At 40.2% G+C, this 288,040-nt stretch overlaps 1 protein-coding gene, 4 long non-coding RNA genes and 1 other non-coding gene across 12 annotated transcripts; all 6 read right to left on the bottom strand.

Annotated features, from left to right (window-relative positions):
- Positions 1-5,526: 5,526 nt before the first annotated feature.
- On the bottom strand, positions 5,527-190,026 carry MAGI3 (membrane associated guanylate kinase, WW and PDZ domain containing 3). Of its 6 annotated transcripts, none has more exons than XR_013545117.1 (23): positions 189,406-189,888; positions 116,226-116,342; positions 104,407-104,526; positions 98,397-98,606; positions 96,292-96,466; positions 95,009-95,088; positions 91,163-91,220; positions 88,233-88,327; positions 85,741-85,929; positions 81,111-81,719; positions 77,184-77,230; positions 63,005-63,161; positions 51,012-51,103; positions 47,426-47,618; positions 44,138-44,326; positions 29,614-29,799; positions 24,195-24,297; positions 18,244-18,346; positions 15,695-15,838; positions 15,445-15,517; positions 12,409-12,547; positions 8,453-8,541; positions 5,816-7,289 (listed from the first exon to the last, which is right to left on the bottom strand). XR_013545117.1 is itself a non-coding variant. In XM_072997170.2 (22 exons), exons 1-21 carry the CDS (start codon positions 189,740-189,742, stop codon positions 8,492-8,494), a joined length of 3,393 nt encoding a protein of 1,130 aa, XP_072853271.2. In that variant the 5' UTR covers positions 189,743-189,888; the 3' UTR covers positions 5,527-7,289; positions 8,453-8,491. The 6 variants fall into 6 exon arrangements, 4 of the variants coding, with proteins under 4 accessions (XP_072853271.2, XP_072853269.2, XP_072853267.2 ...); XR_013545116.1 differs by having other exon boundaries at positions 44,138-44,329; XM_072997170.2 differs by lacking the exon at positions 15,445-15,517 and having other exon boundaries at positions 5,527-7,289.
- LOC140707246 (U1 spliceosomal RNA) lies at positions 93,131-93,294 on the bottom strand. The gene has a single exon (XR_012087166.2). It is a non-coding gene; the product is annotated as a U1 spliceosomal RNA (small nuclear RNA).
- On the bottom strand, positions 120,109-123,558 carry LOC144589174 (uncharacterized). The gene is made up of 2 exons (XR_013545121.1): positions 122,009-123,558; positions 120,109-121,643 (listed from the first exon to the last, which is right to left on the bottom strand). It is a non-coding gene; the product is annotated as an uncharacterized LOC144589174 (long non-coding RNA).
- A 7,356-nt stretch (positions 190,027-197,382) lies between the features above and the next one.
- LOC144589175 (uncharacterized) lies at positions 197,383-198,822 on the bottom strand. Its single transcript, XR_013545123.1, has 2 exons — positions 198,700-198,822; positions 197,383-198,119 (listed from the first exon to the last, which is right to left on the bottom strand). It is a non-coding gene; the product is annotated as an uncharacterized LOC144589175 (long non-coding RNA).
- A 16,064-nt stretch (positions 198,823-214,886) lies between these two features.
- Positions 214,887-226,298, bottom strand: LOC140706559 (uncharacterized). The gene is made up of 3 exons (XR_013545124.1): positions 226,216-226,298; positions 224,706-224,761; positions 214,887-214,922 (listed from the first exon to the last, which is right to left on the bottom strand). It is a non-coding gene; the product is annotated as an uncharacterized LOC140706559 (long non-coding RNA).
- A 1,424-nt stretch (positions 226,299-227,722) lies between these two features.
- LOC140706560 (uncharacterized) lies at positions 227,723-272,192 on the bottom strand. Of its 2 annotated transcripts, XR_013545122.1 has the most exons (4): positions 272,067-272,192; positions 231,065-231,137; positions 230,843-230,910; positions 227,723-227,792 (listed from the first exon to the last, which is right to left on the bottom strand). It is a non-coding gene; the product is annotated as an uncharacterized LOC140706560 (long non-coding RNA). The 2 variants fall into 2 exon arrangements; XR_012086248.2 differs by lacking the exon at positions 230,843-230,910 and having other exon boundaries at positions 227,731-227,792.
- Positions 272,193-288,040: the final 15,848 nt, after the last annotated feature.

Raw genomic sequence — 288,040 nt, forward strand, 5'->3', positions numbered from 1 at the left:
AATGTATCTATATAAAAAATAATGAGCAATTTACAGGTCTCTTTCTAGTTAGAACCTCAGAAGTATATATAAAGGTGCTGTACAATATATAAACATTTACATCCAGTACAACCATAGGTTTCATCATTCCAAGGCCACATTGCTAAGTCATTTTATGCAGTCAAATACAGATAAAGTCTCTGGATGGGGGGTTACATCAAACAGAACACAACAAATTAGGTCACATAATTAAATGGCTGAATATTATCTGGAAAATGGTTATTTGCTGAACAGTGGGGAAATTATTTAACTTTCATCTTGATCCTTCTGCAGTTTTCACTGAATACTATTCTGTGACAATGCAGAGAATCTTACTTAAGGAATATATGATGACATTTGTCAATGCATTAATCTACACAGAATAACTCAGATATTAAATATTTTCACAGTAATGTTCTACAATATTTGCACATACTTCCTACAGCAACTTGACTTCGTAAATGAGGACTAGCAAGCAAGAGCAGATGATACACTTCAAAAAATATCAGATGAGAACAAATTGAATCACAGATGGTCCTTTTCAAAACCGTTATATCCAGTCCAGAACTGACTTGTTCAGCTTTATTAGCATCACTCCAGTGAAATGCATAGGAAAACCAAATCTAAAAAATACAATAATTTTAACATTCTTGTTCTGAAAAGAAATTCCTTCAAGCCATGTTACATAGTGTTTTCAAAAGTAAGGGTCTCAACAGTCAACAGGAATAGGAGCTTTCTATTTTAAAAAGTAAAAAGGTTTGCCAATACAAATAGCTCTTGTGAATGTTTTTCAAAAGATGAACATTCAAATAACAGTTTGCATAAGCATCATCATACCAGTATATGGTCCTAGTAGCCACATGAAGAAAAAAATTATAGAAGCAATAGGCCTTATCATAGTGTGCCATCAAGTCAATTCTGACTTACGCCAACCTTCACAGGTTTTTCTATGTGTAAGTATTAAGAAATGGTTTACCAGTCTCTCCTGGTGGCACTGTGGGATCATGCAGCTTGTGTCCCAGGCTGCACAAGCTGGCTCTTCTCCCAAGAGGCAGAGTGGGGGGGGGGGGGGACCTCTGTCTCCACAGTCAAGTGCTTTCACTCACTAAGTCAGTCAGCCAAGAATAGACATTATTGAATACGTACATCAGTTTCTTGTTTTTCTATGATAGGCATCTCACTGAAACTTTGCTTGCAGGTTCTCTAAAACGTCTATTGTTTCCTTTCTACTGTGCTTTGCTATACAACTGTCCTTTTGATGGTGAGAGGCTAGTGCTTTTTAACAGCTGAGTGGCATACTGGTATGCTAGATGTCATCTGTATTAACAGTTTCTTGCAGTAATAACACTAGCAAGATCATCACAGGAGGAAAAACAACTGTGAAATCAGTAACAGCAGCAAGCTGAAAATAGTACAGTGGTGCCTCGCATAGCGACATTAATCCGTGCAGCAAAAATCGCTGCTCAGCGATTTTGTCGCTATGCGATTTAAAAAAAGCCGATAGAAACACATTAAAACCTGTTTAATGTGTTCCTATGGGCAAAAAAACTGACCTTAAAGCGAAGATCCTCCATACGGTGGCCATTCTCGCTGCCTCTTATGCGAGGAATAGGCGCGAAAACACAGCGGGCAGACATTTTTTTTACCTGGCGGCCATTTTGGAACAGCCGATCAGCTGTTTAAAAATCATTGCTTTGCGATGATCGGTAAGCGAAACAGGGAACGATCATCGCAAAGCGATAAAACCGCATACGAAACATCGCAATGCGATCGGTTTTGCGATTGCAAGAAGTTAATCGCTATGCGGTTTCGTCGCTAAACAGAGCGCCTGTTAAGCGAGGCAGCACTGTACCTGCATTCTTCAAAGAGAGTTCTTGAGTCTGATCCTGCTGCGTGAGAGACTGCAGGAGTTAAATCCACCTTGTAACTATAACCCATAAAGATGTCTTAGAAATTTGCACTAACATTGTCCCCATACAAATTCTTCACATCCAGCAAGTGTGGGAGCAGCGAGACACTCTATGTATGAAATCTGAGCATGAATACAAAGCAGTAATCTGGAAATAACATTTTTGAAGCTCTAATAGAGTTGCCATCTATAAGTGAAAATTTTAGTTAATTTTCATATTAAGTCTGGGCATGGTTACACAAGAGAAAATGAACAGAAAAAAGAGAACTAATTATGAGTGAGAAGTATGTGTTCTGCGCAGACAATCATTTCTGAAGAACCAGCAGCAGAGAGGTGGAGGTAAATGATACAGTATCTAACTGCATAACTGTACCAGAGAAAGCAGGTAATTCCCATGCAAGTGAATAGTGGTATTGACTACCAGGTTCTTCACTGCAATTAATCTGGACTGAAACAGATTTAACATGTCAAAGAGGAGACACCAGTAGGGTGGGGGTGGGAAAACATTTCTGAAATGTTGGGATATTGCTATAAAATCAGGAGTAAACTTAACAGGCTGTTTTTTTTTCCTTTTAAAAATGTGTCCACATTAATAGTGGACAGTGGATACAACCTACACTATTACACAAACAGAGAGTGCCTGAGCAGCAGCTATTCTTAGAGATTGTAACAGTGTGCCTATCCATTGTCACAGTGCTCGCTATGCTAACAGGAATTAGTCTTCTAAGCTTGTAACAAAATACAACACGTAAAATTAATTAACAAGATATTAGGTACTGGAACATGCAAATAAATGCATAGGGCATGCTCACTCCAAAATTTCAAGAGGGTCAACAACCCTCCCTGCCCTTACATAGCCATCTGTCCAAGCATACATATGCAACGGTAGGTCTGTAATAACGTTTACATGTTATGTATTTGCAGCAAAGATGGCTGAAAGAAAAAGCAAGAGTAGACCAAAAACAAGCTAGCAAATAAAGTGGGGGGGAGGGGGAGGAAGGAGAACAGAAAGTTGAGTCAACAGGCAGAAAAAGACATAAAAGGCTGAAAAAGTAATGCCAGATAGCAAGACTTAAACTGTGCTCTTTTAACCACACAGAGGCTTTCAGGCAATATTTATGAAGCTTTCATTCAGGGCAAGAGTGGGCAACTGAGATTCTCCATATATTTTTGGCACATGACTCCCAGCATTATTAGCTAGCATAACCAGCAATGGGGCATTGAGAGTTCAAAGCTGCAGTCCAAGAACATCTGGAGGGTCAGAGTTGGCCACCCCCAATTTAGGGGGACATAGGAATACACCCAGTTGTAAGTTTCAGTGGGAGTAAGTCCACTGAATTGATGCAATTTACGCGTTGACTTAATTTCTATGAATCCAATGGGACTAATAAAATTTTTGATTTAACAAGCTTCACTCATTCAGTGGGTCTACTGTAGCTGGGGCTAACCACTAACTACTAGATGTAACTAGATATGGGGATAAATAAAAAATGAATTGCAATACTGTATTTGTTTAAAAATTGCTGATTTGTTAAATATTTGTCTCTTCGTATTTGTGAGTTCCAGAGACCCCGCCGAATATGACGGGTTTAAAAATCTGTCCATTTTTATCCGTCCTCCACATGAAGACAGGGGAGGCTAGTCTTCCTATTCTGCCTATGGACCTGCCGATCAATTGATCGGCCGGAGAATAGGCAGCCACCCAATCACACAGCCACCCATCTACATGGACTATCCCGCATCCCCTTCCCCTCCCTCCCCCCTTAGACATTGCTACCATCCGCCACTGCCTGACACCACCATCACCCATTGCTGCCTGCTGCTGCCGCTATCCATCACTGCCTGCTGTATTGATTGCCCTTTGCAAAGATGGTGGCTGCAGCTTCCCTGCCCTAAAAGAAGCTGCAGCCACCACCTTTGCAAAGGGCAGCCAGTGTTCCTTATGGCAGGCTGTGGCTGTGGAGGCCACTGCAGTGCGTGGTGATGGATGGAGACTGCGGAGGCCGACATGGTGCAGGCTGCCATGGACAGTAGCAATGGTGGCGGCGCAGACTGCAGCAGCCAAGGTAGGGAAGCGACAGGGGAAGGGGGCAGGCTGTGAGGGTGGGGGGGGTCACCTTTCCCTCCCCTGCCCAGTGCTGGTGGAAAATAAAAGAGAACATTACCTACTCTCCAAGCTCAATCACAGAGAGAAAAAACCCCAACGAACCAATGAACTGATTTGTGCTTCATCGGTTCATGGGGAGGAGTTTTGTGCTTCATCAGCTTTGACGGATCATGAAGCAACACGAATCGCCAAAAGGACATTATTTCTTTGTGATCCTGGATTAAGCCATTGAATTTCTATTCCCAACATTCCATCTAGAACAGGGGTCTCAAACTCAATTTACCCAGGGGACGCTGGAGGCAGAGTCTCAGTGAGGCTGGGCCACATCAGATTTTCCACCAAGCGGAGCAAGAGCCCGAGGAAGCTGCCCAGGAGTTTCCTTAGCCCAGCTGGGGCTCCGAGGAGGAGGAGGAGGAGGAGGAAGCACTGCCAGGCACTGAGGCAGCCGCTGGCCGGGCTGGTGCTGGGGGTGCTGAGAGAGGAAGAAAGCCAGAGAGCCGCTTCCCTGGAAGGGGCAGCGGCGACAACTGCTGTTGGCGGCACTGTTGGAGTCGCTCTTCGAGGACGGGCAGGGAGCGAGCTCCGCTCTCAGACATTGCTCAGTGGCGGCTCGAGCGCTCGGGGAAAAGGGCCGGCAGCGTGCCTCGCTTGCCAGCTTTCCCCCAAGACAGCGCCTCTTGCACCCTCAATCTGGAACTGCAGCCTGCCAGCCGGCAGACAGGCGGGCTGGCTGGCAGGCTGCAGTTCTGGATGGAAGGTGCAAGAGGCACTGTCTTGGGGGAGAGCCGGCGAGCGAGGCGAGGCTTTTTCAGACTCTTTGACAGTAGAGGACGTGTGGGCGCTTCGGGGGGCAGGCAAGGTGAGGGTCACAAACTATCATCCGGCGGGCCACAAATGCCCCCCGGGCCTCATGTTTGAGACCACTGTTCTAGAATGTGTGGCGCTGTGTTGATCATGTGCATCTGCAATTAGTGTTGCCACATGGGGTAGGGTTTCTGCCCAGCGCTGGTGGAAAATAAGAGAGAACATTACCTACTCTCCAAGCTCAATCACAGAAATCAAAATCCTCTGCAGTTATTTAAAATTCCTAGCATTTCATTTCTTACTGTTGTCATCAACCCATTCCCACCTTAACTACCTACATGTCTGAGGTACCAATGTGCTCCACTATTAACATTCTTCACTATGATTATAGCCATGTTGAAGCTAAGGAGATATTTTTCATTGATGCCATTTAAATTTGGAAATAATTTGTGTGTATAAATATAAATCAAATTAGAACAGGTTTCTAGGCACAAACAAGTATGATTCTTCAAGAAGCTGAGTTTTGTGGATTTTCCATGTATACTCTACTTACTGTGATTTAAAATCATATATTTTCAGGCAAGGCAGAAAATTTTCAAATGTTTAAGCCAGTATTAAGCAAAAGAACAACCAAACAGCAGATGGTAGATTCGAACAAACAGCATGACAGAAAGCTTGGAAACATATGTACTCTTTCTGCATGTTTAATTTCTAATGTGTATGTTTGTTTTTAAAAAGGGACAGGAAATAGTTTGACAGCAACCCTGAAACCAAGTAGTTGCACTGAAATTTACCAAATTATCTTTTGTAAGTGATTTCACAATTGCACAACTTTTAGATTTATGTTTGCATCACATGTTGGCATCAAAAGTTCAAACAAAATTATTAGAGAGCAGAATACAGTACACCAGATATTATACATGAAGGGGCTCTGTCCTGTTTGAAGTTCTTTTGCTGGGGAAGGGAGAAGTGTTGTGTGGAAGAACGCCTTCACAGCATTTTTGCTCCCTGACTCCAGAGCTAAGCCCACCCAAATTCTTGCTTGAGCAGTGAGAACTCAGAACTATGTAAACATGCAGCATGCCTGAGCAAACACTCATTTTCAAGCAAAATCTTCTCCGTGGCAGTGGAAAACAGAGGTTTCAACAGGATACAGTAGATAACTTGGCACAAGAACAAGTAGTGAGTCATGTTTATACTAATAATAGGCATTAAATAATTTTGTTCATTAACCAACAATACTATCAGAAAGCCTTAGCAGTGCAACATCAGAAACAGCAGGACACCACCTTTGAAAGGGACAAACGGACAGCAGCATTTGAAGAGTTTCTCATATGCAGTCCAAAAAGTCCTTCACATAGCCTAAGATCAAATTATATGCACTTTCCATTCTGTCAGTTACAGTGACTGAAAACACACGACAGTTTTGTGAAAATAAAAACTGTTGTAGTGACCACATTAGAAACCTGATTAAAATCTATTATTTAAAGTTTGTCAGTCAAACCCGTTTGTCAGTCAAACCCGTTCCTTTTGTGACTTTACTTGCACTTGGTACCTTCCAAGGTCCAGGAGTTATTGTTTTCTTCACTGGAGATCTAGCCTCGGATTTGACGATTCCATCCTCTTTGGTTTTATTAGCTGGCAGCAAGTCATTGTCTTGTGGATTAGTCTTAGAATGTGGAAGAGACTTGCTATGTGTTGTCTTTGAAGGGCATTTCTCATCCTTCTCAGATATGTTTTGCCTTGTGGTTTCCTTCACAGCTTCTAATTTCATGTTCTCACCTTTTAGCAGCACAGCAGTGTTTTTATCACCAGCGGCTGTTCTACTTTGAAATTCTGTTAATCCTTGTTCTATGTTCAGTTTGTCTCTGCTTCTCTCTCTTTCTGCATATTTTTGGGGATTGACAGATCTACCTCCTTTTTCCCTGGTAGCGTCTTTTATATTATCTTCATTCTCAGAGGCTGCTAAGTGCTTCCTTTCATGACTCCTCAAGTTTTCTGGTTGCTCTAAACAATCTCTCTCTGTGTTTTTAAGCTCAGCCTTCCTAGGACTGTTGCTCGGTACTTTATTATGGCCTTTGGAAGTACTATTGCTGATCTTTTTTGGACTAGCTGATCTGCCTCTGCTGGCTGCATTTCCCACTGCTAACTGTGCAGTACTGTGCACCGTCTTACTACTTGGACTGGAAGGGTGGTCCCATCTGTTCATGTTCCTTTGTGCAGAAGTTGCATTCTTAACCTCCAAGTGGTTTTCTATTAAAGTGCTTTTCTTTTCAGGCACAGTGTTTGTCATTTCTTCCAGTTTCTCAGACATGTGAACTTTCATTAAAGCTTCTTCTGATCCTGACGGATGAGATGCTTCAGATGTAGAAGCAGAATGTGAGAATGAGGGAAGTGGTGTTTGTTCACCATGTGTAGCACTTGAGGATGTTGGAAAACTATCCAGATTGCCTGTATCAGAACAAGGAAATATATGCAGCTAAGCAATAAGGAAGCAACATCAACACCCAAAGCCTTTCAAGGATTAATGTTAAACCATACAAAAACCAACCTTTCAAAATGGCATGGCAAAAATTTAAAATTACAATTTTTAAGTCATGCATTCCTTCTGTTACTAACTGCATCTGTCCTCCATCCACCCATGCACACCATTCCCTCTATTTTGGAAGCATGCTCCCTATGTCTACTCAACAGCTTTTCTGCATGATGAAATCTTGGAAACTACATTACCTTAAGTCACCATTTAGCTATTCCCAACCTCCATTTTCTACATAGCAGCTGAAACAACAGAAGGCCTATTCTTGCCACACTTACTGAGCCTATGTTGTCTCAAAATCTTAACCTTACACATAGTCAATTAAGTCCCAAAGAGGTGCACTAAGCTACAATTTCTACCTGCAGTGAGCAGCTCAGCTAAGAAAATGAGTTACCAAATGTTCAGTTGTTTTATCCACTATCTTCTCTCACACTGTAGTTAAAAGAATGAATGGTGGACATACTCTCATATTTATTATCAAGAGTTTCACCAAAGGGCTCTAAGAAATTTATGTATTTGGTTTGGAGAATGGACAGTTTAAATGCAAAGGAAATAAGTCTCAAACGGTTCTGAGTTACAAAAGTAACTTTAATAACAAATACGGCATTTCTATTTCAGCCTTCCTCAGAGACACATATTATAATAGACTCATATACATCATGTCTCTAAAACAGTTTAATTATGTGCACCCAAGGAAAAATAAAATCAGAATGCAGTGGACATTTTGTATCTTTGACTGAAGTTTACTAATACCACAGCATTCCTATGTCGTTTTACTTTTTTTTTTTGCAGGTTTTGGTTCCTCCCATTTTTCACTTTTCTGAAGAGACTACAAACTTTTGTTTTGACATATGCTATGGTACCATAGTTGGGGGAAACAAAAATAACTGAATGATAATATGATATTTGCTTGAGGGATTTTTAATTCTTGGTTGTTGATGAATCTTAAAACCAATTTTTCTGCATCTTTCGTAGATATACCTACTGTATTTCATACTGAAAGAAAACTAAGAACAAGGAGAACAAAAAACTATCAAAGCAAATAAAAAGAGGTCAATCACAAGACATGCAGATTTACCAAGTCTTTAAGGAAAGACCAAGAAAAGCACTGAAAGCTTTAATGCTGCTCAGGTTTCACGTAGGAGCACAAACTGGAAGGAGCCAAACCTGAAGGAGGAAGAGAAAAAGCCCAAGACTATATACCAAAATCATAGCACACAGCAAAAGATTAATCAGAAATGCACGATTCTCAAGCACAGTGCAAGAGCTGGCATAGTAAGAGTAGAGGAGTAATCCCACTCTTCTTCATGCCTTAGCAGAGGTCTAAGTATAATGGAAGACAATGTGAAAGAGAGTCTTAGCAGACTACTACGACAGTTTCCAAGTGCAACATCCCATCTGAGGCTTTAGGATAGTCTAGTTTATCAGCTGGCTCTTCCTCTTTTCATCAAATATACTTAACAGGAGGGGTTTAGCAGAATGGATACAAAGCATAGGAAAACAAGAGAGATTTGGTGGCTGCTTAATTTGATGCACTTATCTGTGAGAAACCAATGAAACTTTTTTTTCCTATTGTAAATTCAAAGTGGGCATGGGTGAGCTGCTACTAAAGAGCACGTACCTTTTGCATGCTTAGAAGCTCACATTGCCCCTGCTGTTTACCTCAGCAGTCCTATATATCAGATTCTGCTTAGGAAAGTGGGAATGATTAGATTAAACTAATTTTAGCTTTACTATAAAAACATTTTCTCTCCCTTGTTTAATATAGAAGCCTTACCAGATATTCTCTTTTACAATGCTATTTATTAATTTGCTCACATTTAAAACCATAAACAACTTTGGAGCAGGTTACTGAAGGACTTGCCTTGTCCCAAGTGTATCCACTCAGATCTTAAAATCACCATTATGTGGCCTTTCCCTAGATATTTTTTTTTTACCAAATGTGGTGTAACAATGTTCTTTTTCAATGATGGTGCCCAGTTCTGAAATACTCTCCCGAAAGAGACTAACCTGATCCCTGTATCAGGGTATAATTTGATGTGCACAATAGTACATTTAAATTTGTGATTTTAAATATTTGTAATCTGTGATTTTAATTGTATCTTTATGTTATCCACCCTGGGCTCTTACATGGGAGGGCAAGGTATAAATCAAATCCATAACAATAGCAATAATAGTAGCAGCAGTAGCAGCAGTAGAAGTAGTGCTAGTGGTACTAATAATTATAGACAGTAGGTAAATGCCTCTTTATTTTCACAGGTGTACTAGAGTTTGAAGAATGTGAAAAGCTGGTGTTGTCGTGAGCTCTGTTACATTGACTCTATGAACTGTGTTTATGCTGCATTTGTTCTTATTAATTAATTAATTTATATACAGTATAAAACTATTTTATCAAGCTGCCAAGAGAACTTTTATTACAGGGTAATATATAAATGCTATAAGCAGGCACAAAATTCTGCATTAGAAACAGCACCACAGAACCAATGATTAAAACCTGTTGTTGCATGCCATCAAGTCCCTTCTGACTTCTGATGACCCCATGAATGGTTGACCTCCAAAATGCTCTATAATCAATAATCCTGCTTAGCTCTTGCAAACCAATAATCCTGCTTAGCTCTTGCAAATCCAAGGCTGTGCTTCCTTTATGGAGTCAATCTATCTCATATTTGGCCTTCCTCTTTTCCTCCCACCTGGAGGAATGCAGGCTCTCCAGCTGTCCTGCTGCCTATTCCCCCTTGGATACACTCCTTAACATGTTGAGAGGGTTTGAGTGTGTCAGGGAAGCTGAGAACAATGCCATAAAGGGACTGGACTCCACTACAAATCTGGACTCCTAGCAGGAATGATCAATAGTGGAATGGTTAAAGATGAGACACCTAACTAACATGCATCCACCTTCTTCAGGATTAACAGTCGCATCAACAGAAAATAATCGATAGTTCCAGACCAAACTCCTGGAAGGCAGGGGCAGAAGTGGAAAGTGACACTGGTAGAGGATCTTTCACAGACATTGGCAGTGATGCTCAAGCTATTTTTTGTTAGTACTGCACAGAAAGGCATGGTAAATCTCTTTTAAATATTTCTTACCTTCAATATCCTATAAGATTAAACCCTAGCTTATCTCTGATTGGTGTAAATAGAATGGCTGAGTCTAGTTTTGCAAGAGTAAGAAATCTTACAACTTCGTAAAAAAAAATTATGAATGTGTACATAAAGACATACTGGGATGGATGATTTTACAATCCAGGGTGACCAGTATTTCAAAGAATATAGCATCTTAGCTTTTAACATAATGTAGAAAAATTAAATGTATGAATTAGCCTACTGAAGGACTTCTGTAATTATATGGTCATGAGAATACTTCAGGTAGGCATCAAGCAAAGTGAGCAACATAATATGAAAAAAAAAATCAAAGAGACAAATGCAGACACATGCCTAAGAGACTGATGACATAAGCAGAACAGAAAGGTATACGATAAACAGAGGATATCCACTGGATCTAACACTAAGAGGTGAATTTAACATCAGCCAACTTTAATTTCTCCTTCAGTATTAAAAAGGAAAACAGAAGGACTTCCAAGCACAGACATTTTCAAATGGAAGTAAATTGATAGAGTTTAACATTTCCCCTTCCATTTTAAAAAAGAGAATTTGCAACAATATTCTGTAACTAAGGAAGTTTCCGCCAAAGGGTTAGTATCAATATTTTACAAATGTTCACTGCATTTCTCATTCGGTCTCCTCACTACCTATGCTGGCTAGCTCTGATGGGAGTTGCAAAACAACATTTGAAGGCCACACATTGTCTGGCCTTTCTTTGCATGACCAATGGTGACTGCTTCTCTACCTCCCTTTTTGCAAGCCCTGTGGAAGGATTTTCATTTCCTGGATGCAAATAATAGAGGACCTAACGCATCACTTTCTCTTTAGTGCTGACAAGTGGGATGAATGAGGGTACAATTCCTCTGTGAACACCAGCTTAGGCCTGTGGGTAGTACCTCCTTCCCACTAAGTCATTTGAGGATATAAGAAGAAACAGGAGTGTAGATAGAATGGAGGCAGTTGGGTATGTACCCTGGGGAAGAGAATGCTGAAAAGTGAAATGACAGCAATCTTCAGATATCTGAAGGGTTGCCAGATGGAACAAGCATGGCTTCTATAGCTCCAAAGGCTACGACGGGAACCAAAAGATGCAAATTACAAGAAAAGATACTCCAACTAAACATTTAAATGTTTCCTGGCAATAGCAGATGTTTGTCAATGTAGTGGTTGCCTGAGAAGTGGGGGATTTTTAAACCAAGATTGGATAGCAATCTGTCAAGGATAATTTAATGCTGGATTCCTGTATTGGTGGTAGGTTTGACAGAACAACCCTTGGGTGTTTTCTAACTCTAAGTTATGTGATTATATAGCCCATTCCTATATTATTCAGCCTGGCACTGTGAACACACTTAGAGGGGAGCATCTGCCCCATCTCCTTCTATAATCTCATTTTTCATGGTTTCAACATTGAGAATAAAAAGGAATGGCTCCTACAAATGTGCAGACTCTACACAAGTAAGAACCCTAGAGTGGAGCCTACACACAAGCAGAAATATTCTCCTCTACCTGGCCCTGTAACCATGAACAATGGGATAACAGAGGGGTTGGGTACTTTCCTTTAAATGTGTTCACAGCACCAGTTTCAGTACTTTCTAAATCAGGCTTAAAAATCTTGAATAGCAGGGAATGGGGAAAGCCATTTCTAGGAAATGGGTTGAGTCTGGCCAAAGTTATGTGCAGTAGGAGTGATGGCAGTAATTCTTGCTGTTATTTAAATTAGATTTATATGCTTCTTTCCCCTTTTATCTGAATTCTGCGCAGGCACACTGTCGAGTTAGCTGACCTATCTTCCAAGAAAAAGTTGGGGTTAATCCTCATTCTGTTGCTCTCATAAACCTGAAGAGCAGAAATATTCTCAGCATGCAGTAGAGACTAGTACAGTCATCTTCTCCCCACCTTGTAAACAAGCCAGGCAAAGTCCCACTTTCTTACCATGGTCTGGTATTAAGCCAGTTCCTGGTCGCAAAAGCAGGAGAACTTTATTTCCTCCAGACTGTATCAATTCAATGGCTCGTGTATGGGTGATTCCCTGTGTTGGCTCTCCATTGATTTCAACAATCTGATCACCAACCTGAGGAAGAAAAGCATTACCATTAAGCTATAAACAACATTTCAAATGCTGGATTTTTATTTATAACCTTTTTTTTAAAAAAATCAGTCAATTCAAAGCAGCAGTATTACTATTAAAATAAACTTGTAGGCCCTTCACCAGCCTCATCATAAGATCCTGATTACAAAGTGGTGCTCCTGGAGTTATTCTCACAGTTTTTACTGCAGAGGTTGAAGGATAATGAGTATAAACTTTAATGTCTCCGGTGAAAACTGTGGAAGCAGTTCCATAGAAGTCGAATACCTTTTGCCTAACTGCACAAAAGTTCCACCAAATAAAATGCAGTATCGATCACTATAAATACTCAAGCTGGGATAATTGTAGACTCAGAAATTGGTAAGAATATTAAATCACTTACTGATGGGTAGCAGCTGGAGAACAGGGAAAAGAGGAAGAATAAGTGATCAATTCTCATAAGGGAGGGATATAAATTGTGTAAGATACACTGATAGTGTGGTCTTCATGGATATGTATAGGGATAAGTGGTTTTAAATTTGTTCATAAATGATCTAGAATTAGGGCTGAGAAATCAAGAATCCATATTACATGATAATACCAATTATTTTGGCGTACTTAAAACAAACAGATTGAGAAAGGCTTCAAAAGAGTCTCTCTGAACTGGGAAGTGGCAAATGTAATTCAGTAGAAACAAGTATAAAGTGATGCACAGTGCGGCTAATCATCATCAGTAGCAGCATCAGCATCCTAGCTTCACATGTATGCTGGTGAGTCTGAACTAGCAATGATTGGCCGTGAAGAGGATCTTGAAGTGTTGTGACAGTTATGAAAAAGGCATGTTCTATTTTGGGGATCAGTAGGAAACAAATTGTTTTTAAAAAGGAGGGATGGATAGAGGGAAACAACAACACACCTATCACAACCTCCTTATACAAATTTATGGTAAAATAACAGTTGGGATACTGTGTACAGTTTTGGACATAGCCCCTCAAAGAAGATAAAGTGATGTTGGAAAAGGTGCAGAAAAGGGCAATCAAAGTTATCAGAAAGCTGGAGCAATTCTTCAAGGAAAAGCTGCAGGTGGGGTTTTCTAGCTAAGAAACAAAAAGCAAAGGTTCTAAAATAATTTTTAAAAATTAAGATTTGGAAAAGGGGTAGGGAAATGTTTCCTGCCCCACCTCTCAGAATATCTACAGCCCAATGAAGCTCAAACACTGGGAGATTTAGGACACAAAAATGGAATACTTCTTTATACAGTGTGTGAGCCAAGAGGTGAGACAGAGGCACCTCTTGCCAGAGCGCTGCCCATTCCTACAAAGGAGAGAGAGAGAGAGAGAGAGAGAGAAGGGAACTGTGAACTAACAGCTCCTTCGGAGAATATTTATGCAGATTCCCTCAAGAGGGAAGGATCATTCCAGGGTGTAAGGGGAATGGGAGAGCTAAGAGAACAGTTAGAAAAGGCGGAGGAGGAGGAGAGAGAAAAGGGGGGAAGAAATAGGGGGAAGAAGGAGGAAACAGTAGTAGTAGAAGCAGGGGAAGGAGAGGAGGTAAAAGGAGGAAGAAACATTATCACCTGGCTGGGAATGGATGTGGTTGGAAGATCCTTGGACTCACAGTTGGGAGAGATTGAAAGTACCCCGGGAAGAGGCAGACCATAGGAGGAGAGTGGTGATTCCCCCAAAACCATCCTATTGGGGAGAAACCAAGGCAAGGGAGTCGAGAAGGAGGTTAAGAAAGGAGAGCGAGAAAAAGTGGAACAAGAAAGATGTGAAAGGATAAAATGGTGAGCATGGGAGATTAGGAGGAGGCCAGGACTGGGAGAACCTGGGAAATCATGGAACCTGGGGAGAGGGCAAAATGGGATGAATTTTTGGGAGAAGTGTCAGTGCCCTTTACCTGTTTCAATGGGGACAACAATACTGGATACCGGCTGCCAACTGGGCCCCTGGAATTCGAGTTTTGGGAATCTTTGCATTCAAGAAGAATGGAAACCCTTTCCGGCCCAGTTGGAAGGAAGGGAGAAGGACTATGTTCCAGTTGAAATAAACTATTTATTTGATAATTCTAAAATAAATGTTCAACCGTTGCAACCAAGACTGGTGTCTTCATGGGAAAAAGGATATCAGTAGCATCTAGTCATGGCTTCTATACATTATCTCCAGTAAAAAAACTTTATGTTCTTTTGTATATCAGTTGCTGGGAAACATGACTCGCAGGACACTGCTGCCCTTGTGTCTTGCTTGTCAGCTTTTTAGAGGTGGTTTCTTAGCTACAGTGAGAACAGAATGCAGGACATGACAGGCTTTTTGTCTGATCCACTTAGCATGATTCTTATGTTCTTTTGTCCAAACGGGTTTATTGCAGTAATAATATTTGTACAAAATGTTTCACTGTTGTTCACTGTGCACTATCTAAAATGCTCTTTGAGAAAGATCCTGATCAAAAATCTAGATGGGCAAGGTAAATATAGTGCGGAACCACATACAAAGTCTTCCTTTTGCTTACAGAAATCAGGAGACTACATTTAACAGATGGTGCTTAGAGAAAATAGCAGCAGTTGTGTTTTTTGAGGAATAGGGGACATCTCAAAGGAGTATTCAATTACTTTCAGAGCCCATGTAAGATTTAATAGTTACAAGGTTTTGCATTGCAAGTTAATAAAATAAGCATTGCCTCTGGTGGGGACTTTGGAAGCCGCTAATGCGTATTCTTTTCTCAGAGCCCCCCCCCCAAAAAAAAACTGTGACGGTATCATATGGGATATACCTACAGGAGAAAAGCAGAAGAGCATGGTCCAAAGACACGTAACTCCTTTCTGCCATTTAAATAGTCTTCAGTAGAATTAGAAAACAAAAAAGGCAGCCTACAGACATCAATCATACTTTCAGTCACTCATTCACCTGTTTATGCTTGCAAGATGATGCACATTATCATCAGCCAACACTGTCCTTCTGCTGCCTGTCTAGGACAAATCTTGACACAAGAGTATAAAAGGAAGCAATTTTGGCATAAAAATGCATTGTTCATAAATCAATAGCACAATTTCAGTATTCCATGACATACTGCAGCTGAACTCAAGGTTAGCACATTTTAACTCCTAAAATGTCTCAAGTGTCCAGCTTTCAGAAACCATAGCTATTATATACTCACATGAATTCTCCCATCTTTAATGGCAGGCCCATCTTCAGCAAGCCGAAGAATAAACAACCCCATGTTATACTCTTTTCCTCCACGAAGGCTAAATCCAAAGCCCCGAGGACCTCTCTCCAGTTCTACTGGATAACATCCAGGGCTCTGTGCAGAAAACAAGAATTCAGACTAAGATTTCTCCATAAGAGAAAGATTCAAAATCCTAATTTCGAAGAAAGAGGCAAGAAAATCATAACTTCAATTTTATCCCAATACATAATTTAAAAATTGCTACGTTTTATATGAAATTATGGCAATTCCTGTCCAATTCTGGATGAGGATCACTCCTACTTCAATCCATTTGGGGAATTTCAAAAGACAAGAGACGCTCTTTGAAAAAGGACACAAACCTTCCATTTGAACTCTTCATTTTTTTTTAAAAAAAACTGAATCTCAGCTCAGCAAATCTGATTAAAGGTCATATATTATTATAACTGCGGCATTCATGTTTTCGTTAATTCTGTAAATCTGGAGTACTGAATGAGTAGCATTAGACTATTTCTGTTTAACCAGTGAAGTATAAACTGAAATGAAATATCTAGACTGAACTTTGTTGTGTACATGTAACATGGCACCCTCTATGAAATATAATAGCATTTCTTCAGAACTATATATCACTATTATTCCATTTTTTAACAAATTATCTTCCTAAAATACTCATTTCCCACTGTCTGCTGATTCTGTTCAATGGAAGAACAAATTCATACTCAAACTATCCCCACTTGATTCCTACAAAATATGCTATAATTATGGAGCCGAAGGAAATTTTTCCACTGACAAACACCTTACGCTCATCCTTCCTCAAAGAAAATATACTCCATGTGACCTGCTTCCACAAAAGCACATCTTTTCCTTCAAACTTGTCAATGGACTTCTTGCTGTCAGATCAACCATACAGAATCATGACCTGTATTTTTTTTTGTAGCCTATTTTAATTTCTAGACTTCAATCCATGAAGTGTTTGCTACACAGCAAATCAGAAGTAATACTAAGATTGTACAGTAGAGCCAGTCTGGTGTTGAAAAAAGGAAAGAAATATAACAGATTTTATTGGTACTATGGCTTTTATGAAATATGTATATCAAGTGATTAATACAGAGTCCTGTTGTTGTTATATGCCATCAAGTCACCTCCAAACTATGAATGACTGCTCTCCAAAATCTCCTGTCCTCAGCCACCCTGCTCAGCTCTGGCAGACTCAAGTCTGTGGGATCTTTTAGGACAGTGGTCGGGGAACAGGGATCTTAGGCATCCTTCAGTCTCAAGAGACTATGGTAACATGCTCTGTACTGAGGACTTCGAACAGCGGCTAGTGTGGCTGAGAAGGCCAATTCGAGAGTGACAATCCCTTGCACACTGAAGACAAATACAATCTGTCCCCTGTCCAGCTTCCTGATTTTGCTGCTTCCGGGACTGCCTCTTTGCCTCCGCCTGCTGGATAAGGGTCTCTTCAAATTGGGAGAGGCTGTGATGCACCGCCTGCCTCCAGGCTGAACAGTCAGATGTCAAGGTTTCCCATCTGTTGAGGTCTATTCCTAAGGCCTTCAGATCCCGCTTGCAGATATCCTTGTATCACAGCTGGGGTCTCCCTCTGAGGCGATTTCCCTGCACTAATTCTCCATACAAGAGATATTTTGGAATCTGACCATCTGCCATTCTCACGACATGCCCAAGCCAACGTAGACGTCGCTGTTTCAGTAATGTATACATGCTGAAAATTCCAGCTTGATTTCATCGTTGTTGTTCAGTCATGTCCGACTCTTCGTGACCCCATGCTTGATCTAGGACTACTCTATTTGTAACTTTGTCCTGCCAGGTGATACCAAAAATTTGTCATAATCAATGCATACGGAATGTGTTCAGCTTCCTCTCCTGCCGTGCACGAAGGGTCCAGGACTCACTACAGTACAGGAGTGTGCTCAGGACGCAGGCTCTATAGTTATAGCTGGGGTTAAAGTGAAAATCCTGGTTTGCAGGCTCACAGCAAACCAGGATTTTCACTTTAACCCCAAATGGGTTAAAAGTGAAAATCCTGGGGGTAATGAACATAGCGCAACCACCCTCCCTCCCACCCCCACCCCCTGCAGCCAACCCACAAATTGTAAGCTACCTCTCCCTGTTACTTCCTTGGCTGCAGCAGGGCACTTGTAAATCATCTGTTATTTCAGAGATCGTAGCTAAACCTGCTTGATTGGTTACAGCTATTTGGTCTTCCTCCTTTCCTGCTGCCTTCCGAGTATTATTGTCTGTTCCAGGGAATCCTATCTTCTCATGATGTGCCCAAAGTAGGATAGCCCCAGTCTTAATATTTTTGTCTCCAGAGAGCTCTCCTCTAGCACCGTATTTCAAACAAATCAATTTTTTTTCCTATCAACTTTCTCAACTGTCCAGGTTGCACACCCATTCATGGTGACCAGACACAGAGTCCTACCAACACCCATATTTGTTATAGAATAGATCAGTTCCACCCCAACAGGAAGCAAAGGTATTTCTCAGTGAAGATTATATACCTGAGAATGTTTGCTCCCTACAATAGTTGCAACACCTTCTGCTGGTGAATAGTGCTTGCAATTGTTGCATTGTTCTTTTCCTGCATCAGCTTCTGCAGCACCCCTGAAACAGAAGGAAGCACATAGATAACTATTAGGGTTGCAGTTATGTTTTCCTCACATGGAGTGATTTCCAAAGGAATCCACAGGATCTTAGCCAATTCATCTTCACAATTATATACCTTCTGTTCATAAAATTGGACTGGCCATGCCTATACTTACAGTTTACTTATCCATTTATTTTTATTTAAAATATTTTACCCTGTCTTTCTCCTTAAAAATACCCAAGGTGGTTCAGATTACTAAAAGAAAATATTAAAGCTAACAACAGTGAGTATACAAAAACTTGAAAGGATCAAACAAATACAATACTAAAAAACATAAGCAACAATAAAACACATTCAAAGCCACAAGATACAGCAAACCACTTAAAAACCCCAATCAGGTAACCAATCACTCAGCAGTTATATCAGCTTTATCTTTTTGATATTATAGCAATTCCACCTCCAAAGCAAGTAACATAGACTAAATACCCACAATATAACACAGAGTGAGAGAACTGATAAGGGTACACATACAGAATCAAAGGTGGAAGGTGGCAATATGAAGAAAGGACAAGCTAGAATTTGTCCCTACTGTGTATTTCCAAAAATTCAAAGTCTGAAAATTTTTCATGAATTTCCTACAAATTTTTTGTCCATATCTATTTTGCTAGTCAGGAGATTTTGCAGGTGGAACTGGAAATAAAGAGACATAACAACTGAGTATGGTGCTAACTAAGGGTCCCCTTGACTATTTTGCTAACTTACTGGTAGGAATTGGGAAGAAGACCAAATGTGCAGTTACATACTTCCATCCAAATTAAACCCCAACCTAACTCTTTTAGTACAATTACCACTCTACAGGTAGATATCAAACCTTAGCCTATCCCCAGGCCAACACTTTAGGTGGAAAGGTGATCCATCTTTGTTATTTTTTGCCTCAGAACTCTAGGCAAATAGTTTACTTGGCTATACCCTGCAGCCATATTTCAAAGACCTGAGCTGTAAGTCTCTGGTTTGGCAAATCATGCCAACAGTGTATTCAAGAACTTATCAATGTAGTTTCCTAACTTCACTAACCTGCAAGTTCCTGCCAATGTGACCAAGCTAATCTAGTTAGTACAGCAGCTCCATTGATGCAAGAATGATGGGTTGTTTCTTGTAATTGTGGTTCTTTTGAGTTATCCTCTGGGTTCTAAGTAGAGATGGGATATCCTGGGGTAGACAGTGTCATCACACACAGAAGAGAGCACCAATATGCCTAAGGAGTCATCAGCACAGACCCAGATGTCCAAATGGTAACAATAAACAAATGTTTATACTGCGAACATGCGGCTGCTTGTTCAGCAATGGAATCCCACAGAGGGTAGTTGCAGAGACTAAAAATGATATCATGGAATGGCTTTTCATCCCAGGTGCAGGTAGCAGCTAGGTCAAGTGGCAAGCCAATGAGATATATAACCCAGTGTGCAAAATGTTTGGAAAAGACAGGTAAGCCCTTGTGAATCCCTGCATTAACAGAGGAATAGATGAAAGAAGTGTTGGAAAGCTGTAGTCCTGGAAATATAAAACTGCTAAAATATGGCCAGTGCCCAAGATATGCATTGCCCACTGTAAAGAGGAAAGTAAGTGAACTTCAAAGAGGTTCAACTTGGTTGTGATTGAATAAGGAAATCACCTTAAAGAGATAAGAGATATCAAGACATAGCAGCACCATGTTCCTGTAAAGATTCAGAAAAGGGACATCCAAGCTCAATGCATGTAATTCAGAAACTCTCCTTGAAGAAGTTACGGCAAGCCAAAAAGGCTGCTTTTAGTGGCAATAGGCAATAATCACAGAATACATAGGCTCAAACAGTTTCCCCATAAACTGGAACAATACAACTGGTAGCAATCTATTTATTATAGTAGGGTTAACTTCAGAAACCTACTAGTGAGAAGATCCACAGTGATGGCTTATAAGGCAAGACAAGATCACGTGCTGAAATATAGCCACTCAGTGGAAAAGAAACTGAGTTTACACTGGAAGGGGAGAGAAGAAATTGTAGCACATGAGGTACTTGCTAGGAACTCAGCATAAGACTGTTCTACTCAGCAAAGTCAACGAAGGCTTCCATTTCCTTTAATGGGAGGAGTTAGTACAAGGCCTCTAACAGCTTATGCAGATGAATGCAATAATTGGTGAAAAAGGTGGATACCTCTAAATTCTCCAGATCACTGAACCAGGAGAAAGAAGGCCAGGATGTTGGATTTGTTGAACTTGATGGTACAGCTCTTGAATTTTAATGAGGACCCAATGACTGGTTATGATGTTCACTATGTTGACAGATGACAAGGAGGAGAATTTTGATTGGAAAGGACAGGAGGTAAAGCCAGTGCTTAGCTGCTTGGGAAAATATATTTGAAGACAGATGTCCCTGGGACTGCTTGAAGTGGCACTTAGAAGGAGCAGACTGAGAGATGGAGGCACAAGTGCCCAACAGAAAATATGGCAGGACACTGTGGCTTGGCTTGGCAGGCAATGTCCATCTTCTTGGCTATAATCCCTCTTCATCAGATATTCCATGACCTCATGCTTCTTGAAGAGAACCTCTGCATTGAAAGGAAGACCTTCAATATGAAGATGATAGTCCTCTATAATGCTAGTAGTCAATACCTAAAGCATGTTTAGAAGATTGACCATCTCTGAGATGATCCTTGATGTGCAATTAGCAATATAGTGGTCAGAATTGATTTGATGCTCTGCTAGCTTATTATAAGCCTGATCCTAGAAAGTGAGAGTGATGGGTTTGTGATCCTCAGGGAGACAGTGGAAGAAGGCTTCCAACTTCTCTAAGAGAAACTGCTAATAACCTGCTATGGCCAGCCTGATAACTGCTCATACACACCATCAGGGAAACTGAGGAATAAAGGAGTTTTCTCAAAAAGTCCAGTTCCTGTCCCTCCCTATTGACAGAGGAAGAATAAGACTTCTGCCAACCTTTAGACTGGCACAGATCAACAATGATGGAGTTAGGTTAGGGGTACTGGGGAATAGAGAAACACCCTCCTCCTGGACACCACAGAGATTATCTATACACTGAAAGATTAGCTGGATGGAAGCAACTTGGTCCAGGATTGATGAATGAGTGTGGACAAGGCAGACACAAGTAGAAGAGTACTGAACTAGAAGAGAGCTGGTGCACACAACTGGAGACTGGGAGCAGTTCTTCCATGTCAGTGGCTAGAGACTTAAACACCTGGAGATTTTGCTCTGGATAAGGACACAGTTCTTCTGAAGATGAAATGGGAACTATTTGGTTTGGAACTACTGGTTTGGAAAGGAAATTATCAGGAAGGGAGAACCAGGTGTTGAATAGTTTCATGCTGTGCATGCCTTATTTTTTGTCTAATGCCGAAGGTTCTGCATCAGAGCCCTGAGTCAGACACTCTGGAAGGCATTCCACTTAGAGGTATGCCTTTTGTGGTTAGGCAACAGAAGATTTCACCCTGGTGCAGTTAGGACAGACCAAGACAATACTCTAGGAGCAGGCATGAAAGAAAATTTCATTGAGAAAAGACAATCAGCCAGATGGAGAGGCAGCTGGTACTGAAGTTGCAGGTGCAAAGTGTATGTAATGTGATGCAGAGAGGCCCAGGAGCACGTAAGGACTGGAAAATGAAGGAAGCCATGGAATTTGCTGTAGGAGGCTTGGACACAGAAAACAAGATCTGGAAGGAGGCAAAAATTCCTACTTAGTCCTAAAAAAAAAAAAAAAAACAGCGGAAAAGCAATGCTAATATAGAAGTGAGTGAGTGAGGGAGGATGGTGAGATGCCAGAAAAAAAGGGGCAGGGCAGAAGCAGTGTTGGGGCCTGGTATATCTAATGATGGCCATACCCTGGCACAGCATGAAGTTATTACACACTGAAGCCCCACACCTGTTTTCAGTCCTGCTGCAGAAGCTCATAGCTTCAGCTGAGGTTTGGAGAAACATAACTACTATAATTACTACAGTAATTCTCTTGGTTAAAGAAAGATACCCTATTAGAATATCAGCTTTCTATGATAAGAATAATTACAGGTTAATAGATTATTGAAACCATTTGTCAAAGATTCTCTTCAATTATTTATCAGTTTGATTTCTTATCATTCTTACTGTCAACACAAAAATAAGTAAACTAGAGAAAAACAGTGTCTACTTGTCTGTACGCAACTACTATAGTGCTTTTTTTTTTTAAAAAAAAGGCTTCCTCCTTTTCATGTCACACTTAACAGGATGCTATGCCTACTGGAGATCAACCCTGGAAGGACATATCCTGAAGCTGAGGCTTCAATACTTTGGTCATCTCATGAGAAAAGAAATCTCCCTGGAAAAGACCCTGATGTTGGGAAAGAGTGAAGGCAAGAAGAGAAGGGGACGACAGAGGATAAGATGGTTGGGCAGTGTCATCAAAGCTACCAACATGAATTTGACCAAACTCTGGGAGGCAGTGGAAGACAAGACGGACTGGCGTGCTCTGGTCCATGGGGTCATGAAGAGTTGGACATGACTTAATGACTAAACAACAACAATGCTTATTGGAACTCTGTAGAAAAGCAGATGTAATTTGCCTATGTGGTTTTGTTTTAGATGTTCTGCAACATACATTTCCAGTCGTGCCTTCACTTTAAGAATGTTATCAGTTGAAATATTCTGCTCATGGAGGGAACCAGTATTAACAATTATTGTTGCCATTTTGCCATACCCACATAATAGTTTGTCTTGGGCTACCTAAGCAGCTGGTTGAAGACAGTATTCAACGTGGCCTTCAGACATTGCAAAGTTCTACAAGAGGGAGCCATTTGACTACAAAGAAGAGATGGGTTTTTTTTGTATTCATATACAAATACAAATATCCCAGTACAGGTGGCATTAATGAGGGTCCAATCCCATGGGGCTGGACGGTCCACTCACCGATCCACTACAGATGCGGATGGCGCAATTCTACCAATGGCTCCACAGTGCGTGATCCACTTAACACTCTTCGATCTTGCATTGAGGCTTGTCCTCCTGCCTCCTGCCAGGAGGGGTGAGAAGATTGCGCACTGCAAAGCCATTGGTAGAATCGTGCCATCCACGTCAGATCGGTGAGTGGACCCCCTGGCCCCATAGGGCTGGACCCTTGTTAATGCCACCTGTGCGAGGGATATTCGTATTCTCTACTACAAAGCTATCTGAATGAGTACAAAGCTTGTTGTGATTACAGTTATTCTAAAATATACAAACAGCAGCAGTTAGGTTTTGTCTGGCATGTTACAAACATAGCCCAATGACCATGGTAACATTCAGAACAATATCTTACCAGATTTACTATGTTTGGGATAAATATGTACACCAATCAATAAAGTATACAATTTGGGGTATTTTAAAAAAAAGCAAAAATGAAGTGTGCTTGGTGATTTGGTATTTTCAATGTTTTCCTTCTTAAAGGATTTTACTTTAAACTTCTTTCTCACATGCTATCTTGTCCTCTCACATGGATTTTTTTCCCATGGGGAAACAGAAGATCTGCAAGACTGAATTCCCTTTTATCATTAGCTATAGTCTACATTTTAAATCAGCTACTAAAACAGGAAAATGCTGGCATAACACAAAATGATAGATACAGTGTACGCAAAATAACAAAAGAACAGCAGCAAGAACAAACATATACAAGAACTCAGAATAGCGTAAACACATCTTGCTGTGGACGTCACTAGAAAATATGCCCTCTGTACTGACAGTAGAAAACTGCTCTGAATGGAAAAATTGTCCAACAGACTAGATCAGCTCTGACCTCAAAAGACAGCGAGAGGACCATCTTGTCTTATCTTATTATTCTGCAGTCTAAAATTAAAAAGTCTTTGTACCTGTCATTGGGCACAGAGCTGCCTGGTACTGGTCCAATAGGTCGGTGCTGTAGGGCTGGACTCTGCTTGGCAGAGTTTGTTCCTGATGGGGGACCACGGTGTTCTAATGAAGACAGAAAAGGTAGATTAGAGGAAATCCAGCACATATACCTTGAATATTTTGAAGAGCCAGGATTTCACTAGTGTGGGTGGTCAACAACTATTTCAGTGATTGCATTCACAGTTGATATGGACAATTTGTCAGCTGGTGATCGTCCTCTCTATATTTGGCTAGACGGATCCTTGGATGGCAGAGGTGGGACAACAACAATATAAGCAGTCATCAAGAACTCAGAAACAGATCGTATACTATTAAGGAAGCAGCAAGAGTCCATCTGTTCTATTCAGAACAGACATAGAAGCAGCATTTTAAAAGAAAGTCTATTTTGATTTTTTTCCTTGTGTTACATTGTAGAACTAATAGCAACATTTGCTATAAAGGTACCAGCTCCTAAGGAAGTAATTACTAAAAACTCCAATAGATGCATTAAAGATGTTGCTTGTTTAGAAGAACTGTGACAAAATTATTAAGAGCATGAAAACTAGTAGTGGTCTGCCATTTACCAAATCATTAGAAAGGCCTTGCTAGTTTGTCTCTATCTTCAACACAACAAACACATTGACTAGAATAGAAAACAACTTTTTCTGAAACAAACTTTTTCCGCTTCTGTCCCTTAGAGAGTAACAAAGCATTTCCTCTCTGTCCCAAACATTAAAGAGTAGGTTATAAACTAATGACAACTTCAGAGCTACATAAATCTTGAAAAGGGGGAAAGGCTTGGTGATGCTATTTGTACTAAATTAAAGGGTTTTCTATGTGAATTAATTCATATTACAAGTCCTTATGATAGTCCTAATGCCTTGAATTTTATGTATTATTGTTCTCCAGTGCAGGTTATTACATTTTCTTTCCCAGCGATGTATGGCCCTGTAGAGTTCAGCAAGGATTGCTTGAGCCTATTACTTAACATGCCTGGAAGAAAATTTTACTACAGAGATGAACGTCAACATTTTCTCTTGATTTACTCTCACAGATATAATTAACAAGTACAGGTAAGGAAAAGAACATCTGTTCTGTATATTTTTTTCTTTTCTCCACTTTCCTTCTTCTCCCTTGATTTTTACTTTGTACGTGACTGGAGTTGACAAGGTTTGGTTTTGTGCAAAATATTAACAGAATGCTTTCTGGAGCATGAAGCATAATTTCTTTTTTGTTCACATTAAGGAGACAAGGAGAGGGGGGAAAGAACATTACTTTTTAGCATTTCTGGATGTTAAAAGCAAAATGAGAAGGGTTTCACAGTGACTTTTTAATTTCAAGTGTAAACTTCTACAGATTGAAACCAAGTAGAAAAAAGGATCTAGTAAAAGTTGGAATATTGTGGCTGATATTGATTCAACTAGTTTTCCTTTTTAAGAATCTGCTTATTAGCCAAAAGAAGCATGTATAAGATGATCCTTACAGAGTCCATCACTACACAGAACATATAATTCACTCTTTTGTTAGATAAATAATTGGAAAAAAACAAGCATTTTGTAATCTGGATACCACCTTGCATCCATACTGGAACAACAGCTAATGAAACATGCATTTATATCATATAGTTGTTTTGCAACATTTCTAAGTTTCTGCAAGTGGATCTTTACTGTCAAATATTAATAGGCAATCTCACTTATTTGAAGTAACAAAGATTGAAGCCTTGTGACAAAACAGACTAGTACACTTTCAATATCATCTACATTTGTTTTTCCTTGGTCTGAACTGGAGAAATGTGAAAATTTTTATCAACAAATTACAGATTATATAAGTATCTGCCTTTTTAACTCCAACCTCAACAAGAAGATATATTAACACTTTGACATTCTGCATCACAAGCAACAACATATTAAATGTCTGTTGCAAATATGGAATGTGAGATGCCTTAAAAAAACACTGAGTTTAGGCAGTTCTAATTTAAAATTGTAGAAAGCCTTGAAGGTGATCCAGAAGCTGCAGCAAGTGCAAAATGCAGCAGCCAGGTTAGTGTAAGGAGTATAAAAATATGAAGAACTTTGCCTCTCCTCGAGAATTTGCACTGGTTGCTGATATGCTTCTTGGTCAAATTCAAGGTGCTTATGTTGACATTCAAAGCCCTAAATGGTTTAAGACCTTGTTATTTGTCTGAGCGCCTCTCTCTCAGAATGACCTCCTGTCCCACCTGCACATCTCAAGCTGAGATGCTCAGGGTGGCCACTGTGAATAAGGCCCAGAAAAAATATTTATTATTTATTTATTACTGTAATTTGTATACTCTATACTCTTCCCATTAGTGTCAAAGTACTACTCCAGGTGGTTTAGAAAAAAAATACACAATCAGAGCAGAAGATATAATAAAAACAGTGTAACAATCTGGTGAGATAAAAAGAGAAGGCACCAGACAATGATGGAACTAAACATGAAATAAGAATAAAAGTAAAAACACTGATTATTGGACAGTGGTGAACAATCAAGTCAACTCAGAGAGGGTCAGGGTGTAACGTCCCCTTAAATGTTTTCACTTGCCTCTTAAACATCAACAGGGAGAGGGCCAGACGAAGCTCCTCTGGGAACATGTTCCACAAGATTGGAACCACCACGAAGAAGGCCCTGCCTCTTATAGCTGATTTATGAGCCTCCCTCGGGGTGGCTACCTGGAGGAGCTTTGACTGTGAAGATCTGGTGAGTCAGGCAATAGACACTGAGGAGAAATGCTCTAACAAGTAACATGTGCTCAAACCATGAAGGTCTTTATACGGTCATGGTCAAAACCCTGAACCTGATTCGGGCCACAATGGGTAACCAGAGGTGGCAAACCAGCCCTGGGGTGATGCGATTAAATCTGCTCACACCAACCACCAGTCCAGCCACTGCATTCTGGATCCACTGTAGTCTCTGAGTCAGCTTCAAGGGAAGCCCCATGAAGAGAGCACTGCAGTAATTGATCTGGGAAATGACCAACGGCTGCAACAGGGAGGGAGCTGTTGTCCCGTTAGTGGCAGAGTTGGGTGATCATCTGGACACAGCTGCAATCTGGGAGTCCCAAGAAAGAGTCAGGTCCAGAAGATTGCCCTAATTTTGAACTTGGTCCCTAAATGGAACTAGGAACCAGGCCTTCTTTGTGGTGGCTGTGAAACACTTTCCCGGTTGAAGTGCGACTGGCTCCTTCCCTCCTTAGTGTCAGAAAACTAGTGAAGGCAGGCTTGTTTATGTAGGCCTTTCATGCCTTAACACAGATTAAAAACATTTTTTTAAACTATTGTGTCTTTCTTATGCTGCCAGTATTGGTTATCTGGTATTTATATTTAGAATGCGTTTGGGTGTCATTTTTTGGGTGTGTGACTTAAACTGATGCTTGTTATTGAATTTTATTTATGTTGGTGGAGCAATATTGTAAGCTGCCTATAGTAGTGGCCTGGACATTAGATGAGGGTGAGGAAGGGAGGAAAAGGGGAGGGGAGTGGAATGGGAAAGCGAAGGAGGGAGGGAGGGAAGGAAGGAAGGGGGAAAGAAAGAAAGAAGGAGAGAAAGAAAGAGAGAGAGAAAGAGAGAGAAAGAAAGAAAAGAAAAGAAAAGAAAGAAGCTTTAAATGTATAAGCAACAGCCTGGAAGAACTCATCAGTATACTGAAGTGGAGAACAGCTTCCTTTCAAATGACTGGATTTTAAATATTTATGCGAAGTTGTTTGTGTAGGGAACAGTAATACTGTATGAAAGACGATGGTACATCAGGAAATGCACATTTTGGTTTAAAAAAACAAGTCATTTTATTAGTTAGATTGTTTTGGTGAACATAATTTCCTATCATTCTTGAAAGCTAATGAAAAGGGGTTAGAGAACAAGATGACAGAGTAGCAGGGTTCAATTGTCTCTTAACTCCCCACCAAGGGGGTGACCACATTAGCAAATATTGGGTTTGAGATGGGCTGATTTGCATTTCTCCTCCATTAATAAAATGACAATGGGAAACATGGATCAGCCTGGAATCCCCCCCCACCTCCATCCATAGTTTTTCCTCTCCACTTTTAAAATATGAATCACATTAGTTCAGGTGTATGATCACCTGAACTGATGCCAAAAATAAGGGTGAGCTACACACATGTACATACACAAAGCACCTTCCCACACACCTCTTGCCTCACAAGGAAGGACGAGCATACATACAAGGCAGCACCAGCACACACTCTCCCCAACAAAACCCCTCTTCTTAGGAAAGAAAGTTTTTCTTCCATGGACACACTCCTGTTTTGTTTTGTTTTGTTTTTTAACAGCTTAAGGAAGGAGAACAAAACCATGAGGGCTACAGTTTTTTTTTAAAAAGCTAACAAGTTAAGAATTGAGGAAACTGAGAGACAAAGGATCCATCACAGATTACTGATACAGTATAGTTCTTTGAACAGCTCCACCTGCAGGGCTATAAGCAGAACTTCAAACAAGCAATTCTATTTAAGTCTGGCCACTTAAATCAAACAGACCTGAATTCCCCAGTGCAACTTCACAGCAAGTGAATGCCTGTGAATTCACATTTCCCTTGCTGAGCAATCACATCCCAAGTGAGATAGGAAGAAATTAAAAAGATAATATGCTGCTTCAAATTTTCTTTAAATATAACTCCTGGTAGTACTCTATGGTTAGAACTTTTGCTGGTGGAAAATGTCTTTTAATGTCTTCCAGCTCCAATTTACAGTTATTGAAGAACTGGTGAGGTAGACCTTTTGCAGCTACCTTAGTTAATGACCTAGCAGCCATATTTTATATAAACTGAGGTTCTTGAAAAATCTTCAGAGGAAGCCTGCACTACCACTATCCAATTAAAACATGGATAACTATTGTGAGCTTCCTTTTAGACCAGGAGAGGTGCCAGCTAGTGCATCAGCTTCTAATGGATGAAAGCACTGCATGGTTCAAGTGTTTTCTAGGCCTCCAGCTAATGGTAGACACTTTTAGAATGCAAACATGGTCCTTTGGGAAGTGTACAAATCCCATCTTTCTTCTCAGACAAACCATGTACCACCAATATCTATGCCTCATCTAGACTGAGTTAAAAGGTTCCTGGCCCATCCAGCCTAGAGGTATCATATACATGTTCAACAACATAGCGAGCAGAACAGATGAGATAACTGTGGGATTTGGTGGCATAATCTGCATGGGATGAAGGAAAGTCTCTCAATAACACATTCTGGAACTGATTCCCAAGAACAGAACCACTAGAATACATCACCCTCCAATGTCCGGCTCTCCAAAAAGAGACTACGGCCAAAGGGACTGATAGCTGATAAGAATTCTAGGTTCTCACAATGTGGTAAAGGCAGTCTAAAACAACTGGGCATTATTTAAGTACAAGGATAGTTGATACCTCCTTACCTTCCTCAGCAACAACAGTGAGTGTGACAGTATTCCCAGCGTCTTTTATCAGTTGCACAATATTTTCATGTGAGAGGTCTATGATCAACTGACCATTCACCGCTGAGATTCTGTCTCCTACTTTCAATTTTCCACAATGATCAGCTGGACTGCCTTCAATGACTCGGCCAATTTTATGTGGAATCACTGGGGAATAAAAAAAGTCAAAATCAGATTTTGACAGTGTGATTAAGGCAATCATCAGTCATGGAAGTAACAACACAATTGTACAATATTACTAACAAATCCATACCCTCATATAAAAATTTACATTCTCAGGATCTCCCTATACTTATTGTTTTGGCCTCATACATAGCTTGGAAGTAACAAATTTTTTCTCTGTATTTTTGCTTTATGCTACCTCAGAAACCAGATCATTTTACTTAGCGCAGATATATGAGATGCAACAAAATTGCATTTTCAGAAACACAACATTTTTATTCCACCTCAAGAAATACCAATACCTTCACATCTATAAGTAACCCATCAGCTTGCATTCTTGCAACTGAGTTTAACTGCAGACTGCAAGAGATTGCATGCTGCTGTGGGGAATATAGTTGGCCCTAATAAAGGCCTGTCAGTGAATTTTGTTTTGTTCTTAGGTTAAACATTGCTACCTCTGTTTTTGTAATTCTGTACTAGTTATTAAAGCTGAACTGTCTGATATATCCTTATCTAAGTTCTCCTTGCTATTATCATGCTATTCTTTAGTCCTTTGACACTGCACCACTTTTTCAATAATTTAGTAATAAAACATCTGGAAATGTTAATTCAGGAGGGTAAGTATGACTTGATAGAAGTAACTGAAACTTGGTGGGATGACTCCCATGACTGGAAGACAGCAATTGAGGGATATAAACTGATCAAAAAGAACAGAGAGAATAAAAAGCAAGATGGAGTTGCAGTATATGTCAAAATTACACATTTTTGCAAAGAAATACAGGAGGAAGAGATTGGCTGTCCCATCAAGAACATCTGGCTCAATCTAGTTGGAGCAAAAAACAAAAGGAACCTGGTAGTTGGAGTCTAGTACTGACCTCCCAATCAAAGAGAGGAAGTGGATGAAACTTTTGAAAAACAAATTGCAGGGTTTTCAAAGAGACCTGACATAGTAGTGATGGAATTTTTCAATTATCCAGATATACGTTGGGAAGCAAATTCTGCCAAGCATAGCCCTTCCAAGAAATTCTTGGCTTGTGTGGCTCATAATTTTCTCTTACAAAAAAGTGGAGAAAGAAACTAGAGGATTTGCTATCCTTGACTTGATTCTGACCAACAGAGATGACTTGGTGGGGGAAATGGAAATAAGGGGAACTCTCGGCAAGAGTGACTATGTCCTTCTGGAATTCTTGATTGCAAAAGAAACAAAATTAGAGTGTAGCCACATACTTCTGCTGGATTTTAAAAAAGGCAATTTTAATAATCTCAGAACAAGGATAAGAAAGGTTCCATGGCAGGAGATCCTAACAAGAAAAGGAGTCCAAGAAGGGTGGGAGCTTCTAAAAGAAGAAATTCTAAAGGCACAAGTACAAACAATTCCAAGAAGAAGAAAAAAGTGGGAAGCAGCAAAAAAGGCCAGTGTGGCTTCACAAAAAGCTCAGGGAGGACCTAAAAACAAAAAAGACATGTACAGGAAGTAGCAAGAAAGCCAGGACACCAAGGATGAGTACAGACAAGTAGTAAGGAAATGCAGGGATGGCATTAGGAGGGCAAAAGCTGAGAATGAGCTGAGGTTAGCTAGAGGCACTAAAAGCAATAAAAAAGCATTATTTGGGTATGTGAGTAGCAAAAGGCAAAAAAAGGTATAGTGACACAGCTCCACAAAATTCCTATTTTAGTTCAGTCTTTTCCCGTAAGACAGACTATGAACTTCCAAACAAATATGAAGTGCAAGGGTGATAAACAAATAGTCAATGAATATCTTACCACCCTGAACAAGTTCAAATTTTCAGGGCTGGATAAACTGCATCCGAGAGTACTGAAGGAACTCGCTGAGGAACTCTCAGAACCGCTATCCATTATTTTATTGAAATCATGGGAAACGGGTGAGGTACTAGAGAATTGGAGGAGGGCTAATGTTACTCCTATTTTCAAAAAGGGTAAAAAAGAGGAACCTGGGAACTACAGGCCAGTCAGCCTAACATCAATCCCAGGCAAAATTCTGGAACAGATTATAAAGCGGTCATTGTGCAAGCACCTAGAAAACAATGCAGTAATAACTAGACGCCAACACAGATTTGTCAAGAACAAATCTTGCCAAACTAGTTTGATCTTGGGAATGCTATAGATGTAGTATATCTTGACTTCAGCAAAGCTTTTGACAAAGTGCCCCATGATATCCTGATTAGCAAGCTAACTAGGTGTGGGCTGGATAGATCAGGTAGATACACAACTGGCTACAGAATCGTAATCAGAGGGTGATGATTAATAGTTCCTTCTCTAACTGGGAGGAGGTAACAAGTGGGGTACCCCAAGGCTCAGTCCTGGGCCCGGTGCGCTTCAATATTTTTATTAATGACTTGGATGAGAGACTGCAGGGAATGCTTGTCAAATCTGCAGATGGTACAAAATTGGCTGGAATAGCTAATACCCTAGAAGACAGAAATAAAATTCAAAATAACCTTGATAGGATGGAACACTGGGCCAAAAGCAACAGAATGAAATTCAACAGGGATAAGTGTAAAGTACTGCACCTCAGAAAAAGAAACCAATTGCACACTTACAAGATGAGGGACACCTGACTCAGCAAAACAACGAGCAAGAAGGATCTTGGAATTATCGTAGACCACAAGCTAAATATGAGCCAGCAGTGTGATGTGGCTACAAAAAAGGCAGATGCTATTTTAGGCTGCATTAATAGAAGTATAGTTTCCAAATCCTGCAAAGTGCTAGGCCCCCTCTATTCAGCACTGGTTAGGCCTCACCTTTATTTATTTATTTATTTATTTACAATATTTTTTAGCCGCACCATTACCAGTGGCTTCTGGGCGGTGCACAACAATATTAAAATTTAAAAACATTAAAAACATTTAAAAAGACAATATAAAATATCATATATTAAAACAATTCTTAAAACATTAATATTAATAAGTCCTGCTGCTCATGTGGCCAGCTAGGGAATATTGTTTAATTAAAATGCTGGCTAAACCAAAAGGTCTTTGCTTGGCGCCGAAAAGCCAAGATTGTTGGAGCCAGGCGGATCTCTATAGGGAGGGCATTCCAAAGTTGGGGGGCAACAGCCAAGAAGGCCCTATTTCAACATGCCATCCCCCTTACCTCTTTCAGGGATGGCACATTCAGAAGGGCCTCCTGGCCTGATCTTAGAGGACGGGCAGGCTCATATGGAAGAAGGCAGTCCTTTAGGTGACCAGGTCCTAAGCCGTTTAGGGCTTTATATGTCAAAGTAAGCACTTTGAATTGGGCCCGAGCAGCAACCGGCAGCCAGTGTAAATTTTTCAGAACCGGCGTGATATGAGTCCGTGCGGCGGCGCCACTTACCAGCCACACAGCCCAGTTCTGTGCCAGTTGCAGTCGTCGGACCATCTTCAAAGGCTGCCCCACGTATAGCGCATTGCAGTAGTCCAGTCTGGTTGTTACCAGTGCATGAGTGACTGTTGCCAGGCTCCACTCATCCAGGTAAGGGCGAAGTTGATATATTCTCCACAGCTGTAAGAAGGCACTCCTGGACACCGAGTCCACCTGGGCTTCCAAGGTCAGACTGGGGTCAAGGAGCACCCCCAAGCTGCGGACCCTGTCCTTTAGGGGGAGTGTAATCCCGTCTAAGGCAGGGAAATGGCCCTTTAACCTATCTGGCAGGGCACCTACCAGCAGCACTTCTGACTTGTCTGGATTGAGCCTCAGTTTATTAACCCTCATCCAGACCATTATTGAGTCCAGGCACGAGTTCAGAACGGTGACTGCCACACCTGGATTGGTAGAGAATAAGAGGTAGAGCTGGGTGTTGTCAGTTCTGGACACCACACTTCAAGAAAGATGCTAACAAATTGGAACAAGTTCAGAGGAAGGTGACAAGGATGATCAGGGGGTTTGAAACCAAGCCTTATGAGGAAAGGCTCAAAGAAATGGGCATTTTTAGCCTTGAGAAAAGAAGACTGAGAGGTGATATGATAGGACTTTTCAAATATTTGAAAGGCTGTCATACAGAGGAGGGGCAAGATCTGTTCTCGATCATCCCAGAGTACAGGACACACAACAACGGGCTCAGGTTAAACTGATTCTCCCCATATACTATAACTACTACACAACTGTTGTACACTCCTTTATTTGCATTTTGTATATTTTAGCCATATAATATGTTTTGTGAGCTGGTCACCTGACTGTAATAAATAAAATGCAATACAAAGGAAGCCAGATTTCGGTTGAATATCAGGATAAACTTCCCAACTGTTAGAGCAGTATGACAGTGGAACCAATTACCGCAGAAGTTGGTGAGTGCTTTGTATTTCTGCATTGAGCAGGGGGTTGGACTTGATGGCCTTGTAGGCCCCTTCCAGCTTCTCTTTTCTATGATTCTATGACTTCCAGTTTTAGAAGCCATTTGAAGGTATTTTCTTTTATATTCCTAAATTTTAATTTAAAATTTTGAATCTATAAATCCCCAAAATAACTTGTGGATATGAATATATAGTGAATATGCTGAATCATGACTGCTAATTATGTTAAAAGAGGACCTTCAACTCAAAATAAAGCACTGTAGGATTAAGAAGTTCAAACTACAAGCAATACCTCTTAGATCTACCAAAACCCAGGACTGCTATTTGATGTCTTGAAATGCTGAAATAATTATTCAGCATTGTTCCATTACTTACCATAGAAGTTCCCTATATTCAGCTGTCTTGCCAAACAAAATACCTTCCTTTTTTTCCCTGAACACAACAAAGTGTTGTATTTTGGAGCATCAAGATTACACAGGATAATTTGGCTTAGTTATCAACAATAATTTCTTCTTTCATGCTAAACCCTGACTTGGCAGCATGAAAATCACATTTCTTATTTCCAACACAGGGCACATAATCAATCCTACAGCATCAGAGGATGACAGCTCCAGTTTCAATCGTTTCCATAGCAACTGCTTTTATAAAGGAAGAGAGAGAATATCTGAATACTGACCAAATACCAGAGTAATACCTCATTTTTCACAACTACTTGCTATTTCATGAAATGCATTGTGACAAGACATTTTAAATGAAGTTTTAAGAACAAACCATATTAAAAAGCACAGGTAGTCCAAAACAAGGCAGTCTTTTCTTGCAATATTTCTGCAGAAAGTGTAACAGGTGGAAGAAAAACTAACTATGAAAAGTCAGTAAGTAATACAGAGCTAAATATTTCAAAAACAACAACAACAACAACACTTCAATTATAGCAACCAGTATTATACCAAATAAGGAAAAAATATTTAAAAGAAAAAGGAATTAATATGTCTTCATGACAGCAAGACTTTACAAAAGATAATTTGATTGGCTTGTGAACCTCCCGTTCCATGAGTTTCCTTTTATTTTAATTCTATGAGCAGACTGAGCAAAACCACTTTCCTATGATACATACTGTAGAATCGTTCTTAAAATATTTGCAAAAAGAAAGGCACTGCTGTTCATACTAGGGCAAAACTCAAATTAGAGTGTTTACAAAAAAAGAGGTTACCTGTAACTCGGGTTCTTCCAGTGGTCATCTGTGAATTCACACTAATGGGTTAATCTGCGCCTCTGCAGAGCAGCTTCGGAAGTTTCTAGCTCTAGCTCGAGCACATGGTGCCGGGACCTCCCACACGCTTGCTATAACTCTGCCCTCAGCACTGATTGCCTCAGTTTCTCAGAACTGTCCACCGCTGCACAGCATTCAATAGCATACATGACAGACAGCAGGGAGGATGGCAGGGACTGTGAATTTACAGATGAACACTCGAAGAACCAAAGTTACAGGTAAGTAACCTCTTTCTTCTTCGTGGTCTCTGTGAATGCACTCTAATGGGAGACTAGCAAGCTCTCTTACCAGGAGGAGGGATGTCATGAGAGCACAGAAGACAGGACAGCATGACCTACTGCAGTCTCCGATCTGGCCCAGACATCGAGGCCGTAGTGGTGCATGAAGGTGGATTGCGTGGCCCACATAGTGGCTCTACATATATCTGCTATGTCCATCCCTCAAAGAAAAGTAGTCAATAAGGCCACGGCCCTCGTTGAGTGTACTTTAAATGTACTTGGGAGATGTGTCTGAGTCAGTTGGTAGGTAAGGTGTATGGTCACCACAATCCATCTGGAGATGGACTGATAGGTGGCCAGCACCCCTCTAAAGGGGCCATGGAAGGGCACAAAGAGTCCTATTGAAGTGCAGAAGGTGACAGTTTGATGAACGTAATAAAAGAGAGCTTGCTTGACATCCAAGGAGTGCAACTCCCTCTCCAGTGCTGAAGTAGGTGATGGGACAAAGGTGGGCAGCACAACTGGTTGACTTAAATGAAAATAAGATGACACCTTTGGTAGGAAGGAGAGATCCGGGTACAGGGTCACTTTGTCAGGGTGAAACTGGAGAAATGGAGGGTTCCTCTCATGGCAGCTAGTTCTCCTGCCCTACGAGCCGAAGTGACCACCAGAAGTCTTTAGGGTTAAGAGCTGGTCTGATGCAGAGGCTAAAGGTTCAAAGGAGGCTTCATAAGCCTATTAAGGACCACCTAGAGTGACCACTGTGGTGTGAGAGGCTTATAGGCTGGTCACATGTTTCTTAGTCCTTGCAAAAACTGTTTCAGGGTAGGGTGTCGAAAGAGTGCAGCTGCCTGGGAAGAAGGCAGCTGGTGAGCTACTATAGCCACCATATATACCTTTAGAGTTGACTGGGAGAGACCACGGCAAATGGAATGAATGAATGAATGAATGAATGAATGAATGAATGAATGAATGAATGAATGAATGAATGAATGAATGAAACAAGTGAAGCAGAAACTGCAGGACTGTGTCGAGAGATTTTGGACTCACTAGTAAATGGTCAGACATTGTAAATTTACAGAAAGCTTTCCAGTTATGGGCTTACGTCAAGGAAGTGGAGCACTTCCATGCCAGTCTGAGAACCTCTGCTATAGACGAGGGAGCCTCATGCTGTCAGGTGAAGAGACTGCAGGTCTGGATGGAAGACCTTGCCCTGATTCTTGGTCAGCAGGTGGGGAATCAGTGCTAGCCTGATGGATTCTGATGCCCTGTCTCAGAGCACTGAGAACCATGGTTGGTGGAGCCACCAGGAGGCTATGAGGATGGCATCCACATTGTCTTGCCGGATATTCACAATGGTTCTCTGTAAGAGCGGGATGGGTGGAAAAATGTACAGCAGACTTGAAGTCCAGTTCACCATAACGGCATCTCCCAGGGAACGACAGCCTGTTCCCGCCCTGGAACAGAAGGCCCCGCATTTCGTGTTGTCCTGAGACACAAAGACATCCAGGTGTGGAGTGCCCCAATGACCGCAAAGTTGTTGGAAGACAGTGTCATCTAGGAACTATTTGTGAGAATACGACTGAAGATGGTTGAGGGGGTCCACTAGAGCATTCCCGTCGCCTGTCACACGTCTGCCATTGGGTAGATGTGGCATTTGAAGCACCATTCCCAGAGGTCGACAGACGGGTAATAGCATCCAGATGGGTAATAGCATCCTTCTGGAGTAGGGCCCTAATTTCATCTTCCAAAGGAGGAGAGGGGGCGGTGGATACAAAGCAGTCTGTCACAGGAGGGCTGTCAAATTCAATGGCCACAATGGAAAGAACCTGGGAATCTGATGTGATAGAGCACCAGGAATTAAAAAAGGGGGCAAGATGAACAGAATGGTCAATCATGTCCAAGGTAAGGGTGTCAAAGCAGCTGCCGGGCCTTCTGGCCTTGGCCTGCTGCCATGGGCACTCCCTGCCAACTCGCCTAGATGATGAGTGCAGGAACATTGAGGTTTAAGGCCTTTGGTGGTCCTGAAAGCTGCTCTGCTGACAAGGTTGATGCCAGGATCCTCTGGGGTGGGACTGCTAGCTAGAATAGGACCTAACAGTTTTCCTCAACTTCAAGAGGTTATCCAAGATATCGTTGGTCCTCACATCAAAGAGGCCTCCAACAACACAAGAGGCCACGCTACACATGGACATCACCAGATAGGCAATAATGAAATCAGATTGATTATATTCTCTGCAGCCAAATATGGAGATACTTTATACAATCAGAAAAAAACAAGACCTCGGGCTAATTGTGGCTGTGATCATCAGCTTCTTATAGGAAAACTCAAGTTTAAACTGAAGAAAGTAGGAAAAACCACTGGGCTAGTCAGGTACAATCTAAACCAAATCCCTTATGAATACACAGTGGAAGTGAAGAACAGATTTAAGGAACTAGATTTGGTGGACAGAGTGCCTGAAGAACAATGGATGGAGGCTCATAACATTGTACAGCAGGCAGCAACAAAACCATCCCAAAGAAAAGGAAATGCAAGAAAGCAAAGGGGCTATCCAACGAGGCCTTACAAATAGCAGAGAAGGGAAACAAAATGCAAGGGTGACAGGGAAAGTTACAGAAAATGGAATTCCAAAGAATAGCAAGGAGAGACAAGAGGGCCTTCTTAAATGAACAGTGCAAAGAAATAGAGGAAAATTATAGAAAGGGAAAAACCAGAGAGCTGTTCAAGAAAATTGGAGATATTAAAGGAACATTTTGTGCAAATATTCACATGATAAAAGACAAAAATAGTGGGGACATAACAGAAGAGGAAGACATCAAGAAGAGGTTGCAAGAATACACAGAAGAATTATACCAGAAAGATCTGGATATCCCGGACAACCCAGATAGTGCGGTTGCTGACCTTGAGCCAGACATCCTGGAGAGTGAAGTTAAGTGGACCTTAGAAAGCATGGCTAACAAGGCCAGCGGAGGTGATGGCATTCCAGTTGAACTATTTAAAATCTTAAAAGATGACACTATTAAGGTGCTATACTCAATACGCCAGCAAGTTTGGAAACCTTGGCAGTGGCCAGAGGATTGGAAAAGATCAGTCTACATCCCACATCCAAAAGAAGGGCAGTGCCAAAGAATGCTTCAACTACCGTACAATTGCACATACAGGATTTCCCATGCTAGCAAGGTTATGCTCAAAATCCTCCAAGCTAGGGTTTAGCAGCATGTGGACTGGGAAGTCCCAGAAGTACAAGCTGGATTTTGAAGGGGCAGAGGAACTAGAGAACAAATTGCTAACATGCGCTGGATTATGGAGAAAGCCAGAGAGTTCCAGAAAAACATCTACTTCTGCTTCATTGACTACACAAAGGCCTTTGACGGTGTGGACCACAGCAAACTATGGCAAGTCCTTAAAGAAATGGGAGTGCCTGACCACCTTATCTATCTCCTGAGAAACCTATACGTGGGACAGGAAGCAACAGTTAGAACTAGATATGGAACAACTGATGAGTTCAAAATTCAAACGACAAGGCTGTATATTGTCCCCCTGCTTGTTCAACTTATATGCAGAATACATCATGCGAAAGGCCGGAATTAAGATTGCCAGAAGAAATATCAATAACCTCAAATAGGCGATAATATCACTCTGATGGCAGAAGGTGAGGAGGAATTAAAGAACCTCTTAATGAGGGTGAAAGAGGAGAGCGCCAAAAATGGCCTGAAGGTCAACATCAAAAGAACTAAGGTCATGGCCACTGGTCCCATCACCTCCTGGCAATCAGAAGGGGAAGATATGGAGGCAGTGACAGATTTTACTGTCTTGGGCTCCATGATCACTGCAGATGGTGATAGCAGCCACGAAATTAAAAGACACCTGCTTCTTGGGAGGAAAGCCATGACAAACCTAGAAAGCATCTTAAAAAGCAGAGACATCACCTTGCTGACAAAGGTCCGCATAGTCAAAGCTATGGTTTTTCCAGTAGTGATGTATGGAAGTGAGAGCTGGACCATAAAGACGGCTGACTGCCAGAGAATTGATGCTTCTGAATTGTGGTGCTGGATAATACTCTTGAGAGTCCCCTGGACTGCAAAGAGATCAAACCTATCAATTCTAAAGGAAATCAAGCCTGAGTGCTCACTGGAAGGACAGATCCTGAAGCTGAGGCTCCAATACTTTGGCCATCTCATGAGAAGAGAAGACTCTCTGGAAAAGACCCTGATGTTGGGAAAGTGTGAAGGCAAGAGGAGAAGAGAACGACAGAAGATGAGATGGATGGACAGTGCCATCGAAGCTACCAACATGAATTTGACCAAACTCCAGGAGGCAGTGGAAGACAGGAGGGGCTGGCATTCTCTGGTCCATGGGGTCACGAAGAGTTGGACATGACTTAAGGACTAAACAACAGCAAATGAATTAATAAACTCCAAATTATTAATAGCCCTGCTGAGGTCTTGTAAATTTGTGGTTTACCTCATTGAATCAGTTCATCTCATCTTTAATCTTTCTTTTTTTTCTGCTGCCTTCAACTCTTCCAGAAAGTTTGACCTTTGTTCTCTGGGCATATAACTTTGCATATTGTACTAACATAAATATATTTACTCAGATGCCAAGAAAGAAAATCCACACACATTGTGCTGTGTGGAGACTATAACTTCATTAGTTTTTTTGAACTAAGTTAGCCCCATAAAACAAAGTTTTCAAGAACTAAAACAGTGCCAAAATTCCTTACCTATATATAGGTAAGACATATATCACAAGTCTAAGTCTGAGACACAATCAGGATTCTCTATTGTATTATTTATTTATATCAAGCCTGGGACCCAAAACTCTTCTGTGTGATGTGAATGATAAGATATTTCAACTTTTCCAACACAGTCCTTTCAAATTCTTTCCTTTTCCCCCGTCCTACAGCTCCCTGTACACCACCGCTTGTCATTACAGAGGGCTCCTTGATCCTCAAGAGTGACTTTTAAGAGGGAAGGGGGGGAATAACCTTATAGCTGTATATGGGATATAAAACAATATGTACTAAATCAACAGGGAAGGTAATAGGATAAACAGTAAAAAAATAGATAAACTATGTATTTTATAAGTAAGGCTTAGGTAAAGAAAAGCATTCTTATCTGTTAAATAATTTGTGTTAGGTGAATTGCCATCGAAGACCATTCCAATCAAGGTACCACAGGACAAAAGGTCTGAATTCAGGCAGCCCTTGAACTATCCTGATCCCAAGCCAAAGGAACTTTACTGTTTAGCACCAGCACATAGTGCAGAAAGATCCATAAGGCAGTTTAGCTTCATTTTAGTTTTTGTTTTTTAGGCACAGCACAGCATATGATAATTCACAGATTGAAACATAAATTTAGTTGCTTTTTTGAATGGAAAGAAGTATGCAATATATCAGTTATGCTAAGATGTGGCAAAAGACCAGGGCAATAAAAAGTCAGATTCAAAACATAAGGCCTAAACTGCTGTTTGAATGCAGTTTAACATATGTTAGGGATGAATATTCAAGTGGCCAAATTGGCTCAATTATTCAGGGCAGTGAGAACAAAAACGGATTGTGAAATGCTCAAAAAGGATTTCCAAACTAAGTAAAACCCCAAATGTGATTCAATCAAAGCAAGCATGGAGTTAACACATACTGGCACCAATACTGTACATTTCTACTTCACACAGCTAGTGGTGACTGGCTAGGAAAAAAACTTGGATTGTGGTAGACACCTGAGTGAAAACATTGACCCTAGGTACAACTGCTGTATGAAAAAAGAAATTTTATGTTGCACATAATAAAAAAAGAATTAAAAAAAACCTGTCACTATCCAAGTATCGTATTTGGAATAGTGTGCACAGTTCTCGTCACTGCAACTAAGAAAGTGTATTATAGTGCTGGAAAAACACAAAAAGACAACCAAAATGATTAAGGGACTGGAATACTTCCCCTATGAAGAATGATTACAATGCATGGGCTGTTAATCTTAAAAATTTTAGTACGAGAAAGCATGAAGAATTGTATACAATGATGCATGGTGTGGAAAAAGAAAGTAGGGAGAAGCTTTTCTCTCTCTCTCTCTCTCTCTCATAGTACAAGAAGCCTATCTGGAAGGCTTTAAAAGGAATTAGATAAATGCATGAACCTTAGGGCAATGAAATGTTTATATATAAAAAAGGTGATACATATCATCTCCAGTATTCTTTCCTATATCAGCTGTTGGGGAGTGCAAGATAGAAAGTGCAGCTGCACTCATGTCCTGCTGACAAACTTCCAACATGTTTTTGATGTGACGGAGCATGGCTTGTCTTGTGTTCTTATGTTATAATGTTCAGTTCCAGATATTTCCAAAGCATGGAAACAGACTGCCACTTCCCTCCCTCCTCCCAACATGTTACAATTACTAGGTGTGAGCGCTGATTGTACAAATGCAACAAATGCATGTTTCAGAAAAGAAGTAGAATTCCAGGGGTTAATACAGTCTGTGTTTGTGACAAAAGACTAAAACAGGAGAAGAAATAAATTTTAAAGTAGCAGATTGACATATGAAACAACCTTCACATTATCTGAGGTGTAACTTCCCAACAGTTCAGAAACAAAAGACTTGGATACTTACTGCATTGGAAAGTTAAGAGTTCAGTATTGGATGTTTAAAGAGGAACATAACTTTGTCCTGTTGGACCCTATAGAAAATTTTAATACAGTACTATGAGATGTTGGTGAAATTGAGCAAGGTTTTTGTCAGGACTGGCTGATGAGGTCTATCGAGGTCTCAAGTATCGCCATCTAGATAGCGATGTTTGCTCTTTTGTGGATGTGGGCAAAAACTGCATTCTTAGCTGGGGGTACCAGTTTAAAGACTGGGAGCTGCAATGATTTTGCCATTCTCTCTATGAGGTAATCCTCTGAAGGGAGAGGCAGCATCCTGGATGTCAGAACCAAGTGAGGATCCTGGGACAAGGACAGAGTCTTTCCCCTCCTCCCCATCAAAATCAGCAGAACTGTCACTTAGTTGTCTTTCTCTTGAGTTCCCAACAGCGGACACAAGCTGGTGGAAATCGAGAGGCAAGTAGGAAGTCCAAATTAGGAAGAGGTAGCAAGACCTCAGGTGAGGTGGGGCAGAGAGCTAAGGCTTGGGAAGATCCCCGGTGGCAGTGGGGGGATCCCCGGTGGCGGTGCGGGTTTTGTGGAAGGCAGAGGGCACTGGAGCAGTGTGGAGATAGATTTCAAAAATCTCGACGAGAATGGCAGCCAAGATGGCACTTATAGGTTTAGGGAGATTGGCACCAAGGACTGAAAACATAAACTTCTTGAGATTGAGGATGAGAATGTGTGCATGATCAAAATCTGCTGTGCTCTTGAGACTGACAATAGCTCCTATATGACTGGGAAGGCCAGAGCATGTTCCCATACATAAAGTGGGAAGGACAAAAGACGGGTGTGCAATAGGCATCCTCACAATACTGAGAACTTGTTGATGGAGACCTTGAGTAGTGTGGTCAGTATTGACAGGGCGGTGATTGAGAGAACAATTGTGATCTGGACCTCCTACACTTCCTATTGGGGTGTCCTGGTTGTGGAGACCACTGAGTGAGGAAGAAGGATCTTGACTTCCACCATGATTCATCCTCAGACAGTGGAAGCAAGGATTGCTCTTGTAGTGGACTCCAAGGCGATGGTGCTCTCGGCAAAGCAACACTCTGCAGAGAGAGATTTAAGCATTCACCCTCTGAGACCCAGACCATCTGTAATAGAAGCAGAAGCAGACTGTCATATTGATAATTGCGGATCTGAAAATGCTGCAACTGCAATGAGATCTATAGGCTGCCTCTTCTTCTTCTTCTTCTTCTTCTTCTTCTTCTTCTTCTTCTTCTTCGCCACGTTGATAGCAGGGCTGCTGTATGTTTATGGGTGCCATGCTCCAATTTCTTTGTTGATTTGATAGCTGTCTTGAAGAAGAAGAAGCGACAGACTCTACATCCAGGGATGTCATTGAAGGAGATGGTTGATCTATCTAGGACCTAGGTGGTCGAAATCATCCTGGGAGGAGGATCTGTGTCTCGGAGGGATTGTACCCAAAGGAAAGATTGAAGGCAAGACTGATGATTAAGTGTAAGGACAGTAAACCTCTTACACATTTTGCAGGCTGAACCAAATGGGCTTCCCCTGGGCAAAATAAGCATGTATCATGCTTGTCAGACTGGGGAATTTTCTTGCCATATGTGGCACACTTCTTCATTAAGGCAGAGGCCATAAATTACTAGGAAAGGGGAAAAGAAAGCAGAAGACTTATCTGTAAGAAGGAATGTAAGAGAAGTGAGACTCTGGAGCAATCTTTTGCATGCTGTTGCAGCAGCGGACAACAAAGGACTGAGGAAAGTGGGCATAGTTTATGTAGAAAGGCACTTCCATTTTTGAGTCTTTGGAACTTTCTGAAGCAGTGCAGTGCAGGTGTGCACACCCATTTTGTGTACATACATGGGCACCATGAAAAAGAACTAAGCATTTTCAGCTCCATTGTATTAATAAGCAAAACTGAGATAACAAAATACTTACCACCAGGTGGTGGCTTGTTTTTTGAGGTAAGGATTACAAAGCCAAATCCCTCATTCTCCTTTCGTTGTAGCACAATATCATACGCCTCTGGGAACTGCTTACTAAGTAATTCGACTCTGTTGGGCCTAGGAGAGCCATTTTGGGAGGAGATGGGAACTTGGGATGATGCCTCTTCCTCTGACTGTTTATCTGCTATAAATACCACACACACACACACACACACACACAAAGAGAAGAAGAATGAATTAAAAATAATAGTGAGAGGATAAAGTATTGAGTGAAGGCATGTCGATACTAAACAGAACCTTGTAAGACAAAGTTGAAGAAAAACATACAGAATACTTTGCATGTAGAACACCTTCAAATGTATATCACACAAGATTAACAATGGAAACTATTTTTATATACATATACAGCAATCATTTTCCATTTTTTGAATACTGAACCATTTGTAAAACTTCTGCTGTAAGCACAGCTGGGCTTTTCCTTAATGAGTTTATTTTTCCTCAGAATTTTCTTTCCTTTAATTTAAAGACTATGGACTCACAAGTCCCTTAGTGTTGGAAAGAAGAGAATTACTGCAAAATACTGTCTTTATTCAATGGATCTTATCCACCTGCAAATTAAACAGCTTCCCTGTTACTTAAATAGTCTTGCTACAAAAAGAACAACAATACTGCAAAGTACATAGAACACTGTAAGAATAATCTAGGCTGATAATGAGGACTGAAGTTGAAACACAGAAATTGGTTTTCTTTAGAAAATCTGTTCTTACCCTCCAGGTGGCCACATCACATCCAATCTGATCTCCTAGTTTCAGAAAACAACAGGCTGACAGCAGCCACCAGGTATAACGCAAAACAGATACATGCTAATGCTCTATTTGCTGCTTATAATATTTTCCTTTTAATAAAAAGACACCACTACCATCCACCCCAGAAATAGCTGAAGGTGCCGGCTAGCTTTTCTTTCATAACTGCTAAAGACTGCAAATTTGGGGAATGTAAAGAGGGCATGGAGCAGGTAACCCAGCCGTTAGGTACCAACGTAGGAAGAAGAGGCTCAGGACCATTGACAATGTGTGTAATGACTGGTACATAGGGACGAAGATAACTATTTAATCCTCATTGCAGAGAAATAGAAAATAACAATAAAAAAGAAAAAGAATACATCTCCCATAAGATCCAAGAAATCAAAGGGGAATTCAAACCAAGATTGGTGATGCTAAAAGATAAAGTGAATAATATATTATTTGTTAATGATGCAATAAAGGAAAGGGGGAAACAATACACAAAGAACTATAAAGAAGAAACACAAGGATTACACATCCCCTCAAAACACAATCATTTTATAATTTTAAAAAGTAGAGTGAAAGCTGCTCTTAAAGTCATCAAAAGAAATCATCTCCAATAATTGATCGATTGCCAATCAAACCATTTCAAGCTAGACAGATTGAAATGACCAAAATCATAATAATACATAAAAAAACCCCACATGGAAAACAAAGGAGTGGCGCACAAGCTTGAAACAATCAATGTGCATTCCAATCCTCAAAGAAAGGAAGCACTAGGAAGTGCAGTGACAAATACAATCATTGTATGAACTTCCCCAAAGCTATATAAGATTTTGTGAAGAAGATTCTTACTGTATACGAAATGGCAAATGCCAAGCATTTAAACTGGATTCTGAAATGATCATACTGTAAATATATATTGGTTACTGGAACATACTAAAGAATTTCAGAGGAATATCAATTTATGCTTTATAGATCACAATCAAATCTCTCTGTGAATCATGACGTACTATGTATCATTCTAAAAGAAAAGGCTGTGCTATAATATTTGATTATCTTAATTTATAGCCTATAGTTTGAACAAGAGGTTACAGTTAGGACATAAGAATTAAAAATCTAAGTGTTTCCAGATGGTGTCAATGTCGAAATGCCAACAGGTGATGTCATTCCTGCCTGTCCATCACAGAAGCTCAAAAGGGAGGAGCCAAGGATAGGGCAGGAGGGGCGGAGTCAGAGGGGCAGTTGGGGATGTGAAATGGCAGTTAGAGTTTAGGAGAGAGAAGAAGAGGGTTAGTGAATTGAGCTAAGAGTGTTAAGAGAGAGAATTGAGAAGGTTAAAATATATTGAACAAGCAGGAATGAAATCATAAGTACTGTAATATAGATATTGATAAAAATATATATAGTAGTTCGGAATAAAAGTACTTGCAACCCTATCCATAATCAAATCCTTGGTAATACCTGATACAGTTCATACGTGATTTACCTTTGTGATTTACACAGAAGACTGACTGCTGGACTAATTTACATGGACTCTGAACTGATTTATGCCTAAACTCTGTTGATATTACTGTGAATGACCATTGGACTGAATGAGGACAAAGCTGTATGTATGTATCTTGCAACAAACTTGATTTAATATAATTTTCTGCTATCAATACTGTCTCTTTGCTTGGTGATTTCATCAATCTGGGAAATTCTACTTGTTAGTGCCACCTGGCATGCTACAACTCTGTCAATGGGTCAGCTTTTTTGTTTTTAGACAGCCTCTGGCTGGTCATTTCAAAACTAGGCATTTGAATGTGGCATTGGATGAGAGCTTTACAGATACCACTAATTACCAGAAAGACAAATAAGTGAATTCTAGGGCAAACCAAGCTCTTACTGGAAGCTAACATGATTAACCTAGGTAATTTTATGTTGAATGCACCACACAATAAGAACACACGACTTAACGGAGAAGACAGTGGAAAGCAGTAGGAGAAGAGGAAGACTGAGCATGAGATATATTAACTCTATAAAGGAGTCCACAGCCTTGAGCTTGGAAGACATGAGTAGAGCTGTTAATGAACTTTCTAAGGTCATTCATTTTTAGAATTGCCATACATCAGAATGGACTTCATGTACATAATTCTGAATGAATTAAGGAGTCAGGACCCCATCATGTTGCTAAGACGTTTCTCAAACCCATGATGGAGGACATCTGAAATGGGACTGTATCCCAGGCCCTCTTTGTGTTAATTTCTTTGATTTTACAATATAAGGTTATGCTGTATTGCTAGTCTTGTACAAAGGGGACATTCCTGTAACATTCCTGTTAATATCCTGTGATACTATTTTCATTTCATACATTATTTCCAAACTCATCTCAGCCTGTTGGTAACAAGAATGGACAAAAGCTGCAAGAAATATAAAGAAACATTTTAACCTTATTACTGACATCAGACAATAGAAAACATAACAGAACAAACATGATCAATGGATACTGCACATACCACCAAAGAAGATCTTTCTGCGAACAGTCAACAGCACCTGGCCATTTCTTGCAGCACTAGTCATTAAATCCAGAACTTGCTTGTGTGATTTTCCCTTGACTGGGATACCATCAATACATACAAGCTCATCGGCAGCACGGAGTCTACCATCTTTTTCTGCTGCCCCTAGAGGAATGATGGCTCCAATGTAGATCTAGTAACAAAGTGAGATAATAAAGAAAATGAGGAACACACATACACCAGTATATTTAATGTTCCGAGTTTAATACAACAAGGAAGCTCATTTTAAAAATCCCATATTTCTACTAACAACTGTATTTGTTTGTGACAAACTTTAGACAGATACTAGCCTCTAAGAATAACAAAGCCCTGTACTGTATCTTTATGGTGCTCCCAAGCAAACTCTGGTTTGCCACAGCTCATCTGGAGGATGGCATTTAATATAATTGAGCTTACACACATCCAAGGTGACAGCAACTGACCCCTTACATTTGATCCAAAACACTCCAACAATGTACCACTGTGCAAGTGGTAGGAAAAGATTTTGCCCAATGTTTATTACTTGGTACTGGAGAACGGGTGTCTGCTCTTGAGTTGAGAAACTTTAGTGAAATTCTTTAAAAAGAACAAACCCTCCAGTTTATGAATGTGGGATATTGTTCTTTTGAACTCACAATTAAAAAAGCCAGGAAATGGGCCAATATTGCTGCACAATATCTTGTGCGTACTGCCAGCAGGAAAAAGGATGCCAAGTTTTACATAGCAAAGAGCAGTCTGAATGTTGACAAAATCAATGGCAGCAGTCAAGACGGTGTGCAGGATACCTTCTTCTGCTCACTACCATTCACAGTTGTTGAAAAACGGCCCTCACAATTGTTTTTTGTTTGGGTAAGAAGTGGTTAACTGATGAAAAAAGGAGTTAGGTGTCTTCCAGGAGGCCCTTCTCTCGGTCTCTCAGGCCCCAATGTGTGGTCACCCAGCCTCCCCACCCCCAATTTCACCCTAAAATCTACAAGGGATGAAATATGTCATTTAAATTTTGTTTTTACATCTCATTTAATCCAGAGTTAGCCTTTTTTATAAATGGGAAGTTAGCAACCTGTCACTTCCTATTTTTGACTAGCCAAGATGCATGTGTTGCATTTAAATAATAAATGGTTCTTCCAAGGTTTCTGGGAGATATTCAGGGCGATGAGAAACAATGGTTCCCACCCCTGAGAGGTTGCCTGGCCTGTTATAAAACACATTCAAAGAATCAGAAATTGTAATGTTTCTCAATGAAAATATAAGCAGATACCATTCATCTTTCTTTGGTTTATTCATCAATGACTTCTTTCCAATGATAATGTGATTTGAAACATTCTTAGAAGAGCTGTATGTCAAGAAGTTATGAGATCTTTCATGGCCATCTCATTGGCACAATGATTAATCTTATATTTATTAGTTAGTTCAGGAATGGGAGGCTTTTGACTCTGTATGTGTATTGGAATTATAATACCTATAATTCTCTACCACTGGCTATGCTAGGTGAAGATTCTGGGAGCCACACTCAAAATATTTGACTCGATTTGGTGCTCATGCTAGAATACTTTTGTTTTTCACACTGAATTTTTAAATTGATGAAACAGAAAACACATGACTGTAAGGCTATTTTTACTAGTAGAATTGCAACTGTCTAAGAAAGTACTGTGGATTATAGGGTGAAATTGGCAGGGAGTGGGGGAAGGGCTGGGTGACCACACACTGGGGCCTGAGAGAAGTGTCTCCTGGAAGATCTTAAAAAGCAGACAGTTGGGTGTCAGCGGCACACTGGTGGTACCAGACCACAAAATTCTGGACAGCCTCTTTCAGGTTTTTAATGTATTTGTGAAATAGTATGGGGAATCGTGGAACCCTGAGACACTCCACTGGCTAATGGTCATTACATGAGTCCCCCCCAGCACCACTACCATTACAAAGTAACACTACACAAGGGAAAATCGCAGAAGCTGACTCCTTTTTCATCAGTTAACCACTTTGTCATTAAATGATGACAAAAACAAAGTAGAAGGTTGAACCTTAATATATTTTCTGGTCTCCTTTTCATACTGTTGCCCTTTACACTAACTACAGTCAGTTCTGGAGGTGAACAGATTTTAGCTCTATGCAATACACCCTACATGTTATTTCACCCATAATTACTTACTAAAGTTTATTTAAATGTATATTCATGATTTCAGTTCATTGCACATACTTTCCTTGTTACAATTACATTGCTTGCAACTTCAAAGAAATGAGGAAAGTTTGAACATAATGTCACTTTCAAGCATAGCTATGAACCAACTTTATTGGGAAAGTGGCCTAAAAATTACAGATTAATTTTGGTCCATAAGAAGCTCTCACTGTGTCAACAATTTAATGGCATCACATTTTCTGTGTGTCAGTTAACAGTACTAGTTTTGTCATTTCATCAACACACAGCTTTTGTAATAAGAGGAAAAATCAACAACATGGTTTCCAATCTGACTTTTGTAATTCATTAAATTAGATGTTAGTAAAAAGGTAGTTTATGTGCTTAATTGGCAGTTCCCCTGGATAATTATTTGCCCTTATCCAGTTTTGATCTAGACCATCTGTTTAGCACTCATATTCTTTTCTATTGCTGAAGTAGATACATATTGGCTGAAATCCAGTTGGTGCAGCTCTGCCATTTAAATGGTGATGATGTAATTGCCAGGTGATGTTAATCTATCTTTTTAAAATTTAACATGTCCTATTCCCTCTCCCTACCTTCAGGTTCCCCAGATCTCTATGGATCTCTTTTGCCCTGGAAAAGCCTCTGAGAGCCTCAGGGTGTGTGGGAGGGAAGCCTTTTGATATCGGAAAGTTAATGCTGGATCACTGGTAGCAGTAGTCCTGATGTAGTGGCAGGACTGCCAGGAGAGATTTTTCAACATTAAAACCTCCATCTCCAATCCTTGTACCCCCAAAGGCAAAAGGGATCCATGGGGAGCCTTGGAATCTGAAGGAAACTGGAATAGGAAGTTTTATATTAAAATAAAATAAAAATTAATGTCACGGGGAGATGATGTCATCATTTATGCCTGGCAGTTTCTGAAAAGGATTTCATCCAGTATTTCATTGCATATTGTATTGTTCTCTTTGCTTTCCCTAATAAATTGGTGTGAAGAACCTTTCCTTGTGGCAGGAGAATGAAAAAAACCCTCTTCTCACAAAAATGTAGATTACTACCTCTGATTACTTGAATGAAAATGTCTAGAAGATTAAAGGGTTTGATAATCTGACAGCATGTTAGGAAGTAAACCTACAGCTCTTGTGAGAATTGGCTTTAAACACTTACCGAGTTCCTTCGCAATAAATCAATTCATAGGTAAAGGTAATTTCCTTAATTACAACTACTAATTGTGAGATCAGTTGCAATTAAATGAAAAACAGCAATATTCTATTGACTGTATGGACAAACTGTAGTTGAAATGCTGACAAGAATATAAACAACTCAATTCAAACTGACAAAGTAATGAAGACATCATTACAGATATAAGATTTTTAACAGCAAAAATGTACGTAAGAGCACTAAATCTCTTACTGACTGATCTGGACCATCTCCTCCAAGAACCCGGAAACCAAATCCAGATTCTTGCTTTCGAAGAAAAACATCCAAATCCTTTGTGTTTGGAGCTAAAAGATAAGATAGGAAAAGATTAGAATCTGCACAGAACAACATTTCAAACAATATAAACAATTAAACTGCTTTGGAATGGAGGAGGTTCACTTATGAAAGTCTAATAAAACAAAGCAGTTAACAAATCATGTAAATAATCACTTAGATTAGTGTGTGGAACACATGTCTCCTCCAGATGTTATTGGATCATGGCTCCTAAGCCCTAGTCAACATACTCAATAGTGAGAGATGTGATGCAGTTTAAGAGTAACAGGGCCAAATATTTTAAGAATCCTTCAGTCAATATGGCCTCGATCCTGTTTGCATAGGTTGAAGAGTAATTGCCCAATTTCTCCCCCCTTCTTTGTATCACTGGTTCGGAACTTAGGGACATGATCAGTTGCACAAATGTTCACAAGGACAACCCATCCAAAAAAGAAACAGCACTTGTGTGGTTTTGTCAACAAGATTTTAGTCTATGACTAATAATACCATGCTCTAGAGAAGAGGATAATTTAAATTTTCAAAATACAAAAATTAGCTTTTAGACATATGCAGTTAATGATTTGTATAGCAGAAACTTCCATTTCTGGTTCAGTTAATTTTCTTTCTGTGGGGGGAACTCTTTAGTTCTCATTTTGTTTCAGATACTACTTCTTTAGCTTATCTTAAAAGGGGGCACCTCTTTCAGGATGTGTCTTTTGGGGGTTTTCATTAGTTGTTCAGACAAGGCAAACAGGAGAAGGGAACAGTGGATCAGGCAGGTATGGTAAAGAAGTGCAGTGGCAATAGCAAGGGAAAAAGAGGGAAGGAGAAAGAACAGAAATACCCAATGGGGTGAGGACATGTATGTGTGGCAGTAGCTACAAGACAAGGAAAGGAAGGGGACAACAGGGTGGGCAGCTGTGCTAACAAGCTGCATGGCAATGCTGAGAGAAAAGAAGAGAGAGAGCTAAGAAGGTGGTGCTAGGGGAATCCTGTTTGACACCTTGGCCACTGGCCTGTCGTGTTCCTCAGGGTTCTGTTTTGTCCCCTATGCTATTTAACATTTGCATGAAACCACTGAGAGATGTTGCCTGGAGTTTCAGAGTTCAGTGTCACCAGCATGTGGATGACAACCAACTCTGTTTCTCCTTCCCATTAAAACCAATGGAAGCTATTTTAGTACTAGAGCAGTGTCTGATATCAGTAATGGACTGGGTGAGAGCAAATAAACTGAAACTTAATCCAGACAATACAGAGGTGTCCTGGGCAGTTGAAGGGCAGGCCAAGGAATAGGGATGCAGCCTGTGCTGGATGAGGTTACAGGTGTGCAGTTTAGATGCACTCCTGTATCTGTCTCTGAGCCTAGGTGCTCAGGTTTCAGTAGTGGCCAGGAGTGCCTTTAAACAGTTAAAATTAGTATAACAGCTGTGTCTGTTCCTGGAGAGGTCTGACCTGGCTTCAGTGACACATACCTTAATTACATCCCAGCTGGATTACTATAACACACTCTATAAGGGATGCCTTTGAAAAGTGCTTGGAAACTTCAGCGGGTCCCAAACACTGCAGGCAGAGAGTTAACTAGGACTAGTTACAGGGATCACATAACCCCTGTTACAGCAGCTCCAGTGGCTGCCAATCTGTTTCTGGATGAAATTCAAAGTGCTAGCTTTAACCTATAAAATAAAGAGGTTACCTGCCTGTAACCATAGTTCTTCTAGTGGTCCTCTGTGAATTCACAAACATGGGTTGTTCTGTGCCTGCGCTGAATGTCTCGGAAGATTTTAGAGCTTAAAAGTACAAAGTTAGTGGGACGTTCCCCTGTGGAGCACATGCTCCACCCACCTAAGATTCCCCTCAGTTGGTTGTTGTGGGTTTTTCGGGCTCTTTGGCCATGTTCTGAAGGTTGTTCTTCCTGATGTTTCGCCAGCCTCTGTAGCCGGCATCTTCAGAGGACTGGAGTAGAAGGAAGAAAAACCTTTAGAACATGGCCAAAGAGCCCGAAAAACCCACAACAACCATCAGATCCCGGACATGAAAGCCTTCGAGAATGCATTCCCCTTAGTTCCTAGAATTTGTCCGCCGGGCAGAAGAATAATATAACCCATGACGGACAGAGGGCAGAATGCATGGGATGTGTGAATTCACTGAGGACCTCTAGAAGAACTATGGTTACAGGTAGGTAACCTCTTTTTCTTCTTCGTGGCCTCTGTGAATGCACACAAATGGGTGACTGGCAAGTTTCACTTACCAGATGGTGGAATGTCACAGGAGGAAGGATGCCAATACAAATTTGCCAAATCCAGCATCATTGCACGCTCTCATATCTAGGTGGTAATGCCTGACAAAGGTCAATGGGGTAGACCATGTAGCACATGCTGGGAGGCAGTAGATGTTGACAGCACTCCAGTGGAATGTGCATTGAAATGACCAGGGGGTGGTTTGCCTTATAGTTCATATGCCAGAGAAATAGTCTGGACTATCCATCTGGAAAAGTCTGTTAGTTTTCCTGAAAGCCTTAGTTCTGTCAATATAAAATGCAAGAGAGCGTCTTATGTCTAGCATGTGGAGCATGCACTCTAGAGAGATTGATGGTGATGGGAAAACGATGGTAATATAATTGGTTGATTTAGATGAAATTCTGATACAATCTTGGACAGAAAAGAAACATCAAAATACAAAGTCACCTTGTCTGGATGAAACTGGATAAAGGGTGGATCAGAACGAACAGTAGCAAGCTCACTGGCTCCTTTAGCAGATGTTATAGCCACCAGAAAAGATGTCTTTAGAGAAAGCAACCTAAGATTTGAAGAGGCCATTGCTCGAATGGTGGGCGCATGAGAGCATTAAGGACAATTTGTAGTGACCATTGGGTAATAATACGTTGATGTGGTGTACGGATGTTATTGAGTCCTTTGAGGAATTTTTTAACCATAGGGTGAGATAAAAATTTTGCTGACGTAGAGTAATCTGGCTGATGGGCAACGATGGCTGATATATGGACTTTTAAAGTGGAATGAGAGAGTCCAAATTCAAAGAGATGAGGTAAGAAGGTAAGTAGTGTCTTCAAGGAAACAGGTATTGCAGGTAAGTAATTTATTTCCATATAATTAAGGAACGCTTTCCACTTATTTGCATATAGAAGCTGAGTTGATAGTATTTGCGCTCGATCCAAGATGTGATTCAAGGCGGGAGTATCCTTCAAGCTGTCGAGTTCAATGATGGAAGGTCTGGATAGTAGACCATCCCGTCGTTCTGCGTTAGAAGGTCGGGAACCAGAGAGAGTCTAAGCGAGTCTATCAACATCAACCTGACGTGAGTGAACCACGGTTGCCTCGGCCACTAGGAAGCGAAGAGGATCACATTCAGTTGAAAGTGTCGGAGGTGGATAATTGTCCGTTGTATGAGTGGTATTGGTGAGAATAGATAAAGTAATTCCCTGTTTGAATCCGTCATAAACGCGTTCCCCAATGGAGTTCTCGTCTGCTCCGGCTTGAGAGCAATAGACACTGCATTTGGCATTCGCACTCGAAGCGAAGCCATCGATGATAGGTACTCTCCAACGGCGACAGAGTTGAGTGAAAATGGTATCCTTGAGGGACCACTTGTGAGTCCTCGATGTCATATGGCTGGGATGATCTGCTATGTAATTGTCATCTGTGGAAATATGTACTGCAATAGGGAAGATGTGATGCTGGTAACACCACAGGTCGATGGCTAAGTACAGGAGGGATAAAGAATGTGTTCCTCCCTGTTTGTTTAAATAATATAGGGCAGTTGTATTGTCTGTTGCCAATTGCACCACTCAACCTTCAATGATTGGAAGAAAGGCATGGAAAGCTCTAATGATTGCTAAGAGCTCGAGATGGTTGATGTGAAGTGACTGTTCTTGTCTCGTCCATAGGCCATGAATTTTGTGATGAAGACAATGTGCTCCCCAGCCGGACAGGCTGGAGTCAGTGGTGACCTGCACCATCGGATGGAAGAGCAGGAATGGTTGTCCAATACGGAGGTTTAATATCCATGTCCACCAAGTCAGTTGATTGGCTAACTCTGGTGTCACAGTCAATTTCATGGATGGGTGGTCTATCACTGGGTTGAATAGTGGCAGGTACCACGATTGGAGCGACCTCGTTTTGAGTCGGGCACGATGGATTACTGATGTTGTGGATGCCATGAGCTCAAGGAGGTCTTGAACATGATGGGCTGGGACGGAAGTTTGAGATTTTAAAAAAAATGGAAATTTCCTTCTTTAGCCTTATAACTCATTCCAGGGGGATGAAGGCCCTGGCTTGCATGGAGTCGAAGAGGGCTCCGATGTAGGTGACTGTCTGTGCTGGTTCAAGATGAGATTTTGTATAGTTTACTTTGAGTCCAAGGTTCTGAAGTGTGTCAAGCGTGATGGTTGTAGCTCTCATGGCATTTTGGTACGACGTTACAACTATCAGCCAGCCGTCTATGTATGGGTAGATGTCTATACCCTGAAGGTGGAGATGTGCTGCGACTGGTGCCATGCACTTCGTGAAAGTCCTCAGCGTTGTGGAAAGCCTGAATGGCAGGGAACAGAATTGGTAGACAATGTTGTCGAATTGGAATCTGAGAAATTTTTGATGAGATGGATGGATTGAAATATAGGGGTAAGCGTCCTGTAGACTGATCACAACAAACCATTCTCCCCTTTATCTGGGGTTTTCAAAAAGGCTGGCATCGATGGGACTGATTTCGATTCCGAAAGGATGATGTTGCTGGTGGTGGACCTTGAAAAGACCTGTGAACTGGTTGTGATCTGAATTGTCGATATGGCTGGAATCTCTGATAACGATTGTTGTTGAAATGATTGTGGATCGAATGTCTGTATTGAGGTCATTGGTATCGAAAGGATTGTTGGTTGGTGTATGATCTTGCCATTTTCCGTATTTTATAAAGGTTTTCCATAGTCTCGTCTGTTTTCTGATTAAAGAGACCTGTGCTGTTGAAGGGAAGGTGTTCTATCCTTGACTTGGCATCATTAGATGGTCCGGTGGATCTAAGCCAGGCATGTCAGAGTAATGCTATCGAGGATGCTAGGGTCTTCAATGCTGCATCAGCCACATGTCAAGCCACAATCCTTTGTAGTTTTGCCAGTGAGGGGGCCTCAGTATGGGCTTTAATCAGTTCAGTTTTAATTGATTCAGGTGCAGATTCCAGTATCAGGAGAATTTTGTTCCAAAGCTGGTACTGATAAGCAGCCATCGCCGCTTGATAGTTGGCGATTCTAAGTGAAAAGGATTGCAGCAAATAAATTCTTCTACTGGTGATGTCAATTTTCCGACCCTCCTTATAGTAGGGTCCACTGAAGACTTATTTCTGGCTCTGGAGTGGTTGGACTCAACAATTATAGAATTGGGAGTAGGATGTTTGGCCAAAAACTCGGTGTCCGTTCCATGCGTCTTGTACAGGTTTTCAGTCTGTCTTGAGATTTTCAGTGTAGACGGTGGCTTATCCTATGCTTCCTTGATTAGTTTGCACACCGATGGAATAAAAGTAAGACTAAGTGGAGGTGTCCTTTCTTGATTAATGTCGTCGAAGATCAGATCTGCCTCAGGTGATGGAGGTTCATTGACATGTAGTTGTAGGGATTTGGCCATTCTGGATATCAACTGTGAATAAGAAGTGAAATCCTCTGAAGGAGATAGAGGATGATTATCGATAGCATCTGAGGTTGGTGTAGGGAGGTTGGACGGTAAGGTAGTGTGTATCACACATGCTTCGGCTCTTGATAATATGAATGTCCTTGGTATGCCTCCATGTGATATGGATCGCAATACAAGACAACTTCCTCCACATCAAAATAATGGTACCATGGAAAATTGGTATACTGGTAGTATTCTACGTATGGAGGCATATATCGAGGAGGAGAAATATACTTCTGTTTATTCGTGAAGGCTTTCATGGCTGGGATCTAATGGTTGTTGTGGGTTTTTCAGGCTCTTTGGCTGTGTTCTGAAGTTTGTTCTTCCTAACGTTTCACCAGTCTCTGTGGCCAGCATCTTCAGAGGACAGCACTCTGTGCTCTGGTGTAGTTGGCTTCGGAGTTGAGTATTTATGGCTGTGAAATGGGCTTTTGCCTTTTTCTGTAGATGGGTGATTAATGTGTCTTGTTGTGGGTGTATTGTTGTGATAAGAAGGAGAGATTATCTGTCACTGTGGTTGATGGATGTCATTAGCTGGTCTTTTGTGTGTAGTGATCCCCGGTCCTTGTGGCTGGGTAGAATTTGTTGACCTTTTGCACACTGTATTTTTGAGAGCTGGGAGCCAAGTTTTGTTAAATTTCGAACTTTCCTCTTTTTTGTTGAAGTTCTGCTGGTGCTTGTGGATTTCAATGGCTTCCCTGTGCAGTCTGACGTAATGATTGCTCGTGTTGTCCAGTATTTTTGTATTTTGAAATAGAATTTCATGTCCAGTTTGTTTTACGGCATGTTCAGCTACTGCAGATTTTGCTGGTTGTTTTAGTCTGCAGCGTCTCTCGTGTTCTTTGATTCTGGTGTGGATGCTTCGTTTTGTGGTTCCAATATATACCTGGCCACAACTGCAAGGCATCTGGTATACTCCTGCAGTGGTGAGGGGGTCCCTTCTGTCCTTTGCTGACCATAACATTTGTTGTATTTTTGTGGTGGGCTTGAATACTCTTTGTAGGTTGTGTTTTTTCAAGTTTCCTCATGCAGTCCATGACCCCTTTGATGTATGGCAGAAATACTTTATTTGTGAGTGGCTGTTTTTCTTCTTCAGTGCGGTGTTGTTTTCTTGGTTTGAATGCTCCTGTGATTTCATTTTTGGAGTAGCCATTTGCCTGTAGGGCCTAATTCAGATGGTTGAATTCAGTGCTGAGAAACTGAGCTTCACAGTTCCGATTTGCACAGTCTACCAGTGTTTTGATTATGCCTCTCCCACCAAAACTATATGGACTCCCCAAAATCCCCAAGGACTCAATCCCACTCAGGCCCATTGTAAGTGCCATCAGCTCCCCAACATATGAATTAGCCAAACACCTAGTGACCCTCCTACAGGCCCACATTGGACAAACCTCATTCTACATCAAAGACTCAGGACATTTCATAAGTAAGATCAGCACCCTAAAACTCAACCCTGGGCACAGACTGATCAGCTTTGATGTGGTATCCCTGTTCACTAAGGTACCAATAAAGGACACTCTCACTCAACCAGGAGATCTTTCCAGAAGATATCAAGGCCCTCTTCCAACACTGCCTAATGACCAGCTATTTCCAGTGGGATATTGAATTCTATGAACAGACAGATGGAGTGGCCAGGGGGAGCCCCCTCAGCCCGGTTACAGCAAACTTCTACATGGAGCATTTCGAAAAACTTGCCCTGGCTTCGGCACCACTCGCACTCACAGTCTGGTCCCGATATGTGGATGACACCTTTACAATTTGAAGCCACAGTGAAGAAAAATTGGAAGAATTTCTCAACCATCTCAACAGCATCCACCCAAATATACAATTCACCATAGAAAAAGAAATAGGGGCCAACTCCTGTTCTTAGGTGTCATGGTCCTACGCAAAACTGACCTCTGACTGGGACACAAGGTCTACAGAAAACCCACCCACACACACTGGTACCTATACAAAAAGGAGCTGCTGAGGCCATAAAGAGCAGGAAACCAGAGGGAGAGACTGTTGAAGAGATGGGAGAGGGGCAGGAAACCAAAAGTGGGAAAAGGCAAAGAAACAGAACTAACTGATAGGGAAATGTTGATTAATTGATTGGAAAATAGGAAGGTATCAATTTAGGTGTTGATTAGAAGAGGAAATACTAATATAGTTGCTAAAAATCGCTCAGAAACACGCTTTATTCTTCTGGAGATCCGATCAGCACAGTGGAAAAAAGGAACTGAGGGGAATCTTAGGTGGGCAGAGCATGTGCTCCACAGGGGAACATCCCACTAACTTTGTACTTTTAAGCTCTAAAATCTTCCGAGACATTCAGCGCAGGCGCAGAACAACCCATTTGTGTGCATTCACAGAGGCTACGAAGAACCTAAACTACAGTAGTGCTTCAACTTACGAATGTCCCTACTTACGAACATTTTGACTTACGAACAGCTCCGGTTGCAACATTTTGCTTCAACTTGCGAACGGAGCTTCCACTTATGAACAGAAACAGGCAGGGAAAAAGGCAAGCAATTCAGATTTCTAACTAGGTAGCGACGAGGCTGCTTTGTACTGTAGCTCTTTCACTTTCAGCAGTTAGAGTGTGTGTTGTCGTTGTTGGAGTCTTGGGAGAGCCTCCTTCTGCTCCGGAGTGAGGGTGTATATGTCTGCAGTGAGGTAAGCTGTTGTTTTCTCCTTTTAAAAAACTGTTCTGGGTGGGTTTTGGCTGGGACGGATATATTTCTGTGCTTGTGGGAATAAATGGGAGAGAGAAGATAGCAGACAAAAATGACTTAAACTTGGTCCTGCTCTAGCCACACTGTCCCCCCAAATGGCAAAGGACAGCCAGCACCAACTATTCTGTGGAAAGGATCCTTATGAACTGTGCTTCTTTCTGATTTTATTATTATTATTATTATTATTATTATTATTATTATTATTATTATTATTATTATTATTATTATTATTATTATTATTATTATTATTATTATTATTATTATTATTATTATTATTATTATTATTATTATTTTCTGTGCAAGCCACTTTGAAAAGTCCTGTAGAATATTAAATAATTGTAAATAAACATCATATTTCCTCATATTTACAATTATTATTTGTTTTAGTATTGGAGTGTTCCTTTTGATAGCAATTTACTGTTAAATTGTTTTCAAATGTTCATGCAAGTCTCTTAAGTCCTACAATGTCATTTAAGTAATTCCTTAATGAAACTTTTCTCATGCAAACAACTAGTATAGCTCAATCAAGTGTCCTAACAAAATCTGCAGCTGGAGGATTGCTGAAGGGCACAACACAAATGAAAAGTCCCATAAAATCTGGATGAGTTAAATAGTATTAACTAGGTCAATGTCAGAAGCTGACTGCTGGCTTTCCCTTCCCCTTACTTCACATATGCTGGTTAATGAGTTTCTAAGGGACAGTGCTAGGCTATTTGCATTAGAGTCAGATTTACTGAGAACAAAGTATGAAGTGAAAACAGTATATGGTAATAAAATTCAAAGATGGGAATGTGCATAGCCATATAACCTTGTCACCCAGCAGGCCAACAGAGAAAATCCATGGGGCTTATGCCCTGTTTATAATCCTCTAGGAAGACTACACTGGTAGAACCCCAGAACAATATTATCCTAGATATGAAATAACACAGGCTATATAGGATTTACTCTGACTTATTGATTTCATTCAAACCATTTGTCAAACAACAATATCACCAATTGTCACCTAATGACCCCTGAACTCTATTGCCTGGACAGTTACCAAGTCAAATATCTAAAAGCCAATCCCCAAATCCCATTTTGTCATTACAAATTTTTAGCTGCATGACCAATGATTTGCCAAGTTACCAATTTATGGCTGAAACTGGCGTAAATTTATTCCATACATGCCAGATAACGTTATCATCTGGTGATGGAAATCTTTCATTTAATTAAGTAAAAAAAAACTTCCTATCTCTTCTCCCCCCACTCCCTTGTAATGCTCTGCAGGATTTTTTAAAGCTTTTTCTTCAGGTTCCTCTCTTGCTGGAGGCTGGACATCATAGCTATCATAACTATCTTGGCTCTGGATATAACTACTCTAAACAAGGATGTTTTACTCCATTCAAATCAGCCTTTGTTCTTTATCTGTAACTAAACCTGGAGTTTTACATTTTTGCAAATATTAAGTGTCTTAATTATTGTTTCACATTTGATTAATATGACATGATTACTCAGAGCAAAAAGTAAATGTTTATTATCTACACAAATAAAGCAAAAAGTGCTCCTCATCAGAGACACTCTTCCTACTAATCAATGCCGATTTCAAAAAATATAAAAGTGTATACAAGAAGTTTGTAGTACTTTTTAAATATATGAATCAATGACCACATTGTTATCCCACAGAATTCCTCAAGTGCAGCACAGCACTAAAGGCAGATTAGATTGCTGTTCCTCTCAGGGGTATTCATAGTGACTCTTGGCCAGAGAACTGAAAGCCAGCAATATGCTTTTTAAGGCACTCAGATAACATTGCTCTAATGTGCACCATATCCCAAGAGATATCGTGAAAGGAACCAGGTGCACTCCTCATTGCACTTGAAATTCTTAGAATAAAACATTTCAAGAAAGGAGATATCTATCTATCTATCTATCTATCTGTCTGTCTGTCTGTCTGTCTGTCTGTCTGTCTGTCTGTCTATCTATCTATCTATCTATCTATCTATCTATCTATCTATCTATCTATCTATCTATCTATCTATCTATCTATCTGGGACTATTTCCTTTCAGAGGGACATGGACCATTTAAACAAACTTCTTGGGGAAATAATGCCCTGAGACTAAGGGCTTGTTCACCCTTTGAAATCTGGTATGATCCCATCAGTGTTTAAATGATCCTTATCTTTAGTACAATCTATTTTAACTGGAGTATCCATCTGTGAAGGCACAAGGAAGAGCTATTTTTCATCTCAATGAATCCTCCTAAAACATTGCATGCCCTACCCTTATACCAAAAAGACACGGGCCAACTCATTTTAAGTAGAAACTCAAGTGGACAAGGTCTTTTTTCCATGCCAAATAGTACTATCAGGGAACCATATATGTCAGTGTGGACATGCTCTAACTCAATGCTTAACTTAACACAGTCAAGAAACAACAACACCTTGTTTCTGCAGAACAACACCCATGCTTCAGACTACATGTCTAGTGACATATGCCTTAGTCGTATCGCATTTGGATTATTGTAAAATGCTCTATGTGGAGCTACCTTTGAAGAATGTTTGAAAACCTCAGATGGTCCAAAATACTAAGGCCAAACTATTGACTGGAACAGTTACAAGGAGTATATAACTGCTATACTCCATTTGCTCCACTAGCTGCCAACTCTTTTTTGGACCTAATGCTGGTTATGATTTACAAAGCCCTACGTCGCTTAGATACAGACTATTTTGAAGTCTACATTCTGCCCCCTCTATGAACTTTCTCAGTTTTTAAGTTCTCTGAGCGTAGTGCTTCTCAATACCTTACCATCCTCCACTGGTACATCTGATGGAGCTAAGATAGCTTTTACAGTAGTTGACCCAAAGCAGTGGAACTACCTTCCACACTGCCCTTGCACTGGGCAGGTGAACAATTCAGGCAGGTTTTTGGCTGCTGATCACATAGCAAAGAAATGAACTTTTAATATGGGATGCCACATTTTCTTTTGCTCTTTAAAGATCTTTTTTTAATTAGGGTGCCTTTTTTGTGATTGTAAGTTCATGGTATTTTAATATTAATACTACACTGCATTTTTAATATTTTAATCTAGGTATGTGTCCTCTCTCTCTCTCCATATCCATTCTATCAGCTCCTTTGAGTCCAAACATTTCCCACAGATTTCAAAAAGATTGCTATTCCGCCCCCACCCCCCAAATGGTGCTATGCTTTATACTGTGGGTCAGTTAAATCAACGTCACTCCTCTTAGGCACTGTAGTATGCAAGAATAAAGAGAAATTAGGGGATGCGGGGGAATCTGTTCCTTTAATATTTGTACCAGTTAAAATTAACAGGAGTAATTATGGTGATGAGAATAGTGCATAATTTTAAAACAAAAAGGTTTCTAACCCTTGAACTTTATTACCTAACCTGAGAAAATTCAACTTCCCATTGCATATCTTGTGGAAAGAAATGCACTTTGGCAATGTTTAGAGGCACTCTTTTTATCATACCACTTTTTAAAGGAACAAGCTTTAAATCACAGTTCAGAAAATATTCCCAACAACTGTGTAAAAATCAGGTATATGTACTCACGTTTGTCTTCAAATAATGTTTTAGACTTCAGATAGACTTCTGAAGGATCTAGCTTTGGTGAAGCTGACCGTATAGTACTGGGCGGAAAAGGAATGGGATGTGGAACTGACTCACTGATGGCCTCCTGGCTTCCTGAATTTTCCTGCTTATCTACTTTCTGAAATACACAGAATAATACATGCGAACTAATTTTATTTTTTTAATATATATTTTAATTTTCCTTTTTATGCTGCTTTTCTCCCAATTAAGGAGCCCAAGATAGCTCACAACTTATTAAAAAAAGAAATTGAGTAAAACCATTAAAAACTACAACATTACAACTAATATTACATAACATAACTAGTATATTTATCACTTATGTTATATAAAATTATTATAACATTTAAAACAATTAAACATATAAAAAAATTAAAACAGTTTTAAAAACTGTTACAAACCCCTTAGAGACATACCTAAAATAATAAGTTACAAAATGATTCATACTATGGGTTTTCAATGGTTTGCACCTTATCTCCTCCCAATAATTCATTCTATCAAAGCACACTGGTCCCAACATAATATATTTTAAAAGCCCACTTTCTCCATAAAGGGTAGTATGTTACTAAAGTGTAGCATGTTAGGGTCTTAAAATCTATACATTATAGGGTTTAAGACCCTAACACTGTTGTACTATTGTTGGAAGTAAATACAAAAAAGAGCTGAACTTCACAGCAACACATAAATGACAATGTTTTAATACTACAGATAATTGCTAAGTCCAAAGATAAACATTTTAAAATGAAGTAGTACTGTTGGAAATGAATTTCACTGCTCTGTCTAGAAAACAAACAGAAGTGATACACATTATGAAAATCATGTGTTCCTCCTCTACGACCTCTGCATTCCACTAGTGGTATATGTTTTACTAGTAGGGAAGACATCCACATAAAATATAGCAAACACAGCTACGAATATTATTTAAAAAGTACTATTCACACTTGTAATGAAATATGAAAGCCTTACAATTATTTTCTATTGAACAGCTGAGCAAGAGCCTTTAGACTTCTCATGCTCTTTTTACGCATGTGAGAAGGTAACCAATATATGTGAAACTGAAATAGTGACAGTGAAATAGGGCTAACACAAACAATGGGTTATATATATATACTTTATTGTTACGGCATCAAGCCATACAAAATTGAATGCAAAACTTCAAAGACTGCCATGCACTACAAAGTCATACAAAAGGTAAAATATCTAAAACAGCAAATATAGCAATGTAAGGCCAAGGTCTAAGGGTTTAACTGTCTAGTTAAAATTTCGCTACTAGTTCTGTAGTAGTCCGATTTTGGTCGGTTAACAATTGATTACAGTAGTCTGAATCCGATTGGCCTGCCGTATCTTTTAAGAGTGGTGTAATATATTTTCCTCGGATCTTATTATGCCTGTTACACCTGAGCATCATGTGCTCGATAGATTCTATCTCACCAGAGCCACAAGGGTAGAATCTCTGTTCCCTCAGGATTTTCTTGAATCTGCCTTCCAACACCGCAGAAGGGAAAGGCTCGCATCTAGCCAGAGTAAAGGCTTTCCTAAACTTGTACGTTTCCAGCTGTGATAGGTAGGCCATAGGGAGCGGACGATATTTATGCATGTCTGTTGCTCTAAAATTGGGGCATCTACTGAGATCTACCTGTCTCTCCATATCCATTAATCTCTGTTTAAGGGCTGATTTTGCTTCAGCCCATTGCATGCTTAATATTGTTTGAGGAGAGAAGCCCATTACTTGCAATTTATTTAGGACCGCTTTTAACCAGCTCGATTGGAAGTTGTCCTCTAGGACAGTGGTTCTTAACCTTTTTGAAAGAAACGCCCCCTTGAGCCATTGAGGAAGTTATCATCGCCCCCCTCCCCGTGGTGATGATATCTTTTATTTATTTATTTATTTATTTATTTATTTATTTATTTATTTATTTATTTATTTATTTATTTATTTATTTATTTATTTATTTATTTATACACTTAAATCCAATGACTCCTGAAAACAAAATTCAATTCCAAGAAAATGAAATGCCCCCCAAAAGTAACATTTTATGATTTAGTTGCAAGTGAATTTTAAGACGCAAAAAGAAATATAAAAAGGGCATAAAATATACCGCAATGCAGGAACTAAAAATTTCAAGACGAAAACTCTGAAACTAAATTAAGATTGGAGGAAAATATATATTCATGCACACTGTAAAAAGGCTGCAGCCATCTTCACAGGTTTGGCTTGCTCCAGAGCCCCCCTACTGCCCCCTTCTGCTCCAGCGCCCCCACACCGCCCCTTTTCGTTCTACCGCCCCCCTGAAAAATGAAATCGCCCCCTGGGGGGCATTATCGCCCACGTTAAGAACCACTGCTCTAGGAGTAGGTGTGTTAATCCCTGTGACTGAAAGTTTATTTTAAGCCAGTACTGAAGGGAGGCTAGTTTAATTTTGGCTGCCATTTTTAGTGAGCCAGTCTCTAATCGGATTTGTGCATTCGTTACGCATCTAGGGACTTCAAGTATTGCTCTAAGGAATTTTGACTGAACTCGCTCTATCGGGTCAAAACTACTGGGTGAAGGTTCCGGTGAGGGAGAAGGGAGCGTCTGTAGTGAGCTCCGCTCCCTATCTAAAAAATAGTTTTAACAATGGGTTATACAATCTGCTGGACCAGGCACTTCTCAAACTTCTGGAAGCATCTCATGGCATATATGCCCTTATATTCCACTTATTAAGCTGCCTGATATGCTACCACAGAGAAACTAATTCTGCCCTGCTTTCTTCCTATAAATCTCTAGTGCAGTATGAAAAATCATGGACAAATGGAAGTAAAAATGCAGAGCCTTTAAACATAGTGATACATATATATGCCTTACTATCATATTTTACAAGAATTACAGACGGCCTTTCAAATATTACTTTGTTCTTATCTTGCAGTCATTCAATTCTACCTTTCCCCCCTCTGTTTCAAGCATCTGCTAAAGTGGAGTGAAGATGGAATAACCTTGCTCTTGAATTTAATACATAAACTAGAACTTTCTGCGTCTCATCCCAACACTTCCCAAGTAGAGACAACATTATTAGGTCTGCAGTAAAATTTACTGATATACTGCATGTTATGCTCTTTCAGTACTAAAAACTATAAATACATGAAAATGATAAAATGCCTTTTGTAGGAAAAATGTTAAATGCTTAGAAAGGGTATGGTGTTTAAACATGTCAACAAACCCACTGAGTTATTTCCACCACTGACAGCAATTTCTTCTTATTATTATTTATTATTTATTTTATTTATATCCCACCTATCTGGTCGGTTAAGACCACTTTAGGCGGCTAACAACATAAAATAACACAATAAAATATATATAACACAATTTTTACATGGTAAACACATTTAAACAAGAAGGGAACTAATGGTAGGAAGGAGAGAGAAGAGGACATCAGGAATTGTTTGGAGGGAAGGCCTGCCGAGGCATCCATGTTTTTAATGGATTTTTAAAGATACACAGTGAGGGAGCTGCATGAATCTCAGGAGGTATGTTGCTCCAGAGGCAAGGAGCCACCGCCGAGAAGGCCCGATTTCTTGTCTTTTCCTTCAGGGCCTCTCTCGGCGTTAGGCTCCTCAACCTCACCTCCTGGCTCACACGAGTGACACGGGTAGATCTTGGTGGGAGTAGGCGTTCTGCCAAGTATCGAGGCCCTAAACCGTTTAGGGCTTTGTACGTAAGCATCAACACTTTGAAGTCAATGCAGAACCGGATGGGCAGCCAATGCAATGCGGCCAGAGTGGGTGAGATATGTTGATATTTCTTCACTCCGCTAAGTAGTCTGGCCACCGCATTCTGCACCACCTGTAGTTTCCGCAGCAGCCTCAAAGGCAGCCCCACGTAGAGCGCATTGCAGTGGTCTAATCTTGAGATTACGAGTGCATGCACCAAGGTAGTGAGCGCCCCAACATCAAGGTAGGACCGCAGCTGGGCTATCCGCCTAAGATGAAAAAAGGCGGTGCGGACCACCGACGCCACCTGAGATTCCATAGTGAGCGCCGGGTCCAGATAGATCTCCAAGCTGCAGACCCCGTCCCTGGTGGGCAGAGTCACCCCCCCCAAAAGAGAGGGAGTTTCCCAAACCCCCAATTGTGGGGGTGCCCACCCTCAGTACCTCCGTCTTGTCTGGTTTCAGCCTCAGCCCGTTCTCCTGCATCCACTGCAGTACAGTCCCCAGGCAGCGCTGAAGGGACAGAACGGCATCTCCTGCGGTTTGTGAAAAGGAGATGTAGAGCTGAGTGTCATAGGCATATTGATGACACAAGGCTCCACACCCCCTGATGACCTCACCCAGCGGCCTCATGTAGATGTTAAACAGCATTGGGGAGATAATCGACCCCTGTGGAACCCCACAATTGAGACTCCACAGGGCCGAGACACTCTCCCCAAGCTGCACTCTCTGGGGCCGGTCCTCCAAGAAGGAACGGAGCCAGGCCAGTGCCAGGCCACCAATTCCCAGCTCAGAGATCCTCCCCAGGAGGATACCATGGTCAATGGTAACGAAGGCCACTGAGATATCGAGGAGGACCAGCAGAGACACTTTGCCTGTCAGCCTCCCTCAGTAGGTCATCACACAGGGCGACCAATGCCATTTCTGTACCATGGCGCAGCCTAAAGCCCGACTGAAATGGATCCAGGGCATCTGTTTCATCCAGGTGCGCCTGGAGCTGGTCGGCCACCACCCTCTCGACCACCTTGCTTAGGAAAGAAACATTGGCGACGGGCCTATAGTTGCCAATTTCGTCCGCCGCCAAACTAGGTTTCTTCTTAATGGGCCTAATGAGTGTCTCCTTGAGGGCAGATGGAAATCTACCCTCAAGGAAAGACCCATTAATTATTACAGTGGCCCATTCCATTGTTATCAGCCTGGCTGCTTTGATTAGCCAGGCCGGGCAAGGGTCAAGGGAGTAGGTGGTGGCACGGCAGCGATCAAGCGCCCTGGCCACAGAATCACGCGTGACAGGCTGAAAGGAGTCAAAAATCACAGGGCAAGACGGAGCGGTGGACATCTCTGCTCAACTCACTGTATTCAAAAAAGGAGAGAGGTCCCGGCGGATGGCCTCCACTTTTGATTTTAAAAATGCTGCAAATTGGTCCAGTGAAAAACTAGGGAGAGGCCCATCACTCAGACCAATTCCAGATAGGTCGCGTACTATATGGAATAATTCTGCCTGCTGGTTGGACGCTTCGCTTATCCGGTTAGTGAAGTATGCTCTACTGGCAGCCTTTACCTTAGCCAGATAAAGGCTAGTAGCGACCTTGACAGTTATCCAATTGTACTCCGTTGGGTCCTTTCTCCATTTACACTCTAGTGGTCTCCTAAGTTGCTTCAACGCCCAGAGATCCTGGTTAAACCAGGGCGCCGGGCGGGATCTGCGCTGGAGAGGGCGTTTAGGTGTGATGGTATCTACAGCCCTAGCCGTGGCGGCGAACCAGCCGTCAGCCAGAGCCTCGACGGGAGCACCAGCCAGGTCAGCTGTAACACCTCTCATGGCATCCTGGAATCCAACCAGATCCAGTAGCCTTTGAGGGCGGACGATGACAATAGGTCATTCTCTACATATCTGTATAAACAGTTGCTGTAGCTGTGGTGTTTGAGAAATAATGGAAAGTATTGAGAAGAAATGAACTCCTGCAATACGTTACAAAAATGTGCTTTTTCTACTGTAGAAGATGCTTTAAAGAAAAGTGCCTCAGAAATCAGACATGCAGAAAACGCACACATTATCTTCCAATGACCAATTGGAAAATTAATTAGCAAAATGAAATTGAAAAAAAGCATATTTTGGAATAAACAGGCAGCCTTTTAATTTTTAAGGGAACCCTCCTTCTAACGACACACTAAATGTATAATTGAGTCCAGCTATGAAAGCCATTAAATCTCCAATTATGAAATGTGTAACAATCCTCCTCACATTAGTTAGCAGGAACAGCAAAAATGGCTGTCCTAGTTCAAGAGTATGTTTTTCATTGTTTCATATAGCTAGTTATTTGATGTAGACTGAAATGAGGCCCATGTCTGCCAGGCAACACATATTTCTGAATTAATTATTCAGGTAGATTCTGCCAAGAATAAAAAACATGTTTTTAGTCAGATATTGCCACCTATTTCTAGACAAAATAATTTGGCTGTATTTTAAAGTAATTCCCCAAAGATTTCAGAGATTTGGTAAACAAAATGTGGTATAAATACCAGTGAGCCTGGAGTTTTCTCAAAAATAAAATAAAGTATCCATTTTCAAATTATTTACAGTATACACCCTGTTTTCAATTCTTCTTTCTTCTATTTTTTTTAGTAGACATAGAAGTACAGCATTTGACCAGAAGCGGTAGCTATGAAATCATGACAATCATGAAAGAATTTGTGTTACCTATATAATCTCTACTAAAGCAGAAGTTCTGCATCTTATTTAATACTTAAGCCTTCTGTAAATGAATGAAAAAAACAACAGAACTCACTATTGAATATTATGAAACCAAGAATAAGGCAGGACAAAAAGAGAATAAAAGTTATAGCTTAATGATATGTACTGTAATGATATCATTGCCGAGGCTACCTTGACTGGGGCAGCTCAGGACCTGATGGCCGCCATGACAACTATGTGGCTATTTCAATGTGTCATCGGCCCGAGGCATGAGAAGGGTCATACCTTGAACCTGGTTTTCTCAATGGGACTGGAAGATGGTGGTTTGGATGTGGAGGGGCTGGTTGTGACCAGACCACTTCCTCGTCAACTTTAGTCTATTAGCTTCTTCTCCCTTCTGCAAGGGTGGGGGATCTATTAAGATGATCCACCCTCGGAGACTAATGGATCTGGATGGTTTCCTGAATGCTCTGGGGGATTATCCATCTGATATGGTCTGCGCTCCTGTCGAAGCTCAGGTCACCCTATGGAATAGGGAGATGACCAGGGCGGTTGACACAATTGCACCTAAGCGCCATCTCCCTGCACGCAGAGCCCAGACAGCTCCTTGGTATACTTCTGAACTGCAGGCAATGAAGCGAGAGGGGAGACGGCCGGAGCACAGGTGGAGGAAATCCCGCTGGCAGTCCGATCGAACATGACTTAGAACCCATTACTGGGCCTATTTCGTGGCAATACTGCTGGCGAAATGGCAATATTTCTCCAGCTGTATTGCTTCCTCAGAATGTCGTCCAGCAGAGCTGTTTTGGTTGATCCGGGATCTTCTTCAACCGGGAAATCTGGTGGAGGTCCCAGACTGCTCATAAGTTCACTGTGATGAGTTTGCCATTCATTTTGAGGGGGAAATCGCTTAGATTCGCAGTGGGTTGGACTCCACCATTACTGAAGAATCAGAGGATGTGTCCAGTGTGCTGTGCTTAGGTCAAGTATTAATGGATGAGTTTCAATTGTTGAGACCTGAGGATGTGGACAGGGTACTTGTATCTGTCTGTTGTACCACCACTCCGCTCTACCCTTGCCCATCTTGGCTAATTGAAAGATCTGCCAGGGGGGTTCGCGCCTCGGTCCAGGAGGCCGTAAATGCCTTTTTGAGAGAGGGAGTGGTCCCTACCACCTTGAAAGAGGCAGTAATTTGGCCACTCCTAAAAAAGCCTAATCTGGAACCAAGGCTCGTGGTTAACTACTGACCAGTAGCGAACCTCCCTTATTTGGCAAAGTGTTGGAGCGGGTTGTGGCTGGGCAACTCCAGGTGCTCCTGGATGAAACTGATTTTCTGGATCCATTTCAATCGGGTTTCAGGCTTGGTTTTGGTACTGAGACTGCTTTGGTCGCTCTGTACCATTGCCAGGAGAGAGACAAGGGGAGTGTGACCTTGTTGATACTCTTGGACCTCTAAGCGGCTTTTGACACCATCGACCATGGTGTCCTTCTGGATAGGCTGGCTGGGTTGGGAGTTGGGGGCACTGCTTTATGGTGGTTCCACTCCTTCCTGGCTGACCGTGTCCAGAGGGTGGCGCTGGGGGGACAGTTGCTCTGTCCCATAGTGTTTATGTCATGGAAGTCCTCAGGGCTCGATACTGTCCCCCATGCTGTTTAACATCTATATGGAACTATTGGGAGAGGTCATCAGGAGCTTTGGGCTGAGGAGTCAGCAATATGCTGATGACACTCAGCTCTACCTCTCATTTTCCACCAATTCAGGTGAGGCAGTTTCTCTGCTGAACTCGTGTCTGGACCTGATAATGGACTGGATGAGGGTTAATAAATTGAAACTGAATCGAGACAAGATGGAAGTGCTGTTAGTGGGTGCTTCGCCGGACAGGCCGGACAGGCTGAATGGGGTTACACTCCCCGTATGGGACAGGGTCTGCAGCCTGGGGGTGTTCCTGGACCCCAGTCTAACTCTGGAAGCCCAGGTAGACTCGGTGCCTGGGGCGCCTTCCTTCAGCTGTGGAAATTATGCCAGCTACAGTCCTACCTGGACGAGCGGAGTCTCATGACAGTTACACACGCACTGGTAACATCTCGTATAGATTACTGCAATGCGTTCTATGTGGGGCTGCCTTTGAAGATGGTTCGGCAACTACAACTGGTCCAGAATCGAGCTGCGCGGCTGGTGAGTGGTGGGGCCACTAGAGAACACATCAAGCCAATTCTGTTTAAATTACATTGGCTACCAGTTGCTGCCCAGACCCAATTCAAAGTGCTTGATTTGACATATAAAGCCCTAAACGGCTTGGGTCCTGGATACCTGAAGGACCGCCTCCTTCCATATGAACCTACCCGGCAGTTAAGATCTAGCTGGGGGTTCTTCTGAAAGAGCTGTCCCTCAAGGAGGTAAGAGGGATGGCTTGTACACAAAGGGCCTTTTCGGCAGCTGCCCCCAGACTATGGAACGCCATCCCAACTGAAATTAGTCTGGTACCAACGCTGATGACATTTCAGTGCCAGGTCAAAACCTTCCTGTTCCAGAAGGCTTTTAATTGAAATAATATCAATTGTGGGTCCTGATGGCAATTTTTAACGTACTGTATATATTTTAATTGTTTATGTTTTTTTACTGTATTTTAACTGTTGTAAGTCACCCAGAGACCTTTGGGTAGTGTGGGCAGCATATAAATTAAATAAATAGAATAAAAAGAAATAATTATGACAAATGTGAGTACACCCCCTCACATTTCATAAATATTTTAGTACAGTACATTATATCTTTTCATGTGACAACACTGAAGAAATGACACTTGGCTACAATGTAAAGCAGTGAATATACAGCTTGTGTAACAGTGTAAATGTGCTATCCCCTCAAAATTATGCAACGCACAGCCATTAATGTTTAAGGCAACAAAAGTGAGTACACCCCTAAGTGACAATGTCCAAATTGGGCACAAAGGGTCAATATTTTGTGTGGCAACCATTATTTTCCAGCAGTGCCTTAACCCTTTTGGGCATAGAGTTCACAAGAGCTTTACAAGTTGCCACTGGAGTCCTCCTCCATGATGACATCACAGAGCTGATGGATGCTAGAGATCATGCACACCTCCACCCTCCGTTTTAGGATGCCCCACAGATGCTCAATAGGGTTTAGGTCTGAAGACATGCTTGGCCAGTCCATTACCCTTACCCTCAGCTTCTTCAGCAAGGCAGTGGTCATTCTGGAGGTGTTTTGGGGGCCTTCTCATGTTGGAATACTGCCCTGCGGCCAAATCTCCAAAGGGAGGGGATCATGCTCTGCTTCAGTATGTCACAGTATATGTTGGCATTCATGGTTCTCTCAATGAACTGTAGCTCCTCAGTGCCGACTGTACTCATGCAGCCCCAAACCATGACACTCCTACCACCATGCTTGACTGTAGGCACGACACACTTGTCTTTGTACTCCTCACCTGGTTGCTGCCACACACGCTTGACACCATCTGAACCAAATAAGTTTATCTTGGTCTCATCAGACCACAGGACATGGTTCCAGAAATCCATGTCTTTAGTTTGCCTTTCTGCAGCAAACTGTATGCGGGCTTTCTTGTGCATCATCTTTAGAAGAGGCTTCCTTCTTGGATGACAGCCCTGGAGGCCAATTTGATGCAGTGTGTGCCGTATGGTCTGAGCACTGACAGGCTGATCCCCCATCCCTTCAACCTCTGCATGCAGCAATCATATATCTATTTCCTAAAACCAACCTCTGAATGTGTCACTGAGCATACACACTCAATTTCTTTGATCGACCATGGTGATGCCTGTTCTGAGTGGAAGTTGTCCTGTTAAACCGCTGTATGGTCTTGTCCACCATGCTGTAGCTCAGTTTCAGGGTTTTGGCAATCTTCTTATAGTCTAGGCCAGTGGTTCTTAACATTTTTGAAAGAAACACCCCCTTGAGCCATTGAGGAAGTTATCATCGCCCCCCTCCCCATGGTGATGATATTTATTTATTTATTTATTTATTTATTTATTTATTTATTTATTTATTTATGACACTTCAATCCAATGACCCCTGAAAACAAAATTCAATTCCAAGAAAATGAAATGCCCCCCAAAAGTAACATTTAATAATTTAGTTGCAAGCGAATTTTAAGACGCAAAAAGAAATACAGTATAAAAAGGGCATAAAAACAAACCGCAATGCAGGAACTAAAAATTTCAAGACAAAAACTCTGAAACTAAATTAAGATTGGAGGAAAATATATATTCATGCACACTGTAAAAAGGCTGCAACCATCTTCACAGGTTTGGCTTGCTCCAGCGCCCCCCTACCGCCCCCCTTCTGCTCCAGCACCCCCACACCGCCCCTTTTCGTTCTACTGCCCCCCTGCAAAATGAAATCGCCCCCTGGGGGGCATTATCGCCCACGTTAAGAACCACTGGTCTAGGCCATCTTAATGTAGAGCAACAATTTGTTTTTTCAGATCCTCAGTTCATTACCCTGAGGTGCCACATGGAACTTCCAGTGACCAGTCTGAGAGAGTGAGAGCGATAACACCGGCTTCCCCTTAACGCCTGAGACTTGTGACACTAATGGGTCTCATGACACCAGGGAAAGAAAATGGCTACTTGGGCCCAATTTGGACACTTTTGTTGCCAGTGGTTTAGACGTTAATGGCTGTGTGTTGTGTTATTTTGAGGGGACAGCACATTTACACTGTTATACAAGTTGTATACTCACTGCTTTACATTGTAGCCAAGTGTCATTTCTTCAGTATTGTCACATGAAAAGATACTGTATACTAAAATATTTATGAAATGTGAGGGGGTGTACTCACTTATGTGAGATACTGTATGTCATTTTACCCACAAAATGTTTCAGAGAGAGATAACCAAACAATTAAGATTACTTCCAATGATTTACTGAAGGATAATATTTGGGACTCTGGCTCCAGAACCAGAGGTTGAGATTTCATTTCCCCACCATGCCTCCAATGAGAAAAGTCAGTCTGTGTAGCCTTGGGCACTCTGCACAATTCTAGAGTGCCACCAGACGAAGGTAGTGATAAATGACACCTTAATACTCTATATTTAGAAATCCTAACAAGGGTTGTCATAAGCCAACACTGACATGACACATAAACTCAGAAGGTGGTGCTGGGGGACTGCTGTTTGACACTCTGGCATCAATAATGGACCGGATGAGGGTGAATAAATGGAAACTTATTCCAGACAAGACAGAGGTGCTCCTGGTCAGTAAAACGGCAGATAAAACAGGGATATAGCCTAGTGCTGAATGGGGTTAAATGCCCTCTGAAAACTCAGGTGTGCAGCTTGGGAGTACTCTTGGCCTCATCTCTGAGTCTGGATGCCCATATTTCAGTGGTGGCCAGGGATGCCTTTGTATAATTAAAACTAGTGCACCAACTGCACCCACTCCTGGAGATATCAGATCTGGCCACATTGACACATGCTTCAGTTACATCCCAGCTAGATTACTGTACCATACTCTATGTGGGCTGCCTATGGAAAATATCTGAAAACTTCAATGGGTCCAAAAAATATCGTGGTCGACCAAACCAGATGGGCAGGATATAAATCAAATAAATAAATAAATAAATAAATAAATAAATAAATAAATAAATAAATAAATAAATAAATAAATAAATAAACAAACAAACAAACAAACAAACAAACAAATAAATAAATAAATATCAGCCAGATTGCTAATGAACTGATCACAAGCCCATTATGGGCTTGTGACCCCCTGTTACATCAGCTCCAGTGGCTGCTTATCTACTTCCAGGCGAAATTCAAAGTGCTGGTTCTAACATATAAAGCCCTAACCAGCCTGGGTCCAAGCTATCTCATGGCTTGCATCTCCCTTTATGTGTCTGCTTCAGTATTAAGATCATGTCTTGGTCCTGACATCTTCACAGGTGAGTTTGGTAGGTACATGAGAGAGGACCTTCTCTGTTGCTACTTCCAGACTTTGGAACTACCTCCCACAGAGGCTTGGCTGGCTCCAACCTTTACTGTCTTTCGGCAAACAGACCTTTCTCTTCAGGCAAGCTTCCCCTGAGTGACTGACTGCCTGAGTGGGTTTTTTAAAATGGATTGTTGTAACTTACTGCTTTTAATGTGTTTTGGTGTTGCTTATGCTTTTCAATATGATCTTTTTTAGTAATTGTATTGTGGCGATTTCCTCCAAAGTCCCTATCCCCCCAGGCCTTCACAAGGTTCTCGCTCTTCTTCCTTCTTCGCTGCCACCAGATATTAAGACTTTAATATCAATAGAGTATGGAAACAAGTGTGCTCTTTTATTTGATCAGGGAAGTAAATAAATGACAAATATTCATGGGATAAATCACAGGCTACCAATCACTTGTATTTGAATCAAATCCGATATAACTTTAAAACTCTTTTAACTCTCTGTTTCAATCTAGATTCTTACAGATCTCTAACTCACTTTCCAGACTCTTTCAAGATATACACCGTCTCTCACTCACAGAATCTCCCTCAGACTCCATACACCAGTCTTTACATCCAGCTCCCTCCCCCCTTGGTTCCGCCTTCCGACCAGTCCTTGGCCCCTTGCTTCAATGTTCTGCAGTGATGGGCAGGTGAGGGCAGGGCTGTTCGCTACATGTATACTCACTGTTTCTAGCTTTTAAAAAACTGCCTTTTAACGATGTAAGCCACCTTGAGTTCTTTTTAAGAAAAAGATGGGGTAAAAAGATATTTTAATTAATTAATTAATTATAAGCATATTTATCTGTTCATTAATTGGATTTCTATGCCAACTTAAGTCCCAGCAGTGGACTCATTGCTCACAAATCATTAAAAAAAGCTCAAGAATTCAAAACAACATAAAAACAACAATTAAAAATTATTAAACAATGAAAACATTAAAATAATATATGAATGTTTATGATTTAAACATTGAATGAATTCAAGCTAGGAAAATGGATTTGATGTTATATATGTTTTTAAACTGCTGTGTTCTAGTAGGGTTTAAATGCATATTTTTGTACTCCACCCAGGGGGGAAAACTATGTGCTGCAGTGATTATCCACAGGAGAATAAAAACTATCATATGCTAATTATTCAAGTCATCACTAATCCTCAGAAAAATTGTTTTGACAATAAAACTGCTTTAGGTTTTGTCCCCATGTAAAACAGCTGGCTTGATGCAAATGCACTGTTACTCCCCAGATTGTCCCTATACTATGCTTCTTTATGTTCCTGCTCCCACAAAAAAACAACAACAAACCAGAGAATCACAGTTGCTTTCTTACATAGGACACAGAAAGGCAGGTCAATGATTCTGCTCAGCCAACTATTCTTTCTTTTACTATAGTCTCTTCTAATAAATTGACAGAGCTGAGGAGCCACTTAAAGTAACTGAGACAATAAGAAAAATTCATTTTCCTTACAGACTGATCTCAAAAGGTAAATATGTTTTTCTACCATGCTCAGAGATCTCACACTCAATGTTCCTGAACAAAAGAAAAGAGAAATTCACACAATCATTGAGCAAAATCAACAGAGATCTGGAACTACCATACAACTCCACCTCCAAAAACGGCGTCAGAGCTATTTTTCCTTATATGCCATCCTCAAGTGGCACTTGGAGCAAAGTCTTATCTCAAGAGAAATATGCAGGGAACTCTAATGACAAGAATTCAACAGAAGTCCTACGGCATCAATATTAATTTATCTGTTATAATCAATTACCGTTATGAGCAAAGAGGTATAGAAAGTTAAGGAAACTTTCATCAATACTCACATTATCAATACTGGCAATGCTGGAAGTTTTAGCAGGAGAGGACGGGCCTAAAACAGGAAACGAATATTAATATCATCCATCCCATTGCTGTATTCTACAGATTTATACATCCATTGTGAATAAAACAAATGGGTTAGTACACTGTACACAGAACCTTATTTGGGCACCCACAAATCTAATACCCTCACTCCTTTGGAGACCAGGAACATCAGTTCCACACATCTCTGCCCTTGAAATATACTCTTCGGATTCCACTGCAGTTTTCAAGCAGGGGAGAAACAGCAGAAGTCACTTCTAAACATTGGGATAGAATTACTGTATATTCTTTCTTATAGTCTTCATTCTGCCGTGTAAATGGGAAAAGACCCTGCCACTCTTCCCAAGTCCGAACGTATGTTAAACGATGCAGAGCAGGGGCCTAATGGCAAAAACAAAACAATGCCTGGGTAGCCAAGTCAACATCTCAGGAACTCTCATCTTGCCAGATTTATTTACAGTTGAAAATATTTTTAAAAATCAGTGATGTTAATGAAGGACCTTATTAACATTGTTAATACAGCACCTTGTTTCAGTCATTTATTAAAGTTCTAGCAAACACCATATCCCAAAGTCTACATCAGTGGTAACAAGACTTAGTAACACTTCAGTTTAGCAGCAATGATATAATGGCCTTGAATATTTTGGGGTGGGCATATAACCATAGATTTGGTTTATCAATCAGTGAACTTTTTAATGACTGGTGTGATCGCTATTTATAACAATGACAATCTTTAAGAACGTTTTTTTTTTTAAAAGGTAAAGTGTGACACAACAATCTTTAAGAATGTTTTTTTTTTTTTTTAGGTAAAGTGTGACACAACACATTTTTCCTCATTTTCTTCATACTGTAGTTTCATTACAGAAATTACAGTACCAGATTGTTTGTCATCAAGGATAGACAAGCGAGAAGCATAACAGCTGTTCTACTGAGGGTAAGGACCTAAGGTACAAAGCAAGTAGAAACAGATATTTACACATGGTTTTTGGCTCATCATAAAAAAATAACTATTGAGAGGCATTAGTTTATTGGCTCACAATTAACAAATGACTAGAGAACCCTTCACCAGAGAGATCAGTATAAGGTACTAAAAGAAAAAACATGTCCTATCAATCTATACTCACAGACTCTTAACAACCTCAAAAACTAAATAAAATGTAATGTAATTACAAAAATTAAATAGTATTTTCAAAAATATAGCAATAATGTAGCTTATCCACTTCAGCAACCATTACACTGAATGACCTCACCAGGCTTGTCATGGAAAAGCTTTACACTGCTAAAACAAACACAACACATATTATATGAATGATGAACCTGTCAATAGAACTACATTAATAAAGTATGTATTATACTTCATTAATTGATCTTTAGAAAGAAGAATGCAAGAAACAAAACAAAATAGATGAGAGAAAGCCAACAGATAAAACAAAGACCATCAGAAAAAAGCCACATATTCACAGGGAAGGTTCTCATCTGGCAACACTCAACTATTCATTTTTCATTTACTGTATGCATGTTTAAAATTAACTGTCCATAGGGAAATGTGTAAGATGTGTGTATTAACATGCAACTGCATGCAAGAAAAAAAAGTAACCTCAATGTGTTTGCTCCCTGCAGAGGGCACATAGAATATTTCTTTACAAAAATATACAGTGGTGCCTCGCACAACGATGTTAATTGGTTCAAAAAAAAAAAACGTTCTGTGAAAACATCATTCTGTGAAACACTATTTCCCATAGAGATGCATTGAAAACCGGGTAATCCGTTCCAATTGGAACAGATTGCCGTCCTTAAGCGAAAATCCCCATAGGAAACATCATTGTGTGAAACAATGTATCCACCATTCAAATGCATTGAGTAGGCTTCAAGGCATCTCAATGGGGGAGAAAAAAATTCATCAAAAATTAACGAAGACTCAGAACAAAGCCAGATTAAGTTTGCAAAGGTTTCACAAGCTGCACTAACGAGTCCAAGCATTTAAAACAGTTTCTGCATCTTCGTTAATTTTTGGTAAAAAAAATTCTGACCCATTGAGATGCATAGACACCCCCAACCAAGAAGCAGCATGGCAGCATTTAAATTTTTTTTAAAATCAGATTTGAACTTGGGCATCCAAATCCCAGAGGCAGGCATGGCCACAAGAGAACAGCAACCATTTCCTTGCAGAATTCCACACACACAAAGCATAACCACCCCCCCCCCAACCAAGAAGCAGCATGCAGGAAAAAAAAATTAAAATCAGATTTGAACTTGGGCATTCATTCCCAGAGGCAGGCATGGCCACAAGAGAACAGCAACCATTTCCTTGCAGAATTCCACACACACAAAGCATACCCCCCCACCAAAAGCAGCATGGCAGCAGTTAAATTTTTTTAAAATCAGATTTGAACTTGGGCATCCAAATCCCAGAGGCAGGCATGGCCACAAGAGAACAGCAACCATTTCCTTGCAGAATTCCACACACACAAAGCATAACCCCCCCCCCCAACCAAGAAGCAGCATGCAGGAAAAAAAAATTAAAATCAGATTTGAACTTGGGCATTCATTCCCAGAGGCAGGCATGGCCACAAGAGAACAGCAACCATTTCCTTGCAGAATTCCACACACACAAAGCATAACCCACCCCCCCAACCAAGAAGCAGCATGCAGGAAAAAAAATTTAAATCAGATTTGAACTTGGGCATCCAAATCCCAGAGGCAGGCATGGCCACAAGAGAACAGCAACCATTTCCTTGCAGAATTCCACACACACAAAGCATAACCCCCCCACCAAAAGCAGCATGGCAGCAGTTAAAATTTTTTTTAAATCAGATTTGAACTTGGGCATCCAAATCCCAGAGGCAGGCATGGCCACAAGAGAACAGCAACCATTTCCTTGCAGAATTCCACACACACAAAGCATAACCCCCCCACCAAAAGCAGCATGGCAGCAGTTAAATTTTTTTTAAATCAGATTTGAACTTGGGCATCCAAATCCCAGAGGCAGGCATGGCCACAAGAGAACAGCAACCATTTCCTTGCAGAATTCCACACACACAAAGCATAACCCCCCCCCCAACCAAGAAGCAGCATGCAGGAAAAAAAAAATAAAAATCACGTTTGAACTTGGGCATTCAAATCCCACACAAATCCACAGAAACCCCCAGCCAAACCCCCCCCTGCAATTTCCCAAAGGAAAAAAAAACCCATAACCAAAGCCAGACAGACCCAAATCCCCCCTTGCAAAAATCATCAGAGTTTTGCAATACAGTACAGTACAGATACACTGTAAAACCCACCACCCACCCAGGAGAAGAAATGCAAGCTTACCTTTGAAAGTTCTCCAGCACAGAAAGTACTCACAAGACAGAGCAAAGAGGCAAAGCCAACCTTTGAACTGCATGTGGGAAAGTAAACCCAGGATGCATGGGGAAGGTTTTTTTATCCCTTCCCTGCACAGGCGCAATGCATCCTGGGTACAGGCAGTTAGAAGAACAAATTAGCATTGCCAAACAGCCACCTTTCCCGCTCTTTTTTGAAAACAATTGTTAAGTGAAACAGGGGACCCAAAATGCAATCGTTCTGTGAAGCATGGTCCCAAAATCGTTGTGCGAAAATTCCCCATAGGAAACATTGTTGTGTGAGGCGGCAAATTTTTCAGAAAAAGCCATTGTTGTGTGAATTTATCGTTGTGTGAGGCACTTGTTGTGCGAGGCACCACTGTATGACATACTCTTAGAAAAGGGATGAGGAGCATTTTACTTTATGTTCCCAATGTTACTACTAGCAAATAAAGAAGTACAAACATAAAGATAGGACAAAAGTGTTGAATTTACTTATTACATCTACATAATGCTTAAAAACAACTCAGACATTTAAAGATATATTAAAATGTTATTAAAACTTACCTCCCCTTAGGACAAGCAGAGGCACCTCTGCTCCAACAGGAAACTGCTTTAGAACTTCTACAACCTGCAGGTGTGTCAGATTCTGCACATTTTGATGATATATCTCTTTAATTATATCCCCCTTTTGAAGGCCATGACACCACTGACTATCTAAAATCATCTTCACCTTCTGGCCTGCAGGGCTATCAGCTATTGCAAATCCAAATCCTTTAGGTCCCTTGATCAGAGGAATTGTGACCAGTTCTGCTTGAGAGCATCCTGAAGAGGATATTGAAGACCTCTGTTCACTGAGGTCTGTGCAAGGGCCATTTAGACGTCCATTGACCAAGATATGTCCTGCTTTTCCATTCTGATCTAAAATTACTGTTCCAGGTATTAACTCCTGGTTGATCACAGAAGTATCTCCTTTTGCTGTTGGTTGGCCATTTAAGACAGGAGTGGCTGTAACAATATCTACAACAGGGTCCTCATTTTCATCAGGAAGAGGGTATCCACGACACAACGTCATATTCACATATTGGTTTACAGGTACTAATTGAAACATCTGGACAACGTCAGCATGAGTATGGCCAAGGACACATGTACCATTTATGTCTACAATTACATCACCTATTAAAAATGAACAGGATAGCATTAATTTAAAAAACTTATTTTAATATCTTAGAACAATCAGAATCATTTTAGAAGTCTCAACAAGGAAAAGCAGAGGAAACTAATAAAAATGTTAAGGAACACAGATTTTTTTCTTGTCCATATGCTATAAAAGGTAGGGTTTCTCTTGTGTTTAATCTGTACTTTGGATGTGCTAAAACTACACAATTCTAAATACCTAAAACTTAATTTGACTTGGTGAATGACTGCATCCACATTTCAAAAGAGAAACAGAGTTGATATCAGGATTAGCTAATGTCATACACTAGAGATGGACAGCATTTGGCCTAACAATAGCAAGCTTCCCTACAAGAGATCAAACGCATCCCCTCAAACTCCACTCAGTCCTACCAAAGGGTCCCCAGCTTTCTAGGGGGCAACTGAGTCATATTTTGAGGGGCCTCAGCACCTTTGGAGGCACCACAATCCCAGAATTTTAAATAATTGATGTTTTAACCCCTTATAGAAACAAGATGTTTTCAGTAAAAAAAAAAAGAGAGAGAGGGGGAGTGAGTGAGTGAGTGAGTGAGTGAGTGAGTGAGTGAGTGAGAGAGAGAGAGAGAGAGAGAAAGAGAGAGAGAGAGATGCCATGATAAGATGGCATCATGGAAACTACCCTCCAAAGATAGATATGTGCAGCTCCTGTCTCTAGAAACTGCCAACTCATCATCATACACTAATATAACTGAATGAAAACTGAATCATAGAGACGGGGGCTTCGTATACGAATATGAAGCTCCCCAGCTCAGGTGGCCGGCCTGATTACTTCCCAGCCCCAGACGGACCACTTACCACGCGGCACACATGTCTAACATCATCTCCTTGGCCCCAACTGTGGCAGTAGCTCAGCTGCTGCAGCCCTTCCTCCCTGCTCACCCACTCTGTGGCTGAGCAGGGAGACTCGTCCTCTTGCCTTTGCAGGAAAGGCTGGGAGAGCAGGGAGGCAGGGCTGTGGCAGCTGAGCTACTGCCGTGATTGGGACAAAGATGATGATTCCGGTCACATGCACGTGTGGTAGGTGGTCCAACTGAGTCTTAGGAAGTAATCAGGCCAGTCACCTGTGCTGGGGGGGGGGTTGTATTCACATACAAATACAAAACCCCATCTCTAAATTACCTTTCTGGTTTCTATATATTGCTAGATTAACTTTTCACGTAAAATGTTTTTGGATATTAACATACTTCATAACAGAAGCCTGTTGGTGTTCATGTAAGATTGACATAACTTGCTGTAGCTAAGCACGCCTAATTGACAAAGTGCTGGGTGTGTCTTAGTTTTATGTCTGCTGATGTGTTTGACTGCACAATTGAGATAGCCCTGGCACACTGCCAGTGAAACTCAATGAGCCACAGTAAAAATATGTAAATCTTATGTGAATACTATTAGAAGTCTGTCCATTGTCTTTCAAGAGAACTAAAAGAAGTTTTAGTTTTTTCTACATTTTCTTTTTAAATAGATTCACTTAACTATCTATGATCAAGAAATTAGAAACATTTAGAATGTCTTAAAGGAATCTTTTAGCACCCATGACCTCACTTCCATTTTAAACTGAAGTAAAAAGACTTAGTATAATAAACAGTATAAAATCCTGCATAAAACATAAATTTATGCCCTGAGGGCTTACTATATGTCATCACAATCATCTAGTGCTGGTGATATTGAACTTAAATAAATTGAAAGTTTCCTACCCTCCCCCCCCCCCCCGTTTCAGATTCTGAGACCGCCTAGGGCCCTCTTTTTGCCCTGGGGCAGACTCTGGGAGTCTTGGGAGAGGTTGGAAGCCTTTAAAAGCTGAAAATACCTGCTGATGGGATCAAGACTGCTGTTGGGGATCCAGTAGCAATTTTTGCCTATTAAAGTCCCCACTCATCCCAAAGCTTTGAAATGCTTCCCCTAGCAGGAAATGGAGCCCTAGCGAGCCTCAGAACTTGAAATGAAGGGATAGGAAGTTTTCCATTCATTTAAATTAATTATTAGCAGTCCCAGATGATGACAGCATCCAACTCCACAGTGTAATTTTATGTGAACAACATTTTGGCCTCTAGGTGTTTTTTTAAAAACTGTGTTTCATTTTTAAAGATCTTAGCAATATTTTGATTTTACCAGATCAATGCTTAATTGAAGTACATGAATCCAGTAGCTGGCCTGTCATATTTATGTATACTTGTACATTTGGAAACTTATGTGAACACCTCAAAGGTGCTGGATCACTCAGTGGTTTAGGTCTCTGGCTGCAGAGCCAGATGTTGCGACTAAAGATGGGCATGAATTAAGTTGTTCCTGTCCTGGGCAAGTCATCTTTATGCCCATAAGAGAGTTGTTCAGGCACTGCGTTCACATCCCCTGCAGGGATTCCTGCCCCACTGACTTTGTGCGGCTGGCTGAGGGAGAAGGGGAAGATGGAAGAAAAGGCTGCAAAAGGTGAGTGGTCAGTTATGCTTGGGAGTGGGTGGGTGGGTGGGTGGGGAGGGAAGCATGTGTCACCCAAGGAACAGATGGGTGTGCAGGGGAGGCAGGCACCATGAAGACTCACCTGGACAGGGGAAGACTTAATTTGTGCCAGTCTCTAGTTGAGAGTTCAATTCCCTACTAGGCATCTTTGAAATGGGCTGGACTCAATGATCCAAATAGTATTTTCCAGTTTTGCAGTTCTAAAATTAATATTATTATGTCACATTTACCTGTCCTGCTTGCACACACATGCACAGTGGCAAATAAGGCTGGCAGGAATATATTTGGAAATTGCTACTCTTTGTATAGACTGCATACTTTAATTGAGTAGTAGTTGTATATGGATCAGAAACATATCTGCTTATGCAACTGCACGAGAGTGATCATGTAAGAATTTCCCCTCTTGTGCAAGTCCATGTTCCAGTGCTTAAACTCGCTGTGGCTCCAAAATTGGGATTGTTGCTGGTTACTTGACCAACTGCACAAAAAGGAGCCAGTAAGAGGGAAAAAACATGATATAACTGCCCTTACATAAGTATTTTTCCTCCAACTGGATTGTGATGACTGACTAAGTTGTTCTAATTGCTCTCTGAATAAACAAATCCAATGAAAAGACCAAGAGATGTAAGCATATTTGTAAAAATAGGGCAATCTATTTTGCTGATCCATTAACAATATATACAACACGAGCTGATCCTCATAAACTGAAAGTTTAAGATAGGAGGAAAGCTTAAGAAAGACTGTTTGCCGATTTAATACACTACATAAGTAAATAGAAATATACAAAGACTTTTCTCTTCAGGCAGATTTTTCTTTAGTGGCTGACTGTCTAGTCGACAATAAACGAGATGGCTTATACTGTATTTTGTTGCTGCTAAATCTGTTTTTCTAATGCTTTTACCTAACATTTCAAACATGCTATTAATTCTTCTTTAATATTCGAACAATTTACTGTTTTAGCTTTTAATATTGTGCTACATCATTAATATTAATGACATAGCACAATATTAAAATAACAACTTACATCATTAATATTAACAAATTAACAATGTGAGTTGTCGCAAGTCCTTTTTAAATAAAAAGGTGGGGTAAACATGTTTTAAATTTTATATATATAAAATCATAAATTATTAGAATGATTAAAAAGGCCCACAGAAAAGGTAAGAATCAGTTTAAGCTAAGGTAGCTATTGTAAATAACTACCGGATTAATTTTTTTTTCTCAGTTATGAACATAGTTGACAGTGACTTTTGACAAAACCGTATATTTAATGTGAGGTCAGAGGAAGGACACACGTTTAACTACAAGGGTACACAGCAGAAAACCCCAACTGTACGATTATAGATTATCAGAAATTCATGACAACTTGTGTTATGTGTAGAACTCAGTTATTTATTAATGTGTAGTGTATATTTCATAGTCTGACAAGCTAAAAGAAATAATTTCAGATTATTTGTATAACTAACAGTTTTTGTTTATCTTTTGTTCTAAGAGCAAAAGAAAAAATGGGAAAATAAGTCTACTTCACCTGGTGCAATTTTGCCATCCTGTGCAGCAGGCCCATCCTTCAGTACATTCTTCACCTGCAAAAACTCGTCTGGTCTGTCTCCACCAATTATTGTAAAACCAAATCCCATAGTGCTTTTCTTCAGTGATGTCCGTATGAGGACTCCTATCAATTGGGTTGGATCTCGAGTGAAAAGGGACTTGACTGGGTCTGCACAGAACAAATGATTTTCAGTGTATTTAGTCAATAATAGGGATTGGAGCTGAAGTCACTTAGTCTAGCACTAATAAATTTCTTCACAAATAAAGTGGCTAGAAACCTCAATTGAGAGCAATTATGTAGATATAGGAAAGGTTATAAATAAAGACAGGGAATTTAGGAGGAAAGCATTCTTAATTCTTTCTGGGACATTTTTATAATGTAATTCAAGCATGAAACAATCAATGAAGCGGCACATATAATGAAATGCATCATTAAAATATGCTATCTCTGATGGGATAGGGAGAAAGAAAGGATGTTGTGAGATTTAAGATTATCAGGTGCATCCAGGCTGAAAAAAGCAAGCTAAATTTTGAAAAAAAAAATGTGATGGGAAATAATCAGACCTTTGAATTTTAAAAATCACCAGCATTAAACACTTGGTGCCTGGCACAGTTCATGTGTTAAGGGCAACACATGCCCCTAACAGAAATTATTTAAAGTTCTCCTAGCTGGTATCTCACAAAAATGGGTGGAGAGGAATAAGCAAAAGGTTAGCATAGTGGTATGTATTTAAGTAGATTAGAGTCAGAAGTCTTGAAACCTCAAGGCTGCTGCTTCATCTTCATCCTATGTCTGGATCTTCAAACTGATGGCTGTTCATCAGTGGGCTATCAAGCACCCAAGCTGATTATAATAAATAGTTTTAAAACAGCTTAAACTAATTATGCTGCTTTAAGATTACCAATCAGTATCAACTGCAACAATTTCAAATACACAGTAAAGCAACAGTAGCATGAATCCTAACATCAATTTACATTCTCATAAGACAAGGTGTGTACATCTTGGTGGCAAATTGCTGCTCACTAATGAGGTGCTAAATGCATTCCTGGGTGTACACCTAATTAAGGGAGTTACTCAATAAGACTGACTTTGTTGCAACCTTAAGTATGAAGGTTACATTCATCTCTAACCCGCAAAATTAGCAGTAAACTGCATATCCTGCAACCAAGAACAAAAACTAGATAGACTATCATTTTGCATGTTATAGAAAATGACTTGTATCCTAATGGCATAGTTACATGCCATCACACCACTTGTGCAAGTGGAATTCCACTTTTCTTCATGGAGTTCATCACTGGCACAACAGTAACATTTGAGCAAGTGGCACAATCCTGGATTACCACACTGATGGGACTTTCTGTTTAGCAGTAGTTTTAAAGGACAGGTACATATAATGTGTGTTAAGGGATGTGGTGGCGTAGCGGTTAAACCGCAGAAGCCTCTGTGCTGCAAGGTCAGAAGACCAGATGTCATAAGATCGAATCCATACAACAGAGTGAGCGCCCGTCGCTTGTCCCAGCTCCTGCCAACCTAGCCATTCAAAAGCATGTAAAAATGTGAGTCGTAAATAGGTACCACCATGGTGGGAAGGTCACGGCATTCCGTGTCTAGTCGCGCTGGCCACATGACCACAGAAACTGTCTTCTGACAAACACTGGCTCTACGGCTTGGAGACGGGGATGAGCACTGCGCCCTAGAGTTAGACACGACTGGACTAAATGTCAAGGGGAACCTTTGCCTTACATATAATTTGCCTTGGAAACTAACATGGAAAACAATTTATGTGCCTGTCAGCACTTACCTACAGGGAGGGTAGCTTCTGTTGCTATCTCCCTTGGGTCTGCAATGACTCCATATCCTAAAAAATGGCCAATCCTCATAGTGTGAGCAGCCCTGTAGAAGCCACCCCTAGGCTACAGAGCCCCTGAGAGTCAATGCTTGTCCCCATCTAATGGAATGTGGTAGTGGGGAAGAACGAGATTCTAAAGATTGTACCACCAGTGTTTAGCAGTTCCTGAGTTTTGTTTGGCATAGAAATGTGCTCCTTGGCACAGCCATCTATGACTTTGGGTAACTATGATGCTCCACGTCTTATGGACAGGCTTTACCATGCCACAGTTACACTGTTACATTGGCCTAAATGAAAAGGTGCACATTCATACTATTTAAAGAGTTGCTGCTTGATTCTCTGGTTGTGCACAAACTCATGTGACTGTCACATAAGTGATAAAAGTAGTGACTGGTTAATTAGAAGCAATTTAATGCTGCAATTTATACTACTTAATTTACACTGGCTTAACTATCAATAGGACTGTGGCTACTCTCTGTAGAAATTAGCTTACAGATAAAAATGTATACAGATTTCACAGTGAAATGTATCATTAAAATATGGCTATATTCAGCACACAGTTCTTTTAAAATATACCAGTTTTAGCAGAATGCCACAGAAATTTTGTCACAGAAGACAGTACCTGGATTTGAAAGGCCAGAGTCACTCTGTCCTAGATGTTTTTTTCGTTTGGCTTCCAAAACTGGATTTTCAAACTGGGTTTTCTGGTTAATATGACTGCAAAATATAAAATACATTAATAAAAAATTAATTATGCACTATTTTCTCAGACTGTTTTCAAGTGTTTTTTTGAATCAACAGTGATTAGCCAGTTGATTAAAATTATCTTCTCTTCTCTCCTAGTTTTTGAAGAAGTCAACAAAATATCATTCAATTGAGAAGCCTTAATTATCAAATTTTCCAGGGGACATTGTTATGTACCAGAAAGTCACTTCTGATTTATGCTGCTATCAAAGTGTAACATAGCTGTATCTATGCTGTAACAAAAACTAAGCTTCGTGGCTTCTTAAAGGAAAAACAGTGGTCTTAATGTGCATCAAGACTCTCTGTTTTTATTATGCAATTCAATCACTACACAATTTATTTTTTTAATAACTATACTGTTAAATAAAACTTGGTTGCTTTTCCAGAGGCTTGCCACTGAGTTCCTGTGAGTGGGTTCAACTTTGGGAAAACCACATTCCCCTTTTTGTTTCCCAAAAAGTTAAGATAGTCCTTTTTCGCAAACATTTCTTTTATTTTCAAACAATGGAATACTATGAACAATTTCAATTGGAGCAATGGGTCCCTCAGTTTCTTTACATTTAACACAACTGTCCCTTAACTCAGGTGGCATGAAAGAGTTCACCATCAGGGTTTAACAATCTGTATGCTTTCTCGTGGGCCTCCTCAGACTGGGGCATGTAGTGCCGCAACATGGGTGCCAAGCCCACTCTCCCTCCATGGGCATTTCTGATTGAGGCATCACCACTGGCCTGCTCTTCTTCCACCGATCTTCCTTCTTGGGGTAGACATACACCATCCATTCCACTGGTTCTGCTTCCCCCAGCTGTACCTCAAATCCTTTCTTTCTTTGCCTTTTCTCCTCCTTTTGTACCTCAGTCTCCCAGTCTAGTTCTCTTTCCCCTTTTTCTCTCTCTTCAGCCTCTGTCACCAGATATCCCTCTACCATTGGCTCCTGCCCTTCCTCACCCTCCTCTCATTCTTCGTTCCCACTTTTTCTCCTCTAATCTCACTTGGGCCACTGTTGATATCAGCATATACGCTGTCTCGTATCCCTCTGTTGTGGGTGCTGGAGGGGATGGCTCACACTCCTCTTTTCTGTTGGGAAGTGGTTCGTCCTCGCAATTCCACATGGAAGTTAAAAAACTAGAAAATTCTAAGCAATCAGGATATAATATATTCGCGAAGGCTTTCACAGCCGGGATCTAATGGTTGTTGTGGGTTTTTCGGCCTCTTTGGCCATGTTCTGTGGAGCCAAAGGTTGGGAGTTTGATTCCCCATTGCCTCCTGTGACTAGAGCCAGCCTGTGTGGCCTTTGGCAAGCTGCACCGTCTCAGGGCGTCCCCAGAAAAAGGGAACAGTAACACACTTCTGAGAATTCTCTACCTGGAAAACCATGAAAAGAGGCACCGTATATCAGAATTGATGTGATGGCACATGATGGCACATGATTTTTGTTATTGTCTGAAGGTTGTTCTTCCTAACATTTCACCAGTCTCTGTGGCCAGCATCTTCAGAGGACAGTACTCTGTGCTCTGGTGTAGTTTGGGAGTTGAGTATTTATGGCTGTGAGATCCTTTTTTGTCCTTTTCAAGAGATGGGTGATTAGTGTGTCTTGTTGTTTAAGAAATTTTTCATCTAACAGTGTTACAAGAGTTGTCAGCAAATACTTAGAATGTTCAGTGGTAGGGGGGATTTTGAATGTTTAAAAGGACCTGAAACTCAGTGAGGTGTGCTGTTTGTTTCAGTCATTTCCTGTGGGTGAATTGTTATTGTGTGCTGAATTCCTGCTACACACCATATTTGACTGCTGCATGACTGCCGACATCGTGTGACTCTATACTGGATCCTTTCCTTTTTTTTCTTTGGTTTTCGGGAGAGTTGTCGCTGTATTTGGATTACTGTTGCTCTTTGGGATTATTTTTTTGGATCTTATTCCTGTCTTCTCTCCCCACTTGGTTCTCTTTTGTTCTTGGCTTATTTTTGCTGCCTACCTTTTGGTGTGCTGGAGGTGACAATATAAAGACACCTGCAATGTCAGAAGAATATTTAGTGGAAGCTTAACCTAGTAGGGCAAAGGCAATGTTTCAAAGATTTAAAGTGCCCCAGGAAGCTTCAGAAGCATACTATGACACAAGAGGTGGAATGATGCTGCCGTGTGAAACAAAATAGTCCCACATCATGTGTTCAACCTCTTGCATAAATTAGATTTCTAGACCACAGTCAATGGCCAAAATATTACAGGTGTTCATATAAACTTTGCATAACTTGTAGTGGCTAATTATAACTAATTGATAATGTGTTAGGATTCATCTCCGTTGCATACTGGGTCACGTTTGATTGTGCAACCAAGATGCACCCCACCAACAATTAGGCACAGCAAGATAGAAAAATGTTATGCAAATATCAATAGGATTCCCCCCTACATAAACAGTGCTACACAGCACTATTGCCAAGGTATGGTAGTCTCTCCGTTTTAAAATGCAGACTTCCCATTGTGGGCAAAATGTTAAATTAAAGAGTTTGCTTCACTTTTATGTATCTATCTGAGGAACACAGAGGCATGCCATGTACCTGTTCAGATGCTATTAACTGTTCTGGAGGACACGTGGATATATCAGACAGGCTTTCCCCAAAGTAAGACAACTATTCTCTGCTAAACCATACTTTGTAAACTATACAAAATAGTAAAACTTTGCATTTATTACATATTTGTCATGCTTCCTAATGATTCAATTAAGTTTAAGTTGGTTGCTGTGGGTTTTCCGGGGTCTTTGGCTGTGTTCTGAAGGTTGTTTAAGTTATCAACAAGTGTACAGAAACACTCACTCAACATAGTAGGTTCCATACTGAGGGTCTTCTATTTTCTCCCAACCATAAGGAAGTTCTGAAATCATAAAAGAAGACTTGAGTTAATTTTCTTACCTGTTAATTTTCTTTATCTTCTTGAAAATTTTGAAAGGATCCAAATAATGGCAAAAATGGTACAACTGGGGTTCTTTTGGCAAGTGTGATTGAGCCCTGAGTGCCTACCTTTCCCCAAGCCTTCTACCAGAATGACAGAGCAGGTTTCAAGAAGAAGGGGGAAACAAAAAGAATTGCCTCTTCCCCTTCAATAGGCAGAGCCTTCTACCTGCTACCAAAAGTACACAAACCAGGGAACCCCAGTAGACCCACTGTATCAAGCATTAATGCAGTCACTGTTCGAAACTCCATACTCAAACCGTATGCCACAAATACATCTAGCTATATAAGAGACACCACAGACTTTTAAAGGAAACTTCAATCCACTAAGAACACTATCTTAGTCACAATGGATGCAGAAACTCTCTATAATAACATACCATACAGAGATGGACTGCAGGCTGTCAGAAACACTATTCAAAATAAGGACAAAGCACATATAGTCACCACCCTATGCAAATTCATGCTCACAGACAATTTTCACGTTTGACAATAAAACCTACCTCCAGATCAAAAAAACTGCCATGAGTACTCAGATGACTCCACAACGTACAAATATATTTATTGCTCACCTAGAACAATACTTTCTTAAATGTTTTACTCAAAAACACTCCTCTATTAAAGGTATATTTATGACATTTATTGATCTGTACATACAGAAAGGAAGCCCTAGAGAAATTCCACCAGGATTTCAATAACTTTCATCCAAATATCAGCCTTAGCCTGGACTAAGCCACACAACAGCATTTTCCTGACACCACTGTGAAACTGCAACATGGAGATTGTAGCACTATGCTGTATCAAAAATTCACTGATCAATATACCTATCTGCATGCCTCCATCTTCCATCTTGAACACACCACTAAATCTCTTGTTTACAATGAAGCTCTCAGGTAAATTGCATCTGCTTGGACCCACAAGACAGAGACTCCAAACTCAAAGATCTATGAAATGCATTTCTCAGACTACAATATCCATCCAATATGGTTAAAGAACAAATTAGCCACAAAAGATGAATACTCAGAAGCAACCTACTGCAAGACAAACCAAGAAGAGAAAACAACCACTACTAGTTGTTACTTTCAGCCCACAACTGAGACCACTCATACACATGATAAATGATCTCCTGCCCATCCTTGACAAAAAATATTATACTCCCCCCCCCCAGCACTTGGTGGAAGATCTATACTTGCTTAAAGACAACCCACCAATTCCAAGCTACTACTGAAACACAATGGAGTAGACAACATGGGTACAGAGATGAGCACTAACCCCTGATACAAACCCAGATGCCAACTCTTTCCCCACATTTACTCTGGCAACAAGATCAAGGATCCAGCAATGTCTTACACACAACATCAAGGTCACTTTTACTTGTTTCTCTGCCAACACAGACCATTTGTTTTTTTGCCAACAACGTCCCTCTGCACTCTACAATCTACATAGAATGAAGCAATCTCTATGCGAAAGAATTACCGTATTTTTCGCTCCATAAGACACAATTTTCCCCAAAAAAGTGGGGGGGGGGAAGTGTGTGCATCTTATGGAGCGAATACTGTAAAAAAGGGTTCAAAACCTCTTCAGCCACCACCATCCAGAAGCTTCCCACCACAGTGCTGGGAGGCCTCTGAACCAGCACCAGAGGCTGCTCGCCATGGCAGCCGCATTGGACCTCGCCACTCTGCCATCTGCGCTGCTGGCTTTCCAGGATCTGGAGCCCACCTGGAAAGCCAGTAGGGCCAACAGGCCTATGGCAGCAAATTTAAATGGCAGAGGGCAGCGAAAACAGCCAAGGACCAAAGGGGAAAGAGATCAAAGTGATTTTAGAAAGACCAGGGGAAAGTGCAAACACAGTCCCCCACTACCACAAATTATGCAGTCGAGTTTCCCACATGTGGGGAAATCACAGGGATCAGGACACCCAAAGTGCAATGGATGAGCCTCACCCTGGGAAAACCACTTTCATGATCATGGTATCTCCCCTGCCAGGTAAGTATGAGTTGGAGTGGCCCTTGCACCTCCTACCCCCTTCTGTGCCCTGTTCCCCCAAAGCATGGTGACCCCCCTGGCTGCACCTCCCGCTCAGAACAGGGCTGCACAACCCCGGTCCCGCCAGAGGCCAAGAGAGCTCCTCCATGTTTTGGGGTGCCCCACGGGACCCCCATCAGGGGCCAGGTGTTCCTCCCACAATCCTCCAGTGCGCAGGCATTAGAATACCTGACTGCATCTGCCTGCTTGCATCACCTGGATGGCTTCTCTATTGGAGAAGTAAAGCAGGAAGGAGGAGTCTCTTTCTGGTCACCTTCTGCGGAGAAGTTAGCTGGAGGCTACAGCAACTCTCTACAGATGACAGCTTTATTATCCTTTTTATATATTGAGAAAAACCACAGCTGTTTTGGGCTTTAGTTTGCAAATCTTTCGTTTGCAAAGAATAAAGCTGTCATCTGTAGAGAGCTGCTATAGCCTTCAGCTAACTTCTCTGCAGAAGGTGAAGTTATTATTTATATTATTGGTTCAGAGTATTTTTTTCTCTTTTCCTCCCCCAAAATTATGTGCTTCTTATAGTCCAGTGCGTCTTATGGAGCAAAAAATATGGTAATGGACCCAAATTCAAGATCAGGAATGACAATACACAGAAACCTGTTTCAAATCACTTCGGTCTACCAGGATACTATTCACAGGATTTGAAAACTATTATTCTGGAGAAGAAAAAGCTCAGATAAAACATATACATTTGCTCACCACCTATTTCAATGAATTAAATACTAGCCAAAGATTCTTAAGAATTAGTAATGTGAAGTATTATAATAATTATGTTGCTGTCTGCTGTTATTTTCCTTCCTGACTAACTACAGCCACCTTTACAGAACATGTTTCACAAGTAAAGCTAGTCATTCTTAACTCATTACCAAATGTTGTTTCTGCTGCTGCATCTTTTGGCCACTAATCATTGTTACTGTTTACAGAGCAAAGTTTCAAAAGAAAAGAACTGAATACCGAACAGTAGAGATAGGGGTATTCGTATACGAATACCCCCATACAGGTGGACATAACAAAGATCCAGCCTCATGGGGCTGGACGGTCCACTCACCGATCCACCACAGTCACGGCTGCTGTGGATCCTTCCAATGGCTCCAGAGATCACATTTGGTGAGCCACTCTTCGACCTAGCAGAGAGGCTTGTCATCCCACCTCCTGCCAGGAGTGGCAAGCTGTCTAGCCACACGGGGCTGGACCCTCGTTATGTCCACATGTGCCCCCGGGGGTATTCGTATACGGATATGGATATGCCCATCTCTACCAAACAGGGGTCTTAAATCATTACTAGGTGTGAAATGCAACCAAACACTACTGTCCCTTTATTCTTAGACCCCTGTGAATGCTTTGCCATGTAGTTTCCGTATTCTCACTCTCATGTCTAAAGAAGCAGGTATGTTCCATGAAAATTCATATCAAAATACAGCAGTTAATCTTTAAGGTACCACAACATCTTTTTCTCCCCTCTCCTTTTTTGCTTTTGTTTTGTTTTGCCTTTCTTGTTGATAATTTGCAGGACCCCCTCTATGTATCTTAACTCTAACTAAGAAGCCTGCATAAAAAGTGCAGTTCACTGAAACAGTCCAACCCATTAAGAGCAGTAGCATTTTTGCGACTGACTTCAACAAGTGTTCCTTGAACACTACATAAGAAATTGGATCCCATGCTTCTCACCTCCATCTTCACAATCTTCAGGAGCTTTGGCTTTTTTACAAAGACGAGGATCCAGCCAGGTGGTGGTCTTGGTGTTGTGACTATGGGATACAAAGCACATGCTTAAGAGAATGGACTAAATTCTGCTCCATTCACCAGTAGTCACAAAGTCCAGAGAACCTCTTCTCTCTTACATATTTCCATGTGGATGCTAGTTAGTTATAAAATAATGCAAACATATTGATAAAGAAAAATCCACAGCCGTCTATGCTTCACTTGCGGAGATGCAGTTAAGTTTGGAGGTAGGGAATGTGGAAGGAAGATTCTGAAGTAATTAATTTAATTAAATATTGCAAAATAGGAAGCTAGCCCCAAAAGGCTGCTATATTTTTACAATTGTTTGAAAAAGTGCTGCTTGTGATAAAGATAAGAAAAGAAAGATGTATTTTTTTAAAACTTTAACAGCATGTTTGAGTTATGTTCTTTTTTTTACAGCTATGAAATTAGTATTGATGGAGAGAACAAAACAACAAGTTTATCTGCAATTAGGTTAATTTAGGTTATAGTTGTCAGAAAAAAACAATAGTTCCTGTATATGAAGCGAATTCAACGATCCTAGGAACATGTGGAAGTGTACAGTATGCATAAGCTCAACAGAGAACAATCAGACAAATGACACAAAATTACACATGTCCCTTTTAAATCTAAAAAAAGTTATTCAATTCTGCTTTATCTTAATAACATTAATTGCTGAGGATACATGATGTTTACTGATCTGCATATACAGGGCCACATTCTTTAAGATACTAGGATGATCCAATTTTACAGCAAAAGAGCTGGAAAATATTCGATTCATTATAAAAATGTAGTCTTAAATTCTCATATAGAATGTTTACATAACTGATACATTTTCAGTGAAGTTATGAACTTTGAGAGGTAAATTTTAATACAATTTTTTAAAGCTGGACACAAGATTTTAGACATAGATTTTTATTCCTATAAAGGCTATTCTGTATTTATTGTTCTGAGAAAATCTATATAGAACTTTAAATTAGGAAAATGAATATTGCAAAACTGAAAAGGTATTTATCCTTCAGAAGAAAAAATGAAGAACACTATTTTCTTTAAACTAGCTATTGCATTGGCATATAGCAGCATATTCTGCCATCTGTTTCAGCTGATATTGATTGTGCTAACCAGAAAACAAGTACACAGACTGATATAAATTATCTTGCTAATCAACTAAAAACATTTAAACACTTTATCAACCTACACTGCAAACAATGGTACCAACTTTTACTCACTCAATGAAGTAGATCATGCCTGTGTCTGTGTAGGCCATTTCCCAGTTCTTGGGCAGAGGCTCTAGATTTTCTTCCCTTGATAAATAGTTTCTGAAATCCATGGAACTATTTGTCTGATTGTAACTAGGAACAGGCTTCATCCAGTCAGAACAATCTGAATGTCTCTCTTTGTTTTCTGAAATCGTTCAAAGGTTACTGTTAGTTTGTTACATCTTCATGCTGTTTTGCAGAGCCACTTCTGTTACTTGGTTATAAAGCAAACGTCAAAAACAATTTCATCTTTATTTTTATGCCATTTTATTCTTCTACAGTGAACTTCAAATAAACGAAACCTGATTTATATACTTTACTTCTATACATCAAGTTTGATGGTCTAGGCCCAGTTTCAAAAAACCAACAGCCTAGGCCAGATTTACAGTATAAACTATGTAACTGCATATCTATCTCTACCGAATAACCGTTTCACTGCCTATAAAAAGGTGCATGCTTTCCCTCCCAAGTTACCAATCATGGCATAAGATCATCATAAGAGAAATGAAATGAAAATGTTTGGACAACATTGAATTTCACTTCCATAATTCATTTGATGATAGATTTAATAGGGCCTACGGATTACTTCAATTGGACATGCTACCAACACTCCATTAGAGAAGTGTTGCCACCCCACCCCAATATATTACAATCATATTTCTAGGAATAAAAGGAATTGTATGGTTCATATTTTTGGAGTAACAATGTTAAGTGAATGTAGGAAATACGACACTAGAGGAGGGAAGAACACTAGATTGCCATCTTTTGTCAGCAACTAAATAAAGAACAGACAAAATAATTAAGAACAGGAACAATGACAGAAAAATTATAGGACATACTGTATTGTCTGGAAAAGAGGCGCAGAAAATTTCAATTGGCATTTTTTAAAAAAAATTGTTTTGCTCATCATCATCACCATAATTGTCATCATCATCAATTCAAATAAGATACACATAATAAGTAATACACAGACATGGTTATTTTGTCTTTTCCTAGTACTAGCCGGTCCAGCAATTTTTCTATTGTTCATATAGATAATTCACTTTTAACTATTAGAATGGATAAGCCTACAAAAAGAGAAAGAATATATACTACAGATAAAGCACTGAATTTGCTCACTTTTGTACTGAAATTATGGGAATGTCTGATCTAGAAGGCTATGTTAACATCCTCATTAAAAGGTTTATGACATATGATGACTATCTGGTTTGATATATACAGTGGTGCCTCGCAAGACGAGCGCCCCGTTTAACGACGAAATCACATCATGACAAACTTTTTGCGATCGCAAAAGCAATTGCTTTACGATGGTTTCAATGGGGGAATTTCGCTTTGCGATGATCGGTTCCCTGCTTTGGGAACAGATTCTCGCAAAATGAGGGTTTTCGGCCAGCTGATCGGCAGTTTCAAAATGGCTGCCGGGTTTAAAAAAAATGGCTCCCCACTCTTTTTTGGGACGGATTCCTCGCTGCACGGGCAGCGAAAATGGCCACGCTATGGAGGATCTTTGCTGGACGGTGAGTTTCAAGCCCATAAAAATGCATTAATCAGGTTTTAATACATTTCTATGGGCTTTTTTATTTCGCACTACGACGTTTTCGTTTTACAGCAATTTCGCTGGAACGAATTAACGTCGTAATGCAAGGCACCACTGTACTACGTAGTCACATTGTTCAAGTGGCTCTATTTGTGTATTTCTATTATACTGCCTTGCTTGTGAATGTGCTTACATTTTATGATTGGCTATAGTTTATTGTTAGCTTCTCTGAATGCTGCACTCCTTTTTAAACTAATAATTGCATCATTTCAACTTATGGCGACCCTTCTCAGGGGTTTCTAGGCATAAAGAACTCAAAACCAGTTTAATAGTGTTTTCTCTAGAGGCACTCTAGGACCTTGTAGCTTGCCCAAGGCCACACAGGCTGGCTTTTTTCCCCAAGTGGGGAATTGACCTCCCAACCCTTGTCCCCACAGCCAGGTGTTCTACTGCACTAAGTTATCCAGGCAGCCTGCAAACTTTTACATATGTGTGTGAGTGTCTATAAAAGAGAGAGAGAGACAGAGAGAGAACTGACCTGTGCCCCCAGTACCATTAACTGCTTCCTTCTCTTCTTCCTCTTCTTCTTCAGGTAGAGAGCTGTCCATTTTCTGCATCTTGCTGACTGATGTGGTTCTTTTTCTTTGAGATTCTGGGTCAAAATCATTATCAAAAAGCACTTGGTCCACCGGATCTGGCTGAAATGGACTGGGCTCAGCTGGAGGTTTAGGAGTACCATAGAAATTACCTTTTGCGTACCGGGGGAAGTGGGGAGAAAATATATATGCAATTATCAGAAATCATAACAAGCTTTTCTGACTTTTAAAAAAACAAAGTCACTGTACTACTGGCAGAGGCAAGCATCTTATTCAGAATCAGTATCATCTTGCTTGGATAATTACACCTAACATAAATTGTTTTCATGTGGTCAAAATATCTTATTTCACCTGTCTATACCACCACAAACATTTATAATGGCATCTAATTCATGAAAATCACACTCAAGAATAAGTTCCATGAAGCCCAATGAGGCTTATGCATAGGTAAGCATGTAAAAGACTGGAGTTTTAAAAGCCAAAAGCAGAGTGTACTCTTCTAAATAACAACACGTTTCTACAAGAAATAGAGAAACAGAAAAATAGAAAAATTAAAAGCATATTCTGTTTTCTGAAAAAGTCACTACATATGCTGAAATATTGTAATAGGTTTTAATAACCAATTGACAGTGCTACTGAAATAAAAAGGACTCAACCACAAAGTGACTGTCCTATATCAGTCTTCTAACAAAATAAGAGATTTGTTATTTTACTCTCTATTTGCTAATGTCTCCCAATGAGACACACAAAAGAGATTCCTAAGAGTAGCAGAGAATAGGAATGAAAATCAAGATGGATTCTCCTCTAATATACACAGCATGATCATGAACTATTTTGAAACAATCTGAAATTTCGGACAGGCTGAAGCCAAAAGCATGAAACAGCAATTTTAACAAGGCAATGTTAAAATATACAGTTAGAGGTAACATTCCATGCCTTCCGATAGCAGATTGATCTCCAGATAAAGCTATTAGCTTGATTGTTTTTGTTTAGTTGTTAAGTCGTGTTCAACTCTTTGTGACCCCATGGACCAGAGCACGCCAGGCCCTCCTGTCTTCCACTGCCTCCCGGAGTTGGGTCAAATTCATGTTGGCAGCTTCGGTGACACTGTCCAACCATCCAGTATCACAATTTAAAAAGCATCAATTCTTCAGCGGTCAGCTCCAGCTCTCACTTCCATACATCACTACTGGAAAAACCATAGCTTTGACTGTGCGGATTTTTGTCGGCAAGGTGATATCTCAGCTTTTTAAGATGCTGTCTAGGTTTGTCATCGCTTTTCTACCAAGAAGCAAGAGTCTTTTAATTTCGTGGCTGCTGTCACCATCTGCAGTGATCATGGAGCCCAAGAATGTAAAATCTCTCACTGCCTCCATATCTTCCTCTTCTATTTGCCAGGAGGTGATGGGACCAATGGCCATAATCTTAGGTTTTTTTTTTTTTTTTTTTTTTTTTTTTTTTTTTTTTTTTTGATGCTGAGCTTCAGACCATTTTTGGAGCTTTCCTCTTTCACCCTCATTAAGAGATTCTTTAATTCCTCCTCACTTTCTGCCATCAGAGTGGTATCATCTGCATATCGGAGGTTGTTGATATTTCTTCCAGCAATATTGTTGTTGATATTCCTCCAGTCCAGCCTTTTACACGACGAATTCTGCATATATGTTAAATAATCAGGGAGACAATATATAGCCTCATCGTACTCCTTTCCCAATTTTGAACCAATCAGTTGTTCCATATCCAGTTCTAACTGTTGCTTCCTGTCCCACATATAGATTTCTCAGAAGATAGATAAGGTGGTCAGGCACTCCCATTTTTTAAAGAACTTGCCATAGTTTGCTATGGTACACACAGTCAAAGGGTTTTGCGTAGTCAGTGAAGCAGATGTTTTTCTGGAACTCTTTGGCTTTCTCCATAATCCAGTGCATGTTAGCAATTTAGTCTCTAGTTCCTCTGCCGCTTCAAAATCCAGCTTGTACTTCTGGAAGTTCTCAGTCCACATACTGCTGAAGTCTACCTTGTAGGATTAGCTTGATACTAAATTAGAAAGCTAAAAATACAATGTTGTCTTATTTGAGTAACCTCTGCATCATTATTAAATAAAACAAGTGCTCTCAAAGAAACGTAAACAATTGGCTTCTACTCTTTCACTAATTATATAACTTTAATAAAAAAGAATGGCATTAGATTTCCAGGCTATGGTAACTATTTTGAAATTAAACCTTTATTTTCCCTTTGTAAAACCAAGTATTAAAATGAACGAAGGACTTAACACGGTGGCCAGGTTTTGCATTACATGTTAAGTTATATACTGTATGCTTTCATATGCAGTACCTTTTCTCTCCAATAACACAGCAATTAACCCTGCAAGTCTTTGATTAAACAGTTTCTAGAAAACTGGAAAATCTGAATTTTACTCCAACATCAACCCCTTGCCCCAAACATGGGCACACTAAATCACTGCTTCCACAGTGTACTTTCCACCCCAAGTAAACAATATAGTATAATCCCACTATCCACTGCCACTGTGGAGTACCAGCAGAGGCATAACAGAGTTGAAATGAAATACAGGTTTTGATAGTGTAACATCCACTGGTAATCAGCACAACATTCACAGTTACCTCAACTTTACTAGTCCAGACCAATTAATTCATATTTGTAATCTCAAAAGCTTTCATGGGCAGGATCAGATGGTTGTTGTAGGTTTGGGGGGCAGTTTGGCTGTGTTCTGGATGTTTTCTTCCTAACATTTCTCCAGTCTCTGTGGCTGGTATCTTCAGAGGACAGGAGTTAGAACTCTGTGTTCTGGTGTTGTGTGTGGGACAGCTGAGTATTTGTAGCTGTGGAATCACTTTTCTGTCCTTTTCAGGACACTGGGTGATTATGGTAATCAGGGTGTTTTTGTTATGGGTGTATTGCTGTTTAACATCAGCAGAGCTTCAACAAAAAAGAAAAAGGCTAAAATTCAACAAAGCCTGGCTCCCAGCACTGAAAAATACAGCCTGCAAAAAGGTCAAAAAACTCTACCCAGACACAAGGACTGGTGACCACTGCACACATCAAGACCAGCTAACAATGCCCATCAATCACAGTGACAGATGATTTCCCCCTTATCACAACAATACACCCATAACAAAAAAACACCCTGATCACCATAATCCAGAACACAGCCAAACAGCCCGAAAAACCTACAATAATCCATATTTCTTGGAATGAAGTCTCACGGAGTATAATATGTTTAGTCCTAGTAACACAGGCCTCATCTATTTAGATCAGGAAACAGAGCTACCTATCATATTTGCTTAAGTGGGAATTCATAATACAAAAAAAGGACACAGACATGCAAATATTTTATGTGAGATTAAACTACTCCCTGAATTTCTTTGTTTTTGGAAATGCAGATTGAACCACAACATTTTGCATTAAGCCAAGGATTTTTTTTAAATATTTGGGAATCCTCACCACCAACACTTTTAAAAAAAATGTCAGAAAACTGACATAAGGGGGGGGACTACTGCACAACTTAAATTAAGAGAAAGCTTAAAAATGGTACTGTACACATAATAAAGAAAACAGTCAAAACCAGAATTAAACCTCAGATTCACTGACTATAACAAGCAGGCTAATTTCTCCAAGCCTATTCCATTTAAGGAAATGATAATATGCCCATTCACAAAGGAGATAGCTTTGCTATTTAAGTCTGTTTTTAAAGAGATTTCTGCAAGAGAAATAACATACTGACTTCAAAGGAGAGCCCAAACTTTTAAGACTGAAGTCTTTTCACACTTCCACTGAACAGAACATGAATTTGTTCTCAAAAGAAAGACTTCATATCATACCTGAAATCTTTCCCATTGTAATTATCAGTCTGAAATTTTGTTACTGCATTTTGCTATAGGTATTTAGAATAAATATGTACCATTAAATAAGCAGGGTGGAGGAATTACTTCACCTGGCTAGATGCAGTTATTCTGAAACCATGCCTTTTCATGAAGCAGAAAAGCCAACAGATGACAGATTTGGACTAATATATGAGAACAATTGTTATTTAATTTGGTATCGTTGCATTTTTACTGACAGGGCTGTGAAATGATGCTGCATAGCTTTCTGTTTCATGTGCTGAAATAACTAGTTTTGGGTACTATGCACCTTGTGAGAGTTCAATTTGATGTTCTACCTGAAGCAACAAAGTATCTTGGGCAGTCCTGCACTTGTAGTTCTATAATAACATACATGCTTTGAAAACATATACACATATGGAACAATATAACTGACAAAACAGTAGGATATGGGTAGCATCCTCATGAAGATTTATGTATTGTGCACTAAAATATCTTCTGGAGTGACAGAACTGACTACATGTGGATCTGTGTTACAGCCATTATTTATGTTACATTTATTTACACAGATCTGGGAGGGAGGGGCTGACCAGTTTCCAGAATCCTGTAACCTGCATGAGCAGAATGTTTTTGAACTACCCCACCCCCAAAATAGGCAACTTTCCCAAGCTCACAGTGACAAAATATATTTACAAAAGCTCTGGAGATATAGTATAACTAATTTTTTAGATTGACAACCTGCTGTTAGTCTGCACTGTGACATAAGATTGTGACAACTTGCAGCTACAGAGGTATAAACATATCTTCTTTTAAAAGAAAAAAATATTTTGCATAGTTACAGCACAGGTTTTTAAACCTGTTTTCATGTTGTTTTCTAGCCAAAGACAGAGCTGAGATGCATATCTGCTGTAGCAACGTTCGATAATAATTTAGCCAGATTTTTCTGACACTGAAACTAAGCTTTTTTTCTTAATTCTGCAGCTGCCACAATCTTGTTTAGTTGTTCAAGTGTGTGTTGATTCCTTACACATGGGAAAGGTGTGCACTTGCTCCTCCACCACTCTCCTATCATTATTTCTGGCAAAAATAAAGATTTCAGTTCACACAGAAAATGTCCACGGCTCTCTGCTTTAGATTGTTGCATTCAATGTACAAAATGGTAACAAAAACAGGAACAGATAACGCAAGGTTAGCACACACATACTCCTCTCATGTTGCGATAACACCATTATAGATGACTGATTAGAATTATATGTTGTCAAAAATTGGCCTTTTTTGTTTGCTTGGCTCTAGCACTATCTTTCTCTGGATTAGAAAATATCTGCTCTGTTCTCAGTAGCTGGGCAGGACAGCCTTACTAAATGACAATACAGTATTAAAGGTTAACAATAGTACATATGGATAGGAACAAGGGGGTAGCACATACTAATTCTACTGTTCCACTATATTTACCATCTACAAAGTGGCCTGTAAGTAAATGCAAGAGGGAATGGTAAAAATCACTAAAGGTAAAGGTAAAGGTTCCCCTTGACAATTTTTGTCCAGTTGTGTTCGACTCTAGGGGGCGGTGCTCATCCCCGTTTCCAAGCCATAGAGCCAGCGTTTGTCCAAAGACAATCTTCCGTGGTCACATGGCCAGTGCGACTTAGACACAGAACGCTGTTACCTTCCCACCGAAGTGGTCCCTATTTATCTACTTGCATTTGCATGCTTTCGAACCGCTAGGTTGGCGGGAGCTGGGACAAACGACAGGAGCTCACTCCGTCGCGTGGATTCGATCTTACGACTGCTTGGTCTTCTGACCCTGCAGCACAGGCTTCTGTGGTTTAGCCCGCAGCGCCACCACGTCCCTAACTGCACTGTAAATTCGCGAATACATTGCACTGTAAACTCTTAAAATTTAGAATCTCGGTTGTTTGTTTCCCTTGGAAAGGGAATATAAAACTTTAAGTAGCCAGATAACAAACGTCTGCAAATTGAAATAGTTGTGAATATTACTAAGGACAGCAATAACAAAATATGAATGAATTAATCTATGAACACCAATACATTATTACTTGTAGAAGGTGCTCGTTCAACATGTTAGCTGGTAAAATGGTTTACATTTTAAACATACCATCATATGTTCCACTTTCTAGCAAGGCTCCACTTTCTTCTAGTGCCTTAAATTGTTCAACAGGAATAAAATTATAGTCCACTCCAGGGACCTCTCCATCTCTGGGAGCTCTTGTAGTGCCTGAGAAAAAAAGTAAGGAGGAGAATAGCTATAAAATGTTTTTTAGAGCTACTAGTTTCCAAACAGTCAGTTTAACTTCAAAAAGAAGCAATTGAATACACTGCATACAAGACTCTCATTTCAGCAAAATCATAATCAGAACATGCATGACCACAAGTATGCCAAAATGTGAACCTGGGCAATCTACTATGTAGCAATTAGATAGGTAGACAGACAGACTGACTGACTTTATTATAGTCAATAACCAATATCAGAAATACAAATAAACCATAAATTTAAAAAATGTTATTCCAAGGACCTGCATTACCATCACCCTAAAAACACAATAAAATAACCAAAAATCTCTTGGTAGCATAATTAGCAATGTGTTCCCCTGTAAGAAAACTGCTGCTGTTAACTAAAAGTAATTATACATTTACTGAAAACTCTTCTTTCATAAATTATGACTGCAGCGGTGTAAAATTTCACTGCATTAAACAGCAGTGAAAGTAATTTAAAAGGGTGTAATACGTCCAGGAAATAACTTTAAACACAGTTCAATAATAGTTTTCTGACTATCAAGATAAAAACAGCAACACAAAGGAATTTGAGTTATTGTTCCTATTCCTCCAGAACTACAAGGACATTTGCATTGCCAGTAAAGGATATTTCCAAACTCTCCCCCTACTGGACCACTGAGGGCACAGCATTTATTTGGCCAAGTTCTACTGTGCTTTTGTATTGAAAGTGAATAAAAATAATCAGCTGATTTAAAAGGCAGCAAAGCTGTAACGATTAGGATATTGTTTGAGGCTGTGCCAAGATCATGTTGCCTCTCGACCTCTGTAATACATTGCCCAAGGGCTATTCTAACTGCATCATATCCCATTAGGATAAAGCATTCCACAAATCAGTTGTAGCCTCTAAGTTTAGCAAACAGATCTTTCCAAACTGACTGATAATTGTCATGTAATAGTAGAGTGGTTAAGCCTACTGGCAGAAATTTAGCTTCAGTCAAAAGCTAGAGATAACTAGCTAAACCCTACTATTCCACTTACAACTGCAAAGCTGCATTTGAGACCCAACAGGCCCAGTTGTACACCATAAAGAAGCTGGCTGAGAAAATTGGCCTAGAACAATTTTAAAGCAGCTGGGATATAATGCCCTCCAGTGCAAAAGAAAAAAAAATAAAAAATACTGTAGAAGCAGATACATAGCAGTAAGATATTTAAACAAAAGAGCCCTTATGAATTTATGAAATAGAGGCAAAAGGAGTTATTATAATTTTGGTTCACTTTTAAATACCAATTCACTATTTCCTCTGTACTTAAAAAAAAGAAACAAACCCGGAATTTTCCCCTGAGAATATGGCTAGTCAACCTCTTAAGTGGAAAGAATGACATATGTTTGCATGAAGTTCCTGGTGAAATGGAAGGTGTTCCCTCTGGAATATACACCAAATTAATAGTAGCTAAGAACACAGGCAAGCAAATTAAAAACAAGTTTTAAAGAGCAGTGCTAAAATACATAAAAAGACAAAGATAGAAAGATGCTTAGCAGTCATACAGTCAAAGTCATAGAGTTGGAAGAGATCACTGAGGCCATCCAGTCCAACTTCCTGCCATGCAATCACATAGTATGTTGCTGGTGGAGTGATTTACACCCATCAAACATTTTTCTCTGAACAAATTCTGTATTTCCTAGCTGAGCTTCATTATTACTCATATGAGGGTAGAAAAGGGAGGAATACAAACAAGAACTCCCCAGATCACTGGTGCAGAATTGCATTGTCCATACAGAAAGGCGCCTGCTTCCTTGCTCTTCAGCTGTAAGTCTAGCATTTGCAAAAACATCCAGATGATTGTGACTGTTGAGATTGTGATTTAGATTTGGTGAGGATAATGGATAACACCAGCAAGATTTAAACTGTTTTGTTCACTGTTGCTGCTGTCGCAAACAATTCACACATTCGTATCCATTGTCCAAGTTTTAGGTGACAAAGCATCCTCCTTTCAGACTCTACAGAGGTCTTCTACTCAAAGATATACTGTAGTTAGTGGTTTAAGCAACAATTTCTTGATTAATTGAGACAGCACTAGTAATAAGGGCAACTATATGGTGTTGAAGAACTAACTTTCCCCTTTACTGAATACTAGATCAAAACTGGCAGAATAGGCTTCCAGATATGTAAATGAAATATAGTCGTTTGACTATATAACCTAGTATCTTCAGACAGCTATAAAGAAGTTACATAATCCACAATCTCCATCTAGAAATAAGACAAGAGCCAAAATGAGACTGGCATTAAAAGAGATCAGGATTAGAAAAAAGAAACTTCAGATGGATGTTTATCCTGAATAAGAATCTAAGGATCTGCACCAAGCTGTAGTACTGAGAGCAGAGAATTAAGGCTTGAAAGCACAGACTCCATATTGAAATTAATGCCATGCTAGATATTTCATATACACGTGGTGTGCCAGCTGTGCCTCTTCCTTGGGATGTCTGATTTGGCTACAATGACACATGCCTTAGTTATATCCCACTTTGATTGCTGTAACATGCTCTACATGGGGCTGCCTTTGAAGATGGTTCAAAATGAAGCAGTCAGACTGCTGACCAGAGTCAGTTATATGGAATGTATAACTCCTTTCTTACAGTAGCTTCACAGACTACCAAGTCTGTTTCCAGACTCAATTCAAAGTATTAGTTATGGTCTATGAAACCCTACATGGTTTAGGTCCAGGCTATCTGAAGGACCATCTCTCCCCACATGAGCCTTCCCAGTTCCTAAGATATTCAGAGGAAGTTTCGTTGCCCTCACAGGTACATTTAACAGGGACGTGACAAAGGGCTTTCCAGTGGCTGTTCACAGGTTGTAGAATGTACTCCCTCAGAAAGAAGGTCCTTCCCCTCCCTCTTTTACTTTTGGCAACATTCCTTTTTAGGCATCTTTTTAATAACTAAATTAGATGAGAGAGATTCTCTTCTTTTAAGCGGGATTTAAAGCTTTCAAATGTTTAGAAAATTTTAATTAATATTATATATTTAATTTTTTTAACTTTATAACTTACTGTGTTTTTCATCAAAATGGTTTTAATCATTGTGTAAATAATATAAAGAGGAGAGCACAAAAATGGTCTGAAGCTCAAAATAAAAAATACTAAGATCACGGCCACTGGTCCCATCAACACCTGGCAAACAGAAGGGGAAGATATGGAGGCAGTGACAGATTTTACGTTCTTCGGCTCCATGATCACTGCAGACGGTGACAGCAGCCATGAAATTAAAAGACTCCTGCTTCTTGGGAGGAAAGCCATGACAAACCTAGACAGCATCTTAAAAAGCTGAGAAATCACCTTGCCGACAAAGGTCCGCATAGTCAAAGCTATGGTTTTTTCCAGGAGTGATGTATGGAAGTGACAGCTAGACCATAAAGAAGGCTGACCGCTGAAGAATTGATGCTTTTTAAATTGTGGTACTGGAGGAAACTCTTGAGAGTCCCCTGGACTGCAAAGAGAACAAACCTATCCATTCTGAAGGAAATCAACCTTGAGTGCTCATTGGAAGGACAGAACCTGAAGCTGAGGCTCCAATACTTTGGTCACCTCATGGGAAGAGAAGACCCCCTGGAAAAGTCCCTCAAGTTGGGAAAGTGTGAAGGCAAGAGGAGAAGGGGATGACAGAGGACGAGATGGTTGGAAAGTGTCACCGAAGCTACCAACATGAATTTGGGAGGCAGTGGAACCCAGGAGGGCCTGGCGTGTTCTGGTTCATGAGGTCACGAAGAGTTGGACACGACTTAATGACTAAACAACAACAAATAATAAAATAGAAATCAATGTCATAGGTTAAGATGTTACCAATATCAAGACTTTTATCCCTAGTGAAACTTAGTATGATTGTGGCAATATCTAGTAAAATAGTGATGGCAAATGGAGAAACCCTGAGATGAAACAGTAAATGTCAGTATCAGGGTTACTGTCAGTTCTTAGACAGGTATTGGATCTGAAGTAAGTTATTTTGAAATTAATACCTGGAGGAGGAGGAGGAGGAGGAGATCTAGTCTGTTGGAACTTATTGTCCCTTGATTACAAATAGTATCTGTAATACTGTGGTGCTGGCAATCAGCCCTGATACAGACTAGGTCCCTTCATACCAAGGTAAGGTGTTCCCAAAATTTTTGTCAGATCTCAGAGACAACCAATTACAAAGTATTGGAAAACAGCTGTATGGCGAAGATCTATGCCACAGTGAAAACCAACAAGTTTCAGCACAATCACTGTGATCAAACTCCTTATACAGTGTCAATACTGAATACTGAAATGATGATGATGATGATGATGATGATGATGATGATGATGATGATGATGAGAGAGAGAGAGAGAGAGAGAGAGAGAGAGAGAGAGAGAGAGAGAGGAGAGCTCCATGGAGGAAGGGAGAAGACTCATCCGGATACCGCAAATAACATAACACAGAAGAATTCCTGGCTGGATTGCTGACTGGTGACATTAAGGGGCACATGAGGCATTGTTGGTGAAAATTAGGATTTGTTTCAGTTGCTCACTGACTGAAAGGCTTTTAGTTCTTTTGAGATTTCTCATACTATTCAAAGCAACCCACTCTAATTCTTAAACCTGAATTTTTGATACTTATACAAAGATGTATTGCACCTTGGGGTGCTCACTGGAAGGACAGATCTACCTAATGGGGAACATAATTCAAAACCTATTATATAAAGTCATGTGGGACCACTCTGCCTATAGAGATACCACACAACTTTATTACACTATTTGGTTCAGAATATTTTTTCCTGTTTTCCTCCTCTAAAAATTAGCTGTGTCTTATACAGTGGTGCCTCGCTTAACGGGCACCCCTTTAATGACGAATCCGCATAGCGAAGATTTTGCGATCGCTTTTGGCCCTCCTGGCCAAGCGCCAGCCGGTCAGCCGGCCGAAAAAGCTGGCGGGCTCTTGGGAGGAGGGCGGGGGAGCCTTCCCCCACCCTTCTGCCCGAGCGCCAGCTGGCCAGCTGGCCAAAAAAGCCTTCCCCCGCGCTCCTGCCCAAGTGCCAGCCCCATTTTCGGCCAGCTGATCGGAGGTTCCAAAATGGCCGCTGCAACCATTTTCGCGCGATTTCCTTGCTTACCGAGGGCGCAAAAATCAATATAATATAATTTATTGTCATTGTAAGTATATACACAGTATACCCATACAATGAAATTCACAGACACCCAGAGACCAGCGCTATGGAGGATCTTTGCATAACGGTGAGTTTTCGCCCCATAGGAACTCATTAAACTCATTTAATGCGTTTCTATGGGGTTTTCCCACCCGCATTGCGATGTTTCCGGATAGCGACGATTAATCCGGAACGGATTAACGTCGCTATGCGGGGCACCACTGTACTGAGGTGCGTCTTATGGACCGAAAAATGTGGTAAATATTACAAGCAATTAAACAATATATGATTTCATATACAATTAAAAATTAAATCATTAGAACATAAAAAAGATTAAAATTATCTACTAAAATGGTGTTCAGGGATTCAGTTATAATTGTTAAAAGGCTACCTGAAGAGATGGCTCTTTAGCTTTTTTCAAAAAGATAAAAGGGAAGGGGCCTTATTGATCTCCCAAAGGAGAGGGTGCCATAGTCTGGGAGCACGCTAACTTATTTTTCCATTTACCCAACAAGGTTTCACTGGAAAATTTGCTAGTCAGATGAAGTCACTATTCTTGTGTTGCAACAAATACATATTTTGCCTAATTATTATTCACTGCAGGGAACCTCTCAAGATGATGATGGCTGGAGAGCACTAGACTATTAAAAACTGGAGACAGTGGCCACCAAACATGAGACCTCACACACCTGCAAAAAATGTGTTTGAACATTGATCCATGCAAATCACAATTCTTGATTCTAAACAGTCCTAGATTGTAAACAAGCAAAAATACACAAAATACAAATCAAACTTTTCCGCACAAGACAGTTCTGTCTTTTGTGCAGGAAATGTTTGTGTGTATGTTCCCATAGGGAACCCAAGGTGGCTCACAACAACCAAAATTATGAAACAATCAACAATTTTAAAAACACTGTATAAATATCATATTGAAAACAATGTTGAAAACAATAAAATATATATCAAGATTAAAATCAAGACCAAAAATAATTTAAAAGAATTAATAAACAATGCATTCCTGAGACACAATGCTTAAAAGTCTGAATGATGACAGAAGGAGAAGAGGGAGGGGGCCAACTTGCATATGCTCAGACATGCATATGTTGAAACATATGTTCTGCATATGCTCAGACACACTCATTGTACTTCTGATTTAGAATTCTCTGCCCTTGATTCACTAACTGTTTTCAGCTTAGCAGTGGATCAGTTCCATTTTCCCCATCCTAACAAACAATCCACACTGTCTGAAGGTGAATGAAGAGCATGTGGAGGTAGAACAGAGGAGGTTGGAAAAAAGAGAGATGCAGATCAATAAAAAAATTAATTTAACAGGTTGCTAGATCCCATGCTTTAGGGCAGTCTCCCTAAGCTAGCAGGCTCCAGACATATTTGATTATAAATTAAGCAGCATACTTTTATTGCAAATCCTACCATCTGAACCATCAATCAGATTGCGAGATTTTTAGTCCAGCATATCTAGAAGTGACAGAATATAGTTTAAAATTACAAAAAGAAAAACCAGCAACAAAATGTGCTATAAGAACCAATGGCGACAACCAATCATGCCATTCTCTTTCACATGGTTACTTTTAAAAATCAAAACATGCAAATATTAATGTGTTAATGATGATGTTGGAAAGGATAGAACGAAACGTATCATGTGACATTTGTTAATTAAACTAGTTATTATGCACAGCATTACACCTATACTTTCCAACATCAACAACAAGGAATTAATTTCCCAATTTCTAAATATCAACATTCATGAGTTAATGTTTAAACCTAGCATCCCAAGTTCTGTTATCTTCGAGGATCTAGAGAAAGAGGGAGACTGAACAGCAAATGGGCTTGTGGGGTCAGATAAAAACTTGCAGGCTTAGTTTTGTCTGTTGTATTGCTGTTAGCTTGGCAATTCGTACTTTACAACAGGTGTGAACATTTTTTCCACAGTAAGGCCCACCCTCAAGTGTACACAATCAGAGCTGAGATGTAATTGGCTTGGAAAAACTGCAAAATATTGTATTAGAAAACATTTCATTTTAAAACAAGGCATTTATATATTCCTGCCTGGTCTTTACTTTCCCAAAATGTTTTCCAAGCACTCTCTTCTTAAAATTTATTGTTAGAAAGGAATGTTCAAATCTTACAGAACAACTACAAATATTTGGACCAGCTACAAGGTCATGTAACAGGAGGGATGTGCATGACAAAGCACTACCTCTGTTTCATTTTGATTCTTGCCTGCTGCAGATTTCTGTGTATAAAAGAAATTGATCTAAGTCTGAAAACACTCACACATTGTCAGAAAAGATCTTTAAATGTTTAACTTTTGCTCTTAAAGTCTGCATTTTATATAATACAGTACAGTGGTGCCTTGACTTACGAACTTAATCCGTAATGGAATGGTGTTCGTAAGTCAAAACGTTCGTAAATCAAAACAGCATTTCCCATAGGAATGCACTAAAACCCGATAAATCTGTTCTGGCTCTTTTTTGTTCTTATGTCAAGGCACAGTTTGTAATTCAAAGCATTTGTTCCTACAGGAACTAATGCAAAACCGAGAAGAAGACAATGGGGAAGGGAGACAGTTTAGAGGTCTAAAACACATGCTAAACGTACACATTTTAAACTCACACATTTTACACCAACACATTTTAAACCAAGCCAGCACAGACCCTTGCAAAAACTTTTCTTATTTGCAAGGGAATCATATATGAACCATTGCAAAAGCACAGGAAACAAAGAGAGCAGATTAGAAATGCAAAGAGAACTAAGCAAAAAAGCAAGGGAAGCATGCATGAACCATTGCAAAAGCACAGAACACAAACAGAGCAGATTAGAAATGCAAAGAGAACAAAGCAAAAAAGCAAGAGAAGCATGCATGAACCATTGCAAAAACAAAGAAAACAAACAGAGCAGATCAGAAATGCACAGAGAACAAAGGGACAAGGTCAGAAATGCACAGAAATCAAAGGAAAAAGCAAGGGAAGAATGCAGGAACCATTGCAAAAACAAACAGAGCAGATCAGAAATGCAAAGAGAACAAAGCAAAAAGCATGCAAGGCACATCGAAAATGGGGGGACCCCAAAAAAGCAACCACACACCCCAAGGAAATGGGGGGGACAAGACCCATTAGACATGGGGAAAAACACTCCAAAGAGGAATTACCCTCCCCCCATTGGAAATGGGGGGAACAAAAAAACAAATACCTTCCCAAGACCAATCACATCACGGAAACATAACCCCTACAGCTGAAAATCATGCTGCAAAAATACCCAGAACAGTTTTTTAAAAGTATAAAGCAGCACCTTACCTTAGCAGGCAGCCTCCTCAGATCGCACACTCTTTTGCTGGGGCAAAAGAGCTACAAAGAAGCAGCCTTCTTGCCACCTACGGTTAGCTACTTGAATTTCCTGCCCTTTTCCCCTGTCTTTTTTCTGTTCGTAAGTCAAAGCTTCATTTGCAAGTCAAAGCAAAATTTTGTGAACGGAACTGTTCGTAACTCAAAATGTTTGTAGGTAAAGGCGTTTGTAAGTCAAGGCACCACTGTATTAATACAGTATTTATAAATAAAGTAAATACTGTATTTTCTATTTAAAGAATAGAAGATATAGATATATTTTCAATATTAAACGAGTCTGAATGCAAATCAAGGAACATGAGGCTTCTGCATGCAGCTGAGTGTACTTCTTTTGGGTCAAATGAGAAGGACAATTAAATGGATTAAATAGATTACAAACATGAACTTTACTGAGAATTTTGACTGGAAATTGAAACATGCCCCAGTTCCAATTTTGGCATACAGTGTTAACAGAGGGAAAGGAAATGCAAGAAAGCAAAGTGGCTGTCCAATGAGGCCTTACAAATATCAGAGAAGAGAAGGGAAACAAAATGCAATGGAGAAACAGAAAGCTACAGAAAATTGAATGCAGACTGCCAAAGAACAGCAAGGAGAGACAAGAAGGCCTTCTTAAATGAACAGTGCAAAGATACAGAGGAAAATAATAGAAAGGGAAAAACCAGAGATATGGTCAAGAAAACTGTAGATATTAAAAGAACATTTTGTGCAAAGATATACATGATGAAGGACAAAAATGGGAGGGACCTCACAGAAGACATCAAGAATAGGTGGCAAGAATACACGGAGGAATTATACCAGAAAGATCTGGATGACCCTGACAACACAGATAGTGTGGTTGCTGACCTTGAGCCAGACATCCTGGAGAGCAAAATCAAGCATGGCTAAAAACAAAGCCAGCAGAGGTGATGGCATTCCAGTTGAACTATTTAAAATCTTTAAAAAATGATGCTGTTAAGGTGCTACACTCAGTAGGCCAGCAAGTTTGGAAAACTCAAGGTGGCTCACAAGGTTAAAACAAATAGAATTGAAAAGACAATAAACTACGCTTCTTCTTCTTCTTCATCATCATCATCATCATCATCATCATTAGTCAAAGCTACAGAAAACAGCAATATTAGTAACAACAGACATACTGTGTCAATATTTAACAGATACTTAGCATTTTGGTTAAAGCTTTTATCTGTTATACAATATCAGTCAATGCTTTTATAATTTTGATAATAATGAGGTCACGAAGGGTTGGAAACGGCTTAACGACTACACAACAACAAATGTAATCATCTTAAGAAAATTACATAACAATATCAGCTACACTAAGATAGCACAACAAATTATTGTTCATTAGGAACAAATCTAAACTCACTTTGGCTTTTAATGTCTATGGCATTTCATTTGTTCTATTTTTTTCTTTATTTGGCACACTACTGATGTGTAAATAATAATTAAGATCTACAAACTAAATTAAAAAATGAAAACTGCTGATCTCTAAGCTGTGTGAAAAAGAACAAGTTATATACCATAGTTTTCCATGCATAAGACGTCCCCACTTTTATAACCCAAAATTAAGAAATCTAAGTGGGGCTTTGCAAGTGTAGGGGAAAGGGGATCAAAGTGCTGCAGGATCACTTTGATCCCTGCTTTCTCCCTTCATGCTAAGCCCCGTTTTTATTCCTTTACCCCTTATACAGCCACAGGATTGGTTTGATTCTTTTCCCCCTCCTTGTTTTAAGCCCCATGGGACTTAGCAAGCAGAGGGGAAAGCAGGGATCAAAGCAATCATGCAGCGCTTTCCTTTTGCTAAAGATTAGCAAGTGGAGGGGAAAGCAGGGATCAAAGGCCCTCTGGAACAATTTCATCCCTGCTTTTCCCTCCACTTGTTTTTATACTCTCCTCAGCTTACTTTCGTGTATAAGACGACCCTCAATTTTTAGTCTAAAAATTGTAGGGTCGTCTTATACACGGAAGTAAGCTGACAAATTGTAGACAAAAGTATAGTCTTATACATGGAAAAATACAGTAAATACCAGAGCAATAGACTTTGCTCATCTCTCTGTTTTATCAAAGCCCTCAGTCATTTCAGAAGCGATATCCCTTACGAGCCTCGTAAGCTCCTCCATTGCTGTTTATTTTCTTCAGTTGGTACTCTCGTTAATCTTTCCAAACTGCGGTCTGAGGGGACTTTGACAGATTTATCCCATAGAGAGGTCTAATTAAGAATAACTGTTGTTGTTACAGAGCTTCTATACTTTGGATCTTCATCCCACAGAAGGTCAAGCTGGACCGATATTTGCTGTCCTTCCACAAGCAGGTAAAGATCTTTCTCTTCTGGAAAGCTTTCCCTTACTCACTCGAGGTCCAAGTGGGTTTTTCCAAAATGGATTATTGTACCGTACTGCTTTGAATGTTTTTTGGTGTTTCTTTTGTTTACTGTTTTAGTGTGATACTTGTTTGATCTTTTTTAGTACTTGTATACTTAATGTTTTTAACTTTAAATACTGTCTTTTAATGATGTCAGCAGTCTTCAGTCCTTTTTTAAGAGAAAGGCGGGATAAAATATTTTAAATAAATAAATAGAATATACATACCTACCACTGATTGCTTCAGAATTCTAAGCTAGTTGCTTGCTGCCTATAAAAGCTATGTTGAATGTTTCCAGCATTAACAGAAAGCTAAATTATTAATTGTGTAATTTACATGCATCTTCCTAGTGAAAAGATGTACTAAATGTCAAAGCACATACTCTGTATGTTCAAGGTCTCTGTTTGAAAGCTACCATCTCTAAATAGGGCCAGGAAAGTATCCTGCTTGAAACCCTAGAAAGCTGCTACCAGTCAGCACAGACAATACTGAGCCAGATGAACCAGTTCTGTGACTTGATATATGGGAGCTAATTACGAAGTTTGAAAGGAAGATATGATCCAAACAAAATGTACAAAATACAACCCATCTAATAGCAGCTATCAGCAAGAATAAACAAGCCACACTTCAGTAGAACATAGGTATATTTGGTTCATCTTCAGCATTTGAGCAGTCTCAGATAGAAGTTAAAGAAAGAAGACATTTCCAGTGACAGGTAGAATCACATAACATGTTTTCATATAACATACATTATTTGGGATGTATGTAGGAATTCATTTCTTACATATATGTGTCATTATGTCAGCATGCTAAATACTTACATGGGATGGTTCTCAAGTAGAGGTTATCTCTGATCACTTGCTGCAGTTTATGATCAATTGAACCTTTCTGGAATTGCAGGCTTAGATAGTGACGTAAATCTTTGTTGATGACCTTGCCTGTAAAACAAGTACAGAGCATCATGTAACACTTTAATCTATCATATGATAAAAACATATAATCCCTCACCCTCTACAGCATTTTTATTTTCTGCCAAATGTCTGAAATACAACATGACTGCAAAAATTATGTGAATGACATCTGATTTTGTACCTAGGATCAATAGCCAATAATCAGCCCAATTAGTCTGCTAATAAATTTCACTTCGATTCAATCTTGCTGCTTACTGTATTTCAACCAGCTATTTATAACTCTTCCTTCCTGCTATCACTTCAGAGAATTATTCAGAGGGGGAAGAAAGTGCTGCCAGTGATGTACAGTGCTGCCCCGCATAGCAACGTTAATCCGTTCCGGATTAACATCGCTATGCAGAAACATCGCTAAACGGAACGGAAAAAGCCATAGGAACGTTAAACTTAATTTAATGCATTACTATGGCTCCCAAACTCACCGTTCAGTGAAGTTCCTCCATAGCGGCGCCATTTTTGCGCCCTTGGTAAGCGAGGGCAGGGTGCGAAAACACTTGCGGTGCCCTTTTTGGGCACCCAGTGGCCATTTTGGAACCGCCGATCAGCTGTTTAAAAAAATCGCAATGCGAAGATCGGTAAGCAAAACGCTTACCGATCATCACAATGTGATGTTTTGCCTATTCAGAACATCGCAATGTGATTGCATTAGCGATCTAAAAAAATAGATCGCTATGCAGATTCGTCGTTAAATGGTGCGCTCGTTAAGCGAGGCATGACTGTACACCAATCTACTTTCACCTCTATATAACTTATTCTGAAGTTAAGTTGATGTTTATCAGACAGTTGTGATAGAAAACCTCAGTTTATAGTTATTATCTGTAACACTGCAATCTATCCATGCTATATATGTATATGTCAAAATGTAAAAACCTCCAGTAAGCATATGCTATCAGCTTACTTTGAGCACTGTGTATGCCTAATTGTTCCAAGCTCAACAAAACATAAAAACTTCAAATATTTACTGGATTTTGAATGTTTTGGACTACAAATCCCATAATTATTTCTGGGAGTCCCAACTGCAGGATCTTACAGACACCTAAATTGTGCTCCCCTGGAGAGAAGGCCCAACTCACATGCTTCATGCCCTGGATAGGCTTAACTTTCTGTTTGAAAAAGGTTATATTTCTTTTTCACATCCCTATTTACTGCACCCAAGTTTAAAAGGACCTTGATGGTTATCCTGTCCTCAGTGTTTAGCAAAAATTTACATTGCTGAGATGTCCACCACTGGTTTTAGAGTTCTTTTGAGGCAAAAGATAATAAGTCTGCTCCATCTTTGGCACTACAGATTATCAGATAGTTGAAGAATGTCACTATGTTTCCTCTTAATCTTCTCTTCTTCAAGATACTCTGAAAGGGAAACTTACTGTTTCCTAAAATCATGAGGAGAGGCATTTCTCTCAGTCCCGACACCTTCACATGGGGACACAAGAGAGAGCCTTCTCTGTTGCTGCTCCCAGCACACAGAACTTCCATACACAGAATGCCAGACTGGTCCCATCTTTGCTGTCCTTTCGCAAGCAGACAACGACCTTTCTCTTCAGGCAAGCCTTCCCTCAGTAACTAACTACCTGTTGTGGGATTTTTAAATGGACTGTTAAGCATTACTGCTTTGACTGGATTTTTAGTACTACCCTGTTTCCCCGAAAATAAAACCTAACTTGAAAATAAGCCCTAGTATGTTTCAGGATGATCGTAATATAAGCCATACCCTAAAAATAAGCCCCAGGTAAGTGAAATCCCACCCTCTACCACTGTGCAGCAACCAGAAGAAGATGACATGACTGTATTTGAATAAATGTAGATGGTTGTACATGAAAATAAAATAAAACATCCCCTGAAAATAAGCCCTAACACATTTTTGGAGCAAAAATTAATATAAGACCTTGTCTTATTTTGGGGAAAACATGGTACTTGTGTTTTCCATTTCTCAGAGTGGCCTTTTAAAATATATTTGTATATTTATTGTTCTTAGCTTTAATATTGCCTTTTAATGAGGTAAGATGTATCTTTATATGTATTGTTCTATGCTTTAAATATTGTCTTTTAGTGTTGCTAACCATGTTGCATACTCATTGTTTTCAACTTTTGATAATGTCTTTCAATATTGTAAGCTACCTTGGGTCCTGTTCAAGGAGAAAGGTGGGGTAAAAACAGTGGTGGGATTCAAATAAATTAACAACAGGTTCTGAAGCGGAATGCCAAAAGGTAACGTCATTCCTGCCTGTCCATCATAGAAGCTCAACGGGGAGGAGCCAAGGATAGAGCAGGAGGGGAGGAGCCAGAGAGACAGACAGGGAATTAGAGAGTTAGAGAGAGACAGTTGGAGATGTTGAAAGAGAGTTATGGTTTTAGCAGTAAGAAGAGGAGAGTTAGGGATTTGAGCTGAGATTGTTAGGAGAGGGAATTGAGATAAACGAGATTGAACAAGCAGGAATGAAGTCACACGTACTATAAGAGAGAGATTGATTACAAGTACATAGTAGATTGAAATAAAAGTGATTGCATATATAATCAAAACCATGTTAAGACCTGATACAGTTCCTACTTGATTTACTTATCAATAAAATAATTTTTGTTAATTCAACCTCTGTCCTAAGTTCAATAACCCTTAGTGTTGGTAGCACACAAGTATAATATAATTGGTATTAGGAAAATACCTGGTGGCAGCGTGAAAGGAAAGGGAGTGATCTCTTGTGAGTGCCAAAATAAACAGAGGCAACAAGGTAGATCGCCACAGGCTCTATGTCCTAATGACTATTTTAACTATACCAAAAGATATACCGAAAGGTAGTTTAATAATTCACTCATTAAATACTGCAATAAGAACAGTAATAGAGGTACAGACAACTAGATTATGTTTAAAGGAAGATTTTAAATATTTCATTTTTTCCCTTAGAGATGCTTGTTGTACCACTGTTTTTCCCTGATGCTTCAATCTGAGTATTTTGCACAATACTCACAACCTAACTTTTTGTTAGAAATTCTCAGTCCTTCATATTTTTCTTTAAAATTTTTATATTGTTGCACTGACCAGCATTCAGGAAGACTATTTACAATATTGGAGTTGTGATTTTCTATTTCTACCATAACAATAACAACAACAAAGCCTATCTGGAAAACATCTAAGATTGCCATAACAACTTAGTCACCAACTAGATTAAATGGTTGAAATTCCAGTTGATTTCACCAGAAGAGATCTGAGCAACGCTTTACTACACACCCTTATCAAAATAAAATAGAGTGGAAAGTTTCTGAAAGATATTCCAGATACCTGCAATGGCATTAGTAAATATTCATCCTGTCTTTCTTTGCTCTCTCCTCCTCTTCTCTCTTCCACAGTCTCTAGCTAGAATTACATTTAGCACATGTGTTGATAGGTTTGTTCTCCTTGCAGTCCAGGGGACTCTCAAGAGCCTCCTCCAGCACCACAATTCAAAAGCATCAAGTCTTTGGCAGTCAGTTTTCTTTATGGTCCAGCTCTTACTTCCATACATCACAACTGGAAAAACCACAGCTTTGACTATGCGGACCTTTATCGGCAAGGTGATGTCTCTGCTTTTTAAGATGCTGTCTAGGTTTTTCATTGCTTTCCTCCAAAGAAGCAGGTGTCTTTTAATTTTGTGGTTGTTGCCACCATGTGCAGTGACCATGGAGTCCAAGATCTGTCACTGCCTCCATACCATCCCCTTCTATTTGCCAGGAGGTGATGGGACCAGTGGCCATGATCCTCGTGTTTTGTTTTTTTTTAGCTTCAGACCATTTTGCACTCTTTTTCTTCACCCTCATTAAGAAGTTCTTTAATTCCTCCTCACTTTCTGCCAAAGTGATATCATCGCCTATTTGAGGTTATTGATATTTCTTCCGGCAATCTTAATCTTAATTCCGTTTTGGGATTCTTCCAGTCCAGCCTTTCGCATGATGTATTCTGCATATAAGTTGAATAAGCAGGGAGACAATATACAGCCTTGTCGTACTCCTTTCCCAATTTTGAACCAATTAGTTGTTCCATATCCAGTTCTAACTGTTGCACACAGTCAAAGACTTTTGCATAGTCAATGAAGCAGAAGTAGATATTTTTCTGGAACCCTCTGGCTTCAATAATACAGCACATGTTACCAATTTGGTCTCTAGTTCCTCTGCTCCTTCAAAATCCAGATTGTACTTCTGGGAGTTCTCGGTCCACATACTGCTGAAGCCTACCTTAGAGGATTTTGAGCATAACCTTGCTAGCATGGGAAATGAGTGCAATTGTATGGTAGTTGGAGCACTCATTGGTACTGTTCTTCTTTGGGATTGGGATGGAGACTGATATTTTCCAATCCTCTGGCCACTGGTGAGTTTTCCAAATTCGCTGGCATATTGAGTGTAGCACTTTATCTTTTAAGATTTTAAAGAGTTCAACTGGAATGCAATCACCTCAACTGGCCTTGTTGTTAGCCATGCTTTCTAAGGCCCACTTGACTTCACTCTCCAGGATGCTCAAGGTCAGCAACCACACTATCTGGGTTTTCCCAGACATCCAGATCGTTCCAGTAAAATTCTTCTGTGTATTCTTGCCACCTATTCTTGATATCTTCTGCTTCTGTTAGGTCCCTCCCATTTTTGTCTTTTATCATGTCCATCTTTGCACAAAATGTTCCTTTAATAGTTGCAATTTTCTTGAACACATCTCTGATTTTTCCTTTCTATTATTTTCCTACATATCTTTGCACTGTTCATTTAAGAAGGCCCTCTTGTCTCTCCTTGCTATTCTTTGGAAGTCAGCATCCAATTTTCTGTAACTTTCCCTATCTCCCTTGCATTTTGTTTCCCTTCTCTTCTCTGCTATTTGTAAGGCCTCACTGGACAGCCACTTTGCCTTCTTGTCTTTCCTTTTCTTTGGGATGGCTTTTGTTGCTGACTCCTGTACAGTGATGCCTCGCAAGACGAAAATAATTCATTCCGTAAGTCGTTACGTATTGCGAAAATTTTATCTTGCGAAGCGTGGTTTTCCATTGGAATGCATTGAAATTGAATTAATTTGTTCCTATTCATCCTGTGAATCACGGCCATAGAAAAATTTGTCTTGCGAGTCACCCGAAAAATTGCAAAACACTTTCATCTTGCGAGTTTTTCATTGTGCGAGGCATTCGTCTTCTGAGGCATCACTGTACAATGTTACGAGCCTCCATCTATAGTTCTTCAAGCACTCTGTCCACCAAATCTAGTTCCTTACATTTGTTCTTCACTTCCACTGTGTACTCATAAGGGATTTGGTTTAGATTATACCTTACTAAAGGGACGTGGTGGCGCTGTGGGCTAAACCGCAGAAGCCTGTGCTGCAGGGTCAGAAGACCAAGCAGTCGTAAGATCGAATCCACGCGATGGAGTGAGCACCCGTTGCCTGTCCCAGCTCCCGCCAACCTAGCGGTTCGAAAGCATGCAAATGCGAGTAGATAAATACGGTAGGTACCATCTCAGTGGGAAGGTAAACAGCGTTCCGTGTCTAAATCACACTGGCCATGTGACCACGGAAAGATTGGCTTCGGACAAACGCTGGCTCTATGGCTTGAAGAGCGGGATGAGCGCCGCCCCTTAGAGTCGGACACGACTGGACAAAAATTATCAAGGGGAACTTTTACCTTTACCTATACCTTACTAGCCCAGTGGTTTTGCCTACTTTCTTCAGTTTATGCTTGAGTTTTGCTATAAGAAGCTCATGATCAGAGCCACAATCAGCTCCAGGTCTTGTTTTTGCTGACTGTATAGAGCTTCTCCATCTTTGGCTGCAGAAAACATAATCAATCTGATTTCAGTATTGCCCATCTGGTGATGTCCATGTGTCGCCTCTTGTGTTGTTGGAAAAGAGTGTTTGTGATTACCAGTTTGTTCTCTTGACAAAACTCTATTAGCCTTTGCCCTGTTTCTTTGCAGCATCAGACTTCCCTTTCACTTCCAGGTGCATCCGAAGCTGAGCATCCTTTCAGCTTTGGCACAATCACTTCATTAGCTCTGGAGCTAGTTGTCCTTGTCCTCCGCTCTTCTTCAGTAGCATGTTGGAAGCCTTCCGACCTAAAGGACTCATCGTCCAGCGTCATATCTTTTAGCCTTTTGTTTCTGTCCATGGAGTTTTCTTGGCAAATATACTGGTGTGGCTTGCCAGTGTCTGCTCCAGGTGGGTTATGTTTAGTCAGAGCTCTCCACTATGACCTGTGTGTCTTTAGTGTCCCTGCACGGCATAGCCCATAGCTTCCCTGAAGTACTCAAGCCCCTTCGCCACGACAAGACAGCAATCCATGAAGGGGGCAACTAGAGTAGACCCATATGAATCAATTAAAGTTATGAAGGAATTGACTCACCAAATCTCCACTGATTCAATGGGCCTAACTAACTTTCCAGGATTCTTAGTGTGATGTAGTGAATAGGGCAGCAAACTAGGACTCTGGAGAACAGGGTTTGAATCTCTGCTTGGCCACGGCAACTCACTAGGGCAGTGGAACTCATAAAACCACTCCTTAAATATCCCACTTATCTTGAAAGTCCTATTACAGTCAGTATAAGTTGGTTTTGAACACATAACTAGCTTTCCAGGAAACAGCAGTGTCAGTTTCTCTGCTAAATGAGCCTATTGATACAGCTTCCATCTCAAAGTTACAGCACATTATATAAACTGATAAATTCAACATGTAGAATTAAGCCAGCTGAAGCTATTCTTAAGCAGCAACAGCCTGATACATGTCAGCTACCAACTGATATACCAGGCTCTTTCCCTCCTTATGTTCAGGAAACTGGTGGAAACAGACTTATTCAAAGCCTTCTTCAACAACTGGTTCTCCCGGATGCTGTTAATACTAAAGTTAGTTTTATTTGTTTTCTTTTTGTATGAAGTTTAGATCTATACTTGTGAATGACCATATTGTTAAATATATTTTGTTATGTTGGGTTTTGTGGAGTTTTTAAGTTTTAACTTGCAAATTGCCCAGAATATGGCATGCACTAATGATGTAGTATATTATCTATCTATCTATCTATCTATCTATCTATCTATCTATCTATCTATCTATCTATCTATCTATCTATCTATCTATCTATCTGTCTGTCTGTCTGTCTGTCTGTCTGTCTGTCTGTCTGTCTGTCTGTCTGTCTGTCTGTCTGTCTGTCCGTCCGTCTAATAAACAAACAAACAAACAAACAAACAAATAAATACCTGGTCCTACTGTTCTCTCATGACATATTAGAAACCTACAGATATCTCCACTTTCTATGGCATATCTAACAATTAGTGATCTATATGAAGACCAAATTAAAAGGCAAATTCGACACAAAAGCTTCAAGATGCCTACTTTAAAAAAAAATTTTAAAAGGTAAGCCAGACCATAGATATGTTACTGGCTTACCTTGAACGTCTCTCGTTTTCCTTTTGTCTTCCTTCAGTTTATTCCCCCCAGTTTTCAAATGTTTTCTGAAATGCCATTTAAAATCTCACTTGCCTACCAGAATTATTTTAGAATTTAAATATTTCTTGCTCTTTTTTGATTCTTTCTTCCATATTAATATCTCACCACACACAGGGCAGGTAACTGAATCAGCTCTTTCACCTTAATGTTTCGATAGCTCTGGATGTGTTTCCATACGACTAAACAAGGAAAGGTGTTTTTTAATTGTGTACATTCCCCCTTTTGATTTTTCTTAATATTTTGAAGTGTTAAAGTAAAACTTTAAAGGAAGTTTGGAAGTGCATTGCATTCAGCCTAATATCTTTTGCCCATAACAGTGCTTACCCCTATTCTTTTATATTAAAAATATATATTCTTGCTATTAGAATTTCTTACAGAAATTAAGATGATAAAAGATTTATTATATGGATATAAATTTAAGTATATGCATTAGAAATTATTTTTCCCTTATAACATTTGGTTATGTCAAAACAAGCAATGGTGTTTCCAAGATGGGCAACTTTTACTGAGAAAGTTGAATACACTAAATTATCTGGAATGATCACTAGTGTGGCACTGGACTATTTCAGTTTATTGTTTTGGAGACTTCAACAGTTTTGCTGACTTTTTTGTCACAACTGCCTCTTGCTTTTATATCTGCCATTAAAACCAAGGACCTTTACTAAATAGTGGCTTGCCCTACATGCACCACATACCAAAAAGTTGGTATTTGGTACTCTGGAGGAGCTGGCAATCTGAAGGTGAAGGAGTTACATATAACTGTGTCATGTCAGATCATATCTGACTAGTCTTACATTGGCATCCAGTGCAAACCTCTGCAGGGTTGGTGGACCAGTTCAGATGGTCTGTGTCAAACACCTGGTGGATCCAAATGGTTTCATAAATTCCCTTGGAGAAGTCCTACTTCATCTGTTGGTACTATTAAAAGCACTGACTGATGTGTCAATATAGAAATACAGTGGTGCCTCGCTTAACGATTTTAATTGGTTCCGGAAAAAACATCGCTATGGGAAAACATCACTAAGCGAAATGCATTTTCCCATAGAGATGCATTGAAAACCGGATAATCCATTCCAATGGGAAGGGATTACTGTCCTTAAGCGAAAATCGCCATAGGAAACATCATTAAGCGAAACGCGGTTCCCCCATTGGAATGCATTGAATAGGTTTCAGTGCATTTCAATGGTTTTGACAGGTCTGTTTTCCCTATTTTTAAAGTGTCTTAAAATGTTCAAAAACTGTTTAAAATGCTTGGAATCGTTAGTGCACCCTGTAAAACCTTTGCAAACTTAATTTGGCTTTGTTCTGAGTGTTCGTTAATTTTTGGTTCAATACATTCCAATGGGGGAGAAAAATTCACCAAAAATTAACGAAGACTCAGAACAAAGCCAAATTAAGTTTGCAAAGGTTTTACAGGGTGCACTAACGATTCCAAGCATTTTAAACAGTTTTTGAACATTTTAAGACACATTTAAAATAGTGAAAACGGACATCGCTAAGCGAAACAGGGGGACCTAAACTGTCATCGCTAAGCGAAGCAAGGTCCCGAACATCGCTTTGTGAGATTTCCCCATTGGAAACATCGCTAAACGGAGCACAAGATCGCTCCAAAAACCTCATCCCTAAGTGAATACATCGTTAAACGAGGCAATCGCTAAGCGAGGCACCACTGTAGCTAGAATAGTTGGTAAAATAATTCAGTATTCATCATATGCAAATCTATGTGAATGTCCTGTTTCAGTAGAGAGCTGAAAGCAATTAAATGGGCCAATAGAGGTTCATTGAAGGACAACTCAGGATGAACCATGCTGCATACTGTCTGAAACGGCATGCCACAGCAGTAAAAGAAAACCAAAATAAGCCCATTATCTGCTACCACTGTGTCTATAAAATGCATACCAGTAATGTTTTCCTGAATCGCGCAAGGCCTCTTTCAACAGGCTAGTGGGGAGGCACTATCAGAGCAGTCAGTGAATGGTTTGTTATATGTTCTGCAGACAAACTCCACTGGACTCATCTTGACTTGGACTCCTTAAGACAGTGGTCCCCAACCTTTTCTGAACTACGGATCAGTTGGATGGCTGGGGTCCATGGGGGGACACCCCCGCACTTGCGAATGGACAGGGGGGCACGCATGTGGGCCTGGGCAGGCTGCTCTTCTGGATGGACGCGGGCACTCACTGGTGGGTGGGGCGCACTCATGTGCGTGCACAGATGGCTGGGGTGCACATGTGGATGGGCGGGGTGTGCTCACAGGTGGATGGGGCACCTGTGTGTGGGGTGTGGGGAGAGTGTGTGCGGTGGCGGGAGATCTGTCTCCATGGCCCAGTCTGCCATGGTTACAGACCAGCATTGGGCCGTGGACCGAGGGTTGGGGACCCCTGCTTTAAGAGCATGTTGATACAGTGATGCCTTGACTTACGAACACCTTGACCTACAAACATTGTGAATTACGAACAGCTCTGTTCACAAAATTGTGCTTTGACCTGCAAATGGAGCTTTGTCTTACGAAAAGAAAAAAGGCAGGGGGAAAGGGCGGGAAATTCAAATAGCTAACTGTAGGTGGCAACAAGGCTGCTTCTTTGTAGCTTTTTCGCCCTGGCAGTTAGAGAGTGTGCGATCCGAGGAGGCTGCCTGCTAAGGTAAGGTGCTACTTTATACTTTTAAAAAACTGTTCTGAGTATTTTTGCAGCATGATTTTCAGCTGGGGGGAGGTTATGTTTCCGTGTTGTGATGGGTCTTGGGGTGTGTGTTTGTTTTGGGTTTTTTTCCCCCATTTCCAATGGGGGGTTGGTTCCTTTTTGGAGTGTTTTCCCCATTTCTGTTGGGTCTTGAGAGGTTTGGTTGCTTTTGGGGGGTTTTCCCCCCATTTTCGATGTGTCTTGCATGCTTTTTGCTTTGTTCTCTTTGCATTTCTGATCTGCTCCATTTGTTTTTGCAATGGTTCCTACATGCTTCCCTTGCTTTTTCCTTTGATTTCTGTGCACTTCTGACCTTGTCCCTTTGTGCATTTCTGATCTGCTCCGTTTGTTTTCTGTGCTTTTGCAATGGTTCGTGCATGCTTCTTTTGCTTTTTTGCTTTGTTCTCTTTGCATTTCTAAAATGTGTGGGCTTAAAATGTGTTGGTTTAGCATGTGTTTTAGACTCCCAACTCTCTCCCTCCCCCATTGTCTTCTCTCTGTGCCTCCCTCCTTTCCTGCCCTTTTAAAAATCTAAGTCATCTTAGGTTAAAAAAATATTCTCCCCCTAGTGGTTGAGGATGGATTAACCGGTTTTGCATTAGTTCATATGGGAACAAATGCTTTGACTTACAAACCGTGCCTTGACATAAGAACAGAAAACAGCCGGAACGGATTAATCAGGTTTCAGTGCATTCCTATGGGAAATGCTGCTTACGTTTTGACTTTCGAACACCATTCCATTATGGATTAAGTTCGTAAGTCAAGGCAGCACTATATAACATTGAAAACTGCTTTTTCTGCCAGCTGGAATTCTTTTCAAATTACAGATTTCAAGGATGTCAGTGCTTGGAATGGTGAGGGTTATGATTTGCCTACTTTTTGCCTTGTCTGCCCCAACTAATAAAATCTTTCAATATGGGAATGACACTATAGTTAAGGGAGATGACAAATATTTTCTTACAGGAAGTGTTTGTCTGCCTCTTTCAGAAGGGAGTTGTCATCAAGATGTTCTGAAAGCAACTGAGTCTTGATTAATTATAGGCCAGTCACAAATTTACCATTTTTGGCTAAGGTGGTTGAGAGAGTGGTGAACCTTTAACTTCAAGACTCCTAGACAGAAGTAATTATTGAGCTCAGTTTAATTGAGCTTTTAGCTGGAATAGAAGTATGACACTGCTTTGGTTGCCTTGGTAGATAAACCTACACTGGGAAGTGCAATCTTAGTACACTCCTGTAGAGAATCCAAGCCAGAACCTCAGATTTGCCAGTTAGAAGTGACTGAATATTATACTGTTTACCTTTCCCATGTTAGCAAAAACACAGCATTTCAGCCACTATAATTTTTCCTCACAAAGATACTTCACAAAAGTATGGCACAGAAGCAGCTAACAATTTTACCCCATAAGCAACATACCCTCTAATTTTCTATCCTTCTGGGTGGGCTCTGCCTCTCTCTCTCACGCCTCCACGCCCCTCCCACGCAGGGTTCCATCACAACCAGAACCACATGCAATAGCTGCATGGAGGAGGAAGAGAGCTACACAGAAGGAGGTGGAGTCATGTGTGCACATGTATATCCAACTTGTTTGTTTGTTGTTTGTTTGGCTTTTACCTTGCCCATCTAGATTTTAAATGAATCTACTCTGGGAGGCTTAGAGGGAACCAGGCCCACAAGGGTCTCTAAAACAAATCATTTTCTTTATTATATTAAATAGCAAAAATGCATTCCCTGAATAATACCTTCTCTCCAGAGGGCTTAAAAAAGATTCCTTACAAGAACACAACTAAGGATGATCTTACAGATATGGATACTGGTTTGTTTTCATTTACTGTACTCTACAGAAGTTAATGGTGGCGCTGTGGGCTAAACCGCAGAAGCCTGTGCTGCAGGGTCAGAAGACCAGCAGTCGTAAGATCGAATCCACGCAACAGAGTGAGCTCCCATCGCTTTGTCCCAGCTCCTCGCCAACCTAGCAGTTCGAAAGCATGTAAATGCGAGTAGATAAATAGGTATCATCTGGGTGGGAAGGTAAAACAGCGTTCCCTAGTCACGCTGGCCATGTGACAACAGAAAACTGTCTTCGGACAGGCACTGACTCTACGGCTGGAAAAGCGGGATGAGCACCGCCCCCTAAAGTCAGACACGACTAGACTGAAAATGTCAAGGGGAACCTTTACCTTTACCTAACAGAAGTTAATATTTCTATTTATAGAACCACCACCAGTAATTTTTACTTCTGGGTAGGTTGTCTAACATGGCTGCTCTTTCCATGTTGCATTTCTTTCTCCATCCTTACACCCCTGGGATCTTGGTGATTTTTTGTTTAAACTTGCACTTCTATTACAGAACCAGAATATTTTCCATAGAAAATTACAGAAAAAGCAGCAATTTTAAAAGTTATTTCTTCCATTGATCGTCAATGCTTTTATTTTGCTACTATGTGCACTACAGTGGCATCTAGTGGCACCACTGACTTTATAAAATGGTAGAATATTAGCAGAAATGAATGTCTACATAAGAGGCAGCCATTATGACACATGACATCATTGAATAGTCTTGGAGACAAACGTTTAGCAGAACTCACAAAAACCTGATCCCAAAACCTGGTAACAGCCATAACCATATACATTATACAAATGTATTATGTAATGGAGGCAGAGTTTGGCTTGGACAGGGTAATCTGGGTATTTTGGTTCAGATATCTTTGTTTTTCAAATCTCTGAGTTCATGTAGGTAGTTCATGATTTTGAATACTGAATTCAAAACATCTGTAACATGACTGTTCAGTTTCATCACTTTTGTTAATATTTATTTATTTATTTATTTATTTATTTATTTATTTATTTATTTATTTATTTATTTATTTATTGCATTTATATGCCGCCCATCTAGACATAGTCTATTCTGGGCGGCTCTTATTAAGCAAACCATTTACAAAATTAAGATGATTCAATTTGTTTATTAAAATTGTGAAGTGTCAATATAAACTGCACACATTTTGTGCTTTTTTTAACTTGTATATCACAGGGGATGAAATTTTAGTAAGGTACACAAACAAACTATCCACAAAGTCATACCTGTACTTCCTGTTAAGCTCCCCCCACTGATTCCCACACTTTCTGTGCATTTACTGTACAGTATTTTCTATTTACATTAAGAGAGGCACTTACTGTAACATACTAGTGGCATTTTACAGAAGATATGGCACCCTGACCGTTTCCTTTATAGTTTGTGATCCATGGCCTATCCTGCCATGCTGCCCCTGGGTGTGGTGGAGAGCATATACATTTGCTAGCACTGAAGTAAGACTGAATTGTCAATTCGGTTTTCTTTGTTACACGAAATTATTACAGTTTACACACATCTCCTGAATTAGTTCAGGATTACGTATTTTCCATCTGAGTCTTTTAGTAGAAATTTCACACACACCCTCAACAAAGGCTTTAATACACAAAATATCTTCCTACTAAATTCAATAAAGACTGCTGCTTACTGTACTGGATATTTGACTAGATCAACATCCCCAATGTCCAGGGAATAAACTAAAACACTGTTAGATGATTTGATCTCAGAGCATAAAAACAAAGATACATTTGCATCTGTTTTAAAATCTCTCATCTGTATGATCTAAGATGTTAATTATACAGTATCTATATACTGCAACGGTTACCCTGGCTTTTTTATTTCATTTGCCAACCTACTCATTGAAGTGGCCATTTCACTCCCCAAGTGACTTTTTTTTCACCACACATTATTTACTCTTGCCAGCTGAAAACCTCTGGGCATTCTGGAGCTGCAGCCATAAGATCAGCAACTTAACTGCCAAATCAAATTATCCATCACAAGGGGAACTGACCTCTCAATTGTTCTTTAAAAAGTATTGAACCAGCACTATGACCCATATACTAAATTAGATAGTTGCCCAATATACCACCTTAATTTAGGACAATATGATGGATATTAATACTAAGATCTCTCATGCTTTTAACATGTTTCATATAAGTGGTTTCTGGAAAAATTGGCAGTAGCTGAACATGGCCTAAAACAAGCTGGACATGAAATTCTATTTCAAAATACTGAAATACTGGACAACACCAGCAATCATTACATTAGACTACACAGGGAAGCCACTGAAATCCACAAACATCAGCAGAGCTTCAACAAAAAAAGAAGAAAGTTTAAAACTCAACAAAGCTTGGCTCCCACCACTGAAAAATGCAGCCTGCAAAAGGTCAACGAACTCTACCCACCGCAAGGACTGGTGAGCATTACACACAAAAGACCAGCTAACAACACCCATCAATCACAGTGACAGATAATCTCTCCTCCTTATCACAACAATATACCCACAACAAAAACACACTGATCACCATAATCACCCATCTCCTGAAAAGGACAAAAGCTGATCCAACAGAAAATACTCAACTCCCAAACAAACTGCACCAGAGCACAGAGTGCTACTCCTGTCCTCTGAAGATGCTGGCCACAGAGACTGGCAAAACGTTAGGAAGAACAACCTTGAGATCACAGCCAAAGAGCCCGAAAAACCCACAACAACCACTAGATCCCAGCCGTGAAAGCCTTCGTGAATACAATGAAAACCAGATATTTCCTGCTTTTGAAAACTAGTGCTACCTTATAATTTATTAATTTATTAAAATATTTTCACCCTGCCTTTCTCCTTAAAAAGACCCAAGGTGGCTAACAACATTTAAAATACTGTATTTACAAGCTAAAAACAATTGTACAAATATTTAAAAAAATAACTAAACAAATACCCTGTTTCCTTGAAAATAAAACCTAACCTGAACATAAGTCCTAGCATGATTCATCAGGGTGCTTGTAATATAAGCCCAACCCCAAAAATTAACCCCAGTTCAGTGAAAACCCGCCCTCCACCATTGTGCAGCAACCAGAAGAAGATGACATGAATGTATTAGAATAAATGTATTGTTGTATATAAAAAATACAACATCCCCTAAAAATAAGCCCTAATGAATTTTTTGGAGCAAAACGTAATATAGGACCCTATCTAATTTTCAGGGAAACACTGTACTATATTAATAACGGTGCATAAAATCAATACTAAAAACACAAATAAGAACAACAGAGCATGACAGTTCATTCAAGAAAAACCCCTCTCAGGCTGCTAGTCACTGTGGAAAAGCCCTCTTGAAGAGAAAGGTCTGTGCTTGCTTGTGTAAGGACAGAAAGATGGGACCAGCCTAGCTTCTTGTGGGAGGGAGCTCCAGAGTCTGGGAGCAGCAGACGTAAGGCTACACTAGTGATTTTACCAAGTATGCACAAGCACTGGTCACTATTCTTTGCCTGCCTTGAAATAGCTGATGCCAGACTCAGACTCAGCAGTGCTAAAACTGAGCTGTCCAGAAACAGACAGGAAAAACAAGGAAGTGTTCAGATAACAGGTTTTAGACTGCAGGATACCATGCAATCTAAAACCCATTGCACTTGACATCCAGAACTTGGCAAACACTACAGACACCCCACAGACACTATTTACTTTTGCACAGGTGATCACACATGCCAAATGAATAAAATATGTGAGCAGAATCAAATTCAAATAAATACACATACACAGAGGGTGTTTTTAAAAACTTCAATTCCTGGCTGAAAAAATGTGTGCTTAGCTATACTTTGTGTAGTTGAAGATTTTTAATTCAATTTCAAGCATGGTAAATCTGACACAAAACTGAGACATCAACTTAAAGTGGTTAAAGGTAAAGCCAAAATATCCGAATATGAAATACAGTATGGCGTAATTTTATTTTACATACAAATTAAAATGGTACTCAGCATCTAAGACCTTCCTCACATTATAGAAAAAGAATTAAGTGTAATGAATTCGCAAAGGCTTTCACGGCCGGGATCTAATGGTTGTTGTGGAAAAATCCACAACAACCAATTAAGTGTAAATTGCAATATAAAGAAACATAAATAAAATGTCCAGGCCATTAATGAATTCCTCTTTTATTAATAGCAGATTAAATTGGAAAATGTGTTCAATATTGCACCCTCTGTCAATAACCAGATTTAAGTTTTGTGCATCTGCTTGTTTTGTCTTTTGTGATTTTTAAAAGGTTTTCCTCTGTTATTTGTTTAAGTTACAGTTTTGCATTAAAATATAGAAAAGGTCGAATGAATGTATATAATATATATATCTTAGCCTAACCATAGTTACCTTGCTTTCTGTAACTTGCTTTGATACAAAAAGGTGTAAACCTATTGTGTCAGGGTTTCTGCTTAGCAGAGAAGAATAGACAAAGAAGGGAGGCTGCCTGAATTGCTGTTGCTTGCAACTAACTGGTCTAACTGAGAATGTGTCTTTGGTCAGTCATAAGGGACCTGGGAGTCTAACTGCCTGCAACTGGGAGGAATGACGTCTGCAAACCCTCCTTTCCTCCTGCTCCCCATCCTTTGCCTCCCCTTACTCATCTAAAAGCTTCTAAAACTATATTCTGTAATGAGTGCAGCATGCTTCTTCTTTGCATGTTTCTGTGAGTGAAGTTGTGACTATTTGCTTACTTTTAGTAAACAAATATCTATTGGATCTCTCAGTCTGGATGACTGAGTAACGCATTAAAGATAGACAAAAAGTTTTGGCACCCTTCATATAATTGACTTTTTTAAAAAAAGTATGCTGCTTATTAACCTATGGGGTGAGATCCTTAACGTTTTTGGGCTTCAATTCCCAGAATTATCCACAAATTCCAATAACTGCAGCCCAGAAACTCAAATCAGCGTATCTGTAGGTTTCAACCGACACATACTCTGATATGGCTTTTCAGGTGATTTTTACCTGCACCATTGGGTTTCTCTGGCTTTCTCATTTCTTGTTGCTTCATGTTCTTATTTGTTAAAATAGGAAATTGCACACTGCTTGTTATGAGTTATTACCTTATTGCTCATTAGGCTCTAGAGATGGCACCTGCCAAAGGACTCAGGAACCACTGTGTTAGTACAAGTCCACAACAGAAAGTAACAAGGAACAGGACGAATGGAGGAGCCAATGGTCCTGGTAAAATCACTCCAAAGCCATACCAGGGGAGGTGGTGAAACCTACCTTTGTGCTGCTTTGGGTTTCTGGAGTGCAGTTTTTAGGATCTGGGATAATTCTGGGAACTGAAGTCTAATGGCACAAAAGAGCACACCTCTATTAACAGATAAGAGAATTCTAACACAATTCTGGCTTGTCATTTTGTGTGAAAACAGCCAAAGTGTTCGGTGCCGTAAAATAAAAGTTTAGAATACTGGACATATTTTGTATTTTTTTATACAGAGATTGAAGGTAACCTGTTACAAGTAATGACATTACCTATAATTATTTCATGTTCAGTCATGGCAGAGCAACATTCTTTTCTGAGACTAACAGAACAAAGGCAAAACATTTCTAAAAATATGCTAAACCTACTGCCTAGTCCACTGGTTCTTAACCTTGGGTTACACAGGAGTTTTGGACGGCAACTCCCAGAAGCCTTCACCACCAGCTGTGCTGGCTGGGGTTTCTGGGAGTTGCAGTTCAAAAACATCCGAGTAACAAAGGTTAAGAACCACTGGCCTAGTCCAACCCTCAAAGCAATGTTTTCACATTACATATAATGTTCAATACAGTATATGATAAAATGACAGTATCTTTAAGATACTGTAACAGGGATAGCCAAGATGATCTAGTATTGTTATATTTTAACACAGCACTATCTGAAACCAAACATGATGGTTTCCCAGGACACCAACTGCCCCAGGCTCCACAATCACATTTTGGAGTTTCAGAATCTTCATTCTGAAATGCAGTCACATAGAGGTATAATTTTCGATGTGCCATTACTACCGCCTGTAACATCTTCACGACAGATCTTATTGATAAATGACTGAATCAAGCCCAAAACATAAGCCATTTTTAAGAAACATCATTTTGCTTAAGGTATAAAAACATACAATACACCAGATTTGGTATAAATAAACCATAAGACCACTTAATAGGGCAAGTTAAGGCTAAGCACACACACATAATGTAAAGATTCTGTGGCAAAACAATCTTGCTGCCCTTCAACTGACTTCACACATCTATTCTCATATCTCTGACAGTAGCCAGATTCTATTTCACAAAGAGGAGGATTTGAAAAGGTACCCTTTAGATATCACTTTATTTTTACACTTATGAAAATGGCATAGCATGATTGAAAAACACAGTCTTAAAATATGAGCACCAGATAGGTAGACTAATCCTGGAGCTCTGCTTTAACTAAAAAACACAAGGACAGTAAAAAAAAATAGTTCTAAATTAGATAGGCATAATACAGATATTTCCAAGTGCTATATGTTTGTGTGAGCTCATGCAGAAAAGAGCAAGTTTATTATAAACACTATCCACACTGACAGCTGGCTTTTTATATTTCTCATCATTGGGGTTGTAGTAAATTTAGACATGCAAGCACCTATCATGATAATTCCCATAGCCAGCCAGCCCACCCATTCCATGTGGCATACCACAAAATTGTTGTTGTTTAGTTGTTAAGTCATGTCTGACTCTTTGTGACCCCGTGGACCAGAGCACACCAGGCCCTTTTGTCTTCCACTGCCTCCCGGAGTTTGGTCAAAATCATATTGGTAGCTTCAATGACACTGTCCATCCATCTCATCCTCTGTCGTCCCCTTCTCCTCTTGCCTTCATACTTTCCCAACATCAGGGTCTTTTCCATGGAGTCTTCTCTTCTCAAGAGATGGCCAAAGTACTGGAGCTTCAGCTTCAGGATCTGTCCTTCCACTGAGCACTCAGGGTTGATTTCCTTCAAAATGGATAGGTTTGTCCTCTTTGCAGTCCAGGGGCCTCTCAAGAGTCTCCTCCAGCACCACAATTCAAAAGCATCAGTTCTTCAGCGATCAGCCTTCTTTATGGTCCAGCTCTCACTTCCATACATTGCTATCAGAAAAACCATAGCATTGCCTATGTGGACCTTTGTCGGCAAGGTGATATCTCTGCTTTTTAAGATACTGTCTAGGTTTGTCATCGCTTTCCTCCCAAGAAGCAGTTGTCTTTTAATTTCATGGCTGCTGTCACCATCTGCAGTGATCATGGAGCCCAAGAAAGTAAAATCTGTCACTGCCTCCATATCTTCCAAAAGGAAGAAAAAGAAAAGATTCAAATTGTCTGTGTGATCAGGCCCTAGGGTGGTATAGTAGCAAACTGGAAGGAATGGCTGTAAATTACTGATTTCTTCTTATCTATAACATAGTGCTCTTAACTAAATAAGTGTAATACCTGAATTCCTGTTAGCCTTTGCGTAATATAAAGTTATGCTAGGAAAGAATGTTGGGCATTATGCTGAAACAGTTCAGATTAAGCAATTGACTTTTATCTCTCTTTTTTTCCTATTGTACAGCATGAATAGGGAAGTGTTTTGTGAATACAGTGGTGCCTCGCTTAACGATTGCCCCGCATTACGATGAATCCGCTTTACGATGATCTTTTTGCGATCGCAAAACGGTTTCAAAATGGTCGCTGGGTGATTAAAATGGCTCCCCGCTGTGTTTAGGGACGGATTCCTCACTATACAGGCACCGAAAATGGCTGCCTTATGGAGGATCTTCGCTGGACGGTGAATTTTTACCCCACTGGAACGCATTGAACAAGTTTCAATGCGTTTCAGTGGGGTTTTTATTTTTGCTTTACGATGTTTTCGCTTAACGGCGATTTCCTGGAACAGATTACCATCGTTAAGTGAGGCACCACTGTATACTGTTGCCCTACTGCGCTTTCCTCTAATATTCAAGAGTGTACAATATGAAGCTGTAGTCCAGGGTAGATAAAAATCAATGATTTTTTTAAAAAAAAATCAATTTTAATCACAATTTAAATTTTAAAAAATGATTTATTTAAATAATTATAATGATTTAAAAAAAATAAATTTTGATTTAAATCATAGTTTAAGTCATGATCTAAATTAAAATTTTTATTTAAACCATGCTTTAAATTAATTTTTTTGTACAAGACTGAGAAAAAGACATGGAACATATCCTTTTTGAATGAATTATTACAATGATAGTATATTTTTACAATAGCAATGCTTTAAAAATGCAACAAATACTGCATTTGGGAATAAAGATGGTTGTGAACATTGATATGGTACAGTAATAATGATTGAGTATGAATGTACTCTTACATTGTTTCATTTTATTATAAATATATGTTGGAAGGTATGTATGTGTTTGCTTCTTTTGGAATTATTTGTTTTGAACTCCAAGCCCAAACTTACCTGTTGTTCCTTTTGACTCTCTTCTTTAGCATTCCAGTCCCCTACCGCAAAATACACAGAGCTAAATCCACCATCCAGAAGTAAGTCTTTTGCACAGTCAATGGCTCTAATTTTCCCATTCACAACCAAAAAATCCTTAAATTCATTGCATCGTAACAGGAATATCTTCCCACAATATGCTATTTCTGTGAAAGGGCAGGTTATTCACTTGTAAATGTGCTTCTTTCAGTGGCCATCTGTAATTTCATACACATCTGTAAATTCTCCACCTAGACACTCTTGAGAGCATTCTAGAGCTTTAACTCTTCTCCTCAGTTAATATACCACTCCACTCAACAGTCGCTCCTCAATTCCCTCTATCCAATACCATAGTATAAGTGGAAATAACATGACAGAGATTATGTTTGGTGAATTTACAGATGACCATGTGAGGAATCACTGATATAGGTGAGTAATCTGCCTTCCTTCATGATCTCTGTGATTCACACACATGGGTGACTCCCAAGCTAACATACCAGCTGGAAAAATGTTATGCAAGCATAGAAGATACCACTGCACAACTGAATGTTACACCCAATTTAGTTCTAACACACAACCAATTCACAAAAGTCATGAGTTGAGACAGCCACTGGCTCCACAGCCGTATACCTAAACACATCTCTAAGTCATCCATAACAGTATACAGCAGCATGGAGGAAAATGTAAGTATAGTCACTAGCAAGATAGTCAGCATAGGCTACAGCTTTGGGACAGCAAATAAAAATATTCAAAATTAATGTGTCTATGCATTATACTTTCCCACCCACCCCTGGAAAAATGTGCAAGCCAAGTTTATTATTACCAAATTGCTCTTCTAATAACTGTCTTGCCTCTAATAGTCTAGAGAGGTTACATTCAAAGGAGGCCTCACCTATATTCTGTACAAGTGCTATACTATTACCATTTCATCTGTTATTAACAAGACCTATGGCTTAATCTGTTAGCCCCAACTAGAGCAATTCAATCTGTTAGCCCCAACATTTGAGTCAAATATACACCATCAAGCCAATTCCAACTTATACAACCCTTTCCAGGGTTTCCTAGGTATAAAGTACTCAAAAATAGTACTTTATACCGAGGTGGACTGTGCAGTTTGCCCTAGGCTACAGGTTGCCTTTTTTCCTGGGAGACACAGTGGGGAATTCAACCCCCATAACCTGGCTCTACCACAGTCAGGTTCTCTGACTGAGACAGAAACTTAAGAAAGTTTATCAACTGCAAATTCAATAAAGGTTGAAATGTTTATCAACAGATCCACTGTGACAACATGACCTACATGATAATATATGACAAGCATTTTTAAAAAGACAGGTATATATTCTACTGTGCTACTTCAGGTGAGGAAACTCTACAACTACCTTCTTCATCAGAAACAGAAATACAAAATACCACAAGTGCAGAGAAAATTAAATGTCAGGGATAAGTTTGTACATCTTTTCATTCTCCCCATGGAGGAAGCATTCTATCACTCAATCCCCTGCTTGCATTCTGATTTGAAGTTGTACAGTAGATCTACAGATTCTTCTGTAACTCCTTCAACAGTCTCAAAACTGAAAGAAATATGGCAGGTGTGAGTTCAAATGAATGATTTCTATACATTTAAGGGTAAGCACAAAATTATGTAGTAGTTTTAATTCCACATAGTGTGCTTCCTATGTGGAAACACCACTAGATAGTCTAAACCAGTAAAAAGTCTTTTTTTTATCTTAGAGGCAGTGGTCTTGTTCTGATGAATCCCATGCTGATAAATCTATTGTTGAACAAACAATGTAGTAACATGTTAATTCACTGGACAAATATAAGACTACTGAATTGTAATTTGTTTCCTTTTTTAAAAGTGTATTAATATTTAAGTTATATAGAACAATATAGTTCCCTTCAGAATAATCACTGATAAATTCTATTCCATCTTTAATTCAGTCAACGCCAGACACTGAACAATTGTATGATTCTGATTATGAAAAATAATTACAGGAAGAACATTTCCTATGTACACTGAAAAGATTATAGCTAGACATAGGGATGAACATAAAAACAAATCAAGATATTGGTTAAATATCCCTGATTCATCAGAGATTTGTTGCTTTGTGTTCTTGGGGTCCAGAGACCCCAATGAATATGAAGCAACAAATCTAATCCTTTTATATTTGTCCCTTTGTTTCCCATCTGCTTATACCTCTGCAGATCAGCTGTTCCTCGGGGGGCATAAGCAGAGAGGTGTTTTCCCTTTGGGCAGCTTGCTAAAGCCTGCCTGAAGGGAATCCCACGCCTGGGGCTGGGGGATGATTTGGTTCCCCTTTCCTCCTCTTTCTATGCCCGGAGAGCATAAGAAGAGGGAGGGGAGCAAAGCGGGATCAAAGGGATCCCCCAGCCCAGGGCTGGGGGATGGCTTTGGTTGCTGCTTTCCCTCCTCTTGATATGCCCTGCGGGGCATAGTAACAGGAGGGGGAAAGGGATCAAAGCCATCCCGCAGCAGCGGCTGTGAGATCGCTTTGATCACATAGTAAGAGGAGAGGAAAATAGATCAAAGCACTATAGGATTGTTATGCCTGCAGGGCGTAGCAAGAGGAGGGGGGAAAGGGACCAAAGTAATCCCGCAGCTGCACTGCCTTTAGTAAGGCACAATCACTTTGAGCCCTGCTTTCCCTCCTCTTGCTACGTCCCGCTAGGGCATAGCAAGAGGAGGAAAAGCAAAAAAACAAAAACAAAAAAACCCGGACAAATTGTTGTTCATCGGGTCACTGGGGGGGCAATTCATGGTTCATGCATTGTCATGTTTGACGACCCATGAACCAAGATGACAGACCATTTTGGTGCTTGGTCCCCATTTCTAATTATAGCACATAGTCCAGTGTTTGTTTTTACCTTCTGTGGAAATTTTTTACTGAGAAATACAATCTTGTTTTATCTTTTTTAAAAGCAAATAGATGTCAGCAGCTGCTCTCTTTTTTCCAGCTCTAATGAGAAATTCTATTTAGTTAACAGAAAGGTGACAGCCTTGGGTGAAAATACACATAAACAGTGCTAGCAGTGGTAAACATAGCATCATTTATGGAATGTTTTTCCAAGTGCCAAAAATACCATAAATGACAGTTGACCTCAAAAATATGTAGGCGTAGTGGTATGAGTGCATAATTACACTGCTATAACAGCTACCTTATATATTAAATAGCTCTTAACCTTCCAGTTTCTCCTAAATGCACTACAGATTGGTCTAAACATTCCATGTTGACTACAAGTACAGCTGCAAACGTGTGTATTTCTTTATAAAAGAAGCACATTGAAGTATCAATTATAATACTAACCCTCATCACCACATTAAGAGCATAAGTGGAAACCTCAAAAAAATCTATATTTTACATCAAGAATTTCCATGGCCCTTTCTTAGACCTCACTATGACTAATGCTCAGAACTTTGCCCACACAGATGTCTGACTCACTGCTACAATGTTTTGAAGCTCTGAAAATTCTTTATCTCTCCTTGCTGTGCCATTGTGTTACATATATGCTTGACTGACAAGGAACTATTAACTACGTACTACAGGATTCCTTGTTAATACATCTTGGGTCTTTTTAAAAGCCACGCTGGATCCTTTTAAAAATATTTTAAATAAATAAACAATGCAGTTAATTAATTAACTCATCTATGTCTTTGTTCATAATTTTTTCTGCAGAAAACAACCAGACAAATTCTGGTGGGACAGCAGACTACTACAGAATGTGGAGAAAAAACAATGTTTGAACCAAACTGTTTGGAAACATTATAGTCTTTCCAGACAGGCAACTCTTTACTGGAAGAACTTTCACTTCAATTGAGAATGATGTATTTGTGCTAGTCAAATAAATCATTGCTCATTAATTCATACAGCTCCTCCCAAAAGAAAGAGGGGATGAATAGAGCACCTTGTGCAGTTTAATTGTACCTGGCCATTCTGCTGCCTGCATGCTTGAAAAGGTTCTAGGCAGAACTCACCACACTGACAATTATTTCATATATGTGCTATATAAAAAGTGTACAAATGAGATTGATTAATTGACTGATTGCATTTTTGTGCCAGTTTTCTCCCAATGATGGGACACAAGGCAACTTACATCCCATCAAAACAAATGGGAATTAAAACAAAATACACAACTATTAAAAAGGTATTCACTGTATTAACCAGTATTACAATTAGATATTGAAAGGCTGTCAGAAAAGAAAGGTTTTTGCTTATATACAAAAAGACAGGAGGGTACCCACCTAGCATATGGGGGAAGAACATTCCATTACCTGAGGGAGACACCAGGAAGGCCTTCTCTTGGATCCCTATCAACCACACTTGTAAGTGATGATAAAGCAAGAAAAAGAGAGCTAGTGTAGAATAAAGATACTGTATGTCTTCTTCCTTGTTATTATTTACACCATATACAAAAGCTACCATGAGGAAACTGGACAAATCACTGGATAAATCACTAGACTTCAAATAATAAAAAGTGTCCAGTGTGGCTTCCACCTTCATTTGGGCAGCAATAAAGGCATGGTTATAAACAGCACAATGTTCAACCAGCAGGTAGTCATTTAAATGCCAACTGACCTCTGGTCATTATTAAATGCCACACCACTGCGGAAGCATAGAAGATTAACTGGTTGGGACATCACTGAAAAGCCTATTAAGGTTGCCATAAGTCAGAAGCAATGTAGTGTAGTGGGCAAAATGACAGACTCCTGGAGATCAAAGTTCCAATCTCCACTTAGCCATGGAGACTCAATGGGAAAGTGGAACTGGTAAAACCACTTATTAAATATATCACATACCTTAAAAGCTCTATTAGGGGCACTATAAATCAGTTCTGACCTGACAACACATAACTAAAATCAAGCTGCAGAACATTGTTGTTAAAGAAATCAGTTTGATGCCTTTACCATTGAGCTTTCAGCACATGGCAAAGGCTTTTTAACTTGTTATTTGCATTTACAGTGGTACCTCGCTTGACGACGTTAATCCGTTCCAGCAAAATCGCTGTTAAACGAAATCATCATCAAGCAAATTTTAAAAACCCATTGAAACACATTGAAAACCCTTCAATGCATTCCAATGGGCTAAATACCTCATCATAAAGTGAAGATCCTCCATAGGGCGGGCATTTTCCGCTGCCTGTATAGCGAGGAATCCGTCCTAAAGCACAGCGGGAACCATTTTGCACAGTGGGCGGCCATTTTAGAGCCACCAATCAGCTGTTTAAAAATCGTTGTCTAGCGAAAAATCAGTTCCTGAAGCAGGGAACCAATCATTGTGAAGCAAATTTTTCCTATTAGAACATTGTTTTGCGATCGCAAAAGCGATTGCAAAAACCTCATCATCAAGCAGTTTCGTCATTTAACGAGGTAATCGTTAAGCGAGGCACCACTGTATTGCCAAAGAATTGTACTGTATTTTAAAATTTTATATCTATGGATATTTTATACCTTTTAGTATCTGCTGTTTTTGGTACTTCACCTTCACAAATGAACACTGTGCCTTTGTCACATCATCATCATCATCATCATCATCATCATCATCATCATCATCATCATCATCATCATCATCATCATCATCCCACCCGCACAGGCCTTGTTGAGGTAGAGGGGCTTGTGCACATCAATGAGTTTGAGGGATATGCTGCAGGGTCTTCCCAAGTAAAGTATTTTCAGAACTGGAATTGCAAGAACTAGGAAACAGGTATCAGCTGAGAAGCCAGACCAACTGTGTCCACCAACCATCAATTATGTTGAGAGGAAATAAACAGAAATCCACACTGGATTGGTTGTTGCCCAGGTCAACAAGGACCGTGTCAGATGCTCTAGCCCCTGGGCATGGGTTACAGGGCTCAGCAGACCCGGTTGAGAAACCAGGACAGGCTGCTGCAAAACTACCGGAACAATGTAAATGCAAAACTTAGACCCTCACTGAACATCGAGAAATTATGAAATCTTGCTACGAGGCAAACCCAACAGCCTGTGTTTTTCAAAAACAAATGATAGAAATTTGGAAAAGGAAACACCCATGAACAACTGAACAACAATTCATGGACTAGAGAAGGTTTATCATTCGGAGTAAAGTATTCTCAGAACTGGAATTGCAAGAACTAGAAAACGTGGCAAAATCAACACAGGGCAATGACCATAATATGGAAGGCAACGGTAGAGGTAGACACAATAGTGGAAGAAAACATATCAATAGAGGAATAACGTATTACATGCAGGCATTAGCAACTTAAAACACCTGAAAGATTCAAAACTTAAAAATAAAAAAGTAAAAGCCAGACTATGCAAAAAATATATGACCTAGAAAGGAAAATAATTATTTTCCTATGTAAGAATGAACACAGAGGGTAACAGCTACAACAAAGAAAATTGAAAGATATGATGGATGCTTAAAACACGCAATTTTGAAGTAACCAAGGATTGTTGGAATTAGTCCTAAGAAAGAAAAAGATGAAACTGTATCACACCTAATCTGTGAATCTCCAAAGACTGCACAAACAGATTACAAAATTAGACATGATAAGAGTGGCCAAATTAGTGCACTGCTCATTTTGCAACAACATATAATATTCCATCCTCCAAAAACCCATGGGAACATCAGATAGAGAAGGTGCCAGAAAATGAGGAAGTCAAGATCTTGTGAGATTTCCTATCCAAACAGACAGACACCTTGAACATAAAATACCAGACATAGTAGTAACAGAACGAAGAAACGTCCAGATCACTGACATTGAAATTCCAGGGGATGCCAGAGTTGAAAACAAAGAATTGGAATAACTAACAAAATACAGAGATCTGGCAATTGAAACATCTTGCTTGTGGATGAAATACACCTCTGTGCCCACGGTCATCGGGGCTTTGGAACAATATCAAGAAATTTCACACAGTACTATATGCAGTTGCAGATCTCAGAAATCACCATCAGAGCTACAAAAAATGGCAGTATTAGGAACAGCATGCATACTGTGCTGATATTTAACAGATACTGTACTTGGGTTTTTGGTTAAAGCTTGTATCTGCTATACGTATAATACCAGTCAATGTTTATATGGTTTTGATTGACTCTGCCTGGTGTTTTTGAATGATGATTATGACCATTTCAAGTCTATTCTAACTTAGAGTAACACAGGATTTCCTACATATAAAGCACTCAGAACCAGATCATCTGTCTGATGATGTTCTGAGACCATGCAGCTTGCCCAAGGCTGCACAGGTGGCTGGGCGTGTAATCCCATTAGCCATACATACTCACCTGATCACAGCTGGCCTCTTTCCCAGAAGGCAGAATTGTGATTTGAACTTTCAGCCACTGACTCTGCAGCTGGGTGCTCTAACCCACTAAGTTATATTACAAATATACATTGCTATCATTTTTATTACATTTTAATGGTATTTTATAATTGATGGTTATTGTATCATCCTAAAATGACTATAGGGTAAATTAAGTAAAGAAAAAAGTACCACCACATTCAGGCAAACTCATTTAAAAAATGTACAAGATCCAAGAGAGCTGTGTTTGTTTACAGCATCAAAACTTTAGCAAAAATAGTCAAGTGGAAAGTATCCCTCACCCACTGCATAAGCAAAAAAAATCATCTCAGGAAAAAATGGCAGGTAATTTAAAAGCCAGCATTAACAAAGATATTATGGTCATAATATTATTAAACATATTATCAAAATATGTAGTGTTTCTTTTAATATTTTTACTTTTTTGGTGTTGTTGTATTATATTTGTTGTAACCACCCAGAGTAATGCCTCGGCACTAATGGGAGTGGGATATAATCCAAATAAATAAATAAATTCTCAGGGCAAATCAGAGATGAAAATATCTGGGAACATTTACTTTCATGAGCTAGAGCTATTTTCCATGTATACAATGAAATGAGCCCTAGTCTATGATAGGCTACTCTATAATATTTGTTAATGTGTAGTAAAATTCTGTTATTTTATTGAAACACATAGCAACAGATACTCCACTGGTAAAAAAAATATAACCTGTTGCATTATATAAAGAAGGTGCTTGTTTGTTCAGTCGTTTAGTCGTGTCCGACTCTTCATGACCCCATGGACCAGAGCACGCCAGGCCCTCCTATCTTCCACCGCCTCCTGGAGTTGTGTCAAATTCATGTTGGTTGCTTCGATGACACTGTCCAACCATCTCATCCTCGGTCGTCCCCTTCTCCTCTTGCCTTCACACTTTCCCAACATCAAAGTCTTTTCCAAGGAGTCTTCTCTTCTCATGAGATGGCCAAAGTACTGGAGCCTCAGCTTCAGGATCTGTCCTTCCAATGAGCACTCGGGGTTGATTTCCTTTAGAATTGATAGGTTTGTTCTCTTTGCAGTCCAGGGAACTCTCAAGAGTCTCCTCCAGCACCACAATTCAAAGGCATCAATTCTTCGGCGGTCAGCTTTCTTTATGGTCCAGCTCTCACTTCCATACAACACTACAGGAAAAACCATAGCTTTGACTATTCGGACTTAACATAATCAACCTTCATTTTAGAATGGAAGCCCCTTCCAACCCTGTTGGAGGGCAGAGAGAATGACTGTGTTCCAGTTCATGACACTTGTTTATTCAACAGTTCTAAAATAAATGTTCAATCGTAACCACTGCAAATGATATCTGTGTCTGATGAAGATGATAACAGAGATGGGGAAAGGCCGCATGACTGTGCAACCGAACCCTCACACCGTTCTGTCAAATGCAGACTAGAAAGCTAAGATCCAACTGCTAATCCTTTTCTGTGAGTTAGGTAACCTGAAGAAGAAAAGTGATATTGGACCAAAAGCTCTATGGACATGTTGTGTGCATGCTTTCCAAAAGATCTCACTTTGCTTTTTGACGTTTAAAAAATGAAGAGGTTGGACTTAGCAAAGAATGTCATTGGAAACTAAGGTCAAAATCATTCATACTATGTGAAAGGAAGATAGTGAAGAAATATAGGGACAAAAATCATGTAATCTGAAATGTGGTGTTAGTATAGACACTAAAGACATTCAGAAAAGCAGAAAAGTAGGTGCGCAATCAAGTCACGCCTGAACTCTCACTCAAGTAAAGATGTGTAATGTATTTGCAAAGGCTTTCACGGCTGGGATCTAATGGTTGTTGTGGGTTTTTCGGGCTCTTTGGCCGTGTTCTGAAGGTTGTTCTTCCTGACATTTTGCCAGTCTCTGTGGCCGGCATCTTCAGAGGACAGCACTCTGTGCTCTTGTGTAGTTTGCTTGGGAGTGGAGTATTTATGGCTGTGAGATAGGCTTTTGTCGTTTTCAGAAGATGGGTGATTGTTGTGGGTATATTGTTGTGATGAGGAGATTATCTGTCACTGTGATTGATGGGTGTCATTAGCTGGTCTTTTGTATGTAGTGATCCCTGCTCCTTGTGGCTGAGTACAGTGGGGTCTCTACTTAAGAACTTAATCCGTATTGGAAGGTGGTTCTCAAGTGGAAAAGTTCTTATGTAGAATCTGCATTTCCCATAGGAATGCACTGAAAACCATTTAATCCGTATCTGCTCTTTTCCGGCCATAGAAACTAATGGGAAGCTGCTATTCCGCCTTCTACCACTAGAGGGGGATTTTTTCTTTTTTTCCCCTTAGGTCAGGGAACAGTGTTAAAAGCACTTCTGACGAAGCTAATTTTGAAGCAATGGACTGAAAGCCAATTAATCCGTTCTGGCTGTTTTTTTTTTATGTAGAGGTGCGTTCGTACATTGAAGCATTAGTTCCCATAGGAACTAATGCAAAGCTGGTTAATACATACTCTACCACTAGGGGGAGAACTTTTTTTAACCTAAAATGACCCAAGGTTAAAAAAAGAGCAGTAAAGTTTTTTTTTCCTGTTCTTATCTGGATTTTTGTTCTCAAGTAGAAGCAAAATTTAGCAAATGGAGCTGTTCTTAAGTGGAATTGTTCTTAAGTAGGGACGTTCTTAAGTAGAGACCCCACTGTAGAGTTCATTGACCTTTTGCACACTGTATTTTCCAAAGCTGGGAGCGAAGTTTTGTTGAGTTTCGAACTTTGTTCTTTTTTGTTGAAGTTCTGCTGGTGCTTGTGGATTTCAATGGCTTCCCTGTGCAGTCTGACGTAATGATTGCTGGTATTGTCCAGTATTTCAGTATTTTGAAATAGAATTTCATGTCCAGCTTGTTTTAGGGCATGTTCAGCTACTGTGGATTTTTCTGGTTGTTTTAGTCTGTAGTGTCTCTCATGTTCTTTGATTCTGGTGTGGATGCTTCCTTTTGTGGTTCCAATATATACCTGGCCACAACATTTTGATTATGGCATAACATTTGCTGCGGGTGGTGGTTGGAATTTTTGTGCAGGTACTGGTTTGTGTGGGTGGGTTTTCTGTTTTCTGTCATCTTATACATGAAAAAATATGGTATGTTGCTGGGCAAATTGAGGTGGTGCAGTAAAAAAAGGAGGTAGATTTAACATGAGATGGCTCGACTCAGTAAAGAATGCCACAGATGTTAGTTTCCAAAATCTGAGCAGAATTGGAAAAAAACAGTATTGCTAGGAAGGAATAGAGCCAGCAGGAAGGGAGGAGAACCTGAAGTGAGATACTGTTGGTTTGAAAAATCTGAGCAGAGCTCTTAATGATGGGATATTTTGGAAGTCAGTCATTCATATAGAGGGAGAAAGAAGGGGGGGAAGTGGGTCTGCCTCTCTTCTCTCTCCTTAACTTTACTGAAATTTTTTCCTATCGTGCTGCAGCTGTTCTTGCCAGTTGTTGCTCCTGTCTCCTTACTTGTGAGTAAACTGAGTAAAACGTGCTTTGAGATCATGTCCAAAGCAAATGACCAGTATCTTCACAGCTTAAATGAATGAGCTGCTGAGTACTATCCTCTTTTTAATATACCTTATTAAATATTCTCACAGATAAGAGATAAAAATGTATGGCCAGGAAGGAGTTAACTGCACTTTTTCAGTCACACCTTAGCATGGCAGGGTCAAAAGTTCAATTCACTCTGTCTGGAATCTTGGGCCACCTAAAATGGAAAGCCGGAAAACTCAGCATTTTTCAAAAATACTAATTGCTAACATTCTATGAGAGCCAAGGAAGGGTTAATTTGTGTGAAATAAAAAGATACAAACAGCAGGGAGAATTTTCTCTCCAGGTATGTTAATTTTCTCTTATCAATGTATTTCATTTGTTTTCAATGGGCTGGTGATTCATGGTTGCTTGCTTCTCATGGGGTAAAAACACTGTTACTTTTTAACTTTATTTTATTTAAACTTATACCCCACCCCTCTAGACAAAGTCTACTCGGGGCGGCTTACATAAATTATAAAATACAATAAAAAACATGCATAATGATATCTAATAATAAAACAACTGACTAATGGATATATACATTGTCAAGATGGGGAAATTGAAGAAACAAAGCAATTAACTGACTGGAGGGAAGGCCTGCCTAAAAAGCCAAGTTTTCAAATGGCTAAAACTTGCAGCTTGAAAAACCTTTGCCCAATTGTCCCCAAATTTGGCACACAGCAAGAGCAAACTTTCTGCTACATCCGAGCCAAATCTGGTGCTGATATGAGGTCCAGTTTCTTAATTACTTTTTTTGTTTGGTGTACCCCTATTTTTTTTTTTTAGTGGGTTCGTGGAATGCTGATTCCTGGTGCTAGCACAATATACTCTTGGGCACCAATACCTTAAGCCCCCTAGAGTGGTCTACTAGACCAGATGAGTGGGATATAAATAAATAAATAAATAAATAAATAAATAAATAAATAAATAAATAAATAAATAAATAAATAAAAATTAAGGAGTGCTTTTGCCAGTTCCACTGTCCCAGTGAACTTCCATGACCAAGTAGCGATTCAGACCGATCTCCAGAGTCCTAGTCCGTCACCCTAACTACTACACTACACTGAGTACCTAAGTTTTGCTTAAAGATGGGGAAATCTATTACATAGACACATATGCAGCTACATACACAGATTGCTACTGGAACAGATTGCTACTGTAACAGTAAGGTTAGCTGTTACACTAACTTTTAAGTGACAGTCTGGCAGACTTGGTGTTCAGTCCACCAAGCTTAGTTGGCATAGCTTAGTAAGAAAGAAAATTACTGGCATCATCTTTAACTAATTATCCATCTAATCCTCCATTCTGTGCTTTGACCAATATAACTTCTCTAGGGTTTGAAGCATATTTCTTCTTACTTGCTCATTTTTAAATGCCAGGGTTCAAAATGTATATACAGTGGTGCCTTGCTTAATGATTACCCCGCTCCACGATGAATCCGCTTAACGACAATGTTTAAAAGGGGGAAATCCACTTTACGACGATCGGTTCCCTGCTTCGGGAACAGATTCTTCGCATTACGATGGTTTTAAAACAGCTGATCGGTGGATCGCAAAATGGCCACCCACTGTGCAAAATGGCTCCTTGTTGTGTTTTAGGACTGATTGCTCGCTTTACAAGCATCAGAAAATGGCCGCCCTATGGAGGATCTTCGCTGGACGTTGAGGTATTTCGCCCATTGGAATGCACTGAACGGTTTTCAATGCATTTCAATGGGCTTTTTACTTATACTTGACAACGATTTCATTCTACATCGACTTTGTTGGAACTTATTATCATCGTCAAGCGAGGCACCACTGTGTATATATATATATATATATATGTGGATCTGCTTCCAAACTATAGCTCTTTGGCATATTTATTCTGAGTAAATACACAGGATTATACTCAAGGAATAAATTACTGTTGCTGCTGTTGTTCCATGTGTTCATTAATTATACGAAGTGTGAGTTAATACCTAATTTCATTCACTTTCACAAAAATGAATTCCAAAATGCACACAGCATCACTGTGTGTGCATTATTAGCTGTTAGCATTAATGTTGCTCCAATATGTAAACTAAGGGCAATTAGAGAATTCAGTTAACAATGAACTGGAAAGACATCTCAGCGGCCTTTGATACCGTTGACCACAGTATCCTCCTGGGGAGGCTCTGGGTATCGGTGGCTTGGCCATGGCCTGGTTCCGTTCCTTCTTGGAGGACCGCCCCCAGAGAGTGCAGCTTGGGGAGAGTATTTCGGCCCTGTGGAGTCTCAATTGTGGGGTTCCACAGGGGCCGATCATCTCCCCAATGCTGTTTAACATCTATATGAGGCTGCTGGGTGGGGTCATCAGGGGATGTGGAGCATCATGTCATCAATATGCCGATGACACCCAGCTCTATATTTCCTTTTCACCAACTGCAGGTGATGCCGTCCTGTCACTCCAGCACTGCCTGGGGGCCGTACAGCAGTGGATGCAGGAGAACGGGCTGAGGTTGAACCCGGACAAGACGGAAGTTCTGAGGGTGGGTGGCCCTGTGGATGGTGGCTTGGGAAACTCTCTCATGTTTGGGGGGGTGGCCCTGGCCGCAAAGAGTGGGGTCCGTAGCCTGGGGGTACACCTGGACCCGATGCTCACCATGGAAACGCAGGTGGCATCGGTAGTCCGCACCGCCTTTTCCCACCTTTGGCGGATTGCCCGGCTGCGACCTTATCTAGACACGGAGGCACTCACTACCTTAGTACTTGCGCTCGTAATTTCTAGATTAGACTACTGTAACGCGCTCTACGTGGGGCTTCCTTTGAAGCTGATGTGGAAACTTCAAGTGGTGCAGAGTGCGGCGGCCAGACTCCTTACTGGAGTGAGAAAATACCAGCATATCTCTCCTACTCTGGCCATGCTGCACTGGCTGCCCATCCGTTTCCGCATTGACTTCAAAGTGTTAATGCTTACATATAAAGCCCTAAACGGTTCAGGACCTTGATACTTGGCGGAAAGCTTACTCCCAACTGGTTCTACCTGTGTCACCTGTGCGAGCCAAGAGGTGAGGCTGAGGAGCCTGACGCCAAGGGAGGCCTGGAAAGAAAGAACTAGAAACCGGGCCTTCTCAGCGGTGGCTCCTCGTCTCTGGAATAACCTACCTCCGGAGATTCGCGCTGCACCCTCGCTGGGTACTTTTAAGAACCAACTAAAAACATGGATGTTTAGGCAGGCCTTCCCTTCCAGTTAATTCCTGTCCTCTTTCCTTTTTCTTTCTCTCTTTATTTGATTTATTTTTATTTTTCCCATCTTACAGAATCATCTAATTAATTAATTGTTATAAATTTTTTAGAACTTGTTATCATTTGTTGTGAGCCGCCTAGAGTGGTCAAAATGACTAGATAGGCGGGGTATAAATACAATCAATCAATCAATCAATCAATCAATCAATCAATCAATCAATCAATCAATCAATCAATCAATAAAAGAACCAGTCAGTCAGTATACACGTACTGAGCTATATAGAACAGTTATCTGATTTAGTGTAAGGAAGATTTCTGTGTTCCTAAAATAAATCACATTAAATGTTTAAGTAACAAAAAATTAGTTAGCTTTGCTTTCAAGCACAAAGAATCTAAAGCTTGAAAATTACTTACTTTTGGTAAACTGAATGGAATACCTACATCAAGGTGATAGTAGTCTCTTCATCAAGCTACTATAACTGACAGAAAGAGAGCTATTTTATGAGGGCACGTTTTCTTCTCATTTGCAATTCTGGTGAGCTAGTTTCTTCAGAATTATTTAGATAAAAGAAAAATAAAACAAGCTATTAAACATGATTCCACTGGATTAAAATGAGACTTTGCTCTTATATAACAGGATTTTGAAATTCCTGTGAAGTACATGCATCAGGAGATTACTTTGTGCAAACCTAAAACTTCAGAGTTAAGATATTTCCCAGTGGTGCTCTAGTTTTAGAGCAGTGAATGTTAATCTTCAGTAACTTGTAGCACTGAAGTCTGTTTCAGTTATCGCCAACACCTCATCTAGAAAAGAGACTATTGCTATGTCCTATAGGCTGAAATCCTGTTGCACAGTTATGCAAACTGTAACTTTTGGAAGCAAATTGTTTTAAGTTGAGAAATCTCTGAAAGCATTATCTGATGCACAGAGATTTCTTATCTCATGGTAATTCACTCCCAAAAGTTACATCATCTAAATAACTATGCAAGAGAGTTTCAGTCATATTCTGCGAAAACAAATGTTTGTACATACCAGAACATGGGAATCTCAAAAAATTAGGTACAAATATTTAACTATGTAGATTTAAACCTACAGTGGTGCCTCGCATAGCGAGGTTAACCCGTTCCGGATTAACCTTCGCTATAGCGAAACATCGCTGTGCGGGAATAAAAAAGCCATAGAAACGCATTGAACTTCGTTCAATGCGTTCCTATGGCTTGAAAACTCACCGCTGTGCGAGTTTCTTCCATAGCGCCGCCATTTTCGCGCCCTCGGTAAGCGAGGGCAGGGTGCGAAAATGTGGCGCGGACCTTCCGGCGGCCATTTTGGAACCGCCGATCAGCTGTTCTCCCCGGCTTCATTATGCGATATTCACTTAGCAAATATCGCAAAGCGAAAAATCGCCATAGGGGCCATCGCTGAGCGAATGCTCCAGCGATGGCCCAGAGTGCCTCGTTAAGCGATTTCATTGCTCAGCAAGGCGCTCGTTAAGCGAGGCACCATTGTATTTGATTCTAATTTCAAAGACAATATATCAAATATGGGTGTGCAAAAATTCTATTAATAGTTTTTTGATATAAAATTAGCAGCAGGAGCTATAAGTAAATCAAAATGTGTATTTAGTTCTGTGCGTTTGTGTAAACCCCTTTACAAAAATCAATCACCCAAAAAACAGCAACAAAAACAACCAAACAGAACTGTTTTCTTTTGCCTGTGCAAATTATACATGCTATGTAAGAAAATTTCAAGTTTTGAATCACAGATAGACAGAAAGGGTCTAATCTCCTTTCAAAAAAATTTCAGAGTTACATCAAATCCAGCATGGTTTTTCTTCAAACCATAAATATGTACATGAACATGTGCAGACACACATACATAGCAGATACTGTACATTTAAATGGATCCTCAGATTACATAAGAGCAGGTTAGCAACCTGCTACTTAGTTTATTAAGCCATCATCTCTGCATTCAAATAGTTGGGATTTTCTAGGCTTAGGAAAACAGAACAGATTTTATGGGTATATAGATCATTTCTAAAACAACTAGAGATATAGGTAAACATTGCATCCTCCTCTCTGCTCCACTGAGTGATTGTAAAACACATTGAGATACTGTGATATGGAACAGACTATACATGTTTGCGCATTTTAACATGGTGAGGGAGCTTAAGTGTGTCAAAGAAACCAAGAGCAATGCAAGCAGGAGATGAGATTTCCATTACAAGCCTAGACTCCTAGCAGGGTTATCAGTGAGAGTTGAATGGCTCCCTTTGTTGTCCTTGAGTTTGTGGTGCTCCCAATATAAAAGACTATGGCAGTGATGACGAACCTATGGCACGCGTGCCACAGTTGGTACGCTAAGCCCTTTCTTCTGGCATGCTACAAACCTTTTGAAGTGGCTGCAGCTGGGATTCCCCCTTTCTCTTCCTGTTCTGGGTCCTTTAACTTCCTGTCCATCCCCATGATTCCCCCTTTAACTTCCTGTCCGTCCCCATGATTTCCCCTTTAACTTCCTGTCCGTCCCATTGATTCCCCCCTGAAACTGCCACTTCCTGTTCCGGTTCTGGTCTTCCGGGCGGCATGGCAGCCACTGATTTCTTCCCCACCCCCTCATTTTGGGCACTCAAGCTGAAAAAGGTTTGCCTCCACTGGAATAGGGTGAGGGATGTTATAAGAGGAAGGCAGCATTAGCTTCCCGCACTCTATCTTGCAGGACTGGGGTGACATGAAAGATGATTTGGGCCATGATTGTTGTATGAGATGTTGTGCCAGATAGTAGGACCACCACTAGCGATTTTCTGATATTAAAAGGTCCCCCCACCATCTCAAGGATCCCAAAGGCTTCCAAAAGGCAAAGGAAACCACAGGGAGTCTTGGAATGTGAAGGTGGGGAACAGGACATTTTAAATTTAACTAAATAAAATATTTCCATAGCCAGACAATATTATCCAGCTTACATGCTAGATTTTCAGCATCAAAAATCTAGCATGTAGGGATAATAAACTTGCGGATGACATTTGCTTGCATCATCCAAGTGCTTAAAATACAGAAAACCCTTTTCTACTATCATACTATTAAGCCCTCCTAACTCAGTCCCTTCTGCCCTAAACAGCACTAGCTCCTTAGGGTTTTGAAATACGGTAGGGGATTTGCTAGACTTCCCACAGATGTCTGGGATTGACATGGGAATCTTTGGCATGCCAACAATATGCTCTACCACTACACTATAGTTCTTCGCACAGTTATTATTTAATATTTCAGTTCTCTCCTTACTGTGTTTCTCAATGCGGGTCATCTTGGCCCCCCCCAAAAAAAAGATTAAAAAGGGACTTTACTTTGATTAAGTCATGCTAAACATTAATAATAATATTATCCTCCCCATAATTCCTCAAACATTAGCATCAATGGGGAATTGTCATATTAGTCTATTGCAGCAAAATTATGGGCAAACTTTATGATTAATAGTTTCATCACAGCATGAGCTTTTGTGGACACCCCCCCCCAGCAATTGTCACCTAAGACCTAAGTTGTTATACAGTACTGTACTGACCAGCGAGGTCAAAGTGAGCAAGTAAAGTGCAGTGTGTTGCACAGCTTTATCCTAGAGCACATGTTGTAGGGAATTCATTCTCCAAAGACAATAATGACATCTCCTCAGAAAATGTTCATACCTCACACGGAAAGCCACTGTTAAATCCAATATGACTCCTACATGTATAGGCTTTCCATTTCAACACTATATGACAGTTTCCAGGTTTATTAACTCATTTTTTCAAGTAACCGACAATGTAAAATTCCTTTAGCAACATTCTCAGAATAAATGATTTTACTGGAAAGTATAAACCTCATTTCAGGAAAGTAAGCACCGATTTCAGGAAAGTAAGCACTCATTTCACATGCTAGCAAGGTTATGCTCAAAATCCTACAAGGTAGGCTTCAGCAGTATGTGGACCGAGAATTCCCAGAAGTACAAGCTGGATTTTGAAGGGGCACAGGAACTAGAGATCAAATTGCTTACATGCACTGGATTATGGAGAAAGCCAGAGAATTCCAGAAAAACATTTACTTCTGCTTCATTGACTACACAAACACCTTTGACTGTGTCGACCACAACAAACTATGGCAAGTTCTTAAAGAAATGGGAGTGCCTGACCACCTTATCTATCTCCTGAGAAATCTATATGTGGGACAGGAAGCAACAGTTAAAACTGGATATGGAACAACTGATTGGTTTAAAATTTGAAAAGGAGTATGACAAGGCTGTATATTGTCTCCCTGCTTATTTACCTTATACTGTATGTAGAATTCATCATGTGAAAGGCAGGACTGGATGAATCCCAAACTGGAATTAAGATTGCCCAAAGAAATATCAACAACCTCAGATATGCAGATGATACCTCTCTGATGGCAGAAAGTGAGGAGGAATTAAAGAACCTCTAATGAGGGTGAAAGAGAAGAGTGCAAAAAGTGGTCTGAAGCTCAACATTAAAAAAAAAAAAACCAAGATCATGGCCACTGGTCCCATCACCTCCTGGAAAATAGAAGGGAAAGATATGGAGGCAGTGACAGATTTTACTTTCTTGGGCTCCATGATCACTGCAGATTTTGACAGCAGCCACAAAGTTAAAAGATGTCTGCTTCTTTGGAGGAAAGAAATGACAAACCTAGGCAGCATCTTAAAAAGCAGAGACATCACCTTGTCGACAAAGGTCTGCATAGTCAAAGCTATGGTTTTTCCAGTAGCGATGTATGGAATTGAGAGCTGGACCATAAAGAAGGCTGACCGCTGAAGAATTGATGCTTTTGAATTGTGGTGCTGGAGAAGACTCTTGAGAGTCCCCTGGACTGCAAGGAGAACAAACCTATCCATTCTGAAGGAAATCAACCCTGAGTGCTCACTGGAGTGATCCTGAAGCTGAGGCTCCAATACTTTGACTATCTCCTGAGAACAGAAGACTCCCTGGAAAAGACCCTGATGTTGGGAAAGTATGAAGGCAAGAGGAGAAGGGGACGACAGAGGACGAGATGGATGGACAGTGTCACTGAAGCTACGAATATGAATTTGACCAAATTCTGGGAGGCAGTGGAAGACAGGAGTGCCTGGTGTGCTGTGGTCCATGCTGTCATCAAGACTTAATGACTAAATAACATGACTTAATGAGTAAACAACAACAACAACAACATGTACAAAACCTGAAAGTGAGTGTTGCCTGAAAATATTTGTATACTGAATCCTACAGTCACTTATCAAAGGATGTAAGCTCGAAGTTTGAAAAATCACATCAGGTTTGCTCAGTGTCAGATATTTATCATCATACATGTATTTTTTAAAATCCCCATTGTCATTCTGGAAACATACTATTTCACCTCCCTGCAACTATCCATAGACCAGCCAGATTTTACTAATACTAATCACATTTAGAAGTGGAACTCCATAATACAGCAAGAGACTGCTGTACTGTATTACTTAGCACTTCACTGCTGTCTCCTTTAAAGTGGAATTTTAAGTATTCACATATGCAGAATTGTTGTTTTGGGGAAGCATAAGCACCACTATCCCTCCATCTGCTGACCTTTTTACAGTATGAGATTATATAAAGAAAGACATGAAAGCTAGCTCTGTTCCTTCTAATTTCTGCCTTAAATGTGCTCACATATTTTTAATGCTTGACTAACACTGAGTTTTCTACTATTCTCTATCAAACAATTTAGCTACTGCTCCATTCATGCAAAAATTCATTGCTGAACTCATTAATTCTGTGTTTTCTCTTATTTTTTCAACAATTTCACTGAAATGCAAGAAATTTTATATTCTTTGCCTCAAAAGAAATACTTCATAGGGTCATATAAAAGCTATGATTTTTACGCTATCTGGCTGCAAAACACATATTCCTACTAAAGTAACATACCCTCAGAGAAATTTTTGAGGAAACTTTTGTACCGATTGTTTCCATACATGGCAGTAGTCTTAGTACTCATTTAAAGACTGGACACGTGCATGATCCAACAGAAGACACATTTCAACCCCAGTACTTCATTAAATCACTGCAATTTAATTAACCCAATGTAAATATGCCCTTCAGCATAAGAATATTAGATAATAAAAGGAGTATTCATTTTAAGGTTCAAGTTTATGTTATTAAATTAAATCCTTGAGTTGGTACTGTATCTTACATTGGTATCTTACAAGCAGTAGCTCTGGACAACAAGCAGTGTCACACACATGGACTGCAGCTCATATAACAGCATTTCCCCTTTCTTCCTAACTGCACACATTGTCCCAGAGGCCCTCTGAAGCAGGGTGAACTTGTTCCCCCATCAGTGGTATATATGACAAAACAAACAGCCAGACAATAATGCTAGATTCCAACAGCACTACAATGGCATTGCTTATGTTATTGTAACTTTGCATTTTGATAGCACTGGGAGGATAAGTACAACTCTACAGATATTGCAGTATAACTTAAATATACAGCTGGGCTGTTAGTATGTGGACTCTTTGGAAAAAAAACAAAGTTAAAATCCAGACTCATGCAGTTGGAAAGGGAAAAGGTTAAAGAGTGACATATCAACAACAATTAGAGCTTGCAGCAAATGAATCTCCCAAGCCAGTGGGTATACCAGAAAATTATTAAAAACAAGTTAGAGCAGTTGGATCAGAGGGAACAGTCATTAAAGGCTTGCATTTACAAGTCTGCTACACCACAATATAGTTTTCATGTCAAGGCAGCCATATGAAAATACTGTCAAGTACAGCAAAATTATTTCAAAGCAGACAAGCCTTTAGACACACAGCAGCATACACAATCAATGTAAGTTTAAATCTAAGCAGTAGACAGTGATCAAAATAAAATTCTAGTTTTCTTCTTCCACTATCAGGAACATAAATCATGAATTTCCTAATGGGTTAATTTTTTATCAGTTTAATTATAGCAATTCTAGCAGGGAAGGGGCTCTTTCTTCACTGCAATATCAGAATAAGAATGAAGAAACTACAGATTTAATGTATTCGCAAAGTCTTTCACGGCTGGGATCTAATGGTTGTTGTGGGTTTTTCGGGCTCTTTGGCCGTGTTTTGAAGGTTGTTCTTTCTAACGTTTCGCCAGTCTCTGTGGCTGCTCCTGTCCTCTGAAGATGCTGGCCAAAGAGATTGGTGAAATGTTAGGAAGAACAACCTTCAGAGCATGGCCAAAGAGCCCGAAAAACCCACAACAACCAAACTACAGATTGGCCACCATTGTATCCCAATTAGTGTATACCTTAAAACAGATGAGGCAGAATTCTAACCTCTAGGTTACAAAGCAAGCTCTCTGCACATGTGCAGTACCCACATATTTGATGTACACTACTGTTATGACATACATGAACTATAATATTCCAGACACACTTTATACATTTGTAAATTTAAATAGATATTACAAATTCACATAGGGCAACCGTTCAAAACTATTTGAATTTAGTTCCCAACAATCTAAATAATTTCTATCTCTTTTCAAAATGTAGCTAGTTAAGTGAATGTCAAATTGTCTCTTTTTAGAACACCAGGAAACTCATTTTCTACTTTTACAGCACACCCCTACACATATCCACTCAAAAGAATGCCCCAACTATTTAAATGGGACTTACTCTCAAGTAAGTGTATATTTACTGCATTATTTAATCCTAGTTCTCACAACTGACAAGTTGAGATTCAAAAGGAAAAGATCTGAACAGAGGAGGCAAAAATAAAATGATGTTGCAAAATGTAAATATTGGAACATTTTTTAAATCAAAAGGATGCCTCTGAACAGGCCTTAGTATCTAACAAACCCCGGAATAACACTGGTAGCAGCACGGTTTTAAATATTTTTACCATATCATATATATCTATTAATTTAATGCCCAAAATAGCCAAGCCACCAATGAAGCTAGGACAAAAGCAAAAAACCTAAAATTAGCAGTCCAATATTTAAAAAAAACAGCACAGCTAGAAGTTAAATGTTCAATAAATGTTCAAACCAAAAAATCTTTGCAGGGGTTTTTCACAATCTCCGATTGGTTTACCATTCTGGCAGCCAATCATCTGAACTGATGATCCTCTTTTGTTGAAAAACTGGCCTCTAATTTGTCCTTTGATCTACAAACAGTTAAAATTTTATAAAGTCAGAATGAATGCTGAAGTGATTTCACCTGGCAAGAGTGAATCAAATATGACCAAGAAATTGTCAGTTTGCTAATGAAATAAAAAATATCCCCACAGACCTCCATCTGATGCCTGTTAGATACTAACAAAGATATGAGACAAAAATTTGGGAGGCATTCAACAACCAAGGTGTCACAACAGAGAGAACCCTAACAATAGCAGCCAGCTCACCTAACATCCAAACAATGTCAGGGCCTCAACAGGTAATCATAACACAGATTAACACTGAAGATATTTTGAAAGTAGTTTCCAATTTCCACACATGCTTGTTTCCCTGGTCATATTATTGATTATGATGCACAATGAAAAATATATTTGGAGTTTCCAAAGAGGCATGGCAAAATTAGATGTTATGTGGTCTAAATCTGAAGGCAGAGGTGGGTAATGCCTTCAATAGAGCACTTAAAAAAACCTGACAAACAAATGCTAACTTTCAATTGCGCACAGGTCTTCATCAAGTTACGCACTATAGAGCTTTGAATGGTGCAGGAAAAAAAGTTCCAAAAGTCATGACCAGATGTGAATGCCAGGTTCCTTCAGTCTGGTTCTTTTACCAAGATTGAGTAGCTATAACACAGTTTTATATGCAAACAGTCCAAAATGTTGCTAGCCACATGGAGAACTAGTTCAAAATTACTACTTTGGCTGCAGGCCTTTCAGCTACAACTATAAAGAAAAATGAGTAATTCAAAGGATGGTTCCTAAGGCTAAGGATTTTAAGGCATCAACAACACATGAAAACTTACCAGTAATCTTCCACTGTCTTCACTCTTTTTGTAATAGTGATTATATTTTAGCTATACAACTTATAGTGTGCACTACAGTGGCTTTTTTCATGACTATGTCATCTAAACTTGAGAAGAATAATGAGGAGAGTACAGTATGTATTCAAAGTAACTAATCTCTTCTGTAATGTTGAAACAAATTATGAAACAAAATGAAAACACATTATAGAGCATTATGGTTCTGCTGCACTAATAGAATTAATACCAAAAAAGCAAACACATATATACCTTCCAACAGCTGCATACTCTTTATTATATTTATAAAAAATGAAACAACATAAGAGTATATTCATACTGAATCATTACTGTACCATATCAATGTTCACAACCATCTTTATTTCCAAATGCAGTACTGTATTTGTTGCATTTTTAAAACATGACTATTGTAAAAATATAATATCATTGTAATAATTCATTCAAAAAGGGTATGCTCCATGTCTTTTTCTCAGTCTTGTACGAAAAAATCAATTTAAATCATGGTTTAAATAAAAATTTAAATCATGACTTAAACTGTGATTTAAATCAAACTGATTTAAATCAAACTGATTTAAATCACGATTTAATTTTTTCAAAATCATTTAATTATTTAAATAAAATCATTTTTTAACATTTAAATTGTGATTAAAATTGATTTTTTTAAAAAACCACTGATTTTTATCTACCCTGGACTACAGCTTCATGTTGTACACTCTGGAATAGTAGAGGAAAGTGCAGTAGGGCAACTGTGTATTCACAAAACACTTCCCTATTCATGCTGTACGATAAGAAAAAAGAGAGATACAAAGTCAATTGCTTAATCTGGACTGTTTCAGCATAATGCCCAACAGTCTTTCCTAGCATAACTTTACATTACGCAAAGGCTAACAGGAATTCAGGTATTACACCTATTTAGTTAACAGAACTATGTTATAGATAAGATTAAATAAGTCATTTACAGCCATTCCTTCCAGTTTGCTGCTATAGCCATCCTAGGGCCTGTCACACAGACAATTTGAATCTTTTCTTTTTCTTCCTTTTTTATATCAATATAGCTGTATACAGTATACAGTCACATGGTATCTATACCACTGAGTCCGTTCATATGGCTATCAGTTCAATCTTGCTATTTGTACTGGTTTTGTAGGCTACATGTACCATTTCATATAAACTCTTCTGTGAAAGAGGAAGAGGAGAACCAAAGCCAAGCTCTCTTTCTCAACCTCTGACTCCCACCCCATCTGAACCTCTGAATAGAAAATCACTCATCTTGCAGCTTTTTTCTTCTATTTCCTCTAATTTCATTCTGCATGGAATAACAGCCACATGTCTGTCTCAGCTTCCTTACCTTGTTCCAATTTCAGGGCTTGCATGCACACACACAAACACACAAACTGCTGCTGCAAAAACTTTCCATGGATAGTAAGCAATTTACTGCTAAGCATTTCTTTAAAAAACAACTAAAGGGTACAAGTGCAGTGGTCATGACACCCCCAAACTTGACCCATTCGCAAAGTAATAAATCAACTGCAACGTTCACACATGCTGAAACAATAAGGATTCTTGCAATACAGGGACCGGTACATTTTAAAACAATCATGCAAGAAAGGTGAGGTGGGGGGAAGAATCAATGTTACCTGTGCATCATATGAATGGAAATTTATAAAACAATATAAATAATGGCAGAATCAATATAACTGGCGTTCTTTTGGCACATCTGATCAAGCCCTTGGGAGTAAGTAGACTTGTGAGTAATTCATCACCTGATTCATTAACAAGTCCATATATAAGAGAACAGGATTACAGTAGGATCCCATGCTATATTTAACATGTCCTTAATAAACTTAACTGAAGTTTGCCTTTAAAAAATCATATTTTCAAACAGGACCAGAATACATGCAGTACATCTTCATGTTGTGAATTACATTTCCTGCATTTATTCACAATGGCTGTTTATATGTAACTGCTAACTTAATTTGATACATTTAATATATTTAAAATTGCTACACTTCCACAAAAATGTGTTGGTGTTTTAAAAAAACTGATTTCAAACAGTCAACTACTTGTTTAATTGTTCACCATCCTCTCATGTTGCAGATACATTTGTACAGCCAGGACAAATTCACCCAAGTGAAAAGCAGCACCTATGTTGGTCCAGCTTGGTTCTCCTTGTCAGATAAATCGGAAATTCCCCATCTTTAGCAATGTATTGTGGTTAGGCTACTGCCTGATGATAATCTTTAATATACAAAATACTGTAGTCCTAAGGCCCCAAAAGAGGCAAACAATGGATCTTGCCACTAAGCTTACTGTGTGGCACTACATTATGCAACTCAGATTTAAGAACAATCATAGCAGAAAAATTAAGGAAATCCAGCAAAAGAACACACACTGCAAATATACAAATATACAAACAGTAATCAGCTTCATAGCAGAAGCTGTAAGCTTGCCTGATCTTTAAAAAGAGTTGTTCTGATCCATTGTTTACTTTTATCTTGCTTTTACAGCTATCCTGCTTCAAACTGGTATCCCCAATATTATACATTCAGTGATCTCACTGCCTGTCTCTAGCCAGAACAAACTCACCAATATGGGCAGAAGTATTCCTGTATAGGACCAACTTGATTCTTATTCTTGTCAGATGTCAAATCAGAAGCTGCCTGATGAGAATGAAGGACAAGAGGCACCACAGCTCAGTAAGGATGAGGCGAAAAATGATTTTAAAAAAAGTGTTGAGAGACAGAAAGTGGGATGGCACAGGGGATTAGGCTTAGCTCATACTGTATACATCCTACAGAGAGAAAGTATTTCAGGGAGGCCATATGGTGAGACATAGGAAGCACAAATGAACTACTCTGAAGGACAGTGAGAGATTAAAACAACCTCTGGAATTTTCATAATTTTTTAGAGAAAAGGATCCCACCTTCCCAAATCATAAAGAAATTAAAATAAATGTGAATAAATCAAAATAATTAAATGTTTCCTATAACTTGTTTTAATCACCAATCAAAACAGAGACTGGAGCCAAGAAATCAGAAGACTGATGACTGGAGGGGCAGTTATGAAATAGAAAAAACCCAAAGTGTAATAATGTATAACTAGTTACCATGATCATCCATTGCTATTCCCAGTTAAAATGTATGGATCTGAAAGCTGGACAATGAAGAAAACTGCCAAAAAAAACACACCACACCTTGAATCATGTAAATGTAGTGTTAGAGGAGATATCATGAACTGCCCTAGCACCCACTTAACAAATCAGGCCAAAACTCAAACAAAATGATTACACTGAAGTTCTTGCACTATAGGCATATGATGAGAAGATAAAACACACTAGAAAAGGCAATGATGTGGAGAAAAATGCAAGGTAGCAGCAGAAAAAGGAAGGTGAAATTTTGAGATGGATTGGTTCAAGAAAGGAAGCAACAAGTTGGAGTTTACAAGAGCTGAACTGGGGCTGTTAATGACAAGACATTGTGAGGAACACTAATTCATAGGGTTGTCATAAGTCAGAAGCAATTTGACAGCATATAACATAGAGAGCACGTAAAATAATCTATCTTGAACCTCTCCGTACTGTCATAAAAACAAACATCATGAAGATCCATGTTTTGCAACAGATCCAGCCAAAGCAAACTGCAAATCACAAGTCTTCTGTGAGTCTACAGACAACATGCTGTGATTTAACAGGGCATCCCAAAAAGCATGAAGGTCTTCGAGAGGCCATGTTTCAGTGATTTCTGCTACACTGTCTGTAGAAAACTGCTTATTCTCAAACATTCTATGAAAAACTCATAAATATTAATGACGGTGTACTTCCAGTTACCTATATCCTACTTTTACTTTTTGCATTATTGTGAGTAGCCAAATCTCCACCACAGTCCTTTTGTGATGGCACATACTGTACAACACTGGTTCTTAACCTTGGGTTACTCAGGAGTTTTGGACTGCAACTCCCAGAAGCCTTCACCACCAGCTGTCCTGACTGGGGTTTCTGGGAGTTGCAGTTCAAAAGCATCTGAGTAACAAAGGTTAAGAACCACTGCTGTACAACATGTTCTCAAAACATCAAATGTGCTCAGAGGCCCCAAAAGGTTAGTGATTCAAAGTATAGAATATTTTGGAAGAGTAGAGCAATTAATATATATGATGGAAATATAAATTTGGAGACTGATGTCACAATCTGTTATTTTCTATCCTCTCAATCTACAGTGGTGCCTCGGTTAATGATTACCTCGTTAAACGATGAATCCGCTTTATGATGAGGTTTTTGCGATCGCAGTAGCAATCGCAAAACAATGTTTAGATAGGGAAATTTCGCTTGACGATGATCGGTTCCCTGCTTCGGGAACCAATTTTTTGCTATACGATGATTCTAAAACAGCTGATTGGTGGCTCTAAAATGGCTGCCCGCTGTGCAAAATGGCTCCTTGCTGTGCTTTAGGACGGATTGCTCGCTTTACAGGCACCGGAAATGGCCGCCCCTATGGAGGATCTTCGCTGGACGCTGAGGTATTTAGCCCATTGGAACACATTGAACCGGTTTCCAATGCATTTCAATGGGCTTTTTCGTTTCGCTTGACGAGGATTTCGCTTAACGATTTCAACTGAACAAATTATCCTCGTCAAGCGAGGCACTGCTGTATCTAAAGTTGTATTTTAAAGCACCTGAACTCTTTTTTTACAGTTGTATAGCATAACAGAGTAGGAAAAACTGTAAATGAAAAACTTGTATATATACGTATTTACAAACTCAGGTAAGACATCATATCGACTACTAAGCAAGCTTATAATACTTTGGGAAGACATTACAACATACCAATTTTGCATTCTAGAACTACCAAATTCCTTGTGTGACTGAACTGGAGACTGAAACATAAGATCATGGCTAAGGTTTACCATTTAAAGTTTATACTATGTTTTAATTGCTCATAAACCTACATATTAGCTGAAATAAAGTTAGTGCAGCTCCATCTGTGTGAGGAAGAATTCTTCTTCATTTTATTTATATGCTGCATTTCTCCCAACAAGGGAACCAAAGCAGCTAATGGTGTCATCAGCTGCAGCCTTTATCACTAATTAAAAGTTTCCAATTCCCTTCAGGTTCCAAGGCTCCCTAGGAATCACCTTCCTCCTGGGGAAGCCTTCTGAGGCCTTGGTACTGGGGGAGTGAAAAATGAAACCACTGACTGTTAATTCTTACTATTTTCAGATTATCATGAGGATTCCCAACAGTGCCTTAAAGAAAACATACATGAATTTTCAAAGATATACAGTAGTCATATTTGTTTACTTTGATATATAGACCAAAAACAAAATATAAATAAACACAAAAATACTGTGGCTCTTTAAATAATGGTTTATTTCAGCGTGAGCATTCATGGGCTGCAACCCACTTGCTGTACTTGTTTTAAGAATGTATTTAAGAAAAGCTAGCACATAAAAGAATCTGGAACCCCAACCCTGCTTTTATTAACTGCTTCAGAACAGCTGCTTGGCTTAGCCTCCACTTCCCAATGTCAGGGCTGTTAAATTATTTCTAATCTGTAAGCACTAACATTAATAATTAAAATGAGATCCCTGCACATAGCTCAATATATATTTCTAAGTGCCAGCATCAAATTTCCAAACACTTTGGATTTCCAAGGCTCAACAAAAACCATGCTGCATAATGAGACTATACAGAGAGATGGCAGAAGTGTCTACAGGTAAAGAAAATAACAATCAACATAAGCCGCTCAATACCAAATGTGTATACGCTCCCAAGTTACCATTGAGAATGACATAATGAAAGTGAATGGTTGTAAACTTTTTTAGCTAAGATTAAGGACTGTCAACTTCAGGGTGTTTTACATGTCAAGAAAATATACTGTACTGGGATACATGCAGCAGTCAAACAATTAACTGACACAAGAAGATTTGTCTTCTGAAACATTTCAGTGACTAACACTGATGCTGGGATATCCTTAAAACTGCAATATTTCTAAGCGTAGAATCTAAAATATCTGAAGATCATAATCCTATATATCAGCTTTCCTCAAGGTATTCCTCTCCCAGCATTATAGACTACAGCTCCCAGCATACTGCCCACTGAACATTTTTACTAGACCGATGGAAGTTGCTGTTTTTTTAAAAAAAAAAACCATGGGAATGAGATTGGGAAATGCTGCTGTTTTTTGTTAGCAAACTCATTCTCCAAGAGTCCATCCTTACACTGCCAAAATGTCAACAGTTGTACTCAAGAAGGAGTTGTTACCAAAGCTAGGGAATAGCTGAGGAGGAACATGAAAAGAACCCTAAGAGGACCCCACTCCAAAGCTCATTGAGGATTGTAAGCACAGAACAGTGATCAGTTGTGAGGACAGAGCTGTCGCAGCAGGAAATTGAATAAAAAGTCCTTAAAGAAAATGAGGCTACCTCCTGAACATAGATATTGTAGATGGTAGGGAGTTTACAATCCTGACGTCACTGATTGATTTCAAGGGGAGGAAATTTATATCACTCCCTAAGATAAACTTGACCCTGATCAATTGGAAAAATATGTCAAAAAGCCAAGTACCCTAGATTACTGCTATCTTTCTATCATTACAAATTCAGTGACTACTGCTTGAACATAATTCTTGGTGCAATATTTACCACACACATTCTTGGTGCAATATTTACCACACACATACAGTATATATATTCAGTGATTCCAATTTTTAACTAAGTTATTTTACAATTTAATAGCATATGCATTCACAAAAATCCTGACTGAGCATATTACCATTCTTGATTCACATTCCAAAGAAAGCAGAAGGCAGAACAGAAGGTAAGAACTATAAGTGGATATATTAGGCATATTTGCTTTGACTGGATTTTGGGTACTACTTGTTTTTTCTGTTTTTGGATTTTCCATTTCTTAGAATGGCATTTCTTTTTCTTATTCTTGTTGTTCTTAGCTTTAAATATTGTCTTTTAATGATGTTGGCCACCGTTGTACAGTGGTGCCTCGACTTACAAACGTCCCGACATACAGCCATTTTGAGTTACGACCAGCTCTGGCCACAAAATTTTGCTTTGAATTGCGGCCGGAGCTTTGAGTTACAACCACAAAAAGGCAGGGAATTCAAGTTGCTAACTGTTGGTGGCGAAGAGGATGCTTCTTTGTAGCTCTTTTGCCCCAGCAGTTAGAGAGTGTGCAATCGGAAGAGGAGGACTGCCTGGTAAGGTAAGGTGCTGCTTTCTAGTTTTTAAAAACTGTTCTGGGTGGGTTTTGCAGCATGGCTTTGGGCTGGGTAGTGGGATTATGTTTCTATACTGTGATGGGTCTTTGCAGGGTTTGTTTATTTTTTCAGGTTCCCCCCCTTTTCCGATGGGTCTTGCAGGGTGTGTTTGTTTATTTAGTGTCCCCCCCATTTCCAATGGTCTTGCAGGGTTTGTTTGCTTTTTGGATTTTTTTATTTTTTCCCCATTTCCGATGGGTTTTGCAAGGTTTGTTTGCTTTCTGCTTTGGTTTTTTTGCATTTCCGAAGGGTCTTGCATGGTTTGTTTTCTTTTCTTTTCTTTTCCTTCCTTCAGCTGGAACAGATTAATCGTGTTTCCGATGGGTCTTGCAGGGTTTGTTTGCTTTCTTCTTTGCTTTTTTTGCATTTCCAAAGGGTCTTGCAGGGTTTTTTTGCTTTGCTTTTTTTGCATTTCTGAAGGGTCTTGCACAGTTTGTTTGCTTTTCTTTTATTTCCCCCTTCGGCCGGAATGGATTAACTGTGTTTCTGATGGGTCTTGCAGTGTTTTGTGGGGTTCTTTGGTGTTTTTTTCCCCTTTGGCTGTAACGGACTAATTGCATTTCAATGCATTCCTATGGGATGCTTCGACTTATGACCATTTTGGTTTACGACCAGATTTCCAGGACCAATTAAGTTCATAAGTTGAGGCACTACTGTATACTCATTAGTTTCAACTTTTACCTCTGTTACAGCCTGTGACCATCTTCTGCTTCTGGTCATTATCTTGTGTTGCCTCCCCCATATTCCTTTTCTGGTTTAAATCCTTCTCAATTTGAGATGGAAGCATTTAAAAAGGGGGGAGTAGATACTGAATAAAGTAGTGAAACATGTAGCAATATAGAATAATATACCAAGTATATAAGCACATAACAAAGGACTTACATATAAAATAGTGACCTTTTAATTGTTGTAAGCCACCCAGAGACCTCTGGGTAGAGTGGGCGGCATATAAATTAAATAAATAAAATAAAATAAAATAAATAAACTTTAGCCAACATCGACTCCTGGAAACATTATAAGGCCTACACAACCTCCAAACACATTGGAATGATAAGGAATATACATCTGGGACACCAAGAAGTCTGGAAATTAGAAGGGCAACAAGAGGGGGGGAACCCATCCCTTCATTCCGTGCTAAGAACCAATAGGTCATCGGATCACAACTTAAACACCAATTAGGGCAAGGATCCAAACTTGTTTCAGATTACACCCAATTACAATTTTGGAGTTTATGACTCTTTGTTTGTAAATAGTATATAGGTATCTGATCCACGTATTTTTGGTTTTTTATCTTCTTCTTTAGAAGAGCAGCCCCAGCGGTCTGTTTTGGTATATTTTGTTCTCTTAATAAAACTTTTATAATAAGTGGTTCGTCCATGTCCGATCCTCTGCTGGAGATTAGCTCCAAAATATAGGTCTTCAAAATAAGGCTGATAGCAATACATTAGGACCTCCTTATCTACAGGATCAGTACCCACTGATTCACTTATTCATGGTCTAAAAATATTTTAAACAAATCCAGAAAAAAACTATTTTCACATGTAGTACCAGAACCAGCCATTAGAGGGAGCCAGGCACCGTGCTATGACTACTTGCTAGTGAAGACTGCATAGCATGGTCTCTGGCACCATCTAGTGGCCAGTTCTGGTAATGCATCTCAAAATGATTTTTTTTCTGTTTTTTCCCCCCTTTCTGTTGTTTAGTCGTTGTGTCCAACTCTTCGTGACCCCATAGACCATAGCACGCCAGGCACTCTTGTCTTCCACTGCCTCCCACAGTTTGGTCAAATTCATGTTGGTCGCTTCGATGACACTGTCCAGCCATCTCATCCTCTGTTGTCTCCTCCTCTTGCCTTCACACTTTCCCAACATCAAGGTTTTTTCAAGGGAGTCTTCTCTTCTCATGAGATGGCCAAAGTATTGGAGCCTCAGCTTCAGGATCTGTCCTTCCAGTGAGCACTTGGGGTTGATTTCCTTCAGAATGGATAGATTTGATCTCCTTGCAATCCAGGAGACTCTCAAGGGTCTCCAGCACCACAATTCAAAAACATAAATTCTTTGGTGGTCTTTGCCCATGGTTTTCAGTATCCACGTGGGACTTGGAATCAATCGCCAGCTGATATGGGGGTCCTATTCTATTAGACATTCATACATTTACAAATAAAAAGCAAAAAGAGAACACTGAAGTGGGGTCAGATTTGTATCGTGTTTCCCTGAAAATAAGCCATGGTCTTATATTAATTTTTGTTCCAAAAATGCATTAGGGCTTATTTGGAGGAGATGTTTTATTTTACAGTCATGTCATCTTCTTCTGGCTGCTCTACAATGGTGGACAGGGGCTTTCACTTAACTAGTTCTTATTTTTGGGGGAGGGATTATAATTACAAGCATCCTGAAAAATCATACTAGGGCTTATTTTCAGGTTAGGTCTTATTTTCGGAGAAATAGGGTAAATGCAACCTTTCAAAAACAAAGAATTATTACAATATTAAGTACAAAGAAATTGAACAGAACAAAAGACAAATAACAAAATACCTCTTCATTATCATGCTTAACCTATACAGAAGCTACTGTTAGGACAGCGTATGGAAAATAGAATGGTTTCCCATAAACAAAGCTGCCAGACAAGGGTGTATACTATCTCCCTATTTGTTCAATCTGTACATAGACAATATATGGAAAACTGGACTAGATTCAGATAAAAGTATTTAAATCTGGGAGAAGTAACATCAAAATTTAAAATATGCTGATGATACCATATTACTGGGAGAAAGCAGCAATGACTTGAAACAGTTCTTGATCAAGATGAAAGTGCAAAAGCTGGATTGCAATTAAATAGTAAGACAACAATAATGATTAAAAAAGAACCATACACATCACTTTCATGTTGACATGGAAGAAATCGACTATTAAAGATTTTGAATGCCTCAATTCAATCATCAATCCATATAGGGACTGAAGCCAAGAAATCAGACACTTGGAAAGGCAGCTATGAAGGAACCAGAAACTATCCTCAAGTACAAGGGTGTAGCTCTAGAGAACAATGTGAAGATAATCTACAATGTAGTATCTTGATTACTACCTACGGATATGAAAACTGGACAGTGAAGAAAGCTGACAGGAGAAAATGATTCATTTGAAACATAGTGTTCAAGGAAAGTTTTGAGGTTACCACAGACTACCAGAAAGGCAACTGAGTGTGTTCTAGTTCAAACTGAGTCTGAACCACAGAAATGAACTACAGAAACAAAAATGACTAAACAATGGCTATCATATGCTTTGGGCACTTCATAAGAAGATTAACCGGAAAAGACAATAATGTTGGGTTTAAAAAAGCAGCAAGGAGAGAGGAAGACCTAATAAGAGATGGATTAACTCAATAAAGATTTGCACAGCATTGAATTTGCAAGAACTAAGTAGTGCTGTTAACAATAGGACTTTCTGGAGATCACCAGAAAATCTGAAGTGACTTGATGGAAGACAGCAAGATATTTGCATAATCTTGGTACTGGATATTAAAGCTAGTTTAAAATTACACCAGCATCCATATTGATCATACTAATCATGGCACAAAAAAAAAATCACAAAAAGTACCTTTTGCACCAAAGGCAAATATGCCTGTATAAAACGGGCAAATATGCCTGTATAAAACAGGTCTTATTTAGCATCTGATCTTATGAAAAATAATGCAGTGGTGCCTTGATTTACGACCATAATCCATTCCAGAAGATGGACCTAACTCGAAATGGTCATAAGTCGAAGCACCATTTCCCATTGAAATGCACTGGAATGCGATTAATCCATTCGAACCCCCCCCCCAAAATTACCAAATAAATAAATAAACAAACCACACAGCAAGCCCCACTACAAGGTGCTGGGGCTTTAAAAATCAAAACCAAAAAACCAAAAATAAATCACACAACAAGCCCCACTACAAGGTGCTGGGGCTTTAAAAACAAACACATCAAAACACACACAAAAAAATCACAGCAGGGAAACAACCCCCCTGGCCCAAACGCTCCCTCCAAAACCCTGTAAATATACTTACTCAGAAGCAGAAAGCAGCACCAGGCAGTCCAAAGCCTTCTCCGACGAACACACTCTAACCGTTGGCGCAAAAGAGCAACAAAGAAGCTCTTCGCTGACCAACAGTTAGCCCTCTAATTTGAATTCCACACCTTTTTTTCCTGCCTCTTTTGATTGCAACTTGAAGCTCTGGCTGCAACTTGAAGCAAAATTTTGCAGCCGGAGCTGGTTGCAACTTGAAGTGGTTGTATGTTGGGACGTTCATAAGTCGAGGCACCACTGTATACCATAGAATCCAGAGCAAGGCTCTAAATGTGCATTCATTCACTTAAAGCCTTTAATTGTGTTTTCCAAAATTTTAGGCAAAACTTCTTAAGAACATTCACTAGTCTTCCTAAGTGGCTAAAGGGAATCACAGCTCTTGCAGTACCCAGAAATTAAAAGGTCAAGTAAATTCTACATATAAAGTGCAAATACAGCCCCTATTACCAATTGAGTGATGGTATTAAACAGAAGTCAGAAAATAAAAAGCACTGCATTTTACATTTACAGTAACTCAACTAGTAACAAAATTCATACCATTTTAAAAGTGCTTATGTATTAATAATGGTGTGCTGTCAAGTCCGTTCTGACTTATGGTGACCCTTTTCAGTTTTCTAGATGGAGAATGCTCAGAAGTGGTTTACCACTCCTTTTCCTGGTGGCATCCTGGGACTGTGCAGCTTGCGCAAGGCCAGACAGGCTAGGTTGGCTCCTCTCCTGGGACACACAGTGGGGATTTGAACTCCCAGCCTCTGGCTATGCAGCCAGATACCTATATAGCACATTGAAAGGCAAGCCGACATACATATGTCAAGTTGTTAGGCACAGTACTGAAAGGAAAAGCAGTTAAATGCAACATTCAGAAAAACAAAAACATTATGATGAGACACTAATTATATTAAGAAACTTCAGATGAACTGTGTAGAAGCAGAAAATTACCTGCACTTTCTAATACCATTGCTTTGTGAACTTCAACTTTTAAAACAGCCACTAATTAAAGCAAACATGTATGAAGCATTTGGGATTACAGTGGAACCTCTACTTACGAATGTCCCTACCTACAAATATTTCAACTTAGGAACAGCTCCATTCGCAAAATTTTGCTTCTACTTGCGAATGGAGCTTCAATGTATGAATAGAAAAAGGCAGGGGAAAAGGGCGGGAAATTTAAATTTGCTAACCGTTGGTGGCGAAGAGGCTGCTTCTTTGTAGCCCTTTCACCCCAACGGTTAAGGAAAGGGGAGGCTCAGCCTCCCGGGCTTCCAGCACCGCCACGATTGCCACCTTCAGAGGCTTCGCAGGGCTTCTCCGCCACCATCCAAGACCTCCTGGGGGTCCTCCGCCACCACAGTGCCTTCAGAGGCCTCCCAGGGCTTCCACACTGCCATCGGAGATCTCCCGGGGGTCCCCCACCGCCACAATCGGTGCTTTCGGAGGCCTCCCAGGGCTTCTCCACCACGATGCAGGCTTTCCTGGGGTAGACCAGGCTTTCCCCTGGCAGGCCCGGTCTGCCAGGGCTTCCCCTGGTAGGCCTGGTCTACCGCAGGAAAGCCTGCGTCGGCAGCACGAAAACCCACCATGTTGGGGAAGCCCTGGGAGGCCTCCAAAGGTAGTGATTGCGGTGGCGGGGGACCCCTGGGAGGTCTCCGATGGCGGCAGGGAAGCCCTGGGAGGCCTCCGAAGGTGGCGATCGTGGCTGTGGGGGACTCCCAGGAGGCTTCAGATCAGTATGGTGCTGTTTTTCCTTAAAATTTTGTTCTGGGTGGGTTTTAGAGGGTAGGTTTGGGCTGGGGGGTTATGTTTCTGTGTTGTTTTGTTTTTTGGTGATTTTTTTTCTTTTGCAGTCCCAGAGTGGGACTTACTCCAATGTTTATTTTTTTATTCCTTTGTTTTTTGTTTTTTGGTGTTTTTTTCAGTCCCAGTGTGGGATTTGCTCTGTTTATTTTTTAATTTTATATTAAATTTTTTGTATTTTTTTCTTCGGCTGGAATGGATTAATCGGTTTTCAATGCATTCCTATGGGACATTTTGCTTCTACTTATGAATGTTTCAATTAACAAACATCTTCTGGGATGGGTTAAGTAGAGGTTCCACTGTACTATAAAACAAAGAATTAAGATTCTTTTAATTCAATCTGCATTTATCTATTTAAAATATTTTTACCCCACATTTCTCCTAAGAAAGGACCCAAGGTAGCTTACATAATTAAAATACAATATTAACACTAAAAACAGAATTATTTAAACATTAAAGGAATTAATAACATTATATTAATAATGTTGGGAAACACATTGTTGTTAGGCATCCTTCAGTCTTGAAAGACTATGGTACCGTGCTCTGTATGGAGGACTTGGAACAGCGTCTTGTGTGGCTGAGAAGGCTGATTCAAGAGTGACAGTCTCTTCCACACTGAAAAAAATCCAATCTGTCCCCTGTCCAGCTCCCTGGTTTTGCTGCTTTTGTGACTTCCTCTTTGCCTCAGCCTGCTGGGCAAGGGTCTCTTCAAATTGGGAGAGGCCGTGATGCAATGCCTGCCTCCAGGCTGAACGCTCAGATGTCAGGGTTTCCCATCTGTTGAGGTCCATTCCTAAGGCCTTCAGATCTCGCTTGCAGATATCCTTGTATCGCAGCCGTGGTCTCCCTCTGGGGTGATTTCCCTGCACTAATTCTCCATACAGGAGATCCTTTGAAATCCGACCATCAGCCATTCTCACAACGTGCCCAAGCCAATGTAGATGTCGCTGTTTCAGTAATGTGTTCATGCTGAAAACTCCCAGCTCGTTCTGTTTGGAACTTTGTCCTGCCAGGTGATACCAAAAATCCATCGGAGGCAACGCATATGGAAGGTGTTCAGCTTCCTCTCCTGCCGTGCACAAATGGTCCAGGACTCACTACAGTACAGGAGTGTGCTTAGGACACAGGCTCTATAGACCTGGATCTTCGTATGTGTCGTCAGCTTCTTATTGAGCCATACTCTCTTTGTGAGTCTAGAGAACATGGTAGCTGCTTTGCCAATGCGTTTATCCAGCTCGACATCCAGAGACAGGGTGTCAGAGATGGTTGAGCCCAGGTACACAAAGTCATGAACAACCTCCAATTCTTGTGTGCAGATGGTAATAGAAGGAGGTGAGTCCACACCCTGGCCCATGACTTGTGTTTTCTTCAGGCTGATTGTTAGTCCAAAGTCTTGGCAGGCCTTGCTGAATCGATTTATGAGTTGTTGAAGGTCTTCAGCAGAGTGGGCAACAATGGCTGCATCATCTGCGAAGAGGAAGTCCCACATGCATTTCAGTTGGACTTTGGTCTTCGCTCTCAATCTAGAGAGATTAAAGAGCTTTCTGTCTGATCTAAAACAGATTTAGTAAAAACTAAATGCAAACAATCTCATTTTGAAACCACTCCGAGACAGTCAGCCACTAAGGAAAAGCCTGGAAGAAGAGAAAGAACTTTGCTCACTTGTGGAAAGACAGCAAAGATGGGGCCAACCTGGCCTCCCATGAGAGGGAATTCCAAAGTTTTTGGGCAGAGACAGAGAAGGCTCTCTCTTGTGTCCATATTAAGCATATCTGTGAGAATGGTGGAACAGAGAGAAATCCCCTGATTATCTTAACACCCAAACAGGCTTATCAATAGATATACTGTCTTTGAAATAGCTTGGACCCAAGCTATTTAGGGCTTTGTATGTTAAAACCACCACTTTGAATTGTGCCTGGAAATGAATTGGCAGCCAGTGGAGCTGCTGTAGCAGGGGAGTTATATGTTCTCTGTAAGCAGCCCCAGTTAACAGTCTGGCTGTAACATTTTTAACGTGCAGAAGTTTCTGAACTTTTCCAAAGGCAGCCTGTGAGGGTTCAGTTATAGTGTCTTGTTCTTTAGCAAGAACTGCAGGCAGCACCAGCTGCAGTGAAAACTGTGGAGCATTTATTTGTGTATCAAACATTAAACAAGTGTCTTTAACTGGTGAGTGTGCTGTCTCTCCTTCTCCTGACGGGTCCGGAAGGGGTTTCCATCCATGAAATGCAAAAGGGTTACTTTAACCGCTATTCCAAGGTCCCGGTAACTCAGGGGGAGTACATCTCTTCAAGGTCATCCCTGACAGAGGATCAAGCAGGGGCACGGTCTTGTCCACATCGAAATTGTCCCACTGGGCACCTCTCTCCCATTCCAACCTTTCCCAACTTGTTCTCTCTTGGCTTGTCTCCACATCTCCCTGGCTCTGCATTCGATCCTCTCTTTCCTTTCTCTTTCTACTCTTTCTTTTCCCTCTCTCAATTTCCTTCTCCATTCTCTCGCTTGAACTTCTCCCCAATAAGAGGGTCTAGGTGGGATCACTGTTCTTCTATAATCTGCCTCTTCCTTTGGTATTCTCAGCCTCTCCCATTCTGAATCCAAAGATCTTGCATCCATACTCATTCCCAACCTATAGGCAACTCTCCCCTCCTCGCCTTTGCTTCTTCTAACCCTGCTGCTCTCTCTCCGCCCCCTTTTTCCTCCTTTCCCACTTTTTTGACCTCTTTTACTTTAAGTTTAACTGTTTCAACTCCTCTATCATCTCCTGCAGATGGTGACAGCAGCCACAAAATTAAAAGATGCCTGCTTCTGAGGAGGAAAGCAATGACAAACCTTGACAGCATCTTAAAAAGCAGAGACATCACCTTGTCAACAAAAGTCCAAATAGTCAAAGCTATAGTTTTTCCTGTAGCAATGTACGGAAGTGAGAACTGGACCATAAAGAAAGCTGACCGCCGAAGAACTGATGCTTTTGAATTGTGGTGTTGGAGGAGGCTCTTGAGAGTCCCCTAGACTGCACGGAGAATAAACCTATCCATTCTAAAGGAAATCAAGCCTGAGTGCTCACTGGAAGGACAGATCCTGAAACTGAGGCTCCGATACTTTGGCCATCTCATGAGAAGAGAAGACTCCTTGGAAAAGATCTTGATGTTAGGAAAGTGTGAAGGCAGGAAAAGAAGGGGATGACAGAGGACGAGATGGTTGGACAGTGTCATCAAAGCTACGAACATGAATTTGACCCAACTCCAGGAGGCAGTGGAAGACAGGAGGGCCTGGCGTGCTGTGGTCCATGGGGTCATGAAGAGTTGGACACAACTAAACAACAACAACAACAAATAATCTCCTTTACTTCCGCCCCCTGGTGAGACTTCTGTGATGCTTCATCTGACCTTGGCGAGGGTTTATCTCCCTTCATCCACTGTCTTGCTGATGAAGAGGGACGGCACTCTGGTGAGTGGGAGTCCCCTCTCACCTCCTGTCTCACACAGCCCCACACAGAGTGTGTCACATTTATTCAGCCTGGATGTAACTAAGGCATGTGTCACTGTGGCCAGGTCAGACTTTTCCAGGAACAGACATAGCTGGTGTACTAATTTTAATTCTGAAAGGCACAAATGTGTATGTTGCAAATCTAAGGTCTGAAGTTAAAGACTGTTCACTACAATCTGGCTAGCTTATTTGTGAACCAATCCAGGATTTTTTCAAAATTATGTTATCTATTTTTTATTTATTTGCATCAGCATGTGTTATATCAGACTTTTAAATAGATTTTAAAGCACTAATCACACACATCCTTTGCCTCTACTACTTGAGTTCTCTCTCTATTCCACATTTTCCTTTGTTTCTCCTTTTACTCTTATCTAGACTTGAGTTCCTGCTTTTCTTTCCTAGCTCACTCCAACAAGTCACTGGCAAGGGGCATGCTATGAACACTACGCTGCATATACACAGCACAGCAATTCTTTGTTCCATATTCAAGTTTGTGAACTTTAAAAGCCAAGCAAAATACGATGGTGGAAAGTCAATGTATTTTAATATTGTCTGCCTCTATCATGTAGAAAGGCAGTAGACATTTATTTTTAAATAGCAAAAGGAGAGGGAAGATAGAATGTGTGGACCCCACCTATAAAGCTAAGTTACGTTCCTGTACTCTGCATCTCAAAACTCTTCTCTTCCCAGCCAAGTTCCAAACCTGTAAGCATGTCTGACGGGGAGATAACCTTAGCACAGATTTCTCCAAACTAGCCCTCTGCAAAAATGTTGGATTACAACTCCCATCATGCCCAGCCAACAATACCGCAACTTTCATTGTTCCTAGCCAATATGGGCACTGCTTATGCTATCTGGAGAGAATGCGAGTTTTATTGCAATACCTCTGGAGAGCAAGCACTACATGGGAGTATTCTGAGTCAATAATTGGAGATTTCAGCATTCCACGAAGGCTTCCATTTTGCTTTCAAAAAGAAAAATCTCTCCCTTTTTTCTTTATAAGGCAGGTGCCTAATTTAGCTTTAGACACTTGTTTCTCGCTTCACACTCATAATCCTATGATAGAATTTAAAAAAATATAATCTTTGCAGTATGCAGTATACAATCTTTGCATAATATGACTTTTACACGGGGCCTTTGTGTGTGTGTGTGTGTGTGTGTGTGTGTGTGTGTGTGTGTGTGAGTGAGTGAGTGAGTGAGTGAGTGAGAGAGAGAGAGACTCTTATATTCTATATTACACCATCTACTATGTCATTTTACTGCCATCTCCATTTCACAATCCTATACAAACTAAAAGCAGAAGAGCTTTAAACTTTATGACCAAGCTTTACAAATCTTTAACTTAAAGATTCAAATTGACCCTGATGTATTTGACCGCAACAAAAAATTGTATTGTGAATTAGCTGAAGAAAAAAGGAAACAAGCTGCAATATTTCCTCATGAAATCACATAAAAATTATACCACATATTTCTGAATGGAAGTTAAACATAGATTTAGATTCCTACATTCCAAGAACATGTTCTTTTGAAATGGAAAAAATTAAAGCTAAACTTAGCTTATTCTTATCTTCTATTAATACAAGGTACAATATCACAATAAAACCAAATGAATTGTATATTGCACCAAAAGTGAGTTGCATAATGTAATAAGTCAGGTTTGTCAAAAATTTCCTGCTTAATATTCATATAGTGCTGCAGAAAAGAAGCTATAATTAGCTTCAAATTTATAATTGTAAATCATTAATCTGTATGATTGCAAGTAGCAATGCTTAGCAATATCTTGACATTTGAAATGCATATTGCTTAGGAGGCTAAATAATTAATGCAATTATTCGATATCTCCTATATATACAAATTAAAACCATCAAGGCAAGATGAGATGCCCATTAGAAAAGTAAACTTGACAGAAATTCAAGTTGTTCTTATGAGTCACTGCAGTCATTTGTACTACTTCCAAGCCATACAGAAATGTAATTTTAGAATTATGTTTGCTCCATGTTTGTAGTGGGTATTACTGACATAAAGCAAAAGGAATGCAACCACAAAGAACTTTAGAAAAAATGATCAAGGCATATGTTGATAACAACAGTTATTAACACTAATTATTAATGATATTATTAGGAATAACAATTTTAATATACCAGAAGCAGGAAGTTAACTGAGGAGATGGCAAGACCATCAGACAACCACTGTAAAAAGTGCAATAAAATATGCACACCATTTTAAGACATCTCATTGTTGCATGATACAACTAATACAACTAATTTTCAGAACATAATCATACCGTCAAATAACAATATCGACAAATTTCAAGTCCATGTAAAGAACAAATTTTCATTATCAGATTCAACTGACCATGAATCAACAGAACTGTGGATTAAAATCAGAAATATTATCAAGCAAAAACACACACACAAGAATACTATTACAGTCAAACAAAAAATAAACGATGACTGGAGAAATTCTTTAAATTGTTAGCAAAAACAAAGCAAAAGATGGCAGAAATATAGTTAGAATCCTGTGATCCTTTACACAGAGACAAAAAGAACTATTTCAATTATCAGTGGAAAGAAGTAGAAGAGAACAAGAAGATATAACTTCTACATAAACTATGCAAGAAATCAATGGTAAATTTAAACCTAAAACGGGAATACTAAAAGATCAACAGGAGAAAGTATTATTTTGCTAGGATAAAATAAAAGATGGAAACAATATGCTGAACAACTATACAGAAGAGATGAAACAATTATAAAACAGCTTTGAAGAAGACAGCTGTTGTGAAGAACCTGCAGTTTTAGAAAATGAGGTGAAAACTACTCTCAAAGCACTTGGAATAAATAAATCACCCAAAGTAGATGAGATATCAAGGGAACTATTCAAAGCTATAGAGATAAAATCTATCAAAATCCTAACAAGAGCATGCTGGACATGAAGGTGAAGATTATTCATTCTGTGGTATTCCAGTTACTATGCATGTATGTAAAAGCTGAACCCCTTCACAGATTGCTACCTTGTCATGGCAAAGGGGCTTGAGTAATTCAGAGAAGCTATGGGCTATGCCGTGCAGGGACACCCAAGATGGACAAATCATAGTGGAGAGTTCTGACTAAAACTGATCCACCTGGAACAGGAACTGGCAAGCCACTCCAGTATCTTTGCCAAGAAAATTCCATCTTAAACTTGTAAGCAAAAACAAAACAAAGAAAAATATGGCAGGAATATAGTTAGAATCCTAAATACAAATTTTCTGTGATCTTTTACACATCTCTGGTCCATGGGGTCACGAAGACTTAACATGACTTAACTAAACAAACAAACAAACAAACAAACAAACAAACAAAAAGGCTAAACAGTGAAGACTCCTGAAAGGAAAAAAGTCAATTCATTTAAAAAGATGGTGTTGTAGGTGACGTTTACAGTAGTGGTTCCCAATCTTTCTTGAGTAGCAACCCCTTTTTATAGTAGCCAAATAACCCCACCATCTTTGCATAAATAAATTGTCGTCATCATTCCCCAACATGGTTTCACCATCAATGTTGATGCTGCTTGCCCTCCCACTGCCCTTGCCACCACCATTTCAAAACTGGGAAGAGAACAAAGCTGGGGGGAAGTTAAAGGTAGGGAGAAGAGAAGGCAAAGGATTTCAAAGATAGGCTGAAGGACATTGCAGTATTCATGGAGGGGGCAAAATATATTCCTGAAGGCTTTCACGGCCAGGATCTAATGGTTGTTGTGGGTTTTTCGGGCTCCTTGGCCGCATTCTGAAGGTTGTTCTTCCTAACGTTTTGCCAGTCTCTGTGCCTGGCATCTTTAGAGGACAGCACGCTGTGCTCTGGTGTAATTTGTTTGGGAGTGGAGTATTTATGGCTGTGAGATAGACTTTTGTCCTTTTCAGGAGATGGGTGATTAGTGTGTCTTGTTGTGGGTGTATTGCTGTGATGAGGAGAGATTATCTTAATGCAGAGAAGCCAACACAAAACTTTCCTTGCATCTGCTGCTGTTACCCACTTCTGGGGGTCTGTTGTGGGAGGGGTTCCTTCTTTTTCTTTTACTTCTCCTTCTCTATGCTCTCCAGAAGTGACATGTCATACTTAAAGTCTCTTTCTTGTGGAAGCAGCAGCAATTATTTATTTATTTATTTATTTATTTATTTATTTATTTATTTACTTACTTACTTACTTACTTACTTACTTACTTACTTACTTACTTACTTACTTACTTATTTATACCCCGCCTATCTGGACCAGTGGACAGCTTCCAACATAAAATTTAAACAATAAAACACAACAAATAGATAAATAATACAAAACAACTACAAAAAAATAAAAATAGGAAAATAATAAGAAGAAGATCAAGAATTGGCTGGAGGGAAGGCCTGAATGAAGAACCATGTTTTTAATCGGGTTTTAAAGATGCCCAGCATAGGGGCCACGCGAATCTCTGGAGGGAGATTATTCTAAAGGTGAGGAGCCACCACCAAGAAGGCCCAGTTTCGTGTCTTCTCCATCTGGGCCCCTCTCGGCGTCAGGCTCCTCAGCCTCACCTCCTGGCTTGTGCGGGTGATCCAGGTAGACCTTGGTGGGAGTAGGCTTTCTGCCAAGTATCGAGGTCCCAAACCATTTAGGGCCTTATAAAAAAGCATTAAAACTTTGAAGTTGACACAGAAACAATGTGCAGCCCATGCAATGTGGCCAGCGTTGGAGAAATGTGATGGTGTTTTCTCACTCCGGTAAGGAGTCTGGCCGCAGCATTCTGCACCACCTGAATTTTCCGAATCAGCCTCAAAGGCAGCCCCACGTAGAGCGTGTTACAGTGGTCTAATCTTGAGATTACGAGCGCATGTACCAAGGTGGTGAGTGCACCTCTGTCAAGGTAGGGTCGCAGCCGGGCAATCCGCCAAAGATGGAAAAAGGCGGTGCAGACTACCGATGCCACCTGGGATTCCATGGTGAGCGTCGGGTCCAAGTGTATGCCCAGGCTACGAACCCCACTCTTCGCGGCCAAGGTGACCCCCCAAACGTGAGAGAGTCACCCAAGCCACCTACCATGGGGGCACCCACCCTCAGAACTTCCGTCTTATCCGGGTTCAGCCTCAGCCCGTTCTCCTGCATCCATTTCAATACGGCCTCCAGGCAGCGCTGAAGGGACAGGACAGCATCACCTGCAGTTGGTGAAAAGGAGATGTAGAGCTGGGTGTCATCGGCATATTGATGGCACGAAGCCCCACACCCCCTGATGACCCCACCCAGCGTCCTCATATAGATGTTAAACAGCACTGGGGAGATGATCAACCCCTGTGGGTCCCCAAAATTGAGGCTCCATGGGGCTGAAACACTCTCCCCAAGCTGTACTCTCTGGGGATGGTCCCCCAAGAAGGAATGGAGCCAGGCCAGTGCCAAGCCACCGATTCCCAGCTCGGAGAGCCTCCCTAGGAGGATACCATGGTCGACAGTATCAAAGGCCGCCGTGATGTCGAGGAGGACCAGCAGAGACACTTTGCCCGTCGGCCTCCCTCAACAGTTCATCATACAGGGTGACCAATGCCGTCTCTGTACCATGGCGCGGCCTGAAGCCCGACTGAAATGGATGCAGGGCATCTGTTTCGTCCAGGTGAGCTTGCAGCTGATCAGCCACCACCCTCTCGACCACTTTGATCGTGAAAGAAACATTGGCGACGGGCCTATAATTGCCAATTTTGTCCGCCGCCAAAATAGGTTTCTTTCTTATGGGCCTAATGAGTGTCTCCTTGAGGGCAGATGGAAATTATAGCTTTACACTGGATTTCTTCTTTTTGTAAAAGTATAGTATCAGTCATCCCTTCTCAGAAAGTAGAGGCTTCTTTTCCCCCAAAAAAGCCTGTTGTTTATACGTACACATACACACTAACCTTAATATTGTGGTTGTTGTGGGTTTTTCGGGCTCTTTGGCCGTGTTTTGAAGGTTATTCTTCCTAACGTTTCACCAGTCTCTGTGAAGAACAACCATCAGAACACGGCCCAAGAGCCCGAAAAACCCACAACAACCATTAGACCCCGGCTGTGAAAGCCTTTGTGAATACATTTAATATTGTGCTCCAAAAATTTGAGGAAAAATTGTTTGACAAGGGCTACAACACATATAACCTAACTTGCAACTGTTCAAAAAACATTTCATGACCTCCTTGGGAGTCCCGTCCCCCAGGTTGGGAAACAATGCTTTATAGATACCATGGACCAACAGAAAGACAAATAACTGGGTGCTAACACAAAAGTGGCCCAACTCTCTAGAACCAAAAAAAAAAAGCTAAACTAAGGCTACTGTACTTTCGATATACAGTGCTGCCTCACATAGCGACATTAATCTGTTCCAGATTAATCGTCGCTATGTGGAAACATCGTGACGTTCAGCGATGTTCCTCCATAGGGGCAGCTATTTTCGCGCCCTCAGTAAGAGAGGGCAGCGAAAATGGTTGCGGCGGCCATTTTTGAACCGCCGATCAGCTGTGTGAAAATGGGGCCTTTGGGAGGACCAAAGCCCCCATTTTCACACAGCCGAAGCGCTTGCGGCGAAAACACCGCAAAAAAAAACAACAACACACACACAGACACAAACCACAAACATAACCCCCCCAGTCCAAACCCACACAAATTTTTTTTTTTAAAAAGGACTTACCGGTCTGAAGCCTCCGGGCACTCTACTGGCTCCTCCCGGCTGGGGGCGAGCGGCCAGGAACCCGGCCTGCTCTAGCCTCCCGCCCCTCCGCTGGATCCGCACAGCCGGGGGTGAGCAGCCAGGGCCCCGGCCTGCTCTAGCCGCCCGGAGCTCTGCTGCCTTTGGAGCTTTCAAAGGGCTTCCTCTAATGTTGGGGAAAGCCCTTTGAAACCTCTGAAGGCACCAATCGCGGCGGCGAGGACCCCCAGGGAGGTCTCCCATGGTGGCGTGCAAGCCCTGGGAGACCTCCCTGGGGGTCCCCACCGCCGTGATGGGCGGCTTCGGAGCTCTCTGAAGCCAAAAAGGCAGTGAGAAAATGCGGGAAGTTTGAACTTCATGCACTTTCTCCCTGCCTTTTTGGCTTCGGAAGCAAGCCGGCGGCCAGAGAGGAATCGTCTCCCTCCTTGCAAGCAACGCTGCGTCCTCCTCCGGCTGGGCTGTGCTCAGCCCAGCGCAAGGAGGACCCAGCGTTGCTTGCAAGGAGGGAAACAATTTCTCTCTGGTCGCCGGCTGCTTCTCCAAGCCAGCCAGGCAGGGAGGAATCGTTTCCCTCCTTGCAAGCAATGCTGGGTCCACCTCGCGCTGGGCTGAACTCAGTCCAGCGCGAGGAGGACCCAGCGTTGCTTGCAAAGGAGGGAAACGATTCCTCCCTGCCTGGCTGAAGCAAGCCGGGGGCCAGAGAGGAATCGTCTCCCTCCTTGCAAGCAACGCTGGGTCCTCCTCACACTGGGCTGAGCTCAGTCCAGCGCGAGGAGGACCCAGCGTTGCTTGCAAAGGAGGGAAACGATTCCTCCCTGCCTGGCTGAAGCAAGCCGGGGGCCAGAGAGGAATCGTCTCCCTCCTTGCAAGCAACGCTGGGTCCTCCTCACGCTGGGCTGAGCTCAGCCCAGCGGGAGGAGGACCCAGCGTTGCTTGCAAAGGAGGGAAACGATTCCTCCCTGCCTGGCTGAAGCAAGCCGGGGGTCAGAGAGGAATTGTCTCCCTCCTTGCAAGCAACGCTGGGTCCTCCTCACGCTGGGCTGAGCTCAGCCCAGCGCGAGGAGGACCCAGCGTTGCTTGCAAGGAGGGAAACGATTCCTCCCTGCCTGCCTGGCTCGCCCGCCCCGAGAATGCCGGCTGGCCGGCGCTTCAGAGGGGCCGCGGGAGAGACCTCGCCCGCGGCCGTTCCGACACGCCCGCCGGGGTTCTATGGAAACATCGCAATGCGATCGCTTTTGCGATCGCAAAAAACGAATCGCTATGTGGATTCGTCGTTAAACGGGGCGCTTGCTATGCGAGGCACCACTGTATATTAAAAGGCAGTAATGCTGGGAAAAGTTGAAGGTAACAGAAGATAAGAGGACTGTATAGACTAGCTCAATACAGGAAGCAAAAGCCTTCAGCTTGCAAGACCTGAGCAGAACTATTAATGACATTACTTTTTAGAGGTGACTCTTTCATAGAGTAATTGTTAAGTCAGAAGTAATATGATGGCACATTACAACAACAGAAAATGTGCACAAGACAACTATGGAGAAGTAGAATGAAATCCTTGTATCTGTTTTCACTGTAGATGATGGTAGGTAAATATCTGTACCTAAACGTACATTTTCAAGGTGTGAATTTAAAGAATACAATGGAAAATAGTGAATAGATACAATGTTCTACTAAAAACTAAAAACTCCTATCCAAATAGTATCCACTTGAGAGTTCTTGATAAACTTAAAAGTGAAGCAACTAGACCTCTGACAAAATTGCCAAACTAAACTTCCATACCCAAGGAATAGGAAGTGCCCAACGCACAATGTTTTTTTATATGGAGTCCCAGAAATTAGCTTATCAACTGTTCCATTGAAAGTAATAAAACCATTGTTAATAATACAATTACAGAACAATGGGAGCTGGACAGGGGACAGATTGTATATGTCTTCAGTGTGGAAGGGATTATCACTCTCAAACTGGCCTTCTCAGCCACACTAGACACTGTTCCAAGTCCTCAATACAGAGCATGTCACCATAGTCTCTCGAGAATGAAGGATGCCTAAACTAAACTGAGCAAATAGACCTGGTATTCTTGATGAATAATGTGGCTTCCACAAAGGTACATCTTGTTGCACCATCTGTATGAGTCTGTAGACATTGTGAACATGAACACTGTCAGAGTTCCTCACCAGATTCCTGAGATTAAGATGACACACATCCTATTCAAACTATTCTCTCTTCCTTTTGTTGCAGACTGACCCTCTAAAACAACAGCAGTATACTACATGTTCAGTCTTTTCATGTACTTACAGACTCTGAAAAATCAAAGTTCCCAATTACATGGAAAATGCTCATGTACAGAGGAGACTCCTCTCTTCAAAATGACACTCTTAACATATACAGAACAACTAGGAGGGTTAGCCTTCTCACCTTCCTTGTCTATTCTTAATGCCTAAATAGGGCTAATATGTCATAAATGAATAAATTATTTAAAAAAGAGGAGCCAAAATGCAAGGATGAACAGGCAATTCTCACAATACAGTGATACAAAAGGTGCTGACTGCCAGGATATGTGTATTTAAAATGTACATCTAAGTTTTAAATAAGGAACTTGTTCTTGGCTTTTCATCTTGTTCCTAAATAGCACAGAGTTTGGGGTAAACAGTGAAGTGGCCATGTATAAATAAGACCAAATTATTCAAGATAGTTAAAACACGAAAGGATTGCGAAGAGCTCAGAAGCCTCTCTACCAAACTAGGTAAACAACCATTACAATAACAAATACAATTTAGAGCAAATGCAAAGTGATGCAATATTTTATCCCCTCTTATAACACTTGCATTGGGAGATGATGAATATAAAGAGAGTCAGGGCAGACAAAATTACTTCTTCAAATAGACAGCCAGTGTGGTGTAGTAGCTAAGAGTGCTGAACTAGGGCTGGGATGGCCAGGTTTTAGTTCCTCTGACCCTGACCTACCTCTCAGTACTACAGTATTGCAATAAGGACAACACAGGAAGGAGGAAAGATGTATGCCATATGAATGTAACTAACTAACAGCACTTAGCTGAACTATGAGATTCATCTGTATAAGATACAGTAACATCCATCAATACTGTTACTGGTAACTTTAAAAGGGGACTGGATACATTATGAAAAATAAAGCTATTGATCTTGCTAAGCTGCTACTTAGTTCTGTTCCATAGTCTTCCACGGATGTATTCATGTGTGAAAGTGTTACACAAGGAAACTGAAGAACTTAAAACCTGCTGATAACAATTACGGCTGTCTGGGACTGTTATGGGTCAAAGTAAGTCATGATGAGCAGTTGAGTGGGCCTCTTGAAAAGCCTCTTTGGCCACACAGTAAATTACAGAATACATACATACTGAAAAGGTACAAAAATACAAAATGAAACTCCAATTAACCCCAAGATTGAAAGGTTTTCCGAAAGTGTGAAAATACAGATTGCCCTTGTGGGCCTTCCCAGGAGCCTTTGGTTTGTTACTGTGGAATAGGATGTTTAACTATACAGACCTTTGAATGATCCAGTATCTCTTGTTAAGTTCTTATATAACAATTTTCTAGTAATAAAAGCTAAAATATTCCTTTCACAGAAAAGCAAAATAAAAAAGCAAATTGTGCTGATTATGTACCGCCCTGTAGTGCTTTAAAAACTATCTGGGCCGTTTACCATTTAATTTTGAGGGCTACTCATTGTCCCCCTCCATCAGCAAGCACTCAAACTTTCAAACATTTCACACCTAACTTTCAAATCCAGCTTCTTTCGTTAAGCACAAATTATGCTTACATAAAACACTTGGAAGATAAATTACTATTATTTCCTAAAGGTTTTCTTTATGTTGCCTTCTAGAGAAAATCCCCCCATAATTTCAGTGCATATATTGATCATGTATCTATGATTATATACCATTGCACATAAACTGTAGCAGGCCTAAAAGGAATCACCACAAGCCATTTTACTTCAAAGTTAAGCTATACTACTGTATTCTGTCTGTTGCTACAAACCGAAACTTAATTTTATAATTGTCAAAACTATTAAGGAAAAAAATCATTTTCCTGCAGCTGTAAATGAGAGAAAAGACAGAAGTTGCATATAAGTTCTGTATGTGACATTCAGAATTAAAGAAAACAGAATTATCTTGTTGCCCTAGAGACATTGTTATATTCATACAATACTTCACACAGAGAATATAAATTCTTATTTTAGATATTTCATTGCTCATCTCATTCCACATGAAAGCATGTTATGCACAACATGGTTTTCTACAGCTACTAAAATGAGAACAACCACAAAAGAGATCAGATTTTAAATCATATTAGAAGTTGTGAAAAATAGTATGCTAATGTCAAAAATTATATTTAATATATTTTTTTGTACTCTGAACCAGTAAAAAAAATTGCCTGGTAGCAAATGTTTATAGAAATTGCAATAGTTGATAAAGTGTGATTTGGAAACAATGAAGCATTGCTCTCAAAATTACAAGAGGAATTCTAATCCTGCACTGCTGCAAATTCAAAAAAATCTATCATTAAGAGCTCTGCAAAAACCATGTTTTATTGTGGCATCTATTCTTGCAAGTACTAAAGCGATTTAATAGGTGTGCAATGCCTCATCTTACTAATAAAGAGACAATATTTCAAACCAAGTGACTAAAGAAAAGCAAGATCACCATTGTTAGCCTTTCTCTGCTGTTCATGCTTCTGCCATGTAGAAATACAATTTTACACAGAAAAATTGTTGACCCCCCCACTCCCAACAAGCAGATAACTAGCATAAATGATAGTTTTTAATAATGTTCATTCACTAATCCTTCCCAAGAGTAACATTAGATTTCAATAAACCTCAGTGTTTTATAAACTTCACTCTTATTGCAAATACAAACAGCTAGCTCTGCAGCGAAATTGCTGGATTACAGAAGCCCCCAGGAATGGCTGAAGCAGAAGGTTAATCACATGTTAGTTATTTTCCCACAGATGAATATCAGTTCAGTGCTGCTAAAAATCAAGTATAGGGCTAGGTTCCATATAACACAAATGAATACGTTATACTGAAAAGAGCTGCAGGGTCTACACTAGAGATACAACATGCGAGAACCTGTTTGCTCAAGCATGAAGTACAATTACAACAGCTCCCATCCTCCAAAAATACAGGCAACTAAAAGCTTCCCTACAGCACTGAATATGTGTGGCAAAGAATTCCCAAAATGTTAAAAATTGTGCATTACAGCAAATTTAGACATGTATGGTATTAGAATAGTGTTAAAATTTATTTTTCCCCTGAGCTAGCAATGTAACAAATGAAAATTGCAACCTGGTAACAAGAGGATTAAGAGAAACTGTGTGAAAAGTCAAATATTTCTGACTTTTAGCAATACTGTTAATTTCATAAGGCAAATAACCACTGTACAAACAGCTGCCTGAAACTAGCAAGATGACTATCATGTCTAACACTGTGCAAGCTAACTGACCTTATTGGCACAATGGGAATACAAACCAAGCTAAGGTCGTTTTGCTACCACCAAGCCTTATCACCCCCTCTCCAGCTTAAAACAGATCTTGCAAGTGGAAACGTTTGAGGAATGACAGTAACACTTCAGCGGAAGATGGACACTGGAGTAAACAGGAAGGGCCAGGTCTGCTCAGGAAAGGGATTTAGCAGATGCAGGGGGCGGGGGTGGAATAGCAGGGTCAGATTCACTCTAACAGAAAAAAAGAGATAGGCGATAGCTGCGTGTGCAAGATCACAAATGACTGTGAGAAAGGCAAGGCCAAATATACCAAGGAAAATTTTAGCAAGTGCAAATAAAGGTGGCACAGGTAGAGTGATATGCGCCCTAAAGGACAGGAGAGATGAGGGAAAGATACCTTCATCTTGCGAAGGGGAAAGGGGGAGGGAGGGGGGAAGAGAGAGAAATGCGGAGAGGGGACCGGGGGGGGTGCATAGGCAAGTAACAGCCTTCTACTACAGAGAGAAAGACAGCAGGAGCCCTTTAACGGGAAGGACAATGGGGGAAGAAGACTGCCCAGAGTAGGTGTTTATGGATAACGGCAACAAGGCTGAAGGGGGAGGGAAAAGGGAGGAGGAGGAGGAGGAGGAAAAGAGGACGGTGTGGAACCTGAAAGGGTTCGGAAAGGTGAACCTTGTAATGGAGACCGCGAGAGGACCCACGGCTCGGTCGGGGGGGGGGCGCTGGACGAGGGGCAGGTGCGCCGGGGTGGAGCCGAGGGCGGTGACTTCGGGGGGGGGAGACTCTCCCCCTCCCCTCTTTCCAAGAGGCAAAGGGGTGCGGGAAGGAAGGAAAGAAGGACGGGCATTCGCGTGGACAGACGGACGGACGGACGGACTGACCTGGCCGCACGGTCTTGAGGCGCACCGGCTCCCTGAAGTGGCGAATGACGGCCAGGGTGTCGCGGTGAGTGAGGCCGCTCACCGGAGTGCCGTTCACTTCCAGCAGTACGTCCCCTGGGGCCGGGGGCTTCCCCGAGAGCAAAACGGCGCCACACCCGCCGCCGCCGCCGCCGGACTCGGCCAGCGTCGGCAGGCGGGCCCCGAGGTAAGGGAACTCTCCGCGCTCGGCGCCGCCCCGCAGGAGGTCGGGGTCCGGGCCGGAGCCGCCCCCCCAGGACACGGCGCACTCCTGCACCTTGCTCAGCCAGTGGCGCTTCCTCCGCAGCGTCTTAGACATGAGGCCACACCATGGGCGCCCCTGCCAGCGAGAGAGCTCTGCCCTGCCCCGCTGTTGCCGCCGCCGCCGCCGCCGCCGCCGAGCTTCTTTCACGGCCGGCCGGCAGGCAGCCAACCGTCCTGCGCGCGCGCGCGCCCTTGCGCCGCGTTGTCTTCGTCGTCGTCTTCTTCCTCTTCTTCTTCTTCCACCACCGGCCGCGACGGCTTCCCAACTGGAGTCCTGAACACGGGCGCCGCGACAGAGACACGCCCCCTCTTCCAATTGGACACACCTCTTTCCCCCCCGCTGTTATCTTAAGCCCCGCCCGACATTCCCGGGGGCGGGATTAAGAGCACTGACGTCAGAGCGAGAGAGAGAGCGAGGGGAACTTTTAGGGACAAGGGAAGGGTTGCGCTAAAAGCCTTCCATAGAAGTTCACGGCAGAACGAAAGGCGTAGAAAGGAAGGAAACAATAGCCTTTCTTGCTTTGAAACCGCTTTGTTCCCCGATCAATTTTATTCTTGCAAAGTCCTTCGTTGGCATACTTACTCTTTAACGGGCGGGGGCTCTCCTGTTCTCGTAGCCCTTTCTTCACGCCATGGGTGCAATACTGCTACAGTATAATCAGAGATACAGACAGGACAGGAGTGGTTCCGCCTTGTAACTGTCTAGTGCCCAGTGGTTTCCTCATTGTTTGGGACTGGGCCTGCTGGAGCCCCTAGGCAGAGAGAAACCAATGGAGGCACTTCGATTTCCTTGAGCCGCATTAGGCATTGCATCCGGAACAGAGCCACGTTGGGCATTGCAATTTTTTTTTTGCATAAGGGTTCATGGACTGCCTCCCGCCCCTTCAGATGCATCCCCTCCCCCCCAAAAAAAAAGGCTGCAGTCGACAAAACGTTATGCCAAATGCCACAATATTCTTTGTTGGTTTTGCTACAACAGACTAATAACACAACTACCCTTCTGGAAAAGTGAGCATGAGATGGGACTGCAAGCAGCAGAGCTCCAATTCAACAGGGAGATAACCAGTGAGCTAAGATGATAGCTGCTACTTGTTGCTGTTCTGCTTGCTCATCTGAGGAGCAATCACTTGCACTCTGCTACCCGTCTTGTTTGGGCTGTTAATTCCAGAAGGAGAGGCCAAGTGAGTGAGCAGAAGTGAGGGCTACTTTGAACTGCAACAGGCCTGTCTTGTGTGGAAGAAGATCGGGTGTTGCTGGACAAAGGAGGGGGGTATATCTACCCAAGGGGAGGGCAAATCTCCCTGGAGAATCCCTCCTTCCAGGGTAATGGCAGTCTCTGTTTCTTAGCACCCCAAAGCCCTAAGAGCTAAGCCATTCTTATAGGTGCCCATGGAATTTTACTTTCAAACCCATGTTCTTGACTTTGCGGGTTTTCTGTTTGGATGCTCAGAATTCAGTGGGGCATAACTGAAAGGAAGTATATGTAGCAATGTAGTCTTTGTTTCATATGACAGAGACAGTAAAAGAAATGCTCAAAGGTATTTTTCAGCACCTTGTTCCCATTAAGAACCAAGGACAGTAGCTGAAGCAGTTCTTAGGTAATAGCCATGGTAACTGCCTTTTCTCATGTCCCCTGTGAGATTTCCATTTTCAGAGCAAAACCTAAATCAGCCTCATAAGTAAGTCTCACTGGATTCCCCATGTAGCCAAAACAAAATAGAAAAAGAAACAAAAGCATTGTGGCATCTTTAAGAATACGATATTTATTTCAGTATGTGCTTTTGTGGATTATAGTCCACTTCCTCAAACACACCAAATACAACCTTTGCCCACAGGTTTAGATGCACAGTATACCTGACTGTGGGGGTCGAGGTTGTTTCAGGAAAACACAGGGAACGTCCTGGAAGGGGGGGAAACCCCACCTTCGCTCTTATCTAGTAAACAGTTAATTGTTCTTCTACGGCCAAGAGGTTTAGGTCATCAGCATTTAGAAAGTTCATTACTTATGTTAATTGTTGTTGTTTAGTCGTGTCCGACTCTTCATGACCCCATGGACCAGAGTACACTAGGCCCTCCTGTTTTCCACTGCCTCCTGGAGTTGGGTCAAATTCATGTTAGTAGCTTCGGTGACACTGTCCAACCATCTCATCCTCTGTCTTCCCCTTCTCCTCTTGCCTTCACACTTTCCCAACATCAAGGTCTTTTCCAGGGAGTCTTCTCGTCTTAGGAGACGGTCAAAGTATTGGAGCCTCAGCTTCAGGATCTGTCGTTCCAGTGAGCACTCAAAGTTGATTTCCTTTAGAATTGATAGGCTTGTTCTCCTTGCAGTCCAGGGGACTCTCAAGACCCTCCTCCAGCACCACAATTCAAAAGCATCAATTCTTCAGTGGTCAGCTTTGTTTATGGTCCAGCTCTCACTTCCATACATCACTATAGGAAAAAGCCATAGCTTTGACTATGCAGACCTTTGTCGGGAAGGTGATGTCTTTGCTTTTTAAGATGCTGCCTAGGTTTGTCATTGCTTTCCTCCCAAGAAGCAGGCGTCTTTTAATTTTGTGCCTGCTGTCAAAATCTGCAGTGTTCATGGAGCCCAAGAAAGTAAAATCTGTCACTGCCTCCATATCTTCCTCTTTGATTTCCCAGGAGGTGATGGGACCAGTGGCCATGATCTTAATTTTTTTGATGTTGAGTTTAAGACCATTTTTTGCACTCTCCTCTTTCACCCTCATCATGAGATTCTTTTATTTCTCCTCACTTTCTATCATCAGAGTGGTATCATCTGCATATCTGAGTCTGTTGGTATTTCTTCCGGCAATATAGATTCTGTATTGGGATTCCTCCAGTCCAGCCTTTCGCATGATGTATCCTGCATATAAGTTAAATAAGCTGGGGGACAATATACAGCCTTGTCATACTCCTTTCCCAATTTTGAACCAATCAGTGATTCCATATCAAGTTCTAACCATTGCTTCCTGTCCCACATATAGGTTTCTCAGGAGATAGATAAGGTGATCAGGCACTCCCATTTCTTTAAGGACTTGCCATAGTTTGCTATGATTTACACAGTCAAAGGCTTTTGCATAGTCAATGAAGCAGAAGTAGATGTTTTTCTGGAACTCTCTGGCTTTCTCCATAATCCAGTGCATGTTAGCAATTTGGTCTCTAGTTCCTTTGCCCCTTTGAAATCCAGATTGTACTTCTGGGAGTTCTCGGTCCACATACTGCTGAAGCCTACCTTGTAGGATTTTGAGCATAACCTTGCTAGTGTGTGAAATGAGTGCAATTGTATGGTAACTTATGTTAATAATCACTCATTAAAAATGATAAATGTCATCAAGTCATTCTGACTTATGCAACCCTTTCTGAGTTTGCTAGTTGTAGAGTACTCAGAAATGGTCTAGCATTCCCTTCTTCTATGGGTATTCTAGAACTGTGCTGCCTGCCGAAGGCAGTCAAAATTTGTTTTCTGCCTCTTTCTCTCTTCACCTGGTCCTCAGCCTTGCAGCTTTTCTACTACAAATAGTACATATGTAAGGGCAGTCATGCAAGCAGGTTTCACATTGTGCTGACTATATTTCATGTACTTGGGCATGTCTGGGAGATGCAACAGATGATGCAACACGTTCATGCAGAGCACTTGTATGATTTCTACTTGACACTGCATGATACCAACATGTAGCCAGTGTGTATATAAGCCTGTGGTTAAATATTACATTCCAAAAGTCTTTTGTAATTCACAGATGATCTAATGGAAACAAAACTATTAATCTTGAAGATTGAATCATACTCTTTTAATCACACATGGAAATTTCATCTAGTAAATACCTTCATACCTTAGAACTGCAGAGCTGGAAGGGACCTTATGGATCACCAAGTTCAGCCCCTATGAAGAAGACACAGTGGGGAATAAAACTCCTAAACTCTGAGTCCACAGCCAAATACTGAAACCATATAATGCAGCAGCTTGGCTATTAAGAATAATGGGCCATTGTAACATTACTTCATTTGATCTGGGTCAGGACTGTATTAGGGAAAGCCTTCACTCTATCAACCTTCATCTCCAAAACAACATTTGAGATCTGCCAGTGACGTTCTGTTCTAAGCTCCCTCCTTTCTCAATGTCTGTCATCTATAAGGAGCTGGTTGTTTTTGATGTTGGTACAGGAATTTTGCTTTTCTTTTTCTTATACATACTGAAATAGACTAACATAGCTGTCTCTTAGAAAACTGTGACTTACTCCCTACATAAAATAGCATCTATTACAGCCTATTTTCTTAAGCCTAACCCAAGTATAGTTCTTTCAGTCACAATCTGTACCCTCTCTATATTTCTAATTTGCTTTTCTTCCATTAAAAATGACGTGATATACTACTGCTGCTTATATTCTTATTGTGTTAAGCAATATAAATAAAGATGCTGATTCTACTTCTCTTCATTGAGTAGCTGGTTAGTATATGAGGAGAGGAAGAGAAAATAATGTAGGAGATAGGATAATCTATCTACATGTAGTCCGTACCCACTACCATCAATGTATGTTATGAAAACCTGCTCCTTGCTTGAATAACATATCAGTAAAAACCCCACCTTCAAGCACAGCAACAAGCACCTTACTGATAGCTGCAAATCCCTTTTGAGGAAGAAGCACTTGTCAGAAACAGAGTATGCATAAAATGCAAGGAGTGGGAACAGCTGGACTTGAAACACAACACACCAAAACCATTTACGGTTAGTTATACTAATCCAGTGCACTACAGTGGCCATTGCATTTATGTCAGTCATTTATGACATTTGTTTCCTATTTTCCAATATTTTTCCCTGAAGACAGTTTACATAGCATAAAAGAAATAATAAAATAAAATAAACTTTAACAAGAACAGCATTACAAGGGGAATTAAGGCAGGTAACAGAAAGAAATATAAAACTCTATAGCTTAAACTGTCATAGGAAAGAAACCTGGTATCAAAATAATGAGAAGGTAAGTATCAGGAATGTCTTTCTGGAGAGAGAGTAATTCATAATCAAGGTGCCACCACTGAGAAAGCATAATCTGTAGTTACCAACACCCACATCTACAGCAGGAGAGAAGCGAAAAGCCTTTGACTGGGTTCTCAGTGAAGGAGCAGGCTTCTGCCAAACTACATTAAACTTCACACACCAATGTTATTTAGAAAGACCTGTAAACATGCCTTGAAATTACTAATGGTTTTCAAATTATAATATAACTTTTCCTATGTGGGTCTCTATTCTATGCTCATCATATGACAATTTTAAATATATATATTGAAATATATATATTTGGTTCTTTTATGTTTACCAGTTTCCAGGCTCATCTTCAGCAGATTTTCTCAGAAATAAGTGCCATTGAGATCAAGGCATCAGCTAACTAGCATACATATGATTAAGACTTCACTCTGCAGCACATTGACAGCCATCTTGTTGGGTAGGTCATTTATAATCACTGGTTAAAATGAGAAACCATGCATCAGTCACCCAAAGTCATCCATATAGCTCCCAGATTTAAGGTCAGTACAATGTTTAGCATACGGAACTCTAGTGTGGTTGCTCCTAATAAAGGTATTGTCCAGCTGGTTTTTCTTTTCTCACGGATCAGCACTGCTATCTTTGAGCATGATTACAATGCCAATTAGAACCTCTAGATTAGGCATCCTTCAGTCTCGAGAGACTATGGTAACGTGCTCTGAATAGAGGACTTGGAACAATGTCTAGTGTGGCTGAGAAGGCCAATTTGAGAATGACAATCCCTTCCACACTGAAGACAAATACAAGCTGTCCCCTCTTAGCTCCCTGATTTTGTTCGTTTCAGGACTTCCTCTTTGCCTTGGCCTGCTGAGGTTCTATAGAAACACTATTGATTCTGGTTAAGGAAAAATAAAACCAATTTAAAATAGAGTGTCTTCATGACATACATGGAAGCATGGATTTTTTTTTTTTGACCTGGGAACTGTTTTTCTTGGCTGGAACCCAAGACAAAGTACTCCTCCACTAGTGGGTCATTTATATTAAACTGCATGCCAAACCATATCATTTCAGTCAGTTTGGCATATGTAAACCCCTCTATTGGAGTAAATTGTGTCTAATGGGCAAGAGGGGAATGATGGGAGCGGAGATGAGGAGGATCAACCACAGCAGAGGCAGTAGGAGGAGCTCCATGCTTCACTGCCTGAATCAGCTTTAGGATCAAGTTTTACCTTGGTTTACAATGTAGTAGTGGACTGTTTCTCTTCTAACAGAGGCTAACCATTCAGAACTGCCCTTATTCTGGAGATTCCCTGATAGCAAAAACAAAAGGGCACATCCATATGGGAGAACTTGGAAGGGTCTGGTTTGTGATTAAAAGTTTCTTATCTTTAATGTGATCTATGTTTTCACTTGAGTCATCCTTCCATTCACACTGATGGACATTTATTCTCATGTCAGAACAGTCCAGACGCGTCTTTGGATTGCTCCAATTTAACCCTCATTAAATTAATAACACTCCCCTTCCCACCCGCTTCCCTCCCTTTTCCTGCAGCCATCATTTAGGGGACCATAGCAACTTTTCTTCTTTTTAAAAATAACATAAGTGACATAGCAAAACAGCAAAGCAGTATTATGTGTACCTAGCACAGTACACATAATATCACTAATGTATCTTGTTTCGCTGAACTAAGGACCAAGACTTGATCACTCACATTGAAATCATGGTGCCTTGCTTTTGCTTTATGTGTGACCACAATTACACAGAGAGACTATGGCACCCTATTAAGAACCAAGGACAGTAGCTTAAACAGTTCTTAGGTAATAGCTGGTCTGGTTCTCACCTGCTTAAGAAAGATGGGTTTTGCCTGCCTCTCTCTTCCTGAATTGCATCCCTCTCTATTCCCCACACCCCATTTTAATTAAAAAAACACTCTTCCCTCCTTTAAAATAAGGATGATAGACCAATGAGAGAGAGTTCTGCCAGCAGAAACTCGAAATGCATCAGTAAATCATTCCTAGAGATAGATGCAGCCATAGATACAACATACAAGGCTGCCCACTTGAGGCCTTAATCCAACCCCCTTATATGTTGTATATAACCTTCCCTTGTATTGATGGCTTCAGGCATCCACGGTAGATTGTGGAACCAATCCCCTACACATATGGGCATCCATATATGTCTAAGATGCTGGAGATTTGGCTTTGGGCTGCCTATATAAATTGTCTTTCAAGTCTAAGATCTTAATGAAAGTCCATAAAAAACTTTCAGCTTGGCATATCAGGAAGGTGCAGTAATGCTATTGTTTGCAAAAAATAAAGAGGTGTGACACAATAGTTCAAATATTTGCATTCCTTTCTCAGCCTAGAAACAGGAAGAGCAGGTAATTGGTACAGATTCCAAGGGACCTAGATTCTCTGCTGTGAAACAATAATAGTTTGTTTCACTGACCAACTCCTGAACTTGATGTGCCAGTATGTTTGTTATCTTGCACAATAGACTCTCTTTCAACAGCTTTGAACCTCAAGCTGGTTGATAAATCCAAACAGATTTGGAAGATGTCTGATTTCTTTTTCATTTGGAAACAGCTATAAAATCCTGTCCATGACAAACCAGTACATAATATCTTTCCGTTTCTAGGGCATACAAAACTTTGTACCTGTGTCATGCCTCTATTTCTTCACCTCATATAATATTGCAGTAACAAGGAGTCTAAGATTGTAATGATATTTTAATATTGTATTAAAATAATTTTATAAGGGCTGCTTGAAAGAGAGATACAATAATTTTTAAATAGCATGAGCAGCGAAGGGGAAATTGGATGAGAGTTGGATCAGATAGTAATATTGAGTCAAATAATTTGTGATGTAATTTCTCCCTGAATCTATATTGTTACATGAAAGCAAGGTTTAGCTCATTATATTCTGGGTCATTTCAAGTGGATATGGCTATCTGCCAACAGATGTGAAAATAGCTGCCATATATATTTTTTCACACTTATGCAGTAGAACTGAGAATATTTGGTGTATTATTAAGCATCCTGTACAGAGAAGATGCACTGTCAAGTAATTTTAGACCAGAAATGTAATATTTTACATGGAAAATGTCAAATGAAAGCAGATAATCAATAATGTTCCATACTCGCAGTAATGTTTCTTATAGTGAGACATATTTATTGCTTTCAGCCAAAAACCTCTGCAGTGTTTCTTGCATCAATTAGTACCAGGTACTTCAGATGGAAACTTCATGGAGATTTTTTAAAGCCCATATAACGGTTAATTGGAGACCGTTTGTTTCAACCAAGAGTTACTTAAATTAATTGCTATCCTAAACCTTAAAATGCTAACTCTTATCTCATACATTTTGCTTTTCACCCACAGAACTGAAAGTTTCATTGTTGCTCTTTTTTGTGTGTTATGTGCCATCGATCAATTCCAGCCTGTGGCTTCTCACCTAAAGGTAAAATGGAATGAAGAAAAACCTGGTTCAGCGACTTCCAGCAGTTTGATGGCATAAGCTAAAGCTTCCCTTATCCCAGTGAAAGGCCATTTAACCTAGCAAGGCCATCCCCGCCCACCCTCAGTAAAGCAGGGCAATAAAACAAAAACACAAAAAACATAAAAAGAAAGAAAGAAAACCAGTTATAGTGTTCTGATATCAAACACAAAAAAGCAAACAAGACAGAGAATCAGAGAACATACAATTTTAGCTTAATTCCCACAGCTGGCACTATCTGAAAGAGGAAAATTTTAGTTAGACAGTTTTTTTAATAATCATTTTCTCCAATGTCCACAGTGCCTCAAGGCTTCGCAGTGGCGTAGTAATTAAAATACTTACACTGGATAATTAGCAAACCCAGTGCTAAATGGACGCATGGAGATCTAAGATTTAGTATGTTACAATGCTGCTCCGAATTATAGGGCTTCCACCATTTCATGAAGGTGAGATCAGCAAGTTTACAGTGCAACATTTCTGGATATGAAAGATTAGCCAGCTGCATGCCTTTGCCCAGGGGACACACAAGTATACTCACAATGATTTCCAGTCTTCGAGGAAATACTTTATATCTGCATCCATCTCAGGCTCTAAATATTCAACAAGAAGAGGCTAGCTAAATCTATGGAGAGCAAAAACAACATATCTTGCTGAATGGATGGATGCCAAAGAGTGTCTCCCATCAGGACAAGATTCTGACTGGACCATCTGGAACTCATTTAATAGACTTCAAAGCAAAGTAAGAATATTTAAAAAAATCAAGTAAAAACGAGGCTAGTTGGATACAGGACAAATTTTCTGTGAATGTGGAGGAATTCAATCAATGCAGCATTTATGGGCATGTAATTTATGCCCCACCATGTGTATAAAAGAAGATCTAATAAATAGCTGAGATAATGCTATTGAAGTAGCTCACTGCTGGCAAAAATTAAACAAATAATTTTACCATTCTAAACTTGTTTGAACTTTATCCATATTTCTTATATACCCATAATTTTAACCGTGCAATGGTCTGATACAAACAAAAGAAATGAAGATGAGATTGTGACATTAATAGAGGAATGCAGTCACATAGTGACATTACTGTGGTTTGGGTCTGGTTAGTAGGGTTGTAGATTTCTGCCTATTGTTTTATCCTGCTAATTTTTTTTATAACCTTACCCCCCCAAAAATACATATCTCACTCTGATATCTCTAGATATAACGTCAAATCAAGATATTTTAAACAAATTAACAGCTTAATCAATCCAGCACTTTTATTCTGTTTGTACAAGTCCCGAACAACCCATTAGAAAGCACTTTATCATTACTGTGTTGCTTGTGCTAGTTCTAAGTAGTTGTGCAACTACTAGGAAAACAGGTAACTACTGAGGCAACAATGCCATCCTGTGCTTTATTGATTTGTACAGTTCTCAGCAAGGTAGCCATGTTTGTCTCTTTTAGTGCATATCGTTGTTGTTTAGTCGTTAGTCATGTCCAATTCTTCGTGACCCCATGGACCAGAGCACGCCAGGCCCTCCTATCTTCCACTGCCTCCCGTAGTTGGGTCAAATTTATGTTGGTTACTCTGATGACACTGTCCAACCATCTCATCCTCTGTCGTCCCTGTCTCCTCTTGCCTTCACACTTTCCCAAAATCAAGGTCTTTTCCAAGGAGTCTTCTCTTCTCATGAGATGGCCAAAGTATTGGAGCCTCAGCTTCAGGATCTGTCCTTCCAGTGAGCACTCAGGGTTGATTTCCTTCAAAATGGATAGGTTTGTTCTCCTTGAAGTCCAGGGGACTCTCAAGAGCCTCCTCCAGCACCACAATTCAAAGGCATCAATTCTTCGGTGGTCAGCTTTCTTTATAGTCCAGCTCTCACTTCCATACATCACTACAGGAAAAACCATAGCTTTGACTATTCGGACTTTTGTTGGCAAGGTAATGTCTCTGCTTTTTAAGATGCTGTCTAGGTTTGTCACTGCTTTCCTACCAAGAAGCAGGTGTCTTTTAATTTTGCTGTCTCCATCTGCAGTGATCATGGAGCCCAAGACAGTAAAATCTTACTGCCTCCATATCTTCCCCTTCTATTTCCCAGGAGGTGATGGGACCAGTGGCCATGATCTTAGTTTTTTTGATGTTGAGTTTAAGACCATTTTTTGCACTCTCCTCTTTCACCCTCATTCCGAGGTTCTTTAATTCCTCCTCACTTTCTGCCATCAGAGTGGTATCATCTGCATATCAGAGGTTGTTGATATTTCTTCGGGCAATCTTAATTCTGGTTTGGGATTCCTCTAGTCCAGCCTTTCGCATGATGAATTCTGCATATAAGTTAAATAAACTGGGGGACAATATACAGCCTTGTCATACTCCTTTCCCAATTTTGAACCAACCAGTTGTTCCATATCCAGTTCTAACTGTTGCTTCCTGTCCCACGTATAGGTTTCTCAGGAGATAGATAAGGTGGTCAGGCACTCCCATTTCTTTAAGGACTTGCCATAGTTTGCTGTGGTGCACACAGTCAAATGCTTTTGCATAGTCAATAAAGCAGAAGTAGATTTTTTCTGGAACTCTCTGGGTTTCTCCATAGTCCAGCACATGTTAGCAATTTGGTCTCTAGTTCCTCTGCCCCTTTGGAATCCAGCTTGTACATATAGCAAAGAAATAAAAAAAAATCACCTGGTAATGTGATGTATGCAATCCTTTCCCAGAAGTGCCCCTCTGTACTCTACATGAGGCAACAGGACAGGAGAATAAATGGATGCAAATCTAATGTCAGAAATAACAACACACAAAAACCAGTTGCAGAACACTTCAGTGTTCCAAGACACAGAATTACAGATCTCAAACTAATTGTGGAGATTAGGAGTTGCAAAGTGAGATTTGAAAGACACCTCAATATATTGTATTCACTAATTTCATGGTACATTAAAAAGGTTCAATAAGAAGTGGATATTCCTGGTGCACTACAGCCAAAATCCTCTTTGTAGCTACACAAATTGCATAACTTTTGGGGAATAAATTGCCCCAAGTCAAGAAATCACCGCAGACATCATCATTTGTACACCAAGTCACACAACAGTTAACATCTATGACATTTTCTTGAGTCAATTCACATCCACACTATTTGCCCTGTGCCACTGTAACCAAGAAACAAGACTTGAGCCAATACATATTAATGTTCCAAATTTATCCACAGTATTTCATATAGCTAGTATTTCATCTTAGCATGACTCCTCAGCACAACAATTTACTTGTTGATAATATGATGTCTATGTTATCAGCAAGGATATCCAGTGTAGCATAGCAGATAGTATTACTGGGTCACTGTCACTCTAAAAGCTCATTACCAATTGTGAATGGCCAGCACTCCTGTGGGGACAGGAGTGCCAAGGGGCCCTGGGGGAATGGAGATACAAGACACTGTTTGTTATGAACCTAACACACACTTATATATTCATCTGTAAGAACACAGGATGCCTCCTTGGAAGTGAATCCCAACAAATTTGATCTTCAGATATAGCATCCTTGGGCATGAAGCCTATGAGTGGTTCCATTCACCCTCCCAAGCTAGAGTCAATCTTTCTCGTCAGCTGGCAAAAGCAAGTATGGTCCTCACAACTCTCCACCAACTCTTTAGCATGGCAGAGGTGCCATGTACGTCACTTTATCCTCTTGTGACTTTTTTCCTATAGGAGTGGGCTTTACCTCTTACTGGTTGGCTGAAGATGAACACTGGCACCAGGGGAGATCTACATGGGCACAGTTAGCCCTGGATACTTGGATTTCTCCCTCCGCAGCATTGACCTTCCTCTGGGTCTTCTTTGCCCCATCTCCCTAGAATCCCTAACCTGCTCCCCTTCTATCTCCTCTGGCTCATGCCAACCTGGCCCCACCCCCTCACTTCATCCTCCCCTCCCCCAAGTGGCCTTAATTACTGGAGGGTGGTTCCTGTGCTGAAGTACCTGCTGCCTCATGGCCACTTCCTCCAGGGGAAGGGTCCCCCACAACAAGCAATAGCAACATGGCTGGTTTCTTCCTCCTAGTGGGGTCACAGAGGATGCCAGTACTGAGGCTGCGCCATCGGAGGAATAGGGTTAGGCTCAACTTCACCAGCCCTGTCACATGAATGTAATTGTTACCCTGTTCATTTCACTTCACTTGTACTCTCTGTACATAAACCTATGGCCTAACTATTATGCTCCATGTGCCTGCGGAGGTGGGTTGTAACCCATGAAAGCTTACTTTGAAATAAATCCATTAGTCTTTTAGGTGCCAGAATCCTTTTGTTTTATTTTTCCATTTGTATTAAATTGGTTGTCTCTCTTTGTTCTGGATAAGCATAATAGAACAGTTTCACAGAATAGCACTGTGGTTTTGTAAGGCTTAGCCATCAGATTAATTCATGAAATATTAGAGCTAATCTGATTCAATTGTGACAATAACTGTGAGGAGATTTGGCAATGCCATAAATAAATCCTTGGGAGGATATTCATGCTTCAAGGTCCTTAGAAATAATTCAGTGGTTTTTGATGCTGAATAAACTCAGAGATTTACATTGCTCACAGGTATCTCTATGGACAGCTGTCACCACATGGGCTAAAACACCGTATGCAGTCCTGTACCTTGCACTTTATGCATGCTGCTGTGGTTTTGGCTTCACTAACTCTAGTGCTATGACTGTAACAAAAACACAGGCCTGTTTTTCAAAACAGACTGCCAGCATTTATTCTAATCTCTGCCCTCGTTGGCAGCAGATCTGCATACTTTCTCTTCATTCTCTTTTGTTGGTTTACTCTATCCCTCATAAGCATGTAAAGTCTCTGAGCTGAAATGGAGATAACCAGAAGGAATGTGTGCATCTCAGCTACTTACCTAATGCACTGTGGTGAGAAATATTGTATATTTACAGAGAGCTAATGCCTAAAATCTGAGTAAGAGCTACATCACACCTGAAAACAAATGCAAGAGTGGGAAGTACAATACACAGAACATCTCACAGCATACACAGCGGCTTTCAATATTCAACACATGTACACTTCTACCTGACAAAATGAAAAAGTGTAGTTTTTATTGGTGCTATAATTAGAGGAAGGCAGGTTTGAGACAATAGATCTCTTTGGTAGGCAGGGAAACACAGTTTGTTTATTACACAGCTTGGGCAAAGGAAAATTCTGCAGATATGATATACCTCATAAGATGAAGCATCTAATAACAGTGCTGAAATTGGCTACCTACATGGCATAATGGAGGCAAAGCAATACAATGCCACAGAAGGATTATTACCAAAATATTTTTCCACACAGAATGGTTTCCCAAAGGATCTTTTTATTCAAGTATCCCCTCATATTTTTTTCATAGTTTAGATGTATCTGCATAACCCACTAGAGAGGGCATGGAGTCACTAAAATATACCGTAACTGTAAAATGAGAGCTGGGTAACAATTCATCTGAGCAAAAGTGGAGGTGCTACCTGCTTTTATTCCCAAAGTGCAAGCCTGTACCTTCCTTATCTCAATATGCTGAAGACTTCCCTTGTCTTTTGTCCCTATCAGCCTAGCACCCCTTAAAATAATGGGCAGAATCCTGAAATTTATACTGGCAGAAGCTGTGACATCAGCAGTCAGTACCAATAACAATTAATTTAAACTAATTAAAAGCTTTGTATCCCCCTCCCCCATTTTAGCTTCTGGGGCTCCCTGGAGCTCTTTTTTGCCCTGAGGAAACCTTTGGGAGCCTCGCAGTCCAAGGGAAAATTTTAAATACCCAAAATTGTGTTGGACTACCACCTGCAATTCAATGGTGAATTTTGGCAAAGTGTCTCCCACCACCACCTCCTGAGGCTGCCAAAAGCTAAGGCAAAGTTAAGCCCTAGGGGGTCTCAGAACTTAAAAGGATAGAAAGCTTTTAATTAATTTAAATTCAATTTTTCTGGTGTGAACTAATGACAGCATCAGCTTCTGCCAGAAAAATATACACCAAGAGAATTTTGGCCAATAATTATTTATATGGACTTAATGGCTTTACCTTTCTGCTGAAGACACAGCAAGGAAAATGGCAACTCTAAAATTATGAAGGAAATTTAATTTTAACTGTCAGTTTAAAGGAAAATATCCTTTGGGTAAATATCTAGTTCTTATGGTGCTTTTATTATTCGGTCTTATGTAAGGCTCTACATGCTGATCTACTTTTTCTTCAAAAACAGCATAAACTTTTACTGGAAGTGGTTGTTGTGGGTTTTTTTGGGCTCTTTGGCCATGTTCTGAAGGTTGTTCTTCCTAACGTTTCGCCAGTCTCTGTGGCTGGCATCTTCAGAGGACAGTACTCTTTTACTGGAAGTATTTGACCAAACACATGGATGCAGCAGATGTGAACAATGATAACTTTGGAGAATCTAATATAAAAAATAGGTGGCAACAGGTTAGAAAAACAATTTCGTTCAAACTGTGAAATCCTTTCATAAAATATATGGCAAAAAAATGAAGGGAAAAAGAACCCACAAATCTAATACATAAGATTTTGGACAGATGTGTTATCAAATATATAAGTGAATATATATGCAACAGGATGTTTCCAAAACAAATTGAGAATACTGGAACTACAAAACAATTTTAATATAAAATAATCCTGTTAAAATTTGTACAAGGATGAATACAGTTAAAGCATTATTTTTCTTCATGAAATATTTGTTAAAATCCATATAAATTTGTAAGACAGAGATGTTAAATTTAAATATTTTGTTATCAATAAAACTTGTTCAATGAAAGAATAACCAATAGTTTTTAAAGTTCCATGTTTTCAGTTTTTCTGCTTGTCTTTCAAACCTGTAGAGCTGCCATCAGTTTTATTTAGCAGGGTTTCAGCAGCTTTACAAGTCTCATGACAAGTTCAGCTGGTTAAACTTTGCCTGGTATGCAAACACACTGATGGGAAGGGTTTCTGTTCCTTATCTTGTTTGTCATACAATTGTTAAGGATACAGAAGCCCAATCCGGAGGAAAATGACACCAGCCTACAATATTTGGACTACTTTGATGGGCATTAAAAGAGAGACATCTGGTGTCGCCCTATTTGGAATGCAAAATAATGTGATTAGGGTTTCCGTATTCCAGCTCCCTAAATATAGTAAACCTGATATGCATATTATACAAACCAGGTTCTTATTTGCATCTGTATGAATGCACATATATCCTAATTGACTTTATTATTACATAGTGGTAGAGAAACAATTCACTAGCCTTGGCATCATTGCTTTAGCAACCCAGTGATCTGAGAAAGACAACTTAGTGTAATAGTTTGAGTGCTGGGTCTGGAACAGGGGAGGTCTAATCCTGACTTAGTCATAATGTCTTGATGATGTCCTTGTGCCAATAAGTATCACTTAACCAAGCCTATGTTACAGGGTTGTTTTGAAAATACCATGGAGAGAGAGGTAAAGTAGCCATGTGCATTGTTGATGCACATAAAGAAACAATGACATTTTGTCATGAAAAATAACTTATAGTGATATTCTCCTGAGATGACTGTCATTTTTTTGCCATCATTTTTTTTCTGATGATAAAAAAGCTCTTCAGATATATGTGAATCCTGCAGGACTGCCCCCTGAGTGACAATGTGGCCAGAATCCTGTCAAGGATTTATCTGTATATAAATTTATTGCATAACTCACTACAATTAATTGCTGTCAAGATGCTTGTCCCATTACAAGGCATATGCACTATTGTGCAGCTGACACATGCCCAGTAATGCAACTAATGCCTAGTTAATTAGTATTAATTATATATTCACTATAGTTAGTTACATAGCTTAAACCATGCATGCATAAATTAACAGGATGGTAGTCACTGTCATTTAATTTACAGAGGGAAATGCAGGAAAATAATGAGGGCAACATGGAGACATCAAGGGCTCATTTCCTTCAGAGATAGATTCAATGTTTTATTGTACCTAGAAAATATCCTAGTTTAACTTCCTTTGCTTTATTCAATTTTCATCAGATATGAATATATCTATATGCGTCTCTCTCTCAAAGCAAGAGCTCATGTGTTTATATGTGCATATATAGGTAAAAGTAACTGGAAAAATGCAACAATTAATGCACTTATTTTGTACATTTGGCAAGCTGCATAATATGTAAATAAGACAACATATTTTACATAATATGTAAATAAAAGAGTCTTTGTTTATTCCAGTCCTAATATGTTAATTTGCACTGGGATATGGCAATCCTAAACATATGGACATTGGGAACACATGCAGCCAATATACATGTGGCAGTATTTGCAGACTGGGTATGTGCACTCAGTGTAGTCAAATTCTGTTATCTAGAAGGACTGCATACACCAAGCAAGCCATGCATATATTTTTACACCTTAATTGTATGTTTTCACATGATACATCTTTCACACAATATTCAGTGTGCATGTACCTGGGCTTACATCCTACCTTTTACAGGATCTGAAGAGGCTGTTTGATATGGAATCAGAGCATTTAACTTAGGGTGTGAACAAACAAGGTTTCAGCCACCTTTTGGACATATGAAATTATTTAACTTTGTCTTGTTAAAATTTTCAATATCCTCATCAGTGTAACACTGGATCCAGAGATTACAATCCTGTCTTCACTTAACAGGGAATATGTCTCTTGGAACGTTGTGGAACTTACTTCTAAGCAGACTTAAATAAATTGGATTGTGCTGCATATTTGTCAGCCTGAATTCCAACTGAAATCCATGAGTGATTCCATAGATTTTAATGATACCTAAGTGCAGTTTACTTAGTTTGAATCCTTCAAATCACTATTCTTTGCTTTCAGGGGATTTCATTTCTATAAACTGGGAATGGAATCAAACACAGTGACAAAACACATGCTTTACACACAGAAGGTCTTAAATTAAATTCCTGGCATCTCTAGATAGAACTGGGAAAGGCTTCTGTCTGGCACTGTAAAAAGCATAAACAATACAGTGGACCCTCAACTTACGGAATTAATCCTCATTGGAACGGTTGCTGCAGGTCGGAAAGTCTGTAGGTCGAGGCTCCACTGACCTACAATGCATTGAAAACCGATTAATCCGTAACCTGCCGTTTTTGTTCCATTTTGGTTTTTTTCCAGTCTGTAGGTCAATTCTCTGGCTGCAAGTCGAACCTAAATTTTGCAGCCAGAGAAGTCTGTAACTCGAAAAGTCCGTAAGTGGAGCCGTCTGTAAGTCGAGGGTCCACTGTACTAAGGTGTGACTAGACAGTCCAGTGATCCCAAACTGGATTAAGCTAAACGGGGTCTCTCGAGTACAAAATGCTATTTGGGGTGGTCCTTGCATCCATATGTAAGAATTGCCTGGCTTTGGGACAGGAGACCACACTGCATTGCAAAGCAACCCCATTTAACACCCTTCCTGTCTTCACCTTCATGGGGAACAAGGAAGAGTTGCAATTTTTAAAACATTTATAGGTAAGTGACATGCTAGTGAATTAGCTTCCTGGACTCTAGAGGGAAAAGATGATGTAGAACTAATATCTAAGGGGGAAAAACAAGGAAAAGGCATCTCTTTTTTGGAAAACAGTAGATCGAGCAGACACATCCAGTGCTCCGCCTTGCCTGATGAGATTCAATTTCTTTCAGCCTGTGATGCCAGATATGGTGGACAAAGCACTTGACCGCTGTCATGCCACCACCTCCTCCCTTGACCCTTGCCTGGCCTGGCTAATCAAAGCAGCCAGGCCTATAACAACCGAATGGGCTACAGCAATAATTAATGGGTCTCTCCTCAAGGAAACACTCATTAGGCCCATATGGCCTAATGGAACAACTTGCCCCTAGAGATCTGCCTGGCTCCCTCTCTGGGTGTCTTTAGAAGTAAACTAAAGACATGGCTATTTAGGCAGGCTTTCCCTCCTGCTGTAATTTAATATCTATATTTTTACATCTTGGATTTTCGTATGTTATTGGTTTTATTGTTTTTAAACTTTGTTATGCCGCCCAGAGCAGACTATCTGTCTAGATGGGCAAGATATAAATCTAATAAAATAAAAAGTAAAATAAAATACAGTAATAATAATAAATCTCCCTCTTCATCCCAGCAGGCAAAAGCTAAAAACAAGATTGGTAAGTGTTATGCCAGTGAATCAGTTTGTCACCAAGTGACATAGTACTAGTGTTTTACAGGTACTCTGTCTATTCCTGCCCCCCTTTGCCACTGAACATTTTTATTTATGTTTTAAAAAAATTAACTTACATTTGCTTATCTGTTTAAAAGATGCTCAGAGTATTCACATCAAAATAATACCCCCAAATGACAACTTAAACATGTCATTTAAAGCCTTAAATTTGGGTGGGGGGATTAGAAAGAGTGCAATCCAAATCTGAGTGCATTAAAAAAAACTCAAGAAGAGTAGATGTGTTCACCAAACATACGTATAATGCTAAATAAACTGAGCAACTAGCATAATAAGTGAAGGAAGGGCAGCTTAAAGCCAGAGCATTAAATAGTCTGCAAATATCTATTTCTGGAAGGATTTTTAGAATGCCATATGACCCTATCTAATTTAAGATAATGTTAAAATACTGCAGTAGGAACTTTGCAGCATGAACTCTAAAATACACCTAGGCAATCTTAGCCACAGATTTCATGAATCTCTGAGATAGCTTAGAATATAAATACAAAGTCTTACTGATGATCTGTGTCAGCTTGAGCTGACTAAGCTCCGTTTTCTCTACAGCTGTCACATGAGGAATAGAGAAGCCATCAGCTGACACCAGTACAAACCCAAACTGTTACCTGTGAGTCTTTTAGGAACAGTACTGGCATTTAAATGCCGATTATAAGCAGAGAACAATATAACTCTGGCCACATAAAGACACAACTTGAACATTTGTTTTTCTGTTGAGGACAGTACACATAGCATTCTTTCGGGGTGCTCCATCAATTATGGTTAACATAACCAGCACAAAATGTACATACACTTAATTCAAATATTACAAACTTTGAAGAAAAGTACATTTACTGGAAAACAGGAGGGGAAGGGAAAAGTATTGCAAGTTAGAAGTGATAACTCCATCACCATCCTAGCAGTTTTGCTTGTGCCCCTAAGCAGGCTTCAGGATGAGGGGGGAATGGGTTTAGTTTTGTACTTAACAAGCACTCTTGAGAACTACAAAAACATGAAAAACAGGTTTAAGCTCAACAGAAACATTACAGAAGAAAAGCAATACATATGTTGGTACAAAAGGAGGACAATTGCTCTACCCAGCCCAAATTGTTTTTACTTCTTAATGCATAAAACTTTCTCTGAAGGGACAGGCACAGGGAGGACTCAGAAGGAGACTGTTGGGGCTGACTGAATGGCTTGTTCTGCAGGATTTGATAGGGTGGAGCTCTGCCTAGACCAGAAAAAGTTATCAGCAGGGAGACTTCTCTCATCTGTTACAGAACCATCGAATCATAAAATGGCAGAGGTGAAATAGACTATGGTTATCCAGGCCAGGTTCCTTTTGATACAGACAAAGCATCCCTGATGGACAACCATCCAAACCATATTTAAACACCTCCAACAAAGAAGAATCCACCACCTTCCAAGGTAGACCAGGCTACAGTTCAACAATTCAACCATTCTTTCTGTCAAGAAGTGCTTCCTAACATTTAGTCAAAATCTGGTAATTTGAATCCATTATTTTCGGCCCTACCCCATGGCACCACAGAGAGCAAGCTTGCTCCATTTTCTGTGTCGCAGCACTTCAAATATAAGAAGGCTCACATCAGCTCTCAGTCATCTTCTTTCCAGGCAAAACATGTTGACTCACTCACCTCTTCTTGTTTTTTAGACTTTTGGGGCAGAATCTTGTAGCTGTTAATGATGCATGAAACAATCAATACACTTCTTAAGCTATGGTGTCCAGAATGCATTACAGTGATCCAAATGAGGTCTGACAAAATTAAACTAGAGTGTTACTACAATTTTACTTGATCAGAACAATATAGTTCTTTTGATGCAACTCTTTTTTTTTTTTTTTGCTTCTACTGCCCATTGTTGACTTCTGTTTAGCTTGTGGTCTATTACTATACTTTTACTCTTTAAATGCTTCATAATTTGATGCAGAAGGCGTCTTACATTTTCCTTTGATTTTTATCCAACTGGTTTCCACCAGCATCCCATGCTTCTCATCATGGATCTCCTTGTAGGTATACACATCTTTAACATATTGACTTGTTTGAAATGTGGTGCTGGAGGAGAGCTCTGCAGATACCCTGGACTGCCAGAGAGATGAACAAGTGGGTTTAGAGCAAACCAAGTCAGAACTATCTCTAGAGGGAGAAATGATAAAACTGAGGCTGTCACAGTTTGGGTACATCATGAGGAGATTATCTGGAAAAAACAATATCGCTTGGAAAAGTTGAAAGCAGCAGAAAAGAGGAAGACCGAATATGAGATGAACTGACTCCCCAGAGGAAGCCACAGCCTTTTTTTTCACAAGAGCTGAGCAGCGCTATTGAGGACAGGACACTTTGGAGCTGTTTCATAGAGCTGTCATAAGTTGGAGGCAACTAGATGGATGTAACAACAACAACAAACCTAGAAAAATAGTTTAAGGCATTCTCTTGGACTGCTATTGTATACATATTTATCTGGGAACAATCTTCAGTGAACATACCTAGCATTGTGCTGTCAAGTATGTAGTCAGGCAATTCGTAATACCTAAAACTTGGGAATCTGTGTAATGTCTGAATAGTTTTTGGAATTATAGCAATAAAGTCTAGGGACAAAAATATTGTCTTGAAACGTGTTCTAGTCCGTTACAAGCACCCCACCCCACTCTTTTTTTTTAACATATAAAACAGGTGTCTTAGAAATTAATTTTAATATATGATCATGATTCATAATCTGTGCAACCAGTAAAATATCAGTACTATCTCCACATTTTATTGAGTCGGAAGCTATTCATAATTTATAGTGCTCAGTATGTACAGGATCAATTCTAATCAGTGGTGTCCACAATATTACACAGCAATACTATTTAAGCATGCTTGTTATAACAGTAAACAGTTCAGTCAAAGTTCAGTCAATCACTCTATAAGAACTCCAGAGCCACATTGTCAATTTTAGTAATGCTTCTCCAGCAAAGTCAAAAACAAATACATAAACATTTATACACACATACTTGAAGAGGTATGTGTGTGTGTGTGTTTACATAATTACTACAACTGACATCTGCCTGCCAATGTGACTTATTGCTGAGGCATGTGTTGTGTCACATCTTGAAAGACTTAATTAAACAACTTGTCAAAATGAATGAAGCAGAAACACAACTACAGGTACTCAGAGATAAATTAATTTTTGAACATTTCAGATAGCAGTTTAGGTTATCAATTTAGTCCACGAAATATACTAGCACCCAATAATGAGCAAAATTCTGATGAATCTGGTCCCAGTCAGTGCGTCAGTGGTTGGATTATAAGGACAGGGAAAGGTTTTCTGAAATCCCAAAATCCTGACTTTTCTCCCACTTTTAGCCAAATATCCACATGCCATTCCTTTATCTACCTCATATAGACAAATCCTTGAAGATTTTAGCAAAGAAGAAAGTGCTTGGGCTTCACACTTTCAATGAACAGCATATGGCAGAAAAAATCTGCTACATGCTGTGGACAAAGCAAAAAAAAAAAGTTTATCGATTTCACGCTGCCAGTCCACCTATGACCCACATACATTTTCATTCAAAACATGTCTACATCCTGCAGGTTGTCTCAGTTCACTTGTCCTTGACATATTTTGAGGGGTCCCCCTCATCTATCAACATATTATTCAAGCCTGTTTTATGTTGAGTCCTATACAGGGTTGCCCAACCTGATCCAACTGGGTTTCTTTACTTGTAAGAAAAACACAGAAGGGAAATACCACAAAATGCAGGTTTCATCTTTAATGCAGCAAATAAAAAAAGCTGCACCAAATGCAACTTCTGCTTCTTGGCATCTAAACAAAGAGGCATCTCTCTTAAGATCTGTGTCATGTAGATATTGGAGAAATGTGCACTGTAGTAGATCACTAGGGATTTCTGCTCCACAGCTGTTTAACAGTAACAACAACGAGTCCTCACTTTGCCCCAGATTAAAATCGGTTGAGGAAAATGTATAGACGTAAATATGTGAACACAGCTCAGTTTTGGAAATCAAATTCCAGTGCTTTGGATTTTGAAATTCCAAGTGTATGACCTCTGCAGCAGACTCTGGTGGGTGAATCTTAAGGTTATAATGAAAAACCATCCAAAACTGCCAGCCTGAAGTCTACCTGCCTCTGTCATAATTAATAGGCATAGGCTGAGGAAGGAACTTGTCTGCAGGATAAAATGTCCCCCATACACACATACATAAGCACACACAAATGAGACCCAAATATTCAAAAAGGACTCTCTCTGAGCAAAGATCCAACAGGTAAACCTGGTTTAATTCAGCAGTGTCCTGCTGGTAAGATGTTAGTAAGAGAGAAAATTATGTTTCTCCAACAGTTTCTGTCTGGCTGGGTGTGAACATGTCTCAGTATTGTTCAGCTGAGGTCATACCCTACGTTTATACTTTGAACCGCCAGCTCTTTGAACCTTGCAATTTGAATTCTGATTCATGCGTCTTTGTCATCTGATGCCACCCCTGCCTTCTTATGATTTGGCTTCACAGGGGAGTTTAGGAGTTGTCTTTATCCTTAAAGCTCCTGCTTCCTAGCTGCATATTTAGTATGCTTTCTCTGTCTCAATATCTTTTGAAAATCACCAAAGTAAATGGCAGCAGAGGAGAAAAGCAACTTTTTTGGGGGGAAAGAGTCATATAACCACAGAACTGGAAGGAGCCTATAGCATAGCTATTCTAACTCCCTTGGTTGATGCAAGAAGTTCAAAGCTATAGTATCTCCAGTAGATACTTTATCCAACCTCTGCTTGAAGAGTTCCACAAAAAGGAAACCTGATCTGTTCCCTCCCATCCCGATGGTGCTTCCATTCTGAACTGGGTTTTCTTTCAAAGGTTTTTCCAAAGGTTCAGCCAAACTGAAACCTCTTACAGCAGAGAACAACTATTGTTTACATGTTTATTTTATTTGTTACATTTTACAGAGCTTGGAAATTAGCAAACTGAAACTAAATCCTTTTAAAAATAACTAAGATTCATTTCTGGTGAGTTTTTGTTACTTTTATAATTACCAGGATGTGATTCCATTGCATGTTGGAGGAGGAATATTGTTTGGTTCAAGATATGGCTTATGCAGTGTCTCATGATTCTGCCAGGTGTACCACAAACCTGGCACATGTAGCATTTAGATGATATTTTAAACAACAACTATAGGTAGCTAATTTAATTACATCTGAAGAATGCAAAATAATTATTTTTAAAATAGCTGAGTACTTTGGGGTGTTGTTATATGCCATCAAGACACCTTCTATTTTTGGTGGCCATATAAATTAGTGACCTCCGGAAACTTTTATCATTAACAGTCATGTCCATCTCTTGCAAATTCAAGGCCATGGTTTTCTTTTATTGAGTCAATTCATCTCTTATTCTGTTGCCGCCAACTTTTCCCAGCATGATTTTCTTTTTGAATGGACCTTATCTTCTTGACATATACCCAAATTACAATAACTTTGTTTTCATTAATTTTGATTCTTGGGAAAGTGCAGGATCAATTTGATCTCATGTCCACTTACTTGTCTTTCTAGTAGTCCATGGTATCCCTAAAGCTCACTGTAATACCTGCTGATATTTAAATGTATTTTTATATGGTTTGGTAAGTATGTGATGGGTAAGTGAGGAGCACGGATGTTGGTAAGATTGGTTCTGACCGGCTGGGTGAAATTAGGGGAGTGGAGCGTTGGAGTGTATTTGGGGAGCAGTCTGGTGTGAAAAGATTAGGGAGAGGGTGGTATTGGAGTCTAGGAAAGCAGTATGAGAGAAAGTTCGGAAGGAAGAGGTAATAGAAAGAATGAAGGATTGTGCTGAATAAACTTAAGGTAATAAAACAACATTATTTTAAGTCTATTATTTTAATGAAAAATTATTTGCTCTTTACAAGCTGAGTAGTGCTGAGTTCAATACATGAAGGTTGGCTATGTGAATGGTATTAATAGGCAAATAACCACACATAGGCACAGCTAAAGGCTGGTAGCAGCAAAAGAGGAAATAAGTGAAGACTGCTAAAGAAAACACATTTGCTCTTCTGGCAATTTAAAGAGACCATGACCTATAGTCAATAGGCAGGCTCTTCCAACACCACATTTTAAATGAATCTTCCTCCCCCTGTGGACTTTCTTCACTGATCATCACACCCACGCATAGTAATCAGGAATATTATAGTGGTCTCCACTGACATTCTCATACTTGAGGATCTTTTCTAGTTCCTTCATAGCTGCCCTTCTGAATCAGTGCTTTTCTGATTTCTTGGCTGCAGTATTCGGAACTATATCTGTAACTAACTGCTTCTTAAAATATATATTTCTACATCTTTGCCCTCATCTGTGTTTAGGGTTGTTATATTAGCCCAATTCTAGATAGGCCGGTATCTATTTATACCATGAGGTAGCCCATATCCAGGCTACATTAAACAATAACAACAACAAGTGTCTGTCCTCTGAAGTCAAAATAAGAAACAAATCACACAGTTCATCCGCGTATGAGTGTAACTGAGCACTTTAAGTACAGTATCTGGCTACAGAACCTGAGGTTGGGGGTTTGATTACCTACCATGCCTCCTGTGAGCAGAGTCAGCCTAAGTGGCCTTGAGCAAGCTGCACAGTCTCAGGACATCCCTAGAAGAAAGTAATGGTAAACCACTTCTGAATGGTCTCTACCTGGAAAACATTGAAAAGGGTTGCCATAACTGAGAACTGACTTGACTGCTACTCTGCTCATGGAGGCTTGCGTTCTCCTCTGTATGAACTTCTCTATTTATTTCAGTAAATTGAGAAGCCTCTTTCAATCAATCCACCTATTCAGAAGTAGGACTCACTGAACACAATAGTGTGGATTTCTGATAGAATTGTATAGTATTGCATTTTAATTGACATGTTCAAAAGAAAGTAATTTTACTTCAAAGGTGAAAAGACTTCAGAGAATTCTCCTCAGCTACATTTTTTGAAAAAGTTTGTGCCAATCCTGCAATACATGCAAAGAATCTACAGAGAACAACGTTTAGTTTCTTTTCTATAAAGAAAGTCTGCTGGGAGATTAACAGGGGAGCATTATTTTGCAGCAATACATGATATGCATAATAAGCAATTTATATGCATAATTTGGAAATTTGTCTAGATTTGGAAGGCTAGAATAAGGCTATCTAGGTAGCACTTGTTCTACCTACCTCTGAAGGTATTATTGCCCTTTTCTTAATTCATATCTACTTTTCCACATCCTTTTTGCAGTGTGTAACACAGAAAAAGACAACCTTTCCATTACACAAAACTCTTAATCATGCAAAATTTGAAAACTTTAAAATTCCTGTACGCCAGATGTTATACAACTCAAGGGTATTTGTAGGTTTGTTTAGAATATCAACACTTCACCTAATATCAGAATATTTCAATACAGGGTACAACAGAAGCAATTTAAAACTGCTCAAAAATGTACAACAATTTAGAACATTTTAAAATGGTTTAGCAGTTCAATATACAAAACTAATTGTGCAGTTTAAAACTGTACTTTTACAAAAGACTTCTCATCTTATTCAAGCCAAAATCCCTTGACCACAAAGGCAATGAATTTTGGGAATTTTGTTTTACTACAAATCCCATAATTCTTCATTCTGGGAGTTCTACCTGACAGACTTCAAAAATGTGGCTCACCTGGGAGAAAGGCCTAAAATGGGAGGTTCTGCCCATTCTGGCTTTGGCCAAACTTCCTGTTCCTGCCCTGGTGCTAGCTGGGAGCTTTCTTTATGCACAGGTTTCTGTCCATCAAGTAGAAATCCCAGAACAGAGAATTATGGGATTTGTAATCCAAAATTCCAAAAATCCAATCCCTAGCTTTGATGAATATTTGTTTTAACTTGATGCTAGCTTTGATGAACTTCTGTTTTAACTTGATGCTGAAATTAAATCAATGTCAGTGCTAATTGGTCTTATGAGATACCATTCCTTCCACAGAGTCAAGGCACAACAACAGAGTAGGTCCTCTCTGATGTGGCCACGCAATGTATAGCTATCACTAGAGGGACATGGAGGAGGACTGTCAGTTTTTGGGCAAGCGTATCTAAGGATGGAGGCTTCTTCAGATACTGAGGTGCTGTATCTTAAAATATCTCATATCACTTTTTTATACCCCTCCCCCCTTCTTTGTGGTCGTATATGTACATCTGCTGCTCTCATTCTGCATGAGAGGAAGCTGTTCCTAGCTTTCATGCTTACTTTGTGGTCAGCGCTTGCACATTTTATAGAAATCTTTAACCCACACCTTACAAATTATTCTTGCTCTGAATATTCTATTTGTCTAACATTTCTTCTTACCTTGCCTAAGGCAAATCATGAGTATGTGTATTTCATAGTTAAGTATTACAGGTGGAAAAGTCCCAGCGAGCAATCTGTTTCCTCATAGGTCCTGACACACAATATATGCAGAGGATAATGACTAAATATGCATGAATGCCTTATCTTGCCTGCTTATAATATTTACTGCCTAGGGTACAGAGGCTTCCACAGCTGCCTTGTGGAAACCCTCCCACATTTGAACTCTTGACATTTTCTTGATTTCTTGTGCTAATATGTGTTTTTCATCAATTTCATCACATTACTCATGTTTTAACCTGTCATCACTTTCCTCCATTGTGCAAGTGTTTTCCTTAAATAACACAGATCTTTTCTACTATAGAGCTGTAAAATTTCATTGTGTGTGAACATAATACCTCTGTTTTTTCTCTCAGCAACATGCATGTAGTTCTTTTAGTCTGGCCTTAAGTGTCAAATCTTTGAAAGGATACATTTATTTATTTATTTATTTATTTGATTTATACCCCGCCTGTCTGATCTACTCGACCACTCTAGGCGGCTTTCCAGCTATGATATCTAATTTTTCCCCAAACATCTTACAGAAATGTATACAGCTTTGTTTTCCTCAACTTCAAATCTCCATAGTGGGGTAGGATTGAGAACTTAGCATTTAAAAACTTGTTTCATATTCACATGCCTTATTGTCTCTTTGCAGGTGAAAATACTGAACAGGTCTCATATCATAGCAGAGAAAACATTGTTATTACTTTTTTCATATTGTTGAAATCTCGTTCAGAAAAAGAATAAAAAAACAAAATTATAAATCTCTGTTTTTTGCATTGTTAGAATTCCTACTTTGATTGCAACCTTACTGGTGTGGTGATCATACTCTTGTTAAACATGCACAGAAATCAAGTTGAGCAATATATTTATCAGGACCAACCAAAACGCCACACAAATGCACATGTTTTCAAGTTCTCCACATTTTTTCATCAAGGTGTAATGCGGGGGTGGAGGGGAGAGGAGCAATAATTATGAAAGCTCTGTTTTGGAAAATCTACAGGCTTTTTGCAATTCAGATCTATGTCTTGCTTTAAGAGCAACATGCAGGTTTCAGAGATCTGAACTAAAGGATACAGCTAGTATATCATTAGAACCAGAGCGCACTCAAGGGGTAAAAGTCTATCTGTTTATTCTCACATGTGTTGAGAATTCTCTCATTCCATGCACTGTATACTAGTTTGCTTTTGTTTTGTAATTGGTCATTGGAAGATAACATGAGCTTCTTTTGCATGTCTGATTAGGGCAGAAAGAGGCCTTGTAGTTAGTCTGTAAATAGAACAGAAAGCATGTTAGTGTTGAAAAGACATAACTTAGGTTGTCTTTTATATCTGAGGAATCAGATTTCAAAGAAATATTTGAATTCTTTGCTTATGTCATGAAGACCAATTACAAAAGAAAAAAAAGAAAAAACAATTGGAGGTGTAAGAGAAACTTCTGCTGTGACCACACAATAGTCCTTAACGATTTCTTCCTTCCTATAATGGTATATGTGCAACATTTATTTCTGCCTTGATTTCTGAGGCACTTACTTTTGAAGGATTTTCATTTCTGGTGGGAAAATATTGTAAAGTAGGGAAATATACATTTCCTTTAATGTGTAATCTGGCCCTGAGGGGGCTCAGACCAGAATAAACAGAATGAAGAGAGCAGCAGAATAATAATATGAAGAAAAACTGAAATGGGGAGCAAATATTGCTTCTTCATCTCAGAAGGCATTACTTGATACTTTGTACAATTCTCACATAATCAGCAACTCTCCATTTTGATATTCAGTCTGAACTTTGGACTTTGTGGAAAATCAGGGTTCTCACTGACACACAGTCCCCACATATAGTGGAGCTTGTCCTCTTTGAACTGGTTGCCCTCTATGTTTAGGAAGGTGCTGAAACTGGGGATAGAAGGGGCAGGGCCAGACTGGTCTCCTCTGAGCATGAGCATTCTACTCCATTTTAAACTACTGAATGAGGTATGTGCTAGGATTGTGGACCTTGTTTTAGAGGAGAATTGTGTTTCCAGAAGTTTTCTGTAAACAGGGGTCCCCAACCCCCAGTCTGCGGCTCGGGGCCGGCCCATGGGTTTCCTTGAACTGGGCCGCGGGCATGGATCTCTGCCCCCCTGCACGCAAGGGTGTGTGTGTTGAACTTGCGGGTTGGCCTGTTGTGCTTGCGGGTGGGCGTGTCATGCTCGTGCGCATGCACGCAAGCGTGACACACCCCTCCACAAGCATGACACACTCACCCATGAGCGTGACACGCCTCTCCGCAAGAAGCAGTGCAAACGTCCCACTGCTTTGTGGTTCTCTGATCCCAGGAGTGCCAAATAAAGAATGAACTTGGATCGCCCAACCAGGTCGTGGAAATCGCTGCCGCCCGCCAGCAGGACAGAAGTGTTGGTGGCGGTGGCAGGGGGCGAAGCAGCAGCAGCACTGGCGGTGGCTGCAGCACTGCAAGGAGCTGCTGTGGCTGGCCAGTGCCGGGGGGTGATGGCTGGAGGAGTTGCCCTGAGGGAAGGCGGCACCACAGCCAGCCACCCATGCTGAAGTGAGGCCAGGCCAGGGATGGCGGTCCCTTCTGGGGGTGGTCGTGGAGACAGTCGCCCACCACAATCTCCCGTGCTGCGTTGCCTCTGCGACTGCTCAGCTGGAGGTGCCCATGAAGCCATCTACGAGTTGTTTGACCTGATGCTGGGCTATGCTCAGCTGCTGGAGTTTGCCGTGGGGCTGCTGGACCTCCTCAACCCTCTGGTGCTGTGCTTCCTCTTCTCTATGTGCCTGTTTTACTAGTCACCTAGAGTGGTCGTATAGACCAGATGGTCGGGATATAAATAAGATAGATAGATAGATAGATAGATAGATAGATAGATAGATAGATAGATAGATAGATAGATAGATAGATAGATAGATAGATAGATACATACATACATACATAGATAGATAGATACATAGATAGATAGATAGATAGATAGATAGATAGATAGATAGATAGATAGATAGATAGATAGATAGATAGATAGATAGATAGATAGATAGATACATAGATAGATACATAGATAGATACATAGATAGATACATAGATAGATACATACATAGATACATACATAGATACATACATAGATACATACATAGATAGATAAATATGGAGAAACTAGACGTGTGCTAAACTTGGCACCTTCATCCACAAAAATTGACAACTATGACCTAGTCTGATGAAGACTTGCATAAAAGTGTGCATACTTTTCTGACATTGGTGATAGTCCTAATCTTCTTTCCTTTCCTTTCCTTTCGGTCCCTTCTTCTGACAACAATTCTCAAAGAACTGAAAGACTGAGGACTGCCAGTTCTCTGCTTGCATGAGTAATATGCTACATAGGAATGCTTTGCCCACATTTTCCAGTCTCTAATCATCATTTACTAAAATCCTCTTTCCTAACTCCTTCTGTGGGGTTGGCCTATTTCCCAGTAGCATCTACCTGAAACTGCTTTGCGTTTTAAGCTGTTCAGCCATGTCACTGGTTTTACATCATTAATGGGATTCATAGACTCTTCCGCAGACTTGTCAGGTTTCATTATCATATTTTACAGAGATTAGGATAGATCATCTGAACCTTTTGGTAAAAGACTTATTTTCCTCCAGAAGCTACATTCCACTACACGTTCCCTCTGGGAAAGCAGAATGTTCCAATTCCATAATATCCCTGCATATTCCTAGAACTCACTCCTGTTGTAAGAGCTGTGTATCAGACAGCACAAAAAGATGCAGGCAACAGCTTACATATCATCACATTACAATTCCTCTGGCTTAAGTGAGCTCCCAGCCCCTGGACAGAATGAAGTAACAAGGCCAGGCTGTCTATGTCTAAGGCTGCCACTGTTCTTTCACAAAGGCTAGCATGAAGGTTGTTTTAATGTACATTATAACAGGGCTTTCTGAAAGCCTCTTCACCAAGGATGCCAGCCAAGATAGTGAAACCAGGAGGGCAACCCCAGAAATTAAAATGCAGAGGAGCAGACTGAATAACTTTAGCATGGCTAATTCCAGTTGATGAAATGTTTCTTCTAGCCCCAAATGCTATTGGTCTAAGACCTACCATTTCATTATTCGGAGGCATTCCAAGGGGAATTAAAAACAAAAACAAAACACCTTTCCTTACAGCTGCTGCTGAGTAAAGATTTGTCAGATTAAAACGCTTAACCAGAAACCTGCCAGAGAACCCTCTGCACACAACAGTGATAGTGCAATAGGTTCCCCCTTGGTCAATGTGTCCATTACGTGACTGATTTCACAACAGATGCCTGACTGGTCACATGATACAGTCGATATTCCAGCAAAATTCCAGGAAATTCCAGCAAAATTCCAGGAAATCAGTTGCACAATTGCCATTGCACAGACAAGTTTTCCAACAGGATTTTGGCTTTATTCTTTGTGGTGCGGGTACTGTAGTTCTGAGCTGGTATGGCTCACATTTCTCCATTTCTTGTTCAGACTAAAAGAAGACAGAGAAATATGCCAGATGTCTTCTCCTGGCATGAAGTGACCCTAGAACCCTAATCTGTAAGAGGTCATAAATGACCTCTCAAGTCCTTTCCTCTGAGAGTCCACTTCTGAGGATTCCTGAACACTGAAAAAAAGAAACCTGGCTCTTCTTTGATTAGAAAACAAAGGCAACTTCCCAGTCTGATTTCATAATTAACATTCTTTGGCCTCAATTTTAATAAGCTTGCAGCTGTCCCAAAGATCTAAGAATAATCTTGGTTCGCGTAATTTGTACATTTATTAATATTTACTTTAAACATTTATAGACCTTTCTTAGTGGGTCATGCGGCCTTCTCAAAGCAGTTCATATGAAAAAAGAACTGTATTTTTAAAAATAATATCATAAAATACAAGACGAATATGAAAAGCTCAAAATTGACCATCGTAAAAAAAAGAAGCCAAATAAACAGCAACCATTTAAAAATTATCATGTCTACCTGTTTCCTTTTGGAGCAGGAAAGTGTGGGCTAAATAGGGTAACTTGGGGTCATTTAACATCACTGAAGTCAATACAAACAGGCAGGCCTTAAGATCTGTGTAAAAACACACAGCAAAGGCCCCAAATGGATTTCTTGTGACAAGGAGTTCCACATTGAAATTTGCTTCTGCACATAAGTAATTTTGGTTGTCTTTTGGCACACTCATGTGGAAAATGTGCAAAATGTTACATTGGTCACATGAACAAGGACCTAGAAAAGATGGCTATTTTTCTGAACTACTACTACCACTCTCAAATGAAGCCTGAATCTTACGGGTACTCTCCTCACAGATCTGCTACCTTTCAACTCCTACTGAATGCACCTATTTGGGCCCTTGACAAAACGTTGAGAATTCAATAGCTGTTCAGTCCTTCCAAATGAATGGTTCCATTCGGCAGAAGGAACAGCGCTGAAGGAATAAAGGAAAAGTATAGTTCTAATTTGCCAATTGATTTTTTTATTGCTACAACTAATTGCTACCCCGTGAGACAAGCAAAACCAAAATAAAGGTGGGGAAATGAAGCTGAGATAAAGTGGATGAAAATACATCAATTAACAATTCCATTTTATTAGAAGAAAGAGTTTTATATGTAATCAATTGTTAATTTGCAACAAACACCCACCCGTATTGCTGAAGTGATTTATTTCATAGCACTGTAATAGGATGGGTGTTAAATTCTATCCCCTATGAATATCAGTGTATGTTACTTTAGTGTTTACGAACTAACTGCATTTAGGCATGGCAGGGTGCTTGATTATGCCATTCAGTTGTAATTTCCCCTGAGTTATTTTGTTTGTTTGAAAGTACTGTATTTTAAAAGCTGTAGCCAAGTGTCTAAAGCTGGTAGCTGCTTCTTGCAGCAGAACAGGCTTGTCCTAAGGCATGTTTCTTCAAAATGTACTCCTTTCAGGGAAGCCATTCTCCATGGACTTCTTTTTCAAAGAATCTGTGCCCCTCAGCTCTGGAAATCTCTGCAATGGATTCTGGAGAGTGTTTTAAGTCAAGGGAGGACAGTAGGTGTAGTGAAGTCTCTTGGTAGATGTCTGCATGATTTGAAGCCATTCAGGAAGAATTTCTGACTCTTGTTTAATACTGGCAACAACAAAATGGACCCCTTCCCTGATTATAGTGTTGAAATAAAACAGCTGAGAGTGAGTAGGAATGGATTTTGTGTGAAAGAAGGATACATTCAGTTTGGTTCTGGTATTGAAAATGAATTCCTTGTCTAACAGCTTTTTTTATTAAAAGTGCATATCTTTTGCTCCAGTTGGTGGATCCAGAAATGTTGCATCAAAAACAAGGTTGATCATGCATGTCTGATGTCTGCCCTTCCCTGGTCTAAGAAATGTACTTAAAGCAGTAGCAAGGCCCTATCAGGTCGAACTGTCACCCTCTATAAACATATTTGCCAATACTTAAGACCATTCTGAGTGTAGTCATTTATGTGCTAGCAAAGAAGAGAAAATCGCTGCAAAATTGAGAAAGTTAAAAAAAATGAATGTACTAATTTAAAAGTTTAGGTATATATTTAGAAATAATTACTATGATCTACATAAAAATGCCTGTGTATCCTTTGCCTGTAGATACCCAGTGTCGTGTAGTGGATAGAGTGACAGACTAGAGTTTGAAACCCTGCTTAGTCATGGAAGCTCACTGGGGGAATGGAATTAGTAAAATTCCTTAAATATCTCTCTCACCTTGAAAGCCATATCAGGGTCACTATGTTATTTCTGACTTGCTGGCACATAACATGCCATACCGTAATGTAACGTAACTTAACATCCTTTGTCCAGATGCTAAATGTCAAGAGGCAAACTTCAAGGTACTTTCTTTTTTCTTGTTGTGGTTCTTTTACTATAAAAAAAAAATGCTAAGAGCAACAATACAGCAATAATACAAACATCTCAAACTCATTTGATGTTGCTAACAAGTTTTCTTCTATTTGTTCAGTCCTACCACAACTCAGATATCATCATGGCTGTTTTGAATTTGGATGTAGCAGCTCTAAAAAAAAAAAGACATTTGATGAAATTCTGTTGCTTAGCATCCGACGCTGCAACTAGAGTAGGCCTGTTCAATAAGTGGGACTTAGGGAAGAGTTGACTCATCAAATCCCCATTGATTCCATGGGGAATCAATGCTATGCTTGCTTCATGAAGCAACAGGATTTCAGCCACTGTGTTGCAGCTGTACCAGTCTCCCAAATTATTTGGCTGATAATCTCATCTCCTTCCTGCACATCTTTTCTTATTATTTAACCTTGAATGATCAGCTGTACGTACTTTTCAGTTCTTATGCTGTGACCAAAGTATTCCTGATTGCTGCATATTGTTAGCTTCATGACTTCTCGTGCTTCAATCATTCATTTTAGTACTTCTTCAGTGACCTTCTTAGCCCAATAAACTCTTAGTATGCTATGATACATTCACATCTGAAATATTTCTATCTTTCTAACAGCTTGCCTGTCTTAAATGTCCATGTTTCCATTTCATACAGTAGAACCAAGAACATGTAGGACTGTAAAATGCTTATACTCAAAATAAATGTTTGTTTTTTTGTTGCGTATCTTTGTCCTAAGGAAACTGTTTGAGCCATCTCTATTCTCGTTTATTGTGTGCTATGATCCCACTGTTCAATCAACAAAATCTGAAGCTACTTGTATTTGCCAATGAACTCTACATTTTTATTTTGGATCTTTAACTACATTTTTTGGGCTGCTTGCTTTTTATTGATTACTATGAACTTGGTTCTGTCAACATTAATCTTCAGACAGTGTTCATGACTTACTTCGTTGACTTTATTGAATAACCTTTGGCTGCCACCTAATTGTGTGCTAGTAATTTCATGTTATTTGCATATCAAAAGCTGCAGATCAGCTCTGCGTTGAGAAATGAATCTATCATTTGAATCAACAAGTACTTGTCTCAAGATGTTCTAGGAATACAAATAGAAAAGTAGGGAAAGGTATTTGTTCTTCTTATTCTTGTCTTTTTATCCCTTCAGCCCTATTCAGCTATTGAACAGTGTATACTGTACTTACCAAGAGTAAAGTGAAGTATTCTATCCAGACCCCTCAGTTTCTGGTTTTGTTGCTTACTGCATGTTAAGAATGAATTATTATTATTATTATTATTATTATTATTATTATTATTATTATTATTATTATTATTATTATTATTATTATTATTATTATTATTATTATTATTATTGTTATTGTTATTGTTATTGTTATTGTTGTTGTTGTTGTTGTTGTTGTTATTGTTATTGTTATTGTTATTGTTATTGTTGTTATTTTTATTATTATTTTTATAATAATAATAATAATAATAATAATAATAATAATAATAATAATAATAATAATAATAATAATAATAATAATAATAATAATAATAATAATAGTGATAGTAATAGTAATAGTAATAGTAATAGTAATAGTAATAGTAATAGTAATAATAGCCAAAATTATAAAATCACTATCAAGTAATGACAATTATTAAAACTTTGGAATACTAGAAGCAGATAACATCCTCAGTACAGAAGTTAAAGATCTGATAGAAAGGGAGTACATTAAAAGACATGAGGAAAATCTTAAAATCAAAATTAAATGGGGAAAATACAATCAAAGACATAAACACATGGACCATTCCAGTAATTAGATACCCAGCTGGAATAATAGATTGGATCCAAAATTAATTAGAAGAGGTGGATCAAAAAGCACAGAAACGAATGCACATGCATTATGCATTACATCCAGAAAGTATTGTGGACAGAATATATTTACCATGAAAAATTTGAGGCCGTGGATTATTGCAAGTACAGCAGGTAGCAGAGGAGGGAAAAAGAGGACTAAATGATTGTATTAGTTAAAGGAGGAAAAAAAATTATTTAAGGCAGTGAAAATGGAGAATATTTTGAAAACAACAGAAACAAAGACTCAATATAAGAAATAACAATTTGAAAATAAATCCAACTATTGGAAAAAGTAAGCCACTACATGGACAACATCTGACAAATATTGATGGAAGACATGACAATAATTCAACTTGGGCATGGCTAAAACTGGGGACCCTTAATAAAGCAAGGTTTGATTTTTGCTGCAGAAGAACAAGTACCACAAACAAATGTTATGAAAGCTAAAATTCAAGTAATGTCAAGTCTGCTAAGAAAAAGATGAAACTGTATCACACCTCCTCTGTGAATGTCCAAAGACTACGCAAACAGATTACAAAATTAGATATGAGAGAATGGCAAAAGTAATGCACTGGTCATTAAGGAAAGAATATAACTTGCCAGCCTCCAAATACCGAAGGGAACATCTGATAGAGGTGTCAGAAAATGATGAAGTCAAGATCTTGTGGGATTTCCAGAACCAAACTGATAGACACCTTGAACATAAGACACCAGACATAGTAGTAATAGAATGAAGAAACATCTGGATCATTGGCATTGCAATTCCAGGAGATGCCAGAGCCGAAGATAAATAATTGAAAAAAACTAACAAAGTACAGAGACCTGGCAATGGAAACATCCCACTTGTGGATGAAACATACCTTGTTGTTGTTTAGTCATTTAGTCATGTCCGACTCTTCATGACCCCATGGATCAGAGCACACCAGGCCCTCCTGTCTTCCACTGCCTCTCAGAGTTGGGTCAAATTCATGTTGGTAGCTTTGGTGACACTGTCCAACCATCTCATCCTCTGTCATCCTCTTCTCCTCTTTCCTTCACACTTTCCTAACATCAGGGGCTTCTCCAGGGAGAAACATACCTTAGGTTCCTCTAGACCTGGTGAGGTGCAGAACCTGCTGACAAGGTTCCTCTAGACCTGGTGAAGTGCAGAACCTGGTAACCAACAATGAATTTCAAAAGTCTTCTGCAAGCAGTTGGCTCAGACCACAAGTTTGAACTGATGTTCAGAGTTGCTGTTTTGACTACAACTCCCCAAGTTCCCCAGCTAGTAAGGATTCTGAGATGTTTAGTTAAAAAAAGTAACCTTTCAAGGCTGTGGTTCAGACCCTGGCAGTTCACTGGGTAGGGATTGAAAGAGAAAGAGGGAATGGGGACAGAAGAGGTTGTCAAAAGGAGAAAGAAAAGGAATTGACAGAGAAAATGAGTGCCCTTCCCCATGGATTATACCTAAGGGAGTGCAGCCTTTATTTCTTTCTCTTACAATATTATCCTTTCAGTGTAAAGTGTCTGGGACATCAGGCATGTAGACCAAGCCAAACTATCTCCCAGTTTACCAACTGCAAAATATAAACATTCTAATGTGTGAAATACAGACTGAGGCAAGATCCTGCTAAAAGAAACAGACAATGCTCTCCTCTTCAGGGCGCAGTGCCTCCAGATGCAGAATCAGTGTTTCATCTAGGGAATTTCCTGGGTTTCCAATCAGTGCACCAGCAGTATGAGCCCCTAGGAAACTAGCTTAAGAGGCAATGGAGCAGACAGGAAGGTCATGCTCAACGTCCGTTTCCTTCTTCCCTGACCAGCCACCACTCTCCATCTTTCTGCTTTCTTCTTCCAAACGAAGCCAAGCAATGAGAACATGAGCCCCAGCAGAGGTTGTATCAAATTAGAGCAAAGGAGAGGAGAATAGACAAGCAGCAAACACATTGTTCTTTCCAGCAATAAAATAGCAGGGACCCAGCCAAATAAAGGCATGGACTCTTTGAGTGGAAGAGAGAAAAATGTATCTCCTTCCCACCTCTAGTGAACTTCAGCCAAGCTGAAAGTTGAACCAGAGGTTTCCCCACTCTGAAATAACTACCTGCCATCCATAAAGATCTTAATATGAAATTGTTTTATCTCATCTCCTTGGAATTATCTTCTAATGCAGGGGATATGACCATATATTTCACTTTGGGTGTGTTCTGTTCTTTGTAATGCTTTTACCTAATATTTTTAATATAAAATATTTTTAATATAATATAATTTTATATTTGAATAATTTATTGTTTTAGCTTTTAATATTTTTAAAATTATGTAAGCTCCCTTGAGTCCTTTTTTAGGAGAAAGGTGGGGTTAAAATATTTTAAATAAATAAAGGATACTTACTGCATTGTAGTCATCAGTACAGTAGGACTGAGGTATCTCAGGCGATCAGTACCATAACCTCTCATGGAAGCTGAAAAATGCAGAAGTATCAAAAGCTATATTCAATGCATGGTCTCTGGCTCCCTAGATGATGATGATGATGATGATGATGATGATGATGATGATGATGATGATGATGATGATGATGATGATGATGATGATGCATTTCTCCCAACAAGGGACCCAAAGCTTCTCACAACATTAAAATTCACACAATTTAAAAACACAATAAGTTAAATATTAAAAGATAAATTAAACAATATATGATTTAAATACAATTAAAAGATAAAATTTTGAAAACATAAATAAGATTAAATTTTTTTGCTGAAATTATAGTGGCCAGTTCTGGCAAATGCACCCTGAATATATGCATAAATATGTATTTCTTGGATTTATTTATTTATTTGATTTATATACCACCCATCTGGCAGCCAGGGCTTCTCTGGGTGGTTTACAACAGTAACAAAACTATAAAATAACAGAATAGTACAGCATCAAAGTTAAAATGCATATTAAAATATCATAAATAAAGTGAAGGACAAAGTGAAAACACACAATACATACAATTAATATAATTAATAGCATAAATATGGTGGCATATAAATTAGTACATTATTGGAGATACTGTTGCATTGGTAGTTGTTTACTCTGGGAAAGCCTGTCTGAACAGCCAGGTCTTTAATAAATTTTTAAAGGTGCCTAGTGAGGGAGTCAGGTGAACTTCAGGCAAGAGGGAATCCCACAATTGTGGGGCAACTGCCAAGAAGGCCCAATTTCTGGTGGTTGTTTTCTGGGTCTCTCTTGTGATCAAAACTCTCAGGCACTTTGCCTGTGACAATCTTACTGGATGGGCAGACCTAACTGGAAGGAGGTGCTTGGCCAGATATTGAGGTCCCAAACCATTTAGGGCTTTGTAGGTTAATACCATGACCTTGAAACTGGGATGGAATAGGCCACCAATGTAAAGCCTGGTTTTCAGGCAGCAGATAAATGAATCAGCAGATACTGATTCTGTGGGTAGGAGGTCCTACTGTAATGAAATCTCCTTTCCTTGATTTCTGTTGTTGGCTTGTACAACTGTGAAAGTAAGTGGAAGATTCAGTAAATTTATCTTACCACCGAGAAATGACACCAATTCATCACAAGAGGACAAACATCTACAAAGCCATCTGTTAGGAGTCTCCCCTTAGCCTTCGCTATTAAGATGTTATATGACCAGAGGGAATATACAAACCTTGGGGCACAACATTTGGAATTTCTTCCTGGCTGTTTTAATGCAGTTCAGGACAGGAAAGACCAGCCAAAAGTAAGCTGGTTAAATTATGAATGTTTAACTCAGTGCGGCCCATTGAATAATTAGAAAATGAAAGCTTTGCTTATTTACAAAGGGTACTATCAGAATGTCAATTGCATTACGGTGAAGAGCCCATCACTACAGAAAAATTGCAGAGCCTATTTCGTTACCCTGATAGCTTTTCACTCAAGCATCTCTAAGGCTGAATTGGAATGGCTCATTGATACAAACACTTGGCAGAAATTAAACCTTTTGAAGTCAGATTTGTTGTTGTCAGGCATTGCTTATGGGGAGGCAGAAGACTGATTTTGCTGACTGCTGCACTGAAAATTGGTGCAATTATCTAAGGTCCTGTTATGGCAAGCTTCAAGTTTCCAAAAGTTCTACTGCACAGAAATCTTCACTGTGCCGGAAAACGCTAGCAAAGGACGACTTGTGCTCTTACACCTTTAACACTGGGATAAGATAAAATTTCAACAGGCATAGCATCTCTCTCTCTCTGTTTGTAAGACTGTGTTTTCCGTCTTACAAACAGCAACCACTGAAATGTTTTTTTCTATAAAACTTTGAAACAGACAAAACTTAGTGCTCCCCAAAACTTGGAAAGTTACTTCTTAAAATGAATGTCTGTTGTTATTAGAGTTGCCATATTATAAGTCGGCCAGGTTGTGTCTGGAGTCTAAGGCTTTCAGGTGGAAGAAAATTAAAGTTCCAATTTGCTGGAGTTTTATTTACAATATTGCATGCTATTTATAGTTTGAGTGACTTGAAGGGACTTTTCTGGGCTGCCGTGATTGTCTATCTATCCAACACTAACTAATTGTTCTTTCCAGCTTTTAAAATTGAAAAAGAGCCCTGCCCTGCCTAAAGAGTGTTCTTACTCTTTCTTTCATCCATTGGTGGTGTTGATCCATTCAGTTGGGTGCTAGTATGTGTGCAGTAAATAAAACAGTATACCAAAATCTGAAATTTTAAAGCAATTGTAAAGAAACATTTTTATTCTATCTCCTCCAAGTCTCAAAGTGAATTATTGAGACTTTAAGTGCCAGTTAATGAGAAAGGGGTGGACGCTGGAAAACTTGAAGATATTATTCTCTGTGGAGCAGTGAACTTCTTACTGTGTAGCCTAAACAAAATTCTACCAGAAATGCAAAACTCCGCAACATATTTTATATTCCAAAGGCATCTGAAATCTTAGCTCTGTCCTGCCTTAAGGAAAGAAGGAGCTGGGGAAAAACAGAGGAGATGGGAGATAGAATCATTGATTTTATGCTTACTGTGAATTTTAGATTCCTGGAAAGAGGTTTTGAACAATGAGAAGAATACTCTTTGCAAAACAACTGTATTTGGGTTTGATAAGAAAATAGGGTTTTTTGAAGGACTAGTTCTGGTTTGACTTTTCTTGGAAGTTCAGCATGGAAGTTTTTACCCACATACAGTATATGTTTTATAAATGGAATGGGTTTTACCCCTACATAAATGTGCATAGCAAAATTGATGTATTTATTAGGAAGCAGAGCTTCAGAATCATCTTTGCTGGCTCCACTACTCCCAAATACCCATTATGTGTGTGTAGTCAAAAAAGTACTGTAACTTTCTGAAGCACTGGTAGGCATTTCATTCTGCACTCCAGTGTAGCCCATAACAATGAAATAAAACAGCATCTGCTGAGTGTGAGAATGTGAACAGGATTTATACTGAGGAAAAGTGGAAGCAAAATATGGGAGAGTGTTGTTAACAATGGTCAGATATTCTTGCCACACAATGGTTCTTATGCAAAGGAATACCTTTCAGGGTGTTTTGGAGATAGCTGGATCTCTGTTGCAGCCACACACACCTCAGAACCTTGTTATTCCTGAAAGATAAAGTCATTTTATTTGCCCTAAGCTTTTGTGGACTGTGGCACATGTCATCAGATGCACAGCCAATTGCTTCATGTACTACTGATACATTTGGTTGGGAGGGTGACAGGATATACAAATACAAACAGTACAAACACTCATCCTTACCTGAATGATGGACATTAACAAATGGTAGTGGAGGACAGACATCTTCGCCTTGATAAGCTGATTAGCATTGGTGCTGGAATGAAAAGTCAAATTGGACATACATAGTTAAACTATATTACTTGCAAATAGTAATGACATATTTAGTGACAATTAGACCTTACTTCCCCCTGCATTTTTTCCTGCAAATCAGATGGCTGTTTTTCACTTTTGAGGTCTCCTGTAGTAATCTTATGGATATGTAGGACATTGTTTTGTTTTGTTTTGCTGTCAGTAGAAAGCAATTGCAAAGAATGACAGTGATCTTATGAGAATATGATGAGCCTATATGCATGGGGGATTGCTATTTATTTATTTATACAAAACGGAAATGGATACAGCAGCTTTATATACTGTACTTCAGTTCAAATCAATGATTGCAGAAACAAGTCTGTAAAGTAGGATTGGCTGAAATGACCCAAAGAACCAAAGTACGCTTTGTGACTAAGCAGAGATTTGAAATTGGGTCTTTTTGTTCTAAGTCCAGCACTCTAATAAGTCCACTAGTTCAGTTCAGAAAAATAACAACAGAATACTGGCTTTGTAACTACTTGTTATATTGCATTTGAAATGAAAGTTAATTATGTCCTTGTTGCCTAAAAAGTTAGTTACCAGTAACTTTATAACTAGAAACTAGTTACTTACCAGTTCTCTATACTGTGATCTGTCCTTGCAGCTTGCCACCTGTTTACCATGGAGTTTGTTTGTTTGTTTGTTTGTTTGATTTTTACCCCACCCCTCTAGACACCGTCTACTCGGGGCAGCTTACATAAGTTAAAACACGTTAAAATAGCATATAAAATGCAATTATACAATTAATTAATTTGTCTTGAAACAGATTTCCAAGATGGCAATACTCAAAAGAAGGAAAAGAAAGAGAAAATCACTTAATTGACTGGGGGGAAGGCCTGTTTAAATAACCAAGTTTTTAATTGGATTTTGAAAACACCCAGCGAGGGTGCCAGCCAAATTTCAGCAGGGAGTGTGTTCCACAGCCAAGGGGCAACCGCCGAGAAGGCCCGGTTTCTAGTTTTCTCCTTCCGGGCCTCCCTCGGTGTCAGTCCCCTCAGCCATCCCTGCTGGCTATGTCAGGTGATTCAGGTAGATCTGGGCGGGAGGAGGCGATCTGGCAAATATTGTGTTCCCAAACCGTTTAGGGCTTTATATGTAATCATTAACACTTTGAAGTCGATGCGGAAACAAATAGGTAACCAGTGCAGTGCAGCCAGAGTGGGGGAGATGTGCTGACATTTTCTCACCCCACTAAGAAGCCTGGCTGCTGCATTCTGGACCATCTGAAGTTTCTGCATGAGCCTCAAAGGCAGCCCCACATAGAGTGCATTACAATGGTCTAATCATGGGTTTCCATGGTAAGCGTCGGGTCCAGATGTATCCCCAAGCTGTGGACCTCACTCTTTGTGGCAAGGGTTGTCCCTCCAAAGGAGAGAGAGTCACCTATGCCGCTGATGGAAGGGCCACCCACCCTCAAGACCTCCGTCTTGTCCGGGTTCAGCCTCAATCCATTTGACTGCATCCATTCCAGTACAGTCTCCAGGCATTACATGCATCAAGTTGTAACTGAACTACACTTCTCTATTTGGCTTGTATCCCTAGCAGAAGATCTCTTCTATTCAACTGGTCCGTTGAATAGTGTATTTTCAAATGTGATCATTGGTCAACATTGCTTTCAGACATTGTATTGAATCCAGCTTCAGTCAACTAAGCATACCAAAGTCTGAACCCAACATACAATATCCTGAATCATGTTCCACCACAGCTTATGTTCCTCAGCCCTTTGCACGTGGAGGGAGGTGCATTTGTTGTCCACAAAAACCATCTTCCAAGCAACACAGTCCTTAAAGTTTTGGTTTCTGTGCCTTCTCAATTCCTGTACTGATCTGCTACATTGGTTTCCTAAATGTGAAAGGGGAAAGAACCTCCAACAAAAGCATGTGTTTTTTCAGTATATGCCTGTGGCCAAGAACAGTACATATAAATTCTGAAAGAGGGTGGCCTGAATGCTTAGGATCATGTCCTCAGATGGTGATTTTATGCACATGCTAAGACCTATCTATGTCAACTGAGCAGGAACTGTAACATTGATAGCTGCCTCCTTAATATGCCCTATTTACAATTTAGTTTAAAAATAACCAGACACTTGACAGATATTTTCTAGACTACTGCCACAATAAAAATGAATTTCATGTCTGCAAAGCAGCACACAATGTCAAAGCAGTATTGTGGCTTTGGTTGTTATTCATATAATAATAAAAGGAATCTTTGAAAACAAATGAAATATGATATACGTCCCCATCTTTTCTTAAAACTGTAAATTACTAGTCTAAGCTGGAGTCACTGGCAAGTCATTAGCAAATAATGACAATATAATTGTTATCTTCAATACTCATGAATTCAGCACCAACCTTTCTACCAAGCTTGTAATTAAGATGTCAGAATTAATTTGTCTTGAAAACCTGAGGCTTTCAAAAAGATGGGGGAGGGGAAGAAGAACCAAGATTGATTCCAAGTTCATTTTCAGATACCATTCTATCTCTCCTGCATCAGCCACAAGGATTCTCCACAGCATGAAGAACAGAGCAGTGGAGTGGAAACAAAGCACTCTTTCCCCTTTTGATAGATGTAGATGTCAGTTTTTGTAAGTGTCAGACCTAAGGAAAGAAGAAAGTCTCATTTGTTATAAAAGGAAATACACTTTTGCAAACACATAATCAGGGATACCAAAAGCTCCTTGCTTCAAAAGTTGAGGCATATATTTTTGGCAGGCTAATGCTGTATTGTCTCCAGGGCTTAGTACACTCTAAACAATTTCATGTCCTATATATATACATATATATACACCACTCTCAGAGGCATACTATTATATGGAGTACTAAAGAATCATCAGTACATTAGGGCTTCAAACATGTACAATAATATCATGAGAAGTTAAAATATACAAGCTCCCTGTTTATCTTTCCTGGTTGGTTATAGCTGACTTCTTCAGTGCCCAGTTTCAAAATACTCACATCTGTAATATTAGGCCATCTTAAGATTTCTGTGACACATTGCCTTGAAAATGAGGTATCCTTTGTGTGCAGCTCTATAATTTGTGAAATATCTCAGAATGCACTGGTGGACATTACTGAAAGAAGTAAAGGCTGAAATCCTGTTGCGTACGTCTGCCTGTTCAGTAGGAATTATGCCATTAGCAGCCACAAATTGCTGCTGATTGAAGGCTTCCTTTTGCAATTTCAGGGTATGTATGGTGCATGCACACTGCAATGAACGCATGCACACCCCAGAATTGCAAAGTGACCCCCATTAATCAGCAACAATCTGCCACTACCAATGATGTCACTCCTGTTGTACAGTTGAACTCCATCCAACAGGATTTCAGCTACTGTGTAGCTTAAGGCTATTCATATGGTGGTAGCACTATTGGAGATGGCTGGATAGCTCAGTGAGTTGGGTAGATATTTGGAATTTGATTGCCCACTGTGTGTCCCAGCTTGGCTATGTAGCCTTGGGCAAGTTGCACTGTCCCAGACATCCCCCAGAAGAATGGAATGGTAAACCACTTCTGAATATACCTAAAAACCCTAGAAAGGATTGCCATGAATAAAAATTGACTTGACAGCATTCAATAATAATAACAACTCTTATTAGCACTGCTGGGAGCAATCCAGATTAATCTCAAGGATTGTGAGCCTTGAAGTGGGGCCCTCTGTTTCATCCTTTGCCAAAGGGACCCCAAGGTCCCCAGCCCTTCCAGAATACTGGAAGGTATTCAAATTGTTAACTCCTGTGTATTTGTAGGCTTAAAAAATCATCAAGGTAATGAATGAGTAATACTGTCTGTCCCCACCAATCTTCTTGCTGCCCACTCCAGGAATGTGGTAAAAGCCTCAAAGGCAGCACATGATACCAAATAGCTGATGCGCATTGCCTTAGCAAAGTACTATTCACAGTTGAACTTTAAAGGCAAAAGTCCTTAGGATTGACTGGGAGGAGATGGAATGTAGATTGGATATCACAATTTCCATAAGGACCCCAGTTCTGCATGGTCTAATCATCTGTGCTGCATGGTCAAACAATGTGTATTTGACCGAGCATAAACCAGGCAGGGTGGCATCATTTACAGATTCTTCTTTACGGGTAAAAGAGGTGATGAACTGGACAGAACTCCCTGGGCATTTTCTCAGGCACTACTCCCTAGAGAGACATCCTTAAACTGGGTAATGGTGGGACACTAAAAGTGCTTCCCCCCCCCCCTTTCCTTGTTAATCTTGGCCTCCACCGGGCCAGGGAGATCTTTTGCTGACTTCAAATTTTCCACATAAGATGGCATCAGTTGCTCCCGATATGGAATCTGGCACCTCTTAGAACAGCCCTCTAAAAGGTATTATATAGCTCTCCTATCTGGATGGTCTTTTATCTGCCACAGAGATGAGAGAAGAGGCCAAAGAAACCTCAACGCCCCACACATTTCCCCTTCGTTTTGTTCCTCCTGCTGTGGAAGGCCTGGAGGCCTGAGCTCTATCTTTCTTTCTCCCTGGCAATGGTTTAGGGTTGTTCCCTTGAAAGGCTGCTGATGGCCTGAGCGATGAGTGCAGGACAGGCAGGGGTAAGGAGCCATGCATTTATCACAACTGTGATTGAACTTGCATTGTGTCCTATTCCACTTTGTCTGATTGTATTCTCAGCACCATGAGCACTCTTTTTCCTAAGACCGGGAAAGATCTCCCAAACTCTGTCTTTGGCTTAATCTGGGACCCCCACAGCTTGTCATTGAAAAAAATCCAAAACATCCTTCTGCTTTGTGAGCCTCGTTTATGAAATGTCTCATAGCTGAATGCCGCTACCTCCCCCACCAAAGCTTGTTCATGCAGAACGTTGGAAAGATTATTTGTTAGGTGCCAATCCTATTCTGGATGGGCCATCTGGATCACTCCTATATACTGTACATGGTATATCCAGCCAACCAGTTGCTGAATGTTTGCTGCATTTGATCCTTTCTGGTTTTCTTGCTATCTTTTTCTCAGTCTCTATACTCCTTGCCCTCTTCCATCTCTGGTTACAGCAAAGAAAATATATCTACATACCAACCCTCAATGTAACACTCCCCTATCTTCCAAGGAACGCGTAACGCAAGCAGGTCCTCATTATCCTGGACCAGCTGGTGGGGGGTGGCCATATCATCCCATACCTCCCTAGGGCCAGTCCACTATCCCACTGCCTTTCCATGCCTTCTGACTGCCCAACGGGGAAGCCTGGGCACCCCCACCCCACATAGCCAACAGTCCCTCCTTCCTCATTTTTCAGAGATGATTTACCTGAGGATCCCTTACTGTCTGAATTGTCTTTCCCTCAATGGGACATCCTCTTAGCAGTCCCTCACATCCTGCACTTCCTAGTTTGCTGCTGCCTCTCTGATGAATCCTCATGGCTGCTGTTTGGGATAGATTCAGATTCAGGTGCTTTGCGCCTCTGTCTGGATACTTGCTAGAGCTGAGCTTGTGTTCCACCATCTGTTTCTTGCCTTTGTTCCACTGTGACACCACCACCATCTCAAAGTTGCAGACCTTCTTGTGCCCCTAATTGCTCTACCCTCTGAATTAACACAGTCTGCCAATCCCCTTCACGGACCCTCAATCCATGAAAGAGTTAGTGGCATTTGGGCAAGAGGTATGGCCCCAGCTACATCCACTACTGCCCAGCCTCTTACCATGCATCATTTTGGTGCCCATGCCTCCCAAGCTCCCTGGCTTGGTTGGACAGAAAACCCCAAGCTGGGCAGGACCCTGTGTGGTTAACTGTTGTATCTGTGCTTCCTCTGCCTTGGAACCATCTTTGCCTAATGAGAAAATAAAATGGCAAAACTACCCTGTAGGAGAAGATGTGAGAATGCTATGCAATATGCAAATTTTAATAATACTTATTTTTATGTGTGTGATGGGGTGGGTACTGATCCACCACCCTCAGCTGTATGCCCCACTGGTATGGCACCCCTTAATGAGCTGCCTAGAAAAGTGCAGCACTGACTCAGCACCTTAAAAGAAAAACGCCCCCAAATGTTTCTCTTTGTATATGGGGTGGCCAAGTGGTTATGAGGTGACTGAATAGTGTATATTAGGATCCCACACCCCGTTAAAGTTGTCTCCAAGTACAGTACATGATGGTCTTGTGTCCCCAATCTGCAGGAACAAGTGTAGAACCCATCCCCAAGTCCAGAGCGTACTGTGCCCCTGACTGACTCCTGGTGCCCAACTGCACGCTTCCACATGCACACATACACAACAGATACACACACACAAATGGCTGCTGTCGAGCTCTTGCCAACAAAAGAGGGGGTGCTAACAAACCCCAGCCAGGGATGGCCCTATTGTTCTCCCTGGGTGATTTCAGCTTAGTGATTTCACTGCTGCTCTGCCAGCTCCTCGCCAAGTTTCCTTTCTATCCCAGCTAGGGGGACTAGACTGGAAATTCTTTCAGTCAGTTACACCAGGCAGGAAATTCCCCTTTCAAGCACTGCTGGCCATTCCTGATTGGCCAGTCAGCAGCACATTCTGTCTCCTCAACCTCAAACTTGTCTGAGAAAAGGACCCAAGATGGCTGGTGGCTCCTTCTCAATGTACCAGAGTCACTGAGCCCTAAGCCAGGCCCCAGGTTATTGGTTTTTCTGGGTGACTTAGGCTTCCTGAATCACAAATGCAGGAAAGATTGAAAGAAAATTAATTAGAACGAATGATGTTCATGGAGCATTCAAGACTGTGCATACCACCCCCTGCCTGCCACCTTAACAGTCAAATCACACTTAAGGATGATTCATAGCTCTCCCCATTTCAGCCATATGTTTGGAGTACAACTCATCAGTGCCATATGGCCACAGGCTCTCATTATTATAACTGGAAACTGAGCAGCATTGGGTTGCACAGCTGGGCACAAATAGTATGGTACACAGGCCAGATTTCTGGGTGATGTTTGTGTGAGTAACGGTTCAACAGAAACAATATGACCATGTGGTTAGGCTTCACTCATTCATTAATTGCAGTCATGTGTCTGAGTTGACTTCTTTGTGCAAATGAGCTCATATTCTTAGGCGACTTAAAAAAAACCACCAAGAAAAAACCACCAGTCTTTTAAAGCGAAAAAAGTGTGCTGCTTACTTTTACTATTCTTAGTATATGTGCTGTTCATGACTAGATGTTCATATACAATTTTTTTGTCTCTCTCTCTCTCTCTCTCACCTGTCCTAGATTTTTGCATCAGTATTCACCTCTGCTTCAAACACTAAGTTCCGAAATAGTTCTTACTTCCCTCCTGGAAAGCAGGAGTTTCCTTGAAGGATTGCTTTGGCATTCCAGGAATCAGGTTTCAGGAGAACTGCTATTGTGGTGTGTTTTTTAATGTTTAATGTCAGAGATCTTAAGTGGAATCCAGGTGAACTGGCTAATCACAAGTCCAACTGGGGTCGCTTTCTTCCAGGCTTCGTGGGGTGTGCTAGTAACACCACAGCCATGGAAACAGACAGATGGACAAATATTTAATTATTAACCTATTTTTACTCTGCCTTTCTCCTTTAAAAAGGACCCAATGTGGCTTACACCATTAAAAGACAATATTAAACCTACTAACAGTGAGTGTACCAATACTGAAAAGGATCAAACAAGGACCATACTAAAAATCGTAAGTAACACCAAAACATGTTCAAAGCAGTAAAGTACGATACTATGCAAACACTCTTATGGAAATTTCCTACTATCTTTGATATTCTTGTCAGAGATTCATATATTTCCAGTGAAGGTCAAAAAGTCAATGACTGCACAGCCCAATCTGGACTTTGGTACACTAAATCACAGCAAGCAAGGTCTATAGTGTCAATAGTGAAAAGGGCAGTGGCCACAGTATGTATTTGTATATTCAGCATCACTTCAATCCCATGTGAGGGGGAAAAAACAGACCTATTCAGTTTTGCCTTTTCAAGGAGGTACTAAAGTTATTAGAGGATTTAAGAAAAGATGGTAGCTTCATGTCTACATACAATTTTTTACTTTCTTATACACTTGAAGTCCTTTGGCACTGGCAGAGACAGGACCACAGGGTTAGATAAGAAAAATGGATAAAGTTGTAATGTAAATCCCTTATTTCTAATTTTATGGGCGGCCTGATCCAAAGGCCATTTCCATGTCATTAGAAGTAAACCGGCTTCAATCCAAGCATTCCATCTCAAATAGTATGTGGACCATGGCCACAAAACCCATGCTTTCAGAGTACCCTATTTAATTAAAGCAAATGGTCTGAACCTGCCAGTATTCTAAGCAAAACAAATTTCTAGCAGCAATCAATTAAACCTTTCTTGCCTCGGAGAATGAAAACTACTTTCTAGTATCCTTGCATTTAAAGTAGAATATTTCTAAATATAATCATTATAGCCAATACTTTAGAAATGCATTGCTTTATTCTTTTTCACTTCCCAACCTGCATCCTTGTACAATACCAGTGTGTTTGTCTTTTGAAACAGACAACTTTTTCAGGTTTGCTTGTTTTCTTAAATGAAGGTTTAGTTTCTGAAAAAGGGAACATTTAAAACTCTATTATATTTTTGTTTGCTTGCGAAGTGCTTTTTAAAAAAATCTCAGCCAATTTCATAACAGTACTTCATAGGTAATTATTATAACATAAATCCATACATGTTGTTTGATCAGGAATAAGTTCCAATGGGATCAATGAGAGCTGTTCCCTAGTAAGTACATTCAGGTTGCTGAAGTAATACTTTCCTAGGGGTAACTCCCTGCCCCCAAATATGCTTAAGATTGCATTGCCATGTAGACTTACACACAAGGCAGGCAGTGCATGGAACAGTAACATTTTTAGACTACAACTTCCACACATTACTTTACCAAGTGCTAGCAACACAATATGGTTCTTTCAGGGTTATCATGGTTGTTAATTGTTCTCAAAAGTCTTCCCCTAGTTAGATCAAACAGGATGTTGGTTAATTTAACCCAGGAGTGTGGCTTTCTTGGCAGCTATGAAGTGGGACACTTCTGGACTGTGGAGTCTCTGGCTAATTTGGGTTGGAGGGGATGATATGCTCTTGAATGTCATGTCTTTTGATTGTCTCTCCCCCCCCCCCCCCCGTTCTATTGTAACTTTGTTGTAAAGCAGTTACAGCACTGGACGAGGTCCACTTTTGGGGGCACTCAGGGGTTGTGCTCCTAAGGGATCTTGGCATGAAGATTTTCAGGAACAGGCTATGCTCAGGAGGCAGTGAGTCCTTTACTTCCACCATGCAGTGGGTTGTATCCTGTATCCTATCACCCTATAGTTTTCTCTCAGTGGACATGCTGGTGTATGTGTGTTAATTCTTCAGTTGGCCGGCAGGTTGTACAGAGCCTGGATCTGTCACTTCATACTGCACCAAGTCTCTTAAGCTCTAACCAACAACATTGTGATCATTTCATTCCAGCAGCACAGTCAAGTATGTCCATGTCCCTCACACTCCCTTCCCTGTAATTGCTAGGGCTGCAAAGTTTTATTCTGTACTCACTCTTGACTGTTTTTCAACATCCCTTCTGCTTGTATATTGCAAAATGCCATTCCGTGTGCTTGAAAATATTACTGTATACTGAACACATCGATTTGGGAGAGATAATTGGGGGAAGGGGAGAAGTAAGGGTATGTGTCCCTCTGTATCCTCCGTTGCTAAGTGGTTGCTTCAAAGCTATGCCTGTCTCTGGAACTTACCAGAAGGTAGACCTGCAGACATATTCTTGTTATAGTTTTCCTGAGGGTTCTATAGTATTGCTCTCCTTTTATTGAACATATGCTGTCTAAAGATTTTAAAGTAATCCTAAGGTGAACATGGAATGAACAGTAAAACCCTGCAAAAATCAACATTACTGTAATCTTTAATAATAATCCTGTGCCATCAAGTCAGTTCTGATTTATAGTGACACTTTCCAAGATTTTCCATCTAGAGAAAACTCAAGAGTGGTTTCCCATTCCCTTATTTTGGGACACCCTGGGACTGTGCAGCTGGCCTAGGGCTACACAGGATGGCTGTACTCTCAGAAGGCGCAGTGGGGAATCAAACTCCCAACCTCTGGCTCTGCAGCCAGATATCTAAACCACTGAGCTATCCAGCCAGTCAACACTATAGTCTTTATTGTTTAAGAAAGAAGTGTCACTTCCCCCACTCCTATAAAGGTGCTCCGAATCCTCCTCTGTGATCGATTAGCATCCTCTGTGATCGATTAGCAAGGACACATCTGACCTCACTAGTTGTTTAAAGGTCATCAGTGAAGCATGCCCAAAACAACCCCTTGGCAGCATGACATCCTCCTCATTTACCAGAACCCTGAGTGGGGGCAGATTATTTTAATTTCCTCCTTTTAAAAGGAAATAAAATGAATCCCCATGTAAAAATGTTCCCACTCCTGTGATTCCTTCATTCATAGCTAATGTAGGCAGTGATGGCATAGTATATTCTCAAGCTTGCTTCTGGCCAATTAAATATTCATAAGCTCTTGCTTCTCCAGATGTGTTTTATTACTAACAGACTTTTTTAGCTGATACTGTAACAGATAATGCATTATTTAGCTGAATTTACTTACTTCTACTACTTAATTCTTCCATTACAGTTACATGTTTCTGAACACTAGACCATTGCTCTCCTCTGTATCTGGATTAAGCCCCATTAAAAGGAAGCTGTATGTTGGTTCTTCAGACAGAGAGATAGCTGTAACCCAGGTCACGCTACAGTCAACTGCTAATCAGGCGTCAGAAGTCTTGAACTGAGATGGTGTATTTATGCAACCACTTGTTACTGGTTCAGGTAAATTTTAACACAGGTAATACTTTACTGATGAAAAGAGTTGTGTGTATGTGTTATAACTCCATAAGATGATTTTGTCACATTTATTTTATCATATCCTATTTGTTGCTCAAAATACTTCCCCATTTCTCTTTAAATCATTTGGCATATGTGGCACGTGACATTGTTTTTCTCATTGTTCTCAAAATACACTATTTTCCCATACTGTTTTGTATGAAAATATTTATTTACCCAGAGTGTTGTTAGTCTGTGGAACTCCTTGACACATGATGTGGTGAAGGCATCTGGCCTAGATGCCTTTAAAATGGGATTGGACAGATTTCTGAAGGAAAAGTCCATCGCAGGTTACAAGTCATGATGGGGATGTATAATCTCCAAGCTTAAAAGGAAGGAACTTCAAAATGCCAGAGGCAGGGGAGGGGTATCAGGAGACAGGTATCTAGTTGTCTTGTGTGCTCCCAGAGGCATCTGGTGGGGTCACTGTAAGATACAGGAAGCTGGACTAGATGGGCCGTTGGCCTGATCCAGCAGGGATCTTCTTAAGTTATTACATTATGTATTGTATTTACACTTTCTAACACAACATAAATATTAAAGTCTAAAAGCAAAACATTTCTGTTTCCTTTTCATTCTACGATTGTGACATAAATCAAAGTATAGTATACTCCTTGATTTGTATCAGAGTTATAGAGGAGGGTGGAAGGCAAAATACTGAAGCTTTAAGACTCCAGTATTTTTCCCATGTCAAGTTGCCTGACATAACACATCCCTCTTATTTTGGCAACTGGGAATTTTGGGACTAAATATCTGAGAAGCCTTCAACCAGGCAGAATTTTATTTTCAGTGACTTTTATGAATGTTTCTTCCTTCTCTCCTCCTTGTGAAAAAGTATAATAGGCACTTTGCCAGCAAAGATTATTATGCCTTCAAGTCTGAATATTCCAAAGCTGTTTTACATGTAGTGCACTGCAGTCATTTTGACCCTCATGTCAGACAGAAATTAATCACCCTCTTCTCTCTAGTTCTCCTGGTAGATGAAATATTTTTATTATTATTTTGTTTATCTGATAAATTCCCCTCTGTTCCTCATTTAGCTGCAACAGTTTTTTTCACGTTCCAATAAGGACATAGGTTCAGTTGCACCAAACTTGAGTTACCTTGGTCTTTTAATTATGGTTGGCCTATTCCGAGCATAGTCCATATTTTTAATTTTTCCTAATGAACAATCTTTGGTTGTAATAAATCCCGTACTGTAATAAATGTATGTCTTTTGTGATTAACTGCATCACTCTATGATCCCTACATCTCCTCTCTATGCTAATTAATTAATTATGTGCTGTCATGTCCATTCCAAAATATGCCTATACTGTCCCAGGTTTTGTAGGTATAAAGTACTGAGAGGTAGTTTGTCACTCCCTTCTTCTGGGGGTGCCCTTGGGACCTCAGAACCTGCCCCAGGACATACAGGCTGACTCTTCTCCTTGCCCAAAAGTTTATTTTTCTGAAGGGAAATACTTTAGCACTACATAGGAAAGGAGGTGGCTAATAAGATTATGCTATAATATTAACTGGAGGGAAGAGATAAGGTATCAGAGAGTGGAGGGAACTGATTTGATTTGAGTGAGGAACAGTGATCTTTGGTTCACATTTTATTGTTTTGATAGATACAGCTTCTTAATTTTTCTCTTCCTTTTTGGGGAATTTCCCTGTTTTGTTTTGTTTTGTTTTGTTTTGTTTTCTTTTGTTCTTTGAATCATGAGAACCAAGAGTCATCAGTGCAGAGAAAAGAAAGAAAAAAAGTTCTTCTGTTTGTTGCACAGCTTAAGAATACAAATAAAGCTAGACATGAGAGCAAAGAGTCAACAGCAATATATTACTTTAGACTCACTGTACAGAGAAAATAACTTCTCCAAACCAGTTCTAATTGGATCTTTAAGGAAACACACCCACTCAGAAAGGAGAAGGACCTCGCTTTTCAGCTTGCTTTTTAGAGATAGAGCCTATATACTACAAGATGTTACTCATAAATCTGCTCTTGGTCCTGTTCAGATTTCTCAGAAACACATCCCACATTACATCAAAAGCAAGTCTTAGCCAAGAAGGTAGGTATAAAACCTCACAACTTTCACCAAACAGTTGTCATCTACATTGTCCACTTTTGGGGAACAGGGATGCCAGGCTTTCTGAATGTAGCAGGATTTTGAGGCAGATGTACGGCATTAATAAATAACAGCTGCCATTAAAAGGTTGCACAGAGAGAGAGAGAGAGAGAGACAATATCCACCAGTCATTTCCGTGGGAGGGAAATACGAGGGGGTGCTGATAAGTACTGAGCCTTTACCAGAAAAAAATTGAGCTAGGAAGCTGTAACTGTCACATTATTCTACATATTCTCCCAGGAAGTCAATGCACTTGTGACATCTGTCCTGCAGCTTCTTAAGTCCCTGCAAATAAAATTCTTCCGACTGCTGGTGTTACCACTCATTTGCAGCATTAGTTGCCTCCAGAACACTCCCAAATTGTTGTCCCTTTAGGTGTTTGGGGAACAAATAATAGACAGAAGGAACCAGGTTGGGAGAATAGGGTGGATGGGACATCACTTGAAAGCCTAAGGACATCAGTTTTGCCATTGTTTCACCTGCAGTATGTGGCGAGGCATTGTCATGCAACAGGATGACACCTCTGGAGCGCTTTCCTCAACATTTTTCCTTGATGTTTTGCCTCAACTTTGTCAATAAAGCACAGTAATATTTTGCAGTAATATTAATATTCCTTAGACTGTTCCTTTGTCTCAGGATCATAACAGTCGATCCATGTCTCATCACCAGTTCCCAGTTTGCCCAGGAAATCTGACTCATTCCTTGCAAAATGTTACAAAACAGCCACCGACGACTCCGTTTCCTCTTTTGTTCGGTTGTCAAAAGTTTAGGGATCCACTTTGCTGCCAGCTTTCTCATTTCCAAGTCGTTGTGGATAATGGCACCAACTCTCTCACATGATATTCTCATATATATAGTAATACTTCTGGCTGATATTCAGTGGTCCTCCATGATCATGTCATGGATAGCTTTCACATTTACAGGCACAGAGACAGAAACAGGCCTTCCACTGGGTTTCTCACTTTTAACACTGAAATAGCCAGTTTAAAAATTGACAACCCAATGTTTAACTGTTGCATATGAAGGACCACTGTCATCCATAGTTTGTGACATTTCATCATGGATCTGCTTTGCACCTTTCCCTTGGAGAAAGAGGAACTTAATTATGGTCCTGTGCTCTTCCACATTGAACTTTTCTGGAGGTGCCACCATATTCACTTTGGACCAGAAAATGAAAGTTAAGTTAAAATCATAGGTATTTTAACCTAAAAATCATTTATTTTTGCACTGTTGAATATAGGCAAATTGGCCAATACACCCTGCAATTTATGCTCACTTTTTTCTGGGTAAGGCTCAATACTTATCAGCACCCCCTTGTAACATGGAAATCAACCTTAACTACGTAGTGGTTAGAACTACTGTGCAATTCTGGATTTCTTTCCTGTACGCTGTTTCATCCCCTCCTGTGATAAGGCCCAGCATGGTGGTATCGCCTGCAAACGTTATTACCATATTACCAAAATGGTACTCACGTAACTTACTATTCCTGCAGGGGCCCATTTAGTCAAAATAAATATTATTATCTGCCATAGCAGGAACTTGCTAGTCTTTTACTTTATGAGAGCCATATTTTGCCACCAAAGTAAAAGCAATAAACATCTCTATTAAAAATATTTTGACTGTTTAAAGTGATCACTAACTACACTGGCAAAATTCAGTTGTTTACTGTTGAAAATAAATGTAAATAACTGAGAGGAATATAAATATAGGGAAGCAAAACATACACATCCCCAGATACAACACTCCATAAACACACAATGGACACCAATAACAGTGATACTGGGCACCAGACATTAAATAGCAACATGTATATCAATACAGCGGCAAAGACATCATGGATTTTCCTCCATAGATTCAAACTGGCTTATCTAGGTGAGAACTTAGAATATTTTTCATGTGTGTTCAGCAAAGGGCTAAAGTTTGCTTAAAGCTATAATGCTTTTTACTTTTTAATGATGTATTTTAGATGTTTTCTCTGCTTTTTCAATGTGCCTCTTTTAGGCTAAAAGTTCTGTCATTTTTAGACTGAAATATAATTTAAGTTCTTGTCCGTAACTTCTATAGCTAAAAATGTATAACTGAAATAGATTTGTCTGGCTTAATTTCTGTCTACAACAAGTTTTGGTTTTGGAATATTTGTTATTCACAACTTTTCATAGTTGAAAGGATTCTGGATGGCACTCACACCTGCGGCTTTTTACAAGTTGCAAGATTGGATTTCTGTTTGAGTATTTGGACCTACAATTTTCTTCACAGCTGTAAGAATGTTCTCAATACATTTTTAATTGTTCCTTTTTTGATTTCATTTTATTCATATGGAACACAGAAGCAATGTAAGATGAATATAACTTGTAGAAATTGGCAAGCTGATGTTGCCTGGAATCATTGCAATAGTGAAACTACTTGTTTTGCCTTGATACCCAAGATATGATTTGATATGATTTGAAATGGTCATTTGGTTTCATTCTGGAATTAACCCTTAATGTAACAAATGCCATTTGAGATGAACATGGCTTTTGATTTTTTCTTCTTCCCCTAAACATCTAGAGGAGAGTAGCTGCTGCCCAGAGTAGACCTTTGGTCTAGATGGGTGGGGTAGAAATCTAATAAAATAAAATAACATAATAATAATAGAATTCAGGTGTCAGACTTTCTGATCTGATAACAGCATTTATGGTTTGTATAAAATTCAATCCCACAACAATTCTCACAGACAGAAATAACACAATAGCCATTTATCGGTGGAGAATTTAGATAAAATATTTCTGGAACAGAACCATTGCACAAAACGGGCTGGAAAAAATGAAGTTGCTCAAACTCCCAACTAAGCAGCAAATAGGTAATGGGAGAGGGGGACATTTTCAAATAGCAACTTGGCCACCTTATTGGAATAAAGGGATGGATACTTGCAAATAACCCATGCATTCACAACAGAACAAGAATGTGATGCTACATCACTAGTTTCAAGTACAACATGCTGATTAATGAAGTATTAAATTTTGGACCGGGGATAAAAACAAACTTCTGACGGGGTAGAATTTGTTACAATATGGAAACAAATATAATACTAATGAACAGCAGATGTCAGCAGGGAAACCAGCAAATATGACTCAATACAGTTAAGATATTCACTAGGACCTCAGGATGATGTAGCGCAGTGGTTATCAACCTTTTCAAAACTCTGGACCAGTTGGGGGGGGGCACGGTCCATTTGTGGGTGGGCGGGGCACCCGTTCATGCAGGCACAGGTGGGCAGGGCACCTGTGCATGCGTGTGGGAGGGCGGGAGATCTGTCTCCATGGCCCAGTTCTTCGAAGGCCACGTCCTGGTACTGGGCGCGGACCAGGGGTTGAGAACCCTGGATGTAGTGGATAGAGTGGCGGCCTGGATTCAAATCCCCATTCAGCCATGGAAGTTCACTGGGCTTGTGAAACTGGTAAAACCACTCCTTAAATATCTCATTTACCTTGGAAGCCCTGTTAGGCTTGCTGCAAGTCAGTTCCAACCTGACAGCACATAACTAACAGGTTGACCAGTAGGTCTACCTCCCACATAATTGTTTTTAAAAGGATTAAATAAATATTTACAAGAGGTCACACACACATCCACAACTTGCTTCACAATTTCAGAAGGTGGTCTCCTTCTACAGTCTTGTCATCAGAGAACATTTTCAGGTACTTGAAAATGGCAGGAGCAAGACTATACCACACATATTCCTCTCTTGGCTTTAACAGCCAGTGTAAATGTGTCAGCCCAGCAACTAACCTACATACATAGTAAGTGGAATCATGACAATTTTTAAGGCAGATTCCTAGCCCCTTAGTGTTTGATTGTCAAACTCAGACCTTACAAAGAAAGATGCATCGCTTGCTCTCATTTTCTCTCACACACATCACCCCACCAACCATCATCTAGCATGTAACAGCTGTTAGCAGGGTTCAAGTTTTGTTTTTGCTTTACAAAACTGTATAGAACATTTTCCCTGAGAGTAAAATAGGTAGGGAAAGCCTGGTTGAGTGGATTCCAGTGATGTCATAATTGATGGGAACATATGCATTCTTCTCCAAGAACCTTTTCCCTTGAATTGTCTCAGGAGCCTTTTGGAACAGAAGCAAAGACTTGCTCTTTCTCTGCATGCTTTTAGCCACTGAATCTTTGAATATGGCTTTGGAAAGAAAGAAGGAAGGAAGAACAAAAGAAGTGAGAATAAACCCCTACCACCAAAGTGTATTTCCTGTTTTGCACAAATATTGGGAAATATATATATATTTTCAGCTCTCAAAAGAGAAATGCAGAGTCAGGTTTATCACAGGGTAGGGTATGCAGCTAGCACCACATATCCCTACTAATTCCTCCTACAAACTACATAACACTTTGGCTAACACTTTACAAATTACGATCGTTTAGTTTACATGAAACACATGCACACACATGCAGTAGCCTTTGTAAACTGTAAGGTAAAGGTAAAGGTTCCCTTTGACAATTTTTGTCCAGTCGTGTTTGACTCTAGGGGGCGGTGATCATCCCCGTTTCCAAGCCATAGAGCCAGCGTTGGTCCGAAGACAATCTTCCGTGGTCACATGGCCAGTGCGACTTAGACACGGAACACTGTTACCTTCCCACCGAAGTGGTCCCTATTTATCTACTTGCATTTGCATGCTTTCGAACCGCTAGGTTGGTGAGAGCTGAGACAAGCGACGGGAGCTTACTCCGTTGCGTGGATTCGATCTTAAGACTGCTTGGTCTTCTGACCCTGCAGCGCAGGCTTCTGCGGTTTAGCCCACAGCGCCACCACGTCCCTTGTAAATTGTAGTAGCTTGCTATTTCAAGCTCTGCTTGGAAGGGAGAATGTATATTCTATAGAGATAGATTAGATGATGTGGTAGCAGTACTTTCAGACAAATGTCAAGCAGAAAGTATCTGCATGGTTCTCTTTTCAATATTGCAAACTAGATTTGAGACAGATTCACCAAAGTGTTAAGTACCGTTCTTCTGGGTTTTTCGGGCTCTTTGGCCGTGTTCTGAAGGTTGTTCTTCCTGACGTTTTGCCAGTCTCTGTGGCCAGCATCTTCAGAAGACAGCAACCTGTGCTCTGGTGTAGTTGGCTATGGGAGTGCAGTATTTATGGCTGTGAGATAGGCTTTTGTCTTTTTTCCTGTAGATGGGTGATTAGTGTGTATTGTTGTGGGTGTATTGTTGTGCTAAGGGGAAGAGGTTGTCTGTTCCTGTGGTTGATGGATGTCATTAGCTGGTCTTTTGTGTAGTGATCCTCTGTCCTTGTGGGTGGGTAGAGTTCGTTGACCTTTTGCATGTAGTATGTTTGATAGCTGGGAGCAAAGTTTTGTTGAGCTTCATACTTTCCTCTTTTTTGTTGAAACTGTGCTTGTGCTTGTGGATTTCAATGGCTTCCCTGTGCAGTCTGACGTAAAGATTGCTGGTGTTGTCCAGTATTTCAGTATTTTGAAATAGAATTTCATGTCCAGTTTGTTTCAGGGCATGTTCAGCTACTGCAGATTTTTCTGGTTGTTTTAGTCTGTAGTGTCTCTCATGTTCTTTGATTCTGGTGTGGATGCTTCATTTTGTGGTTCCAATATATAACTGGCCACAACTGCAAGGTATCCAGTATACTCCTGCGGTGGTGAGGGGGTCCCTTCTGTCCTTTGCTGACCATAATATTTGTTGTATTTTTGTGGTGGGCTTGAATACTGTTTGTAGGTTGTGTTTTTTCAAAAGTTTCCCCATGCGGTCCATGACCCCTTTGATGTATGGCAGAAATACTTTATTTGTGGGTGGTTGTTTTTCTTCTTCAGTTCGATGTTGTTTTCTAGGTTTGATGGCTCTTGTGATTTCATGTTTGGAGTAGCCATTTGCCTGTAGGGCCCAATTCAGATGGTTGAGTTCAGTGCTGAGAAACTGAGCTTCACAGTTCCGATTTGCCTGGTCTACCAGTGTTTTGATTATGCCTCTTTTTTGCTGTGGGTGGTGGTTGGAGTTTTTGTGTAGGTACCGGTATGTGTGGGTGGGTTTTCTGTAGACCTTGTGTCCCAGTCGGAGGTCAGTTTTGCGTAGGACCATGACATCTAGGAACGGGAGCTGGCCCTCTATTTCTTTTTCCATGGTGAATTGTATATTTGGGTGGATGCTGTTGAGATGGTTGAGAAATTCTTCCAATTTTTCTTCACCATGACTCCAAATTGCAAAGGTGTCATCTACATATCGGAACCAGACTGTGGGTGCGAGGGGTGCTGAAGCCAGGGCAAGTTTTTCAAAATGCTCCATGTAGAAGTTTGCTATAACCGGGCTGAGGGGGCTGCCCATAGCCACTCCATCTGTCTGTTCATAGAATTCATTATCCCACTGGAAATAGCTGGCCGTTAGGCAGTGCTGGAAGAGGGCCTTGATGTCTTCTGGAAATATCTGCTGGATGAGTGTCAGGGTGTCTTTTATCGGTACCTTAGTGAACAGGGATACTACATCAAAGCTGATCAGTCTGTCCCCAGGGTTGAGTTTTAGGGTGCTGATCTTGCTTTTGAATGTCCTGAGTCTTTGATGTAGGATGAGGTTTGTAGGAGGGTCGCTAGGTGTTTGGCTAATTCATATGTTGGGGAGCTGTTGGCACTTACAATGGGTCTGAGTGGGATTGAGTCCTTGTGGATTTTGGGGAGTCTGTATAGTCTTGGTGGGAGAGCTTCTGTCTTGCAGATGCATTGAAGGACGTTGGGGTGCAGGGAGGAACTCCTGATCAGCATGTTTGTTTGTTTTGTAATTTTGTTGGTTGGGTCCCGTTTCAGTTTTCTGTAGGTGGTGGGGTCTAGAAGTTCTCTGATTTTGTCCTTGTAATTTTCTGTTTCCATGATTACCGTGGTGTTGCCTTTGTCTGCTGGCAGGATGATGATGTCCAGGTCTGAGTCAGGGACTTGATAGCATTTCTCTCCTTTCTTGTTATGTTGCTTTTGTTTTTTTTTTGCTTTCCGTAGGATCCTAGTCACTTCCCCTCTTATTTCCTCTGCTTTTTCTTCTGGAAGATGATATAATGCTGATTCCAGTATGAAGCTCAACAAAACTTGGCTCCCAGCTATCAAACATACTACAGTGGTGCCTCGCATAGCGAGCGCTTCGCTATGCGATGAAACCGCACAACGAAGGGTCCCGGGCCATCGCTGGAGCGTTTGCTCAGCGATGGCCCCTATGGGCTTTTCTCGCTATGCGATGATCACGCGGACGCGATCAAAGCATAGCGAACAGCTGATCGGCGGTTCCAAAATGGCCGTCGCTAAAACAAAATGGCTACCGCTTTTTTGCCTCGCTAATGAGGCATCCAAAATGGCCACCGCAATGGAGGAAACTCGCAGAATGGTGAGTTTTAAGCCCATAGGAACGTATTAAATCAGTTTTAATACGTTCGTATGGGCTTTTTTATTTCACTTAGCGATGGATTCGCTGAGCGAGGGTTAATCCGGAACGGATTAACCTCGCTAAGCGAGGCACCACTGTATGTGCAAAAGGTCAATGAACTCTACCCACCCACAAGGACAGGAGATCACTACACACAAAAGACCAGCTAATGACACCCATCAACCACAGGAACAGATAATCTCTTCCCCTTAGCACAACAATACACCCACAGCAATACACACTAATCACCCATCTACAGGAAAAAAGACAAAAGCCTATCTCACAGCCATAAATACTGCACTCCCATAGCCAACTACACCAGAGCACAGGTTGCTGTCCTCTGAAGATGTCGGCCACAGAGACTGGCGAAACGTCAGGAAGAACAGCTTTCAGAACATGGCCAAAGAGCCTGAAAAACCCAGAACAACCATTAGATCCCAGCCGTGAAAGCCTTCGCGAATATATTGTTAAGTACCGTATTTTTCTGTGTATATGACAACCCCCTAATTTTGTCCCTTGCTGGAGGTGGAGGAGCAGTCAATGGGCAGCCTTGAGGGGTGGCTCTGCCTCCTCTTCCTGCTGCCACCACCTCCCGATCACAATGCCTCCTTGTCCCCTGCCCGAAGGTTGCCCTCAAGTGGAGTGGCGGCTGAGTGCAGCTGCTCCTTTGCCTCTGCCTCCATGTGTGTACAAAACGACCCTCAATTTTTCCTCTAATGATTTTAGGAAAAAAACATTTTATACATGAAAAAATATGGTAGTTAGTAGGATGAAGTATTCATTCCACAATCAGGCAACCTACTAGAGATGGGCACAAATTAAAAAATGAATTTCAAAATTCATTAAAAATTGCTAGCTTGTTGATTTATATTTGTTCGAATTGATGCCCCCTGACGAATACAAATCAATGAATTTCTAGCAATTTTTAATTTGTTGATTTGTTGGGCTATAAAATGCCCCCCCAGCACCTAGAGACACCAAAACTGCAGAGAAGCTTCTCGTGATTCTCCTCTACAATCCCTGCAAGTTTGGTGAAGGTTGGGTTTTCCCCAAGCCAGCTGTTAAGGGGCACTTTCCTGGGAGGACCCACTTTATGGGTGTATAACCCAGATGTCCAGAACCCAATCTTCACTAAACTTGGAGGGATTGCAGAAGAGAGTCAGTAGAAGCTTCTCTATAATTTTGGTGTGTCCAGGTGTTTGGGATGAATTTTTCTGCGAGCCCTCTTTGTGGGTGTATTACTTGGATGACTGTAACCCAAACTTCACCAAGCATACAGGGCATCAGGGGAAGCTTCTCTCTGATTTTGGTGTCTCTAGGTGCCTAGGAGGCCATTTTGTAGAGTTTTAAAGGCAAAAATACACAGTGGAAGAACAGATTTAAGGAACTAGATTTGGTGAACAGAGTGCCTGAAGAACTATGGATGGAGGCTTACAGCATTGTACAGGAGGCAGCAACTAAAACCACCCCAAAGAAATGGAAATGCAAGAAAGCAAAGTAGCTGTCCAGTGACGCCTTACAAATAGTGGAGGAGAGAAGGGAAACAAAATGCAAGGGAGATAGGGAAAATTACGGAAAATGGAATGCAGACTTCCAAAGAATAGCAAGGAGAGACAAGAGGGCCTTCTTAAATGAACAGTGCAAAGAAATAGAGGAAAATAATAAAAAGAGGAAAACCAGAGATCTGTTCAAGAAAATTGGAGGTATTAAAGGAACATTTTGTGCAAAGATGGACCTCACAGAAGCAGAAGACATCAAGAAGAGGTGGCAAGAATACGCAGAGGAATTATACCAGAAAGATTTGGATGCCCCGGACAACCCAGATAGTGTGGCTGCTGACCTTGAGCCAGACATCCTGGAGAGTGAAGTCAAGTGGGCCTTAGAAAGCCTGGCTAACAACAAGGCTGGTGGAGGTGATGGCATTCCAGTTGAACTATTTAAAATCTTAAAAGATGATGCTGTTAAGGTGCTACACTCAATATGCCAGCAAGTTTGGAAAACTCAGCAGTGGCCAGAGGATTGGAAAAGATCAGTCTACATCCCAATCCCAAAGAAGGGCAGTGCCAAAGAACACTCTATCGCAAAATTTCACTCATTTCACATGCTAGCAAGGTTATGCTCAAAATTCTACAAGGCAGGCCTCAGCAGTATATGGATCGAGAACTCCCAGAAGTTCAAGCTGGATTTCAAAGGGACAGAGGAACTAGAGACCAAATTGATAACATGTGCTGGATTATGGAGAAAGCCAGAAAGTTCCAGAAAAACATCTACTTCTGCTTCATTGACTACGCAAAAGCCTTTGACTTTTTGGACCACAACAAACTATGGCAAGTTCTTAAAGAAATGGGAGTGTTTGACCACCTTATCTACTGAACTGAATTGAATTGATTGGTTCAAAATTCGGAAAGGAGTACGACAAGGCTGTATATGATCTCCCTGCTTTTGCATATAAGTTAAATAACTTATATGCAAAAGGCTGGACTGGATGAATCCCAAGCTGGAATTAAGATTGTCGGAACACATATCAACAACCTCAGATGTGCAGATGATACCACTCTGATGGCAGAAAGTGAGGAATTAAAGAACCTCTTAATGACAGTGAAAGAGGATAGTGCAAAAAATGGTCTGAAGTGCAACATCAAAAAAAAAACTAAGATCATGGCCATGGTCCCATCACCTCCTGGCAAATAGAAGGGGAAGATATGGAAGCAGTGACAGATTTTACTTTCTTGGAATCCATGATCACTGTAGATGATGACAGTAGCCATGAAATTAAAAGATGCCTGCTTCTTGGGAGGAAAGCGATGACAAACTAGACAGCATCTTAAAAAGCAGAGACATCACCTTGCTGACAAAAATCCACATAGTCAAAGCTATGTTTTTTCCAGCAGCGATGTATGGAAGTGAGAACTGAACCATAAAGAAGGCTGACTGTCGAAGAATTGGTGCTTCTGAATTGTGGTGCTGGAGGAGACTCTTGAGAGTCCCCTGGACTGCAAGGAGGACAAACCTATCCGTTCTGAAGGAAATCAAGCCTGAGTGCTCACTGGAAGGACAGATCCTGAAGCTGAGGCTCCAATACTTTGGCAATCTCATGAGAAGAGAAGACTACCTGGAAAAGACCCTGATGTTGGGAAAGTATGAAGGCAAGAGGAGAAGGGGACGACAGAGGACGAGATGGATGGATAGTGTCATCGAAGCAACCAACATAAATTTGACCAAACTCCGGGAGGCAGTGGAAGACAGGAGGGCCTGGCGTGCTCTGGTCCATGGGTCATGAAGAGTCAGACACAACTTAATGACTAAACAACAAAGGCAAAAATGAATCAATAGATTGACTCATTGATTTTTCAGAAAATTTTTTAAATTTCTTATTTGTGATTCATCAATCTTGACAAATCACAAATTGAAATGAATCACAATTTTTCTGATTTATGCCCATCTCTACAAACTACCTCTAGTTTTCTGCTTTAATGAACACTCCATGAGGAATTTTATTCATAAACTTAATAGCTGGCTCTATGCAGTAATCATGTTCTGACCTTTGCAAGCCAGAATACAAAATCATCTCTGGGTACTTTAAAATACTGATTCTACCTTGAGTAATCTTCAGAATCTTTGCAGTGATGATAATTAAGAGGTCGCAATCTGTGCCTCTTTAGTTATTATCTGCACCACTCTGTGATGGTGTGTAATTTCTGCTGAAAGAGTGTCAAACTGTCTTTCTGCGAGAAAACAAACTAGATAAATTATATGATATGAAACAGAAAGATAATCCTGAAAGATGAGAATTTCTCTCGGTGAAATGGATTTTTTTTCAAAAACCCTTTGTTAATTGTCACTACATATTTATTTGAAAGTGATCATGTGTGTGCAGAGATATACATCATAAAAGAATAACCATGTTTTGGTTGTACACAATAGCTTCTTGCAGATCAAGACAAAGAAAATCTAGTCTGCTGCAGACTGCACCTGTGCATATTCCTAACTAACTAGGAGCTTCTCATATCCCACATATAATCCCAACCTCTGCATTTTAATTTAAGAAATGATATTGCTTTGGTAAGCCAAGTCAAAACAAAGCAGATGATAGAAGCTGAATGTGATAGCAACCCCAGAGCAAATTACATTTCAGAAAAGAGAAGATTTTAGTATGGCTGGCAGTGTTGAATACGCGTGCACACACAGAATGAATAGCTCCTACTCAGCCTTAATTTTGTTGGATACTTGATATCCATGACATTTATACTGAAGTTGTGCATCTCTTACTTTTTTACAGACAGAACAATTCAGAGTTTCTCTCTCAGTTCTACCCTGTGAATGTCTCACAAAGGCTTGGTTTCTAGATATGTCAGAATATCGTTGATTTGTATCCAGTACTCACCATCTCCAATTGCAAACGCTAACTTTAACAATCAATTTCTTGTCTCCAGTATAATATTCCTGGGTAAAATATTTAAACACAAATCATGTTGTAGTTTCTGTGATTTTAAAATGAAACTAAGGATCTAGATGAGTCCCCTCCCCCAGTCTCCAGATGGTTTGGACTGTAATTCTCGTAATCTCTGGCCAGGTGGTGATGGAAGATGAAAGTTGTAGTCCAGTGTATCTAGAGAATGCCAGATGGCGGAAGGCACATATCTAGTTCCTAAGTGCTGTTTCATAGTGATTTCAGTTATTTTTGAATCTGCAGTGGTATTGTGTCTCCTCTACTCATCTTAATTGCCAGTGGCTTTTAGAGTCCTACAAAGATCCATCTTGCTCCCTGTGTTATTTGGGGGTGGGCTTGTCTGTGTATCATAACATACTCAGTTCTTACTTTCAGTCTTGTCTGATTCCAGAAAATTGATAAAATTCCTGTCTCTGAAGAAATGAATATGAGATAATTTAATCCAAACAAAATTGAGGTACCGATGGTAGGAAGGAAGTATCAGCCAGTGTGAGAAAGGAGGCAAGAAAAAGTTGCCTCCTGCCTGTGCACTGTCTCCTCTGCCCTGGAAAAGGGAGAGCTACCCAGAGAATCAAATCCCAGGGCAGGGAGAAAGAAAACACAGAGAAAAAAGCCTGACAGCGTAGGCTCAAAGGAAAAAGTGGGAAAGACAGATGGAAAAGAGAGAGGGGGAGAAGACAGAGGAAGTATATAAAGAGGATGTGAAAGGAGGGAAGGAAGAGGAGAAGGGTGGACAGAGAGTAAGAAGAAAACTGAAAAGATTCTACCTGAAGGTTGGGAATGGACTGAGTTAGAGAGTCCATGGATGGGAGAATGGAGGACGTTAATGGTGCCCAGGGAAGAAGTGGAGAGACAGAGGAGACAAGAAGTCCCCAGGCAACCTTCATACTAGGGAGAGCAAGAGAGGAGAGAAAGGAGAAGGAGGGAACAAGCTTTGGCCAAGAGAAAGGAGAATTGAGGAGACTTGGGATAAGCTTTCTTCAACTCAAGACAAGGTGGAGGTCAGATATGAGGGCTGTGGAGAACTCTGGAAGACTCAAGGGGAAGAAGTGTGGTGGAGACAGGAATCACTGCCGTTGTTGCAGTGTTGCTGCCACAGAAATCAACACCTGGCCTCAGGCCGGAGGGAGGAAATCTCTGAGCTGTTGATGAGATTGAAGGCAAGAAGTTAAAGTTCTTGGAACCCTTTTCTCTCTCAGTTGAAGGAGGAGGCACTGTTACACGTTGAGAATATAGATGTTGCCCTGATTGAGCCACTGTTAATAAACGTGGACTGTACCAAGAAAGAAAGTGACTCTGGAGCGGTTGTATCAGTGAGTGAACAAGGGGAGGGCACTTGTTACATCTGGGAACAAGTTCTCAATTTTTTATGGATGGGCTTGGCTCCCCCTGAGTTGATCTTTTTATTGAACTGTGACCGATATATCTTTTCCTAGATAATCAAGAGTCAGTTCAATTCCAACTGCACAGATGAGAAAGTTTAGCTGTTGTTGTTTTGCCCCAACGTGCATCACTCTGCACTCAGACTGAATGTTACTGAAAGCCTGACTGTGAAGAAGGAGTGAGTGAAAGTGAGCCGTCCTTAATAATAGAAGCCATGATAGAGTAGAAAGAAAGCCGTGATGTGAATGTCTCTGAGGAAAAAGATGTGAATGTGTCGGAGGAAAGGGGAACTGTGTTAAAAGAGAAAAAAGGCAAGGTCGAAATCTGTCTTGTGGAGGAAGGTGAGAAAGGAAAGGGGGAGGAACAGGAGCTGTCAGTCTGGGAGGAAAGCATAAATGTCCAGGGAGAACAGTGGTTTAGGACAGAGCTAGGAAATGAGATGAGAAAGAAGGAAGAAGAGTGAACTACAGAGAGTGGGTATAAGAAGGCATGTGACTTATTAAGAGATTTTCCTAATCTAAGAGTTGGTGGACTATTGCTGGACCCAGAACCTAAGGTTGAGAGAGAGTCGATGATAGAAACCCAGGAGTGGACTGTCATCGTATTTCCACGCGGGCAAGGGAGAGGGAAGAAAACGATCAGATCCAATACACCTCCGAAGGAGGGAGACTGGGCAAGACACCCATGCCGCGGGACAATTTGTGTGGTGAGGAGCGTGCCCCTTCAGAAGCCTACCGATCAAGAACGTTTGGCCGAGCACCCCAATAAGGACTTTGGACGAGAGTTTACATCACCTAGTTACGGCTTGTTGCCTGAGTTATCCTGTTTTGATCCAATTGGAATAACCATTGAAAGATGTGAAACGAATAAAGACAAAAACATGAGTTCAGTTAACACGTCTCCGACTTTATTTCCTGCCAAAAATGAGGAGCTGCCCAAAGAGTCTTAACAAACCCAATCGCACTGACATAGTGATTTAAACGTGGCCTTGTATTCACACCCTACTGTAGGAAGCAAGACTCTAGATTCACCTGATACCACCTTAGTGAGAGTGCTCAACAGTCGAGGCAGCATGGAATAAAATAACCACCACAGTTTACCATTTCACCACCTCAGAACATTTAAAGCCAATTATCTTTAAGTTTAAAAGCGTATATTAAATTTCCTTGCTTTAGATAGTTTGATTATCCTGGGAAGGGAACTTATTTAAATGCCAGGCTCTCATCACATCAGCATGTCAGTCTATGCCCCCCCCCCCCGAATTAGATTCCTTCTGTTCCTAACCTTAGGAACAAAGACCCTTATTTACTGAACACAGCTATTGCATACATATGAGCTTCTCATCAGTCTTAAGCACCAGTTAGCAGAAAAGTCAATTAGGGTCAATGCACATCAAATGTGTTTGCATACTTATTGATCCAATCAACCATTGCAGAAAGCTCAGCCACGCAGTCATACTGTGTTATGTGTGCAAGCACAGATCTACTGATGCTCTGTAATATAGCCCTCCCACAATAATTTAGGGAATGAATCATGTGATTGTAGGTCATTGCTTGGCCAAGTGTTCCTAAGCAAATATGATGGGAATCTGTGTAGCTATGAACAGTGGCATATCTCACCAGTGCCATGCCAGATTTACTCATAGGCCCCCTCAGGCCTCCTCACTAGCCTTTATATGCCTGGCATTAACTTCCCTTTCCTCAAATGAGTTCAACTGATTACAAAGCAGGTATTGGTTAATATGTCAGGATGAGTATAATAAAACATGCACTATGTGGGTTTTGCCAACGCGGATGAAAAATTATGCACATTCGTCTTCTCTTCTGTTTCCCCCACCCTTCCCCGCAACTTTGCTGCAGTCAGCACTGCTTAGAATAAAATGTCCAGGCTGGCTAAAAGCCTGCTAGCATCTTTGCCTGACAAGTCTATGTGTCAGCCTGGAACTTTTTTCTTAAGGTGGGCTGACCAGATTTAAATCCACTATTATCTAGTACTTGATCCTGCCATTTGGATCCATCTGCTTCTTTCAATCATATAATTAAAAAAAAAGGGCTGAGTGTAATGACCTTCTTAAAAGTACGTAGACATTTCTGTATGCATGCATGCATTCCCACTCTCTTGTCATAGCAGCATGAAACAATTCTTGAAGAGGATGACTTCCATATGTGGAGGAAGACTGAGTGGAATGGGGTTTGAGGATGTGGGGCCTGGAGGTAATGCTGAACCAGTGCAATGCTTTTAGGAAGGCAGCCTTCAAGCTAAGCAGCTGATTAAAGACCTATCAAGACAAAAATTGAACAGGCCATTAAGCATACGCCACTGGATTAGCACTGGACTGTCTTCTTTACATTGTAGATTTCAAAAAATTCCTTTGAAGTTTAGGCATTTTTAAAAATCACTTTCCAAACCACATAACTACAGGCCTTAGATGTTGCCTAAAAGCTCTGTGGTTGAAGCATAGCTGAGCTGACTAATCTTCTTCGATTTAATGAGGTTAATGAATGTGTATATTTTTGCATTGGAGCTGTAGGTGGCCCTTTGGTGTAAAACATGAAAACAAGCAACAATAAACTGCATTTTAAGCAGTCAGCCAATCTTGTTAGGAAAAAAAGTGTCAGTCCTTCTGATTGAATTATTAGTAACATTCAGAGTGTAGTCTTCCCTTATAAAGATTATTTGCCGCCGCCTTATTCTCAACTCCATTAAAACAATTAAAAACCTTTGTGTAACAACATCACACACTGAAATTCAATGAGTTCATCTTCAACCAATTCAGCCTCAGAAGGAGGTCATATTCTGGCACATCAAGAATGTGGGAGATTCACATTCAAAGATTTGGAAAGTGAATTCTAATTAAACATTTTTTTAAAAAAAAACTCCACATGCCTGTTTAGTATTCTGTATGCATAGACTCCACATTCTATTTATAATAGCGTTTTCTGCTCTTAGTTCTTCTATTTGAAATGTTTCACAGTTTTAAAATTGTTTTAAATTTTCAGTTCAAATTTGCATGCCATCCCATTGATGGCAGCTCATATAAATGAAGAGAAATAAAACTGACACAAGAGATTCGCCATGCACCAATTGCACCATGCACTGAGCAATATCTCTGGGGTCTCACCCCCTAGTCCCCTGAATTTCCTAGTTTCCCCTTTATCTTTCATTCCAACAGCATAAAATTCTGTCTGTCTCTGCACTTAGAGCTTCAAAAAGTTACTTTTCAGATTGTGACTCTCAAAATCGGGGCAGCCACTAGGAGCTGCAACTACTATAACAAAAGAAACACGTCTAAGTACCATGGAGAATATATATGGAATAGGACTAAAACAGATCACCCAATGCCATTTTTTTTTCTGGGAGGTACAGCTAAGCCTATAAACCCTGAGAAAATACATCCACCATGTTCTACTCCAGTGGTTCTTAACGTGGGCAATAATGCCCCCCAGGGGGCGATTTCATTTTTCAGGGGGGCGATAGAACGAAAAGGGGCGGTGTGGGGGCGCTGGAGCAGAAGGGGGGCGGTAGGGGAGCGCTGGAGCAAGCCAAACCTGTTAAGATGGCTGCAGCCTTTTTACAGTGTGCATGAATATATATTTTCCTCCAATCTTAATTTAGTTTCAGAGTTTTTGTCTTGAAATTTTTAGTTCCTGCATTGTGGTTTGTTTTTATGCCCTTTTTATATTTCTTTTTGCATCTTAAAATTCGCTTGCAACTAAATCATTAAATGTTTTTGGGGCATTTCATTTTCTTAGAATTGAATTTTGTTTTCAGGGGTCATTGGATTTAAGTGTCATAAATAAATAAATAAATAAATAAATAAATAAATAAATAAATAAATAAATAAATAAATAAATAAATAAATAAATAAATAAATAAATAAATAAATAAATAAGAAAGATATCATCACCGCGGGGAGGGGGGCGGTGATAACTTCCTCAATGGCTCAAGGGGGTGTTTCTTTCAAAAAGGTTAAAAACCACTGTTCTACTCCATGACCCACTCTATCCCTAGCCACTGTACATGTACATTTAAAGCAAGTCTTCCTTGCCAACAGCCCCATACAATGTAGATATTAAATGAAGATGAATTAGTTCTATACTTTATGTAGCCTAGTCTCTTAGCATTGATAATAAAGATACCTAAAGTGTCTTAAAGTGAAATAGTTTATTTATAATAAAAGCTAGTCCTTAATTAAAATATCAACAAGATGCCTAAAAACAATAATCCGTGATCACTGGCAATGCCGGTGTGACCTGATGGGAACTGCTATCTTTCTTCATCTGGAGGGCCACGGTTTTTCCAGCTCTGGCCTAAGGATGTTACAGATTTGGCCCATGTTGGTTATCCCTTTAACCATCACTTCAGGGTTATGCTGAAAGCTGTTGCATACCCTTCGATGCCAATTGACCTTAAACAATAGTTCTCAGAGATTCCTAGAGTGGCTGCCTTTCTAAGCAGGTCAGTCGACATTTGACAACAAACTACTGAATGTGCAAACTGGCTCACTTGAAATACATCATATTTGGAGTGCTATAAATCCTGCATCTGATGCTTGTTATATTTGATGTTGCAGTTGCTGGGCAATGAACATGCTTGTGCCTTTTATACTCAAATCAGAGTAAACAAGCTGACTGCCTTAGCTGACTTGATAACTGAAAAGTGATATTTTCCCTTCCCCCCCAGGGTTCATTTCAAGCAGCATTTTTAATGTTATCTGTTCGATTTAAAGGTTGTTTGTATCTTTGAAATGCTGCAGTAAAAACAGAAAGTCAATCTCTAGTAGAATGTATGTTTTTCTCCCCATGGAGATAAATTCTTAAGTTTATAGTCATTGTACTTTAAGATGTCCTTGAAATGATGGGTTCACATGAAAGCACCACCTTAATCTATTCTTTTGGATCAACTTCCCAGCAGAATTCAAAAACCCCTTTAAAGAGCTTTCAAGTTCATATAGATTTTCCTCATTAACATAGCAGATAGGAAAAACTTCCCAAAACATAAATAGGGAATGGAAAGCATGGATCATCCTTAGAGGGTTCTTTCTGAAGCAGAAATTCTTAAAAGGCAAAATGTTGAGCTTCGAGAACTTAAAGCAAACGCTTGTTAAAAGTAGCTGCTGTAGTGAGGGTTCAGATTGGATCAAAACAATACAATACATTTACTGGTTTTGGGTACACTGAGAATTAAACAAACATTAACAGAACATTTAAAGTTCTATGTACTACATCCCTGCTTTCTCAAAGCCTGCATGCCCTGTCCAATAGGAAGGATACTCAGTCATTATCTACAAGATACATGCATCCTGGTTACAAAGAAGTGAGAAATGCCAGATGTTTAAGCTGAAAAGATGCATTAGGGATGATATTACAAATATACATTGGTTACTAGATTTGACTAACAAATTTCAGAAAAATCAGTTTGTTCTCTACAAATTACAGCGAAGCCCCTGACTGTGTGGATTATGAACAACTATGGACTGCTGAAAAAAGAAATAAATAAATGAGTGTGCCACAACACATCGTTGTCCTGTCCAGATTTGAAACCTGTGCTGTTGACAGGAGCTCCTGCTGGGACAGAATATGGAGAAACAGGACAGTTTTCTGTTGTCAAAGGATTGGCTCTTCAATCTATATGTAGTGCACATCATACAAAAATTAGATTAATTTCTCATGAAGAAAGAATAAGAATTGGAGCAAGAAACATCAATAATTTAAGATATGCAGCTGACACCATATTACTGGCAGGAGAAAAGAATAGTATTTAAAATAACTACTTTTGAAGGTAAAAGAAAACACAAAATCCAGGATTATAGATAAACCTTAAGAGGACAAAATTACGAGTAGGTTCCATATTAAATCAAGCCTGAACTTTTACCAGAAAGTAAAATGACTAAACTAAGGTTATCATGCTTCAGATATATCAAGAAAAGGTTGGAAAAAGACCATAATGCCAAAAAAGGTAAATGGCAGTGTGTGTGTGTGTGTGTGGGAGAGACATACTAGGAAATAGTATAACCCTATAAAGGAAACCTTCAGTTTGCAAGATCTGAGTGGAGCCATTAACTTTTTAGAGGCCATTATTTTATAGAGTCATCATAAGCTGGGAGCAACTTGACAGCGTGTGTGTGTGTTTAGTCGTTTAGTCGTGTCCGACTCTTCGTGACCCCATGGACCAGAGCACGCCAGGCCCTCCTGTCTTCTACTGCCTCCCGGAGTTGTGTCAGGTTCATGTTGGTTGCTTCGCAGACACTGTCCAGCCATCTCATCCTCGGTCGTCCCCTTCTCCTCTTGCCATCACACTTTCCCAACATCAGGGTCTTTTCCAGGGAGTCTTTTCTTCTCATTAGATGGCCAAAGTACTGGAGCCTCAGCTTCAGGATCTGTCCTTCCAGTGAGCACTCAGGGTTGATTTCCTTTAGAACTGATAGGTTTGTTCTCCTTGCAGTCCAGGGGATTCTCAAGAGCCTCCTCCAGCACCACAATTCAAAGGCATCAATTCTTCGGCGGTCTGCTTTCTTTATGGTCCAGCTCTCACTTCCATACATCACGACAGGAAAAACCATAGCTTTGACTATTCGGACTTTTGTTGGCAAGGTGATGTCTCTGCTTTTCAAGATGCTGTCCAGATTTGTCATCGCCTTCCTCCCAAGAAGAAGGCGCCTTTTAATTTCAGGGCTGCTGTCTCCATCTGCAGTGATCATGGAGCCCAGGAAGATAAAATTTGACACTGCCTCCATATCTTCCCCTTCTATTTCCCAGGAGGTGATGGGACCAGTGGCCATGATCTTAGTTTTTTTGATGTTGAGTTTCAGACCGTTTTTTGCACTCTCCTCTTTCACTCTCATTACAAGGTTCTTTAATTCCTCCTCACTTTCTGCCATCAGAGTGGTATCATCTGCATATCGGAGGTTGTTGATATTTCTTCCGGCAATCTTAATTCCGGCTTGGGTTTCTTCCAGTCCAGCCTTCCGCATGATGTATTCTGCATATAAGTTAAATAAGCTGGGGGACAATATACAGCCTTGCCGTACTCCTTTCCCAATTTTGAACCAATCAGTTGTTCCATGACCAGTTCTAACTGTTGCTTCCTGTCCCACATATAGGTTTCTCAGGAGACAGATAAAGCGGTCAGGCACTCCCATTTCTTTTAGGACTTGCCATAGTTTGCTGTGGTCCACACAGTCAAAGGCTTTTGCATAGTCAATGAAGCAGAAGTAGATATTTTTCTGGAACTCTCTGGCTTTCTCCATAATCCAGCGCAAGTTAGCAATTTGGTCTTGAGTTCCTCTGCCTCTTCGGAATCCAGCTTGTACTTCTGGGAGTTCTCGGTCCACATACTGCTGAAGCCTACCTTGTAGGATTTTGAGCATAACCTTGCTAGCGTGCGAAATGAGTGCAATTGTACGGTAGTTGGAGCATTCTTTGGCACTGCCTTTCTTTGGGATTGGGATGTAGACTGATCTTTTCCAATCCTCTGGCCACTGTTGAGTTTTCCAAACTTGCTGGCATATTGAATGTAGCACCTTAACAGCATCATCTTTCAAGATTTTAAATAGTTCAACTGGAATGCCATCACCTCCACTGGCCTTGTTGTTAGCCAGGCTTTCTAAGGCCCACTTGACTTCGCTCTCCAGGATGTCTGGCTCAAGGTCAGCAACTACATTGTCTGGGTTGTCTGGGATATCCAAATCTTTCTGATATAATTCCTCTGTATATTCTTGCCACCTCTTCTTGACGTCTTCTGCTTCTGTTAGGTCCCTCCCATTTTTGTCTTTTATCTTGTTCATCTTTGCGCAAAATGTTCCTCTAATATGTCCAATTTTCCTGAACAGATCTCTGGTCTTTCCTTTTCTGTTATCTTCCTCTATTTCTTTGCATTGTTCATTTAAGAAGGCCCTCTTGTCTCTCCTTGCTATTCTTTGGAAGTCTGAATTCAAGTTTCTGTAACTTTCCCTATCTCCCTTGCATTTTGCTTCCCTTCTCCTCTCTGCTATTTCTAAGGCCTCGTTGGACAGCCTCGTTGGACAGCCACTTTGCTTTCTTGCATTTCCTTTTCTTTGGGGTGGTTTTCGTTGCTGCCTCCTGGACAATGTTACGAGCCTCTATCCAGAGTTCTTCAGGCACTCTGTCCACCAAATCTAGTTCCTTAAATCTGTTCTTTACTTCCACTGTGTATTCATAAGGGATTTGGTTTAGATTATACCTGAGTGGCCCAGTGGTTTTTCCTAATCTCTTCAGTCTAAGCTTGAATTTTGCTGTGAGAAGCTGATGATCAGAACCGCAGTCAGCTCCAGGTCTTGTTTTTGCTGACTGTATAGAGCTTCTCCATCTTTGGCTGCAGAGAATATAATCAATCTGATTTCGATATTGCCCATCTGGTGATTTCCATGTATAGAGTCGCCTCTTGTGTTGTTGGAAAAGAGTGTTTGTGATGACCAGCTTATTCTCTTGACAAAACTCTATTAGCCTTTGTCCTGCTTCGTTCTGAACTCCAAGGCCAAACTTCCCTGTTGTTCCTTTTATCTCTTGGCTCCCTACTTTAGCATTCCAGTCCCCTAGAATGAGAAGAACATCTTTCTTTGGTGTCAGTTCTAGAAGGTGTTGTAAATCTTCATAGAATTGTTCAATTTCAGTCTCCTCAGCAATGCTGGTTGGTGCATAAACTTGGATTATTGTGATGTTGAATGGTCTGCCTTGGATTCGTATTGACATCATTCTATCATTTTTGAGATTGTATCCCATTACAGCTTTTCCCACTCTTTTGTTGACTATGAGGGCTACTCCATTCCTTCTACGGGATTCTTGTCCACAATAGTAGATATGATAATCATCTGAGCTGAATTCGCCCATTCCTGTCCATTTTAGTTCACTGATGCCCAGGATGTCGATGTTTATTCTTGCCATCTCCTGTTTGACCACCTCCAGCTTCCCAATGTTCATAGATCTTACATTCCAGGTTCCTATGCAGTATTTTTCTTTGCAGCATTGGATTTTCCTTTCACTTCCAGGCACGTCCACAGCTGAGCGTCCTTTCGGCTTTGGCCCAACCACTTCATTAGCTCTGGAGCTACTTGTACTTGTCCTCCGCTCTTCCTCAGTAGCATGTTGGACGCCTTCCGACCTGAGGGGCCCATCTTCCAGCGTCATATCTTTTAGCCTTTTGTTTCTGATCATGGGGCGTTCTTGGCAAAGATACTGGAGTGGCTTGCCATTTCCTACTCCAGGTGGATTGCGTTTAGTCGGAACTCTCCACTATGTCCTGTCCGTCTTGGGTGTCCCTGCACGGCATAGCCCATAGTTTCTCTGAGTTACTCAAGCCCCTTCGCCACGACAAGGCAGCAATCCATGAAGAAGACAGCACATAATATAAAAATAACACCTATGGTCTTGTTTTTGTGATTTTCCCTCTCCCCCCCCCCCCCATATTGCTAAGAAATTTTAAACCTTTGAGGCATCTAGACCAAAAATACAAGAGCTAGCCTTGCTGGCAGTTATGGGACTTCTATTTTAATTTTATTAAAGAAAGGCTGTAACTGAAAAAATCACATGGGCATATCCACTGGAGACCTCCAACTGCCTATTGCCTGGTTTACTCAATTCACATAGTCTTTCGGGGCCTGTCTCTTCATTCACGGTGGAGTAAAGAGAAAAGATAATCGCAATGAGACAGAGCACTTTTAATTCTGGAGACCATTTAGCCTGACACTGTTAACAAGCTGCTTATTTATTTATTTAAAGCTCCTGTGTGTGTGCTTAGACAAGCTCATTAGATACAGGCTTGGCATATGGCAATAAATAAATGAACAACTATCTATGATAGGCCTAGAAAACAATTAGTGCTACCTTGCTGGAGAAAAATAATAGCGAAGTTGGCATGCATTCTCAAGGGGCAAGATTTGCCCAGCTTTAGGATCTTGTTTACAACCTCCTTACGGTCATTCTGCACGTAACACAATTCATGTTTAGGCAGCCAAGACCCTAAAAAAGAATCTATGTTGTACGGGTTCAGACTGCAAAGCTGATGAAAGATTTGGTAGATTTGGATTAAACACAACCGGATCACTGGTGTGTGTGTGTTTAGTCGTTTAGTCGTGTCCGACTCTTCGTGACCCCATGGACCAGAGCACGCCAGGCCCTCCTGTCTTCTACTGCCTCCCGGAGTTGTGTCAGGTTCATGTTGGTTGCTTCGCAGACACTGTCCAGCCATCTCATCCTCGGTCGTCCCCTTCTCCTCTTGCCATCACACCTTCCTAACATCAAGGTTTTTTCCAAGGACTCTTTTCTTCTCATGAGATGGCCAAAGTACTGGAGCCTCAGCTTCAGGATCTGTCCTTCAAGTGAGCATTCAGGGTTGATTTCCTTTAGAACTGATAGGTTTGTTCTCCTTGCAGTCCAGGGGATTCTCAAGAGTCTCCTCCAGCACCACAATTCAAAGGCATCAATTCTTCGGCGGTCTGCTTTCTTTATGGTCCAGCTCTCACTTCCATATATCACGACAGGAAAAACCATAGCTTTGACTATTCGGACTTTTGTTGGCAAGGTGATGTCTCTGCTTTTCAAGATGCTGTCAAGATTTGTCATCGCTTTCCTCACTGGAGATGGGCCCAAACCTCAAAAATGTTGTTTTTTGATGGTTTGTGGTTAGCCACGAACTGCAAATCACTATGAACCAACCAGAAAATTAAACTGTGAACTGATTTGGGTTTTGATATGTGCCTGGTTGGGGAGGGGCCTACCTGCTCCTCCACTCCTGCCACCACTATTGCCGCCACCATTGGCGCCTTCTTCAGAAACAGTGGCCTAGGTTCCCTTTCAGGAGCCTGACTTGTGTTTAAATATGTGGAACAATAATTGCAGAAGCGGCTGCTGCAACCTCATTAGGTGCAGGTTGTGCACAGCAAGGTGTCAGCAGTGCAGCAGATTTCAGTGACGGCTTCTGCAGTTGGAGTTCCACATGTGTAAATACTAAACTGAATGGTTATTGTGGGTTTTTTGGGTTGCTTGGCCATGTTCTTAATGTTTTTCTTCTTAAAGTTTCACCAGTCTCTGTGGCCGGCATCTTAAGAGGATAGGAGTCAAAACTCTGTCTTTGCTCTGGTGCAGTTTGTTGGATAGTTGAGTATTTATAGCTGTGGGATCAGCTTTTGTCCTTTTCAGAAGATTGGGTGATCATAGTGATCAGCGTGTTCTTTGTGGCCTCCGTGAATTCACAAGATTGGACGTTCCTCCGCGGAGCGCATGTTCTGCCATCCAAAGGTCCCCTCAGTTCCTTTTTGCCACCGCTTCGGTTGGACCATGACATCCCACCATCCGGTAAGTGAGCTTGTCAGTCACCCAATTGTGTGCATTCACAGAGGCCACAAAGAAGAAAGAGAGGTTACCTACCATGGTTCTTCTAGTGGTCCTCTGTGAATCTACACATCCCACCCATAATCCCCTCTGTCCATCACATTGTGAAAAAGGACTGAGGTAAATTGGAAAGGAGTAACTTACAGGGAACGTCCAACAACGTTATGATTAAAATAGAAAATGAAAGAAATGATTGGAAGAATCAGTAAATAGCCAGTAAAATATCTCAATAATCTATCTAGTGTTCCGAAACAGGTCCAACTGAAGCGGCGACAAAAAGGAACTGAGGGGACCTTTGGAGGGCGGAGCATGCACTCCATGGGGGAACATCCTACTGATCACATGTCTTTAAGCTCTGTAAACTTCTGAGACATCCTGCGCTGGCACAGAACAGCTCAATTGTGTGCATTCACAGAGGCCACAAAGAAGAACACGCTGATCACCATAATCGCCCAATCTCCTGAAAAGGACAAAAGCTGATGCCACAGCTATAAATACTCAATTATCCAACAAGCTGCACCAGAGCAAAGACAGAGTTCTGACTCCTGTCTCTGAAGATGCCGGCCACAGAGACTGGTGAAATGTTTGGAAGAAAAAGCTTAAGAACACAGCCAAACAACCCAGAAAACCCACAACAACCCTTGGATCCCAGCCATGAAAGCCTTTGAGAATACACTAAACTGAGTGTAAACACCAACTCTGGCTGGATAGCTCAGTGGTTTAAATGTATGGCCATGGAGCCAGAAGTTAGGGATATTCTCTACCTAGAAAAGCTTGGGAATGGTTGCCATAAGTCAGAAGTGACTTGACAGCACACAACTATTAACAACAACAATTGGGAGAGGGGGAGAGAATGAAATCCATATCACTTGTGGTGCCACACTTTGTATCTAATATAAATATGAAGTGCCCATGTCTACTGGGGATATTTGGGGTCACATATTTCTGAATGGAGGGAACAGTTTTACTTTTTTTTTTTAAAAAAAAAATTATAACTTGAAGTTGTTCACATTTCCCCAAATTGTACACTGTGACAAATTTGGTGTTAAGTCCACTTTACATGTTATAATTTTTTGTTTGGGCTGCTCTTATTTTTAGAATTGCCTAACAGAATGTTGATTGATCTGTGAGGACAAAATCATTACTGCACTCTTGTGCAGCAATAATATATTAATTTAAGTTGCAAGTGTTCAACTGTCTTGTTAACTTCTACTGTAAGACTTTCAGAATGTCTACTTGATTTTAACCATGTCTTACTTAAAATTATGTCAGATCTGTGTAATACTGATTCAAATACAATTAATACCAATTATTCAGCACCACAGGAATTCCAATTCTCATTTCCACTAAGTCTCTCCTTGTTAGACAGCTACCTGGTCAAAGATAAGTGATCTCAAAGTAGTTAATCCAATGGTTGCTTATTGGGCCATTGCATGAAAGCGGATAATCCAAAGTCATCAAGAAGGATGGGTACATAGACACTGAGAAATGGAATGCAAGGATTAATTGATCATACTATAAGAAAGAAAACATATGATGTAATAAAAATCACTCATTCTGCAAATAGCTACTCATGTAATTTAAGAAAAAAACACAAGTAAGGGTACAATGAGAAAGCTATAAAGATGTGCTCTGAGGTGTAGGTGGCACTGGTGTAGTATGTAATTGTATTGTATTGTGATGTTAGGTTTATGTTGTTTAGGTTGGATGTTTGTTTAATAATTTTTTTTAAAGAAAGCTATAAAGACTGCACACGAAAGGGTTGCTTCAACTGGAGTGAGCTCGGTTAAAGCAATCTTTCTGTCAGCCTGGGAATTGCTCCATCATATAGTGGTCCTATAGCTGGACCAAAAAGGTCCAGTTTGGGCATGGATCAGGGTTGGTCTAGAGTGCATCGAGTGATCATCAGGTAAAAGATGACACCAGACCACTTCAGAAGTGGTCTGAATTGCAGTCTATTTCCCTGTGAGATCATACTTTAAGTTAGCTAACCAATGGATCAGCCCATCATATACATACACCTGGTTTTGAATTGATGATGCTCGGATTTTTTCCTGTGGTCCTGGCAATGCAAGGCCTCAACTGATACCAACAGTGACAAAGAGTGGCAAACCCCCTAGCTTGCTGAGTTTTTAAAAGTCACTTCTTATAGATGCTTGTTTGTTTGTTTGTTTGTTTGTTTGCTTGCTTGCTTGCTTGCTTGCTGGCTGGCTTGCCTGCTTGCTTGCTCATATGCTTGTCTGTTTGTTTCACTTTTACTGAGTAGAGTTCAGATATCAAGAGCTTCTTCAGTTGGAAGCTTAAAACATTTGTGCTAATCCACTAACGAACAAACAAATAAACACAAAAATTCAGTATGGTGGAAAATTATTTAGATGGTTGGTTTCTTCACCACTTTTGAAACAGTTGTGAAAAACCAATGGCTTCCAAAGTAATGGAGTGAATGTCTGGTGAAAAGAGTAGAGATTGGAAGCTTTCCAAAATTGCACAAATGCACTTTTAACCCTCCAGTCCAGGATTTTAAAAAATTGTTTTAAAAGTGTTTCTTCAAGCCATTTGAAATATTTTTAAAGCGTTCCTAGGAAGATGCTGATTGCTTAAAGAAAAGAGAAGTGGGGCTTGAAAAAGTAAGTGTAGGCAGAAACTTCACTAAGATTGGTGCTTATTCAGCAGCAAGTAGCAATAAGAGGCAAGGAACAAATGCTCTGAATGGATGCACTCTGGCATCTGGAAAAGATGGCTCTGCAAATTTTCAGGAGTCTCCATTACATATATGCCTGAAAAGGCAACTACAAAATCTTGAACAGATATGTTGTTGTTATGTGCGCTCAGCTCAGAGACTACTTTTAGAGACCCTAATAGGGCTTTCAAGAAAAGTGAGATATTTAAGGAATGGTTTTTCCGGTTCCACATCCCTAGTGAGTTTTCATGGCTGAGCAGAAATTTGAACACATGCCCCCAGACTCCCAATCTTTTACTTTGTCCACCATAGCAGACTAGGTGTCCCTGAACAGAGATAAAGCAAAGCGTGCTGCTTATATACCGCCCCATAGTGCTTCAATCACTCTCTGGGCGGTTTACAAGTTAATTATGCAGGCTACACATTGCCCCCCCCCCAGCGAGCTGGGTACTCATTTTACCGACCTCAGAAGGATAGAAGGCTGAGTCAACCTTGAGCCGGCTACCTGGGATTGAACCCCAGGTCGTGAGCACAGTTTTGGCTGCAGTACAGCAGTTTAACCACTGAGCCACAATACTTAATGAAAAACTGTATTTTATTGTTACAGTCACATACAACAGGTTGACACATAAATTCATTAGCAAGCAATTATGATGATTGAACTAGAGACAGGCACAACCCTAGGTTTGGAGGTTTGTGCTGTGAACCACTCACCAGTCAGGGCGCACTCCTTTCCTCTTCGGCTGTTCAACCAGTCCCCGGCAGGAGCACAAGATTTCCTGTACTGCCTCCTTGTTTGAGTGGGTGATTATTATTACCATCTGGGTGCACAGATGACTCAAAACAGAAAGGAGAAATATTTAATTTCCTAAAATCATATCCCGTCTTATGACATCATCATCCTTATAGAGTATAACTCACATAATCAGGATTGCAGCCATTCTTTTCATATGTTGAAATCCTAAATTCTATATGCTTGTATAAATTCTGACGTTTAGCTGTTTCTGTTTATATATTATTTAACAGATTTATACTCTATGGATTTATATAACAACGTTTCAAAGTCTGCTCACAAGAAATCAAACTAAGAATGGCATTAATAGGAGAGATAAAAATACACAGCAATAAATAAACAGCAGGATAAGAGTTGCCACTGAAACTGTTCCATTGTAAATGAAATAGTCTTTGTCTGTTGTTGAAAAGAAACCCAAGCCTGCCTAGGGAGAGCATTCCATAATGGGGTACTATTATTAAGGATGCACTCTCTCCATGTTGCCATTCATCTCATCTCAAATAGCAGAGAAGATGTTTTACATCTCACACTTAACATCAAAAAAACTAAAGAACTCATAATTGATTTTAGGAGGAAGAGATATGTACATTTACCACTGTACATAAATGGTGAGGAAGTGGAGAGAGTTGGTAGTTTTAAATTTCTGGGTACTTACATCTCAGAGGACCTCTCATGGACTATAAATGCCAACATGCTAATGAAGAAGGCACAGAAGAGGCTGTATTTCCTGAGAATGCTCGGCCAGTTAAATTTATCTCAGCATTTGCTTCTGTCATACTATCGTAGCACCATTGAGAGTGTCCTAACCTATGGCATTCTGGCATGGTTTGGGAGTAGCTCTGTAGCGGACAAAAAAGCTCTACAGAGAACCATTAAAATTGCCCAGAATATCATCGGGCTCCAGCTACCAACCCTGGATGACATCTTCACATCCCGCTGTCTAAGGAAATCACATAGCATCCTGAGAGACTCTTCCCATCCTGCTTATAACTTTTTTGAACTGTTACCATCTGGCAGAAGATATAGAACAATTAAGACTCGGACCACACGTTTTCTCAATAGTTTTTATCCCAGAGCTATAATTGCAATTAATAATGAGCTTAAAGACCACCAGTAGTGAATAATTAGTTGGACTGTGTAACTTGGCCTGCGGTGTAGATGTTTGTATTTTTAGTGGGGGACTTTTAGTGGGTGGGGAGTGTTTGGGAATTTTATGTGTGTGCATGTGTCTGGTCTCTGGGTGTCTGTGAATTTCGTTGTATGTGTATATACTTACAATGACAATAAATTATTATTATTATTATTATTATAAATATTAGCAGTGTCTCTTGAGACTGAAGGATGCCTAACTGGTTGGATTTCTACTGGAAGTATTTCAATTGTTCTCAGAAGGTTTGTTATTTTGCTCTATGTATTATCAGCATATAATTTATTTGTATTCTAAATATTTGAAACATGTGGCATATGTTCTTAAAACATTTAATGAGATGTATCCAGTGCTGTATCTCCACTTGCACAGGAGCTGTGTGTTTGTACATCTCCTACTAATGTCATTCTTCATTTGTTTTCTTGTGGGTTGCCTTTGAAACGTTTCTAAATTAAACCATAGAGTATAAATCTGTTAAATAATGCTCCAGAAAGCTGGAAGCCTCCCTGAAGCAATTTTTTTTTTGGCAGCAACAGAATGCTGCAGAAGGGAGGGTAAGGACCAAAATTCTTGATGCTTCCATGAGCATCAGGTTCGATTTAGGCCTGTGAATACTTGTCCCATGAAATCTTAAGTTATTCCACTGGATCTGTGATGCTGCCAGGATAAACTCTAGAGTGAAACATAGGTGCTTAAACAATAACCTACAGCTAAGAAGTGAAGAGAAGAGAAGCAAAACAAAGCAAAGCAAAGCGTGCTGCTTACATATTGCCCTGCAGAACTCAAAGTTCCTCTGGGCAGCTTGTAATTTAATTATGTAAGCTACACATAGCTTCCCCCATTTCAAGCTGGGTACCCAGTTTACCAACTGTGGGAGGATGGAAGGTTGAGACAATCTCAAGCGGGCTGCCTGAGTCCAAGACAGAACTCTGGTCATAAGCAGAGTCTTCACTGCAGTACTGTAGTTTAATCACTGCACCACAAGGTACTTTATATGCCTAGTCATGTACAAGGAGAGGTATATGTGTCATGTGTCTATGTACTCGTCAATTTTATTACCTACCAAATTTGGATGCCAAAACTGGGGACTATGTAGGTAGAAGAATTAGAGCAGAACAGTGCTTTAAAGTTTTGCCATGAAATCCACTTAAGTATTAATATTATCAGAGAAACATTTACTCATACGTTATGCATCATAAAGCATAGAAAGTTATTTAATACGTGTGAGTACATCTAGAGTCTGCCCATTTCAGCCTGTCCAGGCCAGGCAGAATTCCCACACGGGATATCTTTTGGTTCATGTTGTATGAAAAATTAATATAAACTTTTACTTATAAGGATCTATGTGAGTCATCTCTGGTTATTTCATACTCACTCTTTTTGATGGCAATACCTGAAATTAAGAGATAAGCTTTTCCAGTCAGCTACACTTCCTCATGTGTTCAGATTCCAAAGGAATATCCGTGATCCCCTCCTGATCTCTTCTTCCATCATGGACCCCATAGATAAGGCAGAAGAGTTTCTTCTTGCACAGGTAAAAGGTTTATTAAACTTAGGTCAAGGGGATTAATAGTAACAACTTCACTATTGCCACAAACAGGAGAACTCTCAGTCAATTTAGGTAACCTTGGTCTAGTCTCAATTCCCTAATCTTACCCTTGTCCCTGGTTAATGTGGCCAGTCCAGGAACCAAGGTTGGGGTTACTTTTGGAAGCCATGGCAGGAGGTGCTGCAACAAGAATGGCTTGTAACCCCACAGGCCATACATCTTGGACTCCTGTGGCCTCTGGTAGTCCTCTCAAGGCAGTTGGGTTCCATTTCCATCTCTCTTGCACCAGATTTTACTTCCCCATTTAGTTCCTTCCATAAAGGTTCCTTCTTGTACCTTACTCCGCCTTTCCCACCTTTTTCTCTCCTGCCAGTACAGTATGTTGGTTTTTACAGGGGGCTGAGGTATCTCTCAGCTTCTTCCTGAAGAACCCTCAGCTGAACTAACATCCTGGTCCATGGATCCTCTTTACATACATATTCCCACTCCCTATGAGTTAGTGGTTCTTCGGAGACCTCAATTTACAACTCATTGTAGTGTTCACCCTTTTGTTATGTATAAGTCATGTATTATTCATGTCTATGCTAATGTGGTTGAGAGACAGAGCCGATGCTAATGTGGTTGAGAGGTGGAGCCGAGAGAGAGGGTAAAAGGTGGAGCCTCAGAGTCAGTGGGGGGGCAGTCAGAGTGAGAGTGAGTTAGTTAGAGTCAGAGAGAGTCAGAGAGAGAGAGAGAGATAGTGTGTGTGTGTCAGAAGAGATAGAGATAGAGTTAGAGACTGGTTAAGATAAATAGATAGAGCAAGAGGACAAAACACAACTGTCATCTGCATTAAGTCACTTCTTTAAAAAAAATATCAGAACTTGAAAATGAGTTTTCCAAAGGCAGCAAGAGCAGAATGTCTGCTATAACTGTACCAACTTCGGTCCTGGTCCAAATCCCAGTTTAAAGGTTATAATTTTTTTGTTTGGGCTGCCTTCATTTTTTTAACATTGCATTGTAAAATTTGGCTTTGACACATATCATTGCTGCACTCTCATGCAGCAATAATTGTTAGTCACAAGTACAGTAAGCCCATTAAATCAATGTGGCTTGCACTGGTGTTGGCTTAACAAGTCCAATCAGTGGACCTAGTCTAGGTAGAACTAACAAATGGATTTAGCCTAGTGATCAATAGTTCAAATGATCTATATGCCCCTCTGGACACACTCTAAAACACTGATGTTTCACTTCAGTGGGGTGTGAGTTGATCCTGAATGCATCCACTTGCAAATGCATCCTCCAAAACAAAATGAAACATAACACTCCTGAATGGTTCTATAAAAAACAACTCTTCTGTCAGATCTCCAAGTATTTTTCACACAAGAGTAATCTTACACAGTTAAACACTCCTTGAAAAGGAATGTACCTGAATGATAATCATGAGCCAGCAAATAGAGCACTTACAAATTCATTGTATATGCTCTCAAAATATGAAAACTTCAGCCTTTCTAAGAGATACACATGGATTGAAATAAAGATGCTATGACATCTCTTAGTGATTTTGGAAACTCTCTGTTCTGACATGGCCAATATTCCATTCATGGTGACCTGAAGAGACATGAGTCCTTATACTGGAGGTAGCATTTGTAAGACGGATTTATGGAAGCTTTTGTATCTCAAAAAGTGCAGAACCCTAGAACATTTTTTGAAAATAATAAAACATCTATTGAATTCAACACTGTCAGGATTACTTCCATTTAGTGTCAAAGTACTTCCAGGTGGTATCCAACATGAATTTGACCCAACTCCGGGCGGCAATGGAAGACAGGAGGGCCTGGCGTGCTCTGGTCCATGGGGTCGTGAAGAGTCGGACATCACTTAACGACTAAACAGCAACAACTTCCAGGTAAGTAGTACCATGTAACTTGCATATATACCATCATGTATACCATCATGTACTCCCTGCCAGGCATACACATAAGGAAGGATGTAGCTGTGAACTTCCACAGGTACAGCAAGGAAATCTAGTGTAACTGGGAGGCAACAATCCACCCTTCACACTACAACCCCCTGTGCACCCCTGAAACTAGCCCTGAACAGCTATGAAACCATCTGGAACTGGATTTTGGATGGTGTGTAGTGCAAAGTGGATAGTAAAAAAGTTCCACTGGAACCACCACTATAATATTTGATTTAGGACCAAGCAGATAACCCAGCATAAAAAGCTAATATTTCCCTATGTTCCAGAAACATGATTCATGACTGAGCAACCTTACAAATTAGGCCTATCCTTACTTCCAGTGACCAGTAACAAAGCTAGACAATGCATTGTGCTATGGGGCAGTATATAAATTGAAAGTATCAATAAATCCAGAGGGTCCCTTCCATTTCTGCAGTTCTAAGATGGCGATGATGCTGATGTTAAACTAATTTGCAAATTACAGAAGGTGTGAAAAGCTCTTGCTGTGATATTTCGATATTTTTTAAGGAATTACCTCTTCTAATCATGGGCTATTTGTACAGTAGGTCCAGCTTGTCTACAGATTCGGTGTCTGATGATTCACTTATCCACTGGATGAAAATATAAATTAAGCCCCAGAAATATCTATTTATATGTATTTTCAGGGTGTTTTCACCAGAACTGGCCTCTGGAGGGACTTAGAGGCTATGTAATGTATGGTGTTCAATACTTCGACATTTTTCAGTATCTGTGGTGGAAGGGGCTTGGAACCAATCCGCCATGGATACATGATCCTACTGCAATGTGCCTAATTTCCCATGTGCCTGAATAACTATGCACTTACACTCATTTGCTGGTCCCATCTAGAGTAGATCCATTAAATTAAACATTGAATGATAAGTCAACAGAAGTAAATTTCATTAATTCAGTGGGTGTACTCTATTTGAAACTTCCAGTTGGTTTTAAGATTATGAACCGTTTAAGGTCTCCAGAACATATATATCAAGGTATAATGAAGCTGAAAGAAATATAAAAACTGAATGCAGGACAGATGTCAGATAATTCATAATGGCAGGCAACCACCTCATGGAGGAACTATGCCATATTTGAAACAGTTCTCAATGCAAGCCAGATGCTACACTCATGTGGGTAGAACATGATTGAAAGGAAGCACAGATTAAAATAATTCTGTAAACCCTTATTAAGTATCCCTCTAGACACGATGAATAGAGAGTAAACCACCACATAACTGGGTGTCATGAATAGAATACTTCACTACAACTATTGAGAAACCTGAAAAGCGAGGGTAATGCAGTAATAAGAAGGTGTTTTGCTGCTGTGAATCAAAGTTCATTGGGAAAGCTATATGGGAAAGAAAGGAGAAGTTATATACTTTCTGGAAAACCCTAATTAAGCATCCCCTCTTGGCTCTGACACAATAATCATGCAGGGTGTCTGTGTACTGAATGCAGGGTGGGCTGACGCTTAGCAATCTGCGGGGATGCGCAGCTGGAATAAATGGCTGTAATTACTGTAAAATCTTAAAAGCAAAGAAAATGTTTTCTAATTAAACAAGAAGATGGCAACACAAAAATGCACAAAGAGCTTATTGAGTGGTGCAGGGAGAAAAGAACTCTCAGCCACAACAGGCTCAGTCCTCTACAAGCTACCACTGTGATTAGTATTTCAAAGAAATTTCAGCTCCAGCTTTCTGCAAGGATGGTGGATATTCATGCATTCTATGAATAAAATTACAGAGCTTATTAGACAGAAATACCTTGCTTAATTAAGCATACAGGCCTTCCCAGGCAATGGTTTCATTGCACAGTAGTTTTACTTTGCAATAGTTTTCTTCACCACAAACACACAATTATTAATCAGATATTCCAAATGTCTTTCTCGCCTTGCTAGCTTGTCTTCCACAGGGAAACTGCATTTTTCCATCAATATAATGTAATATTTTACATTAGACAAATCAAAGTACTTGGATGATCCCTATGTGGAAACAAAAGTCTGGGTTGGATAATACCTTTATTGGATCACTTGATGTTGCAGACAATGTGAGCTGGAGAACTCAAAAGCCAGCCTTGTTTACAATTTTAGTGATCTAAGAAAGGACATTTCCCTGGTCTTGGTGGGGTTTAAATTCCCCCTGAAGGACTAGGTTTGCAGCTTGGGTGTACTCTTGGTCACAGCTCTCTCTGTGGAGGTGCAAATATCTACTGTACCCAAGAGGGCATGTCATCAGCTCCAACTGATAGCCCATCTGTACCCCTACTTGGAGAGGAAATGCTTAATAACAGTGGTTTATGCTTTGGTAATCTCCAAAATAGATTGCTGTAATGCTTGCTACATAGGGCTGATATTGAAGTCAGTACTGTATGGAAACACCATCAGGTTCAAAGCATGGCTGCCAGACTGATCGCAGGTACCAACAGATATGACCATATATCTCCAGTTTTGGCATGTCTCCATTGGCTATCTGTCAGTTTCCATGGTGAATTCAAAGTGCTGGTAAACACCTATAAGACCCTAAGTGGATTTTGATACCTCTCGGATCTCTCTCCTATAAAACAGCTATCCATCCTATGCACTCTTCACAGTTCAGGATGTTAAAAAACAACAACCCAATAACACAAAAGAACCGGGGTTTCTCAGTTGTGCCCTCACATCTCTGGAAAAGACTCACAGCAGTTTCATCAGGCTCCTTCGTACACAGGGAATAAAAACAGCTATTTCAAGCTGCCCTTTATTAGTTATTGTACCTGTGGCACCCAGTGTAGTTTTAAATTACAGTATTTATTTTGAGGATAAGTTGACTGATTGACTGATGTATTTGTTGATTTATACTTGTATATTGTTTGTATTTTTTTTTCTTGATGTATGCTTTGCTGTATACTAGCCAGAGAGTGCATTGTATTGCAACATAGGATGCTATATATGTTGAAATAATAAATAAACAAGCAAAGATATTGCCCAACTCAAACTTCATTAGGAGAATGGAATTTATCTTCATTCCAGCAACAGCACCTACTTTGGTTGAGTCTGGACATATATTGACTAAAGCACCCACAATATAATAATCCATGAAAGCTCATATTAAAAAAATATAAAAATTAGTCTTTAAGGTGTCACCACACTTTCATCTTTTTTTACTCTTTATTTCTATTTTGCTTTTACCTATAATGCTTGTGCAGACTAATAAGGCTACCCCCTTCTACAGCTACAATTATGGAAAACAAGACATCTTCCCCAATGTCTGCATGATGTCAAAGTCTGATGTTCAGAAAGGCATTTTAAATGCTTTTTTTCTGTTTTAAAACCAGTATGACCTCCTGCTATACCTCTTACAGCAGCAGCACTTGAACAGCCTTTTATAATAGGAAGATTTATTTGCAGGCAGAGTTTTGTTTAAGCACCAGCTAGGTATTCTGTACCCATAACACCTTTGGGCTATTTTGTGAGTGGTTTTTCTTTACGATGTAAACTTGGGTTGCACATGCACTCTTAAATTTTTTTTTTAAAATACCCTATGCCATATGCCCAGAAAGGCTGCTTACGCATCCATTGCATGGAAGTAGGATATTTTACTGACATTTTCCTCTAATGACCAAAAAAAGAAAAAAGAAATTTTGTATTCCTGTTATAACATTATTGTAGTTCCCTTTTCTAAAATATAGAACCCCTACTCTATTTCCAGAATTCGAGCCTTTCACATTTAAGGAAACAGCATTTATTTTATGCATTTTGTATTCCCTCCACCTATTTTGATAATGAATGCTTAATATTAAGAACTAATTCAGCATCCCAGTCCTATTTGTTTTGTTTTTAAATTAAAATGGCAGAAGATAATTTATATTCTCTATTCAAATAACACAAATACTTTCTTTTTATTCTTTTTCCTTTCTTTCTCTCCCTCCCCCCCTCTTTTTTTTTGTAATCTGGAAATGTATGCATTTCATGCATACAAAGCCACATTTTAAAAAAAACCTCTTAAGATAAACTGTAAAATAGCTGTTCAGTCAAGTCTGGCTCCTCCAGATCTCTGATATGCTATGTCTGAGAGTTTCTTAAATTTGAAGGGTACATCCATCTTGCTTTCTGCAGTAAGAAATTCCCTTGAGATTAGAACATAGTCACTCTTTCATTATTGTATGACAGGAATAAAGTCAATGTTACTACCAGGGGAATTTAGAATGTCATCTGGTAGTTTGGTCAGCATAAGAAATGGAATGCAGTATTGCCAATGATTTTAGGGGCATTGAGAAAGATTGCAGCAGCAAGGGGTATCTGCGACTGGTGGTTTTTTGGGGGGGGTCTGGTCTTGACTTGGCACCTGCATAGAGGTAGAAGAGAGGGTCTAAACAGTGTTTCTATAGATAGTATTTCTAGAAAATGTCTCTCTGGGTCACAGTAGCTTCAATGCAGGACAGTTCCTCTCAGATTTTTATACTAGTCTATTAAGAATGTTTGTGACCAGAAATATTAAAATTTTTTTGAAGCATCAAGGCCCCAAATATGAGGACCAGAATCCAACAGGGTGGCTGTGCTCATGGAACAGCAGCGGGAACTGTAATTCCTCCTCCTTCTTGCACCCCACATTTACTCCCAAGCCAGCTCTGAAATTATGAGAAACCTGCTGGAGCATCCACATACAGAGGTGGGGAGCTCAGAACCCACCTCTGCCTTCCTAGGCTCGACCTCCCACAGCCAGCCACTCCACCCCTAGCATGCCAGAGGCAAGATGTTTCCACCTCCTCCAGTCTTGCAATAGCAGGTGGTGGCCACAGTGGTAGCAGCATCAGCATCTCAGCTCTCCCCTATCAAAGGATAAAGCAGGGAGGGAGAGAAGGAGGAGGCAAGTATGATGACAAGGACTGAAGAGGAGGAGGAGGAGGAGGAGGAGGTAACAGCCACACATTTATTGCTGCTTCCACAACCCTTTACATCCAACTGCCTGCTGTTACATTCTCTCTTGTCTGTATGAAGAGTCTCCTATTGGAAGTAACAGGAAGTGTGTGCCTATTTCCTCCTCTTCAGGCAGCTCTCTGCAGTACTTGTTTTCTTTTTTCTTTTTGCCATTCCTTCTTCCTTGGCTTCCCACTCTTTCTCCCCATTACTGAAATAGCCAGAGGCCTCTCTCTCTCTCTCTCTCTCTCTCTCTCTCTCTCTCTCTCTCTCTCTCTGTGTGTGTGTGTGTGTGTGTGTGTGTGTGTGTGTGTGTGTGTGTGTGTGTGTGTGTGAGAGAGAGAGAGAGAGAGAGAGAGAATCAGAGCACTGCTGCTGGACTGCTAGCTTCTTCTTTATTTGAGTAGCTGTCTCTATAGCTGCAGACAGCAGCTGATCTCAAGAGTGGCTCAGATCTTCCTGGGCCTTCTGTGACAACAGTAGGGAACAGGGTATTTGCCACCTCACTACTCTGCCACCTGAGGAAACTGCCTGTTACAGCCTAATACTGTAGTAGGAAGTTGTCTGTCATTACTGACAGACAGGAATTGCTTGTCAATGTAGATGGATCAGAAGAGCTTTTAAGGAATCCCGGGTTTCTATGCCCACATGGACATGTTTTGGGATCTGTTTTTGGGATCTGTTTTAGCTAGAAATCAATTTTGAAGAAAACCAACCCACTTCCTGTTTATGCAGTCATCTCCCCTTGGTTTGCTTTACAACACGGTTTGCTATACAACATGGCAGTGCTTGCAGAACAGCTAATGAAGCATCTTAGGTTTGATTTGAATTGCAAGGTTTCTGTTTCAGTGGCAGAGAAACAAGCAAGCATTTATGATTTAAGCATTCAACCCAGCCATTTATGAAACTTGAGAATAACAGTGCCCAGCTGGATAGAGAGGTTTTCTAAAACAAAACAAAACCATTATTTCATGCGTTCTTCCTTCCCTTTATTATACTAGAATTCTCCCTAGAGTTGTTGTGTATTTGGTGGTCTAAATCTCACTTCAGATGACCTCAGGCTGGCCTACCAGATGGTTCAATTCCAAGCATTAAATAAGGTTTGTAAAAGGAATCTCATTAATCTCAGCTAGTGGAAATGGAGCAATCTGAGATCACACTGTCCAGATAGGGAGGGACCATCCTGCTCTATTGCCAAGCCCTGTCACAGTTAGTTCAAGCTCACTGAGATTTTACAGCTAAATAATCAGAAATGGTTTCTTAGAGTGAGGATCCCCAGTGGCCTCATTTGAAGAATTCAGAAGAAGCCCCAATCTGATTTCCTTAAGTCACACCTCCACTGATTGTTAACACACTTCCGTTTTATGCAGTTTTGGCTTATGATGTTTACAGAAACACACACATTTACATTTGATCAGAGACCCTTGGGATGCTGTACTCCTGGATGCTCGGCCATGGCAGAATACAGCCAATTGGTTTGGCATAGTGAGAGAATTTGGCTGAATCTGTGGTTCTGGAAAGTGGCCTTGCAAGTTCCCTTTTCTGTTGCCCTCCCCAAATAGACAGCAGAGCCAAATATTTTGGAAAGGATCAGCTGGCCCACTTTCCTCAAAACCTGCCAACAAGAAAAATGTTCTGGCTCAGATAATTATCCAGACGTATTGTATTTTTCCTTCCACATCTTGCATGCATGGGCATGCAAAACAAAAGGTTTTTAAGAAACTTATTTCACATTCCATTACTTGGCATCATAATGCAATGCATCATAAATTTAAAAGCAAATTGCTTTCTAGAATGAGGCAGGCTTCCCTAAATTGGCAGCAATTGTGCTGCTTAAAAAATGTCTTTGGGCAACAGATATATGAGAGGAACTGCTCTGCTTTCTGTCTCTTCTGCTAGTAGTGGCTCATGCTCACTGCTGGAGTTCCTATTTTACACTTTATCAAAATAGAAAAAAGCTACAGTTAAACATGGAAGAGCTGAAAGAAGAGGGAAATTGAGTTACAGCTTTCCAAGGCTTGAAGGGAACAGATATTTACTTCAGTATTGTGTGATTGCTCTGAACTTTCACCAGTATCCTCCTATCAAAAATTATTCATTAGGATTGAAACGGAGCCCTGGTGGATCAGAGCAAAGGTTCATCGGGTTCCACATCCCATTTCCCAAAATACAATCTGAAGATACCTCTGGGAAGACCACGAGTTTGGAAAGTTAATTTCAAGAAAAGCCAATTTGATGACATTCTGAAGGCATCCATAACTAAGCAGTGACTGGTAGCCCTGCGGGCAGCCTTCCTTTATTTGCTGGGGCAGGAATTTTTCTAGGTGAGGTGTGGGAAAGGGGCACAATTTCATCCCCTGCCACTTGTCCTGGGGAGAAGTAAAAACTAGGCCATGGAAAAGGAATGGTAGTGACAGTCCTCCTCCATGCACAAAGGTGTGTTACAGATATAGAAATACCACATTAACAGAAAATTTAATGTCTACACCAGAACTTACATGACTGACCTAACATTTGTTTCCTAAGGGGTTTATGCTATAATGGATGTTAAATGTAGTATGGAGATTATTTCCTCAAAAATTGTGCTTTAATCATGTATCATCACCATCATAATCACACACACACACACACACACACACACACATTTAGACACTGATTAAGAGTGCACTTCAACGCAACCACATTCAAGCATTTAGGGAGAATGGCGCTTCCTGTTAAAAATCAATGGCTGAAATGCAGCAGTAAGTCAGAACTAGAACAGGTCCATTGAATCAGTGGGGATGTGGTAAGTCAAGTCCTCCATAATTCCACTGATTCAACTCTGTTGTTGATATCATCAAGTCATTTCCCACTTATGGAGTCCTTATGAATGAGTGGTCTCCAAAATGTCCTGTCCCCAACAGCTCTACTCAGCTCTTGTAAACTCAAGCCTGTGGTTTCCTTTAAGGAGTCAATCCATTTCTTATTTTGTCTTCCTCTTTTCCTGCTGTGCTCAACTCTTCCAGCATTATTATCTTTTTTGGCAAGTCTTCTCATGATGTGCCCAAAGTATGACAGCTTCAGTATAGTCATTTGAACTTCCAGAAAAAGTTAAAGCTTGATTTCACCTAGGTGCCACATGTGCATTTTCTGGCAGTCCAGCATATCTGCAAAGCTCTTCTCCAGTGTCATATGTCAAAGAAATTAGTTCAGTCCAAAGTAACCTTTATTGGCATAGAAAAGTTAAAAGCATACAGATAGAAAAGTTAATAAAAATAATAATAAATAGACATAAAGCTAGAGATGTAAGAAATGTAACAAAGAACACGACAAGAGATGCTTAGGACAGTCTGGTTAATTTTTAGAAACCTGGGAGGAGAGAACCTTTGCAAAGAACTCGGCTACTAAAGTCGTTGTTTCTTGTGAGAAGTCATGGAGAAGGAAATCTGACAGGAGCTGGGGAGGGCCGGGAAAGCCTGAGAAATCAGTTTGTTTCCCGTCAGCTTTCCTCATTGTCCAGCTTTTATATCTATACACAATACTCGGGAATACGCTAGTGTGGATGATCTTGGCTTTGGTCTCCAATGACATGTCCTTACACTTGATGATATTTTCTAATTCATTTTTGCCCTCCTGAATCCCAGTCTTCTTTTGATATCATGAACAGAGTCTCCATTTTGACTTATTACTGAACCAAGATATACAAAATCTTCAACAACTTCAATTTTTTCATTGTCAACACTAAACTTGCATAATACCTCTGTAGTCATTATTTTTGTGTTTTTAATATTCAACTGCAGTTCTGCTTTTGCACATTCTTCTTTTGCTTTTATCAGAAGTCTTTGTTGCCTTCTATTAGTACAATGGTGTCATATGCATATCTTAATTATTGATGTGATGGATCTACCCTAGTTGTGAGTTATTAATGAATTTCAACCAATGAGATGGAGTCTTGAACTTTGTAAAATGTTTAGTGCATAATATATTTTCTTTCATAAGTTAGATTACTTATAAAAATGTTTGACATGTAGGCAAGAAGACCTTTTGAATAGTAGGTTTACCACATATCGTTTCAGACAGAGAAAACTTGCAGCTTTCTTTTTGCCCATCCAGAATAAAAGCAAATATCTATAAAACTTAGTTAACTGTTCTTTCTTGTTCAAATACAAGCAAAATCAAATTTGCTAAACACTGGTTTGTCACTGAAAATCAATGTGACTGAATGTTCTGAGCTAGAAAAGAAGATGCTTACTCATAGATGCTTACTCATAGATGGTTTTAAAGGTTCCCCTTGACATTTCGCCCAGTCATGTCCGACTCTAGGGCACAGTGCTCATCCCCGTTTCCAAGCCGCAGAGCCGGCGTTTGTCCGTGGACAGTTTCCGTGGTCATATGGCTAGCGCGACTAGACACGGAATGCTGTTATCTTCCCACCGTGGTGGTACCTATTTATCTACTCATTTTACTGCTTTCAAACTGCTAGGTTGGGAGGAAGTGGGACAAGCAACGGGAGCTCACTCCGTCACATAGGTTCAATCTTATGACTGCTGGTCTTCCGACCTTGCAGCGCAGAGGCTTCTGTGGTTTAACCTGCAGCACCACCACATCCTGCAGACAAAATTCTTTCCAGCAGCCAAAGATTGTTACATATCTGCAAAAGTTACTTCACTAATGTGCTGTACATTTATTGAAATACATTTGGGTTACTGGCTTTTCAGGACTCCTGAAAATGATTTTTTGTTTTTGTTTTATTTATAATTCAAATTACTTCCTCAAAATTCAAATAATCGACAGGTGTCACAGCAGTGATTGTTTTATCATTTTCAGTACATGTTCTTTTCATCTGAAGGAGAACAGTATCAATGACCAACTAACCAACTAATTGTGGTGTGTACTTCACGGTTTCTGTTCCTCTATAACTGTTTCCATCCTTTACCATCAAATATTCAAGGAAAAGAAAAGAAAAAGTCACTATGGCTAGAAACAGATGCTAGAGCTAGCCCTTAATTAGAGCTGAAACACATTGATATTGCAGAGAAGTGACTTTCACTCTTTTGGGGGGTTTATTAATTCAGACTTTAAAAGAATCTCATGCTTATATCCTGAAAACCAGTAATCAAACCAAGCAAACTAATTGGCATATTCCCAGAAGTAAGCAAAGCTCCTGTTGTGATACTCAGATGCTTTCATTAGTTAAGGACATTCCTCTTCTCAGCACAACTCAAATTGAAAAGAAAAGGAATGTCCAAGGAGCAGGGATTAACTGTAAGCAAAACACAATGTTCTAATGTTAAAACCTTAAATTTCACTCTTAAATTGGTCTTGTTTGTAAACTGTTATCCTTTAAGTGGAGACTGTAATTGATTGGCCTGTCGCAAATTGAAAAGACAATTTCCAAAAAAATAAAAATAAAAAAATAAAAAATTAGGGGGAGAAACACAACTTGCACTGCAGTACCCCATTTCTCCTTTGGAGTGGCATGCCCCATTTGGCTATCAGGGCTAGTGATAAGCTTATACTAGTTATGGATGGCACCCACACTACATTATATTAATTCTTCTTAAAAGTAACATTATAACCTGTGTGCTATATAAAGGCAATATTCTTCTTTCATCAATGATTCTTTAGCAGCTAATGTTCAGTGGCATATCACTTCTGAAACAATGCAATCAAGGGCAAACAAAATGATCAAGGAATTCACTATGAGAAAAGGTTACTTCATTTCAGGTTAGTTTAGGAAAAGGTGAGTAAGGGTGACATGATGAAAGTATGGAAAACTATTTATAGTGTGGAAAAAAAGTAGATGGGGAGAAGCTTCTCTTCTTCTATCAAAATAGTAACACCAAAGATCATCTACTGATGCTAAATAGTGGAGATTGGGAAAAGATTAAAAGTATATTTTCACTCAATGAATACTGCAGCTATATAATTCACTATCACGAGATATATTGATAGTTACTAACTAGGACAGCTTTAAAAGAGGATTATACACTATCTGCCCAGTGTAGTGGACAAGAGCCAAGGGACTTAGGAGATCTGGGTTCAAAGTCTGGCTCTATTCCTTAACTATCTCACTTACATAGACATCCCTAAGATGGTCTCTATAACTCAGTTCTGAGTTGACAGCGCATAACATATACATTCAGGGATGATGGGTGAACTATTCCTGCTGGATGTACAGTAGGACCCTCATATCCGCGGGATCAGTATTTACGGTCTGAAAATATTTAAAATATTTTTTTTAATCCCGAAAAACTATTTTCACATGTATTACTAGAACAGGACACTAGAGGGAGCCTGAAACCATGCTAGGAATACTAGTTAGTGAAGAATATATAGCATGGTCTTTGTCGCCATCATGTAGCCAGTT

The sequence above is a fragment of the Pogona vitticeps genome, chromosome 4 (genome assembly GCF_051106095.1).
Source record: "Pogona vitticeps strain Pit_001003342236 chromosome 4, PviZW2.1, whole genome shotgun sequence".
NCBI lineage: Eukaryota > Metazoa > Chordata > Lepidosauria > Squamata > Agamidae > Pogona > Pogona vitticeps.

What these genes read in the sequence shown, in the direction of transcription:
- MAGI3 (XM_072997166.2), bottom strand. Translation starts at nt 189,742, where the DNA reads ATGTCTAAGACGCTGCGGAGGAAGCGCCACTGGCTGAGCAAGGTGCAG. An exon ending in TATGGAACCTACTATGTTGA is followed by an intron (nt 88,328 to 91,162) that starts GTGAGTGTTTCT and finishes TATATTTTGCAG; the next exon opens with TCATATTAACCAGAAAACCC. An exon ending in GAGATGGTCCAGATCAGTCA is followed by an intron (nt 47,619 to 51,011) that starts GTAAGAGATTTA and finishes CTTTGTTACTAG; the next exon opens with ATCTACATTGGAGCCATCAT.